General features: G+C 34.6%; 7 protein-coding genes, 4 long non-coding RNA genes and 1 other non-coding gene across 23 annotated transcripts; 8 read left to right on the forward strand and 4 right to left on the reverse strand.

The window, feature by feature from the left end:
- The first annotated feature begins 36,373 nt into the window (after positions 1-36,373).
- Positions 36,374-38,280, forward strand: LOC18448785 (uncharacterized). The gene has a single exon (XM_006858851.4). It carries the CDS (start codon positions 36,932-36,934, stop codon positions 37,862-37,864), a length of 933 nt encoding a protein of 310 aa, XP_006858913.1. The 5' UTR covers positions 36,374-36,931; the 3' UTR covers positions 37,865-38,280.
- A 44,009-nt stretch (positions 38,281-82,289) lies between these two features.
- On the forward strand, positions 82,290-86,490 carry WNK1 (WNK family serine/threonine-protein kinase 1). 2 transcript variants are annotated; one of them, XR_016052990.1, is made up of 7 exons: positions 82,290-82,553; positions 82,673-82,710; positions 82,803-83,030; positions 83,115-83,335; positions 84,004-84,161; positions 84,249-84,775; positions 84,897-86,490. XR_016052990.1 is itself a non-coding variant. In XM_006858853.4 (7 exons), the coding sequence occupies exons 1-7, from the start codon at positions 82,476-82,478 to the stop codon at positions 86,024-86,026; spliced, it is 2,358 nt and encodes a 785-aa protein (XP_006858915.1). In that variant the 5' UTR covers positions 82,290-82,475; the 3' UTR covers positions 86,027-86,490. The 2 variants fall into 2 exon arrangements, 1 of the variants encoding a protein (XP_006858915.1); XM_006858853.4 differs by having other exon boundaries at positions 84,271-84,775.
- Positions 86,491-86,901: 411 nt separating this feature from the next.
- On the forward strand, positions 86,902-92,980 carry LOC148782729 (uncharacterized). The gene is made up of 3 exons (XR_016052991.1): positions 86,902-87,008; positions 91,861-91,916; positions 92,844-92,980. It is a non-coding gene; the product is annotated as an uncharacterized LOC148782729 (long non-coding RNA).
- Positions 92,981-95,971: 2,991 nt separating this feature from the next.
- LOC148782730 (uncharacterized) lies at positions 95,972-99,001 on the forward strand. 3 transcript variants are annotated; one of them, XR_016052994.1, is made up of 3 exons: positions 95,972-96,108; positions 96,636-96,691; positions 98,398-99,001. It is a non-coding gene; the product is annotated as an uncharacterized LOC148782730 (long non-coding RNA). The 3 variants fall into 3 exon arrangements; XR_016052992.1 differs by lacking the exon at positions 98,398-99,001 and adding an exon at positions 97,593-97,815; XR_016052993.1 differs by lacking the exons at positions 95,972-96,108; positions 98,398-99,001 and adding an exon at positions 97,593-97,815 and having other exon boundaries at positions 96,389-96,691.
- Positions 99,002-108,892: 9,891 nt separating this feature from the next.
- LOC18448794 (myelin-associated oligodendrocyte basic protein) lies at positions 108,893-119,800 on the reverse strand. Its single transcript, XM_006858854.4, has 6 exons — positions 119,107-119,800; positions 117,458-117,560; positions 117,200-117,255; positions 111,854-112,018; positions 109,351-109,464; positions 108,893-109,231 (listed from the first exon to the last, which is right to left on the reverse strand). Exons 1-6 carry the CDS (start codon positions 119,737-119,739, stop codon positions 109,139-109,141), a joined length of 1,164 nt encoding a protein of 387 aa, XP_006858916.1. The 5' UTR covers positions 119,740-119,800; the 3' UTR covers positions 108,893-109,138.
- A 15,664-nt stretch (positions 119,801-135,464) lies between these two features.
- Positions 135,465-135,578, forward strand: LOC148782731 (U5 spliceosomal RNA). Its single transcript, XR_016053155.1, has one exon. It is a non-coding gene; the product is annotated as a U5 spliceosomal RNA (small nuclear RNA).
- Positions 135,579-139,635: 4,057 nt separating this feature from the next.
- Positions 139,636-140,612, forward strand: LOC18448796 (uncharacterized). Its single transcript, XM_088862597.1, has 2 exons — positions 139,636-139,943; positions 140,044-140,612. Exons 1-2 carry the CDS (start codon positions 139,743-139,745, stop codon positions 140,152-140,154), a joined length of 312 nt encoding a protein of 103 aa, XP_088718723.1. The 5' UTR covers positions 139,636-139,742; the 3' UTR covers positions 140,155-140,612.
- A 1,289-nt stretch (positions 140,613-141,901) lies between these two features.
- On the reverse strand, positions 141,902-150,987 carry LOC18448797 (Chaperone DnaJ-domain superfamily protein). Of its 2 annotated transcripts, none has more exons than XM_088863283.1 (3): positions 150,629-150,987; positions 143,161-143,267; positions 141,902-142,614 (listed from the first exon to the last, which is right to left on the reverse strand). In XM_088863283.1, exons 1-3 carry the CDS (start codon positions 150,884-150,886, stop codon positions 142,566-142,568), a joined length of 414 nt encoding a protein of 137 aa, XP_088719409.1. In that variant the 5' UTR covers positions 150,887-150,987; the 3' UTR covers positions 141,902-142,565. The 2 variants fall into 2 exon arrangements, with proteins under 2 accessions (XP_088719409.1, XP_006858918.1); XM_006858856.4 differs by having other exon boundaries at positions 143,199-143,267; positions 150,629-150,963.
- On the reverse strand, positions 150,933-180,941 carry LOC18448798 (uncharacterized). 8 transcript variants are annotated; one of them, XM_020676469.2, is made up of 14 exons: positions 180,603-180,941; positions 179,486-179,602; positions 177,577-177,641; positions 176,937-177,042; positions 175,057-175,128; positions 172,121-172,180; positions 171,730-171,859; positions 170,750-170,937; positions 170,406-170,590; positions 169,530-169,657; positions 167,988-168,265; positions 167,263-167,506; positions 166,361-167,108; positions 150,933-151,044 (listed from the first exon to the last, which is right to left on the reverse strand). In XM_020676469.2, exons 1-13 carry the CDS (start codon positions 180,867-180,869, stop codon positions 166,369-166,371), a joined length of 2,580 nt encoding a protein of 859 aa, XP_020532128.1. In that variant the 5' UTR covers positions 180,870-180,941; the 3' UTR covers positions 150,933-151,044; positions 166,361-166,368. The 8 variants fall into 8 exon arrangements, 7 of the variants coding, with proteins under 7 accessions (XP_020532128.1, XP_020532129.1, XP_020532127.1 ...); XM_020676470.2 differs by lacking the exon at positions 150,933-151,044 and adding an exon at positions 154,502-154,584; XR_016052996.1 differs by lacking the exon at positions 150,933-151,044 and having other exon boundaries at positions 166,268-167,108; positions 167,263-167,515.
- A 9,088-nt stretch (positions 180,942-190,029) lies between these two features.
- LOC18448800 (cytochrome b-c1 complex subunit 7-2, mitochondrial) lies at positions 190,030-201,381 on the forward strand. Its single transcript, XM_006858859.4, has 4 exons — positions 190,030-190,264; positions 190,357-190,514; positions 197,658-197,705; positions 201,096-201,381. Exons 1-4 carry the CDS (start codon positions 190,168-190,170, stop codon positions 201,162-201,164), a joined length of 372 nt encoding a protein of 123 aa, XP_006858921.1. The 5' UTR covers positions 190,030-190,167; the 3' UTR covers positions 201,165-201,381.
- A 50-nt stretch (positions 201,382-201,431) lies between these two features.
- On the forward strand, positions 201,432-202,054 carry LOC148782732 (uncharacterized). The gene is made up of 2 exons (XR_016052997.1): positions 201,432-201,523; positions 201,743-202,054. It is a non-coding gene; the product is annotated as an uncharacterized LOC148782732 (long non-coding RNA).
- A 17,131-nt stretch (positions 202,055-219,185) lies between these two features.
- Positions 219,186-223,227, reverse strand: LOC148782733 (uncharacterized). The gene is made up of 2 exons (XR_016052998.1): positions 223,022-223,227; positions 219,186-219,612 (listed from the first exon to the last, which is right to left on the reverse strand). It is a non-coding gene; the product is annotated as an uncharacterized LOC148782733 (long non-coding RNA).
- Positions 223,228-287,164: the final 63,937 nt, after the last annotated feature.

Raw genomic sequence — 287,164 nt, forward strand, 5'->3', positions numbered from 1 at the left:
GGACACTTACATACAGAGAAGTTCTATGTCTGCATTGGAGGACTAATTGGGTATGTTTAGTGTTAGGGCACGTTTGGTTTATATGAAAATGATTTTTTAGAAAATAACTAATTTATGACGTTTGGTTTGTTACAAGAGGAAAAAAATCTTTTTACTTATGAAATTAATTTTCATAAAAAATGTTTAAAATCTAATAAATTGGAATCATACTTGTGTAGGTATGAATCTAATTTCTTTCAAAATAATCGAGGGCAGGGGTGTAAGTAGGGCTGCCATCGGGCTGGGCTGGGCTGGCCCAAGGCTCAACAAAACCCGAAAATACTTTGGTCAGCCTCAGTAAGGCCCAACCCAAAACATGTATCGAAAATCCCACACTTCTCCCGAATATGCACTATCAAAGCCTGGCCCAGTCCAACCCAACCTGAAAATAATATATTGGGCTTGGCCCATTAAGAAGCCACTTTTGTTTTTGTTTTTTTTTTTCACTTTTCAAACTGTTCTTGTTTGTAGTAAGCCAAAAATAGATTTTAGAAAATTTTAAAAAATATTGGGTTTCTAGATAGAGAAAGAGATATTGGATTTTTAGAGAGAGAAAGAAAGATTAGGATTTTAGAGAGAGAAAGATATATTGGTTTTTAGAGAGAGATAACGAGATTTTAAAGAGGGGAGAGATTGAGTTTTTAGAGAGAGAGAGAAATTTCTTTCTCGAGAAAGAAAGAGAGATTAGGTTTTAGAGAGAGAAAGATATTGATTTCTAGAGAGAGAAAAAGAGTTTGGATTTTTAGAGAGAGAAAGAAAAATTGAGTTTTTAGAGAGAGAGGGTTTTTAGATAGAGAAAGAGAGATTGGGTTTTTAGAGAGAGAATATGTTATTAGAGAGAGAAATAGAGATTGGGTTTCTAGAGAGAGAATGAGTTTTAGAGAAAACAAGATAGATTGGGTTTTTATAGAGAGAATGGGTTTTTAGAGAGAGATTGGTTTATAAAGAGAGAATAGATTGTTAAAAAGAGAAATAGATATTTGGTTTTTAGAGAGAGAATAGGTTTTTTGATAGAAAGATAAATTGGATTTTTAGAGAGAGAAAGAGATAATAGGATTTAAAATAGAGAAAGAGAGATTGTGTTACTAGAGAGATGATGGGTTTTTAGAGAGGGAGGAAGAGAGATTGGATTTCTAGAGCGAGATGATGTGTTTTTAGAGAGAAATTGAGTTTCTAGATAGGGAATAATTTTTAGAGAAAGAAAGAGAGATTGGGTTTTTAGAAAAAGAAAGAGATATTGGGTTTCTAGAGGGAGGAAGATTGTTTTAGAGAGAGAAAGATAGATTGGGTTTAGAGAGAGATGGGTTTATAGAAAGATAATTGGTTTTTAGAGAGAGAAATTGGATTTCTAGAGAGCATGTGTTTTTAGAGCGAAATAGAGATTGGATTTCTAGAGCGAGAAAATGGATTCTTAGAGGGAGAAAGAGAGATTGAGTTTCTAGAGAAAGTGGGTTTTTAGAAAGAAAGATTGGTTTTCTTGAGAGAAAATAAGTTTTTAGAGAGAGAAAGAGAAATTGATTTTTAGAGAGAGAAAGAGAGAACGGGTTTTTAGAAAGAGAAAGGGAGATTGGGTTTCTAGAGAAAATCAGTTTTGAGAGAGAGAAAGAGAGGGAATGAGTTTTTAGAGAGAGAGATAGAGAGAATGGAATTTTAAAGAGAGAGAAAGAGAGATTAGATTTTTAGAGAGATAATGGGTTTTTGGAGAGAGATTGAGTTTTTAGAGAGAGAATGGATTTTTAGAGAGAAAGATAGATTCGGTTTTTAGAGAGAGAAAGAGAGAATGAATTTTTAGAAAAAAAATTTGAGTTTTTAAAGAGAGAGAATAGGTTTTTAGAGAAAGAAAGATAACAAGTATTTAGATATACAGAGAGAGAGAGATTTGGTTTCTAGAGAGAGAGGATGGGTTATGAAAAGGGCGATTGAATTTTTAGAGAGAAAAAGAGATATTGGATTTTTAGAGAAAGAGAGAATAGCTAAACTTCCAAATTTCAGGAAAATAGATTCCAAATAGTTTACCAAACGAAAGAAATCAATTTCATAGGAAATTTAGATAGTATTACCAAACATGAGAAAAAAAAAAGAAAAAGTAAAATCTAAATCTAAAAAATCCATTCTTAAGAAATTAATTGCGTACCAGAAAACTATTTCATGCAAAACAAACAAGCCCTTAAAGAATTCCATGTAAAAATTGTGAAACCTATTTTTTTAAAAAAATTAACAATTGATTCTATTATATATAGGAACAAACCTCCAAAAATACAATATTAATGCAAAATTATGCAACCTTTCAAGTGGGAGTTCCCAACACTCCAACTCAATCCTCTGATGCCATCTCCAATTAAATACCCCGATATTTCTTTCCCATAAACTTGGAAATTTCAAATCTCACATTTGGTGAAGGTTTCTCTCCAAGGCATACTTCATAACATAGTTAGCAAGTCGGGGACTTTCAATAAATTAGCTTACCTTAAAATTGGGAAAAAATTGTTTTTATTTTAAAAAGTCGGATAAAAAATATGGATTGGAAAAAATAGTTCATGTAAAGATATCGCCAATATATCAGTCTAGGCTCAAAAAATCGGAGTAAAGAAATCGGATAAGTTAAAATTTAGAAATTTTGAAAAATAAAAATTATGTCAAAGCCATCAATAACTAATTGATTCATAAAAAATTTACTAGACCAATATAATTAAGTCAATTAATTTAAATGACTTATGATTATCATCCAGTCATCCAATATTCAATACAGAATTAACTAGAAATATTCAAAATTAAGCATAAAGTAGGGTAGAGTCAAAAGAAAAGTTAGGAGTTTGGGAAGGTGTAATCCCCAAGTCATGTAGCTATTCATCATCATCATCATAGGTGTCCTCATGTTCCACCTTTTCGGAAACCTCTTCTGGCAATAAACCAAGTTATTCTAGATTAATTGCATTACAATCTTGAATTTCATTTTCACGTGATGCAGCCATCATCTTCGAGTTTACTCGTATGTAAACCAAGTCGGTTAACATAATTGGTGTCAATCTATTCATTTTTTTGGTTTGAGTTGCCTCAAAAGCACTCCAATTTCTTTCACATGCAGATGAGCAACATGGTTGGCTCAAAATCCGAATGGTAACGATTTGAACCAGCGAATGCTTTCTCCGTATAGTTCCACCAAACTCCTACATAATAGGAAATTTTTAGTTACATACTCAAGATACAATTACAAGTAAGATAAAATTTATTTTCTTAAAATATAAAAAAATAAATAATACAAAAAAATACAAGAAATTGATAATCAAGAAGATACTTGTGAGGATGAGCTATTGACAATAATCCCAATGCAACACCATCAAATATATTTGAATCCCGCGTATGATACTTTAACAACTCTAAAAAGAATACAGTTTTTGTTCTGCATGAATTACTGAATTTGAAATCAATGTAAAACTAGCATTCACTTCAGGATTATCAAGTTTAACAAACCCACTATACACTAAAGTTGGACTAAGAAATGAGGCAGCGACATGAATGCGATGAATTATATTTTTCTTTCGCCTTTTTTTGAATATCTTCACCAATTCAAGATCCCTAAATTCATTGCCATTACAATTTATTTTTAGTGCTTCCCTTGCCCTTTCCATTGCTTCATATAAATATCCCATGGTCTACCCCTCACTATCACCCAAATGAAGCACACTGATAAGATGTGCAAATGTAGTGATTACATCTGTCGCATCATTCCAAAATTTGGATCTTTGATTTATTTTTTTGATTTTTGTATCATTTTTACTCTTGCTATAATTCATAGCTCTCCACTCAAAGGATGAAACCATCACTCTCAAATGCTATTCTACTTACATTACAGATTGAACCACCAAAAAGTTAGTGGCAAATCTAGTTTTACCATTTTCAATTCCCTTCCATTAGTGCGTAAAACAATGGTATGCCGATACATAAACTCCACTATTAACTTAGCATCCTTAGTGACATTTTGTACCCAAAAAACCTTTTTATCAATGTCTTCCAGAACTAAATTCAACCTATGGGTATGTCACACCCCAAGAATTTACAGTACCGTTATTCCTGAGATGTGACAAACAAAACATATATACATCTATTGATAGGACAAATTTACAGTGGCGAGGTCTTACATAGTAAATAAAGAAAGCTAGCACAACAACAGTATCTTCCAAGGTTGATCTTGACTAGTACTCAAAATGAATCCGTAGTTATCCTGAAAAAATGTTTACCATAGTTTGATGAGTTTGGCTACTCAGTAAGTGATCATCATAATCCTAAAAATAATCATGATTGAAAGATATCAATATTTTCCAAAATGAGATCTATTAATAGAAATGCATCAACAGTTTCACTTTCAATAATTGCATAATTAAGTATAATCCGAGTAATTGAAATGCTTATAACACTTTTAACGGCAGTGCATAATTCAAAGGATTTCACAAAATACCCTACTGGCGTCCCAAGTAGGTCACCTATATACCCCATCAGCGTCCTGATGGGTCCACTTAATCCCTATCGGCGTCCCAGATAGGTCCACTTAATCCCTACAGATCCACTTATACCTCATCGGCGTACCGGATGAGTCCACTTAATCCCTACCGGCGTCCCGGATAGGTCCACTTATACCTCACCGGCGAACCGGATGAGTCCACTTGCATACTTAAATTATTTCTAAATATCTTTAAACATTTGAAAGCAGCAATATCATGTACTCAACATATCACTAAAATCATTAATATGAATTTCACTTAAACCATTAATAACAATCACTCTATATAACATTTCAAAAATAACCAATCAAATATTTTGGGCTCAAATTTAGAAAGGTAGCAGTTTGTAAAGGCATTCTAGCATAATTGCCAATTTAATATGTATAGAAAAACTCTTATGAAAATTCAAGAATATAGAATTATCACAATTTATGGGATATCAATCCACAAATAAACATTTCACAATAATATTATAATCAATTGCAAAAATGTCAATTTTTTTTAAATAATAAGGCAGTCATTTGCACATGAATTTTACAATGTCTAAATATTCAAAACAGTAGAAAGAAATATCACAATTTTACTAAAAGCAGAAATATAACATTTATTTCTAACAATACACAAGAAAAATAAATAAATTTATTTTTCTAATTTACAGCATTCAAAATTTCTAACATAGATCAAATATCACAATTTTACCAAAAAGATTATTTTTCAAGATAATGAGGTCATGTACGCATAAAATTTATCGCGCCTAAAATTCATGATAATAAGCAGAAATAATTATTTCATTTTATTTTTAAAAAGAATGAATTATTTTTCGAGACAATGAGGTCACTTACACATAAAACTGATAAAATAAAGATCCTAGACGAAAATATCACTATTTATTAGAAATAGACTATTTTTCAGGAAAACGATGTCACTTACCCACAAATATTTGAGAGGGAACTTCGATAAAATTCGGCTAGAGAGAGAGAGATCTCAAAATTTTCTAGGGTAGGAGTGCTCACCTCTCCTATTTAAATTCTTATAACGTATTATTATATTATTTTATTACGTTCTACCTCATACCTGAGGTGTCGCGTTAAGCGTCCGCTTTCAACATACGAAAACCACGTCCGCTAAAGGACGTTGCCAACTGCAAGCAGCAACTGCAAAGGCTGCAAACAAAGCAGCAGCAAAAGTTTTAAACCAAGTAAAAGTTTTTGAAAATAGTGATGGTCCCCAAGGACCATCATACTCAAACAGACCATCACCTATTTAAAAGCATCTTTTCTCTTTTTTTTTTTTTTTTAATTTTAGGATTGTTACATTCTTCCCCCCTTAAAGAAATTTAGTCCTCTAAATTTATGTACCTGATTACTGAAAAAGATAGGGGTATTTTTCTCTGATTTCATCTTCTCGTTCCTAAGTCGACTCTTCTCTTGAATGGTATTGTCATAATACACCGATCAAAGGAATCTCCTTGTTACGCAACACTTGCACCCTTCTATCCAGTATCAAAATTGGCTGCTCAATGAAGGATAGATCCTTCCTGATCGGTAAAGGTTCATGTTTTAAGATATGGGATGGATCGGGCTGATATTTTCGTAGTGAAGATACATGAAAGACATTATAGACATTTGCCAATTCGGGTGGTAAGGCAAGTCTATAAGCGACACCTCCGATTCTTTCCAGGATTTCAAATGGTCCGATATAACGTGGGCTCAACTTTCCTTTCTTGCCGAATCTCATAATACCCTTTATTTGTGAGATTTTTAGGAAAACTCGATCACCTTCCTCAAATTCAAGATCTCTCCTTCGGTTATCGGCATAACTCTTTTGCCGACACTGAGCTGTCTTGAGCCTTTCACGAATTAATGTTATTTTATCTGTGGTTATCTGGAGAATTTCGGGCCCCAAAAGCTTTCTTTCACCAACCTCGTCCCAACATATGGGTGATCTGCATTTCCTTCCATACAGGGCTTCATATGGTGCCATCTGAATACTGGCTTGGAAGCTATTATTATAAGCAAACTCAATCAGAGGTAAATGGTCATCCCAGCTTCCTGTAAGGTCAATAACACAGGCCCTCAGCATATCTTCCAAGGTTTGGATGGTCCTCTCCGATTGTCCATCAGTTTGGGGGTGAAAGGCAGTACTAAAGGTGAGTCTCGTCCCCATGGCTGACTGTAGTTTAGCCCAAAATTTAGAAGTAAACCGAGTATCCCTGTCCGATACAATACTGACAGGAACTCCATGCAACCACACTATTTCCTTAATGTACAACTGAGCCAGTCGATCCAAAGTGTACGTCGTGCGAATCGGTAGAAAGGGGGCAGCTTTGGTCAACCGGTCCACAATGACCCAAATGCTATCATGTCCTGAATTTGTTCTAAGTAAGCCAGAGACAAAATCCATAGAGATGTGCTCCCACTTCCATTCTGCCAAGGGTAAAGGCTGCAACAACCCAGCGGGCCTTTGATGTTCAGCTTTTACTTGCTGGCATGTTAGGCATTTAGACACAAATAGTGCTACCTCTTTTTTCATATTATTCCACCAAAAGGTTTTCTTCAGGTTCTGATACATTTTAATACTTCCGGGATGTATCGTATAACGAGAATGATGTGCTTCTTCTAAGATAACTTTCTTTACACTCTCATCATTCGGGACACAAACCCGACTTTTGAATCTTAGCAAATCCTCACTACATATAGAGAATTTATCTCTCTTTCCTTGCTTCATCTCTTCTATAATTGTTATAAGCTGATGGTCTTTCTTTTGTGCCAATCGAATCTGTTGGATTAATTGGGGTTCCGCCTTAATATTGGCAATCATATTTACCACACCATTAATGGACGGAGTTGGATGCCAATCCACTATTTCCTTTAACAATCGCATTTCTTGGATCATTAGATGAGCTAAGACTCCCGTAGATTTTCTACTTAGAGCGTCGGCCACAACGTTAGCTTTTCCTGAATGATAATGGTTTGTACAATCATAATCTTTTAAGAAATCTATCCATCTTATCTGCCGCATATTTAAATCCTTCTGAGAGAAAAGGTATTTCAAACTCTTATGATCCGTGTATATTACGAATTGCTCACCATATAGATAATGCCTCCATATTTTCAAAGTGAATACTATTGCAGCTAGCTCTAATTTATGAATTGGATATTTTTTCTCATATTCTTTCAACTGTCTGGATGCATATGCCACTACTTTCCCATATTGCATTAATACACAGCCCAAACCTTTATGTGAAGCATCACTATAAATCACAAATCCCCCACTCCCCTCAGGAATAGTTAAAATAGGTGCTGAAGTTAATCGAACTTTTAGTTCTTGAAAACTCTCCTCATATTACTTGGTTGTTTCCAATTAACAACGGCTTCAACCTTTGAAGGATCAACTGATAGACCTTCTTTTGATATGACATGTTCTAAAAATGTCACTTGTTCAAGCCAAAATTCACATTTACTAAGTTTGGCATACAATTTCTTTTCTCTTAGTATTTGCAATACCATTCTTACATGCTGCTCATGTTCCTTCTGATTCTTAAAATAAATTAAAATATCATCGATGAATACCACAATAAATTTATCCAAAAAGGGCTTAAAGATCCGATTCATCAAATCCATAAATGCAGCTGGTGCATTGGTTAATCCAAAAGGCATGACTAAAAATTCATAATGGCCATACCTTGTTCTGAAAGCTGTCTTGAGCACATCTTCACTTTTAATCTTAAGCTGATGGTATCCAGATCTAAGATCAATTTTTGAAAACACTTGTGATCCTTGTAATTGATCAAATAAATCATCAAATCTAGGTAATGGATACTTATTTTTCACTGTCACTTGGTTCAACTGTCTATAATCAATACACAATCTCATAGTCCCATCTCTCTTTTTGACAAACAGTACTGGAGCACCCCAAAGTGACACACTGGGCCTGATAAAACCTTTATTTAATAATTTTTCCAATTGTTGTTTCAGTTCTTTAAGTTCTGCAGGAGCCATTTTGTAAGGTGCCTTAGAAATTGGTGCTACCCCTGGCAATAATTCAATGGAGAATTCAATTTCCCTGTCAGGCGGTAATCCTGGCAACTCTTCAGAAAAAACGTCGGGAAATTCTCGGATAACCGGAGTGGTATCCAAATTTATTTCTTCCTTCCTATCTTCTTTGATATAGGCAAGAAAGCCTTGACACCCTTTTCAAAAGAGGCGATTAGCTCGAATACAAGAGATTAAATATGATGGGGCGTCTTCTTTGACACCATTGAAGTAAAATACTGGTTGATTCGGAATACTAAAGGTAACAATTTTCTTATAACAATCAATACTTGCATAGTATGCAGAGAGCCAATCCATGCCTAAGATTACATCAAAATCTTGAATTTCCAGGAGTATTAAATCAACCAACAGTTCCTTTTCTTCTATCTTTATTACATATGATTTGTACATTATATTGGTGTTAATTGAATCTCCCATCGGTGTGGCTACCTCTAGAATGTATTCTAATTGTTCTGGTTCTACCTTTAAGTGGCATGCAAAGTGTTGTGACACAAATGAATGAGTAGATCCAGGATCAATCAAAACATGAGCTACTTTTTGGAAGATAGTAAGAGTACATTGGATCACCGATTTTGAGGCCTGAGCGTCTTGCTCAGTAATCGCAAATACTCTTTCCTTCATCTGAGGCTTTGGAGCTATCTCTCCCTGCTTTGGAAGCTGTTGTGTCTGTAAGCTAGGACATTGTTTAATCTGGTGTCTCAATTTTCCACATTTAAAACAGGCTCCGGTATTCCAATAACAAGGGCTTGATCCATGATTTTTCCCACATTTTCTACATGGTTCTATTGGGTTTTGAAATGGCGAGGGCCTTGGCTTCTTGTTTGGCCTTTCAAACTATTGTCGATTAGATGATGTAGGTCTAACATGACTGTTCTGATTTTTCGTCTTTTGGTAATCTTCAAAATCTTTTTCGACAATTTGGGCACGATCCACTATTTCAGCATAAGTTCTTAATTTCAAGACTGATATTCTGCTTCTAATAGCTGGCCTGAGACCCCTTTCAAATTTCTTCACCTTTCTTGCCTCATTGTTAATCATATGTGGTGCAAACCTGGCTAATTCAGTAAACTTGGCCTCGTACTGTGCTACTATCCTATTTCCTTGGATTAATTCTAGAAATTCTATTTCTTTTTGGTCTCGAATAAAATCTGGGAAATTTATTTTCATTAAATGCCTCTAGAAATACTTCCCAAGTCAAGGTTTTATTTTCTTTGACCAATACTCCTTTTGCCATTCGCCACCAGTGTTGTACCTCACCTTCTAACATAAAAACTGCCAAGGCCACCTTCCTATCATCAGGACATTCCATAACCTCGAATATTTTTTTCAATTGCATAATCCATCCCTCGGCTTCCAGTGGGTTTACAGCACCCTTAAAAGAAGGTGGGTTCAATTTCTTAAATTGTTCGATATTACTCCCACCATTTCCTGTAACTGACTGCCTAGGTGGATTGTTGTATTCCATCTGATGTTGCATTAGAGTAACCATATTTTCCAAAGCTTTGTGAATTCCTTCCATATTAGCCTCAGCTATTCTAGATATTGACTTTGTCCCTGTCTGTACACACAATAAATGTGATTTTAAGTACAATCTTTTTAAAATTCCTAAGGATCTTAAACCTATTGCTCTGATACCATAATTGTCACACCCCAAGAATTTACAGTACTGTTATTCCTGAGATGTGACAGACAAAACATATATACATCTATTGATAGGACAAATTTACAGTGGCGAGGTCTTACATAGTAAATAAAGAAAGCTAGCACAACAACAGTATCTTCCAAGGTTGATCTTGACTAGCACTCAAAATGAATCCGTAGTTATCCTGAAAAAATGTTTACCATAGTTTGATGAGTTTGGCTACTCAATAAGTGATCATCATAATCCTAAAAATAATCATGATTGAAAGATATCAATATTTTCCAAAATGAGATCTATTAATAGAAATGCATAAACAGTTCCACTTTCAATAATTGCATAATTAAGTATAATCCGAGTAATTGAAATGCTTATAACACTTTTAACGGCAGTGCATAATTCAAAGGATTTCACAAAATACCCTACTGGCGTCCCAAGTAGGTCACCTACCCCATCAGCGTCCTGATGGGTCCACTTAATCCCTATCGGCGTCCCAGATAGGTCCACTTAATCCCTGCAGGTCCACTTATACCTCACCGGCGTACCGGATGAGTCCACTTAATCCCTACCGGCGTCCCGGATAGGTCCACTTATACCTCACCGGCGAACTGGATGAGTCCACTTGCATACTTAAATTATTTCTAAATATCTTTAAACATTTGAAAGCAGCAATATCATGTACTCAACATATCACTAAAATCATTAATATGAATTTCACTTAAACCATTAATAACAATCACTCTATATAACATTTCAAAAATAACCAATCAAATATTTTGGGCTCAAATTTAGAAAGGTAGCAGTTTGTAAAGGCATTCTAGCATAATTGCCAATTTAATATGTATAGAAAAACTCTTATAAAAATTCAAGAATACGGAATTATCACAATTTATGGGATATCAATCCACAAATAAACATTTCACAACAACACTATAATCAATTGCAAAAATGTCAATTTTTTTTAAAATAATAAGGCAGTCATTTGCACATGAATTTTACAATGTCTAAATATTCAAAACAGTAGAAAGAAATATCACAATTTTACTAAAAGCAGAAATATCACATTTATTTCTAGCAATAAACAAGAAAAATAAATAAATTTATTTTTCTAATTTACAGCATTCAAAATTTCTAACATAGATCAAATATCACAATTTTTATCAAAAATATTATTTTTCAAGATAATGAGGTCACGTGCGCATAAAATTTATCGCGCCTAAAATTCATGATAATAAGCAGAAATAATTATTTCATTTTATTTTTAAAAAGAATGAATTATTTTTCGAGACAATGAGGTCACTTACACATAAAACTGATAAAATAAAGATCCTAGACGAAAATATCACTATTTATTAGAAATAGACTATTTTTCAGGAAAACGATGTCACTTACCCACAAATATTTGAGAGGGAACTTCGATAAAATTCGGCTAGAGAGAGAGAGAGAGAGATCTCAAAATTTTCTAGGGTAGGAGTGCTCACCTGTCCTATTTAAATTCTTATACCGTATTATTATATTATTTTATTACGTTCTACCTCATATCTGAGGTGTCGAGTTAAGCGTCCGCTTTCAACATACGAAAACCACGTCCGCTAAAGGACGTTGCCAACTGCAAGCAGCAACTGCAAAGGCTGCAAACAAAGCAGCAGCAAAAGTTTTAAACCAAGTAAAAGGTTTTGAAAATAGTGATGGTCCCCAAGGACCATCATACTCAAACAGACCATCACCTATTTAAAAGCATCTTTTCTCTTTTTTTTTTTTTTTTTGAAATTTTAGGATTGTTACAGGGTAGCACATCATGTTTTATGAATATGAGAGAATCTCGATTCTATTAGATCACCAGCAAATATATAATTTGATCCATTGTCAGTCACAAGATGAATAATATTTTGTGGTCCTAACTTCTCATTGACTTGATCAAGAATCTTTTCAAGAAATATTTCAGTTATGCTATGCTCAAATACCTCAAATGCATTTATAAAAATTAATTCCTTTGGACAATATGCAACAATATTGAGGAATGACCAGTTTTTTATATCCGACCAAAGATCTGACATCAAAGTACATCCCCATTTAACCCATGACTTATTTATTGAAGCTACATATGCATCAACATCTATCTTAAGTTCTTGTATCAATTTAGTTCAAACAGATAGGTAACTTGGCAATGTGTAGCTACAACCAAAATTGGTACATGCGTTTATTATATTGATAAATGATTGTGCAATGATAACATTAAATGCAATATTATTTATAATAAATGCACGAACAACTTTTTTGTCAACAAAATTTTTGTTTTTCTTATTCAACAATGACGGTAAAGAACTTCGTTGCAAATAGGAACTGGCAGTAGAAGTACCTAAGTTTATCGAACATTGATCAACATTTTGAACATATGATGTAATTTTGTTCTTCTTCTTTGGAGGTTTAGAAGATATCATTTGGTACTTGAGGACAAGCTTTTATATCAGTCCCTTGTTCTCTTGACAAATGATATTTGAATCTTATTATCCTACCAGAAAATCCATCACCACAAAAATTACAATACAATGTATGTCCTCTTTCTTCATAGTAATCCCAAAATGAATCTTTTGACCTAACCATTGTATCTTCTTTCCTGTTTTTTAATATATAAAAGGAAAAGACATAAGTATACACACATTAGGCGTTCATGCTTTTTATAAACAATAAAATAATAAGTTCATGATAAATACACCATATGAATATTTTTATTAAATGTTTTAGCAAATATCACACCTACTTAGTACATACCAAAATAAAAAAATTACACAATATAAATTTTCACATTAAATAATTTAACAAAGATCACACCTACTTAAAAAAAACCAAAAAAAGTACACCATATAAATTTTCACATTAAATACTTCAACAAATATCAAATCTACTTAAATGTCAACATACCCAAAAAAAGGCACAATTTTTTTTTATACAAATATCAAATATACTTAAATATGAATATACCCAAAAAAAGGCACAAATTTTTTTTTTTAAATATCAAATCTACTTAAATATCAACATAACCAAAATACACCATATAAATTTTCACATTTAATACTTCAACAAATATCAAATCTACTTAGGTATCAACCTACCCAAAAAAAAAGGCACAATTAAATATCAACAAATATCAACTATACTTAAATATCAACATACCCAAATCTACTTAAATATCAACATACCTAAATCTACTTAAATGCTTTAGCAAACATCAACATACCCAAAAAAAGGCACAATTTTTTTTTTATTAAATGCTTTAACCATGGTTTAGTAACTTTATAACTATGGTTAATAATAAGGTTTTATACTTTATATTATTGTTTTTATTGAAAAAAAGTATCGCTAAAAAAAGGGAGAGGCTTGGAGAGTATGGGTAATCGTTGTTTCATTGAAAACAGGGAGAGGCCTGGAGCTAAAAGGGGAAGAATGAAATTGGGATTTTATTTGAGAGAGAGAGAAAATGAACGGGGATTTCCATGTTAGAAAGAGAAAATAAAAAGGGGGTTTTCTCTGTGAGAGAAATTGAAAGGGGGTTTTCTATGTTAGAGAGAGAAAATGAAATGGGGTTTTTCTCTATAATTGCAGGAGCAAGAAGATTGTGGTTCAATAAAGTTTTTTTTCTGAAATTTACAGGAGCATGAAGATTTTGAAATTTGCAAGAGCATGAAATTATGTTTGCTTATTTTACGATTTTTTTTTTTTTAAAGTTTTTGTATGCATTTAGGCATGCCCTAAATATTGAAGGTTTCATGTATATGTCTGAACAACGTCTGATTCTATATTTCTTTTAATGTATATTTCTATAATTCGCAGGAGCAAAAGCTTGTTTTTCCTTTTAATTTATATTGTTGTTTTTAACACTTGAAGGTTTAATATTTGCATTTAGGGATGCCCTAAAATTAATATAACCATTGGCATGCTTAAACATAAACGTTCATATATTTCTAAACAGTCTGATAGATTATTTATCACAGAAATCTGGTTTTTTGATCTATATGGTTTTCTTTAACACAATAATTTCCTTTGCACAATGATTTACAAGCAAACAATATTTCCTTTGCAAAATAACTACTGAGCATTGACATGTTTAAGTTAAAAAGAAAAAAAATAAAATCATACCTTCAATCTGTAAATGCGGTTTGAAGAAGAAGAACGTGATTTTAGCATAAACCTTAAGACATTAAACCCTAACAATACATAAATCAATTGGGGATAAAAATTTCCATTTTAGGATTTTTTTTTTGGAAATAATATGTTTTTTTAGAAATTACACATATCAGGAAAAAAATTGTTTCTCTTTTTAAAAAAATACAAGTAAAAATACGTTTTTTTAAGCCCGTTTAATTCATTCTCCAAAAAAACTTATTTTTAACTTTATTAAGAAAAAAACACGTTTTTTTGACGAACTTTTAAAAATCCATCATTTTTAACGTTTTTTTAAAAAAAACTTCGATTTTTTGAAAAAATCGACGATTAATCTCCGATTTACTAACTATGCTTCTGAATTTATTGGTAACCTTTTGCCATATCAATGGCTATCATTGATGTCTCTGAAGCCATAGGAAATGGGGAAATTTTAGAGGGCACTTGATATATATGGAAGATGCTATGGTACGCCGACTGGTGTACATGTAAGAATACCCAACGGCCCAGATTGAATCTGGGCCGATTTAACGGTCACGAGAGGGCCACAACCTCATTTTGTATTTGAATTTTAATTTTTAAGCATGCGTTCTTCTCATCAAGGCACCCCTAATAAAAATATCACAAAAAGAATTCGTAAAAAATAAATTGATCAAAAGACCCCCAAAACTTTTTGGGGCCATTTTAGTCAATTTATTTCATGTAAAATATTTTTTTGATATTTTTATTAGCTTCCCCTATTTTTGAAGAACATACTCGTAAAATTTCAAGCGATTTAGATGTGTATAAAAAATTAAAATTTAAACACGGAATGATGTCGTGACCGTCTGATCGACTCAGATTTAATCTGGGCCATTGGTTGTTACTGTAGCAGTACGCATATGGGCGTACATGATGTTTTTCTATATATATATACATATATAATGGAAAATGATCATGTGAGTCAGTGGGCTCACAAGAAAAAAAGAGCCCAACGGCCCAGATTGAATCTGGGCCGATTTAATGATTACAGATGTTCGGTAGTGTTTGAATTTTAATTTTTTTTTAATAAATCCAAATTACTTAAAATTTTAGGTGTATATTCTTTTCATCAAGCCATGCCTAATAAAAATATAAAAAAAATTATCCCTAAAAAATAAAATGACCAAAATACCCCTAAAAAATTTACGAAGGTATTTTGGTCAATTATTTTCATGTAAACTATTTTTTTAATATTTTTCAAAGATTTACCTATCCTTGATGAACACAAACTTGAAATTTCAAGTGATTTGGATTAGTAGAAAAACAATTAAATTCTAAATACTATCAGGCATCTGTGATCATCAGATCGACCCAGATTCAATCTGGGTTGTTGGGTTCATTTTTACTTGTGAGCTCACTGACTCACAAGATCATTTTCCGTATATATATATATATATATATATATATATATATATATATATATATATATATATATATATATATATATATATATATATATATATATATATAGGAAAAAGCTGGGGTTAGCCCACTAGCTCATATGAACATATAAGCCTAACGGGCCAGATTGAATTTGGGCCGATCTGACGATCACAGATGTCCGAGTGTTTGAATTTTTTTTTTCTATAAATTCAAAGCACTTTAAATTTTAGGAGTATGTTAAGCAAAAATAGTTAAATCTTCGAAATATATCAAAAAAATATTTTACATGAAATAAATTGATCAAAATACCCCTAAAATGTTTTGAGAGGTATTTTGGTCATTTTTATTTTCACAGATAATTTTTTTTATATTTTTATTAGGTGCGCCTTGATGAGAAGAACACACACCTAAAATTTCAAGTGATTTGGATTTGTAGAAAAATAAATAAAATTTAAGCACTACTGGACATCTGTGATCGTTAGATCAGCTCAGATTCAATCTGGACTGTTGGGCTCATATGTTTATATGAGCTAGTGGGCTAACCCCAGTTTTTTCTATATATATATATATATATAAGCTAAACTTCACAGCTTTTCAAATTACAAACGTTCAAGATGGAGAGAGTTGTGAAGCGGTGGATTTATTAATTTTGTAATATATTTTTTAAAAAAAGTTATTCTTGTAGGGCAATTTTATAAGTACTACTACAAGACAAATGCTACTTTTGTCATTTCCATAAGGGGTAAAGTTGAAATTTTAACTAAAAGACAATGACACTCTACAAATAAAGTTTCAAGACACTAACTTCCAAAATGCCATTGTATTTTTGTGAAAATTTTAAATTTGCCTTTGCTTGATGGTAAAGTTATCTATTTAAGTAATTTTTTAATAAAAAGGTAACTATTGTTTTGATAATTACACCCATCACAACCCCATCTAACTTGAACCTTTGTATTTTGAGGGGTTGTTAACTCTAGACAAACCCTATATATATATATATATATATATATATATATATATATATATATATATATATATATATGAAAAAGCTGGGATTAGCCTACTAGCTCATGAACATGTGAGCCCAATGGCCCAGATTGAATCTGGGCTGATCTAATGGTCACGGATGTCTGATAGTGTTTGAATTTTTTATTTTTTTCTACAAATCCATATCATTTGAATTTTAGGAGTTTATTCATAAAAAATAGTTGAATTTTTGAAAAATATAAAAAAAATATTTTACATGAAATAAATTGATCAAAATACCCCTGAAAAGTTTCGGGGACATTTTGATCATTTTATTTTTCGCGAATAATTTTTTTTATATTTTTATAAAGTTCGCCTTGATGAGAAGAACACACGCCTAAAATTTCAAACGATTTGGATTATAGAAAAACAATTAAAATTCAAACATGAAATGAGGTCGTGACCGTCAGATCGGCCCAAATTCAATTTAGACCGTTGGGGGCTCATTTGTTCATTTGAGCTAGTGGGGTAATCCTAGCTTTTCCACACACACACATATATATATATATATATATATACATATATATATATATATATATATATATATATATATATATATATATATATATATATATATATATATATATATATATAAAATTTATGGAAAATCATATATGAGAGAGAAAGAAGAGAATTAAACCCCACAGTTGTCTTGTTAGATGAATAATTTTGGGTAGAATTTAAGTCATACTTGACTTTTTTAAAACATAGACTCTGGGATATTATCTATGTGGGTATACAATTTTGAGCCGTCAAGCATACTTTTTCTCTTTTTGTTTTAAAACTTTTTAAAATTTCTCAAATTCTTCTTGGAAGATATAGATACTTGAGTGCAATCAAGCATACGCTAAATTACAAGTGTCGTATTTGATTTTTGCAGCTGTTATACAAACTTTGATATCTGCACTGTCCTATTGTATTGCACAGTGGAGATCACTCGGCCCACCGTCCCAAAGTTCAAGACAAATATGCACTATCCAAAATTCCAAATGAATAGGCCATGCAAAGAGTGGGGCAGGCAATATTTTGTGTATGAGAAATTCAATGTTTTGAATTAAAAGCTTAAACAAAGTTCCCCGCAATGGAAACATCTACCATCCCCCTTTCATGCAAAGCGAAGTGATGCAAAGACCATGATGTGACATCTACTTTTGTTAAGCTGCTCCCTTGTGTAATATTCTGTCAGCTTCCTAACCTTTAATATGTGTTAATTTTTTTGGGTAAGTTTTAATTTGCGTTCATTGCCTATGTCTTTTTACATTAAAGTTATTTATACGGGATATAATAGGTTTTTTTTTTTGAAAAGCAATTAATGATCTAAATAAATAGGATGGTATCTTCGATGTTATTTCCTATAATATTTACTTGTAGAATTTGCAATAAAGAGGAATAGAGATGATAGAAAGAAATCAACAAGACGTACACATGATTCGGCAATGGTGCCTACATCCACGGAGGGTAAACCAATATTTCATTCATAGAGATTATTCTGGTTTACAGATAACTATAGAGTTATAACTCTTGCCTTTTAGGAAACAAATTCCATTACAATTGTAATCCCACAAAATAGAAAACTCAATAAACCCAATATAAGAAACTTGATATCTTGTCATATACAAGATAAAAAACTCAATATTTGGTTCCTATAACTATCAACACTCCCCCTCAAGGTTGTGCGTAGATATCAATGGAGCACAACTTGGATAGTATTTTATGAAATTTTGTCTTTGCAATAGCCTTGATAAACATGTTTGCAAGTTGGTCTTTACTTCGAACATAAGGAGTACTAATAATTTTTTACTGAACCTTTTCTTTCACGAAGTGACAATCAACTTCTATGTGCTTGGTTCTTTCATTAAAAACTGGATTGGAAGCTATATGCATAGCTGCCTGATTATCACAGAACATCCTCATTGGATTGACCATAGGGAACCCCAGATCTCGAAGTAGGTATTCAGCTACATCAATTCACTTGTAGTTGAAGCCATAACTCTATATTTGGCCTCTGCACTGGATCGAACAACTACATTTTGTTTTTTGCTTTTCCAAGTAATTAAGTTTCATCTGACCAATATACAATAGCCAGTAGTGGATCTTCTGTCAATTGGACTACCCACCAAGTCAGCATTGGAATAACCAATAATCTTAGTGTGTCCATTCAGTTTCAACCAAACACCTCTGCCAGGTGACGACTTAAGATACTTGAGAATCCAATCGACAACTTCCATATGACATGATCTAGAAGCATGCATAAATTAACTCACAAGATTGGCTGCATACATTATATCTGATCATGTCACAGTCAAATAAAGCAATCTGCCCACAAGTCTCTAAAAGTGCCCCACATATTCAAGAGGTTATTCATTTGTTGAATTAAGCTTGCAATTAATATCAATAGGATTGTCAATAAGTTTAACTCTTAGTTTTTCTGTTTCTTTCAACATGTCTAATACATATTTCTTTTGAAAAATGAAGAGTCTCTTTTTTTAATGTGCTACTTCAATGCCGAGAAAATACTTTAGTTGATCAAGATCTTTGATGTCAAATTTCTTGTGAAGATAATTTTAATCTTGACGATGTATCATTACCTGTGATAATAATATCATCAACATAAATGAATACAACGGTTATATATGAAGTTCCCCTTTTGTGAATATCAAAGAGTCAACTAAACTTCTAAGAAACCCGGCACTTGTCAAGACTGATATGAGTTTGGCATACCATGAGAGAGGTGATTGTTTAACTCCATACAAAACCTTCTTTAACATATATACAAGACATTTCTCCTTTTCTTTAGAGTGGCATGACGGAAGACTCATATAGGCGTCTTCGTGAAGATCACCATATAAGTAGGCATTTTTAACATCTATCTGATTTAAAGTCCATCTACAATTAACTATGATAGACAAAAGAACATGAGCCGTATTCATCTTGGTAATTGGTGTAAAAGTCTATTTATAGTCAACTCCATAAGTTTGGGTAAATCCTTTGGCCACCAATATGGCCTTATACCTCTCAACAGACCCATCAATAATATATTTAATTTTAAAAACCAGTCTACATCCAACTGCGTTATTCCCTTTAAGTAACTTGACAATATCTCAAGTATGGTTCTTGTCAAGTGCTTAAAGTTTCTTTTTCGCTTCCTCCACATAGGTTGAGAAATGACATCTTGAAAATTAGTTGGCTCGAAATTATTAGAGATAAAACTCAGAAAAACAAAATAGCCAGGATAGATATTTATTTTCATGGGAAATATAATTTTGAATAGGAAAAGAAATTACATGGTAAGTATAAAAAACTTGAAGTCTAAAGGAAGGTTGAGAGATACGAGAAGACCTGCGCAAGAGGGAATTAGTGGGGCTACGATGGAGTCTTCTTCTTTTAAACCAGCTTGGTGAATTTGAGAGGTATCTTCAACTTCGGCTTGATCATCATGGCTTTCTTCAATTTCAACTTGATCATCCTGACTAGTTCCGAGTGTGTTGGACACATCACTGGTATTAATATTAGGCAATGGCAAACGACCTCTTAAACACTCCCCCTGAGTCTTATTTTACAAATTACTTTCTAATGTGTCATGAAATAAGACTCTATTTCAACAAATTGAACATTTTTAGAAATATGCATTTTTTTTGTTATGGGATCATAACATTTGTATCCAAGGAAGATACATCTACTGGAACGTTTATCAAGTTCATCCTGGTTGCACCAGCCAAATGAAGATAAGACACACATCAAAATATACGCAAATGAGAAATCAATTTTTCTATTTTTCAAAACTTCAAAAAGAGATCTCCATAAGAACTTTACTCGGAAGTCTGTTAAGTAGATAACAAGTAGTTAAAACAGCTTCAGACAAATAAATTTTTGGAACATGCATCTGAAACATTAAAGAAATGTATCTATTTTGCCATTCAACAACTCCGTTCTGCTGAAGTGTGCCAACACACGATGTTTGGTGTACAATACTAAGATTACATAAATGCTCAGAAAAAGCTTTGTTTACATACTCTATGCCATTATCCATTCGCAAAATTCTAATTTTGCCATTATATTGAGTTAAAATCAGTTTGGAAAACTCTTTGAACACTAGAAAAATTTCTATTTTGTATTTCAATAAATATACCCAAGTAGTACGAGAGCAATCATCAATAAAAGTAACAAAATATTTAAAGGCAGTATAAAAATCAATTGGGGCCGGTCCCCAGATATTAGAATGTATCACATAAACGGGATTCCTTTGAAACATGCCTAGAAGACTGAAAATGAAGTCTTGTGTGTTTTGAGAATTTACAAACTTCACAAGAATGCGAGTTTAAAGACAGAGACATCAATAAGATTTTCGAAACTTTATCTGAAGGGTGTTCAAATCTCCAATGTCATAATTTATCAATATCATAATTATCTTGACTGACAACCAAATCCTTATTCTCTTGAATGAATAAATATAGCCCATGAGGCAATTCATTTGTCACACAAAAAAAAATGTCTATTTAAAATTAGGTTAATTACATAAAATAACCATAGATACAAAAACTACTTAGATCGATGGGTTGGGTAAGGTATCATGTGTAAAAAAAATATTAAGTTAGAGAAAAAAAAAAAATCTCACGGTCAAAATCAGCAATTTGAATCAAAATCACGTGATCTAGAGGATTCAACTGGTCACTAGTTTCGGAATCACTGGAACCAATAAACGGGCCGGGGTTGCCTTAAATCACAATGTTCATTGTGGCGAACCTGGCAATTGCACAAAACCGGAAGGAAAATGGTTTGATAGGGCTGAAGCTCTATCAAAATAAGTACAGCTTCGTCTCATAAGTCATTTAAAATTGCAATTCAAGTATTGAAAAAATCTTTATATTGATTATCTCGGCTTGAATATTATAGTCGTTGAAAACAATTAGGATTTCAAGCTTTAAAAATAGTGTATATTGATAAATTATCTAGATTGTCCATTTTGCCATAAACATAAGCGCTCATAGATCCGCAAGATCTGTATCATTTTTAAGTTTCAAATTTTATAATTGGTGTTGAAAATTGATTTTAGAGCCATGATAATTTTCATTGCCGAAAATACGTTCCGGACAAAGATTTGATGTAAGCTTTATTTTGCTTTTATAAAACCTAGGTCTTATAGAAACTTCATCCAATCAAGAATCACCCAATTCTTTAAAAATCTCATAATTTTTCCTCTTTAATAAGTGAACCTCCTTTCAACATTTTTTTTTTTCTTTATTAATGCCCAACCCCACAATTCCATGATTTCCTCCTCGCTTTTGTATTAATTCTCTCTCAAAAAAGTATCATCATGATTATGTTTCATTGCTCTACAAGATGACTTCCTTCTATCTTGGATCATCCCCTCTCCCCCCCCCCCTCCGTCCCCCGCCCCCCAATTCCACTATTTCCATTTTTTTGTTTTATTATGCGCATATCAATTTTGTCCGTGTCTTTTTAATCAAAATTTACACTCACTAAAATCTATAGTCACCACGCCAGTTGATGACTAGATTTTTAATATATGTAGTGATCTTTTTTCTTTAGCCATTTTTATCAAAAAATTTGATGTCACTTAAGACCTTGAAAATCCACAATCACTTTTGACTTCAGATTTTGATCATCTAAAGTGAAATCACTAATTTCATGCAACTTCAGACATTAAAAATCCAAAGTGAAAAGTGACTTGGGATTTTCAATATCCAAAGTGGGTCTTTTTTTTTTTGTAAGAAGAATGACTTTAAGAAACGAATATGATTGTGGACATTGAAAATCCGAACTCCATTGAGGTTAAAATTGGAATAAAATAAAAGACAAAAAGGATATGCACCTAATATACAATGAGATTGTATACAATGAGATCATTTACCTTTGGAATAGGGATGTCACAATTACTTACAACTATCCCTCGTGATATCTAATAGCTTGGATGTGTCACAAAGTTTGAAAAAAATTCTTTTGAACTTTTAACTTGTCAATGAAATAAATGTAGCTATCTAATTTCACATCCAATAGTCAAGATTAATTGTGATCACATTCTAAAAAAGGTAAATGGTCTCATTATATATTTTCCTACATACAAATATATTGAAAGGAGTTTCCATAATTATAATATTTATATGAAACAATTTCTCCTTTTTATTGATTCTTTCGCACAAAAAAAGGTCATTGCTCGTTTTCCATTGGTCTACGAGATTAATCTTTCCTTCTTGTATTCGAGCCCAAATTTGACAAACCAAAAGTTTGGTTTGGTTTTTCAATTTTGAGTTTAGATATCTTGATTTTAGAACTTCTCTAATTTTTATTTATTTATTTTTTATTATTATTATTATTATTATTATTATTATTATTATTATTATAAATCTCTCAAATGTTTTAAGGAATTATAATCTTGCAAAATTTGATGGACGTAGTTAGCGTGCAGCAAGCCTGCACACGTAGAAATGTGGCTTTGGCAATAGATATATTTTTTAAATATAATTTGATCCTATTTTTTAGAGAATATGTAATCTTCAACATGAAGATCATGAATATAAAAAATAAATAAATTTTTAAAACTAGAAATAATTATTATATTGAGAAAACATTTGGACCGTCATTTACAATTGTACTTAGATGGACTACCTATTTGCATCCATCTTTAAGATGGATGCTTTATTTCTCTGGACCGCATATTATACAAACGGAAAGTATAGAATGAGACCATTTACCTTTTATACAAAGTGGTCATAATAATCTTGACCATTGGATATAAACTTGGGTGGCTGCAATTATTCCATTGACCAAGCTCAAACTTCAAAAGAGATTTTCTTGAACTTTGTGACACATCCAAGCTATCAAATTTCATGTCAAATGGTTGTAGAATTGTGACCACCTTGTATAAAAAGTAAATGGTCTCATTGTATACAATCCCTTTTAGGTGCAACCGCATGAAACAATTGTTGGAATTTGATTTCATAATAGTAAATAGGTGTTCGAATTTGATTTCATATTAGTAAGGGTGCAGTTGGCATACTGATGCATCCGTAGCTATAGAGGTAAGGTGCGCCTTCAAATTTTATCATGGTATATAATTTTGATGTAAAATGTTCTTAGGATTATCTCAAAATCTATTTTTATATCTAATTATAAAATTTTAAATTTAAAAAATGATTAAAATCAAGTGGATCTATAAACATATGAAAATCTTGAAAATGGACGGTGTAGATAATATGTTATAAAATGCACTATTTCCGAGACTTAAAATCTTTTTATTTTTCATGGTTATATATCTCGATGTCGAGAAGATCAATCAAAGGGTTTTTCAACATTAAAACCACCTTTTTCGATGGATTTTTGAGGTGCATCCGTAGCTCTACATTATGAGGTTAAACTTTTTCCTATTAGTAAATAGGTCTTATGGAGTAAGTACATTACTCTGAAAAGGGATGGAAAATTAAGATTGTATTGTGGATTTCTATTTTTTCAGTTTTCTAGTTTTTTAACGGATTCTTTTCAAAATAAGTTCGTTTCTTTGTCCTATTTGTTCAATGAGCATGATTTATGACTTTTACCGCGCAAGCTTGGGTTATTTTTCGTATAAGATAAAATATAAGAATAGTATATAATGAGACCATTTATCATTTCTAGAAAGTCACAATCTCTATTAGTCATTAGATTTCACATTGACGCAAGTTGCTGTAAGGATTGTCCGCCAATGCATCAAACAACAAGTTCGCTCGGAACAATGTTTTCCAAACTAGTGGTATTTTGGGGACAAATAGAAAAGGTGGAAAAAGGACATCCATATAAAAAAGAACATTTGTTTCATGTGGGCTGGACCGTATTCGTACAATATGCAGTTATGACATGTAAAGCATCTATCTTAAAAATGGATACAAATAATTGGTCTATTTAAAAACCATTGAAACTAATGGCCCAAATGTCTTTTTATTGGGATTATTCTTTCTAGTTTTCAAAATTTATTTATTTTTTCATATTCATGATCTTTATATTAGAGATCATATATTCTCTAAAAATTAGGATCAAATTTTATTTAAAAAATAAATTTATTAAGGGGCCTGCATTTCTATATGTGCAGGTTTGGCCACGTGCTAACAACATCCTATAAAAATTGAAAATTTGATAATATCTTTTTTGAGATCCTTAAAATAAGGGGATATTTATATTAATTTCTTTATACTTAATGTGACGTATTTTTTCCGCAAAATGATCTTAAACTATATTTATAATTTCATGTTTTTTTATGATAATTTTCAACCGTCAGTCAACTCATCTACTCACTCCCACGCACGCCACTTAGCGGGACCGAAGAGAGAAGTAAGAAATCTAGGTTAGAGGATCAGTCAGCAGTAGGAATTTAACATACGAAGTAATGCAAATGTCAACTCCTAATATACTAAGAAGATAATGCGTGATATACTCAATATATGTGTCTTTCTAAAATATTTCAATCCTTCCAATTTATAAATGATTTTAGATAATATATGTGATTGTTAGATTCGAATCATAAGTTACAGTTACAATGTTTGAAAAAGATGTCGCACATAGCATTACAGTAGGATGGGCGTAGTGAAGATATGCATATGGAGTTTCTGCATACCAATTAAACTGAAAAAGAAATATTATAGGACGACGGTAAGAGCAATCATACTTTATCGGATGGTATGTTTGCTAGTCAAAAACCAACTTAGGTGTGGCTTCAATAGGTGATTAGATGAGGGCAAGCAGACTTGGATGGGCTGGTAATGTGGAGCATAAATTTAATACAATATTGGTCAGGAAGTGCGATTTGATTGAAGTGGAAGGCTATAAAAGGGCTAAAAGAAGGCTGGAGAGAACATAGATGGAAGTAGTGAAAAAATATATGATGACTGAGGGTATGACTCTTGATAAAAAAGAATGAAACAACATGATTCATGAAGCTAATCTCAAATAATTAGGATAAGACTTGGATGATGATAATGATGATATTTACATGAGCACGTGCACTTTGTTCCCCCTTAAGCATACAGAAAATCTGGTCCCTCGGTAAGAACACCTAATTGGAGATTTTTGTTTCCAATTTGACACTTTGGGAACCACCTAATAATCTCTAGATAATTATTTTCAAGATTTGAGTTTTCTAACACTTAGATCCAGCCCACCAAAAATTCGACAGGCTCTATTCAATCTCGAGACAATACTTTTTCAAGTGCAAAGCGAGTGAAATCAAGAAATACTTTTTATTGAATTCAATCTATAGGTTGAAAATGTTGCATCTTCAAAATTTGGGGTCCTAAAATTACTCAAAGATGGACTTTTACTTGAGGGAGTAAATGGATAAAATACTCCACTGAAGCACAAAAATCTTTGCGCTACATATTTTGCACGAAGACTATTAACTAGTAAATTTGAGAACGGATGATGTAAGCCCCGTCATTTGTAATATTGCCTCTTAAATATATTTTAAATGAGAAAGTATTGACTTTTGAAGAGCAAAGATTTAATACACGATAATACACACTATTTTGTCACATACCTTCATCAATTATCCCACTTCATACTGTTGATTTTGAAAATTATTTAATTCTCCAGATATCTTATCCATAGGCTGATGCCATTATTAAACATGGCAATCGTCCCCAAGCCTACTCTCGTTTTGAATCTTGGTACCAAATTCATAGTTTATCGAAATTGCAGCACTGATTTGGTGTGAATTCATTACGGTCTACGCCCGCCGTAACACATGTTCCAAAAAACAATTGAATTCTGAAATAACATAAAAGTTGATGTTAAAACTTGCTTCACCGTTTGGCTATGTTCGATTTTTTTTTTTTTTCCTTCTTCTTTTGATTGCACGAGAATTCTTGCATCAAAATAAATGAAAAATAACAAATTCTTTCTTTTGGAATTCGAATCGGAAATTTAAAACTTCACTCTTAGGCTGATGTTCAAATTTTTCTTTTTTCTTTTTTCTTTTTTCCTTTTTTTGATTGCTCGAGAATTCTTGCATCAAAAAAATGAAAAATAACAAATTCTTGTTGTTGTGCGCGGAAGCGCATGAAACATATACGAAAAAAACATAAAGATTTACGTGGTTTACACCAGAAGAGCTACATCTACAGACACGGCAAATTGAAATCCACTATATCAATAAAAGTTACATCAAATATTTTAAAATATAGAGTTATTTCTCTAAGGAGAAACAACCCAAAATCTCTACGGGAATTGTTTCTTTACAAGAAACCAGTCTCTCAATCTTCAAAATCTACAAGAGGAACTCCATAAAAAGCTCTCTTCTCTTTAAGAGGAAACCTTGCATCTCATGACCCAAATATGATACAAAAATTCTATACACTTTCATCCCATATATATATATAAGGTTAGAAATCCACACTAACTAGGAAACTTCTTATAGATGTTACATATATTTCAAAACCAAGAGATATATCTTAGAATCCTAATCTTTTTTTATTTCTTTTCTTTTAAAAAACTTATCAATATCAATCGCAATCTCAATCCCACATAATATGAGACTTCTTTATGCGAGTGCTTTTGGATAGCACAAAATCCAATACTTGCTTTTGGAATTTGATTGGAAATGCAGCCAAACTTTCGCTTTTAAAATTCTATTGGAATTTGAACCAAAAATGCAGCCAACCTTTTGCTTAAATGGGAAGGTTGGCTCTATTATTGTGTTACTAGCGGATATATGGATATGTTATGCTCACACAAGAGCATAATTAAGAAAGATTATATTCAAAATTGAAAATTTAAACTTTGTTTAATCTACACTTAGATACCACCCTTAAAAATTTAGATGGTTTCTATTCAATCTTGAGGCATTATTTTTTTCAAGCCTTTAGAGAGTGCAACTTCAAAAAAAAAATATTAAGCATGGCATACTGATTTATCTCCACCATAGCTAGTCCCAAGCCGGTCAAGGCAGTCCAAGCCCAGATAAGGGAATATGGTTGTGTTAAGTAAGCAGCTAATATAAAACTTTGTTTCATCCTTTCAAGAATCATGAACCTATATTATTTGTTCATGGTAGTATGTTCCCTATCAGGACTTATGTTTTGATTGGGGTTATGATTCTTGAATTAATAGAATAGTAGAACATAATTTGTATGATGACTCTCAAATATTTGAGGTAAGACTTGTATAATGATGTCAAATGGATCGAAGAGGTTACATCAACAAAAATTGAGGTCCAAAAAGTACTCGTAGATTGAGTTTTGCCCAAGGGAGTAAATAGACAGCATGTGCCTGCAGGAGCATGAAATCTTGTGGCTGAACTTGTTGCTATTGTTTATATCTAAACCTTAATTTGTTTTGGAATGCACTTTCATAGACTTGGGGAAATTTGTTCACTGAGTAAGCTGGAAAGTACTTTTATACTTCAATAGGCCGAGCGTCACTATTTTGGCATTTTAATATGGGTGCCGTTGTATAGTGCCTAGGCTCTAAACAATCAAATTACAGCCTACCTTCAAATAGTGTCTAGAAATGTGCTTTTAATATTGAAAATCTTTGTGATAGCCTTAAGATATATTTTTATATTTATTTATAAAGTTTAAAGCTTAAAAAATAGTGTAGATTGACAGATCTATGAAAACTTGAAAATCTTAAAAATTGGCGGTCCAAAATTGTGTTACAAAATACACTATTTCCAAACGTTGAAATCCGTTTTTTTTTCATGTCCATGCATCTTGATGTCGAGATGGTCAATTTTTAGATATTTGAGAATGAAAACAAACTCTTCTAGTGAAACTTTTGAGGTAGGCTCAAATTTGATTGTTTAAAACCTCGGCTCTATAAAAAATTTTCCCTTTTAATATTAAAAGCAGAGAAAACTAGGCCCAGCTGCTATGATAAACACTACTTCATAAGAAAACAAAGATGAGAAAGCATCTGAAAACCATGTAGGGTGTGCATTGTCGGAAGGTGCGAGGGAGGAGCACAATTTGCAATGGGGGGCCCTTCTAACATGGCTACAACCTCCAAGCACGTGTTATGCTCACCATTCCATTTTTGTCTCTAATGGTTGGCTTTGACTATTTGACTTGTATTTTGGCTTAGGGACGGTAACCGGCAGGCCGGGTCGGGGCAGGGTCCCCATAGAACTAGCGCAACTCGCCCCGTACCCTAGCTCTTTGAGGGCTAGCCAGGCCAGCCTTGTCATGGCCCTAACCTTGACCCAACCCGACTCTTGAGCCTTAGAGGTGCTGTCCTGGCCTAGCCCTCAAGCCACATTTTTGGCCCAGGCTTTAATTTTTCAGAGGCGGGTCACCTGACCCATGGCCTCGTGACCATAAAATGGATTCTTTTCCCATTTTCCACTTACCATTGAACAATTGCGTACATACCATGTATTCACCATAAAAACATCTAAAGTTGATCTTTAGGACTTTGACTTGAGACCCCTTCATAGCTGGAACATTTCAATAAAATAATAAAACATTTAACTTAGTCGTAAATTGTAGAATTAAGGTGCACATAAAAATTCCATTGAAAAATGATATTTTCGTTGGATATGGTGATATCTAAAATCACCCACATAAGAAAATCATATATTATGTGGGATTGCGATTGATATTGATAGGTTTTCTAGAGGAAATAGAAACAAAAAAGATTAGGACTCTTGGACATAGCTGTTGATTTTATATATATATATATATATAGGAAGTTTCTTAGTTAGTCTGGGTTTTTAACCTTATATACATAAGGGATGAAAAATGAAAGAATTTGTGAAGTCACTATATGGGAAAAGTGGATGGGCATGGGCCACCTATGCATGAGATGCAAGGCCTCCCTTAGAAAAAATAGAGCTTTCTATGGAAAAAAACTTTGCGATGGTGCCTCCTAGAGATTGAAAATAGAGCTTTCTATGGAAAGAAACATTGCGATGGTGCCTCCTAGAGATTGAGAGGTTAGTTTTTTGTAAAGAAGTTGTTTCTATAAAAATTTTGGGTGGTTTCTCCTTTTTAGTTAGAGAAAGTCTTGAGTGCCCTCAAGGTTGTCCTCCAGGGCAGTGATCTAGTTCTGGAATAGAGATGAGAGATTGACAGTGGTGCCAGTCAAGAGGGCAGGTTTAAAAAAGTTTGCTCGCCTGGGTTTTGTCGATTAGAAATGTAACTCTATGTTCTAAAATCTATGACCTATCTTTCATAGGTATAGTGGATTTCAATTTGTAGTGCACGTGGATGTTGTCACATATGTGACGAACTATATAAATTCTGGTGTTTTTTTTTATGTTATTTATTTCATGGTTTATCTTTTATGCTTATTACCGGTTCTATTTTTTTTATACTTTATTTGCTAAAAATCAAACCATCGCGTTTAGAACATTCGCGCACAACAGTTTTGATGTTGGAAAACTGTCTAATTGATCATCTTGATATCAAGATGTATGGATATGAGGCACACAAAATATAGTGTCTGAAATATAGTGTATATTGCAATACATTATCTAGACCGTCAGTTTTTAAAATTTTCATGTGTTTATACATCTACTTGATTTGAACTATTTTTAGAATCTTAAATTTTATAGTTAGAGATGAAAATAGATTCTTAGGCCATCCTAAGAATCTTTTACATCAAAGTTACATATTATGATAAAATTTGGAGGGACATGTTACTCTGTTTGTTTAAGGTTGCAACCCTATGTAAACCCTGCCTTATATAGAAATGCTTGAAAATAGATGGTTCAAATAAAGTATTATAATATATATTCTTTTTATAATTTTAAATTATTTTAAAATTCAAATATAATTCAAAAAATCAAAGGAATCGTTTTAAGTTTAAAATTGACTTTGAGTGTGTATATATATATATATATATGAGGAATGTTACGATGCAATCGTTGTATCGTAATAAAATGAGACGGCGTGTTGGCCAATTTTTGGCCATTGGATTAGGTTGAATCCAATGACTGAGATTAAAACCCCAAATTTCATTTATGTAAGCTACGAATATGTTGTCAGTTAAAATGATATTTTTTTTACAAATTGGATCAAGATGAAATTATAATGTGTATACTATATAATAGAGCATACAAAAAGATATAAAACAATATTTTCCAAAAACATAAAAGGACCAAACTTCCCTTGGATATGCAAGGGCTAATTTAGTGGGTTGAAATTATCATAAATATGCTCTAATTTCCACCTAATTAGAAAAAAAAACTCAAACTGTCGTAAAGCTCGTCCATACCTTCTTTTCTTTTCTTTTTTCTCAATTTTGAGTTTTTTTTGACAAAACTAGCCTTCACAGTAGTAATATTACAGTGAATTTCATCTTTAGCATCACAATATTTTAAGTACCGTGATTAATTGAACATCTACTACAACACATCCAAAACTTTCGTAAAGCTCATCTATACATTTTTTTTTTGTTGTCATTTTTTAGCTTTTTTGGATAAAACTAATTTTCACAATAGTAGTATTACGGTAGAGTTCATCTTTAACATCACGGTACTCTAAGTACCACGATCAATTGATCGTCTACTACAACACTTATAGTGGCGTAATTATGTTTTTCTTGTTTCATAAGAATAGGAAGGGGTGAGCAGATATACGTTGCAATCAAATCCATCACAACATCCCTTCCTTATCTTTATCTCTACACATAGAGAGAAGCCTTTTCTCTCTCCCTTGAGTTATTGCCCTCATCCTTGCGAGAATCATTGTGGTCAGTGGTGACTCACTCTTTTATTGATTAATCAATCAGCGGACGGTTGAGCGAGAAAGTTTAAAAGATTAATCAATTGGCGGACGGTTGAGAGAGAGAGTTTACCGTTAAAGACAGAGAGAGTTAAAAGATGGACTTTCCTTTCCAAAACCTTTAAAATATTTGGTGCTTCTAAATATGATCGGAGGAGATTCTTAAAAATAATGCTTAAGGGACGGAGAGAGATATGTAAGGGTGTATGAGAGAGCGAGAGTTACGGGAGAGAGAGGGAGAGGGACTTTCTTTTTAAAAAACCCCTAAAAAAATTTGTGCCTTTTAAATAAGATAGGAGGTGATTCTTAAAAATAATGCCCAAGAGATAGGGAGAGATATGTAAAGGTGTGAGGGAGAGAGTTACATGAGAGAAAGGAAGTTTCCATTTTTTAAAATCCTCTAAAATCTTGAGAAAGAAATATTTAAGAAGATATTTTTTTAAATTAAAAATAATAAAGTGAAGATAAATGAAAAACAGTATAAATATATATATCCGTATAATCCAAGAAGGGATAGAAAGAGAGTTATGCAATGAGAGATAAAGTTAGGAACAATGCCTTTCTAATTATTTGTCAAAAAAAATAGAATATCTTACTAATTTGTAAAATAGACATGAAAGAGAAGATAACTGGAAAATATTATAAAGGCCGTTGCTATTCTTCATCCTTTTTTTTTTTTTTTCACATTGGTGGGGATACCATGGGAGGCGCCCTCCTTCAATCCCACACACCCTTTATGTTGTTGGTCTTGGCTCCTGACGGTACTTAAAGTACGTAATGTCCTCATAATATTACTTCTAATAACCTGTTAAAATATAGGCTTTAGTCATCATGGTACTTTAAGTACCGACATGCTTAGGCTTCACGGTAATACTACTAGAAAGTTATTTTGGTAAAAAAAAATTAAAATTAAAAAAAAAAAGAGTATGAATGAGCTTTATGAAAGTTTGAAGTTTTTTTTTAATTAAGCAAAAACTAAAGTATGTTTATGATAATTTACCAAAATATTTTAGTATTTTGTTTCGGTTTTCTTGAGAATTAGCTCTCCCAAGTCCATCACTTGCGATTATAAGAGCCCACTAAAGATGGTCACTTTTCACTCCGAAGTGGAGGTAGGGAAAGGAAAGACACTGCCACCGAATTTAAATCTGCCCATCCAAATGGGGACCTGATTCTCTACCATTTATCATGGCAAATTCACTATAAAGGTGAGATGGTATTTCATGCTCCAAATATGGGGCAATTTGTAATATGCTTTCACTTTTTGAAATGCAAACATCACATGGATTATGAGTGACTTGGTCGTGCTCAGGCCTCAGGTCCACTAGGGTGTTGTTTATATGCTCGACCAAGTCTTTTGATTTGACTCGCCTAGATGATTGAAGTGAGACTTGACAACTTTCTTAAAAATTGATTATATGGTACTTAATAAAGTGGTGAGGTTTGTACATGGTGCCCATCTTGTATAATACAAGTGAGGCACACATTTAAATTTTGTTGGAAGATGTGGTTTCGCTATCATAAACCTTATAATGGCTTGAAAATATATGTTTAACACTAATTATAAAAGTTAAAATTTCAAAAATAGGTGCACGTCAAGCGGATATGTAAACACATAAAAATGTTGAAAATAAATTACAAATTGCACCATTTTTGGAACATTATTTTTTTTTTCTTTATATTTCTTCGATATGATTAATTGAAAGATTTCTAAGGTTTGGAACACTCTGTCTACTAAATGTTTGAGGGGCACCTTACTTTAATAATATAAGGTTGCAATATTATATAAATATTTTTCTATATTAAAGGGAAGAAAGGAGAATGACTTATTCACATAAGGAAAAAGTTTATATAAGGTTGCAATCTTAAAATGTAGAACTAAAGATGCACCTCAAAAATCCGTCGAACAGGTTGTTTTAATGTTGAAAAACCTTCTAATTGATCATTTGGACATTGAGATATATGAATATGAAAAAAAAAAAATATTTTGAGTGTCACAAATAAGGCATCTTTCAACACATTATTTGGACCGTCTATTTTCAAGATTTTAATATATTTATAAACCTAATTTTTAGAGTTTAAACTTTTATAATTAGATATGAAAATAGATTTTAAGATAATCCTAAAAAATTTACACCAAAATCATTTGTAATGATAAAATTTGGATGTGCGCCTTAATTGGATTGGTTAAGGTTGCAACCTTATAGAAATCACACCCTATTCATAAATATCTTCTTTTTGCACTGTACTTATCGTGAACTGTCCTTTTTCAAAATAAAAATAAAAAAATACTAGCGATTAAATATTTGGATAAATACAAACTTGTAAAATGGTCCAAAATGGATCCCAAATCCAAGTCGTGACATCCATAACTCTTATAACTGAACTTGTTCCAACAGTGGGCCATGGAGTTGGTGACCCTTTTATGTTTATATGATTCCATTGGAGCGTGCATATTGTAGTAGCAAAGTTTATATTTACTCCTCGGCAAGGGACCCATCCGCAGGTCTTTTAACTGCAAATCTATCACTAGGGTTTTTACCTTGAAATTTGGGATTTATTTTAGATTGAATATCTAAAAAAACAAAAAAGAAAAAGAAAGAGAAAAAGAAAAAGAAAAAGAGAGAGACTTGGATCATGGTCTCTAAATACTTATAATTGATCATAAAAAATGTGCCTATTGAAATTTTCATTTTTTAAATTTTGTAGATAGTTTTGGTAGGTTAAACTTCTAAAATTAGGATCCTTAAAATACTTGTAGCTAGGTTTTGGAGTAAATGTACACTTGGCTCCCCCCTATGGAGCATGTAATATTGGGAAAGTTATGGAAAAATCCTATTATTTTCAATAGCTGAAATTATTCTATTATATTTTATATTTTATGCTCAAATCCCAATTTTTTGTCTTTTCCTAAATTACCCCAGTTTAGAGATCTTGTGTCCTAACTTGGGTTTTTTATTTGAGCTGGAGACAAGTTTGGACTGTAGATGTAAGTGGCCAGGTTCAAAAGTTGGATATCTAAACTCTTTTTTCACTCAAAACAAATGAAAAGTTAGAGAGAGAGAGAAGGTGTCCATATCAACTCACTCTTTTATTTTTTGGTCTCAATTCAGATATCTAACGTCCGAATGAACCAACACTAAAAAGGGGTAAAGTGTTTGAGTCAAAGATTGGTTTAGATATCCAATGTCTGAACTGATCTTTCATTATAAAAAAGGCGAATGGTTGGGTTTGGATAATCAAAATCGACATCCGAAGCAATCCAGTTGTAAAAAATGGTTCAAACATCTGTCGTCTGAATTAATCTTTCATTGTAAACAAGACTTTTGTCCGGATTGTGGATCTCTAAACCGGGGGTAATATGAAAAGAAAAGCATCAAAATTGAAACTTGATAGAAAATATAAAATATGCGAGATTATTTTTAAATATTAAACAATAAAAGATAATGAATACCTGCAATTTTTATGTGCTATATCATTTGCTTTGAGCCTATCTGCTAGAAAACCATTCCATTAATGGGACACAATGAATCAACACCTATGCATGTCAAGCAGTAGTACTGCTCATACACTTACGTACTTTCGAATTTTTGGGACATGTTTGGATGACAATTAAATGTAGAGGCAATCACCCTAGACAGACCACTACCTCTCTCCTATAGATAAAGAAGTTAGCGTCTTTTGAAAGTTTTTTGAAACAGTAGTTGGTGATGTCCCAATTGGCCTTACTCATACCACCCCCTTATACGTTGTAAATTACACCCTTAGTATCAAAATTTTATATATTTGCAACTATCCTCAAAGTAAAAAAAAATAAGTTTTTTAAAAACAAAATACCCTCTCCGAGTCTGTCTGACACATTTTTGCACCGGACATACGAATGTTAGGAATCATATTTTGCAATAATGGGTTAAAGTAGGGGTACTTAAGTAAAAAATTCATTGTTTTACTTGAGGAGTGGTTCAAAAGAAAAATAGTGTTGGGTTAAAAGCAATGTCGTTGGATTCGCTTCGGGGTCTTTTTCGATTTGGTGAGAAAAATAAAGCAATTTGGTGCTTTGGCCGATTTAGGGGGAGACTTTGTACTTTTTTTACTTTATTTAATATAAATAAAATAGATATTTATATATAAAATATACAAAAATAAATGGAAATTTTTTTAAAAAAATTAAAACAATTGAAAAAACTTTTATATAGGTATTTCTTTCCTGATCGAAGCAGACCCGAAGCAGCCCGAAGCTTTCGGATTTTAAACATAAACCGAAGCGAAAAGAAGTGTGGTGCTATCGCTTCGGTTAGATTCAGGCCACTTCGGGCTGTGCTTCTATTTGCTTCAGGTCTGCTTCGGCCAAAGCTTCGGGCCGCTTCCTTGGTCAAGAAAGAAATACTTATATAATTTTTTTTAAAATTTTTCTTAATTTTCTTAATTTTTTGTTATTTTTATATATTTTATATATAAATATCTAATTTATTTATATTAAATCAAAAGAAAAAAAAAATACAAAGTCTTTTTTCTAATCGAAAGTACCGAATCGCTTCATTTTTCTTAACAAACGGAAAAAAATTCCAAAACGAATCCGACAACATTGCTCTTGACCACTTTGAAAGTAGGTAAAGAGCTTTCCTAATTTTTGAGACACCTCTAACCGCTTAACATATGATGGGTGAGAGTGATTTAAATGGAAGGAGTATATCCCCCAGTGTAAAATTTGAATGGAGTTCCCCCATTTAGAGTTGGTTAGAATGTAAGAAGGAGCTTTTACGTTCATATTACATGAAGGGCTTTCGCCCAAACAATTTGTTTGAATCCGTAGAGGCCATGTATTGCAACCCCCATTCAGAGCCCTTTTGTCTCCACAATGGATACCAGCTCACCGAAACAAACAAAACAGGCTACGTTTTAGAGAGAGACTCATGAGTCCTATTCCTAAGAGAGCTAGTTTTTAGAGAGAGACTGATGAGTGTTATTAATAAGAGAGAGAAAGAAAGAGAGCTAGTCATTAGGGAGGGAATGATAGTGTTATTAGGAAGAGAGAGAAAGAGAGCTAGTTTTTAGAGAGAAAATGGAGTCTTGTTAGTGAGAGAGAGAGCTACTTTTTAGAGAGAGAGAGAGAGTGATGTCTTAGTAAGAGAGAGAGAGAGAGAGAGAGAGGGAGGGAGCGGGGTCAAAGCTCTTTTTACCTGGCAATGGCGCAAATCAAGCTAACTCCAATTTCTACTATGAACAACATGATGACAATCATCATGCTCCCATTTGGGTAGTAAGTATCCAAAGCAATCCCACCACCACTCCCCCTCACATTACAATACACTGAAACACCCCCACCCTTTCACCTTCCTCAACAGACTGGTTCTCTTCTCTCCCCCCCCCTCTCTCTCTCTCTCTATCTCTCTCTCTAAAATGTCCCAAAACTTCGTGACCTGCCTGTACCAAGCCGATCTAGGCGGTCTACCCACCTTCATCACACTCACCTGGTCCAAATGCCTCCTCTCCCACACCCTCTCCCTCTCTCTCTCCTCCTCCCTCTCCTCCCCCTCCACCACCTCAACCACCATCAATCTCTCTCCCTCCCCCTCCTCTCCCCTCCTCTCTCTATTCTGCCCTGCCCCCCGCCACTCCAAAAGCCTTCCCTGCCCTCACCACCCCAACAACCATCCACCCCTCTCTCTCTTCTTCGACTTCTCCAAAGCCCACTTCTCCCAGAGCCCCGAACCCACCTCAAACTTCTTCCTCACCATTCTCTCTCCAAAATCGAAAACACCCGCTCTCTTCTTCGGTGACCTCCACGATGAAGCTAGAAACCGAACCCACAACGCTTGCCTTCTCCACCCCAAACTCCTCTCAAGGCGAGAGCACGTGTTCGGCACCACCGACTACAAAACACAGGCACGACTGGGGTCCCTGGGGCATTCGCACGAGATCGCAATCGAGTGCGGAAAGAAGGAGATGGTGGTGAGAGTTGACGGAGTGGCGGTGGTGAGAGTGGAGAGATTGGAGTGGAAATTCAGGGGTAATGAGAGGGTGAGAGTTGGTGGTTTCGGGGTTGAGATATTCTGGGACGTGTATAATTGGGTATTTGGAGGGGGTGGGAATGGGGTCTTTGTGTTCAGGACAGAAGGGGGAGAGGAGGGTGAGGTTGTTGGGGTGGGCGGACCTCCGGTGGGAGGTGCCGAGAGACGGATGCTCAGGAAGAAGACTCTGTCTTCCCCGTCTCGGTCTCCAGCATCTGTGCTGCGCTGGGGGGAGAGGAGTGGGGCGACTAGTGGTTCGGGTGGAAGCGGGAGTCCGAATTCCGGCTTCTCTTTGCATTTGTATGCCTGGAAGAAGGAGTGAGCGGATCCAACAAAGAGAGAGAGAGGTTCCTGACTCTGTTCTCAAGTGAGAGAGTTTGCATCATATAAATTAGACAGAGAATATGTACTTTGGTTCTGATTTGGGGGGGGGGAAAAGGAATCTGGTCTCTGAAAATCTTTCTATGTAGAGTGAGACGAGGAGTATGGAAACTGGTTTTGATTTGATTAGAGGGGTTGCCTCTCTACTCTGCTTTCTAATTGATGGAGGAGAGAGAAGTAGTAAGTGCGGCTTTTCTTTTTCTTTTCACTGTGTTATTATCCTCATGTATATAAAACAATGAAGCAACAATTCAGATGAATGCTTCTCTCTTTCAAGAGGGATCAACCATATTCATGCCATTTTCTCTCCTTTCTTTTTTAAATCAATAACCAATGCGCCATTAGCAGTTTACTGCATTTATGCCATTCTCTGTTTTCCCCTTTCTCATATAAACTTTGAATTTATGCCATTCTCTCTCTCTCTCTCTCTCTGTCCTGAGGATATAGCAGTTTTATTCTGAGGCTTTTTGGGGAAGGTCAAATATACACGTCTGATTTCCCTTCGATCAATTAATGGCATCTCTCAGAGACGTACAAAAGAAGACGCATCTCTTGCAGGCGGGCCCGAGTCCAATAGAGTTGTCACTTAGGGTTGATACCAAGCCTAGCAGGGCAGCCGGGCCCGGCCCCACCCTGAAAACCCCGGGTCTAGGTAACAAAATGTGTCACCCCAACCTGGAAACGCCGGGTCTAGGCTACAAAATATGTTACGAGGGTCAGACTACGCTACAGAATGTGTCACGAGGGCCACGCCAGCGTTGGATTAGGCCCGTCATGTTCCCCGTCTGCCTTTTTTGAACGTTAACACCATAATATTTCACTAATGCCTCCAAACTCAAAAAAAAAAAAAAAAAAAAAAAGAGATTTTGTTTCTAATATATTTTTTATTATTTTTTCAAAGATTGAAAATTGTTTTGGCCATTCATATTTATTTTTATATTTTTCAATTTTTAAAAAAAAATTTCCAAAAATACTCTTATGACACGTATTGATTCTTTAACATCTATTTTTTTTTCATTAATTTTCAACCTAATTTGGATGCGTTTTGTTTAATCATACTTTAAATATACTGTTTATATTTTACTAGATTTTTTTTGTATTTTTTTAACATTTTTCTGACCGCATAGGACTTACTCATAATCATACTTTAAATATACTGTTTATATTTTACTAGATTTTTTTTGTATTTTTGAACATTTTTCTGACCGCATGGGACTTACTCAGTTAAAATTGACCAATTTATTGGTTTGTACCGAGTAACCACTTTGGGCTCCATGACCGGTTAAGCATTGTCGTTAGATTTTTTCTACACGACCCAACCTTAAAAACTTAAAAATCTAAATTTACAACAAATAGTTGAGATTATGCACATGATGCAACCAATAATATTCATCTCCTCATCGCTTCGTTGAAAATTTGGAAGAGATTGATCTCCTTCCCCAACATTAGGTTGGTCATTTCATCTAGCAGAGATTGTAGACTCCATGGTGCTAACTGTTCACTTGCACCATTTAATGTCTCCTTCCACAACAATATTGAATTTTGTGCTTACTTCATAGTAAGAGTTTAAGATTCTTACATGTGCCTCATTTGTTGTACAAATTCCTAGAGACCATGAATAGTAAATTGTATATTTGCATTTTGATCTCGCAACACAAAACTCCCACCAACATTCAATAATTTGTGGTAGAGGAGCTATCAAAGTTGCTCCTTTCTGTCGTTTTGCAACGTCACAACCAAGATTCTTCATTGGAGAAATTGTTGTATGCTTTGGGGATGCCTGCACTTGCATCCCCTATAGACATAAACCATCAATCTCAAAAAAAAATGCAAATGGGAGGTCTTCTAAAAATAAAAAAATAAAAAAAAAATCAATAATGTAAATATATTTTTAAAAATTATTATTTTTAATTATAAAATTTATTTATTTATTTACATATTGATGCCTGAAAAATTAAATCCAAAATTTGTCTCTAAAAAGGAATTTTAAGAGGGAATCATCTAAGCACATGACGCCTAGGACACATGGAACCCGTGTTCTTCTTTCTTTTATATTTTCCATCTTCTTAGGTACCCTAAAGTGGCATTTGTTAACGGCATAAAGTTGGGAAAGTCTCCCACTTTCCTCATTTACTGTTGTTAGAACAGTAAAACCGGGAAAAGTCAGGAATGTCTCTTTTTCCGAAGTCACTATTCTCTAAGTAAAGTTGCAGCTGTAGTTTTCCATGTTTGAGTACCACCCGTGTTTGAGAACAGTAAAACTGAAAAAAAAAAGTCGGAGCACCTTTTTTTCCCTCCCAAGTCACTATTCCTTAAGGTAAAGTTGTAGCACATGGGGCCGCGTGCTGCAACTTTTAGAGAAAGATATGAGCGGGGCCATATGCCCCTCATAGCAGTTTGTTGGCTTCCTCTCATCCTCTCTCTCTCCCCCTCCCCCCCCCCTCTCTCTCTCTCTCCTAATTCCTAAGAGTAATCCCCCCTTGAAGGGAGAAATGTATTTAGGGTAAGTTTTTTTTTGCTTCTTTTATTGCATAAAACTTATTTACTTCTCCTATCTAACTGTTTTTTTTGAATAGACGGTTGAGATGGCCTCAATCATAATGTCATGTCTCTATACTATTTTATTTTTAATGTTTTTAAAATATTTTGATCCAAAGTTTTGGCGTCCACTCCTTTCTTAAACTTGCACTTGTAAAAAATATGTAAAAAATATTCTCAATAAAATAAAATAACCAAAATACCTCTAAAAGTTTTATGAGGTATTTTGGTTATTACATTTTATCTAAAAATTCTTTTTAATAATTTTTTTAGGTGCACCCCATTGAGAAGATGGGGTGTACCAAATTTCATATTCATACGATTTGTAGAAAAAATTCTAAAGTAAAATACTCTGATGCGTCAGATCTAATATTAAACAGTCAGTGGCTCACTTGATTTAAATTGGAGGGTTGGATGGGAGGGGAAGAATATATCTTCAATGCTGTAAGGGAAATATAGAAACATTTCCCATGTATTTTTACTACTTGTTTCGTGCACTACTAGTTACCGCTTACGGTAGTTCCATATTCTTTTTCCTTTTAATTTCTTATTGTATCTATTTGGGCTTTAATGATTCTGGATGAGGGGAAAAGTTTAGATAGAGCCTAGACTCTAAACAATCAAATTAAATCCTACCTCAAAAATTTCAAGAGAAGAGGTTGTTTTGATGCCCAGATATCCTCAAATTGATCATTTCGACATCAATATGCATGGACTTGAGAAAAAAATGGATTTCAAGTTTGGGAAATAGTGCATCTTGTAAAATATTTTTGGACCATTAATTTTTAAGTTATTCAAGTTTTCATAGATTTGCTCGATCTATACTATTTTTTAACCTTTAAACTTTATAATTAAAGATGAAAATATATAGTTAAAGATTTCCGGTATTGAAACCATATTTCTTGGCATTTTTTGAAGGTGGGCTCTAATTTGATTGTTTAAAGCCTTGACTATATACAAACTGTACCCATCATTATAGCAACCTGTTGGAGATTTGAATACCTGAAATCTCAATGTAATCGATCACCGAATATCACACACTCAATACCAAATATGTAAAATCAATAATCTAATAATAAGCTCAAGGATCGTGTGCAACAATTTTAAAAAAATAAATTAGATATGAAAAATATAGTCATGAGAGAAAATTAGAGAGACAAACCACAATACGAATTTAACGTGATTCACCTCGTAGGGTTATGTCCACGGGTAAGCCGGCAACTATTCCAATATCAAAAGAGAAATGTACAAGGGGATGATACAATGTTACCTCAAAAGAAAAAATTGGTGAAAAATATCACCAAGAATACATTCTTGTGATTACCCAAAAAATCACAATTTACCTCGCTTCACTTCAGATGATCCAAGAACATAAGCAATACATGCTCATACAATTTTTCCCAAAAATAGGACAATAAATCTTTTTTCACCTCCTTCCCTTTCTCAACATAACCTTAGGAAGCCCTAGCCCCTTTTCAAAAGAGAGAAGAGTTCTAACTAAGAAGAATCGTGTCTCCCAAAAGCACCCATGTTTTTACTTTTATATAAGCCACCTAATTGTAGTAACAAAAAACCCTAAAACAAATGCACAAAATGCAAAACACATCCAAAGGTGATTTTTCTATCACCATTCAACAATCTCCACCTTGATAAAACATCACCTACTTACTTTGCCGATAATCCCCTTTTTACTTCTTCATGAAGCCTAGAGAAGTTATGCTTCATTCCAACTTCTCTATCGGAAGTATATTTGTCACATTTTCTTTTGTTCCAACTTTCACCAACCGAACCAAACTATCTTCAACAACTTGTCGAATATAATGGTATCGGATTAGTATGTGTTTCGTCCTCTTGTGATAAACGACATTCTTGGCCAAATTGATGACACTCATATTATCATAAAATATTTTTATGGGCTTAGGCTTGATACCCGATTCTCTCATAACACCTCGAAGCCAAATCGCTTTTTTGCTTGCTTTGTTTGCTGCCATGTATTCCACCCCGGTAGTAGACAATGCCACCGTTGATTGAAGCATAGACGTCCAACTTACCAGCCCGAGATCTTTCATTTCAAAACTCTTGCTCAAAGATGCCTTGAGCTCATCAATAGCCTTATCCTTGCATGCCAAAAGCATATCATCAATGCACAAAACTAAGATTACATAAGAACTATTACAAAAAAACCTCATATAAACACAATGTTCATAATCACTTTTATGATATCTAAGACCAATCATGAACATGTCAAAAGTCTTGTACCATTGTCTTGATGCTTCTTTGGGTCTATATATGAATTTCTTTAACTTGCACACTAGCCTCTCTTTTCATTTTTCAAGAAATCCTTCTGGCAGTTGCATATACACCTCCTCTTCAAGTCCACCATGTAAAAAAATCGTTTTTACATCCATTTGTTCAAGTTTTAAATTATGTAATGTAACAAGCCCAAGCACCAACGTTATAAAGTCTAACATGACAACTGGTGCAAAAATTTTAAGAAAGTCGACACCTTCTTTGTGTGCAAATCCCTTCGCAACTAGCCTTGTCCCCATACCTTTCCAAACTTCCATCAATCCTTTTTTTTATTTTGAACATCTACTTGCAACCAATCGTTTTTCTGCCTTTGGGCAGTTCTACCAAGTCTCAAGTCTTGTTCTTTCGAAGAGCCAATATTTCATCTTCCATGGCCTTCTTTCAAGATATGGAATCATCCCCTTCCATAGCTTCTTGGTAAGTGCTTGGTTCTTCATTAATAACAACCAAAGCATGTAGTACTTCAGGATCCACATAGTGCCTAAGCTGCTTAGGTGGATGAATTACCCTTATAGATCTCCTTGCCATGGATTATGCAACTTCTTCATGGGGATCACTTGGTTCACCAACTTCGCCTTCTTCATCAATGACTTCTTCATTGATACTTATGGGTGCTTCTTCCGGTATATGGGCCTCACTAGATGATGGAACATAATGTTGAAAATCAATTTCTTGCGTGTCATTTTGAGATTCTTCCTTTTTTTTAATCTCATTTCCTACACTTCTTGTCAACATGGGTGACTCATCAAAATGCACGTCTGACTCATAATTATCTTTCAGGCCCTTGGATCCCATAACTGGTATCCTTTCACCTCTTTGCTATATCCAATAAAAATGCATTTCTTTGATTTTGGTTTAAGCTTATTTCTTTGGCAACTAGGAATTAAAACATATGCATGATAACAAAAAAAATTTGAATAATAATAATCACAAGGAGTTCCGAACCATACATCTTGGGGTGTTTACTCCACTAAAGCTGTTGAAGGTGATAGATTGATGAGATAACAAGCCGTCATTACGACTTCAGCTCATAGCTCTTGCTCTAATTCGGTATTGCTCAACATACTTCTTGCTCATTCCATCAAAGTGCGATTCATCTTTTCCGCCACACCATTTTGTTAAAGAGTGTAAACCGTGGTGAAATGGCTCTTGATCCCTTGATCTTTACAAAATTTTGTAAACTCATAGGAATTGTTCTCCTTTTCATTGTTGGTATGAAGTGCCTTGATGTGGCACCCCGTATTCTTCTCAACTTCGGCCTTAAAATGCTTACAGACAAAAAATGTATCACTCTTTGATTTAGGAGTTAACACCCATACCTTCCTTGAGAAGTCATCTATAAAATAAATCAAATACAATGTATCACCATATGACATTGTGGGTGAGGGCTCCCATAAATCTGAGTGAATATAATCAAGTATTCCCTTGCTTATATGGCTTCTGGCTTTGAAAATTCCTCTATGTTGTTTTCCATAGATACAATGCTCACAAAATTTGGATTCTCTAAATTTTATTGTAGGAATTAACTTCATCTTCATCAAAATCTTCATAGCCTTTTCACTCAAGTGGTCCAACCTCCTATGCGATAAGCGTAGTGGAAGATCATTACTCTCCAGTACCGAATTTGCCGCATCATAAATAATAGAGCTTCCCAATAACTTATACAAGTTCCCAACTCTAACATCCTTAATCATGACAAGAGCACCCTTAGATACTTTGAGAGCTCTTATATCCATGAGAATCTAATAAAGAAAGAGAAATTGAATATGCTTAAGTGTGTGGATACTTTACTGTACCAATTCCAACCATTCTACTACTTGAATTGTTTCCCATCAACACGTAACCACCATCGCATGGTTCATATGAACTAAACCATGACTTGTCCTTTTTTCTTTTGTTCAATTTTTCTTAATATGTCCGACTTCACTACATCCCCAAAAACAAATTTGTTTTCTCGGCCTTTAAACTCTGATTGACCTTTAGACTTAAATCTTGAAGAATTTCGAGAAGAATCACCTCTCTCACTTGAACAGCCCCTTGAAAAGTGAACTTTATATTCTAGTTCTCTAATAGATGCATTTTTTTGGAGTTCATGGGCAAGTAAAGTACTAGTCACCGTACTTAAGTCACTAAATTTTTACCAACACTATCAAGTTCACAACATTACCGCGTTATCCTCATCTTTAATTTTTTCACCAACACTATCAATTTCATAAACAATGTTATTGAAAGTGTTCAAATGATCAGAAACTTTTGTCCCTTATTTTATCCTTAAACTAAACAATTTTCTTTTTAACAGAATACAGTTTGTAAGAGATTTGTTTTGATAAACAATTTCTAATTTCTCCTATATACCCTTTGCCGTCTTCTCTCTCACTATATTGAATAAAACCTTATTTGCTAGGCACAATCGAATTGTAGCCATAGCCTTAATGCCCATTTCCTCCCAATCCTCATTACTCATGGACTCCAGTTTTTTTTTTTTTTTTCGAGTAATGTTTTGTATAGCCCTTGTTGGACCAAAAGATCATGAACTTGAATTTTTCATATCTCAAAATTATTTTGTCCATCAAATTTCTCCACCTCAAACTGATTGCTCGTCATTCTCCCAAATATAAACCTAATGCTCTGATACCACTTGTTGGAGATTCGAATACCCGAAACCTCAATTTAATCTATCACCAAATATCACAATACCGAATATTTAAAACCGACAATCTAATGATAAGCTCAAGGATCGCGTGCAACAATTTAAAAAAATAAATTAAAGATGAAAAACATAGTCACGAGAGAAAATTAGATGGACAAACTGCAACACGAATGTAACATGGTTCACCCTGTAGGGCTACGTCCACAAGCAAGCTGGCAAGTATTTCACTATCAAAAGAGAAATATACAAAGGGATACATTGTTACCTCAAAGGAGAAAATTGGTGAAAAACATCACGAAGAATATCTTCTTGTGATCACCTAGAAAACCACAATTTACCCCGTTTCATTACAGATGATCTCAGAACATGAGCAATACAAGTTTATACAATTTCTCCAAAAAATAAGAGAAAATCCTTCTTCACCTCCTTCTCTTTCTCAACATAGCCCAAGGAAGCCCTAGCGCATTTTTTAAAAAGAGAGAAAAGTTCTAACCAAGAAGAATCGTATCTCCCAAAAGAACCATTTTTTTTGCTTTTATACAAGCCACCTAATTCTAGTGGCAAAAAAGTCCAAAACAAATGCACAAAAGACAAAAGCATCCAAAATGTCATTTTTCCATCACCATTCAACACAACCATCTATTTTATAAGAAATGCATTAGATGAGCTTCGGCGAGAAAACCTTATTTCAAAATATGCATTGTGCACCGTCAAATCAATGACATGCATAATGAATAGTTAAGACAGGTAGTTTCTAGCTTTCTCAATACCAAACACATAAAAATACCAGCATTATCAAACATGGCTCCCAGCTTTCAAGCTATCAAATTTTACTTTCTTTCCAAGTTCAGTAAAAGTCAGCAATTGAGATTTTCTAAAAAACAAAAACTGCATTGAAAATTATTAAACGCTACCTAAAAGTTTCTCCAATTATGTTCTTTCTACCTCTGCCATAGGAGTAGTATCCTAGTATCTTCCACGGGATTTCCCAGCCTTGGGAAGTGATGGCGTTTTGAGCAAGTCAGCTACTTGTGCATCTGACCCAAGTAAAGAAATTTTTAGGCCCGTCGAATGGATTACACATCCCCACAAGTCCATTGGTGCCTCAAAGTGCAAAGATAAATGTTTTTAGGTTTCTTTGTCATTTTTTTTTTTACATAATATAGTCATTTTTTATTATCATCCCCTGCTTTTTCCAGTTGATCAATTACTAAAAGCAATGTTTGCAACCCGAGCCGAGTACCTTGGCTGAGTAATTGAGTTTTGTATAGACTAAAACAGCCCAAAATTGAAAAAAATAAAAATAAAAAATTTGTTAAAAATAATTAAAAATCAGAAAAATATAACAAGTCATAGAAAAAGTCTAAAAAAGTCCAAAAATCTAAAAAATGAGGATTACTCAAGAATTTGATTTATACCATGAAATATTAAGGAAAATAACAAAATATCCAACTAAGAAATGGGAGTCATCTTCAAAACCATATAAATAAATCTTATAAAAATACATTTCAAATCATTTATTTAAGATTTTTACCAATAATAGGGCTTTTCATTAATTTTAAACAAGGGTGAATTGGCCCTTGGTACCAGGCTTGGCCATAGGCCGAGAGCTAGTCCCTCGGTTGAGTCCGAGTAGGCCTGGCTGAGTCTTGAAAGACTTATTGAAAGCTTAGCAAATGTTAACAGCTAATTAAATGCTTGAACCTTACGCATGATGGTAGTTTCCGTATCAGTATGTCGTGCTCAAACTTGGCCGAGTAACTCAACCTCTCCTTAGTGGCAAGGCGAGTTGGGGTGACTTGGGTGCTCAATTTTTCCTCCACCAAACCTCCCAGAAAAATTAAAACAAATGTTACAAAATCCAAACACAAATAAAAGAGTGAGTGGACTGAGTCACGGAACAGGTTTTTCTCTTTTTTCGATCACTTTCTTATCACTTGAATCTTTTTCTAATAATTTTTAACTCCCATTTTCTACTCTATCATCCCTTTTCCAGCATTTTTTTATGACTAAAGTTCCAAAATTCTAAAAAGAATCAAGAGAGCTTTCTCGCCAATCAATCTTTTTCTAGTCAAAAGATTGATTATTTTTAGCAATACTATCCTCTAAGTTTTAATCAACATCCTCTTTTCTCGCCAAAATCTCAAAGAAAGAAGGAGTTAGAGAGGGAAATGGGTTTTGAAATTTTGGTGAGAAAAGAGGATTTTACATTGACTTTTTACCCATTTCATTGTTAGTATTTTTGGTTTGAAAAAAATGCTTATGTGTATTTCAAAACAGCACTTTGGTTTTATTATTCTTTCCTAAATTGTTTTCGTAAAGAGAAAGATATATGGGTTTGAGTCCCACATTGAAGAGGATATAGCTTCTTGAGTTGTATTTAAGAGCACACATTCCCATGTAGTATATTCTTAATACAAAAGAGAGTGTTTGCATGTGTGGAGCACGTGAGGTGTACGACATGCACGTGCATGTGCGACGGTAGGCGTAAGGGCACACTTGATCTCGTATAGGATTTAGCCAACGGTCATCTAACTGTTGATGCATATGGGTCTCGTTGATGAAATGGAGGTAAAATGAGGCAGCCATCAAGTGGGCTATAAGAGCCTACATGTAACTTGTAGTTCTTGGTTAAGAGGCCACATTTATGGGTCCCGCTGCATGTAACTTGTAGTTCTTGGTTAAGAGGCTGCATGTAGTTCTTGGTTAAGAGGTCACATGCATCAAGTGGGTTCTGTTGATGAAATGGAGGTAAGCCATCATGTGGGTTAAGAGGGGCATGTAACTTGTAGTTCTTGGTTAAGAGGCTGCATGTAACTTGTAGTTGTAGGTGGCGCATGTAACACTGTTACAATAAATGTTGTTGGCGGCGCATGTAACACATTTTACAATAAATGTGCAACCACCTTGTAACTCTATATTAAGGAGTCATTTTGTCTTGGTTAAAGAGGCTGCATGTAGTTCTTAGTCTTGGTTAAAGAGGCTGCATGTAGTTCTTGGTTAAGAGGCTTCATATAACTTGAAGTAAGAGGCTGCATGTAACTTGTAGTTCTTGGTTAAGAGGCTGCATGTAACTTGTAGTTGTTGGTGGCACATGTAACCACCGTTACAGTAAATGTTGTAGGTGGCGCATGTAACACTGTTACAATAAATGTTGTTGGTGGCGCATGTAACACTGTTACAATAAATGTGCAACCACCTTGTAACTCTATATTAAGGAGTCATTTTGTCTTGGTTAAAGAGGCTGCATGTAGTTCTTGGTTAAGAGGCTTCATATAACTTGAAGTAAGAGGCTGCATGTAACTTGTAGTTGTTGGTGGCGCATGTAACCACCGTTACAGTAAATGTACATGTAACTTGTAGTTGTATAGAGCTAAAGAACATTGAAAAAGACCTCTACGTTTTTTTGTATCCCGAGGACGAGTTGTCCTTCTTATGCACAATAAATAAAGTACTGAATGGGGTAAATATCATCTTGAGATAGCGCTCATGCGTTTTCGAAAGCAAAAAGAGTTCGAGCTCTTACTTTTTAAAGCGTACTATTTTCTGCCCCCATTTCACCCATTAAACTCCAACAATTCAAGACGACATTTATGGGTAAAAGAAATGAAATTGCCATGACTTCTTTGAAAGTCATTAATCACGATTTTACTTTACTCAAACGTTTCAAATGAATTTCAAGAGACGGTAGCAAAACGTTCTTTTTTTGCCTACTACACTCAAGGTGGCTTACATACTCAAGGTATCATACAAAATTCACATTTGCTGAACGATCAAAAAAACCAAAAAAAAAAAAAGGGTAAGATATTGTTGCCAAAATCCAAAACTTTTTAAACCTTTTCCTCACTCAAAAGTGTTCCTGTCAGACAAAATTAATGAAAAAATAGTATGGACCGGCTTATTTGACTTGAATTACAGTCTAGTCCATTTTTTTGAGAAATTTATATGGAAGTCCCTCTTTTTTGTTGTTTTTTTTCCTACTTTTTCCACTAGTCCGATGTTCACAGACCAAATTTTTTTGTATTTTTTAATTTTTGTGGTTTAGGGGAAAGGGATTTTCTTTGTAAGGTATACAAGTCCACTATGTCCAACTTTAGATTGGCATTAAATATAAAAGTGTTGAACTTCTATACAGATAATGTATGTTGAACACCCATGATATAGTCCTTTTATTGTGTTATACATACATACAAGGGGTGATTCGGTGTTGGATATATTGCACTACCTTAATTTTTTTTTTTTTTTTTATCTTTAATATAGTCCGATTTTGGAAACATTGGATCGGGACACTTCAAAAAGAAAATGTTAAGTATGGAGACAATTTGATACTTTCAATACTAGTTAGCCCATGAAATATGTCCGATATCTAGGGCATCAGATTGCCCAAGAAATTAAAAAAAAGAACCAGTTTAATATTTACAACATACGACTTGTGGCGAATCTGAAACAAAAAATGGATTGTATACAATAAGACCATTGACCTTTGGAACAAGAAGGTCACAATTACTTATAACCATCTGGTGTCAAATATAATAGTTTAGGTATGTCACAAAGTTTGAAAAAATTCTTTTTTAACTTTAAATTTGGTCAATGGAATAAATGTAGCCAACCAAATTCATATCCAATTGTCAGAATTAATTGTGACTACCTTGTACTAAAGGTGAGTAATCTCATTATATACCTTTCCATTAAAAAAAAATACAAAAAGAAGAACCTCTATGTAAACTTCCCAAAAATTTAGACCAGACCGCAATAATCCCTATTTGATTCTCCCTGAACTGAAACGGCATTTTGTGTGAGCCAAGTATAATCGATAGTTATTATCCAATATTCATCTCCTAATGAGAGAGAGAGTAACACGGGCTACATGAAATGAACTAACATGAAAAACATCACAAATATAAGCATTATCTCTGATTGTAATCTAAGGAATCTGAGGATAACAAGCTGAAGGGGGCGAGGTTCCTTTGGTTCATGCCAAACTACCCATCTTCTACAAAATTTAGTGGGAAAGAAAAATGTGGTTCTTTTTATGACATATGCTCCAATCTCCATGGCTTAATTCTTTTCCAAAGCGTTGAGTTACAAACTAAAAATTAGTACTAAGTGGTGATATATAAGTTGGTTTCCTATTGAAATAACCAAAAGCAACAAAATATGAATGAAGATAATGATTCATACAAATTAATGCCACTGGCATATGTGAGAAGGCCGGATTTTTTTTTTTGGGGTAATTCAGTGGGGAAGACAGGCCCTTACCGGTTTAAGAGTTTTATAAGGCTAGACTTGCTGTCAGTCCAAAAGTGGCATTGCTTCCGCCTTTCCGAAATCCCATGAAACTCAAACTGGATGAAAGAGAACAAATCCGTAGAGAATGTATTTCACAAAGGGGAAATCCAATTAGGAAGGTTTAGGCTTAGCTAAGCTGGTTTAAAGTTAACTAATTAAGGTTCCCTAATGATATGGACTTCTATGGTATTCTCAGGCTGTTTCCTAACGTGTATGGCCCATAGGGTGCAGCGCAATACGGAGTACTTAGTGCCGTTTGGGCTAGGGAAAGGGTATCTGGATTGCGGCTATCCATGAGTTCCCTTAGCTTAAGTAGGGTGTCTAAAGTGCTTCGCAGTCAATGTGCCGCGTCGTGCTCCTCCCATTGAGTCACAATTAAGTCGGGGCACATTGTATGCAGTGCCAACCGCACCAAGTGCTCGACCCTTCTACTTGGTGTTGTTGCTTGCTTTATTAAACCCTGCACTGCTTGCACTTGTGCTCCATTACACACTTCATCACATGCTCTGAGCACATTGAAAAGAAAAAAAATTCAAAATTTTCAAAAAACCCCTAATCAGCGTTAAGGGTCACCTAGGTCCTAAAACAAAGATAGTTGTTAGTGCGTATCGATAAAGGGAGCACCACTCATAGCTCGAAGAGGAACCCCAATTGATTAGAGACCCATAGCTACCCGTAGGACTTGGTTCGATCCTAACGTGGGTGTATCTCATACCTGGACTTCATTTCAAATATCTTCTACCTAGGAGTAGGTTAGGACAGGGTCCGCTTCAAATGGCAATTCAATGATCTCTTTCAGGCCTCGGTCTAGGATATGGAACTGCCGATCCAAGGGGCATTACCCCGATTCTCCTTTGACCATGCAAACCAATACCTAGGAGTTAGGCCTTGACCAAAACCACCCTGACAATGGTTTGCCCACTACTATTGTAGACCAGAAAAATACCCTTTCTGAAAATGATGCAAACATTGTCACACTGATTATAGATGACCTAGGGGTAAAAGATCCAAGGACTCTCATGTCCTCAAATAGGGGCAGAGTCACACCCTGAGGTAGCCTAACTCTGTGAATCCCGATATCAGGGGCCTTGACTTCAAGAAGACCTCTTAGAGGTAATACGAGCACAACCCTCACCACACATTGTACATGACCTACCTAAGTGGGACGAGGAGCTAACGACAAACCTATCGGTAAAAAGACCTAGTGCATCCCTCTTCTTCGATGATGACCCTGTCACTTCAACCCCTCAAGACAGATCTCACACAGATAGTCCAAGAGCCATATGTAGACCTCTTAGAGTTGCTTCGAGGACCAGCCTCGTAACACCCTATTAACAACCCACTTAAATGGGACAAGGAATTAAACACTAAACCCCTAGAGGTCGATGATATTAGTTGCAGGGCTATAATAGAATTCCCCCATGACAGAAACAACCCACCCATTAGAGTCGAAGTATCCACTCCCATAGCGGGAGACAGCATCATAGTAGGGGGGTGGGTTCCTCCCATAATGGGAGATAGCATCATAGTAGGGGGGTGGGTTTGAGGACTCGTCCAATCGGCCCTAACATACAGTATTGTGCTTAAGCACCACCAACCTTGCTCGTCTTGTCTAAGGGCGCCACCAAGACCCCAGTAGCAACATGCAACCTAAAAGATGAAACAACTTCCCATTTACCATTGGAGCTCCTAATTGAAAAAGTCTTCTATAAAGGAGTTGGGTGATCACTCTTAGGCATTTCATGTGCTCGCGTGAAGGCTCACTTCACAATTTTTTAGGAAAATGCATCAATTTGAACATGCACTCGATGAGCTCTATGGGATAAAAGCCTATCTCTCCCTCCCTTGCCTATGTAATCGCTTGTTCAAATGCCTTCAAGCATCATGTGGTTGTGAAACCAAAAAATGGGCACGTGGGAAACCCGCGCACCCAGTTCCTCATTCTCAGTTGTCCCATGTACGGGTAGCTTGGTTAATTTTCTAAAAACCTTAAAAATCAAATGAAAATTTAACACATTTGAGCTTAGTGACAAAACATAAATTTATAAAGGGAAAAGTCTGTGCCTAGCCACCTAGGCCAAGAGTTAAGGGACCGGGAAACAAAAAGTCATTCTAATTTCGAAGATCTCAGAGTCCAAATGGGATGATTCAAATTAATGTTTGATAGGAATCCATTGCTCGCGGTCGAAGATGTGTAAGATACCAACTCAGGTGTTGAGGGCAACCCTAGAGTAACCAAGATCAAAAGAAAGGGCAAACCAAAATCAGAGCTCAGCACACACCGAAGTCTTGCTCACCATCGAAGAACAAAGAAAATGTTTGCAAGCGAATAAAAGCCAACAGTGTCATGTGCTTGTGTCAAGACAGAGAGAGGACAGTCGAGTTGAACACCTAAAAGGCCCCCCATGCTATGTTAAGAAAAAAAAACAGTTACAAAAAAGGCTGGGCTGAATACACAAGGGCCAGTGCTAAGTGAAAAAGGGAAAGTAAATGAAGAAAAAAGAGAAAAGATGTCGCACTAGATACCCGAAAGGGCCATTTTGTTACACAAAAGATAAAACCCAAGAAAAAATCACAATGGTGTCCAAATCCAAAAGTGAAAGAAGAATCGGTGAGCAAACAGTCACGGCAGTAACCTGACGGATTAAGGGGCAAAACCTCTCTGAAAAATGCGAAGCACTTAGGGCAGTATACATCACTTTCCAAGACTTTGATTTAACGGGGAGCCTTAAGACATCTCTTTGGATTGTAACACAAGGACCAAGGATCAAGGACAAAGGACACTCAAGGGTTCCTAGTCCCTAAATCCTAGTTAGGGCCGGCTCAGTTCTAAGCAAGAACAAATTAATAACTATTTAAATAAACAAAGCCTCTATCTCCACCAAAGGACCGCAACTGGATAGACTATAAGATCCATGCTCCATGTTGCTTGAGAAAAAACTGATAGCCACCCCATTTTTTAAATATCTCCCACTCTTTAAAGTTTCTAACTTTCAAAACTCTATCTCCAGAGAATCCTAATTCAGACTATCAATTCAAAAACTTCTACATTCAGTCTATTGAGTTTTAAAACTCCAACTCAAAAGGACAGTTCCGATTTGGATCTTTCAAACTCTATGTTTGTGATTTTAAAGACTTCAATTGCTTTGTTAATATCGTTACTTGGCAACAGTCTCTATTTCAAAACTTCCCAATCTTTTGAACTTCATTCAAAATGTTTTCCCAAAAGTTAAAGTATGATCAGACGCATCCTATATAATATAAAAGGGCCAAATCCATAGTCCAAAAGACGTTTCAGCTAAAGAATACTAGGAAAGCCAAGTATGTGAGAGGCCACCTCGAATCCAACCTCTCATGTGAGAGGCCATCTTGAAGCAACATCTCATCTAAACCTCTCAACCAAAAAAGGTTCAAATCTTTGAACTCGGACCAGGAGCTAATTCAACCACATATCCTAGAAGAGCCTTAGGAGCCACCTATTGCTAGGTATTTAAGCTTTTCTCTATTTGTTAACTCTATTTTCCACCATATGGTATCTCAGGTGTCTACTTGTTTGCCACTCATCCCTCCCAAAGTATACAACATGAGTAACAAAGATGACCAACAGTAGACATGCTATTTTGGCTAAGGGATTAGCAGGCACCTGCAACCCCAAACCATAGGGTCCAGACCTAGTCACCTTCCATTCCCAAATCTAGAACCTACTCTTGCCCCATTGAAATACGTTATTCTAGCCCAAACCATATTAGGGACCATACTACCCTAGTAGCCCATTGTGTACGACATCCCATGATCCATACACCCTTGGAAAGAACCTAAGAATGCCATAGAAGCCCCTATCACAAAAGAAACCCCAATTACTTAAATTTAAACAACCTTAATTAAGCCTAAAACTTCCTAATTAAGTAACCCATTAGTGAAACCTTCCCAGAATGAGCTACCATTAAAACCTGCCTAATTAGGCTATGCCTATTATACCTTTGACATCTATTCAAACAGTCACTACATCCAGTAGTCACATTAACTGCCCATGCATCTAAAGGCCAAAAATAATTGTCTTGCCACCATGTCACATTATCATAGAGTTTCAGCGATGATGCCACGAGCAATGCATCGCTCATGAGCACAATTTGACTTCAATTAAGGTACTCCAACTTATAGCCTCGCCTGAATCGTGGCAACTCAAAAAGATAGTACCCGAACTTATGCATGGACTAATCAAAGTGCACTCTAAGCACCTCATGGAAATGTTGGTGAAATGGGGCAAACTAACTTTTGTGATAGAAATAAGATTTTAAACCTCTCTAATTCACGGCATAAAAATTTTTCTATCACAAGATAATATTTGCTCTTTACTGATATGAATTAGTGTGCATCTTTATTCTCTGTGCAAATTTGTCATCAGGATACAATGAAATAGAAGTTTATGTATATTATCTCGACAATACAAATGCACAAGTACTATGAGATCTACGACACTAAAATCTCTTTTCTAAAGAGAAAAAGCTCTTAAAGTATAAAACTTTCATAAGTAATGTGAGTGTTCAATGCAATCGTTAGATGAAGAGTTGTAACTAACATGCTTTATCACAACCACAAATAAGATTTGCAATCCTTCTTATTTCAGGCATGAATAATTCACTATCACAAGACAATATTTTCCCTTTACTGATATGAATTAGTATATATTTAAATTCTCCACGTAAATTTGTCTTTAGGATATAAGTAGAGAATTGTTTATATTATCTCACCGATACAAGTGCATGAGTACTGTTAAAAATTTTATAACTAAAGGAGGCATTGTGATCGTATTTATAGAAAGAGAAAGTGCATTTTCATCTCCATCCAATATGATAGTTTAATCTATCCATTAGATGAAGAGTTGTAGCACTTGAATCCTTAATCACATCCATTATATACAATTCATCAATTGCAAGTAAGATGCGGCTCAAGCACCCTTGCACCTTCGCACATGCATGTTTACACATATATGTTTTGCATGCTCCACATAGGCCTTCTCTTCCTCAAAGTCTTAATATAAGTGAAGAGGATATCCTTATACTTAAGCATGACATTTCCTACCCCATTCTTCAATGTGAAATAAATAGGCTGCAACTTCTCTCTTTGCAACTAAGACAAAATACACTGTCTAAAGTATTATAGTACAAAAGAGATATTATTTTAAAATACGGTGTGGTTTCAAGAAGGTTGCAACCTTAAACAATCCAATTAATGCACACCTCTAACTTTTATCATAAATATAATTTTAGTATAAAAATATTTAGCATGCTTTGAGAATCTATTTTCATCTCTAATTATAAAACTTTAAACTCTAAAAATAGTTCAAATCATGTAGATCTATAAGCACATAAATTTTTTGAAAATGGACGGTCCAAATAATGTGTTGCAAGTTATACTATTTCTCGTACTCAAAATCTTTTTTCTTCCTTCTATATTCATATATCTCAATGTCAAGATGATCAATTAGAGGGTTTTCCAACGCCAAAACAACCTTTTATGATGAATTTTTGAGGTGCACCTTTAATTCTACATTTTAAAGTTGCAACCTTATATAACCTTTTTCCTTTATAATAATACCCAATATTGTTCAAAATAAAAATATAAAGCACCCTCACAAAGGCGCTTTGCATGCTTCACATGCTTCGCTTGAGTAACATACTCTCCCCTTGATTCCGTGAATACAATTGAAGAGTGCTTCCATATGGTTATATTATTTATTTTCTCTGTTCTCCTATGTGGAGTAAAAATTACTACACCTTCTACAACAATACACTATAGAAAACTATAGTTTGAAATGATATTATCTTAAATTTACATTTCATATTTTCAAACAAAAGATATTGACACTTTTAGTAAGTTTAAGCATAACAAGCTGAAGAGGATGGAGCCTCATAAGTTTATGAGACGAAACATGTCTCCTGGTTTTAGTAGCTGAATCTCGGAGTCGAAAGAAACAAGAGGGTTTGGATTTGGAGGTCATTGATAGATGGAGACAATCGAAAAGTATATTATAAAATTTGAGTTTTAAATTCAAACAAACATTCATTTCACAAATCAAATATTGTTTTCAACAAGGAAAAAGATTAAGTACTTTAAAGTTGAGGCTCATGTCGTTCTCTCTTTGAGGCTATTGTTGTTGTCAAGGTTTGAGAAAATGGGTCGGTGATCTCGATCACCCAACCGGGTTCTTGATCCAATTCGACAGATTGGGGATCCGGTTTACCGAACTGGTTATTTAAAAGAAAAATTGAAAAAACAATTAAAAAGGAAAGTGGAGCTGGCTTTGACTAGTTCTCTTGTGTAACCACAAGAACGAGCCGGGGCGAAGCTGGCCGGTTCCTGATATTTTCTAAGAAGCAGTTCGATGCGGATGGTTCCTGATCTGAATCGGCTGGTTTCGATCCACATCAGCATATTTTTAAAGAGTGATTGTTGTTTTATCTCTTGTATGTGGTTGTGGGTGCGTTTCTACATTCAAGCTTTTATGTTGCTTTTGACATGCATGGCATCTCTTGGTTGGCCTCAATCTTTTCCATGCGTTGCTTTACCTGTGATGTACTTTGCATTCCTCATTACGTATCATCCTCTTTTATGCTTCGTTTACTCTACGTGCCTTCATCAAAATCATTGAATATTACAACTTTCAAACATGCCTTTATTTGTATCTTTGAATCCTTGCAAGCCATGTAGCCATTGGCCAGCAGTAGTTTGATGGCATGGCCTACACCAATTATTTGTGCTCTCTCTCTCTCTCTCTCTCTCTCTCTCTCTCTCTCTCTCTCTCTGTGGGGACCTCCTAATGGATCAAAAGTCCGTGTCATTTTTTCTACCTCATCATTCTCTCTTCAACAAATGCAACTCTCTCTAGTGAGTGTGGGCCTCTAATGAATCAAAAGTCTTGGGCATGATGCTCTCTTCACAAAATGCAATTTCAACAATAAACCATGTGGGCCTCACTCCTACATTGAGTAACCAATTATGATAAATTCATTGTCCCCATTGGCCATAAAATTTTGTACACTTTACGGCACTTCCAACTTGTGGTGGTCTATTAATTTGAGGCGTACAAGGTTTTAATGCTCTCTTGACTGTTAAAAATTCACAAACTTTAAGATCACCCTCTTTTTTTTTCCAAATCCTAAACCTTAAAAATGAGGTGTTGGATTTATGGGACGATTTATGTGGCATTTAAAAGCTTTATGAGTGTGTAATAAAAAATATTTATCATAGTGAAATATAAATTCAGTAGAAATATGGTCCTTCGAAGATCATACTAAGCAAATAATATTTACAGATAATGGACTATACTTGACGTTCTAGGTCAGTCGGTTGAAAACCCAAGGTACCTGTACATAAAAAATAAATTGAGAAGGGTTTTTGGGTTAACCCTTGATGAGGTCGGAGCTTATGCTTAGATGAGTAAGCCAAGGGACTGTGTGACCCTTGTGTGTGATGGTAGGCCAACAGAGACGGGGGCCAAAACCTCATCCATGTTCCATCACATGGTATGCATATAGATAGATCGTTCGGGAAAGCTTGATATCTACATTTGGGTGAAGCATATGCCTGTGCAAGAGATACCCCTAAGCGCCATAGAGCTGTGGTCATATTAGGTCGTGGTGACCTTGACTTGTCTCTAGGGGAGGACCTGTAATCTACAGACTGAGATTGCGACTCCTTGGCTCATCGACCAGACTTTGGTGACCCGCTAATGAGCCTCTACTTGGACTGTGGGTCATGAAAAACACTGAGTCGGTTCGATAAAGCAAGTGTGGTCTGTAGTCTACAGTTGAAAGTGGAGTATCCCATGATCGTTGATTGAATTCCTGAACCATATGGATCTACTTCCCATTATATTAATTTAATTGTGTTGATTTTATTATTAAATTATTTTTCGATATTTTATTTGAATTTTTGTAAGTCATTTGATATTTTATTTCTTATTTTTGGATTTATAAAAATGAAGTTATTATTTACAAAGTTATAATGTTTTAAAATTATTTTTAAAAAAAAAAAAAAAACATGGGGGCCCATAATACACATGGGCCCACCATGTGGGTAGGGCCCCACATACTATACATGGGTGGTACGCCCCACCCTTGGATACCTTATCTTGTTTTGTCTTCAAGTTTGTTAAAAATCGTAACTACATCTTGTAGCATGTGGTCAAATGTTGATAAGGAAATATTGACCATATCTTATCTTGATTATTGAAGGAATATCTTGACTTGATATTATTGAAATATTCTTATAGAAAATATGAGATAGAATATGCAATTTATGGTATGTACTATATCTTTAATGGATTTAATTTATTTAAATATATTGATGGGAAAATGGTTTTAGGAAAGAGGGATAATGGTTCATGCACCTTCTATAATGTTGATGGCCCATCTATGGAATGGATGGCTAAGATCTCTCACCCTACAAGTCACCTTGATCAATAGTCTATATTCAATCTCAAAAAAAGAGGCAAACTATGGAAACCCTAGACCTAAATTTCACTATATCTCAATACACATCTCTCTCCCACAAACTCTCTCCCTATCTTCCCTAGGGGCCACGCCCCTCTCTCTCCCTACTCTCTTATTTTCTCTCTCTACTCTCTCTCTCCTAAAAGGATCCTAGGGGGCATGCTCAACATAGAGACTCTCTCTCATGATCTAATCTAAGGTTTGAGAAAATTAGAGTTTGAGTTTAATTATTTTGGAGCTAGGGTTTTATAGAGATTTAAGGGTGGTTACCTAGTTTGGCCGAAATTAGCTTTCCCGGTTCAATATTGAAGCTAGACCGCTGATCCCGCGCTATTGGATGTGATGACTCGGTGTGGGGTGTAAAAAGCCCTGTTGAGGTAATCTCCAACATCTTTTCTTTCAATTGTTTGTTCTTTTATTTTATATTCTCAAGCACATTATTAGGTTGTATGAATGGCATCAAGTAGTTGAGATTTATTTTATTGATCTGTTATTTATTTTTGGAATTTCTATTGTTTGTAATAAGACCACCTGTGAGTGATCTTGTTGCCAAAATTGTAAGGGGTGATTATTATTAAAAAAAAAAATTGTATTTCCCGGGCATATATTTCCCGGGCATAAGATTACATAGGTCTTTCTTTCATGGGGCAGGGGTCGTAGTGGTAGTTCAATCACAGCTCCAATCTCACTAATCTACCATGAAAAAAAGAAATCGTCAATTCCCATTTATCTTTTTAATGTTCACAAGTAGAAACTCTAAAGGAAAAATACCCTAAAATGGACTATCTATGCAACTTACCCCACCTCAATCTTTTCTCTCACTTTTTTCACCCAAACAACCTTTCCTCACAAATAACCCCCCAACCCAAAAGCACCCTGAAATAAGACTAAACTACCATTGTTTGTTTTCACACAGCATTCTCTCTCCTGTTTTTACACGCGCTCCAGCATTTTGAATGTGCGCTCAGGCAATGCAGGTCTGAGCCGTAGTGCTCCGGCATTATGAGAACTCGCTCCGGTAGTGCAAAGACGCTCTTCGGCAATGAAATCTCTGGAGCCACAACGCTTCGACATTCTAAATGTGCGCTCCGGCAATGCAGGTCTGAGCCACAATGCTCCACATTATGAGAACGCGCTCCAGCATTCTGAATGTGCGCTCCGGCAATGCAAGTCTGAGCCACGGCGCTCCGACATTATGAGAACTCGCTCCGGTAGTGCAAAGACGCGCTCTAGCAATGAAATCTCTGGAGCCACAGCGCTCTGATATTCTGAATGTGAGCTTTGGCAATGTAGGTCTGAGCCACAATGTTCCGACATTATGAGAACGCGCTCCAACAGTGTAAAGCTGCGCTCCGACAGTACAAAGATGTGTTCCAGCAGTACGCTACTTGGGACCCGCGAATTGATTTGGTTTGTACGGGAAGGGCATATCCATCCAAAAATTAATAACTTTTTACTTTGAGAAGTTTTTTACAAGGAAATGTTGTTTCGGAGAAAAAAGTAAGAGACAAGATTGAGGTGGGGGATAAGATGCATAGAAAGTCCATTTTAAGGTGCTTTTTGTAATTTTCCCAACTTTAAATGCTACGCTGGAGAAATTATTAAAGGGAAAGAATAGGATGGTTCACATGAATGCTTGAAGATCTCACCGTCCAATCAATGGCCTCAAGACGACGAAGGGTGAGTTGATTTACAAGTGAATTAGTATTCAAGTGGAGCTCAAATGAGAAAGATTTAGGGGGTTTACTCATATTCTTCTATCCAATACGCCATAAAGGATTGATTAGGGTGTGGGTATTGCAACTTACGCCGAAACAAACTAGAGCAAACAGCCAAACACACATGGATTTTTCTTGAGGGCATTCCCCGAGTTCCTCGGTTATTATAAATGAGGTGCGGTTTGCATAGAGCCAAGGCTATAAACAATCATAGTAGAGTCCACCTTTAAATAGTGTCAAGAAATTCGGTTCAACATTAAAAATATTTGTGATAGCCTTAAAATATATTTTCATCCCTAATTATAAAATTTAAACCTCAAAATTAGTGTAGATCAAGCTGATCTATGAAAACTTGAAAACCTTGAAAATTGAAGGTCCGAAAATATGTTACAAGATGCACTATTTTCAAAACTTGAGATCCATTTTTTTTATATGTCCATGCATCTTGATGTTGAAATGATCGTTTTGATTATATTTGAGCATCAAAACAACCTCTTCTAGTGACATTTTTTATGTGGGCTCTATTTTGATTGTTTAGAGCCTCAACTCTATATGAAGTTTTCCCTTATAAATATGAAAACTAGGATGCAATCGTAATACCCCATGCTGAAACCTTCATTTAATGTCTTTTGTCTCTTATAAAGGTAGATTTACGTCTTCCTAGCCTATATACCATAGTTCTTTCTTTTATTAGATATTTATAATTTATGAAAATAATAAAATTTATTAAAATAAGCCTCACTTTTCAACGATTTAACATTTTCCCCTTTTTCTTCTATTCCACCTGAAAATCATATGTATTTTGATAGGTATTTGAGATTAAATCAAAATAAATGGATAAAATATCAACTAGTTAATATCTTAGATGCATTTTGATATGGGTAAAGTTTATATAGAGTCGAGGCTCCTAGCAATCAAATTGGAGCCTACATTAAAAATTTCACTAGAAGATGTTGTTTTGATGTTCAAATATCCTCAAATTAATTATCTCGACATCAAGATGCATAGATATGAGAAAAAAATAGATTTCAAGTTTTGGAAATGGTGTATTTCGTAACGCATTTGTGGACCATCAATTTTCAAGATTTTCAATTTTTCATATATATGTCGATCTACACTTTTTTTGAAGCTTCAAACTTTATAAATAAAATGAAAGTATATTTTAAGGCTATCACAAAGATTTTCGGTATTAAAACTAAATTTCTCACACTATTTGAAGGTAGGCTCTAGTTTGATTGTTAGAGCCTAGGCTCTATACAAACCGTACCCTTTTGATATATTTCCCTAAAACTAAATTTGAACAATGACAAACTCATTGTCTACGAGAGAGTATTGGATTAGAAGCCCTAGAAAATACAAATATTAACTAAGACATGAGAAGAAAAAAAAAAAAAATTGAAACCAGCTTTCCATATATGGAAATGATCCATTTTTTCCATGAGAAGCTATGCCTTCATGTGAATCAAAGACAACTATCAAACCTGAAAGATAAAAGCATGCAAAATTGTAAGAAATTACAACCAAACCAAACATCAAGATTATATGGGAAACCTTCAAAAGATGGGAAAAACCATGGCGCCTCACAGTTAAGAACCGCTATATAGAAAAAATAATTACAATCATTATTCTTAAGTAAATTAACCATAAGTTGAGGATTTTGAAAAAGAACATAGAACCTCTATAGATTAATTATTTTGGCTCACGCCTTTCCATAACAACAATAAATCTTTATTTTATAAGGAATCTTAATTATAACTTTTTTCTCTTTTCCAAAATCACCCTTTCAAAATTTTCTTTTTCCAAAAGCGGTTCCCATTCTTGTGGGGTTAGACCACTTTAAAGAAAAGTTATGTAACATTCTGCCCTTTAGTCCTCATAATTTTATTTTTCCAAAAGCAGTTCCCATTCTCATGGGGCTAGACCACTTTAAAGAAAAAATTATGTAACATTCTCCCCTCCAGACCTATGACGAAGGCACCCCCTATTTAGTGGACATCATGCATGCTCAAGTAGCACCTATGCCTGCCAAGTATCTAAAAAGCCCCTTCTTGTTCATGGGCTTGGCCATCATATATGGTGGATTGCTATCCCTGTGTATATTCCCTATTTGCTACAACGGATTCTCCAATACATCCTATATCCAGTGATAGTGGACATCTCTGTGCTTTGTATCTAGCATGATATGATGCATTCATGTTTTAAGTCAATAGCGTTTTGACTATCACAATGAAACACATAATTCTCATGCTTTGACTATCACAATGAAACACATAATTCTCATGCGTCAAAACTAGTTCATTTAATAACTTTTTATCAACAATATTTCTTTGCCTGCTTCGGTAGCTCCTGTATGTTTTACTTCTATCATGGAAAGAGCAACACAAGAATGTAATTTGGACTGCCATGACACAACTCCCCTGCAGTAGTGAACTGGTTTACCGATGCGGATGTCCTAATGTCGATGTCTCAAGCATTTTCTAAAATAGGCTCTAGCAGTCCTCTTATACTCATGACTCACTATATGTGAGTCAAAACTTTTTGTAACTGGGCATGCAATAATCCATATAGGTTTTTCTTCCACTTGTAAACCAAGTATTCTTTGCTCTTCACTTCAAGGCCTTCTAGTTGTTCAATATAAATCTCTTCTTTCAAAACGTCATGAAGAAAGACAATTTTTACATCTAATTGTTTCATCTCTAGATCCAAGCTTACAACTAAACTTAGAATCACAAAATGGATGACATCGTCAAAAAAAGTGGAAATATGTCATCAAAGTCGATACCTTTTTTTTCCCTAAGCCTTTTATAACTGGCCGAGCTTTATGCTTCACTTGCTTCTCATCTTCATTCTTTAACCTAACTTGGTTTTTAATTCTTTTCGGCACTTTCATAATTCAACCAAATCATATATGTATTACTCATTTCGAAGGAATTGATTTCATCTTGTAAAACTTAGTCAACTTTCCTGTTTTCATGCACCTCGGCTCCTTGGAAACTTTTAGGCTTTCCCATCTATGAGCATGACATACCCTATAAAAGGGTACTTTTTTAATGGTTGCCTCACTCTAATAGACCTTCTTAGCTGATTCACTACAGGTGGGTCTTGAGGGGGCTGGTCCCGAACACAACATCACTAGGAGAATTAGCACTTACCACTTCCCCATAACTTTCTTGTTCATCTCCCCTGTCATCACATGTAACCTGGGAACAAACTAACGTTAGGTATAAAATGTCATCCACCAAGGCTTGTAGTTTTCAACTTTTTCAAAGTGTGTCGAATACATAAGACCGCATATTGGATTCTGATCACTTTCCATTCGTTTGGATCCCACAACCTACACCCAAATCTTCATCTACATAACCTAAAAAGATACACAATGTTAACTTGTTATCAAGTTTTGACTTCTATTCTTTTGGTACATAAACAAATATTTTACGATTAAACACTAAATATTCATGATGAGGCATATTTCCCAGTCCAAAAGCTTTTTAGATAATTTTCTTCTACTGGAGATTAAGGGAATACATGAATCAAATAGCATGTAGTATGTATTGCCTAACCCCAAAAGGATCTTGACAATTTAACAAGTGAGAGCATACAACAATTCTTTACGTAGAAGTGTGATTTATCCTTTCTACTGCACCATCACACTGAGATGTGTTGGGAATAGTTTCTCGTGTTTGATGTCATATGTTTTGCAGCATTTCATAAACATCTTCGAAGTATATTCCCCACCATAATATACTTTCAAAGGCTTTTATATCTCCTTTTCAACTTTAACATGGAAATTTCAAAAAATCTCAGGGGCTTCATTATTCTTTTTCATAGCATATACTCACACTTTTCTATAAGCATCATTAATGAAGTAACAAAACAAGAAGCACTACCAATAGTTTTAACTTTTGTGGGCCTACATATACCACAATAAACAAATTCTATAATAAGATGTTTTTAAATTGAAACTCTATGTTGTTTACCAATCAAATAATGAGAACATCGATTTAGAGGAATACCTTTCAAGCCAGGGAAAAGTTGTTTATTTGATGGAATTTTTAGGCCCTTTTCACTCATATGATCAAGTTGGTTATGCCATAGGTCAACTGATGAATTTTTCTCAATGGTGTTCATGTAACCACACTTGCATCTTATAAAGAGTGCAACATTTCTTTTCTCTTGCCACCAGAAGAGGCCCTTTGGTAAGCTTTTCAGTGCCCACCACCAAAGTAATTACTATAGCCTTGTTCATCTAATTTGCCAACAAAGATCAAGAACATGCCTTACATACTTACGAACCAATTTGCAGCCAACATTTGTCTCAACGCAAACATTGCCTATTTTAACATTTCTTGAGGTGCCATTGTTGCCCACCCTTACAATGCCATTGTTGCCCGCCCTTACAATGCTATAGTCCCTTGACTGGTGAGATATGAAGAAATCATTTCATGCGGTTGCATGATAGGAAGCACCGGTATCAATGACCCAGTTTATATCTTGACATGCAATACTTGGCTCAACTTTATCATTAGTTAAGAAAGTATTGATATCATCATCAGTACTTTCTTTCGTGTTTTTTTTCACCTTTTTCTTCATGTTTCACTTTCTTAGCTTCCCACAATCCCTTTTTATGTGCCCATGCTTGCCATAAAGATAGCAATTTATTCCCTTCCTTTATTTGAATCTACTTCTTGATCTTCCATGATTGTAAGGTCTTTTACTTTTGTGACAAGAGCTTGTCAGTGAGAGGAATCCAACGATTTTTTTTCTTGTTTATTTATTCAATAAATTACTTGTAACTTGACTCATCATTACTTTTCCATCTAGTGCAGAGTTTTTAAGAGACTACCAAACTCTTCTATAAGGTAACAAACTGAGGGGCAACAAGGCCTGTAACTCATTCTCCAACACCGTCTTCATGGAAGAGAGTTGATTTACTATTCTTTTGATTCTCATTTGAATGGTTTAAAATTGATGCACCCACTATGAACTTCAAATTAACTAGCTTTTAGATTAGAAAAGCTTTGTTGCTCTTTCTTTCATACAACTCTTCCAACTTCTTCTATAGAGAATGTGTTGAACTTTCATTACATGGTGAAATGCATGGTCACGTAACCATCATTGGATGTACCCCACAGCTTTCGATCTAGCTTCTTCTGCTCCTTATTTGTCATTTCTTCTGGTTTGGCTTCATCATTCTCAACGGGAGCATATAGATCTTTGCAACAAAAAAAGTCCTCTATTTTAAGCTTTTCAATGAACCAATTATTTTCCTTCAGGCTAATTATACTACTTGTGTTTGCTTCCATAATTCGCACTTTTTTTTTTCTTTCCCTTTGGTTTTTTTTCTTTTCAGAAAACTAAAGCCTATATCTAGTGATACCACTTGTTGGGAAGTTGTGCTTTCATGTCTATGTGTAAATCAAAGAAAAATGTCAAACCTCGAAAGAAATAAAAATACGCCAATTATTAGGAAATTAGAAACCAATTAAATAACAAGATTTATGTGAAAAATCCTTCACAAGAAGGGAAAAACCTAGGGGCACTTCAGATGAAATCCACTATAGAGAAATAATTACGATCGCTCTTCTCAAGTTAATCAATTGTAAGTTGAGGATTTGAGAAAAAGAATATAAAAAAATATAGAGTTACCTCTATAAGATCAATATCTTCTCCTCCATCTCAAAAGAAGCACTTCATTCTAATCTGGATAATCAACTATCTCAGAAGCCCCAAGCGTTTTGAAAGTTGAAAAAATTATGGATACCCTCTTGACTCTCCTTTCTAGGCATGCCACCCCAAATAGTTTTTAAACCACACCCTTAACCCAAAAATAGTTTATTTTTTAACAACTTCTAAAGTACAAAAGTATCTCTTTTAGGATGAAAATAGCCCCATACAACGCGTTTTTTTTAAAGAAAAAAACCAAACCGGTCTAGTACAATGTGTGCAAGACCGGACTTTATTTTAGACAATGTGTAAGTCGGTACAACATTGAGCTAGACTGACTCTATCTTAAATTATGTGTTGATCCCCTATAAATTGTGTCGAACCGGCTTCATTTTTTTTAAAAAAGACCGGTCCATCACACTTTAAAATTAAGCCAACTGGGCACATTCTGTGTTGGAGCAGCACATTGTTTAGAATGATGCCAGTTTGGTCGAGCACATTATGTGTCAGACCAGCACATAGTTTAGAATGATGCTGATCCAACACATCATTTAAAAAACCCTAAAGTGGTTGACAAAGATGCATATATTTTCATCGTGAAAGCCATCACTTTTTAATTTGGGGGTGGTTGCAAAAATCAATTATTTTGGGTTTAAAGGTGCGGTTTATTGAGTATTGGGATTTTCATCATGAAAGCCATCACTTTTTAACTTGGTGGTGGTTGCAAAAATCAATTATTTTGGGTTTAAAGGTGCGGTTTATTGAGTATTGGGAGTGACATCTGTAGAAAGTTGGGTTAAGGGGGTCTCTATATTTTCCCTTTGAAATTTTTTGGAAGAGAAACCGTATGTAAATTCCTAGACCTGACACCTTAGAAAACCTAGAGAGAGAAACAAAGGACTTTATCCTATCTCTTTAAAATTTTCTGATCACCCCTTCAACAAAACTAGGAAATCTTCTTTTTATAAAGGCTGCGGTTTGTATAGAGCCAATGCTCTAAACATTCAAATTAGAGACGACCTTTAAATACTGTCGAGATATATGGTTTTTATATTGGAAAGTTTTGTGATAATCTTAAATTATATTTTTATATTTAGTTATAAAATTTAAAGTTTCAAAAATAGTGTAGATCGAGCATATCTATGAAAACTTGAAAGTCTTTAAAATTGACGGTCCAACTATACATTACAAGATGCACGATTTCCAAAACTGGAAGCCCATTTTTTTTTTCATGTACATGCATCTTGATATCGAGATGACCAATTTGATGATATTTGGGCATAAAAAAAACCTCTTCTAATGAAAGTTTTGAGGTAGATTCTAATTTGATTGTTTAGAGCCTAGGATCTATATAAACTTTTCCTTTTTATAAAATAGAAAAGTTTAAGTAGAGTCAAGGCTCTAAACAATCAAATTAGAACCTACATCAAAAATTTTACTAGAAGAGGTTGTTTTGATGCCCAAATATCCTCAAGTTGATCATCTCAACATCATGATGCATGAACATGAGAAAAAAATGGATTTCAAGCTTTGGAAGTAGTGTATTTCGTAATGCATTTTTGGACCATCAATTTTCAAGATTTTCAAGTTTTCATAGATTTGTCGATCTACACCATTTTTGAAGCTTTAAACTTTATAAATAAAGATGAAAATATATTTTAAGGCTATTACAAAGATTTTCAGTATTGAAAGCACATTTCTCAACACTATTTGATTGTAGGCTCTAATTTGATTGTTTAGAGCCTAGGCTCTATACAAACCGCACCACTTATAAAAACACCCTAATTATAGTCTTTTAAATTTTCCAAAATTACTCTTCTCAAATTTTCCTTTTCCAAGAGCGGTTTCCATCCTCATGGGACCTGACCACCATAATAAAAAGTTCCCTAACAAGACAAACAAATGTATAGTTTGGATTGGTAAGAGCTTAAAATAGATTAGCAAAAAAATTCTTGGATTTAAAACTGTCAACAATAGAATGTGTGCAACTGATCAAATTTTTCATGGAATATCCTGAATCCCTGATTGAAACACAGTAACCACTTTCTTTTATAACTTATCTGCGCTTTCTTCAATTTTCGTGTGGCCCTTAAACAAGGGTTGAAGGGCAAGATTTATCCTGCTAAACAAACCTAGATAAATGAAAATGATGGCCTATTTAAGCAGTCAAGTTGTTTTTAAAATTATTCACAAGTAATTATCAAGAAAACACAGAATAATTAGGAATGATTAAGGAAAATATGTAATTAGGAGAGAAATACATCATAATTCCAAATCTTTTACAACCATGGACCTCTAAAACACGGATTTCAATACCTGGAGGATGCCCATATTTGGTCATAATCAAGACAAACTCTGAGCAAGACCAATAACGAACATCTAAGTATCCCTTAATCTAGGGTTGAAAGTCCAGACAGAGTTTAGGGATTTTTCAATGTCCATTGCGAAATCAATGTCATCTCCAAAGAGCGGTCTCAACACTCCTCCCTCTCATTCAATTGATTAACTCATCAAAATCCTTTTGACAAACTCAAAAATCAATTGTTTAATAAAACTCAACTTTCCTGCAGGATCAAACACGGGTGAGGTTTCTAAGAGGTGCCAAACTCATATTATTCAAGTACGGCGCACATATAAATATTTTGGGAATATATGGTTCATTGTTGAAAACTTTATAATGGCTTGGAAATCTATATTCACCCCTAACTCCCCAATTTAGGAGAAATTGTGTTCAAAACATGCGAGCCATGTATTTCTGGAAAATTAGCTAAGAAGCATTTCCCTAAAGGCAAAAAGTCTAGTGAACTACTTAATATTGTTCACTCTGATATATGTTGCCCATTAAATATAAAAATACATATAGGTATGGAATATTTCATAATATTTATAGATGATTATTCACATTATGGATATGCATACCAAATCAGTAAAAAATCAGATGCATTAGAAACGTTTAAATAATATAAAGCTGAGGTGGAAAATCAATTAGGCAGACATATTAAAATTCTTCGTACAGATAGGGGAAGTGAATATTGCTCCGCTTTATTTACCGAATTTTATAAGGAGCATAGTATAATTCACCAAACAACCATGCCATATACACCACAACAGAATGATGTAGCTGAAAGGAGAAATAGAACTCTAATGGACATGGTTAGGTCCATGATGAACCATTAGAATTTATCAGCTTATTTTTAGGGTGAGGCTCTCAACACTGCAATGTATATTATTAATCGTGTTCCAACAAAATCTATAGACTTGACCCCATATGAATTATGGATAGGTAGGAAACCTGACCATATTATCTTAAAAGATTGAAGTTCTTGGGCACATGTACTTATCCACCACAAAATAGAGATAAATTACAAAGTAAAAATGCTCTTTTATATACCATTCAAAAAATTCTAAGGGGTATAGATTCTATAACTATAATACTAGATCATTAGTAGAGAGTCGTGATGCTTATTTCTTAGAAAATATAGATGATGAAAATATTTTAAAGAATCTATTGACTTACATGAAATAGATAAAGATAAGGGTTTGCAAGACTCTGTTTCTCAAACTCCCTCTACATTTGGTGAGAATGATTCAATTGAATCAAGTTCACCAAACATGCCTAAAAAAATTAGAGCCTCACCTACGACTTTAGAATAATTTTATGTATTTATGAATGAAGATAACTAATCTTCAATTAATGAGGATACAATAGATGAGCCTCGAAGCTACAGGGAAGCTATTAGCTTACGTGATTCAGCTGAGTAGACTCAAGCCATGAATGATGAACTTCATTCTATTAAAAGAAATCAAATTTGGGAGTTGGTTGACCTCCTTAAAGATAGAAAAACCATCAGTTGCAAATGGGTCCTAAAAAAAAAACTTAATGCAAATGCATCCATTGATAAATATAAAGCTAGTTTGGTAGCAAAAGGATTCAGCCAAAGGGAGGGTATAAATTATGTAGAGACGTATTCTCTTGTAGCAAAATTTTCATCTATTAGGATCATCCTAGCATTAGTTGCATATTATGATCTAGAATTATTTCAAATGCATATCAAAACACTTTTCTTAAATGGATAATTAAAAAAAGATATATACATGAAACAACCAGAAGGATATGTAATTAAAGGCCAAGAAGACAAAGTATATAAACTTAAGAAATCTTTATATTTTTTAAAACAGTCTTCTAGGCAATGATACTTTATTTTTCATAATGCAATCACTAAAATTGGTTATATAGCCTATAGATTAGACCATTGCGTATATGTCTAGAATAGTGGGAGCAATTTTGTTATATTGTCACTATCTGTAAATGATATTTTGATAGCCGGTAATGATATTGGCATGATTAACCATACCAATTCATGGTTAAGTTCCCATTTTGAAATGAAAGATGTGGCAGAAGCGTCATATATATTGGGCATTAATATAACAAGAGATAGAAGTTCAAGACTTCTACGTTTATCTTAAGAAAATTATTTAGAAAGTGTTTTAAAGAGATTTAAGATGAAAAAATGTAAACCTATAGATACACTTGTTTGTAAATGCTTAAAATTATCAAAGAAGATGTGTCCATTAAATGATAGTGACAAAGCTGAAATGGAACGAATTCCATATGCTCAAGCTATAAAATACATAAATTATGTCATGTTATGTACAATACCTGATTTGAGTCATGCATATAGTCTTGTAAATAGATTTCAGAGTAATCTTGGGATGACTCATCGGTAAGCTATAAAATTGATACTCAGATATATTCAGAAAGCTAAAAATTACAAGTTGTGCTTCCAAGCTGTCAACTTGGAGGTTACAAGGTACTCTGATGCAGATTTTGCAGGCGACCTAGATGATAGAAAATCAACCTCAAGATTTGTATTCCTCTTTGGAGCTGGATGTATTTCTTGGTCTAGCAAGAAACAAGGTTATGTAGCTCGGTATACTATGGAAGCCGAGTATATTGCTTGTAGCATTACTACAACTTATAACGTTTGGATTAAACGCTTCATAAATGATTTGAAGTTGAATATAGCCGACAAACTTGTTAAAATTTTTTGTGATAATCAGATTGTTATTTCATTAATTAGAAATGGTGCTTATAGTTCCAAGGGTAAGCATATTGAAATTAATTATCGTTATATTTATAATATTATTAGAAAAAATGAAATAACTGTAAGTTATCCGTTATCTTCATATATAATTGCAGACCCTTTAACAAAGGGATTGAGTGCATAAATATTATATCAAAGTATGTAGCTTTGATGGGACTTAAAAATATTTAAGTTAGGAACTCCCAAATGGGATATTTCATTCGATGTCTTGATCATGAGAGAAAAAGCCGCATTAGCGTGAAAAACCCTATGATATGATTTTGGATATTTTTTGTTATGAGATGTATAACCGCATTAGCCTGAACAGCCTCATGACAAGGATAAGTTCATAAATATTAAATCAATAAGTGATATTATTTCAATATACCTGGATCTCATGGCCAAGTGGGAGAATGTTAGTACGTATGGGTGGTCATGGGGCCCTCAAATATTTCTCTCCTTATCTTAAAGGCTATGTTTATCACTAAAATAGGGAGGCTTCTTAGAGAGAGAAAATGACGTTATCTAACGGGTAGAAAATACCCACCCATATCCTAAGATTACAGGGTCACGTTTCTCAGAGTTTTAAAGAGAAAGCCGAACGTTGGAGAACGGCATCCTCATCCTCTATAACTAGGCATTTCATGACCATGTAGAGGCACACACAGAGAAGCGTAAGTTTTTATTGTTCTGGAAAACCCTTCACTCTGCGATCCTCAGTCTCACGACATTGACCCTAATCCTGGGAATTTAGGGATTCATCTCTTCCCTCATAATCCAATAATAAATACTCATGTCCGTCATATTTCAAATTAGATGGTTGTAAGAGTGTCATTAACTAGATTCAAAAAAAAATTTAAAAAAAATTCAAACTTCATAACATATCTCATACCATCTAATTTGACATCTGATAGCTAGAAATAATTGTGATCTCCTTATAACAAAGATAAATGGTCTCATAGTAAACAATCCCAATATAAAATAAGTCATGGCATGTAGCATGCTGTTTAGCATTATACATGTATCATTAGTCATTCCTTGTGAACAACAGACAACAGATATCCATTGTTCCTCTCTTCAAGAAAACACGGACAGAATGGTTAATAACCACTCTAGATGTCGAGAATGAATGGCTGATGATATGTGTAGTAACTTAAATACTATGGTATGTGCACCATAATGTGATTTTTAAGATCTAAACACCTTGACTTGTATATTTTAACGAAAAAGTTAATGTAAGTGTGAGGCTCTAAACAATCAAATTAGGGCACTCCTCAAAAAATTCACTAGAAGAGGTTGTTTTGATGCCCAAATATCTTCCAATTGATCATCTCGACCTCAGATGCATGGACATGAGAAAAAAATGGATTTCAAGTTTTGGAAATAGTGTATCTTGTAATACATTTTTGGACTGTCGATTTTCAAGTTTTCATAAATCTGCTCGATCTACACTATTTTTGAAGCTGTAAATTTTATAGTTAGAGATGAAAATATACTTTAAGGCTATCACAAAGATTTTCAATATTGATACCACATTTCTCGACACTATTTGAAGGTGCACTTTACTTTGATTGTTTAAAGCTTCGACTTTATAGAAACCACACCATATTTTAAATAAGACATGTACCAGAATAAACCTCTTTCAATCAAAGCTTATTTGACACAAAAAGAAAATAAATAAGGGTGTGGTTAGCTTAAGGCACATCTTTACATTATCTAGTAAACTTGAACTTTAAAACACTTAAAAATGCAATTTCAGCACCAAAAATCCTAGTGATGGCCTGAAAATCTATTTTGGTTGTGATTATATATTTTGAAGCCCCAAAAATAGCGCCTCATGTGGAGATGTAAACATGTGAAAGACACTGACTATATAGTCTATATAATGTCCTACAAAATACAATATTTTTAGGGTTTATGGTCCATTTTTCTCAAGACTATAATGATTAAGATGATAAAATTTGAGAATCTTATAATGCTAAAACTGCATTTCCTATGGACTCAAGGAGATGTGTGGTACAACATTAAAAAGCCATGGTCGCATGAACACTTTTTTTAAAAAAAATAGACATACAAAATCCCACAAATTTACCAATTTCTAATAAGGAAAAAGTTTATATAGGGTTGCATCCTTAAAATATAGAACTAAGGTGCTTTATGTTAGAAAACTCTCTAATTGCTCATCTAAACATCTCGATGTTTGAATATGAAAGGAAAAAGAGATGTCGAATCCTAAAAATATGTATATTGCAACACATTATCTGGACCATCCATTTTCAAGATTTTCAAGAATTTGTAGATCTACTTGATTTGAAAAATTTTTAAAGTTTAAAATTTTATAATTAGAAATAAAAATAGATTTTCAAGCCACTCCTAAAAAATTTTGACACAAAAATTATGTTTATGATAAAATTTGGAGGTTTGATTGTTTGTTGCAACCTTCCACAAACCACATCCGTCTAATAAATACGGCAAATCGAGCCAAACAACTCTACTCCAACCCATAAAAACTTGCCAGGGTTGAAATACCGAGTAAAAATAATGAATCTACGCTACAGAGAAATCACAATGTTGCATGACATGAGTGAGACAACATAATACACAAAACCAGTGTTTCAAATCCCAGATTGGTGGGGCAAATCGTTCACGTATAGATTGACGGTGGATTACTAGATTAGTGATTCATATTGGATTTGGATTGGCCAGAATCCTAATTCCAAAATTTTAAAAATAAATAAAATATAATAAAAACTAAAATATGGGTTTATGGGGTAGGGATTTAGAGATGAACTAAAACAACATGCGATAAACGTTTCCTTTTTTTTTACAAAAAAGAAAAAGAAAGAAAAAAAGAAGAAAGAAAGCAAGAAGGAGAAGAAGAAAAATATATAAAAGGGTTATGGGTAGATCTGGCCTCAACCAATACCATCCTAAAACTAGTTCGATTTCGACTGATTTTCATCCAAATTAAAAATCGATGAGTTTTAAGACATTGCACGAAACAAACCCATCACGATGCCCTAACGAAGGATGCCTAGCTCCTTCGTGTTTATCTATTTATTCGTTAAAGGTTCCTTCATATCTAATTTATATTAAAGTCTATGAAAGGATTTTATATTGGGAAAAAATTTATACGTAGACTTTAGTGTCGATGACCACAATCTCAATCTTCACATTGTAAACTATTAACATGGTTGCCACCTGCCACGCATGTGGCCCCCATCTCTCTCTCTCTCTGTGCATCTTACACGTGCCAGGAGGCAACGGGCCAATCCCGGGACAAAACCAAGTGCAGGCCAAAAAAAAAAACAAAAAAAAAAAGAAAAAAAAAAAACAAAAAAAAAGTCCTGTTGAACCGAACTGGGCTGGTATTAGCCCTAACCGGGGCCTCAACCACAATTTATGGCCCAAGCCCTACTTTTTTTTAGAGGCGGGCCGATCAAGCCTTGTCGCCAACCCTAGCTGTAGAACACCAACTTGACATTCATCTCACCCTCTCAAATACCAAACTTCCCCAACCACACATTCCTCTGTTTGCCGGTCTGCACACACTACTTCCCCACCCAAACTTACGAGGCGAAAGACAGACGGCTAGGATTTCTCGAAACATGAAAAACCAAAAATTTTCTCGTAAAATCTGGACCGACAATTCAAGATTTTTTGTAGCATAGCACATGATGAGCACATGTTAATGTAGAGGTCCTCCTCTTACCAGGACACTCAGACATGGGCTTTAAATGCATGTCACAACTGCACCAAAATAACCCCATTAACACCTTCTTCCAAATTGCAATTATTAAAGTTTAATTACTGAATAATATAGAACCATGATAAATAAACTTAAGGGGACATAAGTGTCTTACATGCACGTGTTATGCTTGCCTACACTTAAAAACATCCCAAGAAAGAAGAAAAGTAGAGAGAGAAAGAGAGGAGAGAAAAAGACCCTAAGCCTTCTCGTCTTCGAAAAGTCTAGAGAGAGAGGGGGATTTCAAAGACCCTAGGCCTCTCCTCTTCCAAAAGCCTAGAGAGAGAAAGAGAGGACAATAGGCCGTCCTCTTCGAAAAGCCTATGGCTCTTAACCTCTTGCCCTAGGTTTAGGGTTTCAATCCGTGCTTATTACGTTCGAGATAAACAATTAAAAGAAGGGAAAACGTTTATACAAGGTTGACAATTAAGGTGCATCTCTAAAAGTCTTAGGAAAAAGTCGTTTTGATATCGAAAAAGAAATGTACGCAAAGATTAATTTTTTATATTGAAAAAACATCTAATTATTATCACAATCTCGAGGTGTAAAGATATGGAGAAAAAGATATTTCAAGATAATAAAGTAGTACATCTTCCATATATTATCTGGGTTATCCATTTTTAAGATCTTCATACGTTTATAAATTTCATTGATTTGAACTATTTATTGATCTTAAATTTTATAATTAAAAACATAATGCACTATCCTAATAATTTTCGACACCAAAATTGTATCATATGACAAAGGTTGGAGGAGCACATTACTTTTAAGGTTGCATCCCTTTGCAAACCAAATCCTAAAAGAAGTATTACTTTTGGAATAGTATTTGGTATGAGCCGACTCACCTATCCTTGTGCAGTCTCATTCCGAAATATTTCTCAAATATTTATTTTCAATCTAAAATATTAGGAATCAATAATCTCAACAATGACAATGATTTAAATATAATATGTTGTTTTCTGAATTCCTTTTTCCTTCATCCGTTTTAACCTTTAATAGATGTAACAGTTTTTGACATCCATCTTACAATGTGTTGGTAACGGAAAACAATTACTTTGAATATGAGCACAGTTAAATAAATAAATAAATAAAACACAATATTTGACTAAAATGAAATAGAAAAACCATAGGAACAATTTAGCGATTTGATGACCTCTTCGTATTACATATTGCTTAGTGACGAAACCAAAAATATATTTAATCAAATACTACGATGCCCATTGTAAAATACTATAAAAACGTTAAAAAGCCATAATATTTCAAAGATGACGAAGCAAGGTCCTTGCCTTTTTCTCATAGGATGACGGATTCAAACTCAGTATCTATCGAGAATGCGCAAAGTAAATAATAGAAGCACCGGAGAGTTTCTAAATTCTTCCTCGAGCAAGGCCAAAAATAACATTCATGATAATCGGTGTCCTTGTTTTCTCTGGATAATCGGTGTCCTTGTTTTCTCTGCAATCGATGTTGTCAAATTCGCTTCTCTTCTGCTGAAAAAACAGAAGCCTTTGGATTTTAGGCTTAGACCGAGGTAAAGCGAATCTTGGCGTTGCTGCTTCAGTAAGATTCGTGTATGTTTTGGGCCGATTCAACCGAAGCAAAGAAAAATCTATATAAAAGTATTTTCTTATTTTTTTATTTTTTATTTTTTATTTTTTACTTTTTATTTTTCATTATTTTATATATTATATAGATAATACCTAATTTATTTATATTAAATTAAAAAAAATATATATATATATATATATATATATATATAAAGTCTTCCTTCAAATTGACGAAACACCATGTTGCTTCATTTTTCTTTCCAAACCAAAAAAAACTCCCAAATGAATATGACAACATTGCTAGAAATGACAATAGTAATGAGATAAACAATGGTCAATGTCCTTTGTTGCTCACCAAGATAACCTCCAGATTTTTTGATCTCATGAGAAGAACATGACCAAAAATTACATGAAACATAAGTTTAAATTATTAATTCTTCATAGTAGATTATTTTTTAAAATCAAGATTTTGATAAACATAAAAGAGATTTATAAAACAATTGTGAGACCCGTTCTGTTTTATGGGGGCGAAACGTTGAGGAGGCAATTGGTGTGAAAAAACTCCCACACTTAATCATAAGGGGGCTTCTTTCATGTGAAAGTACTTTCACGAAATTACTTTCACATTTACCAAATGTGCCTTGAAGGAAAAGTTCAAAGAATTTAAAACAAATACATCCCAAATTACTTTAAATTTTAAATTTTATTTTAATATCAAATCCATGAATCTAGAATTACAAAACAGCGCAAATATGATGTTCTTTCAAGAATTAAAATTAATCATCTAAAAAACTTGCAAAATATAACATTTTCTAGGATCAAAATTCAGTATTTGTTTTTTTTCGATTCCCCGATCATATGGTGGTTTATATGATAGAAAAATCCTTCATGAGTCAGCGGGCAAGAACCCGCTGACTCAAATGTTGTAAAAAACTCACCAGGTTTATACAAGATAGAATTTTTTTTCAAAAAATCACATTTTAAATATAAAAAAATTTAAATTTTTTTCATGCTTATGGTCATCTTAACCTAGATCATGAATCCCTAAAATTTAAGATTAAAAATCCATTTCTAAAATGATTTAAAAGGGGGGCATATATGCATAGTATGAGTCGGCTGACTCATAGAAACCTCATCCTTATATGATCTATGTGTAAAATTTTGAATCCAAGGACAATATCCGAGGTGGATATGGGAGGGTGGACTAACTGCAATAGGTGCGTCAACACAGGACACTCCCCGGAGGCAACTAAACCGAACCCTAAACTGAATCTAGAAATCTATGATACAAAAGAATTTCATTAGTTACCAAGGAGTATATGGGGTCACCCCTATTTAATGGTCCACCTAAACACTGTTGGTTGTCAAATGATTGAACACAAGGATCTTACCACCCATGGTTTGGGTGGATAACTACTGAACTAGTGCGTGACTGAGAGGATAACTACTGAACAAGTTGGTGACTGAGATGTGCTTCCCAATTCAAATCGCCATTTTTGTAAGAATACACTAATGGCACAACTTTGATTTTGACATTCTATTTCTATTTTTCGGTGGGTTTGATTTTATATAAGGCCCTAGCATTAAGTCTTAAACAATCAGACTAACGTGCATCTCTAAATCTTGCTAAATGACACAGTTTCAGTATCGAAAACTCTTTGAATGACCTAAAAATCCTTTCTCTGCACTAACAATAAAAATTTGAAACTCAAAAAATGGTGTTGATCAAATAGATATGTAAATATTTGAAAATCTTGAAAATAAATGGTTTAAGAAAATCTTGAAAGTAAACTGTCTAAAAAATATGTTACAAGATGCACTATTTTTTAGGTAGGCCTTATGCTAACTACATTTTCCCATAAGGTTTTGAGGTGGGCCTTATGCTAACTAGACCATCTAAAACATGTGAACTGATTTGCTAGTCCAACGTGGTCAAGCCTTCAAAAACCACAGCTTGGGGGAGATTTTTATTTTATTTTTTTGAATAAATTCCTCTAAAAAAGATTATATTGGAGCTCAAAAATATGCTCTAAATCATTTCTATCTAAAATGCTTTCTAAATTATCTATACAGGTACATGAAACGATCATATGTAGCGTTCTAAGGGCTCAAAAGCATCACATTTTGTTGGAAGTTGTTTACAAGGTGAATCAAAGAAGACCTGAATATTTTCAGATAAATTGGAATCCCCTAAGGTTTGTATGTGGGCTGTACCATGCTTAAAACTTTGAAACGATTACGGGAGAAAAAAAAAAAAAAAATTGTAGTAGTAGTAAACTAATAATAGAAAGAAAAAAGAAAAGAAAATATTAATAGATACCCCCATGATTGTTACCCAGTGCTTAAAAAATAAGAGCGTAGAACTTGATTTTCCCGATTCATCTAGAAACCTATAGGTAAGTGGTTGAGGGACTCGACCAAATCAATTGAATAGTGTAGATCGTCTCAAATAGTTTAGATAAGGCTCAAATGATGACGACGATGATGATGATTACATTTAGAAATAATTAAAAATAAAAACTATCAAAAAGGTAAATTGGGTGAGAATTGGCGGATTAGGCCAATCTGGAGACCGTAGACTTGACAGAATTGGGCTAGTCCCTCTAAATTGGATCTTGGTAATGAATTGTGTTGGTCCCTTATCAATTCAGATCCAGATCAGTGATTCTTGATCCAAGTCGGCAATTTTTAAATAATTGGATAACCCTAAGGTTTGAAGTGCAAACAAGTTCTTGTTCATATTATTAAGTGATTTTTTTGTAAATATTCCTTAGTTTTTGTGGTATTAAAAAATTCCTTCATTTCCCATATTTTACACTCATATCCTGATTTGTTAAGTTGCTAATTTTTCCAAAAGACCTCTGGCTCAAAACTCCAAGTTCCAAACTAAGATCTTTTTCTAAAACGAAAATATTTGATATGATATGCTAAAGAATGCCTGCGTCATCAAGTGCCCATCTTCAAGATAGACAGCAAAAAAGGGGCACCAAACTTAAAAACTAAAACCAATGGTGCAAGGATTGGGCTCGAGGCTCAGTGGTCAAGGTGGTGGAGCGCCATAATGTATTGTCTTGAGTTTTATTTTTGCTATGGGTACGGACCCGTTCTTCACTAAACTACCCAAAAGAAAAATAGAACAATTGTGCAAAAAAAAAAAAAAAGAGTAAAAAATATCAGTTCTAAATTTCAAACTTTATTTTACTTTTCTATATTCATGGTCCTTATGGTCTGTATTTTGGATCCAAAATCATTTCTAAGAAGGATCATGGCGATGAATATCGGGAATAGATGAGGCAGCGGACTTATCACGCTAGACACCTTTCTAAATAGGTATTTTAGGGGCTAAATTTGCAAGGTGCTCCCTAGGTAGCACATTGAACTAACTTTATTTAAGAACACGGAAATGATTCAAAATTTGTTATAAAATAAAAATAAAAGATTAGTGGCCCGTTCGGAAGTTTAAGTTCTGACCTGGGCTCTTACTTATTTTTTACTGAAAAGTTTTTAATGAAAGCTCGATTCAAAACTTGAAGTTCTAAATAAAAGACCCCGGTTCAAAATCAAAGTTATGAACCAAAGGTAATGCAGATATGAGTGTGAAATATGGAAAATAGGGGGCATTTTCTAAAGGACTGTTTACCAAAGTCCTCCCATTTTAATGATGCTTTAACCCCCAAAATTAGGTAAATAGTAACACAAACATCATAAAAAACTAAACCAAAAGTATTGCTTACAACTTTTTTTTTTTTTTGGGTAATTCAGTAGGGGAAGACAAGCCCCTACCCATGTTTTAGAGAGTTAGCTTTTTTTGAAAATGTCAAGTAGTGTCAGCAAGATTGGAACAAATAGATCAGGGAGTTAGCTTTGGATCAGATAGATTAAGAAGTTAGCTTTGGATCATGTAGATTAGGAAGTTAGCATTGTATCAGATAGATTAAGGATGATGCATTTTTGAAGATTTCAAGTTATATTGTAAGTAGGATTGGAGACCAACAACGTGATAACTAGGCATCATTGGAGACGACAACGTGATAACCAGGTGTATGAAGGGGTATTGGAGATCATGAGATAGTAACTAGGTATTAGGATGTGATAACTAAGGTATGAGGGGTATTGAAGGCACAACGTGGTAACTAAGCAGGGGGGGTATTCAGGTGCTATAGCGTTGCACTTTTTTTTTTTTTTTCAGGAGTTTAATGGTATTGCTTACTACTTTTTAGTCAATAGATGTGAAAAAGGAATGGTGATCCCTCTATCACAAGAAGACATGAGGGGGGGGGGGGGGGGGGGGGGGGGGGGTTTTGGAGATCAAAATGTAACAACTAGGTATTAAGGTGCTATAGCGTTGCAAATAGACCAGCGCTAATCAATTACGCCGACGCACTTTTTTTTTTTTTTAGGAGTTTAATGGTATTGCTTACTACTTTTTAGTCGATAGATGTGAAAAAGGAATGGTGATCCCTCTATCACAACAAGACATGACAATTTACATTTTGAAAACGAAGGAAAAGGCAGTAATAATGGAGACGCTAATTGGGCGCGTTGTATAATTGCCAGCTGTTACGGAGGAGGGTCCGATAAAAACCGGAAATAAATAAATAAAAAAAAGGAGGTTTATTAAAAGGAAGGGGTACAAGGCGTACGGTCTCCACTAGAAAAGAAGGCTCGGCGATTGGTTGAATTCAACGATGGAGCCAAATTAAATATTTATTTATAAAACCATGGTTTGGATTATTAAGATTTGAGAGTTTGATACGATCCGGCGTACCGCGATTGGCGATTACGTTCACCATGCAACTATGCTCTAGAGATAGAGATAGAGAGAGAGAGAGAGAGAGAGAGACAATTTTTTCACCCAAATGAGGAGAGAGGTAGTGGATAAAGTGAGTATTTACTGAGGAAGAAGAGGAAATAAATTGGGGGGGAGATACAAGTTATTGGCGTGAGAGACAGAGAGAGAGAGAGAGAGAGAGAGAGAGTTGAGACAACTCAGCGAGTAGATAGTAAAAGACTGCAGTCTACAGACACAAGGAGGCAGTTGCGTTGTAGTTGGCAACTTGTAAGAGAGAGAGAGAGAGAGAGAGAGAGAGAGGTGGGGTTGGTGTGGAGGTCGTGTTTTAGAGAGAGAGAGAGAGAGGAGGAATGGGCCACGCAGAAGTGTGTGTTTTTACAGCGTTCAGTGAGTGAGTCAGTGATGGCGGACCCCCTATTATCACCCTCACCCTTTTTGTCTTGTGGTGGATGCTCCGTATCCATCACAAATATTGTGCTCTCTCTCTCTCTCTCTCTCTATATGAGTTGGAGCTCCTTGTCTTTCATGACCAAACCGAGGAGGAACCCACCACCACCACCATAACCTCTCTCTCTCTCTTCTCGACATATCTGAAACAGGGCTTCTTGTTTCCATCTTTTCTACTCTGGTGCTTGGGTTTTCTTCTCTGAAATTTTTCCCTTTCCGCGCCTTCAGAGAAGTTGCTTGTGTTGTTTTATTTGAGATTTGACTGAAATAATGTTGGGTGCTAAGCCACCCTCTGATACAGAGGTTTCCGAGTTCGTCGAAGTTGATCCATCCGGTAGATATGGCCGGGTATCAAAACATTAATTCACTCTCCCTCTCTTTCTCTCTCTCTCTCTATTAAAGTTCTTCCCTTTCCTTGGTGGTTGTTTCGTTATTGTTTTGAGATTGTTTTTCTTCTTTTGTTGCAGTATAATGAGATTCTTGGTAAGGGGGCATCAAAGACTGTGTAAGATTTTCCTCAAATGGTTCTCTCTCTCGTATCTTTGGCTTGTAAGGGCTGTTAATTTAGTTTTGATGTGGGTCTTGCTATTTTTTCAGGTACAGAGCTTTTGATGAATTCGAAGGGATAGAGGTAGCCTGGAACCAGGTTAAACTCCATAATTTCCTTCAAAGCCCCGATGATCTTGAGAGGCTCTACTGTGAAATCCATCTCTTGAAGACCCTTAAGCACAAGAACATCATGAAGTTCTATACTTCTTGGGTCGACACAGCGAATCGAAACATCAATTTTGTCACTGAAATGTTCACATCTGGCACTCTTAGACAGTAGGTTATTTGCCCTTTCTCTCTCTCTATGTATCTCTCTCTGGAACTGGGTTAGAGTTGAGGTCTCGTTTGGATATGGTTCAGGTATAGGCAGAAGCACAAGCGGGTTAATGTTCGAGCGGTGAAGAACTGGTGTAGGCAGATCTTGAGAGGACTGCTCTATCTCCATAGCCATGAACCACCTGTAATTCACAGAGACCTCAAGTGTGATAACATTTTTGTTAATGGACACCAGGGAGTGGTAAAGATCGGAGACCTGGGCTTGGCTGCCATTCTTCGCAAATCTCATGCTGCTCACTGTGTTGGTAAACCCACTACTCCATGAATCCCCTGTTTAAAACTCATTAGTAGATAGATTAATGACCTCAAAAGTAGTATCCAAGGTCCGGTTTCTCTCAATCTAGATCAAAAACCATTTCTCATTTTTATGACAGTTAAATGCATAGGGTTGTATCAAGATAGAAGCTTCTCCCAAGATCTAAACACAGTCTTAATTCTTCACAGTAAGATGCCAGAGGATTGTAGTATCAGAGAATCAAGAGAGGAGATTCTCTCTAGATCCATATTCAATTTTCTTTTCTTCTCAGTAGCAGAAGATTGTAGCAGCAGAGAACCAAGGCAGCTCTTTCTAGTTCCAATCCCGTTTCGTTTCCTTGCAAAAGAGTTCTAGAGTATTGTAGTATCGGAGACCCAAATCAGGAATTTTTCTCTTGATAGAAAACCTAATGTTCATCTTCTCTCACTAAGATGCTAAAGGATTGTATTAACCGTTGCTTACGATAAGAACTTCTCTCTAGATCAAAACCCAATGTTTTATTTTCCTGCTTGATGCCTGAGTATTGTGAAGAAGAAGACATGGTTATCTAAGTTCATGAATTCTCTCGTATCTCAGATGCTTTTCAAAAAAGTAATTGAGATGTTTATCTCTATTTCTTGTTTCGCAAAAGTTTTAGATGTTTCTTTCCCATCGCAGGCACGCCTGAATTCATGGCGCCAGAGGTGTATGAGGAAGAATATAATCAACTGGTAGACATCTACGCCTTTGGGATGTGCATACTCGAAATGGTCACATTTGAGTACCCATACAGTGAGTGCAATCATCCTGCGCAAATTTACAAGAAAGTCATCTCTGTAAGAGCCCAAAACCCCAATATGATTGAAGCTTTGATACTGGTTTTGAAGCCTTTTTCATTCATCTTAACCACTTACAATAAGCAGGCCTCTGTATTGATCTATTTAGGGCAAAAAACCAGCAGCCCTCTACAAAGTCACAGACCCTGAAGTGAGAGAATTCGTAGAGAAATGCTTGGCCTCTGTGTCCCATAGGCTCTCAGCAAGGGAGCTCCTGAATGATCCATTTCTCCAAATTGATGATCCCTGCGCTGACTTGCGGGTAATTGAGTTTAGGGAGGGAGAGGAGCCAATTGAATCTGTCAGCCCACTCAGGTGGCAACCTTTGCATGAACCTTCAGAACATGGAGGTTCGATCATTGATGCTTCCAATCTCTTCCTAGAACCAGAGAATGCATGGGGTGTCTCGATAACTGATGCTCCCAATCTCTCTCCAGAAAGAGATAATATGTGGGATGGCTCAATCATCGACGCTTCCAGTCTCTTTCTAGAACAGGAGAACACCTGGGGTGACACTGACGATGATATGCTGGAAAACCTTGATATAACAATCAAGGGAAAGAAAACAGCAGATGATGGCATCTTTTTGAGGCTTAGGATTGCAGACAAAGAAGGTCAGATCTTTTGCATAAAACCCATCATGCATAGAGATCCACTCTCTTGTTTTCCATTAATTATTATTAGATTTCAATTTCCTTTATCTAAAACTGATGATTTTGTAAAACATTTTTACAGGGAGGATAAGAAACATTTACTTCCCTTTTGATATAGAGGTCGATACAGCAATTGGGGTTGCTGCAGAGATGGTTGCAGAGCTCGATATAACTGACCAAGATGTGAATAGAATAGCAGAGATGATCGATGGGGAGATATCTTCCCTTTTACCAGACTGGAAAAAACCAGGGCCCTCAAGTTTCGAGGAAGAAAGAGAAAATTATGGCCACGAGTATCATCCAACCCCTAATATTTGCCATAAGTGTGCATCAACTACCACATCCAATGGTTCTCTTTCTAAGTACTTGGTTGATAAAAATCTCCTTATTCGACAATGTTCCATCCATGAATGTGCTTCTACTCATGGTCGATTTGAAGAGATAACGTATCAGGTTGAGGGACCTGAGTATTGTGGGCCCCCTGTCATCTCGAGTGTGTCTGATGGCCTTCACTATGCTGATATATGGGCTCACCACGAAGAGGACCCTGATTTTGAGTCCTCTTCGAGTTCTCAAGGTTCTGAAGAGCCACATTCTGACGAGGAAGTAAACACTAAAATATCGGTTAAAACTAGCAAAAGCATTCATTGTTTGAGCCCCAAAGGAAAGCCAGAGCTCGTTCATCAATCATGTTGCTGCAATGGGTCTTTCGAACATCATCATCATGATCGTCATCATCACCATTCCAGTCTTCATCATTCTCATCACCATCATGATCAACTGCGTTGTCTATCATCAATCCATGAGGTATGGGACAGTGATTACGAGAAGGAAATTAGGCAGGAATTGAGGTGGCTCACTGCTAAGTATAAGACAGAGCTGAGAGAGCTAGTAACTCAACAGCTTGGAGGCTCGAGATCATTGAGAAATTCGCCTGATTCCAGCAAAATAAGAAATGGGGGGGTATCATCTTCAGTTAGTTTACCTTCTCCTAAGAGTGTTCGTAATGGGTCTCCTCCGTTGGGGATGAAGGATGCTTTGAGTAAGAGAGAGGAGGAATGGAAAGGGTGTGAGAGAACCAGGCACTGTGAGGTTACTGATGGGTGCAGCCCTGAGCCTGTTTACACAGCAAGGAGTTTCTATATGGGAGCTCTGCTACCTCATTGTATTCAGAGGTCTCAGTCGCTTCCTGTGGATGCTGTGGACTTTTGAGTAGCTTGGCTGAGCCTGTTTAAAACTCATGCCTGCTTTGTTCATTCCTTTCTCCCTCCATACTCGGTGCCAGTATAAAAAAAACGCTTATTTATGTTGGAATACAGTTTTCATTTGCCTCATTGGGCACGGATATGCAATTGAACTGCCTCCCCTCATGCATAGTTGCACGATTCAGGGAGTTTTGTTAAAGTAGCCAAGATCTCATGAGTCAAATACTAAATGAGGTAGAAAAAGCTCTGCATCTGAGCTCTTCTAGAATCACACGTCCTCTTTCTTGAATTTCTCAGGCTTGTGAAAAACACAACCCTTATCTACCTCGAACTATTGCTTCTAGGAACAAGATCTTGGACGTGTTGTAAAATCCTGTGTTATCTAATGAAGTAAAAGCTTAAGTTTTGTGATGGTGAACCATTTTTCATCAATTTTAATAAGAGATCTATGGTTAGTCTTGATTCGCTTAAGTTTTGTTCAATTTGGTTCTGCAGTAATAGTTCTATCTCGCAAATCTTATTGATGTCGAGTTTCTTATTTTGCTACTATTGTTTTTGAATTCTAATTTAAAGCTCGACAATCCTAAGCTCGATTGGATACCAATCCAAGGAGAGACATGGAATATTTTAATGGTGTTTTGAAACAACTTTGGCACTTTTTTCCTTCAGGTATTTTCCAAGTGAAGGCTAAGTATGGCTAAGAGGATGTTCTAGTCCTACATTGGGGCTTTTTGGGTGGTTTTAGTCTGTGTCTGCGCTTTGATAGACACACTGTTCAAGTGTCCTCCCACATACACCCCAATTTCAGATTAAATTTGGTTATAACCTCTTTTCTATGGAATTTCACCACAATTAACTGAAAACATGTTTCTCTTCTAAAATTTCTCACTTATGTGCTTCACCAGGTCAGTTGTCTCATAGGGGATGGATTATATCTTGATGTTCTCTAGTTGGAGATGTTTAAAATTTTGAAGCAGCGAGATCATCAGGTACCTTGTCCCAGCAAAACTTGGAAGTTTTGAATATTGTGTTCTTATTAATCAATTTTGAGCTAGCTTAGTTTTGAACCTTCTCCTCGTTTTATAGAAAATACGAGCTCCTTACTCAAGTTCGATCTTGCGTTTTCTCTACAATTTACGCATAACTCAGGTGGTTAAGTCTCACACCTCAAGCACTCATGAAAAACATTTTAAGTTTTGGCCTTCAAGGTCCCTAAAGCTGAAATTTAACAGACAAAATCTTTATGTCTACAAGAAAAGATATAGAGCATTATGACTTCATTGAGGATAATGTCTTTAATATAGTAGAATGACAGATCAAGATTACATAGCTGATCATCAAATAATTTGAAAACTGTTTTGATGATCAAAGCACAATGATGGATCAGGATTCATATAGATGGATCAAGATTCATATAGCTTATCATTTAATAGAGATGGATCAAGATTCATATAGCTTATCATTTAATAGCCAAAAAAAGGCTATGATGATTATGAAGTCTTTCTGTCTGCGCATGGGGAAGGAGAGAGTATAAAAAACTGGGAGCAATTTTTTGAGAGAGTGAGAGAGAGAACCAACTTTTCTTAGCTAGTTTTGGTTTACGAAAACTCTTTACAACTTTGATTATTTTGGGGTAGTTGCATTCAATGTTACTTTGTATCCCCTGCCTGTGCTTTGCTACAGGAAACACTTATCTGAACGTGCTCTGCACGACAAAAGTATATACCTTTAAATTCCTTTGAAAGGACCCAGAGAAAGTAGAAAGCCAAAGTCAGGGACCATGCTTTGGAATATAAAGACCAAAGACCCACAAGATTTGAAAATTATCACAAATGCTCCCAATGCTTCACAAGGCGTGACACGACAGTCCTAATCTCTTCTAAAAGACTCTTATTTAGGGGTGGGGCAACCCGGACTGGCCCAAGATTTAGACCCGGTGTGGTGGTACAGATCCAAATGACTTGGACCCAACCTGGGTGGGGTTCTAGTCAAGGTTGACCATACCAAATAATATATAAAATAATTGTTTATTTTTAAAAAATTTCCCAACTTACAGACGGATCCAAATGACTTGGATTCAACAAATCCCCGAGTCAAATCCAATCGAAGTCACTTGGACCGACCCGACCCATTGACAGGCCCACTCTTATCAAGATACATCTTAATGTTCTTTCTTCCTTGATTTTTAACATCAAACTGCATTTTCAACGTTTGTAAAACTCACTCAACATCTTCAAACAATTCCTCTCTCTAGAAAAACTTTCTACGTAAATCCCAAAGGCGACGAACTTATCTCATTCAGGTGGTACCACCCAAAGGCGAAAGAAGAAAGGACTTCTCTTACACCGACCTTTTCTGCACGTGGATGGAAAACTATGCAGCGCTTTATGGGTCGCGGTTAGGGGTGGCAATGGGTCGGGTCTGGTGGGACCCGAACCCAGCCCCAATGGATCCGGTTCCAGGTTTTGGGCTCAGACCCAATCTATCAGGTTAAGATATTGGACTCATACCCATGTCTGTTGGGTCATGAGTCTATCCCATCAGGTCTTGAGTCTGGTCCGGTCCATTGTCACCTGAGCTTTTTTTTTTTCTTTTTCTTTTTTGGCCCTCTCTTTATCATCATATATCCAAATTATTGGCAACAAGGTCACAACTTGCCATTAGATTTCAAACCGTCTTATTTGTCGTTTAATAGCTAAATATGATTATGAATTCTTATTGTATACGATCCTTAATACACTCAAACAAATAGGACTTGAAGTATGTTATCTTCAATAGATTATGAGTACAGGTTGGGCCCAACTGAATCTAAACCCAGACCCAAATTGGCTGGTCCAGATTTTGGACGACCCGACCCACCAGGTCCAAATGTTGGAACTGTACCCGAACTTTTTCGGGTATACCCGGTGAATCCGGGTCCTTTGCCACCCCTAAATACGGTAGCTATAAGGGCATCTCTGGCCATTTGTGTTAGACCGAGGTGTAGATTCACCGTAACCCGCATTATGAACCATGGTTATATGGAGCCTGCCATAAAAGTGTTTGGTGAGTAAGCCGACTCACATTGTTCTTGTGAAGTCTCCCTAGAAAATGTATTCCAAAGATGTATTTCGATTCAAAAGTTTAGAGTTCAATAATCTTACCACGACAATGATATAAATTTTAAAATTTTATTTTTTAAAAAATATAAATGTTATTTTTTTAATAGCTTTTTTCACATCTATGTTAGAGATGAAGGTTAGATAGACAAGGGATCGATGGACTCTGGATTTTGTTTTAAGGGAATATATAATCTCTAATATGGAGATTATGTACATGTAAAAATAAATACAATTTAAAAATACTAAAGAAAATATGTAGGCCATTGATTTTAAGTTTTTTTGAAAGGATCACACATATGCATCCATCTTTATGGTGGATGTTTTCTGCCTCAAGGGACGCAAATGTAGGAATGTCTCTCCCAATGCATAAAACAATGTTCCTTAACTTTATCCTATTGAAGTGAGACACACCTCAAAATCTATCAAAAGAGGTTGATCATCCCAACCTCATGACGCATGGAAATGAAGAGCAAAAGATTTTAAGTCATGAAAATAACGCATCTTGTAATACATTATCTAGACCATTAATTGTCAAAGTTTTTAATGATTTATAAATTTACTAAAATTACATAATTTTTGGAGCTTTAAATTTTTTGAGCACCGAAATTACATCTCTCATAGTTTTGAGGGGCGCCTCGTACAAGGCTACACCTTATACAAACCTCACCCGATAACCCTACTCTAGAATAAAAAGTAAAGCTGCAACCAAAGCCCCTGATGGAAAATGCAATTACAGTGTCAAAACTCGTTGTGATGGCCTAAAAGTCTATTTTTGCCTTTGATTTAGTTTTTAAAATGGTGTAGATCTAGGGGATTTTTGAACACTTCAAAATGGGTGGTTCAGATAAAATATTACAAGATACATTATTTTTATGGAAGCCACTTGTTTTCCTAATCTATAAGGCTAAGATAATCAATTTCAAGATTTTTAAGCGTTAGAAGTGCAATTTCAACAAATTTCAAGTGCAACTTTATATTTTATCGTAAAGCCTAGATCTTATGCTAACCTGTCTTTTGTAATAAGAATAAATATTCTAATAACCACAAAAATGATTGATTTTATGATGATCTCAACATAACTTTCGATTTGATGTTAATACATAACAAAACTTCGATGAGGTGCCTTGAACTAGTGTTTGAAAAATAAGTGATGGTAAACTTGGTTAGTGGGCGATCTAAGTTTTTGCAACCTGACTCAAAATGATACTATCGTAACCTGACTCAAAATGATCGTTATCGTGATCAGAGCCTTTTTCCCATCTAATTGAGGTTGGCTAACCCAACTCAAAATGATTTAAAAAGAAGTTGTCCTACATTCTTAAAAATTTCATTTATTTTTCTCCAAGTTTGTGAAAGAAGTCCACTAATATTATGTACTTTGATGAAATTTCTTAAAACTTAAACATAGTTAGTTCGTAATCTGTCTTAACTACCACACATTCATTCCCCTGTTCAAATGGAGTACATGACCTTACTATCATAGGATTTGTGACTGTCGCTATATAGTTGCACCTATCCTAGAACCTCATACTACTAATTATGATTCGAAAATCCCTTCCAATCTAAGCCATTGAGATAGGAGAAATCACCCATTCATCTAAGGCAACCATCTTCTTGAGCCCTGATTGTGACCTTAAATCCTCTAAAATCAGGTTGATGTAATAGACTGCAAAAAGAGTCTGTATCAAATGCCTCACCAAACTCATTAGCTTTTAACCTATGCACCTGCAATGTCATATACAACTTGAATTATATGCTCCTCGTTGAAGAAGAAATTAAATAATAATAGTAAATAAATCAAATAAAACTCTAATAATTTGATTGAAATAAAAGCATTGAAGTTTAAACATCAAGCTCCTTGCATCTTTTAGTACAAACTAGGAAATACTAGCAAAACAATTCAAAGTTCTAAACTCAAGCCTTATAACAACTACTTTTTATAGACTAACCTCTAATTTAGATGCCCTTAATCCTACTTTTAATGAAAATAGAACACCTCATTGAATTGGACACAAAATGGAACTCGTAACCATAGAGGACCCTAAACCATAATAGAATTCCTAATTGTAAACTATCCTCATCTAAACAAGTCCATTAACCTCATATACAGGCTTGAGTCTAGGCCCTATACTACATTGGAAGAGAGCATCAATGCATACTAATGTAAAAAGAACTTAGGAGGAAAGTCTAAATAATGTTGATTAGAAAATTAAAGACCTGGCCATTAAAATGATGTTGCAATTGCGATTAGAATTCCTAATCGTATATATTTGATCATTATCCTTCCAAGTTTGGCTTCTAATTTTTACCTATAAATTCATAAAATAGTCCAATTTATTGCAGGTTCAAATCCTAAAGTTGAACTACCCACAAAAATGTTGGTACATATTAAGTTAGGTCGTTTGGTGTTGTAACAATCCTAAATTTTTAGAAAAAAAAAAAAAAAAAAAAAAAAGGAGAAGAAAATAAATTTTTAATACATGATGATTCGTTTGAACATGATGGTCCTTAGGGACCATCTCTACTTTTCAAAGCTTTTCGTTTAAAAGCTTTGTTGCTTCTTTGCTCTTGCCACGTCCACTAAAGGACGTGGGCTTTAGTCGTTTAAAGCGTAAGCTAACGCTCACACCTGTAACGTAATAAAAGAATAAAATAATATATTAGTAGAATTTAAATTCAGAGAGATGAGGACTCCTACCTTAGAAAACTTATGAGATTTTTCTCTCTGGTCGAAACACAGTGAACTCCTCTCTCTAGCCGAATTTTTATCGGAAGCTCCTTCTCAAGTATTTGTGGGTAAGTGACATCATCTTCCTGAAAAATAGTCTGTTTTTAATAAAAATGGTGATATTTCTTTCTACTGTAAAATTGTGATATTTCTTTCTACTGTTTTGAATATTTAGACATTGTAAAATTCATGTGCAAATGACTGCTTTATTATTTAAAAATTGACATTTTTGCAATTGATTATAGTATTGTTGTGAAATGTTTATTTGCAAATTAACATCCCATAAATTGTGATAATTCCGTATTCTTGAATTTCTATAAGAGTTTTCCTATACATATTAGATTGGCAATTATGCTAGAATGTCTTTACGAATTGCTACCTTTCTAAATTTGAGCCCAAAATATTTGATTGGTTATTTTTGAAATGTTATTGAAAGTGACTGTTATTAGTGGTGTCAGTGAAACTCATATTAGTGATTTCAGTGATATGTTGAGTACATGATATTTGCTGCTTTCGAATGTTTAAAGAGATTTTGAAATAATTTAAGTATGCAAGTGGACTCATCCGGTTCGCCGGTGAGGTATAAGTGGACCTATCCGGGACGCCGGTAGGGATTAAGTGGACTCATCCGGTACGCCGGTGAGGTATAAGTGGACCTGCAGGGATTAAGTGGACCTATCTGGGACGCCGATAGGGATTAAGTGGACCTATCAAGACGCTGATGGGGTATATAGGTGACCTACTCGGGACGCCAGTAGGGTATTTTGTGAAATCCTTTGAATTATGTATTGACGCGTTAAAGTGTTATGTGCATTTCAATTATTCGGATTATACTTAATTATGCATTTATTGAAAGTGAAACTGTTGATGCATTTCTGTTAATAGATCTCCTTTTGGAAAATATTGATATCTTTCAACCATGATTATTTTTCGGATTATGATGATCACTTACTGAGTAGCCAAACTCAACAAACTATGGTAAACAAATATTTCAGGATAACTGCGGCTTCATTTTGAGTGCTAGTCAAGATCAACCTTGGAAGATACTGTTGTTGTGCTAGCTTTCTTTATTTACTTTGTAAGACCTCGCCACTGTAAATTTGTCCTATCAATAGATGTATATATGTTTTGTCTGTCACATCTCAGGAATAACAGTATTGTAAATTCTTGGGGTGTGACAATTATGGTATCAGAGCAATAGGTTTAAGATTTTTAGAAAATTTAAAAATATTTTTCAATAATCAGGTACACAAATTTAGAGGACTAAATTTCTTTAAGGGGGGAAGAATGTAACAATCCAAAACTTTTGAAAAAAAAAGGAGAAGAAAATAAACTTTTAATACATGATGATTCGTTTGAACATGATGGTCCTTAGGGACCATCTCTACTTTTCAAAGCTTTTCGTTTAAAAGCTTTGTTGCTTCTTTGCTCTTGCCATGTCCACTAAAGGACGTGGGCTTTAGTCGTTTAAAGCGTAAGCTAACGCTCATACCTGTAACGTAATAAAAGAATAAAATAATATATTAGTAGAATTTAAATTCAGAGAGATGAGGACTCCTACCTTAGAAAACTTATGAGATTTTTCTCTCTGGTCGAAACATAGTGAACTCCTCTCTCTAGCCGAATTTTTATCGGAAGCTCCTTCTCAAGTATTTGTGGGTAAGTGACATCATCTTCCTGAAAAATAGTCTGTTTTTAATAAAAATGGTGATATTTCTTTCTACTGTAAAATTGTGATATTTCTTTCTACTGTTTTGAATATTTAGACATTGTAAAATTCATGTGCAAATGACTGCCTTATTATTTAAAAATTGACATTTTTGCAATTGATTATAGTATTGTTGTGAAATGTTTATTTGCAAATTAACATCCCATAAATTGTGATAATTCCGTATTCTTAAATTTCTATAAGAGTTTTCCTATACATGTTAGATTGGCAATTATGCTAGAATGTCTTTATGAATTGCTACCTTTCTAAATTTGAGCCCAAAATATTTGATTGGTTATTTTTGAAATATTATTGAAAGTGACTGTTATTAGTGGTGTCAGTGAAACTCATATTAGTGATCTCAGTGATATGTTGAGTACATGATATTTGCTGCTTTTGAATGTTTAAAGAGATTTTGAAATAATTTAAGTATGCAAGTGGACTCATCCGGTTCGCCGGTGAGGTATAAGTGGACCTATCCGGGACGCCTGTAGGGATTAAGTGGACTCATCCGGTACGCCGGTGAGGTATAAGTGGACCTGCAGGGATTAAGTGGACCTATCTGGGACGCCGATAGGGATTAAGTGGACCTATCAAGACGCTGATGGGGTATATAGGTGACCTACTCGGGACGCCAGTAGGGTATTTTGTGAAATCCTTTGAATTATGCATTGACGCGTTAAAGTGTTATGTGCATTTCAATTATTCGGATTATACTTAATTATGCATTTATTGAAAGTGAAACTGTTGATGCATTTCTGTTAATATATCTCCTTTTGGAAAATATTGATATCTTTCAACCATGATTATTTTTCGGATTATGATGATCACTTACTGAGTAGCCAAACTCAACAAACTATGGTAAACAAATATTTCAGGATAACTGCGGCTTCATTTTGAGTGCTAGTCAAGATCAACCTTGGAAGATACTGTTGTTGTGCTAGCTTTCTTTATTTACTTTGTAAGACCTCGCCACTGTAAATTTGTCCTATCAATAGATGTATATATGTTTTGTCTGTCACATCTCAGGAATAACAGTATTGTAAATTCTTGGGGTGTGACAATTATGGTATCAGAGCAATAGGTTTAAGATTTTTAGAAAATTTAAAAATATTTTTCAATAATCAGGTACACAAATTTAGAGGACTAAATTTCTTTAAGGGGGGAAGAATGTAACAATCCAAAACTTTTGAAAAAAAAAGGAGAAGAAAATAAACTTTTAATACATGATGATTCGTTTGAACATGATGGTCCTTAGGGACCATCTCTACTTTTCAAAGCTTTTCGTTTAAAAGCTTTGTTGCTTCTTTGCTCTTGCCACGTCCACTAAAGGACGTGGGCTTTAGTCGTTTAAAGCGTAAGCTAACGCTCACACCTGTAACGTAATAAAAGAATAAAATAATATATTAGTAGAATTTAAATTCAGAGAGATGAGGACTCCTACCTTAGAAAACTTATGAGATTTTTCTCTCTGGTCGAAACACAGTGAACTCCTCTCTCTAGCCGAATTTTTATCGGCAGCTCCTTCTCAAGTATTTGTGGGTAAGTGATATCATCTTCCTGAAAAATAGTCTGTTTTTAATAAAAATTGTGATATTTCTTTCTACTGTAAAATTGTGATATTTCTTTCTACTGTTTTGAATATTTAGACATTGTAAAATTCATGTGCAAATGACTGCCTTATTATTTAAAAATTGACATTTTTGCAATTGATTATAGTATTGTTGTGAAATGTTTATTTGCAAATTAACATCCCATAAATTGTGATAATTCCGTATTCTTAAATTTCTATAGGAGTTTTCCTATACATATTAGATTGGCAATTATGCTAGAATGTCTTTACGAATTGCTACCTTTCTAAATTTGAGCCCAAAATATTTGATTGGTTATTTTTGAAATGTTATTGAAAGTGACTGTTATTAGTGGTGTCAGTGAAATTCATATTAGTGATTTCAGTGATATGTTGAGTACATGATATTTGCTGCTTTCGAATGTTTAAAAAGATTTTGAAATAATTAAAGTATGCAAGTGGACTCATCCGGTTCGCCGGTGAGGTATAAGTGGACCTATCCGGGACGCCGGTAGGGATTAAGTGGACTCATCCGGTACGCCGGTGAGGTATAAGTGGACCTGCAGGGATTAAGTGGACCTATCAGGGACGCCGATAAGGATTAAGTGGACCTATCAGGACGCTGATGGGGTATATAGGTGACCTACTCGGGACGCCAGTAGGGTATTTTGCGAAATCCTTTGAATTATGCATTGACGCGTTAAAGTGTTATGTGCATTTCATCTATTCGGATTATACTTAATTATGCATTTATTGAAAGTGAAACTGTTGATGAATTTCTTTTAGTAGATCTCCTTTTGAAAAATATTGATATCTTTCAACCATGATTATTTTTAGGATTATGATGATCACTTACTGAGTAGCCAAACTCATCAAACTATGGTAAACAAATATTTCAGGATAACTGCGGCTTCATTTTGAGTGCTAGTCAAGATCAACCTTGGAAGATACTGTTGTTGTGCTAGCTTTCTTTATTTACTTTGTAAGACCTCGCCCTTGTAAATTTGTCCTATCAATAGATGTATATATGTTTTGTCTGTCACATCTCAGGAATAACAGTATTGTAAATTCTTGGGGTGTGACAATTATGGTATCAGAGCAATAGGTTTAAGATTTTTTGGAAATTTAAAAATATTTTTCAATAATCAGGTACACAAATTTAGAGGACTAAATTTCTTTAAGGGGGGAAGAATGTAACAATCCTAAACTTTGGAAAAAAAAAAAGAAGAAGAAAATAAACTTTTAATACATGATGATTCGTTTGAATAGGATGGTCCTTAGGGGCCATCTCTACTTTTCAAAGCTTTTCGTTTAAAAGCTTTGTTGCTTCTTTGCTCTTGCCACGTCCACTAAAGGACGTGGGCTTTAGTCGTTTAAAGCGTAAGCTAACGCTCACACCTGTAACGTAATAAAAGAATAAAATAATATATTAGTAGAATTTAAATTCAGAGAGATGAGGACTCCTACCTTAGAAAACTTATGAGATTTTTCTCTCTGGTCGAAACACAGTGAACTCCTCTCTCTAGCCGAATTTTTATCGGAAGCTCCTTCTCAAGTATTTGTGGGTAAGTGACATCATCTTCCTGAAAAATAGTCTGTTTTTAATAAAAATGGTGATATTTCTTTCTACTGTTTTGAATATTTAGACATTGTAAAATTCATGTGCAAATGACTGCCTTATTATTTAAAAATTGACATTTTTGCAATTGATTATAGTATTGTTGTGAAATGTTTATTTGCAAATTAACATCCCATAAATTGTGATAATTCCGTATTCTTGAATTTCTATAAGAGTTTTCCTATACATATTAGATTGGCAATTATGCTAGAATGTCTTTACGAATTGCTACCTTTCTAAATTTGAGCCCAAAATATTTGATTGGTTATTTTTGAAATGTTATTGAAAGTGACTGTTATTAGTGGTGTCAGTGAAATTCATATTAGTGATTTCAGTGATATGTTGAGTACATGATATTTGCTGCTTTTGAATGTTTAAAGAGATTTTGAAATAATTTAAGTATGCAAGTGGACTTATCCGGTTCGCCGGTGAGGTATAAGTGGACCTATCCGGGACGCCGGTAGGGATTAAGTGGACTCATCCGGTACGCCGGTGAGGTATAAGTGGACCTGCAGGGATTAAGTGGACCTATCAGGGTCGCCGATAAGGATTAAGTGGACCTATCAGGACGCTGATGGGGTATATAGGTGACCTACTCGGGACGCCAGTAGGGTATTTTGTGAAATCCTTTGAATTATGCATTGACGCGTTAAAGTGTTATGTGCATTTCAATTATTCGGATTATACTTAATTATGCATTTATTGAAAGTGAAACTGTTGATGCATTTCTGTTAATAGATCTCCTTTTGGAAAATATTGATATCTTTCAACCATGATTATTTTTAGGATTATGATGATCACTTACTGAGTAGCCAAACTCATCAAACTATGGTAAACAAATATTTCAGGATAACTGCGGCTTCATTTTGAGTGCTAGTCAAGATCAACCTTGGAAGATACTGATGTTGTGCTAGCTTTCTTTATTTACTTTGTAAGACCTCGCCACTGTAAATTTGTCCTATCAATAGATGTATATATGTTTTGTCTGTCACATCTCAGGAATAATAGTATTGTAAATTCTTAGGGTGTGACAGGTGTGATCCTTAAATGAGTGTATTTCTGGTTTGGCAACACGTTCATATCGAAGCTATCTCGCAACTCATTTTTCTAGAACTAATTTTCATTTTTATGATCTTTGACTAAATTTTTATTTCACCGGAGTTTACGGACAAGAACTTGCCTCTGCAAGGGCCTGAGTCTAAGTAACTCGCCAAATCCAAGTGGGATTGGCTGAGTTCTAATCCGGGCTATACATAAAGCATTTTTTATAGAAAAGGTTTATATGAGGTGTCAATCTTACATTGTAGAAGTAAGACCTGCATCAAAAACCCATTGAAAAATGTTGTTCTAATGTTGGAAAGCCCTCCAATTGATTATCTCAACCTCGAGATGTATAGATATGGTAACCAAAAAAAAGAATTTCAAGTCTTAAAAATAGCGTAACTTGTAGCACATTATATGGATCGTCCATTTTTAAGATTTTGAAGTGTTTATAGATCTACTTGATCTGTACTATTTCTAGAGTTTTAAATCTCATAATCAATTAGAGATAATAGATTTTCAAGCTATTCTAAAATTTCAGACAACATCTTTTCTTTCATTGTTTAAGGGTGACACCTTATACAAAGCACACCCTTGTTTTTTTTTGTGTAGAAGAGAAGCTATCACCCAATACTTGCGGTATTTAAGATATAATGGAGCTTTAGTAAGATGATTGAGTTCCCTGTCCCCACAAATTTTCCAGCACTATGCAGAGAGAGAGAGATTCATGGTGGTCAATTTGTAGTGGGATGATACTTCTAGATTTTATTTGGGAATGTTAGGAGAGGAATAGAGATTTTTCTTAAAAAGAAAAAAAGAAAGCAAGTATCTCCCTCTGTTAGTGGGTTTGTTATAAGTCACCAAATTCAGATGTTGACATCTAGTGAAGGTCAAGGACTAAAGACTGCTATTGAGAGTGAAGCACATCCTTTTGATGTGGCCTGTGGTCATGTTTTAATAGCCAGAGGAGGGGCAGCCTACGAACCTAAGCTCCACCAACTTGGCTCGTTGATGGTTACTTACCAGGTCTCACATTTGTGGTTCACTACAAGTGGCCTACAAACTATACTATCAGAGATTCATAATTACTTGGTGGTGGTGCCTAACTCTCATCTTTAGCTTCTTTTGGACTGGTTCTGTTTTAGACCGCGGCTCCTGCCTCATGGAACCACCAGCTAAAAAGGGTGCAACTCTAATTCATCTAGCACGTGTTCAAATAGATGGCCTAGATCAAATTTTGAGATGGCTTTCAAGATGTAGATCTTTTTCTTTTTTTTTTTTTTTTTTTGAGAAAACTGATCTTACGGCCCCGATTGGCATATTTTTTTATACTGAATCATTAAAAATCAGGAATAAGTTGAGGTCGTGGTTGTAGCATCACTAGAGCCTCAGCTTCTAATCTAAGTTTCTATTCTCACTTGTGCATTTAAAAACTATTAACTATTTCATAAAGGGCTAGAGGAGACCCTCACAAACTAAAAACTATTAACTATTTCTAGAAGGGCTAGGGGAGACCCTCGCAAACTAACGTTCGTTGCAAATACCTAACGAAATGAATTGGACATGTTTTCACTTACAAAGTTCGACATGGCATTTCAAGTGGGGGAGCGATTTTTGGGTACATTTTATCTCACAAATTAATTGAAGTTCAAATACATAAATTATCCTTTTGGGAAAGGAATATAAGGATGATCTATCTTAAAATATTTGAATTTTTTTTTCGTTATTTTCTTTCGATTGAGTAAAGAGAACAAGTGATTGCACCTTTTAAAAAGTTTAGATAAAGTTGCAACCTTATACTATAGAAGTACGGTGCACCTCAAAATTTCAATAGAAAATAGTATTATGAAGCTGGAAACCTTCCACTTGATCATCTCGACCTCGAGAAATATTTGAATTTAAAGAAAAAAAAAAATTTTCAAATCCTAAAAATAGTGTATCTTGTAACAAGTAATCTGGACGGTCTGTTTTTAAGATTTTCAAGTGTTTATAGATCTACTCAATTTAAACCATTTAAAAATTTTAAATTTCATTTTAGAGTTTAACATGGATTTCCAAGCTATCAAAAATTTCTCGACAATAGAACTATATCTTGCAGCAACTTTAACGGCGTGCCTTTTTTAATTTAAGGTGGGCACCTTATACAAACCTCATTTAAATCCGAGCTAATCACGATCCTTCACACATGGCAATTTTTGTTGTTCCCTGATTTTCATTATCCTTCTATTAACTCCATTGTCTTGGAGGAAAATCCAATTCATACCTTTTTTTTTTTTTTTTGTTAGATTGATATATTGCCTTTGCACGTATTGCCAACAAAGGATAGATAGATTGTTCCAGAACTACCTCTATTTCTGTTTTCACTTCTCCATTTAGCATTCATGTTGCGTCTAGTACTCTTCTAATGTTTGGTAGAATCATTTTCTTGAAAAATCTCATGATAAAAACATTTATTTCTCAAAATTGCTTTGTGTCTCCTACTTCTCTACTGTTTGGTGCAGTTCAGATGGTAACATGCATCTCCATCTTTATAAAAATCGCACAGAAAATACGTTTGAATCAGAGAATTGGATATTTTCATTGATGTTTTCCTAATCTTTATGATTTTCTATAAATTTCAATAATCTGTACTTGCAATAATGGACTGATAAGTTTTTACAAAAATATAGCATTATAAAAGAACCAAAAGAAAAAATTATGCTGAAGTTATTTTTCCGAAGATAACCATATTCATAAAATTCATGAGGAAGATAGTCATCATGGAAAAGGTTAAGGATAGTGAGATAGGTGTCAGTACAATTGACGATACTATTATGTATTAGATATGTTTAAGTTTACTTTAAGTTTGTTTAATTAACCCATGATGTCCTTTGAATGATTGCTTGATTTGTGATTTATTAATGCTGATCATGATGTTCGTGCAGACTAATATGATATGTTACCAATGTATTAAATGTAGAAAAAACCTGAGCCTCTATTTGTGCTGCTTTAGAATATAAGTCCTTCACCTTCTTACCCAGTTTTCCTTGTCAAATGGTCTTACTTTAAGGAAACTCCCAATCATTATTTCACTCAAGTCACAATAAAATATAATAGGTATTCTCTGTGTACTACTATTACAAATGAATTTGTGGTTTAAGATAAGTGAATTTTTCTATTTACATGCTCATTACTCATGACAAGAAAGCACACTGCAAAGTAAGTGCAACACATGGAAAAGTAGATGTCTTCCACCCATGTAGACAGCACCTCCCCTAGTTGCCTGCAATTTGGAAACACCTCCCCTAGTTGCCCCAAATTTGCATGAAAAACATTTCCTGTCCAAGTAGTGTGTCTAATACATGGAAAAGTAGATGTCTTCCACTCATATATAACATGAGTCCAATACATGGAGAAGTAGATGCCTTCCACTCATGTGAAAAACATCTCCCCTAGTTGCCTCAATTTTGCATGAAAAACACTTCTTGTCCTGAGTATAGAGTGTTTTGTTTCAAAGGAAATGAATATTTGCATACTGCAAATTTGCACGAAAAATATCACTTCCTGACTTGCGGGATTCGAATCATAGACATGAGACTGTTGAGGCATGCATAATAGCCAAAAAGCCAATTAGACCCTGTGTGAATGTAGCTGGGGATATATAATAAATATAAAAAATCGGTACATAGTACTTGGCCTCGCCAATAATAGGCCAAGGCCGAGTAACTCAGCTAAGTCCGAGTCTCTTCAGTCGAGTCCAAAAACAGTATCCATAGCAGAGCTCTAGACCATATTTTTTTTATTTCAAAATGTGCTATTGTCCTTCAGCAATTAAAAAATATAACAAAGAGCTAACCCTTCACAATTATATTGGAGGCAAATCCAGAATCAAACATATTATATGACAAGAGTACCAGGTTAGTTCGGACAACCAATTAATGAAGTACATAAATGGATCAAAGAACAGACTTTTATTCTTTACCAGGCAAGAGAAGATTATTAAAGTGAAATGAATTGAATCCACAATGCAACTAGGCCATGGCATAGGTTGCAGATTCATGAATTATGTAGAGATGAAATCTGGGGGATTCACTTGGGGTTCCAGCCAACTGTCTCCACTTCTTGAAGTTTTTCTGAATCTATTGGATGGAGGGAGGAACGAGGCTTTTGTTGTTATAAGTTTATGCAAAACCAATACTTTAAGCCAATAATATGAATATTATAATTTCAAATTTCACTCCTTTTTTAAAAAAAATTAAATGTATATATCAATCCTGAGGAAATCAACTCGGTCAAGGTACTCGGCCCTTTGCCAAGAGTACTGGACTCACATTTACACCCAAAAACATTGTAAAATTTTAAAAAAAATGTTAAAAACTATAAAAAATAGTTAAAAATTAAGATGCAATAGAGTGAGTTGGAGTACTAAGAAGATTAAAAAATCTATAAAAGATGGATTATTGAAAAACTTGATTTATATCTTGAAAATTGCAATATATATATATATATAGGAAAATTCTTAAAAACGCCTGTGAAATTGAATAATAGTGTTTCGTCCCTCCATGGACATGCTATATCTGTGGCGGTTTTGCCTTAAAAACCGCCACAGATATGCGGGAGCCATGGCGGTTGCCCGTGATTTTTTGCATGAAAAAAAGCCACAACGGACACAGTAGGTCCATTGCGGTCTTTTAATCCACGGCGTCCAAAAAAATCAGACGCCACCGAGCCTATGGGCCAAAACACTATTCATTTTTGCCCATAAGTGTTGCGTACTGGCTTCCATATATATATATATGGGGAGTCACTGTTGTATGCCCATAAGCGAATGGCCCAGATTCATTCTATGGCTGATTTGATGCTCACGGATGTTCAATAGTATTTGAATTTTAAAGTTTTTTATAAAAATCCAAATCACTTGAAATTTTAGGCGTATGTTCTTTCATCTAGGTGCATCTAATAAAAATTTTAAAAATAACTCATGAAAAAAAAATTGACCAAAATACCACTCAAAACATTTCGACGGTATTTTGGTCAATTTATTTCATGTAAAAATTTTATTTGATATTTTTTGTAGATTCTTATATTTTTTAAGGACAAGCGCCAAAAATTCAAGTGATTTAGATGTATAGAAAAAAAATTAAAATTCAAATACTATTGGATATCCGTGATCGTCAGATCGGCCCAGATTTAATCTGGGTCATGGGGTTTACTGTAGCAATACGCACTTGGACGCACAACATTTTTTCCATATATTTGTGTGCATATATATATATATATATATATATATATATATATATATATATATATATATGCGAAAAGATACGATTAGCCCACTAGATCGTATGAATATATGAGTCCAACGTCCCAGATTGAATCTAGGCCGATCTGACAATCACGAATGTCTGGTAGTGTTTGAATTTTAGTTTTTGTTTCTACAAATCTAAATCACTTGAAATTTTAGGCATGTGTTCATAAAAAATAGGTGAATCTTCAAAAAATATCAAAAAAATATTTTACATGAAATAAATTGACAAAAATATCTCCTAAACGTTTTGGGGGATATTTTAGTCCTTTTTTCTAGGAATAATTCGTTTTATATTTTTATTAGATGCGCCTTGATGAGAAGAACACACACCTAAAATTTCAAGTGATTTGGATTTGTAGAAAATAAAATAAAATTTAAGTACTACCGGATATCAGTGATCATCAGATCGGCCCAGATTCAATCTGGGCCGTTGGGCTTATATGTTCATATGAGCTAGTAGGTTAATCCCATCTTTTCCCATATATATATATATATATATATATATATATATATATTAAGTAATGATCCTATCAGACCCTCCCACACCCATATGTGTAGGACCCCAAAGGATCACCATTAAATATAACACAGATCTCTAGAAAAGTTATTACATGGGTGTGGGACTTGACTTTTCTAGAGATCTATGCCAAATTTAATGGTGATCCTTTGGGGTCCTACACACATGGGTATGAGAGGGTCTTATATATATATATATATATATATATATATATATATATATATGGCAGTGATTTCATGCAACTGTTGTATAGTAATATGATGCAACAACCATAAAAACCCATCTTATGGCCATTTGTTCGATCCAAATTTTGAAATATACACTCTTTTCATTCTAATCAACAATTACAAAAAAAAGAAAAGTAGTATGAGAGCACTACAAGTGGTTCAGAGCCCTGGTTTTGGGTTGTCGATATGGCAAGAAAGGTTTAGACTGCGAAGTTCAAAGTGGAGAAATTTGATGGCAAACACTATTTTTCAGCGAGTTTGGCAAAAGATGAAGAATCCATGAAGCTATTCAATGGACGTTGTTATGGTGACCATGTGATTTTAATATCCAGGTGGAGATTGTTGGATTTCGTGCTATCCAAAATCACCCACGTAAGAAAATCGCATATTTTATATGATTGATTGATATATTCCCATAATATGTGAGATTGAGATATTTCGTTATTATATGGATTTGCTATTAACCAATTGGCTATTAACCAATTGGATATTCTTTACCAATTGGATATTCTTTAGGAGTTGGTTATTGAGATAAGTTCTATTTGGATTAGGATGAACTTGATGTCTCATATTTAAAGAGATAAAGATTACTTTCCCATAAAAGAAAGAACAGAAAGGCCATCACGTGAGCCTTTTTAGTAAGTCTTTTTTTTCTATATAATGGGATATTTTTAGAGAGAAAATGTGTGCCTATTTGGGTCACCATATGGGCATGGTGGTTCCTCTAGAGAGAGTGAGCTAGAGCTTCCTGTGCATAAGAGGTTCCTCTTAGAGAAGAAAGCTTCTTGTGGAGAGAAACATTATGATGGTACCTCTTTTAGACTCCCGAAGATTGAGAGGCTTGTTCGTTTCTTGTAGAGAAGCGGTTCCCATAAAGATTTTGGGTTGCCCTGGCGTCTATATATAGAAGCGGTTCCCATAGAGATTTTAGTTAGAAAGAAAGCAAGTTTCTCATTGCTCTCGCGTCTCTATCAGGTGTTGTTGATAATGGTTGCCAGAAATAAAGAAAATGAAGGGAAAGTGGTTTACAAGTGTTTGCTCGACTTGGGTTTTTTTCGAGGTTTGTTTTAAAATCTTTTATGTAACTTTCATTGGTATAATGGATTTCAATTTGCTGTGCTCGTAGATGTAGCCCTTTTGGGGTGAACAATATAAATCTTTGCATTCTTGTTGTATGTATTTCAAGTTTTATTTTTCATACTTTATTTGTCAAATATTAAAACATCGACTTTAGAGCTTTCGCCCACAACAAGTGGTATCAGAGTACTACAAATGATTTTAGAGCCCTGGTTTTGGGTTGTCGGTATGGCAGTAAAGGTTTCGAATGTAAAGTTCGAGGTAGAGAAATTTGATGGCAAACACTATTTTTTCGCAAGAATGATGAAAAAATTTATTTGACAAAAGATGACGAATCCATGAAGCTATTCAATGGATATTGGCATGGTGAGTAGATGCTTTTAATATCAAAGTGAAGATTGTTGGATTTGGTGCACAACAGTTTTGAAGCTTCAATAGGCTGTCTAATTAACCCAACTCCATATAAAATATCCATCCTTGTACATGTTAAATGCAAAGGCTTCCCACAATACTTCTAAAAGAATGAGATCAGTTCTCTCACCATCACCTTCTTTCCTCAACTTTACTCCACATTCTACCAGTGCATTGACCGGGTTGTACCTCTAGTTCAAATTTCTTTAAAATTCATTTTGCATAGGTTTTTTAAGATACGAAAATCCCATTATCCATTTGTGTCACTTCAATACCAAGAAGAAAACACATGACCCTGATGTCGGCCATTACATACTTCTAAATCATAGATTCCTTCTTGAAACATGCTCATACTATTTCTTATAAAAATCGTCAGCATACAAGAAAATACGTAAAATATCTCCATTTGGGTTACCATGTTCATATGGGCACCCAACAGTACCATTTTCAAGGAAATACTCATCAATTATAATATTCTATTCCTTGGGTGCTTGTTTTAGGCCCTATAAAGCCTTTTTCATTTTAAAAACTTTAATTTCATACCCCCTTTTCACATAGCTAATAGGTTGTTGAATATAAACTTCTCTCTCAAAGGCGCCATTCAAAAATACCGATTTTACATCCATTCGAAAACTTCCTATTAATTTTGTGGCGCTAAAGAATTCATCAACCTAGTATTTTTAAGCGTGAATGGAGGCATATACCACACCATAACCAATTTTAGGCCTTTACTTGTAGTCTTTAGCAATCAACCTTGCTTTATACTTTTCGACCAATCCATTTGCATTCCTGTCTTTTAGCTTTGTCTCCAATAACTCTGTAGCCTTTTAGTAATGTCGTAAGCTCCCATTTGTTATTCTTGTCAATTTCTTGAATTTCCCCATGGCCCGTTTTCCATTTTATCCCTTTTTTTTTTTTTTTCACAAAAAACTGTAATCAAAATTTGCTTAAGAACAAAGTAATGTGAGCTCATCACTTTCAACATCAAAGCAATGGGTGACCAAATATATTTCTTGAAAGCTTTGTTTTTTTGTGTTCTACGAGACAATCTACTTGTTAGAGAAATAGATAGATCCCCATATAATGATTTTTTAATGGGAGTCAAAAGGACCTTCTTGATGTTCACCATCTTCCTTTTCTTCCACCCCTTCAATAAAGCTATGCTTTACTTTTCTTTACGAATCTTTCAATCCCTACTTCCACCTTCATTAAACACAACATCTCTTTACAAAAGCACCTTCTGTGATAGAGTTGTAAAATATTAAAACTCTTGTTATTTTCTTCACAGCATAAGAAGATACATTTTCCTCCTTTGTCATCAAGTTCTTGTATATTTTCATCATGAACTTTGGCATCACCCAAAAATTCTTAGATGTTCTATATTTGGTTTGTAGGTGCTTCAAGCCTCTTTGGGTGTCACAGACCACAAACTTTTGGTTTGACATCTATTCAACAAACACACTATACATGCAACTGCTTCGGCCCAAAAATTCTTTTGGTACTTGTCTTTCTTTTAACATGCATTTCACCCATAATGGATAGGAAGTGGTCATTTTTTAGCAAGGAAGTGGTCATTTTTTAGCAGATCTCATGTTCTTTACAAAAACTTAGATAAAACATTTGAGTTGTACCCTCCACCTCTATTAGACCTCATTACTTTAATTTGAAACTCATTTTCTTTTTCAACTAAATATATGAATTCTTTAAATACTAGAAAAACTACTGCGTTTTCTTCAAGAAAATAAACACATGTTTGCTACTATAATCATCAATACAAGTTAAAAAATACTGACTTTTTTCAAGTGACAAAGTTTTAAGTGGTTCGCATAAATCCATGTATACATGTTGGATAAGCTCTGTGGCTTTTCTTGATTTGTCGCTCACGAAACTTCCCCATGTTGCTTTCCTATAATACACCCTTCACGTACACTACTAGGTTGCTTTATCCATGCTAACTCATTCATCATATTTGCCTTCGACCATAACCTCAAAGCCACCAAAATTAATATGCCCAAGCCGCAAGTACCATAACCTTGATTCATCACTTAAAATAGACTTAAGGCATTTAAAATTTGAATATTCATGGAAATATTCTATTCTTAGGCATGACAGCTTTGACAATCAAATCATTCATTTGGTCTATAAAAAATGCTACCATGTTTCATGATAATGTTATCGCCTTTCTTTAAGAATTTGCCCAAACTCAAAATAATATTTTTCATATCCAGCAAATAATACACATTGGAAATAAACCAATGAACACCATGTTTCAATTTAGTTAGGATTTTACATTTGTCTTTTACCAGTCTCTTAGACAAGTCTCCAAATATCACTTGCCTTTAGTTATTTCATTCAAGCCTACAAATAACTATTTTCAACCACACGTGGTTGGTTAGACCCATATCAAGGCCAAATGTTTGTTTGATTCTTTATTTTCATTTTCAACAAAACTAGCCCTTTCATGCACATCACTTGAAGATCTGAATTTACAACTAGAACTACACTGGCCAAACTTTTTGTAATTACATTGGACATTGGACTTTTCATACCTTGTGATAATATGGCCATGGAAAATAACATCTTCCTCATCCTCTTTGCGCTTGTAGGTCCTGACGTCTTTCAGCCTCTTATTCCATTACCACAACCTCTTTGGCCTCTTCCTCCATGAGAGTCTTCTTTTACGGTAAGTTTGGTATTAAGTGCATGCTTCAATGAACTTGGAGCCTTTTTGTATACTTTTCCTTTTGTATATTCTTTGCTTATGGGATTGTAAAGACGGCAACCTATATAGTCTCGAAATCCTTTTATTCTTCAATGGTTACTAAGATATGCTCATACTTTCGATCATGTGATCCTAGCATTTTTTCTATTACTCGAACATTATCTAATTTGTCTCCATTTCTTTTCAACTGGTTCGCCACAACTAACACTCTTAATAAGTATTATGAATTATTAGAATATTCATTCATGTGCAAAGCCTCAAACTCAACCCTAAGAGTTAAAAGGCGTACTTATTCTCTTTATCACCTCCCTTGGATGAATTATGAAGAATCTCCTACACTTGCTTTAAATTTTGTAGCCGAAGCAACTTCATCTATTCCTTCCTTGGTAGATAAGAAAGAGAGCTTTCATTGACTCATTTAGTAAACTCTTTTGATTTTGATCCGAAGCAACCTCAAGGAGTTGCTTAATACCACTTGTTTGAAGGAGGGAGGAAGAAGGCTTTTGTTCGAAGTTCATTTAAATTCCAATTTTGGCCGATAATATGGAAGCTACAAGGTCAAATTTCACTCCTTTCTTCACAAAAAACAAAATACATATATATAGACCTTTGAGGACTATCTAGACTCTCTACAACCCTCTAGCTACTTTTTCTCTCTCTAAATATGCACTCAATATCTTACTCAAATTTTATACAAAATGCGACAGAAATACATATTCCAAGTTTGCATGTTGTAACCTTATACAAAATGGTAAAAGAATGTATAAGTTATTAAGGTCATATTCAAATTGTATAAACTCTCTACATACCTTGGTCTTCTTATTCAAATGGTAAAAGAATGAGTTGCAGGAGGAGAAGCGGTTATCTGGGTCTCCAATATCATAGCTCTAGTATTACTTCGAATATGACCTTAACTTATTTGAATGAGGTTCCCCTAACACTGATAAAATGACTTTAATTTCAATCTTGAATTATTGGTATTTAATTCAAGATAATGTAAACCCCACCATTTTATACATTTACAGATTACTGTACAATAACATCTAAAACAATGTTCAGTTTCAGAATTTCTTTCTCATTTAGTGCACTATTTTCTTCTCTATATATTATACTCAAAGAGGCCTCAGAAGTGGATAATCTTCCAGCAGTTCTCGTTCGGTAAGTGTATCGTCCTCATTCTGGGGAGTCCACAATACCTCAACTGCCTGCTCAAAAATCCATATTTGAATATATTTACCCAAAAAAATACCATATCAATATTTGAAGAATAAATGAATAATCCAAATGCTTCTTCACATGTATTATTGAGGAACGATGATTTTACCAGAGTTTTACTAGAGGGAATTGAGGCCAGCTTCTGCAAGGCCTCTTTCAGGTCTGAGCTGCTGTTAATTAAAGGAAGTTTGTGGACTCCTTCAGCAGCAACAAGGATTGTGATCTGATAAATGAGGAATTTAAAAGTAGAAGTAGGAGTGATACAACATTGAAAACTAGCAAGATTGAAGAGAATGCATAAGATATAAAATGGCATATATCAGTACCAATTTACCTAAAGAGATTTTGTATGAATGCACCACAAGGATATCCATGCATATACGATATCCTTGAGTGTGTGCCTGTGTACGCATGTGTTTGGGGGGGGGGGACGAGAGAGAGAGAGAAAGCGAGAGAGGTTGGGGGAAGGAGAGAGAGAGAGAGAGAGAGAGAGAGAGAGAGAGAGAGAGAGAGAGGGGAGGTCACATGTGATGCATACATTAGCAATTATCTTCACAACATTGCAAGTGATGGAAAATTCTCATCTATTAACATAGGAAATCTTTACCACATAAAGGTTTTGAGTATTTGGACACATTATCGGCTTCAACATCCCAGATATCATAACTCCCCTCTAGGGTCATTTTGACAAAAAAAGAAGCCCACTGAGGGCAACATATACAGATTATTGTGCATTCTATTAGAAAGTGTGTAGTTGCCATGACTGCTTCCACTATGAGTTTTATGTCAGCTGTGCCATTGCCTATTTCAAATACAATGCAAAATATGGTTAATTGAAATGCAAACATAATGTATGCCACTTCCTCCTCCTGACCCTTCATTTTGTTTCCCTATTTAGCCTAACAAGGATGCTTGTCCTGTCTTATCCTTCACAAGCATTTATTGACAATCAAAGCATGTGAGCAGCAACCTCCAAAGCGGTAGCTTCGGATACATTGTTCACCCCAAGTTTCACTAATTCCACGTCCACTTCCATGCCACCTATTGTATTTTGTATAGGTATACTATTATAACGGTATTGATTGGTTTCCAACCTCTTGTAATCTAAAAAGTATTTCTAACCATGACCCACCTTGAGTAGACCTCCACTTATCCATGATAGAAAAGCCCTAGCATAAAGAAATTGCAAATGCTGGCTTCAAGGTCCTTCAAACCTTAAACACGAGTTTACAGACTCACTCTTCCAAAGAATAATCTTAAGTTCTTAAAGGTCAGATTCGCCGGAAACAGAGTAAATGCAGTGAAAGATTGCCGTGCTCTCTCTTAACCGCAGCGAGAATTTGATTGGCCCAAAAACTGAGGTAAAACTGCCGAGACTTGCTCTGCCAGTGTACGTGTGTAACATGCCAGTGAAACTGAGGCCACAGCAGAGTTGAAGTCTGCTTAGCTGAGACAGAATTGAGGGAAAAATTTGCAGTGAAATACAGACAACAATTTCTTTTCATGATTTGTCAATGATCCTCAAAACGAGTGTTCTATAACCCTCCAGTGCCTTGAGGGAGCTGTTCCCTTGGTTCAAGACAGCGTATTCACTAAACAGCGGCCAGAATTCACCTTTTGAACCTCGGCTAGCCATAACCCAAAAAGTTGGAGGAAGTCTCTACCAGAGGTGAAATATCACTTGGAGCCAACTTCACTCACAGAAATCTTGCTTCAACACTGAACACTGGAGCAACCTTTCTCAGCAAAACTGCAAAATAGTGTCGCGGAGAACTAGGTTTCTGGAAACAATTTTGACTAGACCCAGAGTAATGGGAATGCTCCTGCTGTCTTCAAGGAGTTGAACGCTCTTGACACCAGTAAGCGGTACAATCGCTTCCCGACAAGTTTTACATTTTAAGGTTGCAACCTTATTTAAACTTTTTCCTTTATCTAAAGGTTTTATTATCAAAAAAAAAAATTGTCCCATTGTCAGAATCACTAGAACTATTTTGTCTATTGAAATCCCTCTGAATGACTCAAAATTTTCCAAGTAATTGACCCTGAGTCCATTACCATAATGATTCGTGCAAGTCTAATGACTCTATCTTGTTACAAATGTGCCAGCAAAACAAAGTATATCAGAAAGAGAATCATTAATACCTCTCATCTTTCTTCCAGGCCGCATTATACACATGAATGCCAGAAACAGAAAAACTCCAGCAAAAATGTACATGCACATATAGTCAAATATTTCTCAAAATAAAAAAAAAAACATACATGCACATCCACAATTCATGCTATTTGAAGAATATTTCTCCGTTAAGCTTCTCTCAAATTCACAATATCCAACGAAATGGAAGACACTAATAAGGGTCTACATGATATTAGAATAAATATCATTCCTTCCCCTTAGAAGTTTATTTGCCCTTGAGCTTCTCTCAGTTTCCAATATCCATTGGAAGAGTAGACAAGAACGGCATACTGATATATCAGTAAAATGCTCCATCCTCACAGTGCAAGAACAAGCTTTCCAACTCCCCAAATTCACCCCATAGCAAATTAGAAAAAGAAAAGCACTAACATGGAACTCATAGCTGGCTATAATATAAACTATGAAACAAGAATCATACCACAATATACTCGTTACCAAAACCCTTGGATCTCTGGCTTGTTACACTTTGCCTCTTGATGTTGTTCACATTGACCAAAGTCTCTTCATCAAATTTTCCCCGTTCTTCAATGGAAAGTTGATTGAAACGTTTCTCCCCATCGTCTACGCTTCTTTTTACATCAACCTGCATAAAAAAACAATTTACTTCATTCAAACAAAGGATTTTATTGCACGGCCTGGAAAAGAAAAAAAAGAGAGAGAAGTACCAAAGAAGGATGACCTAACAACCTCATATATTAATGCTACAACTTATTGGATCTCCTATTCTTTTTACTTTCAATTTTCCAAGCGAAAGAATTTTAATATGACAACCGCAAAAGGTTTACACAAGGCAAAAAGCAAAAAAGTCGTAGTAGCAATTGCGAGCGGTAACAATAAACCTTGGCGAGTATCAAATCTTAAATTTTCCAGCAATATCATCAATTATCGGCTGTATGCCATACAAAGGCTGTTATGCACTAATCTCAAAAAATAAATTTCAATGCCTTTCAACTACAAAACAAGAGAATTTCACATACCAAGTTTGCTGCCACGCTCACACAAAAAAATGCAAGAACTGACACAGAAATAGCAAACAACTAACCATAGAACTACCCGTGAATCACCTTCAAGGACTTAGGACACCCCACACCAAATCTCCTTTGATCGATGTTGTACCAACCTCTAGCCAAAGTCCAATGTAAATCCTCTTTTGGGAAGCCAAAAGTCTCACAAGACAGGAAGAAGGTCAGGCCCGACAACTCTAACATATCTCATGGTTTCAAACCTGATGATAGAAAGCTTAAATAGGGTGACTTTGACGTGGCCAATTATGTGTCTCTGTCATAAACTGTAAAGCATAGATCTGTTGGGTCATGAGACAGAGTGGACCATCATTCGCGACTAGCCAATAGAACACTCCAGTACCTAGTGGTAAGCCTAGAGATCTCATTTACATTTGGTCCTTTATCCTCACCTTCTAGGCCACAAAAATCTTTTGAAACTTTTAGGAAGAGGCATGGTTTTCAAAGCTTGCAAGGCTCACATTTGGCAAATGGGAGAGGGAACAGAATGGGCCTTTTATAACGTAATCTTTTTATATATATATAGGGAGACATAATATTTAAGGTTAGGGTTTATTGAGGAGCAGACCTTGCCTTAAACAAAGGAGATCTGTAAGGTGAGAGAAGCCTTCAATCTCAACCCTCCATTCCTAGGATCAGCTACCATCATTCTAAGGATGTGTACACCCTTATCATGGGTTCCTTGTCCCACAACTATTCGCAAAAAGAAAGTCTCTTAGTCTAATCCAATTCAATATCCATGGATATAGCTTCAAATATTTTGAAAATAAATCATTCCAAAATTTTAAAACATAATGAATCTCTTGAATTATGAGAAGAAGTTTTGAAAATAAATCATTCCAAAAATAAGATAATTCTCAAATATATAGAGCACACCTCTCTTCCTATTTCATCAAAACAAACATAAATGACATAAAAGGGTTGGGGTTCACATGGGCACCATGTGATTCTCTAGCCCACAAGTGTGCTAGAAGCATCACCTGCATGCACCATATTCCCACATCTTCAAAACAATATGTTATGCGGATAACAAATAAGATAATTCTAGAAATGTTCTTACAAACATCATCATCATAGCCTTATCCCAACTATTCGGGATCGGCTACACGAATCTTGTTCCACCATTCTACTCTATCAAGGTCATACCTTAAGTACGACCATAAGTCCCATATCTTTTTTCACTACTTCCATCCATGTCCTTTTGGGTATTCCCCATGCCCTTTTAGAGCCTTCCACTTGAACCAAATTGCATCTCCTAACTAATGTTGTATTGGGTCTGTATTGCACATGGCCAGCCCCCCAAGTCTACTTTCCCTCATCTTGTGGCCTATTACCCCCAAGTTCCCTCTAATATATTCATTCTGAATACTATCCTATCTTATCTTGCCACTCATCAATCTCAATATTCTCATCTCTGCCGCACTCATCCTATGCATATGTTGTTTCTTGACCACAAACATTCCATGCCATGAAGCAAAGTTGGTCTCACATGTGTCCAATAGAACGTCCCCTTCAACTTCATTAATATGTGGTGATCACATAAAACTCCTATTGCACATCTCCACTTCGCCCACCCAGCTCTAATTCTATGTGTGAAATCTTCCTCAATCTCTCCATTTTCCTAGATTATAGACTCAAGATATCGAAAGTATTCTATTTTAGGAAAGTCATTATATAAAACAAAATATTAATTACAAATAATTATTTTATTTCAAAATTATGCTCTTGACAAAAATTAATGGCAACAGAGAAGGGACAGGTCCTCGTGGGAAATAATGACTTCCTCTGAAAATTATGCTCTTACCTTAGTGAAATACATGTTAGTGCTACAATTACCTCTTCTTTATTTCGTTATTTTCATCACAAATGCATTCACCTTGACTTAGAAACCGGGGCTTGAGCAAATTCAAAGTGTCTCAGACCTCCTTGGCTGTTGAGATGAGCCCAACACTTGTGCTAAAACATAAGGAGAAGGCTTGCATTCAAACAACCTATGAGTGCTTATTGACTATACAATTTTAGTGTGCGGTTCTCTGTATCAAAGCATTCGACACACTGTACATGGCAACTCGTACCCAAAAGTCGGCTTACAAAATAGGGATGGGCAACCAAGCCTCATTTTGTTTGAAAAACCCTTAAAAGGCAGGAAAAATGATGGTTCCTAATCAAGGATGGCCTACTCACCACAAAAGCACAGGGTTGTTCACTTTGACAGATATCTGATAACATATACGCCAGGAAACTGCCAGAGATATCTTAAGGTTGGGGAAAGGCCAACAAACGATACTGGGGCCAATTTTGGAGGATCCTCATTTTAGATGATGGAGGACCACAAGAATAAAGGCCTTGAGCCTTGGGATCAATTGCAACCAAAACGCATATGCACAGACAGCAAATAAAGGTTGTGGGTGAAACCTTATCGAGGAGGATGCAGCCTGAAATTGAACCTAAATCTAGTTCAATATACCCCCAAGATATACCCCAAATATCAGGCCATTATGATGTTTGGAGGCCGAGATATTCTAGAATCAATTTTGATAGCTTCGATTGTGGCTTGTGCACCACGGAAAAGTGGGTTGGTTTACAAAGAGACCACCGGAAAATCGGTATGCTATGGACCCGGAACTTTGAAGGATGATAGAAAGGTCCTCAAAAGTGACCTGAAAATTTGGGGTCAATCCAATGCCACTTGGTACCACTTACTAAAGGAGGTTTATTGTAGCAGCTCCTGTGTTACCTCAAGTTAACATTCACCATGGGCCACAAATACACCACAACATCACAAAATCACCACTTTGTTTTACCCATTTCTCCCAAACCCCATGGAAAAATGGGCTGATTTTTTGATATGTTGTTCTTTGCTACGATAGTTTTCCACAAATACAGCAAAACATCACAAAATCACCATTTTGTTTAGCCCATTTCTCCCTAACCTCATGGAGAAATGGGCTAATCTTTTTGATATATTTTTATTTTCTAAAATAGTTTTCCACAAATACAGCAAAACAATTAGGTTTAGATGAGTGATTTTAGGGAGATCAATTAGGTTTTTCAGGTTAGGACTTTGGATGAGAAGTTATTAGGTTTTAGATATGGATTAGGGTTTTAAGGTTAGAGTTCAGATGAAAGGAAATTAAGCGGGAAAAAGATGCACAAGGCAGATTTGCTTTGGGTTTTGAAAGCAGATCGGTTAAGGTTTTGACAAAAGAAGAGAGATAGAGATTAGAGAAGGTAAGAAACAAGAGGTGAAGAAAAAAGAGATTATGGGTTACCTTGATTGGGATGGTTATGTTGAGAAGATCTTTGAATCCTACTGTCATACCATGAAAGAAATATGAAGTAGCAAAACTCCAAGCCTTTGAAGAGCGAACACAAAAGAAGAAGAAAATGAGGACCGCGTACCACTCCACATCCATGATATTTCTCTTATATGTGTAACCCACTTCAGATTAGGGTCATAAGAGAAACTCAACTTATATCCCTAATACATTATAAGTAAAAATATAAACAGAAATCACAGAATTACCCTAAAGGAGTAATATGCATCCTTAACAATTACTTTCATCAAACCTAACCTAATTCTATTCCACCCACACTTTCATACACCCTAACCCTTCAAGAAATCCTCCACACTACCACAACTACCCTACCACTAGTTCCATCAAACCTATACCTTAAAATCTAACGCAAGCATAGCAGCCTAGCCCACCAAACCCATGCCACTAGTGCAGGCTCCATTCCCTTGGCCCTATATCATGTATAAATTAGCAACATGCATGCAACGCTCGACACATTACTGTAACAAGCAGCAGATACATATCTGTCTCCAATATTTGTGGACAATAAAAGAATGACTAATACCAAAAGTGTATCGTATCGGCTTGCATCTTGGACATGCTTTGTGCAAGTGAAAGATAGGCCAATCTGTGTGAATGAGGAGGTTCAATTGATTGCCAACATATGTGCTACTTGAAAACTTGGCGGTTTGACATGAAATGCAAGACCATCCCAGAGATGTAGGTCTCTGATCAAAGTGTTTCCCTCGTCACACCTCTTCTCAATTTATGAATTTGGCATGCTCTGTATTGTTGGACAAGATAAAATAAATGAGATAAGCCCCATGATTTGTCCTTTCTTATTGTTTAAGTATTCAATAAAGATAAAAATATGCCCATTGCATTTTTGTAGAACATCCAACGTAGATCTTTTTATTTGGTTTTTAAATTTTACACTAAATCCAACAACCATCAGAGCTCCAAACCCACTAGGCTATCTTCCAAATGTAAGTAACAATATGTCTTTTAGAATACACCCTTTCTCAATCAGTAGCATGTCACTTTCAAGTGAACATCTTGAGATTTCACCACTACGCTTCACATAGCGCATATGTTTCTGTAAATAACTCTCCATCAGAGTAATACATTATCCAGTACATATTAGGTCACCAGTAACAAGCGCACTCAATTGTTATCATTTTTATATTGCTTTCTGGGGTAAGATCCTCAATAATAATGTCAAGGGGAAGAAAATTATCTCACAGAGGATTAAGGGGAGTTGCAACGAGCATGATGCCCTATAAAAGGTCCTTGAACTAAGATTGGACTCAATACTACATGCAGAACAAGCAAGGTTTCATATTCTTTCATTCATTCATTCATCTCTCAGACTTTTACTAGTTGAGAGGCAGGAACAAGCAAAAATATGCTCCAATAATAGTGTAATGGTGAAACAAATTAGCTTACCGATGAGTAGCCAGAGATGCAACAATCTGGATGACGAAGAAGAGCCAAGGTAGTTTCTGCAACCAAAGTTAATGAGCCAACATAAGTGGCATGAGCCAACATAAGTGGAAGTTTTATATACACTTAAAGATCGTCATGTGAGGGCAAGAGCATAAACACATATACAAACTCAGTACAAGAGCATTTCGCATAATTCATGATTAAAAATCACCCAAGAACTTCTGCAGACAGAGGGGACAGGAAGAAGTGGAGCTCAACCTGTCAATACATAATGAAGTCCCCCAGGATTGGATGTATCTGCTGTTTCAGCAATCCGATCAAGATCTTTCTGCAATGACCTCGCCATGCCCAATAAACCAACCTATGAAAAAACAGAAATACCACACAAATGCATTATCATGTATGCATAAGCCTTGCTCATCAAAGTCCAAAAATGGTTCAAGATCATCTCAAACAAAAATTGCCAAACAAATATCTCTCATGTAAAGGAATATAAACAGACTAAAGGATATATATATGCCTAAATGGTTCAAGATCATCTCAAACAAAAATTACCAAACAAATATCTCTCACGTAAAGGATATATATGCCTAACCTTGCCCAACTAAATGCCATACACAAAAAGGAAAAAGAAAATGACCATTCCCAAATCTATCAAACATTGGATAAGAGAGAGAAACTTTTCACCAACCAAGCAGTAGTACTAGTGAAAGAGGAATATTCCACTTAGAGAGATCTCATATTGTTCAACAGGACATGGGGCAACTAATTAGTGGTTGAAGGGGACACCATAAACACCATCAACTGGATAACAGGAAATCTATTTCTTTGCGGAGACTCAACCAAATATTTGAGGAAATTTTCGTGCTGAGTGCACTGCTCAACATCTCATTTCAGCACGTGTGGCATGAAGCCAGTATCATTGCCTATGGCCTGGCCAAACAGGGACAAATCAGCAATACACTTACTCTCAATCACCCATAGAAAGTTAAACCAAACACTACAAAACTTTCAATCATAGGTATTTTTTGATACAGTACACTTGTTTGTGGAATTTAGAAGGTCGATAAAGGCTAGACCCCCCTTTTGTCTACTCTGTATGCACATATGACTCATAAGTAACTTTTATTCATCATAATACTATACAAACAAGTTTATCAAAAAAACATCAATTCATTGCGTTACCCTAGAATTTCTATGCTTCGACAAAGCTCAACTTAACAAAAAAGCAGACCAAGGAACAAGAAAGCTACCCAATCGAAACTATCGATATCTGTCAAACATTGGAAAAGAAAACGAAATCAGTCACCAGCCAAACAGTTAGATGAATGGAAGAGGAACTCTCCTCTCAAAACAGAAACTTCTTACAAATATTTTAAAACAGCTTACAAATTAGATACTTCCAACCTTCAAAACAGAAAAAGGAAAAGAAAATTACCAATCTTAAACTGCCCAAACCTATAAAACAGTGGACAATAATCACCAGCCTTGAAGTTATTGAAAGAGGAATTACCCAAGAATCTCCTTCACATAAACATTATTACAAACAGTTTATAGCTAAGAAAGAATGCCTAACTGACCCATTGACACAGAAGAATAAAGAAAGCCACCCACATCTATCAAAGTCAAGAAAATGAAATAAAACGTGCCACCAGTCAAGAAGTTCCCTCTCAAACTGGACTTAACCAAAAATCTCTCTCACACAAACTTAGATGCAAACACAATTTACATTTCAGATACTCCAAATATTACCCAACTGAACCCCGAGATGCAAAGAGAAAAAAGAAAGTGTGCTACACAAATGAATTACACCTTCAAAAACAGATACAAACCAAACATGAATCAATCAAAATTTAACATTAGAATGTTCAATCAAAATTTAACAGATGGAATGGGAATTTTCAAACCTGAAGCTTGAGTACACTCGTTTTCTGAGTGGCCGAAAGAACTCCATCATCTGTTCGATCAGAGAGAAACCCCGAAACCAAAACTACAGCTGCGAAAGCCATTAATGGCAGGAAAATACCAGTGCCAGCCCCAAAGCCAACACCAAAAGCGGGAGCCACATAAACACCACCACCAAATCCAAAAGGAGAAGGTGCTGAATAAGGAACAGAGTACGAAAAAGCTCGACCAGGAACCGAGTAAGTCCTTGAAGAAGCAGAACCAGAAGAGAACGAACGCCCACCCACTCTACCCCCTGAAGCTGCAAGGGCAGATTGAGGATCATAGCACAAAAGAAGACCCAAAACAATGGCCACCATGGCAGGTTTCTGCAACGCCTTGAGCAATTTACCAATCACTTTGAAAGCCCCATTAAATGGATTTTCTTTCTCCTCATCTCTTTTCCACACCACCATGTTTTTGAGGCCTGAACATTCTATACGAAGCATTGCGGCTCTCAAAAGATCCCTGGTTTTCGACGCAGGATAAAACGCCCTCCGAACTGGGGGCCTAACCAAAGGGTTCCATTTCAATCCTGCGAGTTTTGGGGCGTCTCTTGCTATTGAAATTGCCTCTAAAAGAGAAGCAGTAGCCATGAATTTCCAAACTTCCAAGTGTTTCGAAATCGAAATGGAGGATTTTGAGAAACACCCACTTGAGATTATGGGTTTTTTTTTCCCAAACAAGATTAGAGAGAGAGATGATATGGATTTTTTTCTTTTTTTTGGCCGGTTTCCGATTTAATTTGAGAGAGAGAACCATTAAAAAATGGAAATCTAAGGCGGCCCCCGCCATTGAATGTGAAACCTCTAATCCACAAATCTATCCAATGCCCACCTCAAAACCATATAAAAAATCTGGCTGTTTTTTATCCTTGTGAAACTAGCCAATGGGTTTTGGAGAAATGAAACTTCTGTTTTTTCTTTTTCGAAAAATTGTTTTATACGGGCTGGACCGCAATACTACTGCATACGCAAAGTGTAAAAAATTCACGTTAAAGATGGAAGGTGTTCCATTTAAAAAAAATGAAAACTAACGGTACAAATATTTTTTTATTAAAATTATTATTTTTATTTTGTAAAATTCACATAGTTTTTTTTATTTATGATCCCGGGTTAAAGATTACACCTCTTTAAAATTTGAGTCCAAAAATCCATCTCAAAAATAGATTTATTAATACGCCCGCATTTCTATATACACGGGTGCGGTCTTATGAAAACCTGGTCTTTTGTCTTCTCTCTTGATTGTGATGGGACGGGTAAGGTGTCCGTTGGGTCTACAGGGACAAAGAATATTTGTATATGTTAAATATGTCTTGAAATGTTCCATGTTGACAAACACATCATCATATCCGAGTACAGTGTGCTATCGCAGGTATAAATGACTCGAATAGAGAAGGTCCTTAACGGGTGCACACTCCTGATTCCGGCGATTATTGGGTATGCTTTGGGATTTGGGACACACTTCTAAATTCCACAAACTTAAATCAAATGATGAACAAAGCGAAACAAAGACTAAAGCGATATTTTATTTCTTCTTTTCACTATTTTTTTTTTTTTCTTCTTTTGAGAAACATCACTTACAAGTAATTTTATATCAATAACTCTTGCTTCAAATAAAATTAAATTAACAAATTCAAAATCTTAAAAAAATTTGATGTCTTTAAACCAATTTTTTTAAATAAAAAAAATATTCACAATTATTATGCTTGAGAATATAAAGACAATATAATTAAATATGGGGAGAAACAAAAAGAAAGTGCCGGATATTACCTTAACTATGCTTATTACACCCCATAATCACCATCATCCAATGACGCGAGATCAATAATAAACCTTCAATCTCAACCAAGAAATCAAGTTTAAACCAAGCCACACCAATAGAATATGAACCCCTTTAATCACAAAGTCAACCCCTAGGTGAATTCCCTTACAATCTAGTTTGAGAGAGATGGATTCTCTTTTCGCTATACCCTAAACCCCTTAATCATAAATCCTTCGTTGAGTGATGTAAGAGTGGGGTGTGCCTCTTTCGCTATACCACATGGGTGGCACAATCCAATTTCATGGTGGGCCCTGCACAATGGGCCTCAATGCTATTTTTAAATATTTAAAAATCAATAAATGCTTTTAGAATTAATTTGAAAATTTAAAACATTAAAATCAATATCTCCGTTTTTATAATTCCAAATTTTATAAATAAAATATCCAGAGATCTAGAAAAATTCAAATAATAATTCTAAAGTCATATCATCATAAAATAAACACAATTAAATTAATTAGAATGGATAAGGATCCATATGGTCTAAAAATGAATAATTTGGGGCACTTCACCTTCAACTGTAGACTACTGTCCACACTTGCTTTATCAACCGACACAGTGTTTCTCATGACCCACAATCCATGCAGAGCCTCATTAGTGGGTCACCAAAGTCTAGCCGATAAGCCAAGGGGTCGTAATCCCAGTCTGCAGATTTCAGGTTCTCCCGTAGAGATGGGCCAATGTCAATTATACCTGATGCGACCACAGCTCATATGGTGCATATGGGTATCTCTAGCACATGCATACGTTCACCTTGAAATGTAACTTGCTTTTCTAAAACGGTCTATCAATATGCATGTCGTGTGATGGTACATGGATGAGGCTTTACCTCCCGTCTCTAAAGGCCACCATCACATACAAGGGTCACACAGTCCTTCGGCTCACTCATCCAGGCATACTCCGACCTCATCAATGGATGACTCATTAGAACCCTTATCAGTTTATACTCTATGATCAGGTAACGGGGTTTTTCCCAACTGACTGGCTTAGACTGTCGAATACAGTCCAGTATCAGCAAACATCGTTTGCTTAGTATGGTCCATGAGGGACCACACTCCCACTTAGTTCATATTCTAATGCATCATTTCATTTTACAAGCACTCATAAGGCCTTTAATGGCCACACTCACTCAACACAAACAAAATTATTAGTGGATTAACTTATGAAAAACGTACTCACTCAACACAAACAAAATTATTAGTGGATTAACTTATGAAAAACGTTTATATAAATGCAACCTTATACAAACTTCACCGTTACTGTAAACCCTATTTCTTCCTCAAGTCTGTGAATTAAGAGCTACAAAAATAGTACAAATCTAACATTTTTTAAATAATTAAAATAAATAATCTAAAAAAGATAAAACATTCCATTTCAAAATTTAAAACTCATTTTCTCTCTAAGATATATAATCATGGTAGTCTATATCCAAAATCCATCTCGAAGATGAAATTTAAAAAGTTAAGAGAGTGCTTTCTTGAGACAACATTTGCCCCCCTTCGATACTGTAAATAATGTGGGCAATCCATACTCGAGATACAAGAAAACATAAAGGTGTCTTTTGATATTCTAAAGATCTTATGCACCTAAGCTTGAAGGCCGCAGTAGACACCAGAGTCTTGTGTTGTATAGAGAAAGAAAGAGGGAAAAAATTAGTATAAAAAGAGAGAGAGAAAGAGAGAGACGAATGCTTTGTCATGCTCTCTGGAATTTCGTAGAGAATGGTGTGAGAAAAGTAGAAGAAGAGTGTTGTAAGAGTATTATTTGTATGGGAAAAAAAGACCCCTATTATAGAGCTCCTAGAGGTTGCCCAATTATTGTAGGAATGGTTACACATGCCACTAACAGTCATAAGTTATATGCATGTGCTTAACTTGATGCTTGCTATTACAAACCTCCATTTCTTCAATAGCTAGTGACTATTAGATGTCCCACACGAGCTATGCTCACAAAAAATATCGAGCCTCGAGTCTAATGTAGAGGATAAAACTAAGGTTTGGCAAAAATAAGTGAAATAAAAATAGTACAGAAAAAATAAAAGAACAAAGACACCAAGATTTAGGTAGTTCTGCAAGTTGACTATGTCCACAAGACAGCAAAGTTCTCTTCCACTAATCAGAAAAAGACTATGCCAGCATGGAGAATACAAAGGACTACAAGCTCTCTCTCTCTCTCGCAAGCTCTAAACCATGGTCTTTCTCTCACTAGAAAATCCACCTAAGAACTAAAGAACTAACGTTAACTCTCTATATTTTTTCTTGCATAATTCTTCAATTTATTCTCTCTCTCTCTCTACAACACTTAACTTTATAGAAAGACCAAAAGACTCACGTCATGCACCTTTAGCCTATTCCTAATTCACATAGATTTCCTACATCTATTATGATTAAAGTAAGTCTACCAAATCTACCCACAAGGATTTCTCTTACTATATTTTGGGAGTTTCATGTGTCCATCTCTCTTCTTATCTTATATCAGTTGGAAAGCCTATCTCTCAAAAGAGATCACATGATATCCTTTCCTTGTGTTAAATCTCCTATATCTATGGGATTCTCATCCCACAAGATATGGCACCACACAAATAGATAATATAATGAAGGATACACATCACATGAGCCCCAATCTTAGATATCCATAAAATATGAAACAACTTCCTATAATAACAGAAATTGGCTTCACGTATCGCCAACATTCTCCCACATGAAGGCATATTTTCATTCTGACTAGTTTGTTTCAAGAAACTACTGCCCATCAGTTACTAATCATCAAGTAACCACAAGCCCCAAAGAAGTTTTGCACCAAGTAAACTTCTCTTTCCCAGTGGGTTTATTCAAAATATCCGCTAGATTGTTATCAGTATGAATTTTCTGCAATAAATTTTTTTTTCATCTTTTACTACATCACGAATAATGTGATACTAAACATCAATATGCTTCGTCTTGTCATGAAAGGTTGGATTCCTTGTTAGAAAAAATGCACTTTGGTTATCACAATGAAGCATAATACATTTTTGCACAACTCGAAACCTACTAAGTAACCTATTTAGCCAAATTTCTTCTTTAGATGCATAAGCAAGTGACATGTACTCAGCCTCTATAGAAGACAACACCACCACAGATTGCAACCTCGATAACCAACTAATTGCACCACCTCCCAAAGAAAATATATATCTGGTAGTGGACTTTCTTTTATCCAAGTCACCTGCAAAGTTACCATCGACATAATCAGTGACTTTCAAATCCGTTCCACTATAACATATACCAGCATGGCAAATTCCCTTCAAATATCCAAGGATCCATTTCACAGCGGTCTAATGATCATGGCTAGAATTTGCCATATATCTACTCACAACTCCCATTGCTTGTGCCATGTCAGGTCTGGTGCTAACCATAATAAACATGAGGCTCCCTACTGTAGATGAATATTGTACTCAAAACATCTGTGTTTTTCCGGTGTTAGGACATTGTTTCGAAGACAACTTCATATGCACAAGAAACAGGGTACTAACCGGTTTGGCATTCTGCATATTGAAGGATCGCATAACCGTCTCCACATAACTCTTTTGAGTTAATAATATTTTCACGTTCTTCCTGTCTCTAAATACACTCATCCCAAGAATTCAATTAACGGCTCCCAATTCTTTCATCTCAAATTCCCTAGCCAAATGAGCTTTAAGTGTTGCAATATTCTCCTGGTTTGGTCCTGCAACAATCATGTCATTGACATATAATAACAAGATAATAAAGCCTACATCCCCATATCCGTGGAAATAGGCACAATGGTCAGCTTCATATCTACGAAAATTCAAACTCAACATGAAAGATTCAAATCATTTGTACCAACACCTCAGCATCTGTTTCAACATGAACAATGATTTCTTGAGCTTACAAACCAAATTGTATTTACCTTCCTCAATAAAACCTTCAGGTTGGGTCATATAAATTTCTTCTTTTAAGTCACCATGCAAATATGTAGTTTCCGCATCTAATTGTTCCAACTCTAAATCAAGAACAGCAGTCATAGCTAAAACAACTCTAATAGTGGACATGCGCACAACAAGAGAAAAAAAAGTCATCAAAATCAATACCTGATTTCTGAGCATATCCTTTCACAACCAATCGAGCTCTATACATTTCAACAGTATCATCAGGACCTTTTTTCTTCTTGAAGACCTACATGCAACTAATTGCCTTTCGCTTATTTGGTAGTTCAATGAGGTCCTATGTTTTATTTTTTCGCAGGGCCCCCATCTCTTCTTCCATAGATTTTCTCCATTGGTTGGCTTCATCGATGTCACATGCCTCACGAAAAAAAATCGATTCACGCTCTTCTGTTAGGCAAGCATAAGACACGACATAATCGTTAAGCATCATAAGAGCATTTGTAGGTGTATCAGACCTTCTTAATTCAAGATCACCTAAATATTCTTCAAGCTCTTAGACAATTTCAAATTCTTGGTCCTGAACAACATCTCACTGGTTCTCGTAGGTGTATTCTACCTCAACAGTTTTTGCATCTAGCACATCTTTCTTCTTCTGCATGAAAGTTTTATTGAAAATAATATCTCGGCTAACTACAACCTTGTAGTCAATAGGATCCCATAATCTGTACCCCTTTGTACCATCAGCATAGCAAAAACAAATACACTTCTTGGATTTTTCATTCAACTTAGTTCTTTTCTCCTTTGGAATCAAAGAACATGCGTCACAGCCAAAAACACGAAGAAAAGAATAATCACCAGTTTTATCTGTCCAAATCTCTTCTAGCGTCTTGTAGTCAATAGCAGAACTGTAAACCTAATGATTAGGAAACAAGTTGTACGAATAGTTTTTTGCCCAAAAACATTGCTCTAACCTGGCAGCACTCAACATACACCTGACACACTCCATAATTGTACGATTCATTCTCTCAGCAACATCATTTTACTAAAGTGTTACAGGAACTGTCAAATGCTTAGCAATATCATGCCCACTACAAAAATTATTAAATTCACCAGAGCAAAATTTTCCCACATTATTAGTTCTTAGACATTTAATGCTCTTGTCTTTCTGACTTTCTATTAAAGTCCTAAATTTTTTAAAACAACTGAAGGCGTCTGATTTTTTTTTTCAGCATGTAAACCCACATTTTCTTGAAAATTCATCAATAAAAGTGGTAAAATATGCAGCTCCCCCTAAAGAAACAACAGATTATTCCCATGTGTCTGAATGTATCAATTCCAAAAAATCTTTACTTCTAACGGTGGATAAAGCAAAATGCAATTTGTTTTGCTTTTCAAACAAGCATGACTCACAACAATCTAAATTAAAAGATTTTAAACCAGGGAGAAGGTTTTTATCGAGAAGTACTTTGAGTCCACGCTCATTTATATAACCCAAACGTGTGTGTCACGTCATGTCAAGGTCCACCTCTACAATATCGGCCTCTCCCAAAATTGTTTCACTAAGAAGTCTGTACAAATTGATTGCTAACTCTCCTGTCACAATCATTAGTGTTCTTTTTGGAATGTTTAGACATTATTTTTCACCTGTAAACTTGCAACATTGATCATTAAATTTTCTTAAAAACAAGAGACTCCTTCTGAGACTCGGAACATATCTGACACCCCGGATAATGCATATGCCACCACTGAACATCTTGATTCTTACAACTCCAACTCTCACCATTTTACATGAGTCATTATTTTTCATGTAAACAATACCTCCATAACATGATTGGTACCTATAGAATCAATCCCTATGTGGAGTCCTATAAAAGATGCACCTAAATCAAGTAGCCAATATTGCAAAACTTCCTCCTTATCCATAGACAACTTTTCCATCTTCAGAAAAGTCAACATCTTCTACTAGATTTCCTTGAGAACTACTTGAACTAGGCTTTCTCATTAGAATCAGATTTAGGGGCTTCCTAGTTCCTTTTTTGTGTCTTCCAATCATTTCTCATATGACCTAAATTTCCATAGCTTCAATACTTTACTTCTTACTCCATCTTGATTTAGATGTTGACTGTTCTCTACTCATAGTTCTCTCTATTGATCTTCCCCATGCTACAAACATATTCCCAGAGGAATTCTGACCAAACTTTCACCTAGACTCCTCTATCAGAAGTGTTGAAACAACGAAATTAGATTAAATAGATTTTGCACCACTGATGTTCATAATTAATACATCCCAAGATTCTGACATTATATCCAGTTACATCAACTTGTTAATCAATGCATTAAAACTCATTTAAGTGCCCATGCAAAGATGCATCATCTCTTATCTTGAGATTATAATGTTTGCGACAAATAAAGATTTTATTAGGAAGAGACTTACCTTCATAAGTATTTTTCAGCCTATCACATAAATCTTTCGCGGACGTTTCTGATGAGACATTGAATAAAACAGACTCATCAAATGCCAAAAAAATGTCTGCCCTGGCCAATTCATCCTTCTCATCAAATTCTTCATCATCCACCTTTTTCGGTTTATTTTCTCGACCTTCTAAGCCACGACACAACCATCTTTCACCAACGTCACATGTATCTTTAATTTTCAGGATAAAAAGTCCAAACCATCAAATTTTAGAATTTCATATCTGGTTGAGCTTCCTCCGGTCATCTTCAAAGATCTGTGATCTACCACAAACCTAACAAGGATCTTAAACAACCCTAAGGCTCTGATGCCAATTGTAGAGGATAAAAACTAAGGTTTGGCAAAAATAAGTGAAATAAAAATAGTGCGGAAAAAATAAAAGAACAGAGACACCAAGATTTACGTGGATCGACAAGTTGCCTACATCCACGGGACAACAAAGTTCTCTTCCACTAATCAGAAAAACACCATGCAAGCATGGAGAATATGAGGGGTTACAATATCTCTCTCTCAAACCCTAAAACAAGATCTTTCTCTCTCTAGAATATCCACCCATGAACTAAAGAACTAACCATTAACTCTCTGGATTTTTCCTTACATAGTTCTTCAATCTATTCTCTCTCTCTATAAGACTTAACTTTACAGAGAGACCAAGAGACTCACGTGATCCATCATTAGTCTATTTCTAATTCCCATAGAGTTCCTGCATCTACTAGGATTAGAATAAGTCTTCCAATCATACCCACGTAAATATTTCTCCCCCAATCTTTGAGGAGTTTTATGTGCCCATCTCTCTTCCTATCTTATAGGAGTGAGAAAGCCTATCTCTCAAAAGAGATCATATGATATCCTTTCCCTTTTGTATTAGATCTCCTATATCTATGGGAATCTAATCCCACAAAATATGGTCACCGCACAAATAGGGAATATAATGAAGGATACACATCACTTCTGAGTCTCAATCTTAGATATTCATAAAATAAGAAACAACTTCCTATAATAATGGAAATTGGCTTCACGTATATCCAACATCTAACCCATACTCGGGCCAAAGGCATGGATACGAGTATGTGAAGGGCAAACTATGTCATCAAGTGCCCAGGCACGCGCGTGCGTATGCCCGTCGCATGGTTCGCGTGCTCCTCATATGTGTCATCACTCTAACATTTGTACTAAGAATAGAAGGCATGAGAATGTGTACACTTAAATACCACTTAATCTACACTCCCCTCTTTAATGTATGACTAGAAACCCACACCTTTCTCTGTCTACAAATTACAGCTTAGAAAAAATCACACAAAATCATATTGTTATTTAGAAATACACACAAGTATTTTTCAAAGCTAAAAATACTAACATTTTCCTCCACTATTTCAAAATAACAAGAAAGAATATAAAAAACACATTATTTGCATTCGATAAAGGTATCTTTCTTTTTGAATCTTCACTAAGAGTGTATATTACAAAGTCCATCAAGTACTATAGTCGCATGTAGCTTTGAACCAAGTTGTTTATCTAACAGGCCAGTAGTATAACTCACCCAATATTCAACTATGGTATCTTTTAGCTGCCAGAACATTTTGACCATTGTGCTTATATCCCAATTTTATAAGTGCTTTAGAGATGAGTCTCATCTCATAGGAAGCAGTTACACATCTATACTTATATGGGTGTGTCTATCAAGAGTGCCCTTGTATATAAAATGGTCCAACTTATGTATAATCCACAAACAACATTAAGAGTATAACTCAACCTACTAACATACAAGTTATCACTAGACTTATCCGCCATATGGATTTTCTAAGAATAGGTGCTTATAATATTTTGTCATCTAATGATCAAACTAATCATATGTACAATTTGTTTTTACCACATTAAACCTAGAATTTTGAGGTTAAAAAGACTAGGTTGGGTTCCGATTGTAGATGATTAGTCAATCGACTCTAGCCCCGTTCTTTTTACGTCTTACAAATGTTATTCCTTACAAGGCTTTTTGTCAAAGGATCAACCAAAATTTCTTTTGATTTTACATATTCTACATTAATCACTCTATCTCCAATTAATATTTTAATGAAGTTATGCCTTCTCTCAATATGTGTAGATTTTCCATTATATACATCGTTACAAGCTCTCACAATAGTAGCTTGATTATCGCAATATATTGTGATTGCAGATATGAGTTTTGGCCATATCGGAATTGTCATATAACAAGTTTTTTAGCCATTTTGCCTCTTTACTGGTAGGGTCTAAAGCAATAATTTGATACCCCATCGTAAAACGTGAAATACATATTTGTTTATTTGACCCCCATGATATCGCACCACCCACTAGCGTATAAATCCATCTGGATGTTGAAAGTGAATCTTAGATTTTTTTTGTTACAATTAGCATCAATATATCCTTCCTGCACGTTTGGATAACCTACATAGTGTATATCATAATTGATAGTTCCTTTCAAGTATATTAATACTTGAAATATAGCATCCAAATGCTCTCTACCTGGCCAACTTGTTTATCTACTAAGTTTTCCCACCACATATTCAATGTTAGGACCCGTGCTACTCATTGTATATATCAAACTACTAATTACCTTGGCATACTTAATTTGATATATACATCTCCCATCATTTTTCTTTAACTTAATATGAGGATATATAAGGGTGGAGACTGACTTATTATCAATATGTTTAAACTTACAGAGCATTTTCTCAACGCAATAAGATTGAGTTAAGATTTTTTTCTCACTATTTTGATAACAAGTATCACATCAACGTCTCTTAAGTTCTTCATATCAAAGTTAATTGTGAAGAATCTTTTAATTTCCTCTACAATTTCTAGATTAGTGCAAAAGATAAGCATGTTATCTACATATAGACATATCATAATACATAAAAAATTTATTTGCATATTATATACACATTTATCAGTCACATTTCCCTTAAAACAATTTGACACCAATATACTGTCAATTTTTTTATGTCACTGTTTAGGTGCTTACTAATTTACAAACTTTGTTTTCATGTCCTAGCATCACAAACTCTTTTTGAAATTGTTATTAGTACACTTGGTCATCCAACTTGTTGGACTAGGTGATTTGATTTGGTCCAGGCGGTCTAGTAGGGTCTGGCCTTGATATTTAGGCTTGTAACATTGGGTTAGAGCAAGACTATTATTGGGATCTATGATCGATCTCTAGTATTCATCAGTGATCCATGTGATGCACGAATATTAATTTGTTGTAGTCTAGGATATTTGTCTCTCAACCTAGAGATTGGGTTTCGAATCCTGGCTACGGAAGCCCTTTACATATCTTCATTGAACTTGTGAATGAAAACACCAGCCTAGGTTAAAAGCCTAGGTTAAGAAGGTAGGAACATTCCCACCAAGATTCATAGTTCGAAGTAGTTGTGGGCTCGTCTTGCTTAGCTAACCCCTCACTAGAAGAGGACTTATTTCCCTTCCATGACAAACTTGCCTTGACAAAAAGGGTTGAAGAGTGTCGACGAAGCAGAAAGATAGGGCGACGATCGATCACCTCTATTGAAAAGGTGTAATTCTGAGTATGGCGAAACTGGCGAAGCACCTTCTGAGGGAAATACCCCTATGTGAAGTGCTGCCCCGCCAGAATAAGACATGAATGCCCCATAGCAGGCAGCAATAGCGATATGTTTTCAAGACCCTTGATCACCCAATCAAATGACGAAAACTCGTCAAGAATCCTGCGATAATAATTAACATCCCCGGGCCGAGTGGTGTCGTTGACATATGCGAGTCCCAGAGCAGCAGATACAACTGTCGTTGATCAAGGAGGGCGAACAACAATGACGTGTTCGGAAGCCCAAATCTGCAGAAAGCAAGAGCCAAAAGCATCCCAAAAAGGTCACACAATAAAAGTCCAGAACCCCGGAATGATCTGGGGCAAATTGGTTTGGGCGACACTGGTAGTGTCGCCCAACTGAGACCCTCCCGGATCGAGCCGGGCTTTTTCCAAATAAATCTCTATTGCAAAAATATGAGTTCTAGAACCCAAAACCAGATAAAAAACTGAGTTCCAAGGGAAAAATAAAATAAAATTGTGTTAAAAAATATACCTACAAAATCAGGACACCGCCCTCAATAAATCAATCACCTCGCGTGACCCGGTCATGAAGACCCCGGTATATGCCCGCAAACACGATCGAAACAATGGTGTAACCAGCTCATTCCCAGAATGCATGGATTAAAGGAATCAGAGTTACGAATTGTCTTACTACCACTCGGAAAGGGAATAGAGCCCAACAGCACAAAGAGAAAAATATGGATCTGTTCAGCGACTCGAGATTACTTTTGATTTCGGACCAGCAACTCCATATCAACCCACTGACCATGTAAAGAATAAGCAGCCCTCAACAGTCGCGCACCCATGATAGAATGGTCGTCAATGGCAGTGAAGGGTTGACATGCAATCCCGGACAAGTTCAGGCCAGAAATCCTAACAACTTCCTCCAAAGTTGGCATTGTATCACCTGTAGGAAGAAAGAAATTGGTCGTCTGATAGTTGAACCTCTCAGCAAGAGCCTCAAGGAGTGGAAAGTTCACATAGCAAGAGGTCATGCTCAAAATGCCTATCATCGAAATTGTAGCCAGAAGGGTCATGAGCTCGGGTCACTGCCGAGCGAAACGAAACCAATCTCAGAACCAAGGTCCGACGATAGGGAAGCCATGGAAGCATCGGGAAATTTCACCAGACCAAAGGCCCTGAGAAATATGAGAGGGAAAACTTTAAGGGAAGTGCCTAACCCTAGGAAAAATAGGGGAGTCCTTCTCCTCTCTTCCGTCGTCAACTCGCTTGAGAGCCTACCCCTTGCCCACGGAGATCGCATTGTTCTTCTTAGGAGCCATGAAAGCCTAAGGATGGGTGCCATAAAAACTTGTAAAAACAAAGGGAAGATGATGAAAAAGGGAGAGGATGAAGGTGAGAGGAAGAAAATTGAGTTTGAAAGATGAGAGAAGAATGGGAGGGGGATGATTTTTATAAAAAAAGAAAAAGAAAAAAGAAACCTGACCCAAAACGCGTTCTATAGTTATCTACTTCGGCCAACAGCAGGTTTAGATAACCCTAAAAAAAGAAAAATAAAAAAAATAAAAAAAAATTTGATGGTCGGAGGTCTGGGCGATACGGGGCGTGTCGCCCAATTCCGTACTCAGACTTGGGCGACATCGCCCATGTCACCTACATATTTTTTTAAAAAAATTTCCAATAGAAACCAAAAATAAATAAATTTACCCATACATTTTTGCCAAAAGTTTTTTTTTTTCATTTTCCAACAAAACACTCTTAATAAAAAAATAAAAATAAAAAGATTTTTTTTAGGTGGGCGACACCAGTTGGGTCGCCCAAAGCTGGGCGACACCACCACTGCCACTCGGGCAACACGGCCAGTGTCGCCGAAAAAATTTTCCCCACTCAATTTTTGGGGACTTCCAAGGATCAAACATGTTTTGTCATGGATTTTTATGATTATTTTCAAACATTTTTATTAACTTTTAAAATAAAACGCTCCTAGGTGGCATGCGCCTAAACTGCCAACCAATTTCAAAAAAAAAAACAAAATTCAAAAAGGCAATGCTCCTCGGTGGCATGAGCCTAAACTGCCATCCCAATTTTCTAGAAAATTTCAAAAAAAAATAAAAAAAATAGAAACGCTCCGCGGTGGCATGAGCCTAAATTGCCAACCAAGCTTCCAAAATTTCAAAAAAAATGAAAAATAAAATAAAAAAGAGAGAACACTCCTCGGTGGCATGAGCTTAAACTGCCAACCAAAGTTCGATTCAGGGCACAACCACCATGTTTCAATGGAAAAACGTCAAACTCGTGTGGCGTTAAAGAGCCGAGATAGGAAAAACGTCAAACTCGTGTGACGTTAAAGAGTCAAGATAAGTAACGTCTAGTCCCGTATGAAGTAAAATGCCAGATGTGTTCAGGGCACAACCACCCTGTTCAATGTGTTTAGGGCACAACCACCCTGTTCAATATGTTTAGGGCACAACAACCATGTTCTAATGTCTAGCCTCGTATGACTCTAAGGGCCGGGTATATCCAGTTCAACGTCAAACTCGTGTAACGTAAGCTAGACGAGACAAGTAATGTCTAGCCCCGCATGACGTAAAATGTCGGGTGTGTTCAGGACACAACCACCACGTTCAATGTTGTTCAGGGCACAAGCACCATGTTCAATGTATTCAAGGCAGAACCACCTTGTTTATCCCCGTAGGATGTAAAAGGGTCAGGTGTATGGTCTATCACTCCATGACGCTAAACTGCTTAGAGGGCTTTGTGGTTGCATGAGTTAAAACTGCTAACCAACTTTGTTTTTCAAATATCTTTCTCTTTTCAAAATTTCCATTATATGTTTGTGATTTCAAAAACGTTAATTTCTTTGTTAAAATCGTAACTTGTCCCTGCTCTGGGTTCTATTTCAAATCTTCCCCTACTTTCAAAATTTCTCAAACATTTTCTAAAATGAAGGAGCTTGGACACGCGTATATGATGAATACCACGTTGCTGCCTCGTCTCTTTCTTCGGATTCAGCCAGACAAGTCTCTTCCTATAGAAGGCCTTTTCCTATAGATAGCCTTACGAAGCCCTAAGGAGATCAAAGAAAATGCCAAGGATAAAGATTTCAAACTACAAAACCCCTGAAGTTAACTGGCATGGCCAGAAAATCCAACTCGAGTTTCGAGCTTGTGTACCTCACCGATAATACTGAAAATCCTAGGAGGAAAAATGCCCTGGGTGAGTGAGTTTGGTGAGCACAATGACTTAGAAGGATAGTTGGTGTACCCGCTGACTACGTGACAACAGAACAAAATTTAAAATGCCTGCTTTATCTTTGACGTTCACCTACCCCTTGAAGGACAGGGAATGCCAGAGTGTCTACTTCTTTGCTATTCGCATGTCCCTCAAAGGACAGAGAGTGCCAAAGAGGGGCAATTGTAGACACCCCATTTTAAAACTAGCAAATGCTATGGTTTTTGAACCCTTGGGACCACATTATCTTAGTAAACCCAAAATTTATTGTTCACACAACCTATCTTGTGACCCGGAACAAGTCTGCCGGCCCGGAACCCTGCAGAACCTTGTTTTGACCAAGATTTTTGTAAACGCCTTGTTTTACCAAAAAAATCATTAAAAATAGTAAATAAATTCGTTTTGATCCAAATTTTCTCTGTAAGCTTCGTAAGAGGCTAAAAAAACATCCAAAGTGAAAAAAAGGAAATTTGGACAAGTTTTAAGTTAGGCGACACTAGCCGTGTCACCCAGCCTGGACTGGGCGACAATGGCAGTGTCGTCCAAGTCATTCCAGTAAATGTCATGTTTTACCAAAAAAATCATTAAAAATAGTAAAAAAATCCGTTTTGATTCAAATTTTTTCAAGTTGCTTCACAAGAGAATGGGGAATGTACTCAAAATAAAAAACAAAAATGAACTTTGACCAAGTTTGATCTTCATTGAACTTGAGAATGAAAACACCAGCCTAGGTTAACTTTCAAAGCTTGGGTTGATGGGATGGGATGGGATTCGGATTAAAAGTGAGACCCACCTAAAATAGAGACCAAAGATTCTCTCTCATGGCCACTCAGTTGCTCTCCCTCTCTCTTGGACCAGATCCCGAACCAAGTATGGGTAAAAAATTGGACCTAGTGGATCAGGTCCGGGTTTGGGTTTGGGTTTGGGTTTGGGTCCGATAATATTTTTCAGGTGCCAATATATGAAATATATTTAAATATATAGATATTTTTAAATTTTTGGGTAGGGTACAATTGGATCCGGGTTCTACACTATATTTCTGGGTCCAGGTCTGAATCTGAGTCCGGCACAACCCGATCCTACCCGACCCGTTGCCACCCCCAGCAGTTAAAGCAAAGAGACCAATTATTTCATACAAAGCGGGGAAAAAAAGAAAAATACATCCTAACAATTGAGAGTAGGAAACAATGGGCGAGTGGAATCATGTTTTGTATGAAATCCATCATATTGAATGGAAGTTGTGACTTTCTTTTTCTGGGTCCGTCTCATTTAATGCCACACCGATGAGGATGAGAGTTTGATGAGATAGGGAAGCTATAAATTAGGGCAAAGAAAAAGTAGAAAGGCACGACGGAGTCGTGTGGTGAGCACAAAGCGAACTATTCTTTCGCCTTTTACTAAAGAATACCGTGTGCTCACCACATTAAAGTGACATACGCCTGTTTTTGTCAGGGGCTCTCTTGTCTTGACCCCATTAATACAAAACCGAAAAAAATATTTTATTCTGATCCCTTTTCAAGAATTACAGTTACACAGCTGAAAATTATTGTCTTATTATTGTTGTATTTTTCTCCACCGTTCTTTTAACATCTATCATATGAGTACTTTTATCGGCAGTTAAAATTAATTATTGTTATGGTTATTGAAAAAGTTGATTTGAAATTAATAGATACATTATACATAAATCTATGCTAGTGTTCCAAGAATAAAAAAGCTCCTTGACCCCAAATGTAGGGCACATGCCCTTAACAATAGAGCGAGTTTAGAAGACTATATGATTTGTCAAAAAAAATAAAATAGGAAAGGATAAATTTTGAAATTATTATGTCTTAATTTCGTCACTTCGTTAAGTAATTATCTCATTACAAGTGGATTTAAATGCATGCAGCTTTTGATAATGAATGACGAGATTCAAAACAATTGAGAAAATGCATATAAATGAGTATAATTAACAGAAAACGAAAATGGGGTTGGGGTCGTGGTGGAATATCATTAGTGGCTCAACTAAGGTCTAGCCTTTTACTCTCATCTTCACTTAATTATCCAAAAAAATTAACAGAAAACAAAAATCCCAAAAATTGCATGTTAATTAATAATAACATATAATATTATCAATATGTCAATGACTATATCAATGTAAACCATTGATCAACTAAAAATTATAAACTAATGTTCCTAACTATGATGTTAATATTTAATTGATAATATGTGAAATAATTAATATATCAATAATTTTAATCATTAATATTGACAAGTTGGTATTATTAATTGATATTCCTAACTTTGATGTTAATCATTGATTAATATAAATTATGGGTAATATCATATAATATATGAAAGAAAAAATGTCTAAATAAGTCAACATTATTAATAATTAGTATTATCCATATGACTTAGTTATTATGGATAGAATTGATATAGTGAATGATTGAAGATAGTAATGAATTGGAAATGTTTTTAGGTAGCCCCAATGTCATACCAAATATTGTTTTATTTTTTACTTTTTTTCTATAAAATATGTTTGGATGAAATTTTGGGCATCCCATCATAAAAGTAGGCGAGCTTGGGAAAAATAAAAAAATAAATTTTTTCTGTAAAAATAAATTACCAAAATACCCCTATAAATTTTAGAAGTATTCTGGTAATTTTTATCACCAAAAATATTTTATTATTATTTTTATCTTATGTGCCACTGCCAGATCTATTCATGCCCCAAAATTTTCTTTCAAATGATCTATAAAATAAAAATTAAAACTAAAAAAATTTTAGCTGTCCAATCAAGATCTTACGGTTAAAAGCGAATTTGTGACATTGTGACTCAAGCATTTTAACCATATACTTAGATCTTATAGCTGAGACTAAAGGTCACATATACTATATATGTGGGTGGGGTCACATAAAAATCCTTCCCAATGATAATGTTGTACATAATTATGTTATTTATTACATATAAAATAGGCATTAAGTTTGAGATTTATCATATAAAAATAAATGTAACAATAACTAGCAATAATTATTAAATATGATAATTAATTGAAAAATTTAACGAAATACCTACAAGAGATTAATTATTTAACATTCTACCCATTTGTAACTATTTCAACTCCAGGTCATGTGTTATTTTGAAATTCAATCAAAAGATACATGCAACTCCAGGTCATGTGTTATTTTGAAATTCAATCAAAAGATACATGCAACGTGTGAATAATCTCTCATCGATAATTTGATAAATCTTCCTAATTTTAAACACTATCCTTTTTTACGATAATTTTAAAAATTTGAAGACATCATACCTTAACGTCCAAAAAAAAAAACGAAAAAAAAACAAAAGAAAATCACCTTTTACTTTTAAGTCCCATGAAAACCACCACTATCTATTCCAGTGTTGGGGCACTTGCCCGGGTTAACTCAGACTCGAGCAAGGTAGGGCAAGGCCAAGTTACCCCAAGTTATGTGAACAACTCGGGGTACATAAAAAAAATAAAAATAAAAAAATTGTAAAATTGTAAAAGACATAGGAATTTTTTTAATTCGTTTGCATATGATTAGATTGTTTTGGCAAAGATTTGTGAGTGTTTTTTCTTCCATAATCTCTATTTTTGTATTTTTAAAATATTCCTAACTACAAATCATTTTTTCTCATATCCATCTTTTGTGCTTTTTATTTTTAATTTTTAAGATTACTTTTGGCTTTATTTTACTTTTCCTACCATTATTTTATTTTTTATATACCTTTATTTTATTTTTTCTAGGGTTTTTCCCTATGCAAGATTTAGACGAGTCCTTTCACTCGCCTCAGTAAAAGACCGAGTACCTTGGTCGAGATGCGTTTCTAAACCTTGATATACTCTATTCATAAGAGAAAATAGTTATATAACCCTAGGTTCTATAATAAAGAGTGCAGTCACATCTCAAAATTCCGCGATAAAATACAATTTTAGTATTGAAATACCCGCAGCTTATCATTTAAAAAATTATGGACATTAAAAAATAAGTTTCAAACCTTACAAAATTTATATCTTGTAACACATTATTGGACAATTCATTTGCAAGTGTTTATAAATCTATCACATATGGACTATTTTTAAAACTGCAATTTCTTAACCAAATATAAAATATGTTTTCAGAAAATCACATCGTTTTTAACATGGGCTTACATTTTCCCACGGAGTTTTAGGGTCTGTTTGAACATACTAATTATCACTGATGATTCACTGTTTTAATAAAGCTAATTATAATAGCAATTTATTTGTCATTTGGTTGTATTTATCATAGAGATAAATTTGCATGTAGTTTTGTGTTTAGAAGAAGTTTATATAGAGCCGAGGCTCTAAACAATCAAATTAGAGCCCGCCTCAAAAATTTCACTAGAAGAGGTTGTTTTGATGCTCAAATATCCCCAAATTGATCATCTCAATATCAAGATAAGTGGATATGAGAAAAAAAATGGATTTCAAGTTTTGGAAATAGTGCATCTTGTAACGCATTTTTGGACCGTCAATTTTCAAGTTTTCATAGATCTACTCAATCTACATTCTTTTTTAATCGTTAAATTTTATAATTAAATATAAAAATATATTTTAAAGCTGTGATAAAAATTTTCAATATTGAAACTATATTTTTTGACACACTTTACATTTAGGGCCTCGGCTCTATACAAACCACACCTGTGAAAACATCACAGCATGGGCTTATATTTTCCGATGGAGTGTTACGGTCTGTTTGGACATACTCGTTGTCAGTGATAATTCACTGATTCAATAAAGTTAATCATGATAACAAGTTATCTGTCATTGGGTTGTCTTTATTATAAGTTATCTTAGATAAATTTACATATACTTTTTACATTTGAGCCAATCTTTTGAGATACTATTTTTATTTTTTACTTTACACAAAGTAATTTACTGGACATATATATACTTGGTCATAAATAGCTAAATTGGCTTAAAATCATTAAAAGTTTAAATATTTAAATAATATTATATATAACATAAAATACAATAAATAAATATAATAATGTGAGATTGGATAATACAAATGGTGCATTAAAGGGCGGCTTGGGTTTACGTTGGGCCGCCCGCAATGAAAGAAGTACGGGCCTTGGCATTTCTGATATTAAGTGTAAATTTAGAGCTATTTTTATTGCATGTCGTGACTGGGTCGGAGTGGAGGGGACGTGCGCTGAGAGTGGTTGCCAACCACGTTTGACTTTGTACACAAAACACGGACTTGAAACCCCCTCTCTCCACTCCCATTAATTCTCATTTCAAGTCCGCCTCCCCTTATTTCCAACTTGAGTCCACCCACCCTGTTGTTCTATAAGGCAAACAACCGATCTATAATCAACCCTGCCCTACTTCCAGAGGTCGTAGTTCCCGCATTAATCGTCGGAAAATCTCATTTCCGGCGGTTATTTCTCCGTAACTTCGCCATCTCCGGTGGGTTTTCGCCGGGAAACAAACACCTCCATTTCGCGGCGATCCTTCAATCCATTTTTGTTCATGTTTGCCAATTAGTTTTGTAGATGCCGGGAAACTACGACACCTCCATTTCGCGGCGATCCTTCAATCCATTTTTTTTCATTTTTGGCAATTAGTTTTGCAGGGAGGACGACAGGCCCAAGGTCTTAAAAATGTGTCCTTTGAGGCTTATGCTCGTCTTCCTCTCTGCTACATTGGCTGGATATTTCGCCTGGAGATCGATTAGGTCGAAATCTGACGATGATTCCGGTGATCTTGTTGTTAATGACTTGCCTGAAAACAAAGTTGCCTGCTCCACAAAGGTGGCGTTTTTCTTGGAAATTTTCAATGGGGAATTTGATGGGTTCTTTAGAGTTTCATTGTTTTAGGGTTTCTGATCTTCTTAATGGAGATTAGCTGGAAAGATTTCTGATCTTGTTTTTTCTGTTGCCATTTTTTCCCCTGGTTTTGCAGGTGGCTTCATCTTTGGGTAATGGCTTTTGGACCTTAGTGGACATGGCCAGCGGAAGGTATTTGTGGCGAAATCTGAGGGTTAAAGAGGAGCCCAAACCAAAGGAGTGCTGATTAACCCTTCTCTCTCTTAAAATAGGGGTTTTTTGGTTCTTTACACGAGCCGTGTTTGTTCGCATTGTAATTACATGAGAATGTATTGTAAGTGTGCGATTTTATACGATGTCGGAATTTCGCCATTTTCCGGTTGCTTGGTTCTTCTAAGCGTTCATGAGATGATCGGAATCATCGATTTACTGGTCGCCGGAATTCGGGAAAGTGAGATTTACGGACCCGTGTTGGCCGCGGCTTTGCGTGAATGAGTGGTAATCAAAGCAAAAGCGTGGAGACAGCACAGATCACCCTTTCAATTTTTATCAACACAATTACGGTGGGTGGACACGTCAAAATGTCTTCAAAATTTTAGTAAATGTTTCTTTTATCAGTTTAGTTGTAGGTTTTTGGACAGTGTGGATTGTACAAGTGCAATGTCCAATCTTCCATCACCCGAATATACTCACTGTATTCTCGCCTCTCCTGTGATGTGTCGTTGTGCTCTCATAGTTTTATGCGGCCGCCCTAAGACCTTAGATCTAGCGGGATTTAGTTTATTTAAAGGGAAAAGTTTACATAAGGTTGCAACCTTAAAATGAATCACATGAGCATCTCAAAAATCTATAGGAAATGTTGATTTAATGATGAAAAAACCCTATTATCAATCATCTCATCGAGATTTATGAATATGAAAAAAAAAAGAGTTTTTGAATCTGGGAAATAGTCTATTTTCGAGATTTTCATATATTTATAAATCTATTCGATTATAACTATTTTTGGATATTAAAATTTTCTAATTAGTCTGAAAATATATTTTAAAATAATATTAAGAATTTTTTACAATAAAATTACATGTTATGATAGAATATTAAGGTGTGCTGCAATTGGATTGTTAAGGTTGCAACCTTATAGAAACCACACCACCCTTGTTTAAAATCTAAGCTTTATGAAAACAAAGTCTTCTTAGGAAAGCTTTGGCCATCGGATAGCTTCAAGAATTTCCAATACGGACTACAAAATTTGAATATTAAAAAATGGGTGTAGTTTGTATAGAGCCTAGGCTCTAAATAATCAAATTAGAGCCTATATTCAAACAATATCGAAAAATGTGGTTTCAATATTGGAAATCTTTGTGATAGCCTAAAAATATATTTTCATACTTATTTATAAAGTTTAAAGCATAGTGTACATCGATAGTTCTATGAAATCTTGAAAATTGAAGGTCCAAAAATACGTTACAAAATACATTATTTTTCAAAATTTGAAATCCATGCACCTTGATGTCAAGATGATCAATTTGAAGATATTTGGGCACTAAAACAACCTCTTTTAGTGAAATTTTTATGAGGTAAGTTCAAATTTGATTGATTAGAGCCTCAGCTCTATGTTACACTTTTAGCATTTATTTTAGGGTGAAATAAATAATTTAGATAAACATGCCACAATATACACTATTTTTAGTATTTAAAATTTAAATTTCTTTAATCCAACCATAACCGTTAAGGAGGAGATGATCGATTTTAAAAATTTTTGAGGTAGCCCTTTACTTATTTTGATAGGCTGCAGCCCTATCAAAACAATTTACCTACTATTATTGCAACAAATTTGCCTCACTCTATGCCGGGTGCCGGGGCGTATTGAGCCGGATTAGTCTCATCAAGTTTTTCGCAACTCAAGATAATATTTATTGACTGCTGAGAGAGAGAGAGAGCGCCCATGTTGAGCAAGCCGATATAAAACAAATGGACGTGAGGGCAACAAATAGAAATTAGAACCCAACAATTCTCCGATGCATAAACAAAACAGGAAGATATATACAGAAACACTTAAAAACGAACCTACCATTCATCATTAAATACCTTCAGCCTTTAAATCATCCTGCAACCTAATTGACATATACAACAATGTAAGTATTGCACCTCTAGGCAATGGTGCAAACCTTGCAAGATCGACCCCAACCCACATCGCCACCACCACCAATGCCACAAAGCTACTACTACATTTTCCACAAAGCCAACTCGCAAAAGAAAGGCAAATAGCCAACAGAACCCCACCTCTCCCCCCCATAAACCAAGCAATCACATAACCCAGCTTATAACCACTGTCAAGCCGCCTATCAAGCATCGCATTCACCCCACTTAAACTGAGTGCAACCTTAACCCCAAGTGTTTGAACAATGAGGAGGGTGAAGAATGTGAACCTCAAAACCTCAACAAATGAGCCTCTCTCTTGACTTGAGGCCGACGTTTCTTCCTCGTCTTCATCTGAAGAGGAAGAGTAATCTAATTCCACTTGACTAAACCATTGCCTTTGCTTGCGCCTCCGTCGTTGCTCCGACCTTGTGTATACGTGCACCCTTTCATAGGGGTTGATCTGCTCCGGTGAATCCCAATTCCTCCGAGTACTTCTTCTTCTCTCTTCCTGAATTCTTCTTACTCTTTTTTTGTCATATTCTGTACGTGTTGTTTTGTTGGATAATACCTGGTGGAGGTTCACAAAGTAAGACATTTGTTTTTCTTTTAAAGTTGATAAAGTGACAAATCTTGTTGAAATTTCTTGGCAAGGTAATAATTTGGGAGATTTAGGCCTTGAATTTTTCTAAGAAGATTATTGACAAAATTGTGGAAAAACAAGAAGAAAATGAAGAGATTTTATAATTAAAAAAAAAATTTTAAAATATACACGAACTTCTATTAGTCCATTTTAAATCTATTAACGAACCCCAAATAGTTGAGAAAAGGCTATGATGATGATGATGATGAAGTCCAATTTAAATCTATGTTTATAAATGTACCATATATTCAAGTGTGCACTATATTGAGTTTAAGTATGAGATTGTATTTTTCTAAAAACATGCTGGAAAAAAGAAATAAGTCTAGTGAACTGACGGTACTTTCAAGATATCGCAAACGGTACTTCCAAGATATCGCAAATAAAATGGAAATAGTAGTCACCATTAATCTTGGAGAAGGAAAGCATCATGGAAATACTCAAACACCCTTAAAATAAGAAAGAAATGCATAATACCAAAGTGATTCTATGAGATTTGATTTATATTGAAGAACCTCATATGCTAGATGAATGCTCTTGAACACATCACCAGCTCGGAACTCCTTGCTAACATCAGGATGATACTGCACAACCAAAAAATGAATACGACAAAATTAAGATTCAGTAATACTACTTCAATTTCACAAAGGCATACAAAATTCTGAGACAGCAATATTGTAAAGAGACAGTAGCAGAACAGCAAAGTTGGACTATAAGTACTTATTGATAAACTAAAACCAGTGTTTTAAAACCCAGATCGCTAGGGTGAACCGGCCATCTGGGAAACATATCTGTATCGGCGATCTGACCAATGGGAATTGATCAATAAAAATTGAAAAAAATAAAAAAAATACTAAAAAACTACATTTCATGGGAACCGTGTGATCCAAATCGCCCACTTCCCTGAGGGAACCGTTTGGCAACTAGTCCGATTCCTAGTTCCGACCAAGACTATATCAGTTCCCACCAACTCCCGATCTGGATTAGCTGATGCCACTATGGATCGAGTTTTTTCAAACACTGATTAAAGCATTGCCATTTGAAAGCACAAAACCCCAGCAACTGCAAAATCGTAAGATTCAACCCAAATTACAAGGCATCAGCCTGAAAGCTACTATAGTAATACCTCAAATACAACACTGTAATTAAAGTTTTTCCTCTATTTGGAAAGTCAGTAATGCCCAAAGTTGAAATGCATAAGTGAGAAATTCATGACAGAACTGGAGAAATTTAAGACGGGCCCAGATTGATGAATAAAGGATCACCAACCCAACTACTAACCCTCACAAAAGTACATGAGAACGACAATTCTAAAATTGTTTTAATGATTGTTGATTGCACACTTGAATCTTCTATGCAAACTCAAAGTTACGAACAATGAATCTCTAACTAAGAAAATCCACATAATTAAACCAGTGCAACGAGCCTCAAGTGGGCCGGAAATTAAAGCATGGCCACTCTAGTGATGTGTTCTGGTGAAGTTGTGGCCCATATTCAAGTCCAGATTGGAAGATATGATCCTGTCCTTGCCTAATATAACAGTAGTCAGTGATGAAAGAAAAGAGGTATCCCCTAAGAATGCAATTGTCATTAATGAAAGGGATCAAGAGCGAGCATTACTTTTAAGGGGTTAGAGTCATTTAGGATTAAACTTATAAAAGGGACCTCAATGAAAGGAAGATGGATGATTTGGTTGAGTTGGGTATGAACAATGTTGTGTTAGAAAGGGATACAGAGAGGTATGGTGGTATTGCAACGGAAGGTTGTATATTCTCATTCAATTTATATTTTAAGCTTTACACTCTAATGCGGGTGCTTCATTTCCATATTCCAAAATACTTGACAATTTGAACAATTTGAATTAATCTGGTGGGGATGACTTCCAACTACTTGACACCTTTAGTTGCATATATCCCTTGTTGATTGCATGATTGATTCAATTTTATTCTACTTTTTCCTGATATATAATGGAAGTTACTCATCAAAAAAGAGACGCCAAGTTGGTGCATCTCATTGTTATGCACTGTGATTTGGATTGAGAAGCACAAGGAAGCACTCCAAATGTGATTCTGGCATCTTGCCTAACATCTAATATTCGGTACAGATGTAGAGCAGGAATCAAAGAGGTGCACCTTGAAACGTCATTACTACTTTCCCTTTAAAAGTCCCAAAGTGATAGCTAATATGGAGTAGGGGAGAAATTAAGAAGTTCCTTAATAGGGGGTCAGCTACTACTAAGAGGCTTTCTCAAAAAGGTTCCCATCAAATGGGTGTTTTCTATGAGATGTCAGATCAGTTTTCTTCCGAAAAACTCTCACCAATATCCATTATGGATAGGAGTGATTTTATCGTTGTTTCTATGTAATTCACAAGTTTACCAAAACTTTCAAAACGCCAACATTTCTCAATAGTCTTCCTAGATGACCTCAAAGTTAAAAAGTGAGGGTCCTAGGTGGGTCCCATGCAATGCGGGGCCTACACCTCATTGGAAATAGCTCAAGATAGGTATAACAACTTAAAGTGTCATAAGAAGCATGTTGCCTCTCAGGCCCTATGTATATCTTACTCAAATAAACTTGAGAAACATCAACACATACCACTACACTGAAACCGATCGAGAAAAGAATACAATACCAATTCGAAACATCCAAAATATCCTTGAGCTTAAGTATATCCTTGAGCTAAAGTAACATGCAAACAGAGAACTCAGATTCTAGTGGCAGAGCAACCATTTAAACCTTCCTCTGGGATGCACATTGAAGGAAGATTCATGCCAAATATTTTCTTCATGCATATTTCAATTCATTTAAGATGATTTTGATACCAAAACAAAGCTCCAACTCCGATAGATCAACAACTTCAAAGAAACGTGCATCAAACAGATGAATTCTTACTCAGTTCTAAGAATCAGTAGGCATTAAATTCTTTCTTTATGCAGCAAGAAATAGAACCACCATCCTCAGAAATTGAAACTGCTGCTACTAGAGTGTCTCCCCTGATCAGGAACCTCAGAGCAGGAGCAGATGACAGTTGAAGCTCAGTCATGCCATAATCAATGTTTGGTCTTTGTCCAAATAGAGGTTTGGCATTTCATAGGCAACATGTCGAATTTATATATGCATGTAGGTATGTGTTATATTTGGATGAAGAAATAACAATTCCAAGAGACATGAAGAAATACATATATAAAGTTACACAACATACACCCATGTAAACATAAACATAAGTGCACACACACACACATAAGAATGCATGCACAACACACCTGCATATACCTATATATGAGGGTGCATGTGGGGTGTACATATCCATACAGATCTATATTTAATAATGAAAGCTAAGACATATTTAATGAGATATACACAAACACTAGCTATGATACTCCATTATATGTAAAACAAATCAATATATATCAATATATAGGTGAATCTTATATACCATATGTAGTAGGCAACTATATCCTGTAAACATGTAAATAAGCAAGACACGACGAATGCCACATTACAATGTATAAAAGGAGTATACACTATACTTTCATAAAATGCAGTGTTATCAAAATCGACTGGATTACTGAACAAACAATATAGTGTCCAATACAATCTGACTCGGCTGCATAGACTGTCAACTAAGAAATGTAGTTCAACAATATGAAAATAAAAAATATAAATAAAGAAAACAATATATCATTTCCTAACAATTATTTGAGCACCGAATTAGTGAACTACTGATGATGTTTGTAAAAGACAAATTTGATAAATAATCTATTAAATTTTTAGTTTAAATACTTAGAGATTAAATCTAATTACCAAGTAAGCATTGTTTTTTAAGAAAAACTAAGTTAAGCATTAATAATCAACTAAAATAAAAAATTTCGTTCTAATCTATTTCTCCAGTACTGTTAGATCTCATCACTAATTAGACTTGCATAATTATGAACCATCCATCCATCCATATTGTTTGCATGCCACTTAGACAGCCGCTAAATAAAAGTCAAAAGGTAAAAGAGAACATTAAGAATGCCCCATCCATCCCATCCTGTCTAAGCTGCTCATTCCAGTCAAAGTCTGAGTCCCCTTCATCACATTTATCATCACCATCATCCTCACCAACACCATCACATAATGTAGGATGACGATCTTGTGTCCATTTTAACTTATCCATTCCAAAGTTGACTAAATTTCTACTTTCCTTTTACGGGTTAGCTGTCTGAATTATATCTCCTTAATGCATGCAACAACTTTTCATCATCATATCCTAGCATGCAACAGCTTTGCATCATCCAATGCTTGAATGAAATCTTTGTTTCAATAAGTTCCTTAACAGAAACCAAATTTTTCATTGACATCGAAGTTTCGAGTCCTCAACTCTCAAGAGCCACCATTACTTATCTACGACCCTTTCTCTTTCTACATCAATATTTTATCACAACTCAAACACAAGCCTTTTGATCTAAAATGATGGAACATCATACAGGCCTACTTCTTAGAAATAAGATCAAAAGGACAAGGAAGAATTGTATGGACGTGTCTAGGCTATACTAGGTTTTTTGGCCAAACTACTTGACACTCAAGACATGTACTAGACACGACACCCGTGTCCATGTCCATGTAACACTGATAAGATGTTCTTGACTACCTATCAGAAAAGAGACACAAATGTCATCACCGTCGTCAAAGCCTTTTCCCAACTAATTGGAGTCAACTATATGAATCGTGCTCCGCCATTTTGCTCTATTAAGGGTCAGTCAATAAGTCCCCATATCGTTTCTCAGTACTTCAAACCATGTCATTTTGGGCCTACCCCTTGCCATTTTGAGCCTTCCACTTGAACTAACTTGCACCTCCTAACAGCTGTTGTATTGGGTTTGCGTCACACATGGCTAGCCCACCTAAGTCTACTATCTCTCATCTTATCGCATATTGGTGCCACAACTAAATTTTTCCGAATGTATTCATTTTGAATTCTATGCTTCTTGTTTTGCCACTCATCCATCTCAACATCCTCATCTCTGATACACTCATTCTATAGGTATATTGTTTTTGGACCACCCAATGTTTCGCCCCATAGAGCAAACCTGATCTCATAACTGTCCTATAGAACTTGCCCTTCAGCTTCATTGGTATGTCACCCAGCTCTAATTCTATGTGCGATGTCTTCCTCGATCTCTCTATTTTCTTGGATTATCAACCCAAGATATCATGGAACTGTTTAGTCACTATTCATCATCCATGTACTTAAAAACTTTTAATTGTCCTCCATATAATGTGTCGTACGAAGTGGCCCATTCATTAATGATTGCATTGATGGAATTCTTACATAACACAATCAGTCGTTTGACCACAAGCAACCACATCTTAGAAATTAAATGTAAATTAACCAAACCAATGTCTCTATTTATTTCAATTAATCAATACCTGACAGACAGTACCAAATTAGAATATTAAAAAAAGACCTGCCTTTTCAAAATCTAGTTTTCTACTTGATCAATCCACATCCAGATTTAGCTTAAGCCATGATCTAAAGGTCTCTGCTAAAACCTTTTCAACAATGTTCTAACACATCCATCCTTTGGTTTCATGAAGTAGTCTTTCATATCCAAGGCCATTGGATGCTACCAAATCAAGTAAAGACAATGAAACACAGGATGAAAAGCAACCTTGTAAATCCATCACCTAGTAAACACATCAGCATGTTAGGTAACCTATTGAGAGATGTCAGTTTTCACACTAGGTTGTGCCCCAAAAATGGTTGGTAAAGTAAAACACAACCAAGCAATCCTTCTCATCTAGCTTCTACACAATTTCAAATGCTCTCCCACAATAAAGACATTTATATTATGTCTTTGCCATCTTCAACAAACATGAGCCAAGTAGGTTCTTTGCTTGATCCCCTAGAAGAGAAGAAATAACCCACCTCAAATAACGAAGCATTTTTCTTTCTTTGAGTTAATGATGAAGCAGTTTTCAGTAAAGAAGTCTCAACCCAACCCCTAGAAGTGCACAATCTAAAAAACACAATGAGATGAGCTGAATCATCTTCAGCAAAACATCTCCATGCTAAAGAAATACTCCAACTGAAAACAGGGCCTATAAAATAGGACACAAGGTCTACTGTTCACCTTGTTCACATATACATCTTCTATCTCGTCCCCAAAGAGAGGGTTTCTCCATCACACTTTTGGAGGATTAAACCAATTTTCCATAGAAAATGAAATCTTATAAATCTGGCATTTTTCAGGTAAATCAACATTAAAAGAAAACAAAAACAAGGAAGAAGAAGGACCTGTCCAATAACGTGCCAACAAGTCAAGCCAGATCACAAGCTCGCTCGGCTGGCTGGTAGTGAGCCAAACTTGGACAATCTTTTCCAGCTCAAAAGCCAAGCCAAGCGGAGCTGGAGGGTTCATTTATTATTCAAGCCTTGCTTGAGCCGAGGCAAGCTTGGTTTGCTCTTGTTTACTAAACTATATATTCTAATAATATATATTAATGCGACATTAATACATGTGAATTTTCAAAACACTTGGAGCCAAAAAGTATGGCTTATGCGTGGCTTGTTTATAGATTGCCCTGGCTTGCTTTTGGCTTGACTTGGGTCAGTTGTGGGCTTGTTTATGGCTTCACTTGGCTGCTTGTATGTTGTCTTAAGAAAGCCATGCTGAAGCTTACCTCCCCATAATCACACCAAGCTCAAGCTGGGTGGTTCAAACTCGAGTCAATCTCAAGCTCATCCTCCAATCATGCAAGTAAGCTTAAGAATGTCCAAACTTGGCTCAGTTAGGCTCGTTGATGCAGAAAAAATGGGTCATTCAACCAAACAAATCAATTCAGGGAATGCAACTAGTTGAACCAATCAGACAACTCGCCAAATTTCAAGTGTTATCTAATACCGTTAAATTTGGGACAGCTGGTGGCAACATACCCAATAATAAGAAATTGTAAAGGAATTCAACCTTGCATCAAAAATAACATCACCTTTCAACCAGCCAGACGAAGTTTTCTCAGGATCCCCAGCCATGATCAAGTTTCAAACCACCATGGGATGGAATGTGTTAAGAAACCAAAGGCTTGAACATTAGAGGCAAGTACCTAATCACAATTGCCTGCAAGTCCACTTGCTTAGACCCATTCGATCAAACAACAGCAAGATAAGTTAGCACTTCCAAAGTATTTTTGCCTGTATCCCATCCAAGGTATTTTTGCTTGTATCCCCTCCATAAACTGGTGCAACTTAGTGAAAACACCCAAAGGCCACCATGAGACTAAAGAAACTTGAAGACTTTACTTCAACTACCATGTTCTAAGAAATCTTACTAATTTTCTTTTCAACCCTACAAAAAGATGGGAATTATACAAAGAGCCAAGAGGAAACCCTTCTGGTTCCACTTCATCCAAGTCTAGAACACCGAAAAGTTACAAATAAAGCACTCAGTAAGCATGCCAATGAATCCGGATCAGACCATCCCCATGGAGTTGGAAGGTCGGTATCCCATTTCCCTCCCATATCTTTGAGCGAACAGAAACAATAAAATCAAAGGGAAAAATGAAAACAGTGTTGCCATTCCAACTCCCAGAGAATGAACTCACTCAGATGCTCACTATGTAACATTGTTTTTAATGTCAAAAGATTGCAATACCATATCACCTACGAACAATCTAGACTTCCACTAGCTATTATAAAAAAACCAAATTTGTCTTGAAAACAAAAATATGCATAACCCACAACAGAGATTCACATATCTCCAGCAGAGCCCATCCAAAAAGGCAGAGAGAGAGAGAGAGAGAGAGAGAGAGATTTTAAACGGAGGATGAAAGCAAATAAGGAGGAGCAAAGGAACGCAAAATAAACAGGAAAAGGGCATCAAAGAGACGAAATCAACAACCCTAAAAAAAATGAGGAAGAGAAAAAAGAAGAAACAAATGGAAAATGTGGGGAGAGAGGTGACCTTGAGAGCGAGAAAGCGAAATGCACGTTTGATATCAGCAGAAGAAGCATTTGAGGAGAGGCCGAGGACTGAGTAGTGGTCCTGCTCTTGAGAGGAGTTGGTAGTGGATCTGGTAGTGAACAAGGACGAAGCTCTTCTCCTGTTGCACAAGAGACCTCTTCCTCCTCTTCTCTCAAACCACAAAGCATCAATGGAAGATAGGGACGAGGACGAGGAAGGTGGGGGTGCAGCTTTTCCGCTCACAAGATATGCCTGCATTTCCCCAAGCAAGAGAGGCACCCCTCTCTCTTCCCGTTTAGGAGATTATGAATGACATATGCACACGCACGCGACTCTCTCTCCCTCTCAAGCCTCAGCATACTGGATTTTGTCTGCTGCCAAAATATATACTACTTCCGCGGGACTACATTGTTACTCTGTAAAACCCCAACCGTAATTAATTTGAGGACCTCAAACTTTCCGGATCTAACCTATTCATGGATTAACCTCAAATTTTATCATATTTGCACTTGAACAAATAATGTCTTGAAGACCGCTTAATTTTTATTTAGATGATGAGATCTAAATGTTAGAAAACTCAACTTTCAAATTCTTTTAAAAATAATCATCTCAGTAATTCTTAACGCGCATCCCAAAATTTAATATTTGACAGTCTTCTAAGGAGTACAAGTAATTTGTGCTCATGATATACTGTGGCCATGACATTATAGGTTCCGTTTTTTTTTCTTTTTTGGGTGAGTCGGTCAGGAAAGGGCCTACCTTTCATGAGACTATGAGAACCAGTGTCGCGTTATAAATGGTCAAGCGCTAATCGATTAAGATCGAGCTCTTTTCCTTATAAGAACCGGTATAGAATAACTAAAATGGTCCAGCACTAATCAATTAAGCTAGAGCTCTTTTTTTTATAGGAACCAGTATAGAATAACTAAATGGTGTGGTTTCTTGCAACATTAAACATTCTGCACCTCCTAATTTTATCATAACATGTAATTTTGATGAAAAATTCTCTTAGGATTATCTCGAAATCTATTTTTATATCTAATTATAAAATTTTAAATTCCAAAAATGGCTAAAATCAAGTAGATTTATAAACATTTGAAAATCTTAAAAATGGACGGTCTAGATAATGTATTGCAAGATGCACTATTTTTGGATCTCAAAATCTTTTTTTATTTCATATTCATCCATTTCGTTGTCTAGATGATCAATTAGAGGTTTTGTCAATATTAAAACAACATTTTTCCATGGATTTTTTAGATGCATTTTAAATTTTACATTTTCAGGTTGCAACCTTCTATAAACTTCTTTCGTAACTAAATGGTGTTTTTTTTTGGGAAACTTTTGTACGCCTATCCTACCCCATCATCCAGCTGTCCAATTTAGATCAAGTGAGCCATTGACCATTTGATCTAGATCTGACGCCTCAAAGTATTTTATTTTTAGTTTTTTCTATAAATTATATGAATATGAAATTTGGCACATACCATTATCTTAAAGGGACTCACCTAAAAAAAATTAAAAACAATTTGTTGATAAAATATAATGACCAAAATACCTATTTAAACTTTCAGAGGATTTCGATCATTTTATTTTATTGAGATTTTTTTTTTATTTTACCGGTGCTACTTTAAAAGAGGTGTGGATGCTCAAAATTTGGTGTCAAAATAGATTTTTTTTAAAATTAAAAATAAAATAGTTTGCAGACGTGACATTGTGATTGGGGCCATCTCAACTGTCTATTCAGAATGGATGGTTGGATAGGGGGAAAATTCAAAATAAACCCTATGAATAGACTTCCTATGCAACTTACCCCCCAACCAAACTCTTTTTCTCACTTTTTACCCCAAATTTAACCTTCTTAGTAAATACCCTCCTAAGTCATAAAAAATGTAAAATGAAGATTAAAATACCCTATAGAAAACATACAGTCCAACACAAAATGGGGACAGTCCTACACTTTGCTTTTGAAAGGCATGCAGTCCGGTATAAAATGGGGGTGGTCCGGTATTTTGGATTTCCGAAAAGTATGCGGTTCGACATAAAATAGGGGTGGTCCGACACTTTGAGCATACGGTCCGGCACTATAGGCATTTTTGTAAAAAAAGTATGATTTTTTTTACTCGAAGGTACTTGCTAGAAAAGTTCAATTTAACATAAACGTTGCTAAAAAAAACTTTTTTGAAGATAGGTTGTGTGAAAACTCCCCCTTTGGGGACTTTTGTAATTTTCCTTAAAGGTTTTGTCAGCACGGGAAGCATAGAAGCTTACCTTTCTTTTTCGAGTAAGTCAGTAGGAATGGAACTAAGGACATAGCGCTACAAACATCGACTACTGACTAATTAAGTCGAGGCCCAATCGCTAAAGTACAATATTTTTTTCTTGGTACTTTAGCAGGGAAAGGTTTCCTATCCATAACACAGATAGCAAATCGAAAATAATAAAATATCGGCACACCAAAACATTGGTAACAAATCGGTTTTATTTCAAAATGTTTGGTAGAAACAATTAGGTAAAAAATACAGATTGCCAAAAATAAAGTAAGTCATAGAATAGTAAATATTTCGGATATAGTTCAAAAAAATGTAGTGAAAAAATAGGATATATAAAGATAACATAATAAACAATTATGATTTGCAATTATTGTATAGATATATTAAAGCCATTAAACTTTAATTTTATAGCCTAATTTCATTAGAGCAATACCCGACAATTTTTTTGTTGAAACTTTAAAAAAGTCCAGCAACAATGCTTACTATGTTGTCACGACACAAAATGTATCATTGATTTATTAGAAGCATAAAATGAACTAACAACAACAATACTAAACACAAACTAATTAGCAAATAACAAGAACTATGAACCAAGATATAGGATTATTTTTCAAAGAAAAAAGAACAAAAAACACACCATGTATGAGATTGCAATTAATTAAAACAAAAATGCAAAGATCCAAATATATAAAATAGTGGTCCATTTAAATTGCTATGTTGTATACACCAATGAAATAAAAAGTAAAAAACAAAATTAATCGAACTTCTCTTGGCATAAAAAACAAAACAAAATTCTTAAACAAATTCAAATCTCGCACTGAATTCCTAGCTACCTAAATCTTTAGTATAATTGAATCTCTCTCTTGCTTTTTATAAGGATGATATAGATTTAAAGGATGATATAGATTTAAAGAAAGAAAGAAAATTCCTTGGGTTAATTATTTTGAGATATACGATTGTTTTGATTTTATTTTTTTTGGGGAATATATTGCTTGCATTTTTGTTGTACAATTGTTTAAAAGGAACTCATTTGTGAAAGTTTTTAGATCAAAGTTCTTAATTTCCTTCCACTATTAATGTTCTTATCTTTAAATCAAAATTCAATAATATTAAGTTAAGGAATAAATAAAGTTATAGGGAAGAAGGTTTTTTGAAAACAAAAAAAAATTTGAAAAAGATAAAATATGGATTTATATCGGTTCCATTAAAAAACTTGATTTTTCTAAAATGAAAAACTTGGAGTTCTTAATTTCAAAAAATCAGAAATTTTTTGAAAAAGTTTGTGTTTTTAATGGAGACTTCCTAACTATGCGTAAGAGTGGAACTCAAGACATCATGTTGTAATGTTTGAAAGAAAGACCTATGTGATCTTTTGCTGAGGAAATACAATTTTTTTCTTAATAATAATAAAAACCCCTTATATTTTTACAACAAGATCACTCAGAGATGGTCTTATTACAAGCAATAGAAATTCCAAAATAAATAGCACATCAATAAAATAAATCTCAACAACTTGATACCATTCATACAACCTAATATTGTGCTCAAGAATATAAAATAAAGAAAAAGCAAATAAAATAAAAGATGTCAGATATTACCTCAACCGGGCTTTTTACACCCCACACCGAGACACCACATCCAATGGTACGGGATCTGTGGTCTAGCTTCAATCTCGAACAGGGATAGCTGATTTCGGACAAACTAGGTAAGCGCCCCTTAAAATCTCTACTAAACCTTAACCCCCAATATTAACTCAGGCCCCCTCTAATTTTTCAACCCATAAAATTAACTTACATCTAGAGAGGAGAGAGAGTACCACCTAGGATTTTGGAGAGAGAAAGTTAGAGAGAGTGAGACATGCCCGAGAGAGATAGGTTATAGGAGAGAGAAAGAAGTTGTGTACAGATTGAGGGGAGAGCACGCATATTTATAATGAATATTTAGGTTTGGGATTTCTTAGGGTTTTTTCATAGTTTGCATCTTTCATTAGATTGAATCTAGACCGTTGATCAAGGTGACTTGTGGGTTGAGAGATCTGAGCCATCCATTCCATAGATGGACTATCAACATTATGGAAGGTGCTTGGACCATTATCCATCTTTCCTTAAATAATTTTCCCATCAATATATTTAAATAAAATAAATATCATGCATTCTATAAAATTACATGATCCATGTCATACATTCCATAAAGATATATCAAATATTATCAAGTAAATAAATACTACCAAATATAAATAAGATAAAGTCAATATTTACTATTTATTCAAATTGACCATATCTCTTTAAAACAAACTTGCTATAAAACAAATAAAGCCATAGTCAATATTTTCCTTCCAAGATTTGACCACATGCCACAAATCAAACTTACCTTAACTTAAAGACTTGAACATAAAGCAAACAAAGAATCCAAAGGGTGGGGCGTGCCACCCTTTTGTGGCACGTGGGCCCCCACCCACATGCTACATGGTGGGCCCATGTGCATTTTGGGCCCCCATGGAATTTTATAAAAAGGTTTAAAATACAACGAATTAATATATATATATATATATGAATTTTTACAACTTTATAAAATTTATAACTGTTTTTTTACAAGTCCATAAATCATAATTAAAAGATTGAGAGATTCATAAAAATTCAAGTAATAAAACTAAAATTATTTCAATAATAAAATGAATACAATTAAATTAATATGATGGGTAAAGGATCCATATGGTTTTAGAAATTCAATCTGTAAATATGGGGTACTCCACCTCCAACTGTGGACTACATACCACATAAGCTTTACCGAACTGACCCAGTGTTTCCCATGACCCACAGTCCAAGTAGAGGCTCATTAGCAAGTCACCAAAGTCACGTCGATGAATCAAGGGGTCGCAATCCCAGTCTGTGGATTACAGGTCATCCCCTAGAGACGAGTCAATGTCACCACGACCTGATACGACCACATCTCTATAGTGTATAGGGGTATCTCTAACACATGCATACGCTTCACCCAAAGGTGGATATCTAGCTTTCCCGAATGATCTATCGATATGTATACCGTGTGATGGAACACGGATGCGGTTTTGGCCCTCGTCTCAATAGGCTTACCATCACACACAAGGGTCACACAGTCCCTCGGCTCATTCATCTAGGCATAAGCTCCGACCTCCTCAAAGGTTAACCCAAAATCTTCCTCGGTTAATTCTTTATGCCCAGGTACTTTAGGTTTTCCAACTGACTGGCCTAGATCGACAACCACGGTCCGGGATAAGCAAACATCATTCGCTTAGTATGGTCCTCGAGAGACCACACTCCCACTGAGTTTATGTTTCACTATAATAAAAGTATTTCATAAGGCCTTTACAGGCCACATAAACCCAACATCTCCCACTTGGCCTTTGAAGGCCTTACATTTTCTCTTCCTCACTTTCTCTCATCCACATCTCTCTCACATGTCTTACAAAAATATTATGAACAACTCCCTTAGTCAGAAGGTCTGCAATCATTAAATCTGTAAATATATAGCTGATATCGATCTCTTTCAATCTCACCTCGTTTTTCAAGTTATAAAAATAAGGTTTAATATGCTTTGAGTTCTTGTGAAACCGATGCTCCTTAGAGACACAAATAGCCGCAGTGTTATCGCATAAAATTCTCACTGCCTCACAACGGACATGATGAAAATTAAGTTGATTAAGAAACTTCTTAATCCACACGACCTCCTTGGCTGCTAGACAGCATGCCACATACTCGGATTCCATGGTGGACAAGGCCACAAGATCTTATTTCTTTGACTTCCAAAAAATTGAAGCATTAACATATACCCAGATGTAAATTTCGCATCATCTGGATCCGTAAGATAGCTTGCATTTGAGTATTCCTCTATTGCTATTTCAATTCCCCCCTTATAAGTGAACGCATAATTCATTGTTCCTTTTAAATATCTGAAAGAATTCTTTTTACAGCTTTCCAATGCTCATCTCCTGGATTACTTTGGAAACGGCTCACCAAACTCATAATAAAGGACAAGTCAGGTCTTGTTCCCGTCATGGCATACAAAAGGGACCCAATTACACTCCTGTATGACACTCTCTCTATGACTCGTATATCTATGTCTTTGGTATGACACATCTTATTATTAAGCTTCGTCTTTTTGTCAATTAGGGTAGACATGGGCTTACTCTTACTTTCCAGAATCCTCTTATAATAGGTTGCCTGGGAAAGTTGGATAGCCTTCTCTCTCATGTTTCTTATTATCTTGATGCCCAATACATATGAAGCTTCTCCAAAATCCTTCACATTGAAGCGTTGTGCAAGAAAAATTTTCGTCACTATTACTAGGGCAATTGAGCTACTAACAATTAACATATCATCCACATCTAATGATATAACGTCCACATCACTCCCACTGACCTTTTGATATATGCAATAATCCTCATTATTTGTGGAGAACCCTGCAAGAGCAAGGGTCTCCTAGAATTTTATATACCATTGTTGCGATGTTTGTTTCAGGCTATAAAGGGATTTATTAAATTTGCATACTAAGTTCTCTTTCCCTTTCTCCTCAAATCCCTCAGGTTAGGTCATGTAAATTTCTTCTTCTAAATCCCTATTAGAAAGGTTGTTTTAACACCCATTTGATGAACCTCCAAGTCAAAATGGGTTGCTATAACTATAAGGATTCGGATGGATAGAAATTTGGCAACAGGGGAAAAATTTTCCTCATAATTTGTCCCTTCTTTCTGAGTGAAACCCTTTGCAACCAACCTAGCTTCGTATTTTACTATTTTCCCTTCAAAGTTCAACTTTTTCTTGAAAATCCACTTGCAACCAATGGCCTTACGTTTTTTAGGTAGGGGTACTAATTCCCATACATAGTTTTGGTTAATGGAAGCATACTCATCTTTCATGGCTTCTACGCAGTATTCTTTTTCAGAACAGGTCAAGGCTTCATGGTGAGTTCTAGGTTTTGAATCTGGATCATCCCCAACCTTATCAAATGTTCTCCAAGGTAGATAAAATGTTCTAGATAAAGAGGTGATCAACTGACTCGGTTACTTCGTCTTGGCTCAGGTAAATGTTCAGTTTCTATAGGGAGTCCGGGATCAGGTTGGGTTGGTTTAAAAGTTTCAAGTTCAGCGTCTCGAAGTACATCATTGTTTTGGGCCTCCTCATAAAAATTGGTTTGTTTTCTACTCAACCTTGCTTCAAAGAACTCTTCCTCGAAGAAGTGAGCATCGCGGCTTTTAATAACCGCACATGTGTCAAGATTGTAGAATCGATACCCCTTACATCTGGGTAACCAATGAAAAAGGATTTGACATTTTTGGGTTGAAATTTGGTTCTATTTTGATGTGGGATAAAGACATGGGCTGAGCAACCCCAAACTTTCAGGTGTTCAATGGAGGGAGTACGACCTGTGAAAATTTCGTGAGGAGTAAGTGGGGCAACTTTTGTGGGAGTCCGGTTAAGGATGCAACATGCCGTTAATACTCCAATGAGAGATTTACATGCCCTATCATACTCCTTACCATTTCCACTAATGTCTTATTCCTTCCTTCAGCTACACCATTTTGTTCAAGAGTATAAGGCATGATGTACTAATGGATGATCTCATTTTCAATGCACAATTCTTTGAAAAGATCAGATGAGTACTCCCCCCGTCTATCGATTTTAAGGACTTTAATTTTCAAGTTAGTTTAATTCTCTACCTGGGCCTTATATTCTTTGACTTTTTCTAGGGCTTCTAATTTTGCATGAATAAGGTACATATGGCCATATCGAGAGTGATCGTCTATAAAAGAGATAAAATCTTTTTTCACTTTTGGTGGTCACATTCATAGGTCCACATATGTCACTATGAATGATTTTCAATACGCTAGTAGCTCTTTTTGCCTTGGTGGTATTTTTCCTTATTAATTTTCTTTGCACACAAGACTCGCACACTTGAAGAATCCCATCCCTTTTTAATCTTTCCATCCGTTTGATATTAATGTGTCCTAACCTCATATGCCATAAGGTAGCATCCAATTCATTAAGGGACGAGACATAAACAATATTCTCTTTTATTTCAATAGAAAATAGCCCATCTACAAGTCGTTCGGTCATGTTCACAACTTTTCCCTTTTTTACCACCACTTTCTCCCACATGAAAGTGGTTATGAATCCAGCCATAGACATTTAGGAAACGAAACCAAGCACTTCCTCATATCAGGAGCATAAAGTGCTTGCTTTAAGATCAAGGTGTTCTCTTTCTTCAATTTCAGCTCAAAATCTCCAACTCCAAGAACATCAGTCTTCTGATTTTTTCCCATGTAAATATGCTGATATCCTAGCCCCATGGGAGTGAAAGAACGGAAACCTTCTTTGGTGTTTGTGACATGGGCCGTAACACCCGAGTCTAGACACTAAGAGGCTCCCCTGGGGTCAGCCAGCATAGACTCAAAAAACACACATGTCAATTCCTTGTTGGTTCCACCAGATTTGTTAAATCGACAACTATTGGCTATGTGGCCCACCTTCTTACAAATAAAACAAGTTCGAGTCTCTCTCTTTGTTTCCTTATTTCTAAAATCTCTTCTTTTGAAATATATTTTCTTCTATTCACTTTCTTTTCTTAAATTTAAAAGATGGTTGAGATTTTACCATATGCGCAACATCCCTTGGGGTTTGCCTGAACTCCTTATTTCTTCTTCAGATTTGATGGCCGTGATGAGTTCCTCCAATATTGGTGCCTTTCTTCTAGCATAGATGGAAGATATGAAAGTCTCCCATGAATTAGGAAGAGAATTCATTAAATGAATCACTTGCATAGATTCATTGGGCTTCATGCCTGTATCTTTCAAATATCTGGCTAGCGCACAAAACACGTGCAGATGATCTGCAAACTTGGTACCTTCTACCATTTTTAAATCATTATACCTTCTCATAGCTATAGTTTGCTTCATAAGAGAGGGTTCAGCATACTCTCTTTCAAGTTTATCAAAAATCTCACTTGCAGTATAGATTGATTCGTACTCAAAAGCATACGAGTCAGTCATGGCATATAAAAGAATGTGCTTGCATTTCAAGTTCTTCCTCTTCCAATTGGTGTACTCATCTTTGATTATTTGAGATGAGTCATCAGTTGGACGGTGAGGTCGGTCTTCAAAGAGTACCTCATGTAAGTTTTCTTCTTAGAGTACAAATTTGATTTTTTTTTTCCATGAAACAAAGTTGGTCCCATCAAACCTTTCGATTTTCAGGATCTTAGAGATGAAGGTACGAGCAGCCATATATTTCTATTATAAAGCAAAAATAAAAAAGACTCCTGATGGCAATCAAGTAAAACCTGACTCTGATACCAATGAAAGAAATACCTATGTGATCTTTTACGGGAGAAATACAATTTTTTTTAATAATAATAATAACCCCTTATATTTTTGGTAATAAGATCACTCACAGATGGGTCTTATTAGAAACAATAGAAATTCCAAAATAAATAACATATCAATAAAATAAATCTCAACTACTTGATGTCGTTCATACAACCTACTACTGTGCTTGAAAATATAAAATAAAGAACAAACAAATAAAAGAAAAGATGCCGGAGATTACCTCAACCGGGCTTTTTACACCCCACACCGAGTCACGACATCCAATGGCTTGGGATCTATGTTCTAGCTTCAATCTCGAACTGGAATAACTGATTTCGGTCAAACTAGATAAGCACCCCTTAAAATCTCTACTAAACCTTAACCCCCAAAATTAACTTTGCCCTCCTCTAATTTTTCAACCCTTAAAATTAACTTAGGTCTAAAGAGGAGATAGAGTACTACTTAGAATTTTGGAAAGAGAAAGTTTGAGAGAGAAATATAGAGGAGAGAGAGTGGGGCGTGCCCCTCTAGGAGAGAGAGGTTATGGGAGAGAGAGAGAGAAGTTGTGTACAGATTGGGGGGAGAGCACTCCTATTTATAGTGAATATTTAGGTTTAGGGTTTCTTAGGGTTTTCTCATAGTTTGCCTCTTTCGTGAGATTGAATCTAGACCGTTGATCAAGGTAACTTGTGGGGTGAGAGATCGGAGCCATCCATTCTATAGATAGGCCATCAATATTATGGAATGTGCTTGGACCATTATTCCCTTTCCTTAAACCATTTTTCCATCAATAAATTTAAATAAAATAAATATCATGCATTTCATAAAATTGCATGATCTATACCACATATTCCATAAAGATATGTCAAATATTATCAAGTAAATAAATACTACCAAATATAAATAAGGTAAGGTTAATATTTATTATCTATTCAAATTGACCATATCCCTTTAAAACAAACTTACTATAAGACAAATAAAGCTATGGTCAATATTTCCATTCCAAGATTTGACTACATGCCACAAATCAAACTTACCTTAACTTAAAGACTTAAACATAAAGCAAACAAAGAATCCAAAGGATGGGGCGTGCCACCATGTGGCACATGTGGGCCCCCACCCACATGCCACATGGTGGGCCCATGTGCATTTTGGGCCCCCATGGAATTTTATAAAAAGTTTTAAAATAAAACGAATTAATGTATATATATATATATATATGAACTTTTAAAACTTTGTAAAATCTATAACTGTATTTTTATAAGCCCAAAAATCATAATTAAAATATTGAGAGATTTATAAAAATTCAAATAATAAAACTAAAATCATTTCAATAATAAAATGAACACAATTAAGTAATATGATGGGAAAAGGATCTATATGGTTTAGGAATTTAATCTGTAAATATGGAGTACTCCACCTCCAATTGCGGACTACAGACCACACAAGCTTTATCGAACCGACCCAGTGTTTCTCATAACCCACGGTCCAAGCAAGGGCTCATTAGCAGGTCACCAAAGTCACGTCGATGAATCAAAGGGTCGCAATCCTAGTATGTGGATTATAGGTCATCGCCTAGAGACGAGTCAAGGTCACCACGACCTGATGCAACTACAGCTCTATGGTGCATAAGGGTATCTCTCGTACATGCATATGCTTCACCCAAAGGTGGATATCTGGCTTTCCCGAATGATCTATCGATATGCATGCTGTGTGATGGAACATGGATGAGGTTTTGGCCCCCGTCTCAGTAGGCCTACCATCACACACAATGGTCACACAATCCCTCGGCTCACTCATCTAAGCATAAGCTCCGACCTCATCAAGGGTTAACCCAAAACCCTCATCGGTTAATTCTTTATGCCCAGGTACTTTGGGTTTTCCAACCGACTGGCCTAGATCAATAAGCACCGTCCGGTATAAGCAAACATCATTCGTTTAGTATGGTCCTCGAAGGACCACACTCCCATTGAGTTTATGTTTCACTATAATAAAAGTATTTCAATACACACTCATAAGGCCTTTAAAGGCCACATAAACCCAACAAAGTCTTATCACCCTTGACCTAATTTTGAGCTCGTTCCTTCATGCAACGGTCATTCTCGTATAAAAATAAACTTTTGATTTTCAATTTTTAAGACTTAAGTTCACTATTTTTAAAACTTGTAAGATGAGGAAAGCATTGGATTCATGCTCAATAACAACATAAATGAGCAGGGGACCAAATTCAAACCACTACGATACTCGGTAAATCTACACGTAATCTAGATTGCCTGGAGCCAAAAATTAAGGCATGAGCTGCAAAATAAACGACTTGAATATTCAACAATGGTGTCACTTGAAAGACCCATTACTGAAGCATTGTAGGAGAATGAAAAGGTGGTTGATCACCTGAGTAACAAAGCTTAAGAGGTCACAATGGTAGGGTGATTTAGTCTGAACCTCGAATATTTTGGACTTAAAAGAGCGTTGGAAGAGTTGTATTATTTTATGGCTATAGTCCCATGTGCTGAATGACAAGAAATCCATTAAAGCCTCACCTCAAAAGCGTGCTGGAATATGAGTTCTGGTGACGGAAACCGTTGTGATGGCCTAAATATATTTTTACCCTCACTGTAAAGCTAGTCATGTGAACACTAGAAATGAATTGGTCCGAAAAAAATGTTAACAACCATTTTTAGAGGCTAAAACCATTTATTTTTATCAAATATATGATATTTGTTGTCGATGTGATTGGCTTGCCAGTATCTAGACATTTCCTGGGTGTTTTGAGGTGAAACTTCATAAAGCAGCACAGTCAAAATACTTTTCTTTAGTTACTGTCAAAGCCTACTCTTTTTGACATGGGTACGGTGAGTAGGAATGGAAACGGGCGACGTTGCTGCTCCATCAACCCAACTATCTAGGCCTCGGGACCGAACTTTTTTACAAATTCATGAAATAACTGGAATTGCTGTGAATCCTACAAGGCATGGTATGAGTATCCTAGGTGTGGCAATGGACTCGACTAAGCCCAGGTCCCAAAAGGTAGACACGACCTTGAGTCCGGGTCCAAAACCGGGACTTAAACACTAGCCATTAAAGATAAATTGTTTAAATCCTATTCGTTTTGATGTATTAAAGATTATACACAATAAAAACTCGTAGTCCTTTTTAGCTATTAAACACGACAAATCAGACAGCTTGAAATCTAATGGCGAATGATTGTGACTTTGTTGCCAATAATATGGATAAAAATGGTAAAAAAAAAAAAAGTTCATATGAAGGCAATGGATCCAACATACATATACCGGTTAGAATAATATTTGTCTCTTACACAAACACATCAGTGGTTGGAATAATCTCGAGAGTGAGGATGACCCAGTTTAGTGCAGTAAGCTCAGAAATTTCAGTTTTAAAAACCAATGACAAGAAAGAAAAGGATATGCTGATTGCACCATGAGTTTGGGAAATTTACAAGTGAAGTTAAATGTTTCGAGACATTTTCTACTGGTCTAGAAAATTCACAAAACGATGACCAAAATCAATGAAAATGACTAAAAGTTTTGATGAGGCTCATATTTAACTGGGATATTAGTGCCATATTGCAATTTACCTACACACTTCTTGTATTCAAAGCAGTGTTCGCAAAATCGAACGGGAAAGGTTAACCAGTCATGAGGCTAGGAGCGGTTCGAACCGGAATCGAACTAACCGGAGCGGTTAACCGGACTAACCGGTCAAATAGATTTTTTTAAAAAAAGATGGGGCAAAACGCCCAAAAAAAAATAGAAAAACTTAGATGAAGAATACACTATCATATTATATACATTTATCTTATAAAAAAAATTTGAAACAAATTTTTATATAATTTAATATTTGAATATTATGGAGATATGCGAGACAATCTATAGTTTCACATAAATTCAATTGATGAAGTTACAAAGTCCAAATAATAATAGATGATGCAACAATATATGCTTCTATGTTATTTTAATGTTGATGTTGAAAAAGGTTGTTTTAATGTTGAAAAACCCTTTAATACGGTTTAGAATTGAATTTCATAGCGTATTTTTTTGTAGCATGATGTTCCTAGTTTTTCGAAAGGTTGTTTCGAAAGGTTGTGAGTCAAAGTAGTAAGAGAGAGTACCTCATTTACTCAGTAACTTGGTTATCAAATCCAAGGTGTGGGTCAAGGTGTCAAGTGTTGCTTAAAATGGCTAAATCGCATATTTTTAAAAATATGGCCAAGTCGATTTTCAAATGGCCAAATCGATTTTAAAATGGCCAAACCTCATTTACTCAGTAACCTTTTGAGTTAGGTTTTAACATGAAAAAAAAAAAGTTTATATAAGATGGCAACTTTAAAATGTAGTTTACTCAGTAACCTTTTGAGTTAGGTTTTAACATGAAAAAAAAAAAGTTTATATAAGATGGCAACTTTAAAATGTAGAATTAAGATGTATATTAATAATATAAAAAAAAAGGTCAATTTTTTATCCATTTCGGCATGTGGAAACATGAGAGATGAGTAAAACACTTTTTAGCTTCTACCTCTTTTCTTCATAAAGGCTAATAAACAGATTTAAGGAGTATGAAGTTGCTAAAAATGATAGATAGCTTGTGACAAATAAAAAACAAATTAAAATAAACAAGAAGTTGAGAAAATAACATGCACCAAAAATAATCTTAACAAGAAATAAATTTTTTTATCATATTCATCACAAAAAAAAATATTTTTATAAAAAAAATATATAACATTAAAACCAATCCAACAAGCTCACCAAAAATATATAACAATAAAAAGAAGGAAATATTTTTTCTCATATTCATAAAAAAAAAAGACATTTTTGTAAATAACATAAAAAACGATCCAAAAAGCTCACAAAAAATATATAAAAAAATTTAAAAAAAATAATATATTCTTTTTTTCTCATATTCATCACAAAAAACAAATTTTTATAAAAACAAAACATAATTTGATTAAAAAACAAATTTTTTTTAAGAACCCTAAAATAGAGCCAAAGAACACAAAAACTTTAGAGTCAAAATCAACCCCAAATCTTTCATGTTTTGAACAAATTGACATGGGGATATGATAGATACTTTAATTAAGATTCAAATGCCCCAAATCTCATAAAGATTCATTCACTATTGAAATCTTTATTCACAAAATTGTAGATTTTTCACTTCACGGAAATTTCAAGAAAAAAACAAAAAAAATCGATATAAAAACATTTAATCAATAGTAAATCAAAATAATTAGTTTATTTGATACATGAGGCTTTTAGGATCAAACTTCAGCGATCAATTCGATAAAAATCGATCAATTGATCGATCAGAAATCAATTTGTTTGGATAAAAAACAGTTCTTTGAGCAGCAGTACTTTGGCCCCAAAAAAACCTCAAATCTTTATCGTTTTGGAAATTTTGCAATATGTGAACATTGAATCCTTCAACAATGAATCAAAGCCCTCCATTTTTATGAAAATCTATGAAGTATTGAAGCTGCATTTGATAGAATGGCATAATGTCTAATTTTCAAAAAACCCCATTTCAATCCACCAAGAACTCTTTGTTTTTGAAATTTTGATTCCATAATCGACAATTTATAGAAACTTTCCAATGTATAACATCAATAGTTGACCAAAAAACACAAAAAATATACAAAAAAAAAAAACAGCAAAATCTTGTTATGTGAAAAATAACGGACATGTATCAAATAACGACCGTTATTTGATGCGTTGAAAACGCCGAACCAATTAGAAAAAACGGGTCAGTTTATACTAGAAACCGCTGGTTCAACCTCAAACCGGCCGGTTTTGGTGCCTATTTTTTTGGAGACTGCCGTCTTATGAGGTGTGCCGTAAAACCGGCCCTAATCGGACTTGCCACCCCACCGGTAGCGATCTAACCGACCGATTCTGGTTCTAACCGACCGATTTTGCAAACACTGACTCAAAGAATATACACTGCACAAATATTTTTTAAAAAAATGGTACCCTTTCCTAAAGAGTTAATTATAAGTTTAATTTGATTCAATCACTAAAATTTGGTACTCAAAAACTTTATAAGCATGTTTTACTATTACGAAAATAATATACAAAAACAAAATTGAAGCTCAAGTTAAGCCAAGGACAAAACCTGCGAGTCTAATCGGTGTCTGGATCGGAATCAACAATGTCCGGTAAGGGTTCTGGTTCAGAATCTGATAATGCCACCATAAAACCCTTACTTGAAAATGGTTCACCTGTTCGGGAAACCACATTGCCATCCAATGCATCCCCTCCAAACACTTCCTCGGTCTTATCTTCCACATTCTCCATTACATCTTTGTCCAAAACACTGGTTTCAAACACTTTCTCTCCCTTCTCGGCCTCACTCTCCATCATCTCTTGCTCAAAATTACAGGTTCCAAACACTTTCTCTCTCCTATCACCCACATTCTCCATTTCCTTGTCAAAAATACCAGTTCTGAACTCCCCCTCTCTCTTATCTTTCTCCATTTCCTTGTCGAAAACGCCAGGTTCAAACCCTTTCTCCCTATTACCACTCACATTCTCTGCCGCTCCTTGGCCAAAAACCCCAGTTACACCTGGCTCTTCTGCCTGATTCATGTCTTTGGACTCGGGCTCCTCGCTGTTTTTAAGCCAGCTTGAGCACAAGGCATCATAAAAATCGTCGCTTTTGGAACTTGAGGGTCCTGCCCTTTCATCAAGAAATGGCATCCCTGGCTTTTGACCACTGGAAAATGTAGTCTCATCCAACTTACGTCCCATGTTAGTTGCTGCAACTGATGATAATGGAAGCGCACGAGGGTGGATGAGTGGCTCTAGAGCTAACAGAGCGTGAGCACAGAACTCAGCAAGCCTTGTTCCTCCCTCCCTCTTGCCTGCGGTAAGAAACATAGAGCACAAGGGACAGCGACAGAGAGGCTTAGTTTTCCATTAAGAGATCTCAGGTTCGAATCTCTCTTGCAACCAAGCTGACCTCAAAAGTACATGGAGAGAGAAAGTGAGAGAGAGAGAGAGAGAGAGAGAGATCACCTTCACGGAAGAGTGCAAGGCCCTGAGATAAATAAGGTGGACGATGGCCACATGGAGAGAGAAGAGATGCTAAGAGTGCTTCAAAAGCAGCAAGCTGAAAATCAGCTCTTATGGATGCCGGTTCATCAGCTATGAGGGCATTTGCTTCCCCAAATGTAATAAACCCATCAAAAGCATTGCTGGCCGTAGTTATCAGAAGAAGGTCCACTTGGGCGCGCCAACACTCTGATCTCAGCGTCCCACCCTGCTAAATCTTTAAAATAGTTCATATACTTAAAAGTGATAGATGTGATACACTACACACAACGTAACTTTCAGAAAAGACACTGATATCAGCCCCTCTGTCTCTCTCTCCCCTTCCCCTCCCCCCCCCCAAAAAAAAATCCCACCCCACAAAAAACAAAAAAAAAAAAACAAGGAAAGAAAAAGGAAAAGAAAAGAAAAAACATTCATGTAAATGGATGGGGACAAGGGACTTGGTCTTTAGCAGTCATATATCATATATCTCTCTTTCTCACCTAATGGATGATAATGGATGGGCGTTAGGGGTCAATCTATAAGTGCTCATCAGAACCTCCCTCCCCCCCCTCTCTCTCTCAAAATACATACACACACACAAAGGTCTTGAGCATTCTTAGATAACTAAAGGTATCTCATATGCAGGTAGTTCATGCTTTTTGGTAATAGGCAGTTATGATTCTTATGAATCAGTACAATGCACATACCACAGTGAGAAGGGCTTCCAATGCCTTCAGTGCTGATATTTGCACAGAAACTGGAATTGTGCTATTGATGTTTTGATCTTCAGCTTCAGCATCAACTGCACTCAGGGGCTGCGGTTCAGAGCCACGCTTCCTTTTACATTGGTTTGAGGGTGGCCCCACCGCCCTTTGTTTTTTTGAATTGAGAAGTTCGAATGAGCTTATGACAGAGTTGTGATTGGTAAATTTCAGGTCAACAAATGCATTTGTAAGTACTTCTGATGCAAGGTAAAGAGCCATTCCTGTTCAAGATGAACATTTTAAGAACCATCTTCTGTGATTTCTAGGTTCATTGTGAATTACATATACAAGTTGTGTCTAAAACAGTTTGGACACACTTACGATCTCTTCATTAACAAAAAAAAAAGAAAAAGGCATACTTAGGACCTATATAATGCAACAAAATTTGGAATATTATTTAAGTTGACCTCACAATCATAAATTTGTCTTCACGTTCAAATTTTAGAGGGACTCATTTCATTAGATTTTAGATAATTTAAAAATCCAACTGATTCTCCTGTGTTCATGTCCTAAGGCCCCTCAAAAAATGGTGTAAATAAATACTTTCATATCATCATGACCAACCGCATTTCTCAAATTAATCGTCTTGTTTGCAATTAAAATGCCTATTAAGATTTCCTTCTCCCTAGGGAGGATACTATCCATTTCGTCCCTCGGGCAAAAGACATGCTAGGGATACTTTTTAGATCTCAAATTTTGGGGATGTAATATGTTCAAACCATAGAATAATCTCAGCAAAAGAAATTCTGAAATAAACTCTCCATGTAATAGAAAAAACTAATGCCTAAAGATCGAATAGAGACCATCCAATTTTGAAGGCTTAGATCTAAGTGTCACAGAACTCAAATTTCAAAATTTATCTTTTAAAAATAATCTTGTAATTGTTATATGGTTCCCAAAGTTTTAGACTGAAAAATCAACCTAGCTAGGTGTTTTGACTGAGGGAGTAGATGGCAATATGCTCCTGCAGGAGCACAGTATATGTGCTCTACTTTTAATCCTACATCCATTACTTTCAAAAGTACATATCTACTCCCTCCCAAAATATGCCTTCATCTAGTCCTCTGTAGACATACAGCAAACTGTTCCTTCCAATCTAAAAAGCAATATCATGCTAGTGTAGTTGATTAATGGAGTGAGCATAAAAAATACACATCCATTAGGACAATAACGGTATCCTACCTACCCTTTTTGTTTGACTTCCTTACACACACATAATATTGTCTTACAATTGTGCAATCTACTTCTTAGCCCTCCGTTCGCGTTCAAAAAGCACGAAGTACATATAAAAAGAAAAACAATTGCGACTTGAAATTTTGAAATTTATCAAACATAAAAGTGGTTATTGATGCCAATCATGTGGGTAATGTCGATTGCAATCATACAGAGAAGCTAAAGAGAAATAATAATACGAGTACATGTCCCACAGATAGCACTACTTCAGAACAAGGGGACTATTATAGATTTGGGAGACTTGATCCATACCTATGCCCATAGAGATCAGCAGGGTTTGTGCAATTGAGTAAAGCTTTATTCTTAAATCAGGCAATGCACATCTCCTGAAGCACTCTGTTAGGAGCCTTACAACATCAGCAGCATGAGGCAACAGTTGACTGCATATTAATGAAATATGCATGCATCAGCTAACTCTATCTCGAAAGGAAAGGTTGACACGTATCGTCAGCTATCTATTCAGAAAGAAAAATATTGATCTTCATGAATATCTATCTTTGTGAATTTCACACCATCATGAATGATCTCGGATGCAAATCAAAATCCGTTGCAATTCTAGCATGACTGCACACACGGATTTTGGTATTGTGAGAACATATTTAATAAAGTATTAGTATGTATGACAGAATGCAGAAAGATGATTAAAACCTAGGTCATAGACTGCCAGAACTGAAATTGAGTAAATGTTAGACATGGTACTATAGTAAAAGCATCTTCAAACAAAATCCCCACAATGACTCCTGGATATGGTAAGTATTGGTAAGTATAGATTAGATATAAACAAAGAAGACAGAAAGACCACATGTAAATAAATGGGTGAATTGAAAAGAAAAAAAAAATCAAGTAAATAAATTTAGGCCAAGAAATCAAGTTCATGTGCTTAATACAGGACTCTAACTTTAAACTAATAGGGCTTTTAATTCTACCTGTGTTTTCCTTTTTGAGTAAAGGTGATTGACTCTAACCCTACCCAATGAAAGATTCTGTAAAGAATTATCCGGAAAGAGCATCTTACAAAGAGAAAGCAATGCAAGACAATCCACTAATACATTTATCTAACAAAACATAACAATACAAGGCATAATACCGTAAATCTGCTGGGCCCAAAGCAAGCAAATAAATTCGCACCTTCCCACCCCCTTGATTATGGAAGTCAGTAAATCCAAACTACATAATTGCAATAATGGTAGCTCAGAGCAAAGAAACAATTGTTGAGAAACTAGCAGAATGGGCATCAAAGTCTGGCAAAGAGCACCATCCACAGACATTACTCGTCCAACAAGTGCAAGCAGAGGACGAATAGGGACAGTCACCTGTTTCACAAAACAGACAAAATAAACATTGTAAATCGAGGGGTTCTTAAGGAGACATCTATCAACCAAAATGTTTTTAAGCACATATACAAGTGAATGAAAAAAATAAAAAAGAAGGTGTTGTGAAGAAGAAGAAAAAAAGTTTAAAATGTGATATACCTGGACAGGGTAAGCATTGGTAAGCATCATTGAACAGCATTGCATCAGAACAGACACTCGGGGAGTAAGCAACTGCCAAAATCGTTTTGTTGTTTCATTAAGGGCCAACACTGACTGACCTCCCAAAGGTGGAGGTGGATCTTTACCCGGTGGAACCAAGATAGCAGTCACTTCAGTACCTTTAGTTGCTGCAACAAGGGCAATAAGATATGTTAGTTCACTAATGAAAAGCTAGATTGGTGTGTGGGTGGGTGCGGGTATCGGTGTGGGTGTCGGTGTGGGTGTGTGAATAGATTTCATCCGCCCAAGGAAGGACCCCTACAATGTCCACCCTCCACCATTTTTTGGGTCCTAAAGGGCCCAAATTTTGCCCACATATTCTCTCACCTCAAAATAAATTCATTTTTTCAGGTTTCTTTTCCACAATCTTGTTCTCTAGGCCCAAAAGAGTGTGTGGGCAAGGCCTGAATAGATGCCCTTCATCATCATCATCATCAAATCCTTTTCCCAACTATTTGAGGTCGGCTATGAACAGATGCCCCTAAATAGATAGATAAATTGATAGATAGATATGAAAACATTATATGGCCCCAGGCCCAACATGTAGCACTTCAAGGCCAAAACACTCTATTAGGGGGTTTTTAACAACCTGAAATTTTCACATCATTTTTTATTTACCTTGTGACTAATTTAGAAAAAGTAGAACCCCTAGATCTCATTGTCCACCAAATGGACACTTCCATTGTCGCCCTTGGAGTGGGAACTGCGATGGAGCACTTTTTAAGCTTTATATAATTTTTTAAATTTATCTTAAAGACAAACATACAAGAATTGAGAGTTTTGGGGTCAAAGGAATCCCCCTTACTTGGTGTTTTGTCACTTGGGTATATACTATAGCACTTTAGCCATGGGCCCAAAGAAAATTTTTCAACACACACACACACACAGGACTACATAATCAGGATACAAGTAACACATGCCTCCTTCTAGGCCTTCAAAAGCCTGATTGAGATTGCTATTAATTGAAATAATTATCTTTTGCATCATAGAGAACCAGCTATCTGCATCACTTCTTGCCTTGGGAAGGAAAGCCAGGCCCCGGGCGAACTTCTAGAAATTGGAAAACAAAGACATACTCAACTTTTGATGGAGGACAAAAATAAGGGAAGCAAGAACACGGTAAAGGACCTATTAATGATAAATAATGATCAGAATGCAATAGAAGAAAAATTGGTGATGGTTAATCTTTTGAAGTAAACATATGATTGAGATATCCAGACAACTGACACTGTGTTTACTTCTTAACATGATGAAGATAGAAATAACACTACAATAGAAGGTACCAATAGAGAACCTAGCAATGTGGTTTACCTTGGAGACACTTGTGCTACATGTCCCAGAGATAATCTTGGAAGCAATGGCAGCTTCAACCTGCCACATCATGACATAGCTAATATTAGAATATTCAAATTTTTACCATGATTCCAAACATCAGATGAAATATTTCAGTAAGGAGAACAATTTTAAAGTAAGGAGAACAATTTTAATGAACTCCAACCAATTCATGCATAGCAGTCAATCCATACATTACACGATTTGAATTGGGGAATGTTAAAAAATCATTGCATCCTTTACTTCTTCAGTAACCAATATTGTAATAAGGAATGTCAATTCATTCATCTCCAAAGCATACATTCAAGGTCACCTTATTTACTCTTATTAACATAAAATATGTCCCTGCATGCGCTAGACATGCCAATCAAGTATCATTGATCATCAGTCAGTAAAAAATTAAAAAGTAAAACACCCATATGGGCCCATGAGAAAAACTGCATCCAGTAATCGACTAGTTTAGAATAAAAGGAAAGCACAAACAACAAAACCCTTAAAAAGTAAGAGAAATGGAAAAAGTTACACCATCACGCTCATTCTTTGCACAATAAGTAGGTAATCAGGAATAATGCTCATGTATTCTTTGAAATGACTAAGATATTCCAATACTTAAAACAGTGAACACCCATTCTCTCTTAACTATGACCATTGTAGCAACCCATACAAATAACAAAATCATTTGAACACTTTCTTTTTCAAAATTAATAAGGCTTATTGCATCAAGAAGCTTATTGGATTAAGAACGAAAGTTGCCACACAAAAATAACCAAATGCCACCGTTCCCTCTATATGAGAATCCAAAGCAGAAATGACATCAGAATCAGAACCGAAAGCACATAAGCTGGAAGTTATGTGTGTGTGGGTTGGCATCATACAGGCTGGCAAATTGGCCAGTGTGGATCTTTACATCTCCTAAACTGCAATATTTGAAATGTCACAATGGAACCTACAACAAGTCAAATGGTGCAAAGGTACGTTTTGTAATAACTACAGTGGCTATTTGCTTATAGAAAAAACTACTGAAGTGGCTTGTTTGTAGCTTCATATATCTTCAAAACTGGTAGCTGTTGTGCAACTGACTTCCACTGGCATGGCTTTCAATCTAAGATTAGATATGAAGATCTCCAATTCAGTCACTCAATGGTTACATATGAAGATCTCGAATAGTCACTCAATGGCAAATTGCTATCAGGATCTCCTCCAAAAAAATTGAATTTTCTGATTTTCTGTTTCGATACGCTTTTATTTTTTTGGAGGATCAAGGCATTCTTATAATTGCAGAAAGAAAAGCGAAAGAACTCTTTAAAGATACAATATAGAAACAATTTATTAACAAAAAACAAAGAGAATAATACAGTGACTACAAGTTCAAATCTATATACCTCCAGATCATAGTTGTTAAAAGCAGAAACACAAGAAGTATTTGAAGTGGAGGAACATTGCTTGCTAGTTTCCAAGTTTGGAAACGCCATGAGGACATCCGTACAAGAAATAAATTAAACTAGATAAATAGATAAAACTAGATAATATTGAGAATGTATTTTAGCAATTTTTAATATTTAACAAAAAATTAATATTTTATTTTAGCAATTTTTAAAAATTTAATAAAAATTTAATATTTTAGAAATTCCTTTAATTATACTTACGATAATTTACTCAAATAAAATTTGAGAGTACAAACTCAGATTTATTTATTTTGAGTCTTCTCAAATATAAGTCCTGCAATTATATAGGAAAGATCTTTATTTGATATTACAATGTACATGGTAATTACCTCAGTCAAATCATATGCAAGTCCTGCCCTTTTCTTCACATTCACCCCTTCATTTCAATTTATACCAAAAAAAAAAAAATCTCAAAAACAACTTTTAATGAATGTCTGACCCCAACATTCTCTACATCAAATTTGAAACTGGGATCATCTTATTTAAAATTCGGTGATTGGCAGATTTAAGAATCTCTTGTCCTTTGAAAATTTTACAGAACACAGATTTGAAGAATTATTGCTTTCTTCTTTTAATGAGAGTTTTATCAAACCGCACCTAAAAGTTGAACTACTAAATATTTCAACATAAGGGTGATTTGATAAATCTCAAAACCCTTTATGATGTGTTATTTGATGGGCTGTTTGCAATTTCATCAAAAGAACACTAAGTTACTTGAATTGGATCAAATGATATGGGTGAGGTGTTAAATAATTCTTCAAAAGATTTGAAGAATTATTGCTTTCTTCTTTTTATGAGAGTTTTATCAAACTGCACCTAAAAGTTGAACTACTAAATATTTCAACATAAGGGTGATTTGATAAATGTCAAAACCCTTTATGATGTGTTATTTGATGGGCTGTTTGCAATTTCATCAAAAGAACACTAAGTTACTTGAATTGAATCAAATGATATGGGTGAGGTGTTAAATAGTTCGACTCTTTGGTGTGATTTGATAAATTTCCAATTTTTATTGAGATGCAATTATTGTGTTCTTTTTCTTTTTTTTATGGATATATTGCTTTCGCTTTTTAATTGATATGCATTTATTGCCTCTTTTCCTTTGAAAAACATAAAAATTATAGGTGGTTGACTGGCTGAACAACTCCTATTGGCTTAGAATCGCACTCGCCCAACATGGGATCACATGCCAACCCCGAACCTGCTCCGGTAACAGGGGATTGAGTTCTGGGAGCAGGATCGTCACCCATGTTAGAAAAATCCCAGTAAGCTCCATATCCAACAAACAAAAACAAAAAGCAAAAAAAAAGGCTAATAAATTAGTGAACCTAAGTGGTATTAAGAAATTTAAATACAATATCCCGAATAAACCAAGTCATCTAAAATCTAAATGATGCATGACTCGTCAAATAAGATCAATGATCACTGACAACCAAATGAGCAAATAGAAGAACAAGGGGATCCACTCACGTTATCATAATGATGATGAATAGAAGATGGAAAGAAGGTTATGAGGGTGCATAACAAATCGACCACTCCTTCCTGCAAAGATTCCACCATAATATAAATCACAATCTACAATGACAAATAAAAAATTGCTGTGGTCCATGTATGACAAGTTGGAATAAATGATAAGCCAACCCTGAAGCACAGATAAATTAGAAGCCCACTCCCTTATCTAATACGAAGTTGGAATATATGAGGCCCATACAAAGTGGCATGCTGCATTATTTAATTACAAGCAACTTCAGCCACCAAGTATATTAAATACATCCCGCAAAGCAACTTGAGACCACAGAACAGAAAAATCATAAAGATATTCTACTTTTAACAGGAAGAGAAACATCACTTAAACAAGTGTTATGGGCTCATGCCAATTAAAACCTGTGTTATGTGCTCATGCCCATTAAAACCTATGTAACAGCTGTAACTCCTATGCATAATGGGCCTCATGTAGTGGCTACTATGGTATTATAGCCACGCCATTAAAACATGCAACTCCTATGAATAATAGACCTCATGCCTATTAGAACCTGTCGTAAAAGTTATTGTAACTCTTGTTGCAAAGGTTGCAATTCTTTTGCATGTTGACCTACCCATACTGTAACCCACATAAGAATTTGTGTATATATAGGGCACATTGCCCTATCATTTGTAGTGTGTGGGTAACATATGTATTCACTTTATCTTGTGCTTGAATATTACTCTCTATCTCTCTCTTCTCTCCCAATCTTAACACAAATTTCGTATTTTTCTTTCTAGGACGCATGAAAGTAAACAGGTGGAGGCATTTAACTTTACATGAAAGGACTGAAAGAAGCAGTTAAATAGACAAAATTCACAACCCTCAAGTTTAAAAAAAATTGGAAAAGATAAAGGTAAAATAGCAATGGCTCTTACTTGCCCACCTAATGGTCGCAAGGGACTCAGATCATAGTCTCCCTTTCTTTGAAGCACTGCTGACATGATGGAGGTGCCCATAACTAAGTCTTATTTAAAAAACTCACACTTGGCTTATCAATCTAGTTCCCATGCAAGTTGACTCCACAAGCCCCTAATGGACTCACTAAGCCCTATCCATAAAAACTTAATATTCTTTAGAATAGCCTTTTTTTAAGAAGCACTGGAACACCGAAAAAGCTTGTATTACAGTCAATTAAAACTTGTGCAGGTCACAGTATACACCTGATTCTAGCAAAATAATTGAGATCCACTCTTAAACCATAGCAAGTGCACATGGATTTAGGATGCAAGATGTGGTCCCGAGCAATAAAGTCGAGTTTTCAAACATTGACTCAAAAATAAATTTCAAAATAAAATAGTGAGATTCAAATTCTTGATTATTAATATCTTAGAAGGAAAGAATTTCAATCACACCATGTCCAACACAATCATTGCTAAACATATTAATGATGGAAATAGATGTCGGTTGACAGCAAGCATGCATATCAATTGGCTCTTGAACAATTGTACACAATTTGGAGACACCCTTAAACAAAGTGAACAAGTGCTGTCCAGTATTAGAGCCATCTCTCTCCCACTTCTTGAAATCTCTTACGAGGTTAACATGTGGAATAATAGATTTTGACAACAGTCCATAAGCATAGCCATCATGCTATAAATACATACATAATTTCTATAAATAAGGAAAAACACGAAGGAACCAAAGAACCTGTAACATAAAGTCGCAAGGCCTAAAATGAAAACATAACATTGCATGAAGTATAATAACTCTTAGATGATTAGTACCCAAGCCAATTCAATAAAATACCAGAATGTAAGCAAAACTAAAGATTCTTTTCATGTTGTGAAAATGGATAAAAAAACATTATAGAATTAGAAATGCTTACGCATACAGTCTCTGAGCAATCCTCAGACAATAACTGCAGAATTGGTTGTATCAGCTTCCCAGCAAGAGATGTTCCCTCTTTCTTTACATTTGGGATGCCACCCAACCTTACAGTAGTAACAAAAACGAATATGGTTTAAGCAACTAAATTGCTCTAGTATATGAGAAATTGATGATTCATAATATCTAAAAGGAAACCACAATGGCTGCATAAAACCGTACTCCGCAAAGGGTTTCAATGAATATGACAAGCAAAGAATGTAGTCAATATTTGATGGTCATACCAAAACAGTATTCCCTTCAAAAGCAAATTATTACATTAATCATGTCAAAGCAACTTCCTTACGGAACCATTTAGAGCAGGACACATTATCCTGGTCTGTATCATCAGGCTTACCAAGTGGGAGTCACTTACAACTAATTCAACAGGAACCAGTTCACCTACAATTGATTAGGCAAAGGGTTTCAACGAAAATAAATTCTTTAGCACTCCAAATCTAATAAAATACATTCAGAACATGAAAATATTGTTTCAATTTCTTGAAATGAAATACAAAGAAATAAAAATACAAAGAAAAAAAAAAGATTAACACCATGTTCATGAATTAAAAAACATATAAACTGGAATTGTAAGAAAAAACCTTGTGAACAGATCCAGTAAGGAAGCACATGCAGTCACTTTGATGAAATGAGAGCCTGATGCAGGCTGCATCAATAACAAGTAGACACCATGAGAATGATATACCTTCCATCTAATACATTGTCTATTACTGTACTACAGATTAGATTTGATGTAGATAAACTAATAAATTCATTCAGCAAACAAAGTGAACATAATGAGGATCCAATTCAAACATCCCTTGAGCTCTCAAAAGTGTGGACCATACTGATAAAAAAAAATTAAAGGAATCGGTGCCCAAAAGGCCCTAGGTCGCCAGACCTAGGGCTTTTGGGCACCTAGGCGCTGGTCTGGCCTATTTTTGGAACACTGGCTATTGAAAATTGTATATCAGTTTTCAGTAAAATTCGAACAAAGAGAAGACATTATGTCTAGTTTATGTACAAAAAAGGTCAAAAGCTTTTATCTTTTGCTAGATATTTATAAATGAGTGCCGCCAATGCAAAACTACAATTTCAGACATCACTCCTTATTTTTAAGTCCAACCACCAACAGTAGTAAACACCCACTTGAAAGAGTTAATCCTATGTTTCTTAACATATTGGCACATGCGAACATTTCTATACTAAAATTTCCTGTACGCAAGCAACAACTTGGAGCGCAACCTTGACGAGATACAAAACTAAGAAAGAATATAATTTAAAGAAAAAAAAATCCCCCATCAAACTTGAGATAGCAGGCTACATTGCTAATCACATGTTAAAGCAGCTCCACAAAATTTCAATGATTTCACCTATGAGAGGAATGGAAATCATATTTTTCCTGATTTTAGTTACTCGTACACAAAGTGTTGTGGAAATAAGCAGTGTCTCATTAGGAAAGTTTGTCTGGACTGCAGCAAACCTAAGTTTAACCTCAAATCCATGTCTCTTGTACATCTGTAATAACATACAACACATGCAAGAAAGCGAATGGAGAGCCATGATTTTTTTTTTTTTTTTGGGTAAATCAGTGAGGACGAAGAGCCCCTACCCGCTCTTTTTTTTTTGTACTCTCAAAAAAGGTTACATGTTGGAAGGTTACATATACAAGCATTACACAACCCTTTCTAGGGGCTTGTTGGCAAGGCCACGCAAAATGAAAGGAGTTACAAAATCCAGGGGACGGGCCCGCAATACTGTGGCTTCAGCCATAAATGCTGTGCTCTTTGCCTGGCAATCAGCAGCAATGTTCACCTCCCGGAAGGCATGTGATCTCTTCCACTGGCGCTCAGTGAAGGAGACGAGCTTTGACCTGCCGCTGGTGTAAATTAAGAGACAATAGATACTAGAAAGGAATGGTACTCCCTCCTCTGGATGTCCATGCTCATACAAGAAGTTCATGTGCGTGTGTTGATGTGAGTAGTTAATGGTGCAGACACTACAATTTATTATCACATCTACAAACTATACCAATCTATTGTGCACCATCAGAAGCCAGTAAATAAGAAAACTGCACTCATCCTGACAAGCAAATAGATTATGTTGGAACTTTCGTGAGACAATAAACTATTATATTTTGAATCTGGATTCGCATAAAAATGGTTCTTTTAAGGCCCTTTGAAATTTAGAATAGAAAAGGACCCTACAACATTTGATTCCCACCACGTTTAATATCAAATTTACAAACAATTCTTTTAGGACTCCATCCACATACAAAAACTTTTGCATTAAATTGCATATTTTACAAGTCATGTATATTTACTCATTTCAAAGCTAGATATACATATATGGCACCAAGGCAAGTGAAACTTTTATATAAATGCTTTTCAATCTTCAAATGATGAATACACACCTTCTATTCCAATTAGTAGGCCAAGTCCAATCAATATCTATTAACTTAAAATGACAGAAAGGCAGGAGAGAACCAAGGGGAAAGTTGAGAGTTACAACCTTCAAGTGTACAAGAAGCCTTTGAAACCAATTAGAGTACGACGCCACGAAACGATCCAAACTGCATTCTTGGATTGTTAGGCCTAGCAAGCAAACACCTGCCCAACACTTGTCAGGCTACAATTTATAATGGAAGAAGTCAGTTTGTCAGTTTCGACATAAAGAAATCAAATAATGAGGAATTGAACTTGAAGAATTTCAAAGACAACCAAATAATATTGAATCATAAATTTCAAAGAAGCTCACTCCCAAAAGCAGGAAAAAAAAAAAAAAGGAAGCAAATTCTTCAAGAAAAGGAGCACATAAAGTAATTACTTGCGGCATGAGATAACAGGGGAAAAAGGTATACAATGATTGCTAGCTAGGTCGTTGTTGTTTGTCAAATCATACAAGATAAAGAAAACATGAAGAAACATATCAAAGTTTCTCATTTGGAGGGATGCTAATTTTTATGATTAAAAGGAATTAAAATCATAAACTGAATCAGTAGGAAAAGTAAGTGAAGTGTTTACCCCAACTAGGACAAGGAAAGGCAACAACCATAACATATCTAAACAATTCAAACATGTCACATAGTATTAGGCTCCACTTTGTGGCTTGATATAGCAGTGTTAAATGTGTTTATTATAATGAAAACCTAGGTAATTCCTTCAAGTGTCTAACAGTTACAATGTTTTTTTTTTTTTTTAATTAATCCAGCATCATGCATAAGCTGACCGAGAGTTGCAAAATCAGTCTAACAAGCCTGAAATGATGCAATACTATGCAGACTCCGACATTAAAACGAAAAATAAGCAAAAAGTACAGTGTACAAGAAATGGAGGTACTGAGCATGCCTTTTCTTGATAATTTTCAGTTCAAATAACGAAAGAACTCAATCATTCAGGGAGAAAGAAATAATGGATTTGCATTATATAGCCAGCAGATGCATAGTGTATATAACTATATATTCTAGCTCAGACAATTACATCACTAATGAAAAAATTGTATAAAAAAAGACTGTATTGTAATTTTTTACTTATAAAATGTAAGGTGACTACGATTTCAACGAATAAAACCATATATTCTTCCAAAAGCAAAAAAAGAAAGGAATGAGTTGTAATAAATACAGACATACCATTTCGCTTGAGGCCAATGATAATAAGCGCTCAATCCATGAGTCCACCGCGCTCTTCCAGTCATTGAAATTAGATTTATCGACCTTTACAGGATAAGTTTCTGATAATAACTTATGGAGTTTGATACAAGAGACGACATTAGACAGCTCCAAAGGGCTTGACAATGGCCGCTTCTCATCAGGCACCCTATCCGCCATTAAAGACCTTAACAAACGAGGCCTTAGCCTAATGTCATACATATTGTGCAAGTACTCAAAATCCGCCATTCTTTTTTCAAATTTAGGTATTGACAAGGGCAGAATACACTCTAAATAACAAGCTTTAAGCTTTCTCAGGACCTAAAATCCAAAACCCTAATTACCCGACAAAAATTGTGCTAAACAAAGGATATATAATTAGAGAAATAACTCGTATTAACTTCTTTTGCGAAGGCTGTCTCTTCCCTTCTGTGAGCAGTGAACGTAGTTCACGAGTGAAGGAGGCCCAAGAGTCGTCTTCGAATAATGTGACGCGAGGATGTTGGCAGGGATGCTGGTCGTTAACACTATCTCACTATAGAGAGAGTTAGCGTGTGTGACCTAAATGGAGCAAGAACCTAATATAAAAATAAACGAAAAAGGTTTTAAAGTCCGTTTTGGTTTTCATTATGAAAAGGCAAAATTTCATATATATATATATATATATATATATATATATATATATATATATATATCCGTTATATTTTACTTTTTTGCGGTTGCACCTAAGAGTTTTCGTTATTATTCATTTATCCGTTTTTTATCTTTTATTAACTCATTTTTTTTTAAAAATACTTTTACCCTTTTTCGGATGTTCTACATCCGAAAACATGATTTAGAAAAAACGTTCACTTTTCAATTTTCAGATATTGAACATCCGAAAATTTGGGATTTTCAGATGTTAAACATCCAAAAAGAGCGGGACAGTGAGTAAACTTTTTCCGCCTTATTTTCTGCACTTTTTTCATTCTTTCACAATGCATCTGCATTTTTCTCATTTTTGATAGTGTGATTGACATGTGTGCCTTATTAGTAAAGAATAGCAGTTAGTTTTTATATTTTGATTTTTCAATAGTGTACATCTTTGGCGGATGCCATTTTTTGGATTTTGAAGCAATTTCACATTGTAAAGGTATGTGAGTTGATTCTTTATTTAGATTGCCACCTGAATTTTGGTTAGGGGTTATACTCAAGCATACTAATTATTTGTTGTGATTTTAGTATATATTGAATTAATTAGTGGCTCCATTGTGATTGAATTAGATATTTAAAATTTGGGGGTTTTGAGAACTTGGAATTTTGGGGTCTCTGTATAATTATAAATTACTTAAATTTGGGGGTTTATACTCATAGATAGTCTTAAGCACAGATTTGTGTTAGATTTATTGATATTTTAGTAAATTGTTGATTTTTGTAGTTGATAGATTGAGTAGCTTAAAAAATAAAATTTGTATGTGATTTATGATTCAAGTACATATTTACTTTGAATATTTTGCAAAGTATTTAATGAGTGAATTTATTTGAATTATGATTTATGATTTAAGTAACAATGACTACATTATTTGAATATTTTGGATTTAATCTATTGCTTGTATTATAAGTAGCATTGTTCTCTGTTATTGTTTGAAATTATTGCTTGAAGAATTTTTTCTTTTATGATGGAGCCGTTTGTCTGTCGATAAATCAATTTCTTTAGTTTTTTATTGAACTGCATGGTTTTTTAATGGATTGGTTACTGAGCTAACATGAATTCTTTGTTTTTCATAGAATGATTTAGTTGCTTATGAAAGTTGGATTCTTGTCTTTACAATGAAATCATCTGTTGTTTATCAATGTTGAATTCCGTTGAAATAATTTTGTTACTCATTAAAGTTGAATTCTTTAGTTTTTTTGTCGAGGATGGTTACTTGGAAGGGGAATGCTGTGTTTTTTTTTTTTTTTATTCATCTAGGTTTTTGTTATTGTTTAACTGAGGTCCATTGAATTGGACTCAGTGTAGTATTTCACGTGGTTTTGAATTTATTACTAATAAAAGAAGTAGATGAGGATTGTGCATATCTGGTTAATTAAGGGGTTTGTATAGTAGTTCTTCAAGTAGAGATCTTAAATTGGATTTAAGAACTGAATAGGGGACTGTTATTTCGTTGTAGCTAATTATGGAAGTTGTTTAGTGGTTTTTGAATAACCCTTTGAATTCTTCTTAGTTGTCTGTTTGACTCAAATAATCAATTCTTTATTTGGCCACCATATTCAATGATTGATTTCGATTTCAAGTATACGATCCTTAGTTGTACTAGCATAGTAATTTCATTTTAGCATTGTCCTTCTTTCATCAATGGATTGTAGCAATGTTCTTCTTCATCAATAGTATGTCATTATTGTTTTTTGTTATCTAGTTAATTTTTACATGTGTAACCTTGTGATTAACATGGTGACCATTTGGAATTTCAGTGAATATGGATCGTTTACATCCCAATGGAGGATATCCAGGAGGTCCTCAGGACCCTAGTTTGTTACAACTTCATCCAGAACATTGCTCATATTAAATACGGGAATGACAAATACGTGAATATATTGATCTTCCCATTCTATTTATTTATTAATTTTCAATAAATGGTAGTCTGGTTCAAACATCCTATGGAAAGTACATGTATATATATTGATTCTAATATGTTGTTTATTTGTTGTATTTCAGGAGAAAGAAGAAATTAGAATTGATGAGAAGAGTTATCAATTTAATGCATGGAAATTAACAAGAGAACAAGTTCAGTTAGTTCATGCTTCTGGGTTGGGTCCGTTGGCTATCATTCAGCCAAGCCGAAATTGGTCATTCTTTGCTCGCAGCTAATATAGAGAGGTGACGTTTTGAGACCAACACCTTTCATTTCAACATTCATATTAGTGAGATGACACCAACACTTTTTGATGTATACGAGATATTAGGACTGGATGTGGATGGCGACCCAATCACATGTCGTTCTATCAAGGACCTGCGAAAGTTTATAGAAGATAATTTGGGTATAGTCCTTGATGGCAACTTGGCAAGCCTGAGGCATACATAGCTGACGGTAAATTTTAGGGAATTGCCACCTGATGCAACCGCAGTTCAAGTTTATAGATATACTCGAGCATATCTATTCTTCCTCATCAGTGTAACCATATTCACTGATGCATTTAGTTTCAACAGTGCCAACAAGGTACCTACAGTTTTTCGAAGATATTGAGGGTGCCAGCACATATGTTTGGGGTGCTGCAGCCCTTGCAGTCCTCTATTGCTCACTTGAAAAAGCTTGCACTTTCAAGCGAAGACAATTTAGTGTATCAGCCACTCTCATGCAGGTAACCATTGGTTTTGGTATATGACATAAGCGTAATAGTTTAGACTGCTTTCTTAATATATTTAATATTTATCATACTCAATTTATTGTAGTGCTGGTCATATGAGCATATTATGCATATGAGGCCCATACCGCATAGTATCCCCCCAAATATGCCTAAGGCCAAAGATGGGAGCCATCGAAGAAATATCATGGCAATCCACATAACTAAATGCCCCCCATGAGACAATAAATTGATAACCTCTAACCTAATGAGGTTATTATATAATTTGATATTGATTTCTTTCAATAATATTTAAGTATTTGTAATTATTTTTATTGACTAATTACATATCATATAACAAGTAATCTGGAATCCCTATTTCAACCATGATGAGGTCATTTCAGATGATAGGCAGCAGGCATTTCAAACTGCAATGTGTCCTACAACTTTGATATTTGATGATATTAATCAGTCGTACATGCCAGATCGAGTATGCCGGTAATTTGGAGCAAAACAGGGTATTTCAAGGAATCCCTTGGTTGTTAGTAAGAGGGCAAGCAGACAAGTTAGACAGCGAGACTGGTGAAACATCAATGCAGATAAAACCGCTGACTGGTTGTCTCGCCATGACCGCATTATGCCTTATATTCAATAAGATACTGACAATGAGTTGCCCTCAGAGGAGTATAAGGTGTGGTACAATTGGTGTCCTGTCCTTTGATACATAATGTCGTTAACCCACCCAAAGACATATTGCAACCTCATATCCATGAAGAAGAAGAGTGGTTCGTGCTCATGAACCACATTACATAATGAGATCTCGAGGTTATGAGGACCAGTTGGTACGTTTATATTGACCTATAAATTCTTATAGTATTTTATGTATCCATTAGTTCTATTCAATTGTTTAAATATGCTAATTATGTAATCCTGTTGTGCAGGTTAGTGCAGTTAAAGCATCTATAGTCATGTTAGCAAAAGCACTTACACTTAGACAGAAGTGGTACCTTGAAGTTTTTATTCGCGTTAACAATGCGTTTGAAATGTTATCTAAATTTGTTCCTGTGGATATGAGTGACGTAGAAGCCAAGATAGAGCATTTACAAGGTCAATATAATGATGAAGTTGTACCTGAAGAGGGAGGAGATGATGGAGTGGGTCAAAGTAGTCGGGTTGTAGATGATCTAGCTCCCTCCACACAACATGCAGTTGAGGAACCCAGAAAATATAACACGTGAAATAAACAGTATTAGCTTAAGAGAAGGCGAGGGGTGTAATGGGTCATTCTGAGGATCCCAATTTGTATTGGTCATTTTGTAATGTATTGGTCATTTTGACATACCCAGCTCTGGGCTCTCTTTATTATATTATAAGATGGTGTTTTTAGATGGTTATGTTTGACATGAGTCTCGAATTGATCCACCCTAAGTATATAGAGCTAGCATATTTTTTATGAAAAGTTATAGTATATGTATTATTACTACTCATTAAATATATTGCAGAATCTTCAATATCACTCTTGCTATCAATGTGTGCTTGTTGTGCTTATGTGCCAATATCGGTCATCCTTTCTTTCTCTTCATTTTTGGTTGCTACATGGGGCATCTTGAGAAGACTTGGAGTCTAGGTGAAATTTGATCGTTAGTGGTTGCATATGTGTATAGGGTTTAGCATCATATTACTGCTTAGAGCTATCCAGTATACATTCAATATAAGATTAATGGGATTTATTAATTTAACATTATTTACATTACTTCTTGTGATTGATGGTGGTGAAAATAACAGCTACAGTGCATCCAAAATCATATAATCAGCAATGGACACAATATGAAATCAATGAAACAACATGCAATGAATGTTGGTTCAATCACCATGAATGTTGGTGCAATGAGTTTTCAGATGTTTAACATCCGAAAATATGATGTTCAACATCCGAAAATATTACTTTTTTGGATGTTGAACATCCAAAAACTCATTGTGAAAATCCAGGAGATTCCTAGATTTTGACAGTACCATTTTCGGATGTTGAACATCCGAAAATATCTCAATTTCGGATGTTGAACATCCGAAATTGTTTAGACATCACATTAATCATGGACATCATGATGCGTTGACATGATAAAAAAATGGACATCATTTCTGGATGCATGGACATGAGAATAACTCTTCGAGATGTATGGATATGAATTTTATTTTCTTAGACTTTAATTTTATTTTAAGGCTATCACAAAGGTTTCCAATATTGAAATTATCTATCTCGACACAAAAGCTTGGCAAACTCATCCATTAGAAGATTTATGACAACAAAGAATTCTGATTGCACTAACACAATTTTGACAACAAAAACACAATATTCACTCAATTCATTAATTCATGAAAATCATAATTCCATACAAGAATACAATATTAATATCAAGTTCACTCTATCGGTTCTCTGCATGTCCTCCTATTATGACCCTATGCGCCGCATCGTTTGCACTTCAAAGATCTAGTGATCGAATGTTCCGTCTCGTATATTCTTCGTTGCTTTTTTGGCCTACCGGGAAGCCGTGTAGTTCTTGGTGGTAACACTGTCCGGTTGTAAATACCTATCAACTCAATATCATCCAGGATAGGTGTAAAGGGAGTTTCAAATGCCCTTCTAAAGTATTCCACTGTAAAATACTTAAGGCAGTACACAATGCGATCCATATGCATATGGTTAATGGCCGCAATAGCATGGGCCCACGGAATGCCACTGAGTTGCCATGTTCTACAGCTGCATGTCCACTGTATTAAATCGACAGTGTACTTCTTCCCAAGATAGTGGATCTCAAAAAGCGTGTCCATGGCGGATATAACTTTGTACAAAAATCGAGTCTTCATCTTTCACATGTCAAGTAATTCTTGGGCCTTCGGTACTAGCATGCCGCTCCAAGTATTATCTAACTCCCTCTTCTCTTTAAACCTGGTCATCAACTGTACCCTTATTACTTCACACATTGTAATGATCGGCTTCTCTCGAGCCGATAAAATCCAAGTATTGAAAGACTCGACCATGTTTAAGATAAGATGACTGTATCTAGACCCTGAAAAATAGGCATCTGCCCAAAATTTGGGTAGAATATTCTTAATCCAATCATATGCTTCTGGGTCAGCACACTGTATATCAAACATTATTTTTTCAAACCCACCAATAGTCGCGTTACAAGCAACCCTCCAAAACAGCATCAACAATACTTTAGTATTTGTTGACCTCTTCATAAAGACCTTGAAGTTCTCTCCCATATGTTGCATGCAAAATGATGGAAAACATTTGGGAAATCATTTTTCTATTGCTTCTGGCAAGCTTTTCTGTCGATCTGATATCATGGTTAAGGCAAATAAATTAAGGTACCCATTTAATAGCTCACTCAATATACTTAAGAACCAATACCAACTCTGGTAGTTCTCATTTTCAACCACTACAAATGCCAATGGGAAGGGCCTATTATTTGCATTTAGTGCGATGACGCACAATAAAATGCCTTGATACATTCCTTTTAGTAATGTTCCATAAATACCAATTAGTGGCCTACATCCATTAACAAAGCCCATAATGCATGGACGATAAGCAATAAATACTCGTTTAAACTTGCCTTCATATGTGTGGATGCGAACTTCGGTTCCCGGGTTGATTCTTCTGATCTTCTCAATATACAGGGGGAGGTCATAATATTATTGTTCATGTTATCCATCTATCAACTCTCTTGTAACCTATTTTCCCCGCCAAGCTTGCATGTAAGAAAGCCTGACCCCGTGATCACGTTGAACATCCTTTACAATGTCTTTTGCTTTAAATTTTTGGTTGGTCAAGAAGGCAGCCTTTAATCTTTTACCCAATCACTACAAGTTAATAGCTGATGGACCATCTCCATTGAACCACTACATGTGTACTCCTTAACCATATACTTCACTTTAAAGTAGGCGATACTGCCAATTCGTAAGCACCACACTTGCCATGTGCATCCATCTACCTTGCAACTTGCCCACACCCGTCTTAATTCACTTTTGTCAAACTTTAAAACACACTTGTTGTGGATTGCAAAATCAACTAAATAATGCCGACATTCATTAACATTTTCAAAAAATTGCCCAATATTTAATTGAACCTCGTTACCAACTCCTTTACATAGACTCTCTAGTGGTTTGATATCTTCCATATCACGGTCTGGTATGAGCTCAGGGTTGGCGTCACTTGAATGTTTTGATCTTGCTCAGTAAAGCGTTACGCCAACTGTTGACAAAAGATATAGTGTAAGATGAAGCAACAATTTCTGCACATATAAGATTAAAATAGAGCAAATTACATATGAAAAAATAAATTGTAAATATACCTATTCCTTGAAGATGGGCCATCAGCAAACGATTCTTGTTGTGGTCTAGTAATATATATTACAATTCCTGAAGATTCCCCTCCCAACATAAAAGATACACCTATATCATCACTAACATCAATCAAATCAAGCCTACTATATAGACTTGTGTTGCGGCACATAATAGCTAATTTACTTGGATCAGACTTGGTTAAATTAGAAAAATAACTTTTTAGTTCCTTCAATTAACTATGCCTATTATAAATAACACGTCCGTCATCTGGATTCGTCTCCAAAGACCCCCCATATCGGAATACCAATTACACTCCCTCAGTAGTTATCGTTAATACTACTGTATTAAATGAATAACAAAATTTGTGTTACAAAAAATCAATCCAAAAAATTGAGATATTTTTAACTACTTTAGGGTTCATAAAATATGAGTATTACATAATATATTGAAATAGTGTACTATTAAATTGTGAGTAATAAACATTAAACAAAAGAAAACAACAAATACTCACATAAACACAAAATAAACAACAAATTTTAATACAAACATACAAGTTTAACAATTATTTAGCCAAAACAAGGAATACAATGTATCAACATGATACAAACAACAAATAATTATATAAAACAAATAACTTCATCAATATTAAACAAATTCCTTGTATTAATAAAAACTACCCAACAAATATTATTAACAAAATAAAATATCCTAAAAAATAACAGATAATAAACTTCAAATAGTTAACCGTAAAAAGAAAGAGTAAGAACGGTGCCAATCACCTCCAAATAGTGAGTCAATCTCTTCAATTTTGTAGATTACTGTATTAAGGGACAGTAAAAAGGGTATGATGTTTCAATGCTCGGTTTTTCCCAACTTTATAAAAATAAAAATAAATAAGTTTCCTCCTGTACAAGGGAAATGTTCGCGCGAAAAATTTCGGATGTTCAACATTCGAAAATATCAAAAATTTAGATGTTGAACATTCGAAAATGACAAAAATCATTGTTGGAGCTGCGGCTATTTTCAGATGTTGAACATCCGAAAATTGTAAAAATTCGGATGTTGAATATCCGAAAAAGGGTAAAGTTGTTTTTTTTTTTTTAAAAGGCGTTATGGAAGATAAAAAACGAACACAAATGTAATAAGGGAAAGCATTTGGTAGATCCGTTTCTTTAAATAAATGTGTGATTTGTATAAGGTCGAGGCTCAAAACAATGAAAATAGGACGCACATTTAAATAGTACCGAAATACATTGTTTTAATATTAGAAATCTTTATAATGCTTGAAAATTTATTTTTATATTTAATAATAAAATTTAAAATTAAAAAATAGTGTAGATTGAGCCCAACAACCTATTTACGAATGGGAGTATTTACAATGAGACCATGTACCTTTGATATAGGGTGGTCACAATTACTTGTAACCATCCAGTATTAAATTTGATATATACAATGAGACTATGTACTTTTGACAAAAAGTGGTCACAATTATTTGTAACCATCGGATATTAAATTTGATAGCTTGGATGTTCAAGAAATTTTTTTTTAAAATTTGAGCTTGGTCAACGGAATAAATTTAACCATTTAATTTCACATCCAATGCTCAAGATTAATTGTGACCGCCTTATATACTGTAGCCTTCGGTCGGGCCCGACCGGTTGCCACCAAATATCGACCCACATACTCACGAATCCAGTTGATTATTCCAAACATAAGCGAAGTTACGAGAACTTTGAGGTCGTTTCGTCTGTAAAGGCCCAATTTTCGTGTTTCTCTGAAACATTAAAACCGGAGTTTTGGGGCTGCTCCATTCAAATAAAACGCCAAGTGAAGAAGCCATCCGTTTCGTAGAGAGAGAAGGAAAATCAGTGATCCAGAAATGGCGTCGTCGTTTATGAAATGGTTCATGTCCCCCCGCCACAACTGGTTTGCAGCTCAGCATTGCAAAGCCATCTCTAAACGCCTCCGAAAATACGGTAGTCCCTGTCTCTTTCTCTCTCTCTTTCCCCTCTTTCTCTCTCCTCTCTCTCTCTGCCTTACTAGTTAATGTGACTTGTGGATCTATTAGGGCTTCGCTATGACGATCTCTATGATCCGATGTATGACCTAGACATCAAAGAAGCTCTGGATCGCCTTCCTCGTGAGGTTGTTGATGCCAGGAACCAGCGCCTGAAGCGTGCCATGGATCTTTCCATGAAGCACGAGTACCTCCCTGAGGATTTACAGGTACTCTCTGATTCCTTAATTGAACTTGCAATTTCTTTTATTTCTTGTTTTTTGTTACTCTGGAGCTTCGTTTCTTTTGATCTATTATGTTTTTTAGAGGATCATTTCTGTGATCCATTTTGGTTGTTGGGGAATTGGTATAATACTAAGAATATGGGTGTTCGTGGTTCCAATCGATTATGAAAATATTCATATTCTTCTCATGTTTTGTAGTTTTCAATGGCGTTTTCAATGTTCTTAAGCTTAGCTTGGGCCATGGACTTGCCCTGGCTGGACGAGTTACATTCCTAGAAAGGCTATAAATTTTTTTAAAATTGTCGAAGATAAAAGCATCAGTAAAAGCCGTAGTCTAAAAATCATGAAAAATTTATAAAAGATAAACAGTTCATGAAAATTTATAAAAGATAAAAAGTTCATAAATTATCAAAGCTATACAGGAATGTGTTTATACATTGATTTACTAAAGAAATATAATTTTTGTGAATTTATTTGTTATTATTATTTTTTACCAAGTTTGTACTACTACTATGCCGGGCAAGGTGCCGAGCCTGAGTTACTTAGGCCAGTTCCTGAACATTGTGTTTTTCAGATTTTGTTTGCATTTGAAGCACTCTAATGAATGACATTTGAGACGATGTATGATTCTCATGTTGAAATTGAAATGGATTCTATGTCTCTATACTTTCTTTGGGTTTTATTCTGCACACTATGTTGTTTATACTTTAATTTATGGTTGATGAGCTGTTTCCATGTTAATCGTATAATTGTCCATTGGCAATCTCTAAAGGGAATATATATGGTATATTAACTATATTTAGAGAACTGAGAGTTACACACGCTTTGATATTAGGTGGAGAATGTAGAGATTAGAGGATTATCAGATACAAGAGAACCATGTGATGGAAAATTTATCTTCTGACATGCATTCCTCTCTGGATGGTGCATTTTACATATTTATTTTTGCTTTAGTAAGGAATACTGTTGAATTTCCCACCATATAATATGGCTAAATGGATTATTAGTACACATTCTCTGCGATAATAAAGGAAACTTTTTACAAACTGTATGATGAAAAAAGGAGATGGCCGTTATCACCTTCTCATGCAGTACTGTGAAAGTAAAATGTTCGACAAAGGGATTGGCAATCAACTCTTGAAGGCTTCTCATTTATCTATTTCAATGAAGTTACAGAAATTTGGATTTTTTTATGAATGATGAAAGGAACATGGCAGTATGAAAATGTGGAGCCTTGCCTTTAGATACCACCAAGAAAAATACCTCCTTGTGTTAGCAATCTATGGTCTATTGATAGCTATTGGCCAATCAAGAAACTTGTGTAGTCTTTCAATATTGATATTTGGCAATTTGGAGGTTTTGAGAATATAGGGGTGTTGAATTTGAAGGGGTTTCCATTTAATCTATTGTGGACACTGAACTTTAGTTTGGGTTCTACAAGATTTGAGTGTTTGATCAATTAGAAAAAAGGACTAATGCATTTTTGTTGTCATATTTCCTTGATCATTAGTTACAATGCCGTTTCCGTTCGTAAACGATAATTTCTCAAAAGGGGCAGTGAAGAATATGGTATTCTTCCTTGTCCTAGAATGCGAGAATTATTATTTTCTCCAGATTTAATTTTATGAATGATGACTGGGTTGTGTGAACAAATTATAGTTACCGGGAATGGAAGTGACAAGAGTTTCGGGATCGGGAACGGGAACACGGAGCGAGGTAGGTTCGAACATCTGTGGTTTAGGGAATGAGGTCCGTACATGGTCAAGTAAAGGGATCGAGATCCCTGACTTTTTGGGAGCTCATTCCATATCGTCACAGGAGCGAATTCTTTACTAAATGGGATTGCTTTCCTCCATGATAAGGATTGAGGTTCCCGAAGTTCACTTATCAACTGTGTTGTAACTTGGGAGCAAATACCATTGAACAATATTTTTTAACTTTTTTCAAATTCACAAACCTAGTATCAATGTGGACACAATTCATGTCATACATTTTGTTGTCATTGGAGTATGATCTTGCACATAGCGACAATAGAAATCCAATATGGTGATGTAATACCCAAGTCCTTGATCCTTGATCCCATGTTAACAATGGGAATGGAGGGTGATAAAAAGAGCACACCTACCTACATTGGTCGGCCTACAACATGTGGATCCATTACAAAAATTGCACGCATACCTAGATTGGTCTGCCCACAATGCACACGTCCTCATTTTTGGCACCAATCAGTTGGATTGGGCAACTCCCACTCTAATATCAAACGATGATTGATATAAGAATGTTGTGATAGATTGTTTTCAAAAAGAAAATGCCGCAATAGTTAAGTTAACCTTTGCAAAGTAATAAAAAGGTAAGACATTGCCATATAGAATTCCCAATAGCTCTCCTCTATCAAAGATTGCTAGGGTTTCAAAGATGTCTACTTGAGAGAGACCTCACATTTCCACGCATACATGTATTTCCATCACTTGTAAGGCAATCTCATGAGTGGCTCGATTTGGTTGACAAACACTCAAGCGATAGAAGTCCTTCAAGAGGTAGACAAGACCTAGTTAACTAGCTCCAAGGAAATTCAGCATATTGACATTCTTCAATTGAACCATAAAGCGACTAACGTTTGTATTTCCTTCCATCTTCTTGCTTCTCGCCTTGTGTTCATAAAATATGTAGGAAATCATGGAGTTCAAAAAGATTATAGGTCATAAAAATTTGAAGGTCCACACTCGATTGTATATGAATAAAAACATGTATCGGTGAAACTTGCTTCCAAATTAGACGATACTAGTTGGTAGAATCGTGGTTCCGCTTACTCATGGAACCATGATCTTTGGCATAGGGATCTAGATCCCAATAGATGGGATCGTGTTCCCCAATTTCCAGAATCGAGATCCCAACTATCAAGGAATCGCCTGGAATCGAGATCCCGTATCTCGGAGTGGGATCGAGCTTCCGGAGCGGAAGCGACCCCCTCCTTAGAAGATCCCGGTAACTATGGAACAAATCAACAAAAAATCTTTAAAAATTTCCTTATGAGATATATTCGGTCAATTAGAATGGAAGTTAAAGAAGGTATTTATCCTCGTTGTGTCCTTTCTATTTAAATCAGAACCTAGGGATCCATTCCCTTGACTCTTACTGATGAAAATTTCATTCCACGAGAAATTGAGCAAAAGCTGCTGAATTGGCCTATTTCTTGCGTGTGAGCGAGCCAAAGAGTGGAAATCAAGTTGGTTCGACCAAGAAAGGCATGGGAGTTTCGGGGCTCCAATTCAAGACTTGCTTTGGATTAATTTGTGGTCTGGTTTAAACAGGCTGGAATTCAGTTTATTGTGGCGCTAAATTTTTTTTGAACATCCTAAAAGATTTGAGTTGCTTGTTTATGGAATGCATAAGCTTTTCATTAAACAGCTCCATTTTATGACCGTTTCCACATTGTTGGTCCAATGGACCATAAACCATCATCATCATCGTTCGAGCCTTATCTTAACTAATTAGGATCGGCTGCATGAATCTTGTTTTGCTATCCCACTCTATTAAGGGCGGAGGGCCATACCCTCATGCATATTACAAGTCATCATATCTTTTATATTATAAGTCGCCATTTAGGACCTTTTCCTTGTCTTCTTAGAGTCCTCCACTTGAACCAAATCACTTCGCCTAATTGGTGTTGTTCTAGGTTGACACTTCACATAACCAAATTACCTAAGTCTACTTTCCCTCATTTTTTAGCCTACTGGAGCTACCCCCTGAATTCCCTCAAATGTATTTATTCCGAATCTTATCCATCCTTGTCTTGCCACTCAATATCCTCATCTCCGTTACTCCCATTCTATGGAAATGGACCACAGACCATAATAAATTTTTATTATGAGCTTTGGGTTTGGCACTTCAAGTGCCGAACTTAGCGCTCATAATGAAATTTGCGAAGTCCCATTTGGGTTAGGCTGCATGTCCGATATGATACAATTTTTTTGTGAAAAGATTCGACACTTGAACTCATTTTTTCTACCAAAATAAGGGGTTTGGCACTTGAAGTGTTGGACCCATTTTTGACTTGAACAAGATTTTGGTTGGCATTTCAAGTGCCGCCAAACTGTGGGCAATTGGGGGAAAAATCTGACAAAAAAAGGGACTTGGGCATAAGATATAAATATTACGGGACTATTTTTTAATTCTGAAATGTAAAAGGTTTTTTATGTTAAATCCCCTTTTTTAATTATTTCCTGGTTTGTAATGGATTTAGAGTTAGGGTCTCTAGGAGCTAAAGTTGTTTGATCTTTCTTATATTGCTTAAAAGCCTTAGATCATTTAGTTTAATTACGAAGCTTTCTTGATTGTTTTAGAGTTCAAGAATGGGTTAGATTAGGATTCGGCAATTACTGTGAATAGAGTTGTAGCATATTTGCCATGGCAATCAATACTTGAGGGGAAAAAATTGGGTTTTCAATTTTCGAGAGAGATTCTCAAATCTTTTTGTTGAGACAGTGATACAACTCTAGCTTAAGATGGAAGAGTTTCCCCAACAAGTTAAGAGCCTTCTTCTTTCCCTTCTTGTGTGCACATCCCCACTAAAAATTACCCACAATCAAATTCCATTCAAACCCTTCCAAAAACCTAGCCAAACTCTCCAAACCCTAGGAAAACTAGCTCGAAAGCTACCCTAACCAAATACCTACTTCTAACTTGAGTTTAATTTTTAGATTTGCCCTAGTTCAACACTAGATTCATCTTATCATCCTCCTATCTTGCTGAACCTGCTAAATCCCAGCAAGTTTTAACCCCTTTAGAGGCCTTAATACCTATATCCTGAACCTTGCCCTAACCTAACCCAACCCTTCCCATAGCCCTAACCCTTGTTCTACTTCATAGACCTTATATTACTCGATCCTATCCAAATTAGGAAACCTTCATAGGTCCCAAAACTCTGCTGTTAAACTGAATTGATTTAGAACTCCTAAATTCTAACCTAAGAAGCATTCCTAATTGTACTTTCCACACCTACCTTACATGTCAGACTCGCGCAGGAACCAAGCCTCCATGGTACTAGATCAAAAGGTTCGTCTATCAATATGGCTGTGAGGTGATGAATGTTATCTGTAGAATTTATTCTTGAAAAAATTATTTGTAGGATAGTTTAATACATTGCTTACAACAACTTGCTGTCATTCTCGCTGGCACGGCAGAAAGCAAGCACTGTACTTTCCAAGGCGGAGAATCCTTTTCATTGTTGTTTGAGTTATGAGTGCTCTCTATAGAACCATGCCCACTGTTGTTTTCCATGCCAATGCATCTCTTATAGTAAAATTTTCTAAACGATATGTGAAAGCTAAATTACTGGTTATATTAAAAAAAATAAAAACTATTGGATTAATTGGAGTTTTCACTATTCTGATAATTGTGTACTTTGTAGAGTTGGGAATAGTGTGGAACTACAACATTAGTCCATCTTCTAGAGGCAGTTGCAGGGATGTTGTCCGAGTTTGCTTTGCAAATGGCCAAAGGATGGATCTGTGGGCCCTCGGCCCTCTGGTTGTATTTTCAAGAATTTGACAATAGATGAATGTACCATCTTTTAAGGTTCAGCCAGAAGGGCTTAGGGTGTTTTGTGCTTGATGACTTGTTTGATGTCATTTTCCGGTACTTATTCTCCATTTAGGTGGGGGTTACCTATATGTGAACAATAATTATGTGGGATGCAGTCGGGTTTTTATTCTTGTTTCAAGCTTGTTGAGAGGCTTGGATGTTATTTTCTATGAGTATGTTGAGCTTTATATGATGCAACACATAAATCCACTTGGGAAGAGGCTGTTTTCGGTGTCATTTTTGGAAATGAGGATATTATGGTTGTCCTAGATGTTGGGGTCAATCTCTAGTCAATTTATCATCGAATGAGGTACGATACTATGATTGCTGATGACTGTGGGAGTAAAGTGGTTTTTTTTTAGATCCAGTGACTTTGGTAGAAAGACCTGCAGTGGCTTCTGTCTTTATTCTTCGTTAAAACTGGAGCTCTGTTGGTTTTATTGTTGTTTGAGAATCAAAATATTGACCTTGTGGTTGGAGACACCAAATGCATAAGGAAAGTTTGGCCGGTGATGGTGTAACTAGTTCTGGGCCTGCTGGGCTAGGGGTTTGGGGTTTGTAATATGGACTTTAACTTCTTGATTTCATTTGATTAGTAGTTTGTTTATTTGAGTAGTGCGTTTCTCTCTTAAAACCAATGTGTATTTCAACTATGGTAGTTGGGTTGGGTTTTTTAGCTCTCTCCTGATTTTATTAGGAGGATGTGTTTCCTTCTATTATCGAAGTTCCAATTTTTTTCTCTGTTTCCGTTGCCATAACAAGCAAGTAAATGCCATAAGATGCTAAATGTACATTAACTTCCCCCCCCTCCCACCAAAAAAAAAAAAACAAAGAACTGAGAGAATGAAAAAGCTTTGAAGTGTATATTACCTTTGAAGTATACAATGCACATGGATTGGGTTGCTTTTCATCTGGGAATATTTGATTAAACGCAACATTGAGAAAATTCTGGAAATTACTATTCTCGTTTTCTTTGAAAGTTCAATATCTGTTCTAATTGTTTAAAGATAGGTTTAGCCTTTAAATATTGATCAGCCCCCTAGTTCGGGTTATGTTTTCAGAATATATCTATTAGAATTTCAGAGCAGTCTTCGCTGGTATTGTATCATGTTTTCAAGTCAAAGTCCAAACTAGATTTTTCAGTCATGGAATAGCAGCTAAAATTTGTTGCTTAAATTTGTGAGCCTAGTGTTTTTAATCTAAACAAGGTTGCTCACGTATTAAATATATGTGCCGCCAAGATTTGGTAGATTGAGATTGTAGACTTCCTATTGTTTCAATTAACATTCCCTTCTTGATAGCAGTTGCTGGTGATGCTCTTCTTTAAATTATGCTTTTACTTTCCTGCTTAACCTCTCTTTGCTTAGGGATGATTCTATACAATGGAAGAACCTTGGGTTTTCACACAGTAATTTTCTACTGATGAATATGTATGTGTGTGGAACATTGTCCCTAGTTTCGGTTTGTATCTTAATTGTTTTATAAACAATCATGTAACCTTCATAACCAACCCTTCTCACTTTTCTTTTTTCTGGTTTTGCTCAGGCACTGCAGACACCCTTTAGAAGCTATCTTCGGGATATGTTGGCAGTGGTATGTGCTTTATTATACTTTAATGTCTTTGAGCTTTACTACTTTTCATAGCAAATATGAATAAATTGACCATCATCATCATCGTCAAAGCCTATTCCCAACTAATTGGGGTTAGCTACACGAATCGTGGTTCGCCATTCTGCTTTATTAAGGGCCATTACAGGCTATAGGTCCCCATATCTTTTGTCACTACTTCCAACCATGTTCTTTTGGGCCTACTCTGAGTCCTTTTTGAGCCTTCCACTTGAACTAACACGCACCTCCTAATAGGTGTTATACTGGGTCTGCATTACACAATACAAGCCCACCTAAGTCTACCTCTCTCATCTTATCGCCTATTGGTGCCACACCTAAATTCATTATTTAGATATGAATAAATTGACCATGTTTTCAAAATACTAAGCGGTCTAAATTGTCTACAATAATAGTGCATTGCTTTCTTCATAAGGTAATTGAATCTATTGTGCTATCCTCCCCAATTTTATCTGATGTCCTCCTGATACTTTTGTGCCTCCTTGTTTGCTGTGGTTTGATTCGCTGTGGCTACGATAGTACACTGCTTTCTTCAAAAGCGAATTGAATCTATCTTACTACTCTCCCCAGGTTTATCGAATGTCCTCGTGAAACTTTTGTGCTACCTTGTCTAATTTTAACTTGGCTTTTAGAAAATTATTGTCATATCTTGCTCTTGGAATTTATCAATGAGTTAGTTTTTCGAGTTATTCTAAAATTATTTTTTTCTAGAGAAAATTATGGAAAAAATAAAGGGGCCATTAAAAAAGAAAAATTACAATAAAAAATTTCTATAATGTAGAAAATAAACAATTATGAGAATGTTCATTTTACTTTTAATTTTTTTGAAGGGCTTGGTTGTTGTCAGGCTAGCCTTACCTACCCAAAACAGGTAAGGCTGCAGTCTTTTGCATGATCCATATGTATATATATATATATAGGCACGCAAACGCATGCGCACACATTTTTTGGGGTATGTAAGGGGTCATAAACCTTTATAGAATTACATACGCACACACATTTTGGGGTACGTAAGGGGTCATAAACCTTTACAGAATTCCTAAGGGGTCAAAACATCCCATTTCGCATTAGATAGTTCACTTCTAATTTTTCATTTCACTCTCAAAAAGTATCCTAAAGAATGTTGTGCTTCTTTAGGGTTGGGACCCGGAATAAGTAGAGAAATTTTATCATGAACCCATCTAAGAGGCCCGAACCAAATAATGGAATGCCCTTGCTTGTTCAAGGTAGGTAAAATTACTGAAATACCGTTGCTTATTGAGGGTTCCTAACCCTAAAAAGGGTATTTTTGAAGATATCTTTGAGGAGGTACTTGAGTGAAATGAAAAATAAAAAGTAAACTCTCCAATGTTAATTTAGACCTTTTGAGTTTTGACTCCCCTTAATGATTTTGTAAGGGGATTTGACCTCTTTAAATGATGTATTTCCTTCCTTTTGTTCTTTGTTTTTGAATATTGACTTGGGACTTAGTAAGAATGGAACTCAGATGTCTTATTGTGGCCACCACTGTTCTGTTTACATCTCTCTCATTTTCTCTCCAGTGCTCTTTGTTAAACCTCTTTCTTATTCTCAAAGAAAGCATTCCTGTCTCTTTAATATGCAGTTATTTCAAGCTCTACTGGTGTATCTTGAACCAAAATATATAAGAAATTCCCCAAAAAATACAAAGTAACATACAATTGAGAGAGAGAGAGAGAGAGAGAGAGAGAGAGAGAGAAAGAAAGAGAATCGTCACCATTATTGTATTCTCTGCTGTTCTACTCAGAGGTGTATTTACCATTGGTAGTATGAATTTTTGATTAGTGTATTGACGTGTTTCTAAAGATAACTATAATTCTTAGCTCTCTGTATGTCATACAGTTTTAATGAGAGTTTTATCACATAGCCCAGTGATTTGGAAATCTAATCTAGGACAAGCTTCTTGGTTTGAGGGCCTAGTGATTTGGAACTATAGTATTGGGGCTAAGTCCGAGTTCAAATGCTATGTCATGTTTATGGATAGAAATTTCTAGTCAATCAATTACAGTCTACTTTGGAATGTGGTGTGTTTTGAACATAGTTATTGGGATCTCCTACTTTGGTAGGTGATCGATTCTAGGATCTCGATTTTGTCGTTCTCGGAACGAATCTCTCAGGGATCTCGAAACCCAACTTATAGGGATCCTAATTCCTATTGTTAGGGATCTCGATCCCAACCTTAAATACTAAGACAACAATCAAACTGATGATTTTCTTTGTTTATAGCCAACTAACGACACAACTATTGCTTGCTTACTATCAATAATTAGATCTTTACTTTAAAGAGTATACATAATCTTTAGATTATTATACACTTTAAGGTTGGTAACAAGATCCCCAAAAAGTTGGGATCAAAATCCCAAAAGGTCGGGATCAAGATCCCCAAAAGGTTGGAATCTTGATTCCTAACATTTGGGTATCTCGATCCCTATCATGTGCATTGTACGGATGAATAAACAAGAATCTATCCTTCCGGGTGCTCGCTTTCTTCATACCTGAAAAAAAGAAATAAAAGTGAACTACTAAAAATAGACAACATTACTTTTTGGTCCTGGAAATAAACAATAGTAATGGATAAACCACAAACCATTGATTATATTCACTCATAGTCTGCTTCTTTTTTCTGTGTTTTTGACATGTATTGATGAATCGTCCTGTTAAGGCTGGGTAAAGGGGTAGGTTGGCTTGTTTTTTGTCTTTGGGGACAAACTTCAAGGCTTAAACACTTGACCTCCTGCTGACACACTGGGGTGTCTACCACTAGGCTAAAGACGAAGGGACAAAAAAATGGAGGGAAAAACAGAACACGTTATGGACGTGAAGACAATGGAGGGTTCTGTGCTTATTTTTACCCTCTATGCACAGGGATGTTTTCAGACCTTCCAGATCATCTTTTGATTATGTGGTTGGTGGTGGTGTTGTTGTTCGTGTTTTGAATAGATGTTATTAATGTTGTGGTTTGGTCTTAGACTTTTCGAGTGTATCTTCAGGTTAGGTGTTTGTTCATTAGATTTGTTTTGTTCTCACTGTTTATTGTTTATATGCATTGCTCGCTACTTGAATGTTCGGGACTGGACTAAAATTGAGAAAAAACATCTTTTAATCTCCATGAATCCTTGAGAGGCTAGATTTTTTAATAAATCTTGGTACTTACGCTGTTTAGTTCATGATACTTGGTTGTTTCTTCATTTCAATGCATGGAACTAGAAGTTCAGGTTCGAAAATGTTAGCGCTAAACAAATTATCTATCGGTTGTGATTTTACATTCAGTTCTTTCATAGTTCAAGCTATTAAGTCTTAAATGACCTATATGGTTTCTTCTGTGGTTCCTTTTTGCAGGTGAAGAAAGAGCGAGCAGAGCGTGAAGCCTTGGGGGCATTACCACTTTACCAGCGTTCCATTCCGTGATCTTATTGTCTTTAGATGCTTGCACTTGCTGTCCTACAGGCTCTTTAGAGGGAATAAAGGGCTTAGTATAGTTGAGACTGGTACCGAGCATATTTTGTGGCATTTGAATTTGGAAAATGTTACTCTTCCTACGTCATTTAAATCTCCTCCCAATACTTCTAATAAACAGTTCTTAGATGGACTTATTAAGCATATTCAAAGTTTGATTCCATTTTTATTCATGTTTATCAGCTGATGCTTGCACTTCCATTGTGGGACTAATTTGCAGATCTTTTCCCCGGAGGACACTATTGAGAGAGGGAAAAATGTTTTCTTTAGTTCTAGGGTTGGGACTAGAATTTCTACCTCCATCGAAATTGGTATACAAGACCTTAATCAAACGATATGATTTCAATTTTTTTTCCAATGTTGCAGAATTCATGGTAAAAACCGTATTATTGGATGAGTGGTTTGGACATGATCCATTCTTTAGTCAAAACAAACTGAATCGGAAGAACTTGGAACTAACTGAAGTGCCATATTTCACGTACTGTTTTACGTATTGTTTGCTGTTTAATTGAACGTCGTCTGCATCACAGGTTGGGTATTTTGCTATTGCATTTTGAGGTCAACAGAAGGCTTTAGCTGCTTGTGGGGAGCAGGTTATGTTATTACCTAGGCGTTTTTAATCTTGCACATGGGCAAGCAAACGAATGCGTGCCCCTGGGGCGATTCGAGTAATCAATAGTGTAGATGTGGTGAAGTTGTGAATGCTTGAAAATGGACAGTTGAAATAATGTGTTATGATATAATAGTTTAAAAGCTTGAAATTATTTTTTGGTTTCAGATTCTTAATTATCGGGATGAAGGATTTGAGGATTTTTCAACATTGAAACAATATTGTTCGGTGATTCTTGTGTTGCAATTTTATTTAAGGGAAAATACATAATGAGATCATTTATTTTGGTACAAGGTGGTCACAATGAATCTTGACTATTGGATGTGAAATTGGATGGTTGTATTTATTTCATTGACTAAGTTTAAAGTTCAAAATAAATTTTTTCGAACTTTGTGACATACCGAGGATGGTTGTAAATAATTGTGATCTTTTTATACCAAAGGTAAATGGTCTCATTATATGCAATCTCTAATCTTTTTATTAAGTTGTGGCCTTGTGCTTGCTTTTCCTATTAGCTTCTAGTTGCTAAGATTAGTTGTTATGAGTTTTCATATATTCACGAAGGCATGCTTTCTGTGAGTTGTGAGTCGGCTGACTCATCTTTTAAAATGAGTCTTCTCCCCAAAATCTATTTTGGAAATGGATTTCATATTCACAATTCTAGGGAATGAAAATCTCCGCCGTGATTTATAGAAATCTAAAAAACATATACTTTAAAATAAAAGATTAATATAATTTTGACACCATCAATTTTAAATTTTTGATTTTTTAACTAATATATAAGTAGATGGATGTTTACTGCGTTAGGCTGACATTATTGTAGAAGTGCGTATACAATGATTGATTTGTATTTGGAAAATTGTTTCATGTGGCCGGGACCATATTTCTACATTTGGAGTCCCCGAGGTATAAAGCATCCATCTTAAAGATGGATGCAAATAGGTGGTCCATCTAAAAACAATTGAAACTAACCATTCAAATGTTTTTTTGATAGAATTATTATTTTTAATTTTCAAAAGTTATTTATTTTTTCATATTCATGATCTCCTTTTTAGAGATTACATGTTCTAAAAAATTTAGGTCAAAAAAATCATCTCAAAAATATATTTTTAAAAGATGACTCATTTGTACATGGATTCATAAAAACTGTCCCTTGTATTTTGCTTTAGAGGTGCGTTTTTGCATGCACCTGTATACACCATCTGTCTATTTATTGGTACGTTTTTTTACGCATTGATTATTTGCGCCTAAAAAACCACCAATTTTGGGGCCTCTTGTTATTAATTTTAATTTTGGGTGCTTTTTTGTCTTTATTCTAGTAGGAGGATTGAAAAAGATAAGAGGTATGCCCAAAAAGATATAGTGGGAAGTAATCCAAAAAGATATAAGGGTTTATGGCTACATTGAGAAAATGACATTTAATAATGAAGGATCAAGATTTGCATAGCTGACCTCAATTAATTGAAAAAAAAACTATGTTGATGATGATGATTCTAGATGATTAATTAAAAGCAACTTTAGCTTACAAGGTGAGTGGTTTCTCTCCATGGGTTCTCTCTTTAGAAAGATAAAAGGAGAAAAGGAAAAGAGAGAAAGGCAGGGGTTGACCAAATAGATTTAGAAGTCTAGTGAGCTAGCATTTATTCAATTTAGATTTTTTATTGAGATAATATTGTATGTTATATTATAATCTTCTCTTTGATAGCATATTATTACCCGGGGTGTAAGCAAGTCGGGTTGGGCTTGGCTTGACAAGTCAAGGTTGGATCTAATTTGACCTGGACTTGGTTGGCTCCAAGGTGATCAGTCCTAGAGGCTCTGTTGAGTTAGGTTATATGTATATATGTATATAAAAGATAATCTAACTTCACAACCCTTCAAATTACAAATGTTAAAGATAGAGAGAGTTGTGAAGGGTAGATTTATTAAATTTATAGTCTATTTTTTTTAAAAAAGTTACTTTTATGGGGAAATTTTGTAGATATTACTACATGACAAATAATTTTTTTATCATCTCCATATGAGATAAAGTTGAAATTTTAACGAAAAGACAATGGCACTCTACAAATAAAGTTTCAGGACACTAACTTCCAAAATGCCATTGTAGTTTTTGTTAAAATTTCAAATTTGCCATTGTTTATTGTTAAAGTTACCTATTTAAATAAAATTTTAATATATATATATATATATATATATATATATATATATATATATATATATATATATATATACACACACACACACACACACACGCCTATAAGCGAAAATGAACAGTGATTTTGCCTATGCTCATCACCGTCCAAAGTTCATCGCACAGTCACAATTGTTCGGTAGTTTTTAATTTTTATTTTTATTTCTATAAATCAGAATGATCTGAAATTTGGAGTGTATACATCTTAGTGAGACACAACTAATAAAAATATGAAAAAAATATTTTGTAAATGATAAATTGATCAAAATATCCCCATAAATTTTTAAGGGTATTTTGGTTAATTATATTTTACGAATTATTATTTTTATATTTTTATTAGATTCTCCTATTTTTGATGAACACACGCTCCAAATTTTAGAACATTCTGATTTGTAAAACAAAAATGAAAATTAAAACACTACCGGACAACTGTGATCGTGCGATGAACTTTAAACGGTGATGAGCATAGAAAAAATCAATGTTCATTTACTCCTATATATATATATATATATATATATATATATATATAAGAAATCACTATACAACGCCTAGAGGAGAAAATGAACAGTGATTTCGCCTATGTTCATCACCGTCTAAAATTTATCGCACGATCATAGTTGTCTAGTAGTGTTTCAATTTTCATTGTTTTTCTACATATCGGAATGGTCTGAAATTTGAAACTTGTGTTCATTAAAACTAGGCAAATCTATGAAAAATATCAAAATTGTTTTTTATATGAAATAAATTGACTAAAAGGTAATTTATTGAAAAAGAGATATGTTCTATTTGTTCTAGTAAGATTAAGTACGTTTTTTACGAAGATAATAGTTTGACACTAAAACTCATCGTGACCCGAACTACCAGTAGGTCAGAGAGAGCCGTGAAAGGTACATGGACTGCTTCCGACTGACTCAGTGATCAAAATATTATCTAAAATGAAAAACTTCCTTAAGACACTATCCAGTAGGGCAGCTTCTTCTTCTAGTACACTATGTATAAGGAATAGAGAAGCAGTGATCATAGATAATATAGAAAAAAAAATCCAAAACTAGAATATCCCTAAAGTCTCAGCTTCCGATGTCTACAGAAAAGGGACGTTTGAGTTCAAAATAGGTTTTTCTATAAAAACTATAAATACCTGCATATAGGACTTGTACAAATCGCTGTAAAACCACTTGCTAGAATAGGTCTGAATAACTCCGTTCTACTCTTTTTAAGAGATGAACGGCATAATAAATTCTCAGACTCTCCGTTAGGAATAATAGAGTCAAGTCTCTATAATGGACCAATATATTTTAACTGTTTTCCCAATTTTTCAGTAGCCTTAACTGATCCTAATCTTTTGAAAGTTCTTACTCTAAACTTAAAGAGTCAAGGATTTGATATGACTTTAGGATATCAGAATATTGCCTTAGTCTATAGGATATGCTTTAAAGTCATGAATACTTTATGTCCTAATGTATTGCAAATGGATACTAAGGGACAAACAATATTCTTTCAAACAAATATAGAAAAATCCAATACTGTAATACCCAAGATGATATCTTGGTCCCAAATTAGACTCCCTGAGAAATGGTTTCTGCACTGTGAAAATCAACAATCTAAAACTCCTATAAACAGAGAACCAGAGCAAATAATAGAATATCCTGACAGGGAAATTGAAATACAATTTAACTCTTCAAGACGAACTAGAATCAATACTGCTGATGGTCCTTCAAGAGTCCCTTCTAGATGCTCTACTTCCTCTGTTCCTCAGTCTGAGCATGAATGAACTAATCGAAGACTAATAGTAGAAAGCCTAACTAAAGCAAATAGTCAAGTCCAGCAACCAGTGTATAGAATTTATGAACAACCAGTGTATAGAATTTATGAACCCAGTTCCCCAGATAGAGAACAAACACCATCAAACTTAGATTTTAATATTCTTACCCTCCTGGCTGAAGAAAAATTTAAAATAGATAAAGAATGAATAAAATAGGACTTCCTGTCTGATGAAAATAAAAGGATTCGAGACTGGTATCTAACAGAATTTCCTCAAGAATTACTTGATGCTCTGCATATAAGATTTAATAAATTTATAGTAAAAAACAAAAGGAATGTAAAATTCTTTGAATGGTTGAGATGCATCTTAACCTAGAAAAATATCAAAATCCTAGAATTCAGTCTCAATATGGTCGAAAGTCCATATCAAACTTTTCATACTATACAAGGAGAAGAACTGGAATCCATTCATCCCCTTGAAATGAACATTCAGATAAAAGGAAAGTCTGAAGATAAACCAGAAGCTAAGGCTTCACCTTATAAGATTACCCCAAAAGAAACTGATCACCATACACATAAAATAGATGCTATCCCACATATAATCGAACAAAATGATTACACCAATCTTTGTTTACAAACGATTGGGAGTTAGACAACTAGAATTGAAAACCTAGTTAATAAATCCCAAAAAAAGATAATGGATCATAAAATCCCTACAGGTTATAGAGGGAAGCAAGCTTTGCTATTCAAACCCTCTCCAAGTATCAGCAAAGAACAGTTTAATCTTCAAGGTATAAAAAAGAAAGATAGTAATAAGGAACTAGTGAATGAACTAGTTAGAAGATTGGCAAGCCTAAATATAAATGAGAAGGGGACAACTTCTAAAAATAAGAATAGCTACAATCAAGGGGCAATGGTTCTTCAAGAAGAACTTGTCTATAATAATAATGATCTAGAAAAAATGGAGCAAGCTTTCAAAACATAAAGTCTTGAAATAAACATAAAAGATTATTGGAAAAAACTTAGGTCTGTTTCTCAAACAAGAATGTATTATCCAAGGCCTACACTTGTAGATCTTCAGTTTGAAGATGATTTAATTACAAGTTCTGTATCTTATTCTGGAAGATCTATAGTAAATTGGAATATTGATGGAACGTCAGAAAATCAGATTCTTGACCTAATGAAGCATATGACTGTATGCAACTGCTTGTAAAATAAGTAGAAACCAAGACCAAGAAATAGCTAAAGCCATCATATGTGGATTTCCTGGATGGTTAAGAGGATGGTGAGACTTTCACATGGAAGAAAATACAAAAAATGAAATATTAAGTGCTACTAAGCAATAGGCAGTAAAAAATGAACTTGGTCATGACATTATAAATAATGAAAGTGATGTTGTTAATACTCTCATATATACTATTATTCTCCACTTTGTGGAAAGTACAGCCTTGCTTGATGCTAGGTCTGAGGATCTGCTCTCTAATTTAAGATGCCCAACATTATCTCATTATAAGTGGTACAAAGATGTGTTTTTCTCTAGACTCCTTTCTAGAGAGGATAGTAAGTCTGACCATTGGAAAGAAAAGTTTATTGCAGGACTACCTCATCTTTTTGGCGAAAAGGTCAAGACACGGCTAAAAAATAAACATAGTAGAATTATCCCATACTCTTTATACACTTTGGAAGAATTGTCTGTAGAAATATGCGCAGAAGTTCTTGCTCTTTGTAGAGACCTGAAACTAAAAAGACAGTTAGAAAAACAAAGGATGACTGGGAGAAAAGAGTTAGGAGGTTTTTGTGAACAATTCGGGTACAATACCCTACCTTCTTCCAGAGATCTTGACAAGAAAAGAAATAAAAATAAAAAATATAGAACAGATCCTAACAAACCTTCTACCAAAGATAAATTTTCCAAAATTTTTTTCCCAAAAAATACTTCTTTTAGAAATAAGGGAAAAAGAAGAATTCCAGTTTGTTATAACTGTGGCAAGGTAAGACATTATAAAAATAAATGTAGAATTAAGAAAAAGATAAATTCCCTACAGCTAGATAGTAATATTAAAGAACAATTGCTAGAAATATTACAAATTGACGAGGAGTATTATGAAAATTCTTCTGATTCTGAGATGGATATACTAACAGGAGAAATTAAAGATGATGAATTAATTTTTAGCAGTTCCTACTTTGATCATAGTAGCAATAAACCTGATAATTCATGCTTTTGTTCTACTCTTACTAAAGAAGAGAATCTAATTATAGATTTAATTGATAAAATATCCAATCCTGAGACTAAGCGAGAGGCTTTAGTCCAATACATAAATATAACCAAAACAAATAAAACCTCTACTCCTTTCGTACGTACGAGGGAAGATTATAATTTCTCTGACATCCTTAGAAGAGTAGAAAATAAAAAGGATCATAATAAAGAACATTCTCTTTCTGAATTAAGACATGAAATAAATGAAGTTCGTAACGAACTAATAAGCCTAAAAAATAGGGTCCAGATTATAGAAATGGTTTATGATCCTTTAATTGATAACCCTATAAATGAACCTATTAATGATGAAATATAATTCAATAATATTATACAAAATTGTAAAAAACTTCTGCCCCTCGAGGTAGAAACTACTCTTCCAAAAGTAATTAATGAGCCAGAATCCTCTGATATGAATACAATACAGGATTGTAATTATGTTAGCCTTCTTGATACAATAATTACTCAAAAATGGTTTACCATGATAAAAGTAGTTGTCCAAAAATAATACAGTTTTCAAACTGCTTTAATAGACTCAGGGGCAGGTTTAAACTGTATAAATGAAGGACTTGTCCCTACTAAATATTTTAGCAAAACAACACAAGTCTTAAATACAACTGATGACAGTAAAATGATTATAGATTATAAACTCTCCAATACTGCAGTCTGTAATAATGGAAACTGCTTTGAATTCCTCTTTATTATGGTTAAAGGATTAAGTCAATCTGTAATCCTAAGAACTCCATTTTTAAACACACTTTATCCAATAAAGATTGATAGTACGGGAATTGAAGCTAATATTGAAGGACATGATGTAAAATTTAATTTCATTGAAAAGCCAACATTGCGGAAAATTAATAATATAAAAGAGAAAATTTCCAACAAAGAAATTTTTTTATATTATCTCAAAGAATAGATAAAATATAAAACCATAGAAACCAAACTTTTACTTCCTGAAAATGAGAGGACAATAAACAACCTTAGAAATAAAATTGAAAAAGAGATATGTGCCGAACTCCTAAATGCTTTTTGGAATAGACAAAAACATGTTGTTGATCTAGCATATGAGGCTGATTTTCATGAAAAGAAAATTCCTACTAAAGCTAAGCCTATTCAAATGAATCCTAGACTCTTGGAAATTTGTAAAAAGGAAATTGCTGAGTTACTTCAGAAAAACCTTATTAGAAAAAGTTCTTCCCCTTGGAGTTGTTCATCATTCTATGTTGAAAAAGCCTCTGAAATAGAACGGAGTGCACCTAGATTAGTCATCAATTATAAACCCCTTAATAAAGCCTTAAGATGGATAAGATATCCTATTCCTAATAAAAGAGATCTATTAGATAGACTGGTTAATGCTTGTATTTTTTCAAAATTCGATTTAAATCAGGATACTGACAGATACAAATAGCTGAAAATGATCGTTATAAAACCGCTTTTAATGTTCCCTTTGGGCAATATGAGTGGAATGTTATGCTCTTTGGTTTAAAAAATGCCCCTTCAGAATTTCAAAACATTATGAATGATATCTTTAATCCCTACACAAAATACATGATTGTATATATCGATGACGTCCTAGTTTTTTCAGAAAATATAGAACAACATCTTAAACATTTAAATACTTTTATTAAAGCAATGAAAATGGTTGGCTTAATAGTTTCTGCAAAAAAGATTAGCCTTTGCCAAACAAAAATCACATTTTTGGGACATAACATTTTTCAAGGAAGAATAGTCCCTATAGATAGAGCTATTGATTTTGCTGATAACTTCCCAGATATAATTACCAATAAAACTGAGCTCCAAAGATTTCTTGGTTGCCTTAATTATATCGCTAATTTCTATAAAGATTTGGCCATTGATGCTAAGCCCTTATTTCAAAGATTAAAAAAGAATCCTCTTGCATGAACGGATTTACATACTACAGCTGTTCGGAAAATAAAAATAAAAGCTAAAAGGTTACCCTGCCTTACACTCTTCGATCCAACTGCTTTCAAAATCATTGAATGTGATACTTCAGAAATTGGATTGGGAGGAATTTTAAAACAACAGATTGAGCAAAAAGAACAGGTGGTTCGTTTTACTTCCAAAGCTTGGAATCCGACCCAACAAAATTATTCTACTGTTAAAAATGAATCCTAGCCATTGTCCACTGTGTAACAAAATTCCAAAGTGATCTCCTCAATCAAAAATTCTTAATTCGCACCGATTGTAAAACTGCCAAAGATATACTCTATAGAGATGTAAACAATCTCGTTTCAAAACAGATCTTCGCTAGATGGCAAGGTATTCTCTCATCTTTCGAATTTGACATTGAACATATTAAAGGTACTACTAATTACCTTCCTGACTTTTTGACCCGAGAGTTTTTGCATGGAGGGCATGAGGAGTCTATCAAAGAAGGGAACTATGGAGATAGTTCCTGTCCCAAGTAAAGTCTTGACAACATCTTCATCACCAATAACTCCAAGACAAAATAGACAAACTCAAGAAATAACATTTTCCCATGAGCTTGTACCATTAGCCATTAATATGCCTGGTGAAAAAAGTAAATTTATGGAAACCTCCTTTATAACTATTATCATAATAGAAGATGACCATAAGGATAAAGATCCTATTGAAATAGCTTCAATATATTTGAAGAATCATCTGCATCCCAATAATAGATAGAAGAATAGAGAGTGGTATGAAACCATTCTTATTGAAACATGATCAATAACTCTGATCCATTTTTATAAAAATAATACTAATACAAGGAGTGGGGCTCTTAACCCCTAAAACCCAGAAGAATACAAGCTGAAGGGTTTAATAATACATATTATCAAAACTTTGAATACATTAAAGCATGGCACGAGGTATTCGCCTTTCAAAGCTCATACATTGTTTATACAAATAAAAATACCAGTAATAGCAGAATTCCCAAACTGGTTCAAAAATTGGTTTCAGTTATGGAGATCCGGGACGGATATATTATCACCCAATATACAAGCTTCTCAAAGGAAATTTATAGAATATAATAACAATAATCCAAAGATAGATCTCCATATGTACTTTATGGCCTTATACCAGATCTCTTGGATTATGAAATGGTCATATCATCTGTCTGATAATTATACAAATAATTAGGAATACCTTCATGAGTTAGGAAAACAAATATATATAAAAAATGGTGGGATGTTTATGAAAATGACTCTTTAAATCCCGATAAAATAAGAATGAAAAGAGTACCATCTCTACCCCTAAATACATAAATGAATATGATTGACTATTTAAATAAAATTCGTCAGCAATATCCAAAGGCAAACCAAAAAAGAACTCAAGAAAAAGCTGCTACAAATATTTGATGAAGAAAAAGAAGCCATGTTAACATCAACTCAGAATGAAGAAACTTATGAACTAGAAAATGAAGACATGGATTATGGAATCTCGCAATAAGACAACAGTGAGAACGAATCGACTGCAGTCTACATAGCACACGTGTCCTCAAAATAAAACAAAATATCGACAAAATAGTAACCTACTATTCATACCTTTTGACAGCTCAAAATACTATTGATACTTTTTGTCAGCTCAAGATACTATTGAAGACTGCTTTATGTCTTTTCCTCCGACCACATCTGACACCGATACCTTTTTTACACGTGAAGACAACTTTAGGTCTTTTCCTCCCGACAGCATCTGGCACCGACACCTTTTTCAACACATCAAGACCTGCTTTATGGACTTGAAATTTTAGTTCGATGTCCGCCAATTGGTATACGAAGGGGTTTAGCTACTCAGTGAGGGGCATCGGAAGAAAGGGGAGAGTACTGAGTGTTTATTTGAGTATTTGTTTGAGTGAGTGTTTATTCGAGTGTTTGCTTAAGTGTTTGTTAGTGTTGAAAAGCTATGTGTGTGATTGTCACTGGGATCTTCTACTTAGCTACTGTCGAGAAGAGTGGAAATTCTTTTCCAGTTTTTGCAAGTGCTGTATGTAAATTCTTTCCTTATGCAGTTTAAAATTGTTATATGTATGAAAATTTGGCATGTTGTTTTTATAAACAGGGTTATTGTTAATATATCTACTCCATTATTTGTCTGTTGTCTAATATTAATTGTTTTCGCAATATTACTAAACTTTCTTTGAATCATTTCTTTGAATCTGTACTTTTTTGATGGTGACAACTCAATAATAGTGTCAAACTATTATCAGGCGTATTTTGATCAAATATTTTTCGTGAATTATTTTTTATATATTGTTATTAGGTGAGCATTACTAAGATGTACACACGCTCCAAATTTCATATCATTCCAATTTGTAAAAAAAAAAAATGGAAAATGAAACAATACCGAACAATCGTGATCGTGCGATGAATTTTGGGCGGTGATGAGGGTAGACGAAATCACTATTCATTTTACCTATAAGTGTTGGGAAGACTTTTCCACACACACACACACACACACACACACACATATATATATATATATATATATATATATATAACGTACCTGAACCTCAAATCCACCGAAGATTGTCCCAATCGTCTTTACAGCAGCAATGGAGCATAGAAAATTTCAAAAATTTCAAAAAATTTCTTTGTGTTAGGTTGTATTTCTAGAGAGAAAGAGGGGCATAGTGGGAGATAAAGAGGGGCATAGGGGGAGATTGAGAGAGAGGGGCAGTGAGAGATGTATAGAGAGGGGCGGAGAGGGGTAGGCTGGAGAGAGATTGGGAGAGAGGGGCAAAGAAGGGTGAGTTTCAGAGAGATTGAGAGAGAGGGCCAGCGGGCCAGCAGGGTTTGAGAAAGAGGGTCATCAAGGGTTTGAGAGACAGGGGCAAGCCAGAGAGAGATTGAGAGAGATGAGTAAGAGAGAGAGAGAGAGGTGGGTGGGAGAAGGAGAGAGAGTTCCCATCTTGAGAGGGAGAGATGGGATGTTGCCGTAATGCCCTGTTGTATTTGTTGGCATTTGTTTTCAATACTGTAACTCTTGGGAGTTAAAATTAAATTGATCTTCATCGAAAACAACAGTTCAATCACTACCGTTGGCTGACCAAATCCCATAGGCAAGTTGGCTGACCAAATCCTTCCCCATATATATATATATATATATGGCGTGTATGTGTGTGGTTATAAAGAAAATAGTGATCAGGGAGGCCCGGTTCAGACTGACCTAGGCTCGATGCAAGCTGACTCTTGGGTCCATACTTCTAGACCTGGACACGAACTACTGGGTTGGGATCTAGAAGTTGGACCTAAACCCAGACCTGAGTCAAGTCAACCTGTTGGGTTTGTGAGTCAGTTGACTCGATCGACATCCCTATTTGCCACCTTGCTCATGGTAACCTTAGTGGTACATGAATTCAGTGTTGCGATTTATTCTTAGTTTCTTTTTTGTGGTTTGTTTATTTCAATTCTTGTAATTTTATTATCCTTGGGTGTTTCTCTTTAGGTCGTCAGAACGAGTGTATGACATAGGATGACCGGTTAATTGAGGGTTACAGGTTATCCTTTCTTTTAAGTAGTATCATAGCATTAAGTTTGTGGATTATTTTTGGGAGAAATGACAAGTAATCCATTTGAGTAAGAGAAATTTGATATTAAAAATGATTCTAAATCATAGGAACTAAGGTTCATGAACTTTTGGTCCAACGAGAACAACAAAAGATGTTACCAAGAAAGGACAAGAAGCCAAAGTTCACGAGTAATGGAGATTAGGAAAAAATAGACCTCAAGGCTTTAGCTACATTCTGAGTGTGTTTAGTGGATAGGGTCTTATTCAATATAATGGGATAAAAGATAGGAAAGGATATGTGTCAGAAGTTAGCAAGTGTTCACCAAAACAAAGCACTCAATAATTGGATTCTATCAAAGAGAAACTTGTTTGGCTTGAGGAGGAAAGTGGGGGAAAAAATATTTATGATCATTTGAACAATTTTAACGATATCATTTGCGAAATTTAAAAAGTGTTGGAGAAATGAAGGATGGAGACAAGACCGGTGATGTTCTTGTGTACAATACTGAACAGTTGTGACAATTTGGTGACAACATTAACTTGCATTTAAGAGGAGTCGCTTGGGTTTATAGCATGTCACTTGCCCACGAACACCGAAAGGTGCGTCTCTTAAGAATTGGAGTTGGAAGTTCTAATCAACTAATGAGCCTAAGAGAAAGGCTGATCAAGTGAAATAAAAGGTTAATCAAGTTAAATAATTTGTATGTGGTTTCATTTGCAATCTTGAAATCTATCGGAATTAAATATTGATAGTGGTGTTATGCATCACATTAAGTATTGGATAGTGGTGCTATGCATCACATGTACGTGCACAAATCATGATTTAATTCATATGAGCGTTGATGGAAAATCTCGATTAGTAAAATGGTTAGGATTGACTTGGTGAAACCAAGGATGTCTCATGGAAGTGTTTACAAAGCTAGACATGAAGATGAGATAGATTTCTCTTTTTGTGTTGGTGTTAAATGGCTATAAGTTTACAAGGCAAGATAGAGTTCTCAAAGTTTAAAATGATGCTTTTCTTGTGATCAAGGATGTTTGAGTTAGGAACTTGTATAAGTTGTTGGGAAGCTTTCTTGTTGATGATATGGAAAATTTGGCATTGGATAAAAATGCTCTTCCAGCATTTATGGCATAGGAGGTTAGGTCACTTGAATAAGCAAAGTATGGAGATTTTGATGAAGAGGAATATGAGGAAGCAATATTTTTTTAGCATTGTGTTCATGGTAAACAATATAGGCAAAGTTTCAAGGCTAAAAGCTATACAAGCAAAGGAATCCTTGATTACATTCACTTGAATTTGTGGAGGTCCCCATCCACCATGTCTTATATTAGTGCATCGTATTTTTATTTATTTTATAGTCGACTTTTCAAGGAAGGTATGGGTTTTCAATATTAAATAAAAAATGATGCATTTTTTAGCCTTTAAGCATTTTAAGGCATAAATTGAGAAGAATACAAGGTGTCACATTAAGCATTCTGAATAAATAATATGCTTGAGTACAATTCCAATGAATTCACAAAATTTTGTAAAGATGGTTCCCTTCTCCACCGCCTATGCTCCCCAACAAAACAATGTTGTGTAGAATAGTACTTTAAAGGAGCGTATTAGAAGCATGTTGAGCCATGCCAAATTGGACCAAGAGCTATAGGCTGAAGCCGCGTTGATAGTTGCTCAATCAATCTCTTCAAACATCTTTTGGAAGAAAACACCTCAACCCCTGGATCTAGAAACAAGTTAATGCTCGTGTCAGGTCGACCAATTGGGTCGGCGGGTCCAATTCCTATCCTCCATGTTAAAGAATTTTGACCAATTAAATAATATTTTTAAAAGCAAAAAAAAAAAGGGTGCTTCTACCCTCTCGGCCGGCTGGAGGGGGCAGGCCAAGACAACAAAGCAGATAGAGAGAAGTGTAGAGAGATCTGCACAATTCTTTGCAATTAAATTTAAGGGAAATGGCTCTGGAGAGAGAGAGAGAGAGGTCATCCAAACAAGGGCGGCGTGAAACCCTGCCTGATTTGTAATTAATAATGATTAACTAATAAAAAATAGTTTAAAGTAGTCATTAATTATAGTGGGCCAGGGACCATAGCGAAGACAAGGTTGTCGTAGCCCGACAGCAGCTTTAATGCAATTAAAGGAGAAAGTAGATTTCAGATGTTCCTCCAAGTCTATAATTTAATGCGGAAACAATGACCAAAACAATCCATTACATAGCACAAATTCATGGCATGCACTTAAAAATAAAATAAAATAAAATAAATGTTCTCTCTCTCTATTAAGTCTTAACGGGTCTTCCCTATGCTTATTACTTTTTACAGGTGTGCGGTGTGCCTAAATCATCCACAGTTAACCTAAAGTGAGAGGCAAAATGGTGGACTTTCTTGTAAATTGTGGTTTAGAGGAATAAATGACTAGCTCTTCTTTCGGAGAAAGCTTACATCTGGTGTATGCAAAACCGGCAACGTTGACCCGGAAACGGGTTACCCCCAGCCAGTTATGAGGGCCTAACTGCTAAGGGTTTGAGCCTTTTATTTAACTAGCCCGAGTAGGCCCTCTGCCTAACCAAGCTCCTACTCGGGTGGTTTATCTACTATTCGGCTGGTTATTAAGCTAGCAGGCCAATTAAGTGACTCTCTCTCTGCCCTTCTCTATGTGGATATCTGTCTACACGTAATTCAAAATTTGATATATTTATTTCCCTCTCTCTTGTAGGGGTGAAAATGCCCCTACCAAAGGGCAGTACCCTACCTTGCTGTTTCCCCCTCCATCGCTCTTCTCTCTCTCTCTCACTTAGGGGCAACAAGTGAGCGTGGGAATTTACTTGAACTTTACGGGTAGACCCAATCTCTCTCTGCCTTGGCCGCTAGCCTGTTGTTTCCCCTTCTCTCTTTCTCTCTCATGGGCGACGGTTAACAGTGGGAATTTACTCGAATCTGACAGGTAGACCCAACATGGGTGTGTTCTCTCTCATGGGCGACGGTTAACAGTGGGAATTTACTCGAATCTGACAGGTAGATCCAACATGGGTGTGAGTATAGGTCCAAATCTTAAACCCAAATACTATTTGGGTTTGGGTTTGGGTCCGGGTGGATCCGACCATTGTTATTTTAAATTATTATATAATATTTTTTATATATAAAATTACAAAGGTTTCTATAGCAATATATGTATACCTTTTATCCTCTTTCAGCACTCTTCTTTTTATAGATGTTTTTTATTTTTTCGTTACAAATTTTCTGATAAGTTTTCAAATGAGAAAATCGATGAATTATTGCCCAAGTCTTTTTATTAGGTATTTACATATTTTTGGTAAGCATTTTTTGGCACTTTTTGGTTTACATATTCTAAGTAATTTATAAAATTTTAGTCAGTTTTTTATTTTTTTTCTATATATAATCCATTAGGTCCATATTCGGGTCCTCCAAATAAATTCTTGGTTTGGGTTTGGGTTCCATGTATGGATTTTTGGGTCTGGATTCGGTCCACCTAGACCCAAATCCTACTCGACCCATTCCCAACCCTAGCGTAAGGGCTTTGCCCTTCTCTTTCCCTCTCTCTCTACGGCAAGACAATGTATGTCCTTCCTTTCTCTTTCTTTGGGGCAAGGGGGCTTTGCCTTTCTCTATGTATAGTAATTTTTTTTTCTTTTTCAATTTTTTTTTCTTCTTTTCATGGCTTATATCACTCACAAGTAGTCATTTTACAATATAATAACTTCAAATAAAAGAAAACAAAAAAATACAATGGGATTTCAAGAACTTGATGCTATTCAAAACCTTTATTTCAATAACAAAGAAAATACACAACCAATGCTTAGGAATAAAAGATACAATAAATAAATATGGAAGAAACAAAAGAGGGCGCCAGAGATTATCTCAACCACACTTAGTACACCTCATGCTGAGTCTTCTCCTTCCGATGGTACTCAGGATCTTTGATTGGTCTCATGATCTCTTCTTCTTATGGAGAAACCCAATCAATGTACATGGATCTCGATCTAAAACCACCTACTTAAAGCCTCAATGCTTAGGTCCAATTCAAACCCTTTGGCTTGATCCTTATGAGAGATAGAAATCAAGAAAAGAGGGAAAAACTTACTAGTTAGGGATGATCCCTTTGCTGCCTATAAAATCACATAACCAACCTAACTTGATTTAGAACCCATGAGAAAAATTCAAGCTTAACCTAAACTAGCTTGGTTTAGGATAGTTTGAGAGAGAGAGAGAGAGAGAGAGAGAGAGAGAGAGAGGGGTAGGTGAAAGTAGGATGTGGCCCCTTAGAGAGGCTAGAGAGAGATTTTATTTTAGAGAGATAAGAGAGAGTAAGTAAGATGTGTAGAGACAAGAGAGGAAAATAATCACTTTTATAGATTTTTTATGCATTAGGGTTTGCCATAAATCGTAAGAACAAATCTTGACCGTCAATCTAAGGATACTTGTAGGATGAGAGATGTGAGTCATCCATTCCCTAGATGCATCATTAAGATGTTAAGGAACTGTTAGAACATTATCCTCCATTTCCTAAATTTATTCCTATCAAATAAGTTAAATAAGAAAAATATTTATTTACTTTCTCTTATAGGAAATATTAATTCCTTATTTCTTAATCAAACATTTTTTATTCTCAAGATTTTCTAAAACCACATATTTTATTCAATTATTGCAAGTAGGCATATCTCCACAAAAGGAACGCCAACTCGCATGAGATACCTCTCACAATATTTAGTAAGAAAATACAATCTCCTATTGGTGGGGTGTGCTACCCTTTGGTGGCCACTCATGGGCCCCACCCTATTGTCCCATATGATTTAAATGAGCTTTTAATTATTATAGAGGGTCCCACATATTTTAGAAACAATAAAAATTGATTTTTAGATATTTCAAACATCTTAGTTTATTTAAAACGTTAGAAATGAATTTATCTTGATTTATAAATCTAAATGACAAAATTTAAAAATCAGAAGATTCATAAAAAGTTTAAATAAGCATTATGAAAATCAAATAACATAAAATTAATTAAATTAAATTAATTTTGATGGAAATTAGATCCGAATAAGTCTAGGATTTAATCAACACATAGAGGCACTCCACCTTCAACTGTGAACCATGATCCATACTAGCTTTCTCAAATTGACTCAGCAGTTCCTATAACCCACAATCCATTGCAGCGGCTCATGATTGGACCTCCAAAGACAAGCAATAGGCTAGGGGATATAATCTCAGTCCGTGGATTTCAGGTTCTCCCCTAGAGAAAAACCATGATCCGCCAAACCATGATGCAACCATAATAACTCTATGGTGCATAAGGTAATCTCTCGCATATGTACATGCTTCACTATTAATGGTCAATTACTATCACAATACGACTATCTATGTACATGCTGTGTGATGATACAACGATGAAGTTTTACTCATGTTTATATAGACTATTCATCGCACACAATAGTCATTCCTCGACTCTCATCCAAGTATACTCCGCCATTATCAAGGACTAACCCACTAAACCCTCATTGGTTTCATCTCTATGCCTAGTTACTTTGGGTTTTTCAACTCGGATGGCCTAACACGTCAAGCCTAATCCGAGTATCGGCAAATTGCATTTGCCTAGTATGGTCCACAAGAGGACTATACTTCCACTGAATTTATGTATATAGTGCTCATACAAGCTCTCATAAGGCCTTTAAGGGCCACATAAACCTAACATCTCTCACTTGGCCTTTGGAACCCTTACAATATCTGTTCCTCACATTCTCATTCCCCCAATTACAATCTCTCTCACAACCATTTATCACTTTTTCTCTCTTATTACATTAATCATGACTTTCACCATCAACTATTTTACACAGGATTTATGGAGGCAACGCCTCTTTCTCTTTACTGCTCGGATTACTCCTGAATGTGGTGGTAGTTCATCTTTCATATCGCATCGAAAATCATAGACCTGTTATCGCAGAAGTATCATCACGTACCCTCATCGCATGGGGTCGTATCTTCCTGAGCTCAAAGGAGTTCTTCATTCAAGCTGCTCCCTGCTATAGCCATACAACCAGCTCCATACATCCAGGTTCTATAAGGATCTGCTGTTTCAGCTGGCCTGTTAAACATTAACAAGTGCTCCCACTGGATTATTTAGTTTATCTAGATCTTTCATGATAGAGTACTTGCATATATGAATATCTAAGCAGTTAAAAAAGAACGTGGGACTGTAGCAGCTCTGACTCAATTATTGAATTATTGCACATATAATATGTACATTGTTAGCATTCTTATGCCTATATCATGTGGTATAACAAGTCTTTATGCAATAAGTAATTCAATGCCGTTGGTTTCACAATATGCAAAACCTTTCTGAACTACAAAGGTTCAACTACATTAGTCTTTTTGGTAGTAAATTCATACAAAACAAGTTATCTATTCAACATAACATGTGTCAAGGATGCCTAGCAATATGACCTTCCTACAACATTCCATATGGTTCAAGGTCTTATGTAATCAATGATTTTAAATAACTAAAAACATGGGTCAAGACATTTGGGTATTTAAAAACCAATCCATGGATAAATGACAGTTTTCTCCCAAGTTTATAAATACCTTAAGACATGATGTTTTTCTCTTTAATAAAAAAACTATTGACTTGGTATATATACATTCATAAGCAATGGTTAGATGATAATAATATGATGGTTTAGAATGATTTTCTACAAAGACTTAGTGGACCTTGCAAGACTATATGATTTTCTTACATCCATATTCATAGACTTAGATTTTTCTCAAATCATTTAATTTAATTTTAAAATACATGCTTAGTCTTCAAAAATCATTTTACCACATTCACATTTAATTACCTACCAAGTCCTGTTTATAGCCACGAAACAAATCATAAAGACCATCTTATAATTTTATCCAAAATAAAACATAACTAAAGAATGGTTATCAAAATCAGACAAAATACTTCCTTTGGCAAATATGAAGACTTTATTAAGAGATTATCATCACATGCAACACATCATATTACTGGACATCATTGGGAGGATGGTCACTAAGACTCAGTGCCATCAGAACACTCCATTCGTGCTTATATATTTGAATGAGCCATACTGATTTCTCGTTTTTCATACTTGGCTCAACGCCCTTGATCAAATCACATATCCATGTGTCTCACTACCTTAAGTAGTTCATACTCAAGCAGAAGAAGGCACAAAAACACATGGTATCCATAAATTGACCTTTTCAAATTTGTTAGCACCTACCACCTAATGTTTATACACTTCATACATATACAAAAAACAAATAGCCAAAATATAACTAAAGAAGAGTATGAAACATAAAATAAATGGTTACTAAATCATCTTTCCCTATATGACCTTACAATATAAATTGAAATCGATTTTATACCTCAAGACCATGTAGTGTGGTACCTGGGCTTTCTTGATTCTTTACTTTTTCTTGTTGATCAGCTTTTGTGATCTTGGAAGAGCATGCAACTGATGGAGAATTTATTGGTTATCGGTTTTACATGTCACGAAGTACCCATCTCTTCGGCGTTTGGATTCTCCCTTTCTCACACTATGAAGAAATATTTTTCTTCAACCCATCATTCCAAATATTACAAATTTAATTCTCCCACTGATCTTTAGAGTTTCTATGTTGTCACCAAGTCTCTCTATATATCCCTTTATTTTAAAGAAACCAAGATGTTTTTATAGGTATCGTGTTTTTTATTCTTTCAGCTATTATCCGATCGAACACTCTTCACATAGAGTGTCATACCTCGCCAACTCTGTATTACATCTTTATGAAGTTTTACTATTATAAACCATACTCATGACACACTATAAACTTTTAAATGAGCCTTAAAAAGATATATATTATAAAGAATCCAAAGATGTTCCTTAACATGCCACATCTTTTAATTTGCTGCAAAATAAAACATAAGCGACCCATGATAAAAATATGATATCTCTCAAGTCATAAAAAGTTTATCTCTTAATCCTTTTGAATATTGAAATAGACTAAAAAATATAGAATAGTTCTTAGCTCCATCCCTAAAACAAACTATTTAGTGGGTCTATGATTTAGTAACATTCTCGTCACAATTTCTCAGCAGAAAATCAAGTTGCGCACCTCTCAATAAAATATTTGTTTCTCTCAATTCGTAAAGGATTTATTCTTGAAATATTTTATGTTGAAAAGTAGATTCAAAATCAAAGCATAAAGTAGTGTGAGTCCCGAATGATACTTTTATTCAGAGAAATAAGTGACATTCACGTCACAAAATAAATCATACTGCATAATTTTAAGATAAATATTATCTAGTAAAATTGTCTTTTATATCTACCCTTATGGGGTTTCATTTTCAAATCAATTTTGTTTGAAAGTAAAAACAAAATGGTAATACATATATTTCCACAAGCCTCATATCACTTTATTAATTAGGCTTGATAAATATAGATATTCATGCCTCAATGAAGAACACACAAAACTCCTGAAAATTCAGGATGATCTTTCTTTACTCCAAAATTTTTATTCATCTCTTCCCATAGTTATTTCTATCTCAAATAAATTTTATTAGAAACTAGACTCAAAATGAAAGTCTAGAAACTTGGTATGAGCCTTAACATATTTTGTTAAGAATGAAAATAAAATCACGACTTCCAAATCATTGAGACAATTTTCGTTGTAGAAAACAATACTTGTGCACCCTTCAATAAATTGACTATATCTTTCAAACCACAAGGGTTTTATTAATGATTTTTTTTTTGAAATTAGACTCAATTTAATAGTTACAGTAAAATTTTAGCTATAACTAAAATCATATTATTGGTGGAAAAAGTCATGGAACGCAATAGACAGTTTCTGGATCTTGCAGAGTTAGAACTGACACCCTTAAATGATGAGTCCATAACTTTCAATTTTCCTCGAATTTGCCACTGAAATTTTGCAAGTAGGTCCTACTCCAAAAAACATACAATATCACTAAAGTATACAATAGAAAAATAACATATTATCTTCTTCATATCACTGCTTCAAAATAACACAGAATACCCATTATGCAGAGTGCCTTTTCGATGTTTGAATATTTTTATAATTCTTCGGGAGGTGTATCACTTGACCACACAAAGTGCAGGCAGTTATATCTCATTCCCAAGCAAAATCTAGACTAAAAAAAAATAAAGATAAAAGACTACTAATGACAACAAATATCAATAACTCTGATACCAATGAAAGAAGGACTTGTGTGATCTAGCTAGAGTATATAATAAATTTTTTTCTTTCTTTTTCAATTCTTTTTCTTTTCTTCCCAGCCTAGATCACTTACAATAGTCCTTTTACAATATAATAACTTCAAATAAAAGAAAAGAATAGAATACAATATGATCTCAAGAAATTGAAGCCATTCAAAACCTTTATTTCAATAACAAAGAAGATATACAAGTTATGCTTAGGAATAAAAGACACAATAAATAAATATGAAAGAACTAAAAGAGGGTGTCAGAGATTACCTCAACCGGGTTTAATACACCCCACGCCGAGTTTCTTCATTTCGATGGTGCTCGAGATCTTTAATCGGTCTCTTGATTTCTCCTTCTTATGGCAAAACCCAATCAATGCACATTGATCTCGACCTAGAACCAGCCACCTAAAGCTTCAATGCTTAGGCCTAATTCAAGCCCTTTAGCTTGATCCTTATGAGAGATAAAAATCAAGAAAGGAGGGAGAAAACTATTAGCTAGGGATGATCCCTTTTCTACCCACAAAATCACATAACCAAAACCTAGCTTGATTTAGAACCCATGAGAGAGATTCAAGCTTAACCTAGCCTGGCTTGGGCATGTCACCCTTAGGATAGTTTGTAAGAGAGAGAGAGGTAGGCTACGGTGGGACGTGGCCTCTTAAGTTTCTTGGAGAGAAAGAGTAACTTATGTAGAGCATGCCCTTTAGAGAGGTGAGAGAACGAATCTATTTTAGAGAGAGAAAAGAGATAATAAGTAAGAGGTGTAGAGATCAGGGAGGAGAATGATCCCTTTTATAGGTTTTTCATGCATTAGGGTTTGTCATAAAATCATATGAGTAAATCTTGGTCGTCGATCTAATGAGACTTGTAGGGTGAGAGGTGTGGGTCATTCCTAGATCCACCATCAAGATGCTAAGAAAGGTGCTAAAATGTTATTATCCCCATAATAAACCTATTCCCATCAAATAAGTTAAATAAAAAAAAATTTATTTACTTTATCTTATAGTAAATATTCATTCCTTATTTCTCAATCAAAGCTTTTTGTTTCTCAAGATTTTCTAAAACCACATATTTCATTCCTTTATTGCAAGTAGCATGAGATGCCTCTCACAATATTTAGCAAGAAAAGGCAATCGCCTATGGGTGCGGCATGCCACCCTTTCGTGGCCACTCATGGGCGCCACCCAATTGTCCCATGTGATTTAAATGGGCCTCTAGTAATTATGGAGGGTCCCACATATAGAAACAATAAAAATTGTTTTTTATATTTTTCAAATCTCTTAATTTATTTAAACCTTTAGAAATGAATTTCTCTTGATTTATAAATCCCAATGATAAAATTAAAAAAATTAGAAGATTCATAAAAATTTCAAATAAACATTCTAAAAATCAAATAACATAAAATTAATTAAATTAAATTAATTTTGATGGGAATCGAATTCGAATAGGTCTAGGATTTAATCAACGCATAAGAGCACTCCACCTTCAATTGTGAACCACGATCTACACTAGCTGTCTCAAACTGACCCAACAGTTCTCATGACCCACAGTCCATTGCAGGGGCTCATGATTGAACCGCCAAAGTCAATCAATGGGCTAAAGGATATAATTTCAGTATTTGGATTTCAGGTTCTTTTCTCGAGACAAATCATGATCCGCCAAATCATGATGCAACAATGACTCTATGGTGCACAGGGGTAATCTCTCGCACATGTACACGCTTCATCCTCAATGGTGGATTATTATCTCATTACGGCTATCTATGTACATACTGTGTGATGATACAACGATGATGTTTTAGTTCTGTTTGTATGTACTATTCATCACACACTAGGGTCACACAGTCCCTTTGACTCTTATCTGGGCATACTCCGACCACATCAAGGGCTAACTTTCTAAGCCCTCATCAGTTTCATCTTTATGCCCAGGTACATTGGGTTTTCCAACTTGGCTGGCTTAACACGTCAATCTTAGTCCGAGTATCGGCAAATTGAATTTACCTAGTATGGTCCACAAGAGTACCACATTCCCATGGAGTTTATAATTTACTATATACAATGCTCATACAAGCTCTCATAAAGCATTTAAAGGCCACATAAATCCAACACTTCTCTCTCCCTCTCTTTTTCTTTTTGTTTTTTGACAGACATTAACAACTTTATTAATGGTAAAGGATTGTAACATTGGGGTTACAACATCAAAAACCTCAAGCAAAGGTAGGAAACCATCCCTCTTAGCAACACAATTAGCATCATGATTTGCCTCTCTATAAATACGACAAAAAAGGAAATGCAAAGAGTCTGTCAAATGTAATTCTTGTAGGAAAATCAATTTCAATTCCCATGGGACTCTTTATTCTAAGTTACATTATCTAATGACGTTCAAGGAATCCTCTTCCACTGTACAAAAAACATCCAGATTCTTACTCTTAAAGAGCTTCAAACCATGGAGGAGGGCCGATAATTCAGCGAAATTCGCCGTGGCAGTACCAATAGCACCAGCAATGGAGAAGATGTGAGCGCCACTCCAATCCCGAACAATCCAACCAATACCCGTCACACCAGGGTTGCCTTGAGAGCTCCCATCAAAATTGAGCTTTAAACCACCTAGAGGTGGAGGAAGCCATCTACTTCTTGCCACACCAATCCAAAAAAGATTGGACAAGTTAAGACATAACATATGTCTCATAGATACCCCGACCCTTTTTAGTAATAGCTAAAATTGCATTCTTTATGGACTTGAAATAAAAAAATGCTCAAGGTTGAATAGAAACCATTTAATTTTGGAAAAATCATGTATATATTTGTTATAGTTTCCGTTATTACCACAATACCAAATAGTTTTCGTTATTATAAGAATGTCCATTTTTTCACTTCATAACAAATTTTTTTTAAAAATATCATTTTACCCTTTTTTGGTTTTTGAAGAACCGAATTCGCTGGATTTCCAGATGTTCAAAAACTGAAATAAGCCCATTTCGGTTATTGAACAACCGAAAATAGCGGGGCGTGTTTAAACTTCTCGTTCAACAGTTTGACGCTGTACCTTCTACCCTTGTTATTCGGTTATTCAAAAAAAAAAAAAAGCTAATTTCAGTTCCTGAACAATCGAAAATAAGTAGGGCTCCTTTAAGTTTCAGGTTTCAGTTTCTAGCGCTCCACCTTTCTACCTTCTCTACTTTGTGAATTTCTCTCTCTCTCTCTCTCTCTCTCTCTCTCTCTCTTACCTCTCTCACAAGAAAACCTATTACTTAGATTTGGTTACAAGGTTTTCGACAAATTATAATTGCATTTGACGGATTTTGAAAGCATTTGACAGATTTTAAATATGTAGTGAAGGTATGTATAAAATGATTTGTTGTGCGATTTTAAAATGGAAAAAGTTTATTTTAGGTTGCAACTTTAAAATGTTGAACTACAGATGCACCTAAAAACTCCATCGGAAAAAGTTATTTTAATGTTGAAAAACCTTATGATTGATCATCTCGACATCGAGATGTATGACTACAAAAAATAAAAAGATTTTGAGTGTCATAAATAGTGCATCTTACAACATATTATCTACACCGTCTATTTTCAAGATTTTCATATGCTTATACTTTAACCATCTTTGAAACTTAAAATTTTATAATTAGATATAAAAATAGATTTTGAGATAATCCTAAGAACATTTTACATCAAAATTATATATTATGATAAAATTTGAAGGTGCGCCTTAGTTGGATTGTTTAAGGTTACAACCTTATGGAAACCACACCCTTTTAGAATTTTATATTGTATAAGATTATGATTTAGGGTTTCACACTTGAGTAGAAGAGGTCGATTTAAGATTTATTTGATGGATTTTACAGTTCCATAAGTATGACAATTTGTTTGAATAATATTTGGGGTTTTTAAGAACCGTAAATTGGGGTTATTTTTAGAACTTGAAATTTATACATGAGTTATTGAGTTAAGTTGTTGTTATCATTATTATTATTATTATTATTATTATTATTATTATTATTATTATTATTATTATTATTATTATTATTAGTATTTATTGTATAAGAATTTAAAAATTTGGGGCTTTTGAGAATTACAAATTTGGGGGCTTTTTTAAAACTCGAAATTTTTACAAGAGGTTGTATTAAGTTGGCTGTGAGGAAATTCACATAACTATGATTGAATGCTTTGTTTTTAGAACTCAAAATTTGATGTGTTGCTTTATTTTGAATGCTGGGCAGATTTTACATTATATTGTATTGTGTGTTAACTTTGATATAGGTTTAAGTACATATTTGTGATAGATTTAGTGATATCTTAGGAAATGGTTAATTTATGTTGTTGATAGATTAAGTAGCTTAAAAATGAAAATTTGTTGTGATTTATGATTCAAGTACATATTTACCTTGAACATTTTGTAAATGCTTGTGGTCTTAGGGAATACATAGGAAATAAATAATTTTATGGATTACACGTTGTTAAATTGTCAAAATGACTTTTTAGTTCCTCCAAGGAACTATTTCCATTATACTCTGTAACTTTCAATTTTCCCCCTTTATAAACAACACATCCGTCATCTGAATTCGACCCCCAATATCGAAATACCAATTACACTTCCTCGGTAACCATCGTCAATGCTACTGTATTAAATGAATACCAAAATTCGCGTTATAAAAAATCAATACAATAAGGAATACAAAAAAATTTAATATATCTAACTAATTTAGGGTTCATAAAATGTGGGTTTTTACATAATAGATCAAAATAATCTACTACTAAAAAAGTCAATTGCTCAATAAACAACACAAAACAACAATAATTAATATAAACACAAAACAAACAACAAATATTAATACAAACAAACAAGTTGAACAATATTTATCAAAAACAACAAATACAATATAGTGTACTATCATATATATCAACATAATATACATATATATCAATATAATGTATTACTAAATAAATCGATTGTTCAATAAATTACCCAAAACAATAAATATTAATACGAACAACGAATAATTATACAAATAAACAACTTCAATAATATTTACCAATAAATATTTATTAATCAACAATACACAACAAATAGTAATACAAAAATATAATATTGTATTAATTGTGACAAAATTAATAAACAATTTAGGCAAGAATAAAAAAGGTACCAATCAAGACCAGACTGAGAGCCAATCTCTTCAACTTTGTGGGATGCTGTATTGGAGAACAGAAAAGTACGTAGGATACTGTATTGGGGGACACGAATTTTTTATAACCCTAAAATATCAAGAAAAATGCCCATTTATGCTCGTATGTATTGTTTTTTTGCGGGAAAATTATCATTTTTTCAAAAACCAAAATGTTTAAATTTTAGGTTTTTGAAAAGCCGAAAATTTAAAATTTTTGGTTGTTCAAAAATAAAAAATTTTAAATTTTTGGCTTTTGAACAACTGAAAATCTAGCGAATTCGGTTGTTCAAAAACCAAAAAAGGGTAAAACAGTCTTTTTTTTCTTCTAAAAAATCGTTGTAAAGTGAAAAAATCAGACATTCTAGTAATAACGGATTATTTGGTAATAACTGAAGCTATAACGAATATATACATAATTTTCTTTTTAATATTTGAAGGGGGAGATCTAAGTACTTATAACTTGAAATTCAAAATTTTTATTTTAAACATAATCATCTAATCATTTGTAGGTAGCTCCCAAAAGCTCGGATAATTTTTTTTTTCTCTAGTAAGTCTTCTGCCCGAGGGAGTAAATTTACAATAAACTCCTACAGAAGCATAGTATATGTGCCCATTTATTAATAAAAGAAAGTTATATAAAGTTGATACCTTAAAATGTTGAATTACGATGCACCTCTAACCCTTTGAAAAATGTTGTCTTGATTTTGGAAAAGCATCTCTACATGATCATCTTGACATCAAGATGTATAGATGTGGATAGAGAAAAAATATTAAGTCTTAAAAATAATACATCTTGTAACACGTTATCTAGACCGTCTATTTTCAAGATTTTCATACGTTTATAGATCTGCTTGATTTGAACTATTTTTCAAGTTTAAAATTTATAACTAGAGATAAAAATATATTCTCGCACCATTCTAAGAATTTTTGACAGCAAAATTACATCTAATGACGAAATTTGGAAGTTCACCTTAATTCGATTTGTAAAGTTGCAACCTTATGCAAACCACATCCATTATTAATTGGGATTGTATACAATGAGACCGTTTACCTTTGGTACAAGAAGGTTACAATTACTTATAACCATCTCATGAAAAATCTGATGGCTTAGTTATGTCACGAGAAAAATTGAAAAAATTTCTTTTGACCTTGAGCTTGGTCGATAGAATAATCCAATAGTCAGATTAATTGTGATCATCTTGTCCCAAGGATAAGTAGTCTCATTATATAGTTTTCTTTATTAATATTCATTGAAGGATGTTGTTTTTATGAGGGAAAATTGTTTCATGGGGGCTGAACCGCGTGACTACATATACGGTTCAAAAAGTATAAAGCAACAATCTTGAAGATAGATGCAAGTAGGTGTTTCATCTAAAAACAATAGAAACTAATAGTCCAAATGTTTTTTTACTAAAATTATTATTTTTAGTTTTTAAAAATTAATTTTTTTTTTCGTATTCATGATCTCAATGTTAGAGATTACATGTCCTTAAAAATTAAGTCCAAAAATCCATCTAAAAAATAGATTTATTTAGAGGCCTGCATTTCTACATATGCAAGCTTGACAAGATAGAAACCGGGTCTTTTTATGAGTCCACACAGAAATGAGTCACATCTTAAAAATCTATTTTTAAGATGGATTTTTGGATCATGAATGTGAAAAATAAATAGATTTTGAAAATTTAAAAATAATAATTATATTAAGAAAATATTTGAACCATTAGTTTCAATTGTTTTTAGTTGGACCACCATTTGCGTCCATCTTCAAGATGAATGCTTTATTACGAATAGTCATGTTTTCTTTCTCGAATTGTATACAATAGAACCATTTACTTTTGAAAAAAGGTTTTAACCAATCAAATTAGAGTGTACCTCATACCTTTTACTAGAAGAGGTTGTTTTGATGCCCAAATATTATCAAATTAATCATCTCGACATCAAGATGCATGGACATGAGAAAAAATTTGGATTTCAAGTTTCGAAAATAATGTATCATGTAACGTATTTTTGGACCGTCAATTTTCAAGATTTTCAAGTTTTCATAGATCTGCTTGATCTATACTATTTTTGAAGCTTTAAAGTTTATAACTAAAGATTAAAATATAATTTAAGGCTATCACAAAACTTTCAAGTGTTGGGAACATATTTCTCAATACTATTTGAAGGTGGGTTCTAATTTGATTGTTAAGAGCCTCGGCCTTATGCAAACTGCACTTTTTACTTTTTATGCAAGGCGGTTACAATTATATATACAACTGTTGTGAAGCTTGGGTGTGTTACAAAATTCGAAAAAATTTTCTTTTGAGTTTTAAACCGTCTAATTTCACATCCAATAATAAAAATTAATTACCAAGAACTTGTACCAAACATAGATAGTCACCATAGCACTTTGGTCCTGCAAAGAATACACCAAGGGGAATCTAGGTATTTGAAGGAAAGAATGGGGTCTTTAGGTCATGTTGACGACAGAAAGCCACCGGAAAGTCTTGAATGGTAAATTCTGCATCGCCCGACCGTTGCGCCACCATTAACCTTCCAAAGCTCTCTCTCTCCAACAATCAACCAAATCCTTAGCTCTCTCTCTCTTTCTCTCTCGAAGAATCTTCCGAATCTTTTCCTCTCTCGTCTCCAAATCTGTTCCTCTGCATTTTCTCTATATGACATGGAGAAGCTATATTTCAGTAACACGGCATCGCTCCCATAGAGCTTCTATATGTGCCCAGGGACGTCTTATCAGTCTTCTACAATGGTTTTCAACAGTTTCATGGTGCTTAGTGTTGCTTCCTGGTCAGCAGATATTTGCCAATACATAGCTTTCAATCCACAGAGGCTTAGTAGCCACCAAGTGCTTGATCTCCTATGCTGTTTCCCTCTACAACAGCTTGGGAGGCTTGCCCTTTGCTTATGGACCTTCTTTTGTTATCCCCACCCTGAGTATTACACTGATTCTTCTGATACTTCTGATTCAGATTCGAGCTATGATTCAGATTATCTCCATTCTGATTGATCATTTCGGGGAGGGATCTATAATGTTAATGGTGAAATTTTCAATGGTTTTCGATAGAAGAAGTTTATTATGATTCTCTGTATATGATTCTGATGTCCCCCGCTTCTTGTTTTTTGAGTTTTTGTTATGTTTTGCATGAATAATTTGGTGATTGGGCTGCCCCTTTTTTGATTTCCTGTGTTTGAATAATTGTTTAGAAAAAAAGGTGTTTGTATAATTGATAAGTGAATGGCTGAACTTTAATTCCTATAGGGCAATTGTGGATTTGACTATAGGAAAATGGGCTTGTTTTAGTAAAGGAGGTCTGCTGGTTCTTGTGGTTTATTCTTCCAATTTTATCCTTGTTGATTTGATTTTTATTTTAAACTTAGCAGACAATTGAGGTTTAAAGTGTATAAAGATCCACTAGCATTGGAAATTGCATCAATTATGTTTAAAGTTTGCTGAGGTTTAGTTATTGAATCTGTTGAATGATCCAAATGCTTATTCATCATTTTAGTTTGTCTTCAGGGTATCTTATTTATTGGTTTTTTGTTCTTTTGTTTGTATATTGACATTCAAATGTGGGACATTATTGCTTCTTGCCCTTGCAAAACTATCAAGCCATGAAACTAAACCTCTATATATTGGTCTGGTTGGGTGTGTCTGTGATTGTAGCTTGAAGGTGGGTATGCTGTCCTTGAGCATGAACTTGTACTCTTTCTATGAATATTCATTTGCTTTAGCTAGATCAAAGCAATAATAAAGAGTTTAGGCTGGGGAAGTTCATGCTCGACATTTGTTTGGTGAACGAAAAGCTTGGTCATGTTTCTTAACCATTAGATGATGTAGTTTTCTTATTCATTGTGTATTGGAATAGTAGACAAAGCTTCTTGTATCACTATTTGACAATAATTGAGGTCTCAAGCTGTGTGATGTCTTTGTGGCACATAAGCGAAGTCCCAAATTTTTCCCAAGAAGCTGGCAGAGCAACATATACATATATATGACTATTGTACATGCCAATTCTGTGGTTACTGGTTAGAATCTGTTGATATGGGAGGGGCATTCCCTTTCACGTTTTTTGGGAAGCTGTGGGAAGCTGTAGAGATTGAGACAGTCTTCGTTCATATAATGTCAGTTGATTTCGTGGCATGGCTAACATTTGAAATATGATTCCATGTGGACTCTTTCTGGTGATTGTGAGTCTTTCTTTTGCCCTATTCCTCATCTGAAGTTGGGCTCTTCCTGAAATTTGGTTACTGTTAGGGATATAATTGTTGAATTTTGAGGGCTGTCACCTTGCATTGGGCTGATTTGATCAGAACATTGTTTTGATTATCCAGTCTTCAATTTGTTTGTCTTTAATGATGGCTGGGGCTTTACGCAGAGAATATAAAATATTCACCGACTTTTGTTTATTGATTCAGTACCAAGAGTATGCCTTTTGCTGTATTTGCTGTTGATTTCTTGGGGAATGCATGGGAACTTAAATCATGCCTTGCGTGTGCCTTGATTACTCAGGCGAGCCTACTTGGAATTGCTTGAGTAACTTGGACTCGCCCCCCTGGCAAGCCCAAGTATCCTGAGTTCGGTGGTGCAACGTGGGGATCTTAAAAAAAATATAAAAAATCCAAAAAAATAAAAAAATTATTTGTGATATGTTTTTTTTAATATTTTCTATGATTTTGGCAAAGATTGGAAAGTGCTTTGGCCATGAATACTTATTTTTTTCATTTTCCCTTCTTTTTGGATTATTTCTAAAACACTGCCCGTCACAAATTGATTTTTTCAAAACTACTTTTTAATCTCATTTAGATGTGTTTTGTTTAAGTTTATTTTGAGAGAAATGATCCTATAGGACCCTCCCCCACCCATGTGTATAGGACCACAAAGGATCACCATTAAATTTGACATGGATCTATAGAAAAATCAAGTCCCACACCCATGTGATAACTTTCTTAGAGATCCGTGCCAATTTTAATGGTGATCTTTTGGGGTCCTACACACATGGGTGGGGGAGGGTCCTATAGGGTCATTACTCTTATTTTAAACATATTTTTCTAATTTTTTAGGTCGTTTTTATTTTATTTTATTTTATTTTTTTTATTTTGCACTTTTTGGCTTTGCCAGAACTCGACTGAACTCGGGCCTAGTTCCACAGACTCAAGCCGAGTACTCAACTCGGGCCTGGGCTGGGCTGAGTGCTCGGCCCAAGTCGATCTTTCCAACACTTTTGTAAACTAACACTTGTAGAGGGCATCAGATTCCTCATGCCATGAAAAAGAGGATTTGGCGATATGGCTATAATAATATGATGAGACAACCGAACCTAACAATGTTTTTCTACTATTTCATTTCATGATGACTAGCGAGAAAAAATCAATTACACCGTAGTTAGCTGGATCCATATAATTTTTTCTAAGTCCTGTAAGTATTTTCAAAGGTGATATGCATCTCATCAAAACAAAAAGATCAAGTCCCTAAAATGACATACGATGGTTATTAAACAAGAAGAAAATTCTGGAATAATTTATGTTGGTATATGTGCCTTTACATTTTGGGCATGCGTACTGCACCTAAACATAAGAATCTATGTAGCATGGTATGTGCCTAAGGTAATTATGAGCTCTGGGCTACTTATATGGAGTCTTGCCTAAAAGTCCAATGTCCTTTTCGCCGGTGAAAACATGGATTACAGATCTTCAAGCTGTTGCCTGGAGCCATTATTAAGAGATGTGAGACCAACTCGCGTGATAAAAGAGAAACTAAAGAAATGTAATACACCCGCACACACACATATATATTTGTGATTAACTGTCGACATATTTTAGGAATGCCCATAGAAGCCATCTTCTATTTTACGGATGTCGTTCCCACTGCAGAGGATTGTTGTTCTTGGGCAATCACCATTCGGTACTTCCTGACTCCTCTCTTTGTTCCCACCCTATCCTACAATGGGCGTTGAGAACTTTAAGGGGCCTAAGACACAGCATCATTGAGAACAACTGTGTCATTTGATACCGCATTATTTCAAATTATTTTTAATGGAAACTCAGTGAGTCCTTTAATTCAAAGGATTCTGTTGACTGCTGCTTACTCATATTGAGTGCAGAGCTTTTATAATCAAATCTCAGCTATTTGTATGAAACTTTGATGATCATGTATTTAACTCCAAAGGAGATATGTGAAATTGTTAATATCCAGACTGTATTGAACAGGTTATTCTTAATTAATGATCTGAGGTGTGAGAAATAGTGACAAATGAAATCTCATTTGTATCGGGAAGGGATTAATAGATTGTACGGAAATAATATTTAAACGATTCAAATTTCGGACTCAGAAATCACCCAAAGTCAAGTTGGCTCAGGCATTTCTCAAAGTTTTAAAACAAGTAGGCTCTTCAGGGATGAAAATTAGCATTTTGTAACCACTAGCTGAGTTTGTCATGAGACTTGCTGAGTTCCTGGTCTTATCTGATTTATTAAAGAACATTAAATATGGTTAGATCAAGGGCAGCATTTATGAGTCACCATATGCTATTATCCCATGTTCTTGTTAATTGTATGTCATTCTGTTATGGGCGCGGTTAGCATGCGTCCAAGCCCGCACATGTAGAAATGCAGGCTTGGCAATAAATATATTTTTTGAACATAATTTGATCTTAACTTTTAGAGAATATATAATCTTTAACATGGAGATCATGAATATGAAAAAAATAATTAATTTTTGAAAACTAAAAATAATAATTATACTAAAAAACATTTGGACTGTTAGTTACAATTGTTTTTAGATGGATTACCTTTTTGCATCCATCTTTTGCATCCATCTTTAAGATGGATGCTTTATACCTCTGGGCCGCATATTATAGAAATATGGTCCAGCCTGAATGAAACAATTGTTCTTCTGTTATTGTATCAGACAGTTGTATCTAATGTAAAATTGCTTTACAAAAAGACAGTTGTATCTAATGTAAAATATGTTTAGAGCCCACAGTTGTCTAACGTAAAATATTGTTTAGAGCTCCCTGTATCTTTTATCTTTTTTAGTTAGTTCAACCTTACATCTCGACAAATGATTTCTGGCACTTCCTGTTACCTGAACTCAGCTTGCCCTCTCTCTCATATTGATATTAATTTAGCCCTTCTCCTAGAATACTCAGTATTTAGAAACCTAATTCTAGGTCCTAAGAGGTAATGATGGTCCACATACTTGAATGTTTCTTTCTCACATTCTCCTCAAGTCTCTTGCATTGTATCAGAGTGGGCTTGTTTCACAGCCTATGAGAGAAAAAGGGAGAAGAAATAATCAAACATTTGCAATGTTTCTCTTTAGATACATGGAGCGACCATCACACTCATTTTGGAGCATTGACTTAGGGGCACTTGATTGAACTGTTAGTGCATGTTGGTTCATGATGTCCAAATGTAATTTGTGAGACTCGTCACATTTCTAATTCCTAAAATTTGGTATTTCAACTGGTTTCTCTTAAATAGCAGTTGTCCTTTTTTGATTTTTCATAGATGGGTTTAATACAAGCCTATTTACTTCCCTCCAAAAAGGTTTAGCTTCAATGAAGAAGTATTTGATCACCAGTGAATTTCTCTTCTGATACTTTTCTTTCATTTTCATCAAAATGTGGTGTTGCATTAGCATCTTCTTCTCAATGGATTAAGAATCATCCCCCTATAACCTGTCACCTGTCAATATAATTATCAAATTAACTCAGTATGAGAACAGGAGTTCCCCGTTGAAACAATTTCTCCCTATTGTCTCATTCAGTGATTGTGTTCCTAGGGGGTGAATAATGCTAGGCTTTTTAACTGGAAGAATTCGCAAATTGGAAAATTCAAACCTCAGATATCGAGAATGTGAAACCCAACATTTCAATATATCATTGTTTTTTACCTCAGGGAGGATCAGTTTAGCAATGAGTTCTACTACATGAATCAGGGATATATTCAAGTGATATATGTGCAGAAAAATAACATTGCAATGACATAGCAGCTGTATCTTTACACCACAAATCCTCAAGGTACAAATTCTCTTATTGAAGAAGCTTTTTTTTTTTTAGTCATGATATGGTTATTTTTAAGATAACGTGCCAATGTGCCTTTAATATCTTGAGGACAAGCTATCATTTGAATAATTGTTTAGACTGAATAATAAGTATGAGAGCATGCCAATCAAATATTCATAAATGAAAACCTACCCTCTCCTAATGCAACATATGCCTTGATCTAGAGAGAAGACAATTGAACCCAAGTTGAATCTAGTGAAATTAAGAGCAGACAGGTCCAGCTGGCCAGACTGGGGTCCCAAATCGGGAGGACCAATGAAGTAGCATCTAACCGGAGAATATGTGGTTCTTTGCTTGGACTGGCTGGTTGGAAGTCCAGACTGAATTGGCCTGTCCAGATGGTGCTATAGTAATTCCAGACGAGCCCCTTATTTTTGTTTCATAAGACATTTTAAGTAATTTTTCCACGGTTTTCCTGTCCTTTGAATATCGTTTGGGGTGTTTTGGTAATTTCTACCATTTGGGTAGGTTTGGGGTTTTGATAAGTAGTAGGTTTTTAGAGAGAGAGAGAGAGAGAGAGAGAGAGAGAGAGAGCTCTGTGTGTGTGTGCATGTGTGCACGGGCGTCTACATGCGTGTGTGCACCTGAGAGCCCCAGTTTGGGGCTATATAGCTTGCGACATTCTGAGGTTATTCCTGCCACAAATTCCAGATTATTTTAATCACCAAATAAGTTTTGTTTTTTTTTTCATTTGATTGCTATAGATTTTAGAAAAGTGAAAAAATTTCTGTTTTTAGGGGTTTGCAAATGATTAATTTTTCCCCCTCAAATCATTGCATTAGGCCTTTTCTTGCATTCGATATGAATGCATAATGGATTTTTTGCTTGAATGTTGTAGGTTTACCTATTTGGTGAACTTTGTGCCTATATATATATATGTATAATTTTCTTATGGTTCCTCTCCTAGATTTTTTTGTTTTTGTGTTTTTTCCTATTTCTCTATTGTATCAATCCACTTGTGTTCTGAGTTTTTTAGATTTTAGTAATTTTGAAAAATGTGGTGATATCTTGAAAGTTGTTTCACAATATGAAAAGTTTTTAACATAATATGGTTTTCTGGTTAATGCTATTGAATAGGTGTATAGTCACCCTAATAATTCCTGAAAAATCTGTGATGCCACTCTTTGTGCCTCTCTTTTAATTTTTGATAATAGATTGTGCATATGCAATTAATGGATTGTCCATTAGCCTCCTCTGATACTATGTCACGGACTGAAGAGCTTGGGAAAGAAGAACAATGGAGGCTACTGCTTGGATCCCCAGTTAACAAAGGGTTCCTATACAAGTAACACATCCGACTAATTATTAAGTCTTTAATTTGCAGAAATACATCTTTGTACAATAAATAAAATGACATTCACCAGGGGTATGAGAATCTATACAATGGCTAGAATACTTACAGGGTATCTAACTTTTTTGAGAATTGCAAGAAAAGAAAAGAGTAGCTAACATTTTGATGCTTTATTTCCACATTGGAGATACATGCCACATGTTGATGCTTACTTATCATGTCACAAGATGAACTCTGAGGTAATTAGAAAACTTGTGGTTGACCTTCTGTTCAAGTCCTTCCGAGCATCATTAACATCATATATGGCAATCACATTAAAAGATGAGGCAAAGAGAAGGTAGTACTTTTTCTATGATAATTTAATGTACTTGGTAATTCTTAGTACAATGTGTTTTGAGTAAAATGTGACTATATTTAAGATAATAGATATGGTTTACCAGTGGACGGCTCTAAAAGGTTAAAGGAAAGTTCCAAAAGGACATAGATGGAAGTTGTGAGAAGAGATATAGTGACTTTTGGTCTTACCGAGGATATGGTCCTTGACAGAGCAGAATGGTGAAACAAGATTTGTGTAGCTGCCTCAAGAAAGTTGGGAAAAGGCTCAAATGATTATAATAATGAATAAAATATAGTTTACAAAAACCCACGAGTTGTGGGTGAGGACATCCTCACATGTTGGGTGCTCAGAAACATACAAAAGAACAAAAAAAGTCGCAAAAAATCCATGGTTGCAGAAAGTAAGGAGCTTGGGAAAAAGTACAAATACGCGTATTGAATCTTTGTCAGAATCTGCAAAAATTCACAATTGTGTGGCACACATTTGTCTTGGTCTAGGTGAGATAAATTAAGGTTTACTACTTATGCTTGGTTGGATCTCTCGAGAACTCTTGTCTACTAATAGCTTGTGCTTTCGCTTTGTTAGGAGAGAATTAGTCTTTGAAGGATCATTTACTGGTATGACTCTGACATGGATTAAAGGATGAGGAGCTTGAGGTCATGGACAAAAACGGGCTCTAAGAAGATATTATAGGGGAATATTTTAGAATTGGATCTTAGCTATGATGATTTTAGTTACGCAATAACTCCAGCTATCATGGATGAGTAGGGTCAAATAAGGATATACAAGAAGTTATGGATTCTTCTCATGTATTAACAATGAGAAGAAAAGCAGTTAACATGCTAAAAAAAAACCAGAGAAGAAAAAGATGTCATAGGCTGGTGTTCTTTGAAGAATTTTTGTTGTATATGTTAATATTTTTTGCATATATTTGGCAATGGACTTGTATATATTTGCCAATGGACTTCAAAAGTGGGTAAAAATTAAAACCACTTCATAAAGTAAAATATCATAATATGCCAAGTATAGCTGAACTTGTACTTGGGAAGTATGTCCTCTCCCGAATCTAATGCTTCCTTGCCAGATTCTTAGTCTTTTCCTGATTGTCTCTTTGCCTCCTTCATCGCAATGCATATCGCTTAAGCATTTCTAGTGGACGAAGTTTTTTGGGATGAGTATGAGATATATATTTTATGTGAAGACATTCTTTAACTGGGTTATGTTTGGTGGACTGAATAGCTGCTAGAGTTTTGGATCCATTCGATTCATTTTGTTTCATGTTGTGTTGAGATGATTGATAAGAGGATACTTTTAGATAGTTCTAATTTTTCCTTGATTGGAAATAACTTTTGGAATCTCATGTGTTTATGAGCCCTAACGGGTGCATTATGGATGGTGGGAAGAGCTGAAGGGTATAGGCAAAGATCTGGCTCTCTTTCATGTATGAGGCTAAGTTATAAGCAACCTCATACTTGGGTATACTCCTAATTTCAATATTGTTTTTTACATGTTAGGTGTTTTCTAGCAGACAATTGCCTCCGAGTTCCTACAGAGACTTCCTCTAGCTATTGCGCATCTAGATTTCCCCTCTTCTCAGAGGAGACGTCCAGATGGATTGTCCTTACAATTGATATGCACTTATGTAGAAATGCTCCAATTGCAAAATATTTATTTTTTTGAGAAATAATTTGTATTGCTGGGTCTTCCTTGAAGTGGGTAAATATCTCATAGACAACTTATGGAAGGATTTTCATGATGAGTATAACGTTGATATGAAGGAATAGTTATCACACTCTTTCCTTGATATGATCTCTTTTGGACCACCATAATCTTGTGTTTTTAGACCTAAGTGTTTTGAAGCAGTCTTCCTTTGGCCCTCGGTTGATGGGAGCTATGTCTCAGGTTTCTTGGGATGATATTTAAGGAGAAGAAAGCCCCAATTTTTGGATTGCAGATTCTTGACTTTAGAAAAAAAAAGGGGCAGACTGGGTCCCTTGTCTTTTGAGGTTGGTTCGTGAAAACCATGACATCGCTGGAATCGTGCATGGCGGTTTTAGAATAAAATTTTGATAATGATAAAATTCTATAGCTTGGGGTTGAAGGAAGAGGTTGCACACTAATTTTAACAGATCCACAAGTCGAGGAAAGGTATGAAAAGGTATAGAGGGAAGAGGTTGCATGCTAATATATGAAGATAAAGGCGTTATCTGCTAGTTATTCAGTTGGGAGGGTGGTTGGTTTCCATATATCAAATTCTATATCGAATTTCTTGTTTTTTCGTTCTTGTGAGCCTGCTAGTGGGTTCTCCTTCAGGTTTAAGTTAGCTTCAACACTGCAGAGGTAATAGGCAGAGTGATCGATGGGCATGCTTTCAATTTCAAAGATTAAATCTCCCGGATTGGAGTGTTTCTATTGGTTTTTATATATGAAGTGCATTTTTGTGGTTTATTGAAGGATGTGTATTTTAAGCATGTGAATGTGACAGTTTAATTCTTCTTTGCGAGGTTCAACGTGACACTTTGCATATTCTCGTTATGGTAGTAGATATTTTTTGATCTGTGATCACATTAGTTTCTAGGATTCATATCAAAGTCTTCTAGCTTAGTTGGATGCCTTTATAAACTAATTTCCATTGCACTCCCTTCTCCAAGAAAAATATTTCCTAAATCTATTGTATTGGTGCAAAGAGGTTTAATCATCTGTTATATGATATAGGGCTGTGGTGTCAGTGTCAGCTCTGGGACCCTCGGTTAAAGTGTAGGAATGGTGAAACTGTTTCATGGAAAAGTGTTCAATCATGTTTGTTGGGGAGTCTTGATGTAGGTCTGGGTTATGATAATTTGATGATCAATGAACCAAATATATATGTAGACAAAGTTTTCCATCTTGAACATCATCAAGGTGTCAAAAAGAAAAGTCTTTGTTTTTGGGGTTTTGAGATAGAGGAATATTTGTGCAGATCATCTTTGGAACTAGGTTCCTGCTGATCTTTGTATCACTCCAATTTTATTGGATATCTGTGAAGGAACAAAATACTGATGAGAGCGATGCCAGAATATCACTTAGTGAAAAAACAAACCGAGTTACTAAGTATTAAACATCACACCAAAATAAATGCTAAAAAAAGCAGAGTTACTAAGTATTAGAAATCACACTAAAATAAATGCTAAAAAAAACAGAATTACTAAGTATTAGAAATCACACTAAAATAAATGCTAGTGTAGTTATGCTGTTATGAAAACCTAAAAAGACAAGGGATAGTATACCATGAGACCATGTTCGTTAAGTAGAGAACGAGTCCACACCTTCCTTTGGTGCGGTGTGCACGTTCGGGTTATGGGAGCAGAACCCAACTCTTCCACTATCCGTACACGATCAATTGAATACGACTGAGCAAGCACTATGCTATGAGCCCGTCGTCTTGATCATCGCTTCGACCTCACGTCTTCCTTTGTTTAGCTTTCCTATTATTATGAGAGGTAGTCATTAGAGGTTAAATTGAATATCTTGGGGTGATTCACAAATTTTGAGAAAATATTTTTCAAGTTTGTTTTTAGCCAACGAAACACTCACAACTACCCCAGTTGAAATCTGAAGGAGCAGTTGAAATCTGAAGGATGAGAGTAATTGTGACCTTTTTGTATTAAAAATAAATGGTTATACCATTCCCAAAAGACAATTGTTTGAAACTGTGTTAAAAAACTGGCAACCGTATGCCATATATTTGCTTTGTAGTTAAAACTGCTACTTTTAGATTGTACAGTTCTAAATTTTTAGCTGATGCATTACCAGTTTCTCTTAGGTCAACATTTCATAGCGATGACCTATCTATATGAACTCGTCCATGTATATAACACGCACTTCTTTAAAATGTATGCTTCTAAACCACATAAGGGAAGGGACTTTAATGAGATGATATCAAATCATAGCTAGCAGAATCTTCCTCCCTGGGTGGTGATTCCGCTTCAGATTCTCGCTTTGTCACTTCGATAAACGGATGTTCATAGAATCCAGTTCTTTTAAGTTTAGGAATTTCGTTTCCACCTTTTGGGAATTAGAACTTAGTTATTTTTTTTAAAAAAAAACTGTGAACTTTGAATTCGAACTAAGTTATTTGGAATCCAGCATCAGATCCCAGGGGTTCATAGATGCACCTAACCGTGATTTAATCAAGAAGGAATATTGTTGCCCCTTTTCAAGAATATCAATCTGCGCTATTTTGATAAAAAATACGGATTCTTAAGTGGATCATGCTAACAAGCTTTTAAACTTCCCTAGTAGTAGAAGGATTGCATGCTTGGAATCTTTCAGATAAACAAGGTTAAACTTCATTATTCCCTAGTGGATGTGACATTGAACATTAAATCATCGAACTAACCTTTGCTATCTCAAATTCCTAGAACTTTAAATCACCAAAATATCATATTGTAACCTCTCTCGATACTTCACAATGAGACTTATCCAAGAAATTGGACTTGAGAGGAATTATTGAAGTTCTTGAATTTCTTTGCTCTCAAAAAAATTTAAAAAAAATTCTTTTTTTTTTTCCTCATAAAAGAGTATCAGCCTGCCTTGGCCTGTGCAAGGTCCCTGGGCCCCCACCCCTCCTCAAGGAGCCACCTAGTTATCGAGTTCAGCCATTTGTTGTTATGAAAAAGTCTATATAAGGTTGACACCTTAAAATGTAGAATTAAGGTGCTCCTCTAAAATTTTTCGAGAAGGGTTGTTTTAATATTGGAAAAGTATCTAATTGGTCATATCGACATCGAGATGTATAGAAATGGAGAAAAAAAGAGATTTCAAGTTTTAAAAATAGTAAATTTTGTAATACATTATCGGGACCATCCATTTTCAATATTTTCATATGTATATAGATTTGTTTAATTTGAACTATTTTTAGAATTTAAAAATTTTATAATTAGAAATAGGAATAAATTATCACACCATCTTAAGAATTTTTTATGTATGGCTCTATGTTTTGCCTGATATATTTAGTTTTTCAATAGGCAAGAGCCATCGTGATAAGGAGTTTGAAGTCCGATGTTTATGTATCCAGCCCAGTGGAAACTAAGATCCCGCTTGGAATATCGAAGAAATGACCTAGGTTAGCATTCTAATTTGTTTGGCTAATAGTGTGCCACTCTTAAGGAAAAAGTTTTCATAAGGTGTAAAACGCATCTTAAAAATTTGTTTAGATGTTTAAAAACTATATATGAGTATTCTCTTAATGTACTCAATTTTTTTGGGGCGTTAATATACTTTTGTTTTGTAATACAAATATTTTTTAATAAGGGTACTTTTTGTAATTATGAGGGTTCAGATACATATTTCTACAAGAAAGTGCTAGCATTTATTAGTAGTTAAAATATTATCATTCCTCTTCGTAGGCCATGCCACGATGATGTCATCCTTTACTATAAATAATAAATATTGGGTAAATTATATAAATCCCCTCAAAATGAACTTTATAGATAGTCTCCCCCCCAATACTTTTAATATCATACCTCAGACCTCACCACTGTTTCTTCTTGTGTTTAACCCTTCAATAAAAAAGTCAATAGAAAGCTTTGCATGGATTTAAACAATTACCTAGCATATGGTATGCCAAACTTAGTTCAGCCTTGACGAGTGTCAGGTTTTTTAGAAGTTCAGCTGATTCTTCGATGTTTACAAAAATAGGAATTTCAGGTACAACATCATTGATGTTGATATTATTATTACAAGTAATGATATAGAAAGTATCATGAAGCTTAAAAATTATCTTCATAAGAAATTTGACATCAAGAATCTTGGTCTCCTAAAGTATTTTCTCTACATTGAAGTGGCATATTCAAATAAAGGATTTGTCATTTCTCAAAGAAAATATGTATTAAATCTGTTGAAAGAAACTGAGAAATTGAGAGTTAAAACCCGTTGGCACTCCTGCTGATATTACTTAATTTAACAAACTTAGTTACTTAGAAAACCTAGAAACAAAATGTAGTTGCTCGATCTAATGCAGAGGCCGAATATAGAGCTATAGCTTCAACTACAAGTGAATTGATTTGTATAAACTATCTACTTTGAGATATGGGGTTCCCAACAGTCATCCAATAGATATGTTTTGTGATAATCAAGTAGTTATGTATATAGTCTCCAATCCATTTTTTCATGCAAGAACTAAGCATATAGAAGTTGATTGTCACTTTGTGAGAGAAAAATTTCAGCAACAAATTATCAGTATTCCTTATGTTCGAAGTGAAGACCAACTTATAGACATTTTTAAAAAAGCTATTGTAAAGACAAAGTTCCATCAAATACTGTCCAAGTTGGGCTCCATTGATATCTACGCACCAACTTGAGGGGGAGTATTCACAATTATAAGAACCATATATTAAGCTTCACATCTTGTATATTACATGATATTAAGTTTCTTATATTGAGTTCCCTATTTTGTAGGATTACAGTTGTAGTGAGATTTGTTTCCTAAGAGATAAGAATTGTAATTCTATAAATATCTGGTAAACCAGAGTAATTCCTATGAATGAAATACTGGTTTACCCTTTGTGGACATAGGCACAATTACCGAACCATATGTATGTGTTGTTAATCTTTCTCTCTCATCACCATTTCTCTTAATGCAAATTCTACACCTATACTTTTTAGGGTTTTGTTATGCTACACCACTTGTGGTATATATCCTTAAAGTCCTCAACATTTTTTGACACTAAAATACCCTTGAATTGTAATAATTTTTTTTTCAAGTAGGGGTATTTTTGGTCATTTAGAAGGGTAGAATGGATATTTCTATAAGAAAATAGTAGCATTCTATTAGTAGTTAAAAAACGATTAATATATCTTGTGGGTGATGCCATTGTCCACTATTATTAATAAATGATTTTGTTTATATTAAAAATTTCTACTTTACCATTGATTAATTACTTAAAATACCTTTAGACAAAAAGGTACCACACTATAGGATAAGGGTATCTAAGTGTCAAAAATGTTGAGGACTTCAAGGGTGTAAAGTGGTGTAGCCTAATAAAACCTTATTTTTTAAGAGATTATTTATCAAGAGACTATTTATCTTTTGTAGAATGAAGTCATAACTATTCTCATTTATTAGATTTCAAATTAGATAGCTTGGGGTTTGTCGCAAAGGCTAATAATTGTTCTTTGAAACTGTGTTTAATCGACGACACTCTTATAAATAATGGATGCGACACCAAAGGTCCATTGATAACAACTGAAGGGCAACTGGACGTTGGCTCATCAAGTGGACGTTGCAGACTTGAAAAGGGTAGTGGTTCATCTAAACTGTTCATTTTGATGATTGATGTAGAGATGACATGCAAAATACTGTGTGTATTATAAAATTGGTCAAAAAATAAAAAATCAAAAAAATTGTGTATTGCAAGCATCTACACTTCTCTTCTTTAATAGTGTGTTTGTTTTTTAAAAGATATTTTCTGGAAAGTTGAATGTTTATAAATCTTTTGTAAAGTTGAATGTTTTGTTTTGAAAGGTTTAAATAAGTTTTGGCTACTGTGTTTGATAAAAAGATATTTTCTGGAAAGTTGAATGTTTACAAATCTTTTGTAAAGTTGAATGTTTTATTCTGGAAGGTTTAAATAACTTTTGGGTACTGTGTTTGATAACTTGCTGGAATGTTAAGAAAGTTTTGAGTACTGCGTTTTGATAACATATACATATTAACCATATAAATATAAATATGTAACATATATAACATAATATAATATATATATATATATATATATAATATTTTATATCTTTTTATTAATGTATATTTGTATTATATATAAGTATAACATATAATATCATATTTATATTATTATTTATTTTATTATATATAATATTTATTTAATATAATAAATATAATATTTATAATATAATAATATATATAATATATAATATTATAAATTATATAATATTATATTATAATAATATTATATTATATTATATTATATTATATCATATTATTAATAATAATAATATTATGTATTTATATTATGCATAGGGAATAGTGATCAATAAATGTTTTTTGAAAGATTAAGTTCTTACTCTTGTAGGAATTTAATCTTTCACTTTTTAACAAAAGAATGAGAACTTTTGTTGAAATATTAATTTATGAACTTTTCATAAAAACTGTAAAACAAACGCAGAACTTCGTCAAATTTGAAAGAATACCGTTTGAAAGAATAGTTTTACAAAAGCAAACACACCCTAAAGGTGGGTTAAACTGAACTGCCTAAAGTAAAGGACAGTTAATTCGAACCATGGACATGGTTGATTCTCATCACTAGAGGATAGAAAAAAATTAATTAATGGTGCTTGGCTTTGAGTGATCAGCAATTAAAGCAATACTACATCACAAGTTCGATTCCTATCTCTGAACTACCCAATAAATAATAATAATAATAATAATAATAATAATAATAATAATAATAATAATAATAATGATAATAATAAAAATAAAAAGAAACCAACTGTCAGCGAAAGGAAAACTCGTTGATATTAAGCTTATAAAATCCATTGTATGGGTAGTGGTGTATGGCTCACCATAGGGGTATCCACTGTGCGTTCAAATGTTATTTCTCATGACAAACACTTACCCTAATATGGTTAATCTCCACTGCTTTTTGCCGGGGTGGATTAAGCGATGGTGTATGATGTATCATAAGCCAGTACTGTATGGTATACTTTCACTCATGGTATTGGAGATCCATATGATACGTTTTTTCAAGGGGAAAGGTCTCTATACTTTCCCTACAGTATAGAGGATCTATGCTTCCCCTACCATCTAGCGATCCAATTTTGATCAAGTAAGTCATTCATCGTTTGATCTTAGATCCGTTGCCGTAAAATATTTTATTTTTAATTTTTTTATATAAATTGTATGAATATGAAATTTAGCACGTGTCATCTTCTCATTGGAATACATATACAAAAAATATTAAAAATAAATTTTCGATAAAATATAATAATCAAAATACCTCTTAAAACTTTTAGAGGTATTATGGTTATTTTATTTTATTGGGAATAATTTTTTTATATCTTTTTACCCGTGCAAGTTTAACAGAGGTTGGATGTCCAAAATTTGGTGTCCAAATAATTTATAGAAATAAATTATCGACATAACGTTGTGATCGGCATAATCTTAGCCCTCCATTCAGAATGAACGGTTGGATAAGAAATAAGTATATAAATTTTATGTTGTAGAAAAAACGTAGATATCTTGTCCTTTTTTGATAAAGAAGTGGATTCCTTTGATATGAGGACGCAAGCCCGAGTGAATGAAAAGCACATGGGTGACTGGGATTGAAGAGGAACAAACAATAAGGGGACTTCAAATATTTGTTTGTTTCTCAACCTTGGCTTCACACCCTTGGAGCCTTTCTAATGACCTTTTCTCCATACTTTTCCCTCCGTGATGCCTTTTTCTGGTACTCAAAAGCAGGCCCAATTCTTTTTTTTTCTTTTTTTTTCTTTTCTTTTTTTTTCTTTTCTTTTTTGGAGTGTTCAAAAGCACGCCCAATTCATTGGTCAAAATGTGAGTCGGACTACTACAAAGGTAGTAACTGATTTATGATGCACATGCCATGCCTTTAATAAGAGAGATATGATATATATGGGCCGGTTGGCCCGGCCATGAAAAACTAGGGCTTGGGCTACAATATGAGGCCTGAGCATAGGCCCAAGCTGGTCCCCTGCCATGGCTGGCCCATGGCCCTCCTTTTCTTTTTTCCTTTTCTATTTTTTGTTATTCTGCTCAGCCCGCCCCACCCTGACAGGGCTAGGGCCAGGCCTAGGCCAAGGCCTTTTTAGCCCAGTTAGGACAGGGGTCGGCCTGTTGCTAGCCATAAATATATGCATATTTAATATTCCTTTTGACAGAGATATGCAACATTTTCGTGGTGCGATTTGTATAGAGTCGAGGCTCTAAACAATCATAGTAGAGCCCACCTTCAAATAGTGTCAAGAAATATGGTTTTAATATTGAAAATCTTTGTGATAGCTTTAAAATATATTTTCACCTCAAATTATACAATTTAAAACTTCAAAAATAGTATAGATCGAGCATATCTATGAAAAATTGGAAATATTGAAAATTGACGGTCAAAAAATGCATTACAAGTTACACTATTTTCAAAACTTGAAATCCATATTTTTCTCATGTTCATGCTTCTCAAGATGATCGATTTGAGGACATTTAATCATCAAAACAACCTCTTCTAGTCAAATTTTTGAAATGCACTCTAATTTGATTGTTTTAATTTGATTGTTTAGAGCCTCGGCCCTCTATATAAACTTCTTCCATATCTACATGGTATGCCTTTTCTCAAAAATATTACAGGTTTTTTTTTTTTTTTTGGAGTAGGTCATTGGTAAGAATGATCTTGAGATATAACATTGTTAAAGTCAAGTATTAACCCTTCCCGAAACTATAAGAGGGCCTTAACATACACATACTACTTAGCAGCTAAGATTGGTGTCCTTCCAAGCTGCTTGCGCGTTGAGAGGGTTCCCTTTAACTTTTCTAGGGACCATAAAAAGATGACATCCCCTACTTCAAAAACTACATTTGAGGTAGGTGAGAGGCCCAAAATGACTTCAAATCACCTCCAAATTAGGGTTCATCAAATAATATTATTTTGATTTGGAACTCTGGAAAAAACTCCAATCCTTCACCCAAATTGTCCCTTCAAAATGGATGGCCTGCATCCGGTTTTGGGGAATCTTTGTAGCATTTTTGAGCTCCAATTATTTTTCATGGGGGTAGTAGTTTTGGAGAGGCTCCTCCAAATGTGATTTTATATTGATCTTCAGAAAAGGCTCTAAATTCATAATTACACATTCAAATGGATAGTGCATATTTAATAATTAATACTAGCGGTGGTAGTTGATTTTCATCATTTTTAAAGCCCCAATATTTTTTTGAGAAGATAATGTTAAGAGAGGAAGAGATTGATTTGAGACTTTCTTGGCTCCCTCATTCCTCACAAAAGTTTCACAAATTTTTTTCGAGTTTGGTCATATCAATTATGAACCCTAAGCATTAAAGTTTTTCACCGTATTTTGCAACAAAAAAAAAAAGCAATTTTTTTGCTGGAAGCTTTACATATGGTGCCAACTACAAGTGACCATTGTTTTCAACCGTTAGATCTGAATGAGCGATTTAGCTGATTTCATTTGCAATGTCATAAGTTAGTCTTGAGCACCTAATCTTGATCCAACGGCTTAAAGTATTTTTTTTTTATAAGTCATTTTACTGTGGAATTTTGAGACGTGCGTACATCAAATTTGGGCGCACATGATAAGAATAAAATAAATAAATTTCTAATGAGGAAATGTTACCAAAATACACTTGAGACTTGCAAGTGCTTTTTGGTTATTTATTTTCATAGAATTTTTTTTATTTTTTATTTTGACTAATTGCAAACAATAAAGTGGGAGGGCGCCTCAAATTTCATTCGCAAATATTTTGTAGAAAAAATAAAATTTGAAGAACTTTTTTATGTGACATCATGATAGCAATCCCAGCCATCCATCTCGGCTGTGGGATCACATATCTTTAAATATGAGTGGCGCCACATGTACAGCTTTTCCTTCTTTGTTCATGTATGAGAACTTGAAATGCAGGGCCTTTCTCTTGGATGTTTTTTAGTGTTGTTTTTTATGGTCCGCGCCTTAGGTTTTGCTAGTTCTCTTCAATGCAACTCTATGTTAGGGCAAAAGGCTGGAATTAAGCTGGGGACCTATTTAAGGGCTCGTTTGAAAAAAACTTTCTTGAAAATTCCTATTTAAGGGCTCGTTTGAAAAAAACTTTCTTGAAAATTCCAATCAGATAAATGTTAAGGGAATGAGAGTTGAGAGAAAGAGAGAGAGAGGGGATTTTGGGTAACGGAAAACAATACTTTATACGGCAAGCTTTCTATGCTTCTCCTACAACATATAAATTCTATCCTCCCTCTTATCCAATCGTCCATTCTGAATGGAGGGCTAAGATTGCCCCAATCCCAATGTCACAGCTCTACATTATTTTATTTTAATATTTTTTTATAAACTATTTTAACACCAAATTTTGGATGTCCATTTCTCTATTATACTCGCACTATCAAAAAATATAAAAATAATATTTTTAATAAAATAAAATACCAAAATACTCTCAAAAGATTCAAGGGGTATTTTGGTCATTATATTTTATCGAAAATTTATTTTTAATACTTTTTATAGGTGTGCCCCAATGAGAAGATGACATGTACTAAATTTCATATTTATACAATTTGTATAAAAAAAAAAACTAAAAATAAAATACTTTGAGACATCGGATCTAAGATCAAACAGTGAGTGGCTCTCTTGATCAAAATTGGACAGCTGGATGGTGGGGGATGATAGAACTTTTATGCTGTAGGAGAAGCATATAAACCTTTCCATACAATAAATATATATATATATATATATATATATATATGGAAAAGATCGGATTAGCCCACTAGCTCATATGAACATATGAGCCCAACGGGCCAAATTAAATTTGAGCCGATCTGACGATCACGGCTGTCCGATAGTGTTTGAATTTTTTTTTTTTTTTTCTATAAATCCAAGTCACTTGAAATTTTAGATGTGTGTCATTCTCATCAAGGCACACCTAATAAAAATATAAAAACAATTATTCATGAAAAAATAACCAAAATACCCCTCAAAACTTTTCGAGAGTATTTTGATCAATTTATTTCAAGTAAAATATTTTTTTTGATATTTTTTTGAAGATTCATCTATGTTTTATGAACATGCGTCTAAAATTTCAAGTGATTTGGAATTTAGAAAAAAAAAAACTAATATTCAAACACTACCGGACATCTGTGATAGTCAGATTAGCCCAGAATGAATCTGGGATATTGGGCTCATATGTTCATATAAGCTAGTGGGCTAGGGATATGAACATATGAGCCCAACGTCTCAGATTGATTCTGGGTTAATCTGACGATCACAGATGTCCGGTAGTGTTTTAATTTTAGTTTTTTTTTTCTAAAAATCCAAATCACTTGAAATTTTAGGCATGTGTTCATAAAAAATAGATGAATATTCAAAAAATATCAAAAAACATATTTTACATGAAATAAATTGACCAAAATACCCTTGAAAAGTTTTCAGGGGTATTTTGGTCATTTCTTCTTGAATAATTGTTTTTATATTTTTATTTGGCACGCCTTGATGAGAAGAACACACACCTAAAATTTCAAGTGATTTGGATCTAAAAAAAATAAAATAAAATTCAAATACTACCAGACATCCGTGATCGTCAGATCGGCCCAGATTCAATCTGGACCATTGGGCTCATATGTTCATATGAGCTAGTGGGCTAATCCTATCTTTTCAGGTCAATCTAATGGTCCCAACCTCATTTCATCTTTGAATTTTAATACTTTTTATAAAAACTCAAATTACTTGAAATTTTAGGCATCTTTTCTACTCATCAAGGTGCACCTAATAAAAATATTTTAAAAATAATTCACAATTTCAAGGGTATTTTAATCAATTTATTTCCTGTAAATTATTTTTTTGATATTTTATTAGATTATCCTATTTTTGAATAACACACGCCCAAAATTACAAATTATTTTAATTTGTATAAAAAATATTAAAATTCAAATATAAAATGAGGTTGTGAGCGTCAGATCTGCCCAGATTCATTCTGGGCCATTGGGCTCATATAACCTCATATGTTCATATGACTTAGTGGGTTAATCTCAGTATATATATATATATATATATATATATATATATATATATATATATATAAGAAAATTCTTTTCGACGCCTATAGGCGAAAATAAATAGTGATTTCGGCTACCCTCATCATCGTCTAAATTTCATCGCGCGATCACGATTGTCTGGTAGTATTTTATTTTTCATTTGTTTTCTATAAATAGGAATGACCTGAAATTTGGAGAGTATATACATCTTTCTTAGATGCATCTAATAAAAATATAAAAAAAAAATTATCCTTGAAAAATAAATTGATCAAAATACCCCTGAGACATTTCAAGGGTATTTGGATCATTTTTTTCATGTAAAATATTTTTTTATAATTTTCAAAGATTACTCTATTTTTTATGAATACATGTTTCAAATTTTAGGTCATTCCGATTTATAAAAACAAAATAGAAACTGAAACACTACTGGACAATCGTGACAGCGTAATGAAGTTTGGACGATGATGGGGATAGGCGAAATCACTGTTCATTTTCACTTATCGGCGTTGCGTAGTGTTTTTCATATATATATATATATATATATATATATATATATAGGGAAATTATTCGTTATAGTTTATGTTATTACGATTACATCAAATAGTTTCCATTACTACATCCCTGTCTGTTGTTTTCATCTCAAAACAAAAAAAAATTTAAAAAAAAAAACGGCTTTACCCTTTTTCGGGTGTTGAACACACCGAAAAAGGGAGTAGCTCGTTTAAACTTCCTGCTCTAGTTCCAGTTGTTCATCAACCGAAATTAGAGTTTTTGGGTGTTGAAAAATCGAAAAGCTAATTTCTGTTGTTGAACAACTGAAACCGTAGATTTTCTGTTTTTCAACACCCGAAAACGAGAGTTGCTCTCTCGCTATGGTTTCAGTTGTTCGCCAACCGAAATTAGGTTTTTCGTTGCTCAAAAACAGAAAATTTGATTACAGTTTTTCAACAACCAAAATTTTGTGGATTTCGGCTTTTGATTAACCGAAAATATTCGTGTCAATATTTCTTAGTGTAAGAAATTTTATTTTATATAAAGTTGGGGGAAAACAAGCCAAATACAGTATCATACGTGGATCATACCCTTTTTACTTTCCCGCAATACAGATCCCACGAAATTGGCTCACGGTCGTGATCGGTACCGTTCTTACTCTTGCCTTATGTTGTTGATTATTTTTTGTTAATTTTGTCACAATTAATAGAAGGGAAAAGTTATAGAGCCGAGGCTCTAAACAATCACAATCGAGCCTACCTCAAAAATTTCACTAGACGAGATTGTTTTGATGCCTAAAAATCCTCAAATTGATCATCTTGACATCAAGATGCATGGACATGAGAAAAAAATTGATTTCAAGTTTTGGAAATAATGTATTTTGTAATGTTTTTATTTACTGTCAATTTTCAAGATTTTCAAGTTTTCATAGATCTGTCGATCTACACCATTTTTGAAGCTTTAAACTTTATAAGTAAAGATTAAAATATATTTTAAGGCTATCACAAAGATTTTCAGTGTTGAAACTACACCCCTCAACACTATTTAAAGGTAGTCTCTAATTTGATAGTTTATAGCCTAGGCTCTATACAAACCGCACCCTTAATAGAATATTATATTTTTATATTTGTAATTTTTATGTATTGTTGATTAATAAATAATATTTATTAAAATATTATTGAAGTTGTTTCTTTGTATAGTTATTTGTTGTTTGTATAAATATTTATTTTTTGTATTATGTTGATACATTGTATTTATTGTTTTGGTTAAATATTGTTCAGCTTGTTGGTTCGTATTAATATTTTTTGTTTATTCGGTGTTGTTTGAGTATTTGTTATTTTTGTTGTTTATTGATTATTTATCTTTTTATAGTAGTATACTATTTCAATCTATGTACTACTCAAAATTTATGAACCCTAAAGTACTTAGAAATATCCATATTTTTTGTATTCTTTATTGTATTGATTTTTTGTAGCACAAATTTTGCAACTAGTATTCCGATATGGGGGGTCATTTGAGATGAATGTAGATGACAAACGTATTATTTATAACAGGGAAAAATTGAAGGTCACGAGGTATAATGGAAATAGTTCCATATAGGAACTAAAAAATCATTTTAGTAATTTAACCATATGTGATCCACATAAATTAGCTATTATGTACCACAACACAAGTCTATCTAATGGGCTTGAATTGATCGATGTAAGTGATGATATAGATTAATCTTTTATGTTAGGAGGGGAATCTTTGAGAATTGTTGTATATATTGCCGCTACAATGGAGTCAGCACAAGAATCTATTACTGAAGGCCAATCTTCAACGAATAGGTATATCTACAATTTACTTTTTCATCTATAAAGTGCTTTATTTTAATCTTTTATCGGCAGAAATTGTTGCTTCATCTTACACTCTATCTTTTGCCAACAGTCAGCGTAACGCTTTACCTAATCAAGATCAAAACATTCAAGTAGCGCCCGACCCTGAGCTTGTATTAGACGTGACATGGAGGATATTGAACCAATAAAGAGCACATGTAGAGAATTTGGTAACGATGTTCAATTGGATATTGGGCAATTTTTTGAAAATGTCAATGAATGGCATCATCATCTAGTTGATTTTGCAATCTACAATAATTTTGTTCTGAATTTTGACAAAAGTGAATTAGGACGGGTGTGGGCAAGTTATAAGGCAGAGGGATGCAAATGGCAAGTGCGGTGCTTACAAGTTGGCAGTACCGCATACTTTAAAGTGAATTCTATAGTTAAGGAGCACACATGTAGTGGTCCAATGGGGAGGGTCCATTAGCCACTAACTCGTAGTGATTAGGTGGCAAAAAAGATTAAAGGCTGCCTTATTGACCCACCAAAAATTAGAGTGAAAGACATTGTAAAGGATGTCCAATGTGATCACGGTGTTAGGCTTTCCTACATACAAGCTTGGTGGGGAAAAGAGGTTGCAAGAGAGATGATAGATGGACCACATGAACAACAATACCATGACCTCCCATTATTTATGGAGAAGATCCGATGAAACAACCCAAGAATCGAAGTTCGCATCTACACATATGAAGGCAGGTTCAATCGACTATTTATTGCTTATTGTCCATGCATCATGGGTTTGTTAATGGATGCAGGCCACTAATTGGTATTGATTGGACATTTTTAAATGGAAAGTATCAAGCCATATTATTGTGCGTCATCGCTCTAGATGCAAATAATGCGCTCTTCCCATTGGCATTTGCAATGGTTGAGAAGGAGAACTATCAGAGTTGGTATTGGTTCTTAAGTATATTGAGTGAGCTATTGAATGAGTATCCTAATTTGCCTACCTTAATAATTATATCAGATTGACAGAAAGCCTGCTAGAAGCAATAGAGAAATGTTCTCTGTCATGTTTTCCATCATGTTGCATGCGACGTATAGGAGAGAACTTTAAGGATTTTTTGAAGAAGTCAGTAAATACTGAAGTATTGCTAACGCTGTTTTGGAAGGCTGTCTGTAAAGCGACCATTGGAGGTTTTAAAAAAATAATGTTTGATATACAGTGTGCCAACCCAGAAGCATATGAGTGGATTAAGAATATCCCACCCAAATTTTGGGCAGATGCCTATTTTCCAGGGACAAGATACAATTATCTTGCATCTAACATGGCAGAGTCATTCAATGCTTGGATTTTATCTGCTCGAGAGAAGCCGATCATTACAATGTATGAAGAAATAAGGGTACAGTTGATGATCAGGTTTGAAGAGAAAAGGGAGTTAAGTAATACTTGGAGGGGGATGCTAGTACCGAAAGCCTAAGAATTACACCACTTGCGAAAGATGAAGGCTAGATATTTTCACACAATAATATCCGTCATGGATTCGCAGTTTGAGATCCATTATCTTGGGAAGAAGTGTGTTGTTGATTTAAGGCATTGGACGTGCAATTGTAAAAAATGGCAACTCAGTGGCATTTCGTGTGGCCATGCCATTGTGGCTATTAACCATATGAATTTGGATCCCACTGCGTACTGCCTTCAGTATTTCACAGTGGAATACTTTAAAAAGGCTCTATCCCTTGGACATGTCCCTGATGATATTGAGTTGACATGTATGTTCAACTGGATAGTGTTCCCATCAAGGACTACACGCCTTCCCGATAGGCCGAAAAAGCATCGAAAAATATCTGAGACCGAACAACCCATCACCAGGCCTTTGAAGTGCAACGATGCGGCGCAGTGGGTCATAATAGGAGGATATGTAGAGAACTTCAGTGTTGTCAATCTTGTGTTTATGTATCAAATTATCAATTTGATGAATTAATGAATAAACTGAATTCAATGTTGTCAATCTTGTGTTTGTGTATCGAATTATCAATTTGATGAATTAATGAATAGATTGAATTAAATGTTGTCAATATTGTGTTTGTGTATCGAATTATCAATTTGATGAATCCTTTCATAAACTGAATTTCGTGTTGTCAATCTTGTGTTATTGTACTTGGTGTTATAATCAGATCGATAACAAAACTTTGAGCGTATCTCAAAACTTTCAGTAATGACTTTCAATAATGATTGCAATGAATCTGGAAAAGAAAAAAAAATATTCGTTGTCATAATATATGAGCATTTGACCGTAAACAATCAAATTAGAGTGCACCTCAAATATTTCAGCATTTGGTCATTTTGATGCACAAATATCTTCAAATTGGTCATGTGTCAACATCAATATATGGCCATTAGGATAAAAAAATGAGTTTTGTTGTTTTCAGTTGTTGAACAACCGAAATGGCGCCAATTTCGATGCCAATTTCGGTTGTTCAACAATCGAAATGGTCTCTGGAAACTTCCAGGGACATTCTGTTGTTCGCAGAGACCATTTCGGTTGTTGAATTGCAACAATCGAAATTGTCTAATTTCGAATGTTCAACAACTGAAATTGTACCATTTTGGTTACCCCCAAATTCAGGGCAAAGGCCATTTCGATTGTTGAACACCCGAAATTGTCAAATTTCGGTTGTTCAACAACCGAAATGGTTCTTTGCAAACATCCAGGGACCTTCTGATGTTCGTAGAGACGATTTTGGTAGTTTAATAACCAAAATCAACCATTTCGGATATTCAACAACCGAAATGGTCTACCCCCGAATTCAGGGCAAAGACTATTTCGATTGTTGAGCAACCGAAATTGTCCAATTTCCATTGTTCAACAATCGAAATGGTTCTTTGCGAACATCCAAGAACCTTTTGTTGTTCGCAGAGAAGATTTCGGTTGTTGAACAGCCGAAATCAATCATTTCGATTGTTGGACAACCGAAATTGGCACCATTTGGTCTACCGCAAAATTCACGGCAAAGACCATTTCGGATGGTGCCAATTTCAATTGTTGAACAACCAAAATAGTGCCAATTTTAGTTGTCCAACAACCGAAATGGTCACTACCAACATCCAGGGACCATTTAGGTTGTTCAACAACCGAAATTAGACAATTTCGGTTGTTTAACATTCGAAATTGTACCAAATTGTCTACCCCCAAATTCAGGGCAAAGACTATTTCGGTTGTTAAACAACCGAAATGGTTCTCTGTGAACATCCAGGGACCTTCTATTATTCGCGGAGAAGATTTCAGTTGTTGAACAACTGAAATCAACCATTTTGGTTATTCAACAATTGAAATGGTCTACCCCCAAATTCTTATGATTTTGTGCTCATTTTTATGTCTTTTGAGTTGCATCCAGTTTAAATATTTTTGTTCTTCTTGTGGTTACTACGCCATGCACTTGTTAGTTGCATTCAATACGTTAATTGGGTTGGTCATTACCAGCCAAGTGCATAAGGCTGAAGCGGCTCATGGGCTTCTAAATGTTGTCTTCGTCACATTCAATTTGGTTGTAAATTTGTTGCTTTAGATTGTTCATGCAACATATGTAGAATGCTAAAATGTCAAAACTTATCAATGTCTTGGCTCTGGTGGCGGCACCCAAAAAATGAACTACATAAATTAATTTCAGCACAAGTATGAAAGTCACATTGGAATGGAATTTTAAAGTATATTTAGCAATGCTGGTGCAAACTCATTCAATTACTTAATTCAATTACTTATGAATCTGATCACAAGGATCCATGAAGCAGTCCAAAATGGATTACCAAATGTATTCAATGACCAATACATTATCCTTTCATAACATTACAAATGTATTCAATGACCATTACATTGCCAAATAAGACATTTACACTGACCACCTTCTCTTCGGCTGATACTGCTTCTTTCGCGTGTTATGTCTTCTGGGCTCCTCAACTGCAGGTAATGTGGATGGAGCCAAGTCGTATGCAGGCCGACTACTTTCACCCACTATATCTTGTCCACCCTCTTCTTCTATAGCTTCGTTATTAATTTGATGTTGTAAAATTTCCATCATTGCTTCTATATCAGCCATGTCGACATGCACAAACTTAGACAACATTTCAAACGTGTAGTTAACGCGATTATAAACTTCAGGATACCACTTTTGTCTAAGTGTAAATGCTTATGCTAACATGGTTGTACTGGCCTCAACTGCACGAACCTGCAAAAACAATTTGTAGGTTAATATAAACATACCATCTGATAGGCAAGTACAAAACAAAAACAATTTCTAGGTTAATATAAACATACCAACTGATCATCATATCCTCGAGGTCTCATTATATACTGTGGTTTATGTACAGGAACCACCTCTTCTTCTTCTTGTTCCTGGGATTGCAATATATCTTTTGGTAGATTAGAGACATTTTTTATTATAGGATGGGACACTCAGCTGTACCAGGTCTTGTACTCCTCTGATGGCGACCCATTGATAATATCGACTTCAATGTCTGCCATCATGTGATCATGGCGAGACAACCAATTATGAATTTTGTCTGAATTGACATTTCGCCAATTTCGCTGTCCAACATGTCTGCTAGACTTCTTACCAATAGAAGTGGGATTTTTTAGAATGCTCTGTTTAGCTCCAAATTGCCAGCAAACATGATCTGACATGTACGGCTCGGCAATTTCGTCAAAGATAAACGTCATTATGCACATTGCTGTTTCGAATGCCTGATGCCTATCTTCTGAAATGGCCTCTTCACGCTTGAAATAGGGATTCCATATTACCTATAATATTATATGCAATCAAACATATGACAATCAGTCAATAATAAAAACTACAAATACTTCAATACAATTGAAAATAATTAATATCAAAGTACACACTAACCTCATTAGGTTCGATGTTATCCAATTCTTATCTAATGAGAGGTATCAGGTTATGTGGATTGCCATAATAGTTTTTTGGTGGCTCCCATCTTTTTGCCCTAGGCATATTTGGAGAGATACTATGCGGTATGGGCCTCATATGCATAATATTCTCATAAGACCAGCACTGCATTATATCAAGATATGATAAGTAATAAATATTATTTCTAGCTAATCTAAACTATTATGCTTATGTCTACACAAAAATTAAATTTACCTGCATAAGAGTGGTTGAACCACTAAAATGTCTTTGCTTGAATGTACGAGCTTTTCTAAGGGAATGATAAAGAAATGCGAGTCTACAGCACCCCAAGCATATCTCCCAGCTTCCTCAATATCTTCAAAGAATTGCAAGTATCTCATTGGCACTGTTGTAATTGACGTATCAGCGAAAATGGTAATGCTAATGAGGAAAAGCAGATAGGCTCGAGTATATCTTAGTACTTCCACAAGGGTTGCATTAGGTGGCAATTCTCTAAAATTTTCTTTCAACCATGAATGCTTAATGGTTGTCAAGTTGCTTTCAGTGGGGACTATATCCAAATTATTTTCAATGAACTCTCCCAGAGGTCACTAATAGGACAACATGTGACAGGCTCGCCTCCACAGCCAGTCTTAAAATCTCGTACACGTACACATCAAATAAAGTTGGTGTCATCTCACCAATTTGAATGTTGTAATGGAATGAATTTGTCTCAAAACACCACCTCTCTGCATTGGCTATGACCCAATGATGATCAATTCGACCTGGTTGGACGATAGATAGAGCACCCAACCCAGACGTGTTCACTAATTGAACTTGCTCATCGGTTAGCTACCAATCGGTCAATTGAAAAGTCTTCTCATCGATTCTAATTTTTTGTTTTTCCTAGAATACAACAAATAGAAAACATCTGAGTCACAATAAATATACACATGTATTTCCCACATGATGTTGAAACAAACTACAATTTATTGAAAAATAACAAACTAATGGAAAGAGCAGTTGAATATATACACATACCTATCCTTCCCATATGAAGGGTCCTGAGGACCTCCTGGGTATCCGCCCTTTGGATGGACACGACTCATATTCATTGAAATTGAGAAAAAAAAAACTCATCATGCATTTTAAAAGTGCATAATGCATTGCATATAGAATCCTACTCTAACCAAAGAATATGATAATAAATTTACATATCAAATACGACTCATATTTACATAAAGTATGCATAAAGTTATTTATTACCTATGTACTCCTAAACCCACAAGCATTTGTAAAATGTTCAAGGTAAATAGCAAGCCAAACTATAAATGGAGTTATTAACACATTTGCAACTCGTATGTAATCCATATATCAGTAAATCATATATCACTAACAATGGAATGGGCATGAAGTAATGAATGCAAAATTTTTGTTCTTGTATGATAACCAAAACAATGTTTTATACCATCTCTGTACCTATTCATCTTTGTACCATCTATGTACCTATTCAAAATATATGCTATAAGAAATTTCAACTAACAAAACCCACACCCATTCATTATAAGCCCATACAGCTATGAGAAATCAAAACAATCAACAACTCATGCACCGTTTCAGACCAACTAAGATATTGGTTAAAAGGGAAATAATTAAAGATAACTATTGTTTGTTGCGTTTAATATAACCCAAATGTTAATTACAACAAAATACATACAACAACATTCAACAACGCAGAGTAACATCCAACAATCTGTATTAAGATACTCATTTCAAATTACAAGTCCAACATAGCATAACTCATACATTTTCAAAGACAAATGCAACATCCAATAACATAGGGTGCTATATAGAGCTATAGATTTCAAATTACAGATGGATTCATTTATATACAGTCGCAAAACACAAACCCATTCACCTACAGATAAACCCCTAAATTTTCAGTTATATACTACTCATTTAAAATTGCAAACCCAATAAAGCATAAGTTATACATTTTCAAATACAAAGGCAACATCCAACAACACATTTAGTTATCTTGAGCTATTGATTTCAAATTGCAGGTTAATTCATTTCGAGTTCTAATAAAACCCCCAAATTTGTAGTTCTCAGTAACCCTAAATTCTTAAACAATAAATAAAAAAGAAACATAACTCAATAACTCATGTATAACATTCAAGAACTACAAAAAACCCCAAATTTACAGTTATTACAAACCCCAAATAATTGCACTTCTTAAAAACCCAACTATCACTCGTCATTAAAGAATATGTAAAATCCATCAAATAAACCGTAAATCGGCCGCTTCTATTCAAGTATGAAACCCTAAATCATAATCTTATACAATGCTATGTTCTAAAAATCGAACAAGAAATCAGATTATACATACCTTCATTACATATTAGAAATCCAAATGCCCTCAAAATGTGTCAAATGCAGTTATGATCGGTCAAAATACTTGTATCCATATCTAAATATGATGTTTTGATTGTCAGAAAGGTAAGAGTTAGTGAGAAATGGGGGGAATGAGAAAGTGAAGAAAAAGAAATAGATCCATGAATTTTAAATGAGCCCCGCAAAATTTCGGCTGTTGAACAACGGAAAATTGAAATTCGGTTGTTCAACAACCGAATTCAGATATATTTCAATAAAACCATAGCAGGAAGTTTAAACAAGCTAATCCCTTTTTCGATTGTTGAACATCCGAATTTTTTTTTTAATTCGGTTGTTCAACATTTGAAAAAAGGTAAAGTCGTCTTTTTAAAAAATTTCGTTTTGAGATGAAAAAAATGAACAAAGATGTAATAACATAAACTATTTGGTGTAACCGTAATAACGTACACTATAACGGATATGTGTAATTTTCCCATATATATATATATATATATATATAATGATTTCATACAACAATTGTATAGTAATATAATGCAACAACCACACTTCTAGAAAACCATGTTTGTAGCACCGAATAGTAAATTAAAGGGAGATTATCGCAGATATACCTTAGTTTAACTTTAATTAGAAAAAAACCCCAAACTTTCGTTTATCTCGTCTGCACGCTTTTTCCTTATTTTTTATTTTTTTTTTATCAAAATGATCTTCACGATTGTCGTATTACTGTAATAGTTAGTACATGTTATACGGTACTTTAAGTATCGTAATACTTAGAGAATTTTATACGTCTACACTCTTTTTCCTTATTTATTTATTTATTTTTACCAAAATTACATTCACGGTAGTCGTATTACCGTAATAGTTAGTGCATGTTATACGGTAATTCAAGTACCATAATACTTAGAGAATTTTATACGGTATTTTAAATACCATAATAGTGAGGACATTTTATACGGTACTTTAAGTACTGTAAACACTAACCCATGTTTTACGATAGACCTTTTTTATATTTATCTATTTCATCTCTAATTTATTTTATGTTGATATATTCTTTCTCTCTATTTATATTTATCTATTTCATCTCTAATTTCTTTTTCTGTTTATTTATTATTTCTTTCTAATTCTTTTTCATATTTATCTCTTTTTTCTCTCTCTCATTTTTTCTTATCACTTCTTTCTCTCTCTACAATCTTACTCTACGAGCCAATTTAGACATGGCCAAATATCCCAGTTAAGGAGAGAAATGATTAGAGGGAGAAAGAAAAGATAAATATTAAAAAGCATGAGAGAGAGAAATAAGAGATAAACATAAAAAAATAGAGGTGAAAGCTATAAATATAATAAAGAGAAAGGGTTTTATGGCATTTTAAGTGCCGTATAACATGGATTAGTTTTTACGATACTTAAAATGCCGTAAAATTGGTTTTAGTTTTTATGGTACTTAAAGTACTGTAATTAGCTTCACGGTCATAGCCATAGTTTTACAGTACTTAAAGTACCGTAATGCTAATTGAAGTTACTACGGTATTTCAAATACCGTATAAAATGATACCTATTCAAGTATTACGATATTTTAATTACCGTAATACTCCTTCAACTTATTACACTACTTAAATTACAGTAATATTCTTTACGGTAAAAAGACTACCGTGAAGGTTATTTTTATTCAAAAATATCGAAAATTGTGAGAAATGGTGTAGGTGAGGTTTTGAAAAATTGAAGGCTTTTTCCGATTATAGTAAAATATAGGTATATTACCGATAATTTTTTTAAATTAAAAAAATATTTTAATTTTTTTTATATTTTTATATATAAATATCAAATTTATTTTATTAAATTAATAAAAAAACAGAAGCTTTCCCTGAATCAACGGAAGCATCAAATAGCTTCATTTTTTTTGAAAAAAAAAACTCTCAATTAAATATGAAAACATTTGTGCCAAGGAGTCAAACCATAAAGTTTCACCGAAAATTGGATTCGTGGTTAGCTCGCCAATGCATATCGCATTGTTGTCAATGCGGCACGTGTTGGGGCATCATGATTTGCATTAGCTAACAATTCGATGGTCCCATTGATCCAAACTTTTTTGGGATGGTAAACAAAGGGTCCTTAGGCATGATTAGACATGATCATTGCATATTTTGTTTATATAATCCCCTCTGGGCCTCTTCCTGATTCATTTAGGGAGAAATTCTAGGAGAGCCAGATAAAAAACTTGAGTGATTTGAGATCTAAACCCTTGAGAGAGGCTAGGTTCAAAACCCTTGGCCTAATCCTAGTTTCAAAGAGCCATGGTTTAGCCCTAGACATTGTAGGAACCCAAATTTAGGTCACTTTAATCCTGAATAGTTGGGAAACTTTTAAACCTTAGGCCAAGTCTAAAAACCCTAGATGTGATCTTTTGGTTTTATCAATACTACCTTCAACTTTCAACCAAAGCCATTCATGTTTCAATTAATTTTTTTAAAAAAGTTCAATGCTTGAAGCAAATTTTCAAGTTAGTGAAGACCAATTACAATTTCAATAGTGTGATCCAGGCCCAACTCGGGGTTCGAAGCTTGTGGACTCTACATGGTAATTTTCTAGTAATTCTTTTTAATTTTGATATGCTTTCATCTTGCCATATTATTATTGGATTTTTAGTTCTAAATTTGCTTTATTTCAGTTTCATTAGATTCTAGTGGTTTTAAGAGAATTCATCGTTGCTATCATCTATAGGAATCACAATTTGGCAAGACCTAACGTGTGATACTTTTAATATTAACATATTTTATGTAGTTTTGACCCAAATTGGATAGGGTAAGTTCCGGATTCGCCTTTTTGAGATTTAAATGTGAACGACAATAACAAGGATGTTACCGTAGTACCTTTGGCTAGAAAGCGGTCAGTGAAAAATCGGCCTAGAGTAGTTTCTACTCGGTCAAAGTACTCGGGCTTAGGCCCTTGTCGAGCTGGAGTTCTCTTTACTTGGGTGTCCAACTCGGAGATATTAAAACAAATTTTAAGAAAATCATAAAAAATATTAAAAAATAAGGAAATTTTTTAAGATATGTTTTTCTTATGTTTTCTATTATTTTTGGCAAAGATTAGAAAATATTTTGGCTATAAATATTTATTTTATATTTACCATCGTTTATAGATTATTTCAAAAATATCACGGTCACAAGTCGATTTTTTAAAATCTATTCTTTTACTAATTTTTTAACATCATTTTGATATTTTTATGTAACCTTACTTTAAACATACATTTTATATATTTTTTAGAGTTTTTATAATTTATTTACCTTTTTTTTTTTTTGCTATAGTACTCAGCACTAATCAGGTCAAGTTACTCAAACTCAAACCAAGTAATCGGCTCAGGCCAAGTCTAAATCGCACTTTTTACGATTGCTAGGAAGAGACGTGGCCTCAAACACGTCAAAATAAATTTGAATGTTTGCTCCACGTCGCTGATCCTAGGGTAAACAAAAAAACATGTTATCTTGCGAAAAAACACATTTGTATAACCATGTTATCTTGCAAAAAAACACATTTGGCAACTTTTTGGATACATAATCATGTTTTATGTATTTAAGAAATAGGGCCAAAACATGGGTATACAAAACTAAAAAAAAAATTGAGTTATCCAAAACATTGTTTTGCATGAAAGAAGTAATACAACTTGTTATAATACTATTTTCACACACTAAAGCTGCCCACTTTATTAAATACAATTAATTATGCCAAAACATCCACACAAATTAGATAGAGAAACTATATCAAATTTTAGAGAGAGAAACAACTAAATCAATTTAGAGAGAGAAATTATCTCAAATATTTTGGAAAGAGAAACTATAATAAATTTCAAGTTTTACAGAAAGAAAGTATCTTAAAATTTTAAATAGAGAAATCATATCACATTTTAGAGAGAGAAATTATAACAAATTATAAATTTTAGATGAATAAAGTATCTTAAAATTTTAGAGAGATAAAATATATCAAATTCTAGAAAGAGAAACTACTTGAATTTTTTAGGGAGAAACTATTTCCAGAATTTTAGAAAGCAAAACTATATCAAATTTGAGTTTTTGGACAGAGAAAGAATCTTAAAACTTTAGAGAGAGCAACCAATCCAATTTTAGAGAGAGAAATTACTTGAAAATTTTTAGAGAGAGAAATATCTTAAAAAATTTAAAGAGAGAAATTATATCAAAGTTCAAGTTTTAGAGAAAAAGTATCTTAAAACTTTAGAGAGTGAAACTATATCAAGTTTTAGATAGAGAAATTACTTTAAAAAAATTTAGAGAGAGAAACTATCTTAAAGTTTGAGAGAAACTTTCTCAAATTTTAAGTTTTAGAGAGGGAAAGTATTTTAAAGTTTTTTGAGAGAAACTAGATCAAATTTTAGAAAGAGAAACTACCTGAAAAGTTTTTGAGATAGAAACTATCTCAAAATTTGAAGAGAGAGAAAAAATATTTATAATGGGAAAATTTTTTATATGTATTGCTCCATACCAAATATGTGTAACGTAATTTCTATATGAAAATATTTTGCATGAAAGTGTTCAAACCTAGTACCAAATTTATCCTAAATAGTGTAAACCCAAGTTAAGCAAATGTAGAATTACATATTTGCGACCTTAAAAAGTTTATATATGGTTGCAACCTTAAAATGTAGAATTACATATGCACCTCAAAAATCCATTTGAGAATGTTGTTTTAATGTTGAAAACCCTCTAATTGATCATCTCGACGTCGAGATGTATCAATATGAAAAAAAAAAAAAAAGATTTTGAGTCCCAGAAATAGTGCATCTTACAACACATTATCTAGACCGTTTATTTTCAAGATTTTCATATATTTATAAATTTACTTGATTTGGACCATTTTTGGAATTTAAAATTTTACAATTAGATATGAAAATAGATTTTGAGATAATCCTAAGAATTTTTTACACCAAAGTTATATGTTATGATAAAATTTAGAGGTGCGCCTTAATTGAATTGTTTATGGTTGCAACCTTATAGAAACCACACCCTGCAAATAGATGACCCACCAGAGGGATTTTGCATAGCCTAGGTATTATTTACAAGCTATCCAAACAGTCATTTCTCAATAACCAAGTTTTGGCATGGGTATTATTTACAAGCTATCCAAACAGTCATTTCTCAATAATCAAGTTTTGGCATAACTAGGGTTTGCAGCCCAAAACATAGTTTTGTTTGCCCTATGATCCAAAACATAGTTTTGTTACCCTAAGATCCTAACGAGCCCTAAGTGTAAGGATGAAGTTCAGGATTCCTAACTTCAAAAATGTTAACATGATTTTGCTACTTAGGTACACTCACATTGTCAGACCTAGCCAACCCTTATGTGTAGCCTGGTTCTAGTTATCAGAAGGGTTCCTCGTAGGAAGGAGATATGCAGAGGGGTGCTCCCGTTATTCTTATGCAATTAGCGACTATCATGACTTTGAGAAGTAAGTTCCCTTCTCAACCTTAATAGAAGGCTTAGGTTTTCGAACAGTATATAAAGTGACTATTTATTTATAATATATGAAAGTTACAATCACTCTTGTCCATCAGATTTCAATCGGGGGATTATAGATCTAATATTGACCAGACTTCAAGTTCAATAAAAAATTTCTCATACTTTGTGATATACCCCAACCTATCTGATTTGATACCTAATGGCTCATCATAACAAAGATAAATGATCTTTAAAAAATAGTTGAAAATATTTTGGAATTATGTGTTTGTAGACTCACCATTGCAAAAACCAGCACGTGTATAATGCGTTTTGCAGGCAAGAGGCAAACTGAGTCGAGCAGAATATAGGCCTAAACCAATTTAAAATGAACATTTCTAATCTTGTGCCCTGAAAATCTAAAACTTCCAATTTGTCTAAAATATTTAAATTTTTTAACATGGAAAACTTGGAATACCCTAATTTGGATTAAGACTTTATTATAATACTTGGAGATGAGCAAATAAATAGTTTTTTCAAATATTTTGAATTGTTAACAATTAATTAAAGTTTTAAGTTTTAAGTTTTAAATTTTAAAATCCCTAATTTCTGATCTCCTCAACCTTTTAGATGGAACTGAGGGAAAGTGAAGTCCACGGGCCTCCATTATCTGACCACACCATGATAGATGGTACAGGCGTCGGGGCCGTGGCATCAGTAGCATGCATTTGGCATTAGAGTTCAGAACTCCATATTATAGTCTCAGTTTTTACAAAGATCGTTAAAAAAACATATTTTTTTAATCGAATTGACATAAATCCGTATTTTATGTTTGTTAAAAAGAAATTTTCAAAAAGAAAAATTTGTTATAATTTATTTCTTCATTAACTTAAGTTCACTTTAAAAAAGTGTACAAAAAATACAAGCAATATATTCTCCAAAAAACTAAAATATCAAAATAGTGGTATATCTCACTAACAAAAAAAAATTTCCTTAAATCCCAAAATTTTATTATAAAGAGTAAGAGAGAGATTCAATGATGCTAAATATTTAGGCCACTAACAATAAATATTTAGGCAACTAACAATACAATGTGGGATTCAAATTTACTTAATCATTTTGTTGCTTTTTTTACCCATAGATATGTCTGATTAATTACATATTTTTATTTTTTTATTTCATTAGTGTATTCAACATAACATTTTGAGTAGACCACAATTTTACTTATTTGGATCTTTGTGTTTTATTTTAGTTAACTACAATCCTATACTCATAGTCGGTTTTATTTTTTCTATGAATAATAATCCGATACCTTGGTTTATAGTTAATGTTATTTACTAATGTAGTTTTTGTGTTTAGTATTGTTGTTGTTGTTTATTTTATGCCCCCAATAAATCTATTATACATTTTGTGCTTACAAAAGAGTAAGCATTGTTATTGGATTTATTGAGAGTTTAGACAAAACATTATCCAACATTACTCCAATGACACTAGGTAAAGGTGTAAACTTATTTTTCAATGGCTTTAATGTATCTATACAATATCTACAAATCATAAGCTATATCGTGACGTTTTTTACCTTTCAGATTTTTTCAGTCCTTTTTGAGGCAAGTCCTAAATATTCACAATTTTATAACTTACTTTATTTTTGGGCGATTCGTGTTTTTTACCCTATTTTTCCTCCGACTTTTTGTAATAAAACCGACTTGTTATCGGATTTTGGTTTACCGATATATTATTATTCCCCGACTTGCTAACTATGCTCGATACCAAATGTTCTATGGACCACTTCGATTCCCACAGTATGGGGAAATGGTTTTGGAGTCCAAGTGACCTATTTTGAACAATTTTTCTAGGTTAAAAGTATAGCATGGTCATTTGATGAGTCTTGGGATGTTGAATCTGATTTTCTGAATGGTTCCTAGATCTAGGACAACTAAGGTAGTGCAATTCCTAGGTGTATTGTTAGCTTTAGTGTTTTGGATTCCTGAGAAACTAAGACCTTGCAGGCAAGAAAGACCTATGTGATCTTTTATCAGGGAATACATTTTTTTTTTCTTCACCCTTTTCTTTTGGCAAAAGATCACTTACATGTGGTCTCTATTCTAATAAGATAAATTTCAAAATAAAATCAACATAATAATAAAACCAAGATCTTAACAACTTGATGCCATCGAAACAACTATGCACTATGCTTGAGAATAAAAGATAAGATTGCAAGAAACAAAAGGAATAGTGTCGGAGATTACCTTAACAGGGCTTATTAAACCCCACACCGAGTCACCACCATCCGATGGTACGGGATCAACGATCTAGCTTCAACCACAAACCGGAAAAGTAAATTTCGGCCAAGCCACGCTAATGGAACATTAACCCCTTTGATCAGAAACTCAAACCCTAGGTATATTCTCTTAGAAACCTAGCTTGAGACAGATGGATTATCTTTTTGCTAAACCCTAAAACCCTTTGCCATAAATCTATATTTGAGAGATAGGAGAGAAGAACTAAATTACATATACCCTTAGGTTCTTTCATAATGTGGGAGGGAGAGATCAAACATGAGAGAGATAAATTTTCTTAAGAGAGAGAAATAGAAAGATAAGGTGTAGAGATTTTTTAGTAGAGGCAATCCCTTTTTATAGGCTTTGAATAAGATGAAGGTTTTTTAGAGTTTTATTTAGTTTGCCTTTTCTTGTGAGATTGAATATAGACTGTCGATCAAGGGTGACTTGTGGGGTGAGAGATCTGAGCAATCTATTCCACAGATAGGCCATCAATATTATGGAAGGTACATGAACCATTATCCCCTTTTCTTAAACCATCTTTCCATAGATATTTCTCTCTCAAATAAATTTTATCACAAATTAGACTAAGAATGGAAGTCTAAAAATTTAGTGTGGATCATAAAACATTATGTTAAGTATAGAAATAAAATCATGACTTCCAAGTAATGAAAATAGTTTTCGTTGCACAAAACAGTACTTGCGCACCCTTCAATAAATTGATCATATCTTTCAAACCACAAGGACTTTCTTGATGAAACTTTTTTTGTTTGAAAGTAGACTCAATTTTATGAGTCACAGTCCAATTTCAGCTAGAAATAAAATAATATAATAAGTGATAAAAATCACAGAACTCAATGAACAGTTCCTGAATTTCGCATAGTCAGAACTGACACCCTTTATTGTTGAGTCTATAACTCTCAATTCCTATAGGATCTCCCACAAAAAGTTTGCAAGTAAATCCTACTCTTAAATGCACAAAATATCACTGAAGTATGTAATATAAAAATAACTCATTATATTCTTCATATCTCTACTCTAAAATAGCCCAGAATACTCATTATGCATAGTGCTTTTCGGTGTTGGAATATTTCAATAATTTTTAACCGTGGGTGTATTTCTTGGTCACAAAGGTCATTAGCTTTCTTATATCTCATTCACAAGCCTGATTTAAACTCAATAAAGAGAAAAGATAACTAATGGCATCAAGTATCAATAACTCTAATACTAATGAAAGAATGACCTATGTGATCTTTTATCGGCGAATACATTTTGTTTTTTTTTCTTCAGCCCTTTCTTTTGGCAAAAGATCACTTACATGTGGTCTCTATTATAATAAGATAAATTTCAAAATAAAATCAAAATAATAATAAAACCAAGATCTTAAGAACTTGATGGCATTGAAACTACTATGCACTATGCTTGAGAATAAAAGATAAGATTGCAAGAAACAAAGGAAAAGTACCGGAGATTACCTCAACCGAGCTTTTTACACCCCACACCGAGTCACCACCATCCAATGGCACGGGATCAACGGTCTAGCTTCAATCTTGAACTGGGAAAACAAATTTTAGCCAAGCCACACCAATGGAACGTGAACACCTTTGATCACAAACTCAAACCCTAGGTGAATTCTCTTAGTAACCTAGTTTGAGAGAGATGGATTCTCTTTTTGCCTAAACCATAAAAACCTTAGCCATAAATCCATATTTGAAAGATAGGAAAGAATAACTCCATAACCTAAACCCTTAGGTTCTTTCACAATGTCAGAAGGAAAAATCAAACATGAGAGAGATAAACTTTCTTAAGAGAGAGAAATATAAATATAAGGTGTAGAGATTTTTTGGAAGAGACAATATCTTTTTACAAGCTTTGAATAAGATTAGGATTTCTTAAGATTTTCTTTGGCTTGCCTTTTCTTGTGAGATTGAACATAGACTCTTGATCAAGGGTGACTTGTGGGGTGAGAGATCTGAGCCATCAATTCTATAGATGAGCCTTCAACATTAAGGAATGTGCATGAACCATTATCCCCTTTTCCTAAACCATCTTCCCATAGATATTTCTCTCTCAAATAAATTTTATTACAAATTAGACTAAGAATGGAAGTCTAAAAATTTAATGTGGACCATAAAACAATCTGTTAAGTATAGAAATAAAATTATAACTTCCAAGTCATGGAAATAGTTTTCGTTGCAGAAAACAGCACTTGCGCACCTTTCAACAAATTGATCATATCTTTCAAACCACAAGGACTTTCTAATGAAACTTTTTTTATTTGAAAGTAGACTCAATTTTATGAGTCAATCCAATTTCAGCTAGAAATAATATCATATGATTGGTGATAAAAATCACGGAACTCAATGGACAGTTCATTAATTTTGCATGGTCAGAACTGATACCCTTCATTGTTGAGTCTATAACTCTCAATTCCTATAGGATCTCCCATTGAAATTTTGCAGGTAAATCCTACTCTTAAATATACAAAATATCACTAAAGTATATAATAGAAAAATATCTCATTATATTTTTTATATCTCTACTCTAAAATAGCTTAAAATACTCATTATGCAAAGTGCCCTTTCAGTGTTGGAATATTTCAATAATTCTTATACGTGGGAGTATTTCTTGACCACAAAGGTCATTAGCATTCATATATCTTATTCTCAAACTTGATCTAAACTCAATAAAGAGAAAAGATAACTAATGGCATCAAGTATAAATAGCTCTGATACCAATGAAAGAAAACCTAAATGATCTTTTACTGGGGAATACATTTTGTTTTTGTTTTTTTTTTTTTTTTCACCTCATCCCTTTCTTTTGGCAAAAGATCACTTACATGTGGTCTTTATTATAATAAGATAAATTTTAAAATAAAATCAACATAACAATAAAACCAAGATCTTAAGAACTTGATGACATTGAAACAACTATATGCTTGAAAATAAAAGATAAGATTGCAAGAAACAAAAAGAAGAGTGCCGGAGATTACCTCAACCGGGCTTTTTACACCTCACACCAAATCACCATCATCCGATGTCACAGGATCAACGGTCTAGATTCAATCTTGAACCAGGAAAGCAAATTTTGGCCAAGCTACACCAATGGAACATGAACCCCTTTGATCACAAACTCAAACCCTAAGTGAATTCTCTTAGCAACTTAGTTTGAGAGAGATGGATTCTCTTTTTGCTAAACCTTAAAACCCTTAGCCATAAATCCATATTTCAGATAGAAGAGAAGAACTCCATAACCTAAACCCTTAGGTTCTTTAACAATGTGGGAGGAAGAGATCAAACATGAGAGATAAACTTTCTTAATAGAGAGAAATAGAAAGATAAGGTGTAGAGATTTTTTGGTAGAGATAATCTATTTTTATAGGCTTTGAATAAGATTAAGGTTTTTTTGGGTTTTATTTGGCGCCCTTTTTTTTATCAGATTGAACATAGACTCTCAATCAAGGGTGACTTGTAGGGTGACATATCTGAGCCATCCAATCCATAGATGGGCCATCAACATTATGGAAGATGCATGAACCATTATCCCTCTTTCCTAAACTATCTTCCCATAAATATTTTTCTCTCAAATAAATTTTATTACAAATTAGACTAAGAATGGAAGTCTAAAAATTTAGGGTGGACCATAAAACATTCTATTAAATATAGAAATAAAATCATGACTTCCAAGTCATGGAAATAGATTTCGTTGCAGAAAACAGCACTTGCGCACCCTTTAATAAATTGATCATATCTTTTAAACCACAAGGACTTTCTTGGTGAAGCATTTTTTGTTTGAAATTCAACTCAATTTTATGAGTCACAGTTCAATTTCAGCTAGAAATAATATCATATGCTTGGTGATAAAAATCACGGAACTCAATGGACAGTTCCTGAATTTTGCACGGTCAAAACTGACACTCTTTGTTGTTGAGTCTATAACTCTCAATTCTTATAGGATCTTCCACTGAAATTTTGCAAGTAAATCCTACTTTTGAATACACAAAATATCACTGAAGTATGTAATAGAAAAATACCTCGTCATATTTTTCATATCTTTACTCTAAAATAGCCCAGAATATTCATTATACAGAGTGCCTTTTCGGTTTTAGAATATTTCAATAATTCTTATCCGTAGGTGTATTTCTTGACCACAAAGGTCATTAGCTTTCCTATATCTCATTCCCAATCTTGATCTAAACTCAATAACGAAAAAAGATAACTAACGACATCAAGTATCAATAGCTCTGATACCAATGAAAGAAAGACCTATGCAATCTTTTACCAAGGGAATACATTTTGTTTTTTGTTTTTTTTTTTTCTTCACCCCTTTCTTTGGGCAAAAGATCACTTATACGTGGTCTCTATTATAATAAGATAAATTTCAAAATAAAATCAACATAACAATAAAACTAAGATCTTAAGAACTTGATGGCATTGAAACAACTACGCGTTATGCTTGAGAATAAAAGATAAGATTGCAAGAAACAAAAGAAAGAGTGCCGGAGATTACCTCAACCGGGCTTATTACACCCCACACCGAGTCACCACCATCCGATGGCGCATGAACAACGGTCTAGCTTCATTCTCGAACCAGAAAAACAAATTTCGACCAACCACACCAATGAAACATGAACCCCTTTGATCACAAACTCAAACCCTAGGTGAATTCTAGTAGCAACCTAGTTTAAGAGAGATGGATTCTCTTTTTGCTAAACCATATAACTCTTAGTCATAAATCCATATTTAAGAGATAGGAGAGAAAGCTCCATAGTCTAAAGCCTTATGTTCTTTCACAATGTGGGAGAGAGAGATCAAATATAAGAGAGATAAACTTTTCTAAGAGAGAGAAATAGAAAGATAAGGTGTAGAGATTTTTTGGTAAAGACAATCATTTTTTATAGGCTTTGAATAATATTAGGGTTTCTTAGGGTTTTCTTTGACTTGCCTCTTCTTGTGAGATTGAATATAGACCGTTTATCAATGGTGACTTGTGGGATGAGACATCTGAGCCATCCATTTCATAGATGGGCCATCAATATTATGGAAGGTGTATGAACCATTATCTCCCTTTTCTAATAGAGATTAAATAAATTAAATCTAATCAAACTATTGTACATACCATAAAATAGCACAAGTCTACTCAATCTTTCTACAAAATCTTTTAAAGATATATCAAGTCAATATCTTCCAACCATATGGCCACATGTTATATCACCAAAAAATAGGAAAGAGAATAAAGGTGGGGCGTGCCACCCAAGAGAGGCACTCATGGGCCCACCTTCTAAAAATATGGTGGGCCTATGTGCACAAGGGGCCCCCATGATATTTTTATATATTTAAAATTAATAAAATGATTTTAGAATATTATTTGAATATTTAAACAATTGTAAAATCAATATCTTTAATTTTATAAATCCAAAAATTATAAATAAAATATCCAGGGGTTAATAAAAATTCAAATAATAATTTTAAAATAATTTTCATCATAAAACAAACACAATTAAATTAATTTGATGGGAAAAGGATCCATATGGTTTAGAAATCAATAATCATGGGGGCACTCCACCTTCAACTGTGGACTACAGACCACACTTACTTTATCAAACCAACCTAGTGTTTCCCATGACCCACAGTCTAATCAGGGACTCATTAGCGGGTCACCAAAGCCCAATCGATGAGCCAAGGGATCGCAATCACAGTCTGTGGATTTCAAGTCCTCCCCTAGAGACAAGTCAAAGTCACTAAGACCTTATGCGACCATAGTTGTATGGCGCATAAGGGTATCTCTCGTACATGCATACACTTCACCTTAAAAGGTGGATTTTTGGCTTTCCCAAATGATCGATCGATATGCATGTCGTGTGATGGTATATGGATGAGGTTTTGGCCCTTGGCTCTGTAGGCCACCATCATATACAAGGGTCACACAGTCCCTCGGCTCACTCATCCGGGCATGTTCTCCAACATCATCAAGGGCTAGTTCATAAACTCTCATTAGTTTGTTTTTCATGCCCAGCTAATATGGGTTTTTTCCAATCGACTAGCCTAGATCTTTAAGTACAAATCGGTATCAGCAAACCATCGTTTACTTAGTGTGGTCCCCGAGGGACCACACTCCCACTAAGTTCATGTTCCAGTCTATCATTTCATTTTACAAGCACTCATAAGGCCTTTAAAGGCCACATGAACCCAACATCTCCCACTTGGCCTTTGAAGGCCTTACATTACAACTTTTTTACTTTCTCTCATTCTCATCTCTCTCTCCTAATTTCAATTTCCCTCAAGCATTTTTATTTATTCTCTCAATACATTAATCATGGCTTTCGCCATCAATCCTTTCACAAAAAGATTTATAGAGGCAACACATTTTTCTCTTTGTTACTCGGATCTCATCCTAAAAATGGTCGTAGCTCATCTTTCACATTACATCGCGAATCATGGACCTGTTGTCTCAAAAGACCATCACGTTGCCTCATCGCATGGGGTCGTATGTTCATAGGCTCAAAAGAGTTCTTCAAATAAGATGCTCCCTTTTGTAGCCATACGACCAGCACCAAACATTTGGGTTTTATGGGTGAACAACATTATAGTCTGTTGTTCCATTTAGCATATCAAATACTAGCAGGTGCTCCCACGAGAATATTTAGTTTATCTCGATCTCGATCTTTCTTAATCTCTCCTCATTCCTCAGGTGATAAAAACATGGTTTTATATGCTTGGACGTATATCGTCACCATGCTGTCGCGGAAAATTCTTACTCGCTCACAACGCACTAGGTAAAAGTCAAGTCGATTAAGAAATTTTTTTAATCCATATAGCCTCCTCTATCACCAAACAGCACGCCACGTACTATGCCTTCATGCTGGACAATTCGTCACATTCTATTTCTTTGATTTCTAAGAAACTGCACCCCCTCCAAGCATGAACACATATCCAGATGTAGACTTCGTATCATCTGGATCTGTGAGAAAGCTTGCACTTGTATATCTGAATATCCAAGCAGCTAAAAAAACGTGGGACTGTTGCAGCTCCCACTCAATTATTGCACATACAACATATACATTCTCAACATTCCTATGCATATATCATGAGCAAGTATATCAAGTCTCATGTAATATGTAATTAAATACCTATTGGTTTCACAATATGCAAAAACCTTCATGAACCACAAAGGTTCAACCACACTAGACATCTTGGTAGTAAATACATACAAACCAAGTTATCTAATCAACACAATATGTGTCAGGGAAACCCAGCATGATGGCATTCCTACAACATTCCCTATGGTTCAAAGTCTTAGGTAATCGATGATTCTAAATAACTAGAAACATGGGTCAAGGTATATAAGTATTTAAAAAAAAAAAGTGCATGATAGTTTTTCTCCCACTTTTATAAATACCTTCATGACAGAATGTTTTTCCTTTTAATAAAAAAAAATTGACTTTGTATATATATATGTATTCACAAGCAATAGTTATATAATATTATGACAGTTTAAAATGATTTTCATAAAAACTTAATGGACCTTGCAAGACTATGTGGTTTTTTCAAAACCATATTCATAGACTAAGGTTTTTCTCAAATCATCTAATTTAATTATAAAATACATGTTTAGCCTTCATATATCATTTTACCGCATTCACATTTAATTTCCTACCAAGTCAAGTTCATGGCCATAAAAATAAATCATATATACCATCTTATAATTTTATCCAAAATAAAGCACGACTAAATAATGTCTATTAAAGCTTTGACTTTACTTTCTTTTTAGCAATTATGAAGAATTTATCAAGAACTCATCATCACATGCACATATCATATTATAGACATTATTAAGAGGATGGTCACCAAGACCAAGTTCAATCAGAACACTCCATTTGTGCTTACATATTTGAATGAGATACACTCATCTCTCGTGTTTCATCCTTAAGACTCAAAGTCCTTGATAAAATCACATCTCCATGTGTATCACTACCTTACGTAATTCATACTCAAGCACAATGAGGCACAAAAACACAAGGTATTCAAAAACGACACTTTCAAATTTGTTAGCAGTTATCACTTAATGTCTATACACTCCATATATATTCATAAAACAATTAGCCAAAATATAACCAAAGCACATTAAACAAAGTTATTGAATCATCTTTTCCTATATGACCTTACCATATAATATGGGATAGATTTCATATCTCAAAATCATGTAGTATGGTACCTGGGCTTTCTTGATTCATCATTTTTACTTGTTTGACAAGCTTTTGTGATCTTGGAAGTGCATGCAACTCATAGAGAATATATTGGTCATTGGTTTCACATGTCACGAAGTGTCAATCTCTTCGGCATTTGGATTCTCCTGTCTGTGAAGAAAATATCTTCTTCATCCCATTATTTCAAATATCACAATTTCGATTCTTTCACTGATCATTAGCGTTTCTATGCTACCAACAAGTCTCTCTATATATCCATTCACTTCGAAGAAACCAAGATGCTTTTGTAGGTATTGTATTTCTTCTTCTTTCTGTTATTTCCAAATCGAATACTCTTCACATAGAGTCTCTTATCTTGCTAACTCTGCATTACATCTCTCTGAAATTGTACTATAATAAACCATACTCATAGCACACTATAAAACCTTTCTAAATGAGCCCCAAAAAAAAGGTCTTCATAATTAGGAATCCAAAGATGTGTCTTAACATGCCACATCTTTTTAATTTACTCCAGAATAGAACTTAAGCATCCCATGATAAAAATATGATATCTCTCAACTCCTAAAGAGTTAATCTTCAAATCTTTTTGAGTATTAAAATAGACTAAAAAAAAAATAGTGCTCAGTTCCATCACTAAATCATACAATTTAGTGAATATTCATTTTAGTGACATTTACGTCACAATGCAATCTTTTCAGTTAAAAATCAGCTTGAGCACCTCTCAATAAAAATTTGTTTCTCTCAATCTTCAAAGAATTTCTTCATGAAATCTTTTGCGTTGAAAACTAGACTCAAAACCAAATCATAACATCCTAATTTGAATCCAAAATAATAGTTTTCTTTAGAGAAATAAATAAGTGACATTCACGTCACAAAATAAATCATATTGCAGAATTCTAGGATGAATACTATCTAATAAAATTATTTTTTCTCTCTATCATCATAGAGTTTCCCTTTCAAAATAATTTTGTTTGAAATTAGACACATAATAGTAACACATATATTTTTACAAGACTTATATCACTCTGTTAGGTAGGCTTGATAAATATAGTTATTCATGTTTTCAATGAAGGACATACCAAATCACAAAAAATTCAGGATAACCTCTCTTTAATGCAAAATTTTTATTCCTCTCTTCTCGTAGATATTTCTCTCTCAAATAAATTTTATTACAAATTAGACTTGGAATGGAAGTTTAAAAATTTAGTGTGGACTATAAAACATTCTGTTAAGTATAGAAATAAAATCATGACTTCCAAGTCATAGAAATAGTTTTCGTTGCAGAAAACAGCACTTGCGCACCCTTCAATAAATTGATCATATCTTTCAAACCATAAGAACTTTCTTGATGAAACGTTTTTTGTTTGAAAGTAGACTCAATTTTATAACTTATAGTCTAATTTCAGCTAAAAATAAAATTATGTGGCTGGTGATAAAAATCACAGAACTCAATGGAAAGTTCTTGAATTTTGCATGGTTACAACTGACACCCTTCATTGTTGAGTCTATAACTCTCAATTCCTATAGGATCTCCCACTAAAATTTTGCAGGTAAATCCTACTCTGAAATACACAAAATATCACTGAAGTATGTAGTAGAAAAATACCTCATTATATTCTTCATATCTCTACTCTAAAATAGCCCAGAATATTTATTATGCAGAATGTCTTTTCGGTAATGGAATATTTCAATAATTCCTAACCATGGGTGTATTTCTTGACCTCAAAAGTCATTAGCTTTCCTATATCTCATTCACAAGCTTAATTTAAACTCAATAAAGAGAAAAGATAACTAATGCATCAAGTATCAATAGCTCTGATACCAATGAAAGAAAAACCTATGTGATCTTTTACTGAGAAATACATTTTTTTTTTTTTTCTTCACCCCTTTCTTTTGGCAAAATATCACGTATATGTGGTCTCTATTATAATAAGATAAATTTCAAAATAAAATTAGCATAACGATAAAACCAAGATCTTAACAACTTGATGTCATTGAAATAATTATGCACTATACTTGAGAATAAAAGATAAGATTGCAAAAAACAAAAGGAAGAGTACCGGAGATTACCTCAACCGGGCTTGTTACACCCCACACTAAGTTACCACCATCCGATGGCGCAGGATCAACGGTCTAGCTTCAATCTAGAACTGGGAAAGTAAATTTCTGCCAAGCTACACTAATGGAACATTAACCCCTTTGATCACAAACTCAAACCCTAGGTGAATTCTCTTAGCGACCTAGTTTGAGAGAAATGAATTCTCTTTTTGCTAAACCCTAAAACCTTTAGCCATAAATCCATATTTGAGAGATAGAAAAAAAGAACTCCATAACCTAAACCCTTAGGTTCTTTCACAATGTGGGAGAGATAGATCAAACATGAGATAGATAAATTTTCTTAAGAGAGAGAAATAAAAAGATAAGGTGTAGAGATTTTTTGGTAGAAATAATCCATTTTTACAGGCTTTGAATAAGATTAGGATTTCTTAAGATTTTCTTTGGCTGGCTTCTTCTTGTGAGATTGAACATAGACCGTCGATCAAGGTTGACTTGTGGGATGAGAGATCTGAGTCATCCATTCCATAGATGGGTCATCAACATTATGAAAGGTGCATGAACTATTATCCCCTTTTCCTAAACCATTTTCCCATCAATAGAAATTAAATAAATTAAATCTAATCAAAATATTGTACATAACATAAAATAACACAAGTCTACTCAATCTTTCAACAAAATCTTTCAAAGATATATCAAGTCAATATTTAGTCAATATCTTCCAACCATATGGCCACATGTCATACCACCAAAAAATAGAAAAGAGAGTAAGGGTGGGGCGTGCCACCCAAGGGAGGCACTCATGGGCCCCACTTTCTAAAAATATGGCAGGCTCATCTGCACAATGGGCCCCCATGATATTTTTATATATTTAAAATTAATAAAAAGATTTTAGAATATTATTTGAATATTTAAACAATTGTAAAATCAATATCTTTCATTTTATAAATCCAAAAATTATAAATAAAATTTTCAGGGGTTCATAAAAATTCAAATAATAATATTAAAATATTTTTTATCATAAAACAAACACAATTAAATTAATTTGATGGGAAAATGATCCATATGGTTTAGGAATCAACAATCATGGGGCACTCCATCTTTAACTGTGGACTACAGACCACACTTGCTTTATCAGACAGACCTAGTGTTTTCCATGACCCACAGTCTAAGCAAGGGCTCATTAGCGGGCCACTAAAGTCCGACCAATGAGCCAAGGGATCGCAATTCCAGTATGTGGATTTCAAGTCATCCCCTAAAGACCAGTTAAAGTCACCAAGACTTTATGCGACCACAACTCTATGGCGCATAGGGGTATCTCTCGCACATGCATACGCTTCACCCTAAAAGGTGGATTTCTGGCTTTTCCAAACAATATATCGATATGCATGCCGTGTGATGGTACATGGATGAGGTTTTTGCCCCTGTCTCTGTAGGCCACTATCATATACAAGGGTCACACAGTCCCTCGGCTCACTCATCCGGGTATGTTCTCCAACCTCATCAAGGGCTAAACCATAAACCCTCATCGGTTTGTTTTTCATGCTCAGGTAACATGGGTTTTTCCCAACCGACTGGCCTAAATCGTTAAGCACATATCAGTATCAATAAACCATCGTTTACTTAATATGGTCCACGAGGGACCATACTTTCACTGAGTTCATGTTCCACTCTATCATTTCATTTTACAAGTACTAATAAGGCCTTTAAACGCCACATGAACCCAACACAGTGAGGGTAAGAGAAGATGGAAGACTAGAAATAAGGACTTTGAGGTGCTTTGTCACATAGTGTTCTATGCAAAAGTTGGGTGTACCCTTATGGCTAAGGCACTTTTGAATTTTAGTGTGAAAGAGAATATCGGTGATGAAAGAGGGAGACAAATACACTAAAGCTCCCACCTCCAAACCCATGTCCTTTCTATTGGAATTACTTATACATTAAGGAACTTTTGTTTTCCTTACCCCTGTCAAAGGAAAGCCATAAAAAGAACTACCAAAATCAACATAGTTGCTCCTTTGAAAGTAGGGACTTTCAAAAGAACTTTTGGCCATTTGAAAAGTGGAAGTTTTGGTGAGTAAAGTATGCTTATCTTTTTTTTTTTTTCTTTTTATGTGTGGCTCAGAAACATTACGGAAAGAACCTACACCAGACAAGGAGAATAAATTTTTTTTGTGTTGGAAACCTTGATATCTTAAATCTTATTTCGTCGGCCGGATGGTTCAAAAATAATCTAGGAGTTAAGATTCATTTGAAACCTATTTTTGAGCTCTTCTCTGAATAGAATCAAATTTGGATGTGAAAAATCCATATGGTCTTTTTAGCGGGGAAACAAATGTCATCCCTGCCTGTATCGCTCGTGTAGTACCCTTTTCATTACAGGAAAGGTGTACTCGTGTATTAGTGGGATGCGTTGTTGCAGTCCTTCCTTTAACATATGGAGCGTTCATTTATAATGTACGGCCCATATCTTCATTTTCGTATCCTCTTTACATCAATTGTGTCCCCAAATCTGGACACTCATTTTATATTTTTGTCCTACGTTTTTGTGGAGTACTAACTTATAGGTGGTTTGGATCCTAAGGGTATCCAAAACCATGTTATTTATCTATACCCACGGTATGCAACTTTTTTAATACATAATCATGTTTTTTTTAAGCAAGAAAGAGGGCTCATGGGCACACAAAATCAAGAAAAAAATTGGGTTATCTAAAATATGAGTTTGTGTAAGCATGAAAGAGGGAGTACAATATAATATAACTAATGATAATACGATTTTCACACACCGGAGCTTCTCACTTCATTAAATACAATTTAATTATTTCAAAATATCCCCACAAATTCGATAGAAAAAACCTCAAATTTTAAGATTTAGAGAGAGATAAAGTATCATAAAATTTCAAAAAGAGACACTATATCAAATTTTAGTGAGGCAAACTATTGAAATTTTTTAGAGAGACAAACTATCTCAAATATTTTAGAGAGAAAAACTATATCAATTTTTAGAGGGGAAAATTATCTAAAAATTGTTAGAGAGAAAAACCTTCTCAAAAATTTTAGAGAGAAAAATTATATCAAATTTGAGTTTTAGATAGATAAACTATTTTAAAATTTTAGATAGACAAACTACATCAGATTTCAAGTTTTGGAGAGAAAATGCATCTTAAAATTTAAAAGAGAGCAACTATATCAAATTTAGAGAGAAAAACTACCTGAAATTCTTTAAAGAGAGAAACTATCTCAAATTTTAGGTTTTAGAGAGAAAAATGTATATTAAAATTTTAGAGAGACAAACTATATCAAATTTTAGAAAGTGAAATTATCTGAAATTTTTAGAAAGATTAACTATCTCAAAAAACTTAGAGCAAGAAAGTATCTTCAAATTTTAGAGAGAAAAACTATATCAAATTTTAGAGAGAGAAACTATATTAAATTTTAGAGAAAAATTACCAGAAATTTTTTAAAGAGAGAAACCATCTAAAATTTCAAGTTTTAGAGATAAAGTATCATAAAATTTTAAAGTGAAACTATATCAAATTTTAGAGAGAAAAACTATTTAAAAATTTTTAACGAGAAAATATCTCAAAATTTTTAGAGAAAAAAACTATTTCAAAATTGCAAGTTTTAGATAATGAAAGTATCTTAAAAATTTAGAGAGAGAAACTATATCAAATTTTAAAGAGTTAATGTATCTCAAAATTTATGTGCGAATAACTATCTCAAATTTCAAGTTGTCAATAGAGAAAGTATCGTAAAATTTAGAGAGAGAGAGAGAGAGAGAGAGAAAATACCTATATTTTTAGAGAGAGAAAATATCTCAAAATTTAGATAGAGAAATTATCCAAAATATTAAGCTTTAGAGAGATAGAGTATCTTAAAAGAAAGAGAAACTATATCAAATTTTAGAAAGAGAAATTCCTGAAAAAATTTAAAGAGAAACTATCTCAAATTTTTTAGAGAGAGAAACAATATCAAATTTTAAGTTTTAGAGAGAGAAACTATATCAAATTTTAGAGAGTGAAACTACATCAAATGTTTTAGAGAAATTACTTAAAAAAAAAATTAGAGAGAGAGAGAGACCATCTCAAATTTTTTAAAGAAACTATCTTAAATCATATGTTTTAGAGAGGAAAAGTATCTTAAAATTTTAGTGAGAGAAACTATATCAAATTTTGGAGAGAGAAAGTATCTAAAAAATTTTACAGATAAAAACTATCTCAAAATTTATTGTGAGAGAAATTGTCAACTAGCTAAATTTTCAAAAATTTTAGAGAGAGAAATTGTTTCAAAATTTTTGAAGAAAAACTATGTAAAATTTTAATGTTTTAGAGTAAGAAACTATCTCAAATTTCAAGTTTGATATGTTCACTCTCTATGTACAATGCAAACCGGGTTATACAAAAAATGATCCAAACATAAAATTTGTATAACTTAGGTACCATTCAAAGCCATCCAAACAAGTCCCGATCGAGTACAACATAATCAAGGTTTGACATAACGAGGTTTTGACTCAAAACCTGGGTTTGTTAACCCATAGAACCAAATGAGCCCTTAGTCCTCTTGTTTGTGTCTTCTCATTTTCACTTGAAGAAACCAAATATACAAATCTCTAAAGTAACCTCCCTCCCACCAGATTTTTTTTTTTAAAAAAAGGTTGGTATGACCTAATCTCTAAGTTTCATTCATATCTGCGTGCTACTTACTTCTACATTATTTCTTCTATCAATTTATTTACTACCAATTACCTAGCGTAGTCTCTCACATTGTTGAGATACCTGATAAATATTATTAGCTCTTCCAGCAAAAGGGCATTTCAAGATTTTTCAGAGGAGTGCATGCTGCTACTATTTAATTTACCAATATAAACTAAATAACAGACGATTGCTTTTCTTCTTGTCTTTTCCTTTCCTTTTTCATAATAATCGTTTTAGTTAGTGGCTCCTACAAAGTGACGTATCATAAAGCAATTTTCTTCTTGTCTTTTTCTGCCCTTTTTCATAATAATCGTTTTAGTTAGTGGCTCCTACAAAGTGACTGATCACAAAGCAATTTTCTTCTTGTTGTTTAAAACTATGATTGGAATATATGAACAATGTTAGTACCAACGTTGTCATATTCGCTACGCTTCGATCGAAGAGGCCGGAGCCTTAGAATTTTAGACATAGACCGAAGCGAAGCGAAACTTGATGATGCTGCTTTGGTCAGCTTCAGCAATTCTGTAGAAGCTTTGGCCTTTTCGGCTAAAAATATATTTCCATTATTTTTCAGTTTTTAAAAAATTTTATATTTCATTACTTTTATATTTTTTACAAATAGATATCTAAATTATTTACATTAAATTAAAAAAAAAAAAAAATTTGAAGTCTTCCTCTGAATCAGCCAAAGCACTAAATTGTTTTGTTTTTCTCACTACACAGAAGAAGACTCCGAAACGAATATGACAACATTGGTTACTGTGCCCTTTTTCTTACCATATGTCTCCTTGTTTTTTATATGTCTCCTTGTTTTTTATTATTCTTACTTTGCCCTTTTTTTTTTTTTACCATATGTCTCCTTATTTTTTCATGTTTACCATCTGCTATGGTCCACATCACCTCTAAATTATGTTCCCTCTTCCCACTATCCCTGGTAACCATTCTTCTTGTAACCTCCGCATGCATATCATATCATAGTTCACAATTAATACACATCTTTTAAAACCTGACAGCTTGGCTATGTGAACCGAAATCACCCAGTTCTACCAGAACTAGGTGTTTTGAGAGGAAGGAGGGTGAATTGCCCCAATTCTCTCCATTTTTGAGTTATTATTCTTATTTTTAATGTTTTCGTACGACCATCCGACTAGCCAAACCGGTTCAACTAGCGAACAATTTGGAAATCTTGGGTTTTAAAACACTTCATCTATCTTTTTTTTCTTTTCTTTTTTTGTAGTTTTAAACACTTCCTCTATCTATATAAATTCCAACCCACGCTTTTAAGCTCCTCTTCTTTTCTTAAGCTTGTTTTAGGGGTCATTAAGTAGGGATGGAGTGGTTCAGTAGGGATGGTGTCCCCTCTTTATATTGGCAATGAAATTCAAGACATCACGTTGTAGCGATCCACCACCCCGACTTTCTAGCCTTGAGCTTGCTCTTCTCAAGCACTAATGAAGTAGAAAAATGTATTTAGGATGGCACGACCACCGTAAAACAAATGTAAGAGTTATTGACGTGGAATTATTTAGGAATATTAATTAATGCCAAAATGGCTTTTAAAAACGAGAGACCAAGTCGTTATCTATTGTAGACCCGCTAACACAAGACATGCATATGGAAGCTCAAAGGCACATCCTTTGGAGAGATTAGTAACCACTTTTGTCCCTAGGTCGAGCTTATCCATAAATAATGATGTATATCTACTAGTGTTGTCCTTTCCTACAATATTCATGATTGATCTTTGTATCAAGCTCTTCATGGAGGCCATGTGACTTGTGATGAGGCCTTAATTACTTTCACTTATCAAATATAAGTCTTGTCCAAAGGGCCATTTGACCTAATTATTTGGGCAGGAATTTGAGATCAAAACAAGATGCTTTTAACTTGTAAGGGAGTTGGGTTTGATTGGATCTTGACAATGGTAATTGAGATCAATATTATGAGTAATATATGGGGGAATCTACAAGACAAAGGAATATGTGAGATAATAGCGTGAAAGAATGAGATAGTAGAAATCATGACAGCTAAAAGGAGGGAGGGGACCCATCCATTCCTATGAAGACATTATGGAAGCTCCACCAAAAAAGTATAAAGGATACCACTTTTATGTTCTAGATGGCCCCAAGTTCTACATCTTTTTTAATAAGTGGATAGCTCTTGTTGCCTACTTTGGACTTTTTATTGTGGGGAAAGGCACTCAATATAATAGCACCCTCACCCCTACTTGTCTAATTTGGACCCCAAAAAGGGACACTTCCCAACTTTCCCCTTGGAAAGAGAGGTTTTTGCCCACCCTTGTTTTGTATCCAAACAAAAATTTGCCTACATTTACCTATTTTCATGCTTGCTTACCCCCTTCTTTTACTGTACCCATGAAATGCACTACCACCACCGTTGGCTATAACTAAGAACTTGGTAAATCCATAAATTTTTCGCTGTGTAATATGGACACGCGTGTCCAAGGTTCTTTATGAGTGACCACACCCAAGAACACAACACCCGTGTTTGAAAACCACTACACTTTTGTTAACATTCTTCTTGAGATACTATCACAAGAGTGCTTGAAATTACGTAAAACCCCACTCCATCTTCTTTGAATGGTGGTGTTGTAAAATCCAATTTTGAAATTAGTGCTCCTGATGCTCATATTTGTGGTAGACACAAGTACCAGTATCTAAGACTGCTTGTACTATGCTCCCGCAGGAGTGTGTTGTACATTTACACCCTCGAGCAGAAGATTAGGCAAAATCTTTTGATTCTTAAGTTTTGGGGCCATCTTAAAATCTCTAGTAGATGATTATGTTCAAAAGAAAGAAAAAAAAAAAACGAATTCAAAGTTTTCTAACACTTAGATCTCACCCTTCAAATATTGGATGGTTTCTATTCGATCTCTAGGCATTATTGGTTACAATCCTATAGAGAATGCAATTTGAAAATGTTCTTTTATTGAATGTAGCAAATGGATTGAAGAGGTTACATCCCCAAAATTTGAAATTCTAAAAATACTGCCAAATCAGGTTTTACCCGGCGACTTAATGAACAGTGGGAGCATGAAATCTTTTGGCTATACATGTAACACAGTTCTTCCATTGACTAGTGTAGTCATCTTGCATATGGTATAACCTTATTGTGGAAATGGTAGTGCTAAAAGACTGGCACCATTATTTAAAGTTCATTCAAGGGAAATCTTAGGCATGTGGGGCCATTGACATGTGGCATAGTGACAAGAAACCCTTGGATGCCATCTAGTAATGTGGGATGATATGGACCATCCATCTCATGATAAACAATAAGGAACCAATGACATGGAGAGCTCCTTGAACCCTATGGTTGGTTGGGCATCTCACACATGATACAGTCATCAGATTCAAATATTTGAGGGTACCTAATTTGGGGGAAAGATACTCAACTTTTACCACATGTGGAAAGGGCCCAAAGATTTCACACAGGACCATAGACACTTAAAATGTGATGGCGACATAAAAGCCCACGCCGGTCTCAAA

The sequence above is a fragment of the Amborella trichopoda genome, chromosome 3 (assembly GCF_054954075.1).
Source record: "Amborella trichopoda isolate Santa Cruz 75 chromosome 3, AtrichopodaSantaCruz75HAP2 v2.0, whole genome shotgun sequence".
Classification (NCBI taxonomy): Eukaryota; Viridiplantae; Streptophyta; class Magnoliopsida; order Amborellales; family Amborellaceae; genus Amborella; species Amborella trichopoda.

Coding starts and splice junctions, on each gene's coding strand:
- LOC18448800 (XM_006858859.4), top strand. CDS start 190,168: ATGGCGTCGTCGTTTATGAAATGGTTCATGTCCCCCCGCCACAACTGG. Junction 190,515..197,657: donor ACCTCCCTGAGGATTTACAG/GTACTCTCTGAT, acceptor GGTTTTGCTCAG/GCACTGCAGACACCCTTTAG. Junction 197,706..201,095: donor TTCGGGATATGTTGGCAGTG/GTATGTGCTTTA, acceptor TCCTTTTTGCAG/GTGAAGAAAGAGCGAGCAGA.
- LOC18448798 (XM_020676469.2), bottom strand. CDS start 180,869: ATGGCGGATTTTGAGTACTTGCACAATATGTATGACATTAGGCTAAGG. Junction 175,129..176,936: donor ATTGCTCAGAGACTGTATGC/GTAAGCATTTCT, acceptor GAATCTTTGCAG/GAAGGAGTGGTCGATTTGTT. Junction 167,109..167,262: donor CCTTGCACTCTTCCGTGAAG/GTGATCTCTCTC, acceptor TTCTTACCGCAG/GCAAGAGGGAGGGAGGAACA.
- LOC18448797 (XM_006858856.4), bottom strand. CDS start 150,886: ATGCAGGCATATCTTGTGAGCGGAAAAGCTGCACCCCCACCTTCCTCG. Junction 143,268..150,628: donor TTCGCTTTCTCGCTCTCAAG/GTCACCTCTCTC, acceptor TTGGTTGTGCAG/TATCATCCTGATGTTAGCAA. Junction 142,615..143,198: donor GCATTCATCTAGCATATGAG/GTTCTTCAATAT, acceptor AACCTCCACCAG/GTATTATCCAACAAAACAAC.
- LOC18448785 (XM_006858851.4), top strand. CDS start 36,932: ATGTCCCAAAACTTCGTGACCTGCCTGTACCAAGCCGATCTAGGCGGT.
- LOC18448794 (XM_006858854.4), bottom strand. CDS start 119,739: ATGGCTACTGCTTCTCTTTTAGAGGCAATTTCAATAGCAAGAGACGCC. Junction 117,256..117,457: donor ACTTCATTATGTATTGACAG/GTTGAGCTCCAC, acceptor CTTTGGTTGCAG/AAACTACCTTGGCTCTTCTT. Junction 112,019..117,199: donor GCATCTCTGGCTACTCATCG/GTAAGCTAATTT, acceptor TTTTTTATGCAG/GTTGATGTAAAAAGAAGCGT.
- LOC18448796 (XM_088862597.1), top strand. CDS start 139,743: ATGTGTCCTTTGAGGCTTATGCTCGTCTTCCTCTCTGCTACATTGGCT. Junction 139,944..140,043: donor AATTTGATGGGTTCTTTAGA/GTTTCATTGTTT, acceptor CTGGTTTTGCAG/GTGGCTTCATCTTTGGGTAA.
- WNK1 (XM_006858853.4), top strand. CDS start 82,476: ATGTTGGGTGCTAAGCCACCCTCTGATACAGAGGTTTCCGAGTTCGTC. Junction 83,336..84,003: donor TCATGCTGCTCACTGTGTTG/GTAAACCCACTA, acceptor TTCCCATCGCAG/GCACGCCTGAATTCATGGCG. Junction 84,162..84,270: donor TTTACAAGAAAGTCATCTCT/GTAAGAGCCCAA, acceptor TGATCTATTTAG/GGCAAAAAACCAGCAGCCCT.